At 45.3% G+C, this 234,920-nt stretch overlaps 5 protein-coding genes across 20 annotated transcripts; 1 reads left to right on the top strand and 4 right to left on the bottom strand.

Moving 5' to 3' along the window:
• Positions 1 to 2,494: 2,494 nt before the first annotated feature.
• ITIH3 (inter-alpha-trypsin inhibitor heavy chain 3) lies at positions 2,495 to 16,406 on the top strand. The gene is made up of 22 exons (XM_086697949.1): positions 2,495 to 2,630; positions 3,260 to 3,280; positions 4,445 to 4,611; positions 4,693 to 4,797; positions 5,073 to 5,235; positions 5,622 to 5,735; positions 6,709 to 6,834; positions 7,122 to 7,238; positions 7,485 to 7,653; positions 8,243 to 8,368; positions 8,625 to 8,806; positions 10,054 to 10,239; positions 10,393 to 10,532; positions 11,281 to 11,435; positions 12,120 to 12,137; positions 13,171 to 13,194; positions 13,461 to 13,496; positions 13,660 to 13,773; positions 14,199 to 14,403; positions 15,320 to 15,492; positions 15,700 to 15,811; positions 16,160 to 16,406. Exons 1-22 carry the CDS (start codon positions 2,538 to 2,540, stop codon positions 16,287 to 16,289), a joined length of 2,676 nt encoding a protein of 891 aa, XP_086554075.1. The 5' UTR covers positions 2,495 to 2,537; the 3' UTR covers positions 16,290 to 16,406.
• Positions 16,407 to 19,800: 3,394 nt separating this feature from the next.
• ITIH4 (inter-alpha-trypsin inhibitor heavy chain 4) lies at positions 19,801 to 35,953 on the bottom strand. 3 transcript variants are annotated; one of them, XM_086697998.1, is made up of 21 exons: positions 35,798 to 35,953; positions 34,076 to 34,236; positions 31,967 to 32,071; positions 31,658 to 31,820; positions 31,409 to 31,519; positions 30,849 to 30,974; positions 29,838 to 29,954; positions 29,407 to 29,575; positions 29,180 to 29,305; positions 28,814 to 28,995; positions 28,534 to 28,719; positions 26,290 to 26,429; positions 25,863 to 26,017; positions 24,617 to 24,769; positions 23,916 to 24,038; positions 23,765 to 23,791; positions 23,560 to 23,676; positions 22,298 to 22,472; positions 20,710 to 20,864; positions 20,486 to 20,582; positions 19,801 to 20,027 (listed from the first exon to the last, which is right to left on the bottom strand). In XM_086697998.1, the coding sequence occupies exons 1-21, from the start codon at positions 35,951 to 35,953 to the stop codon at positions 19,958 to 19,960; spliced, it is 2,814 nt and encodes a 937-aa protein (XP_086554124.1). In that variant the 3' UTR covers positions 19,801 to 19,957. The 3 variants fall into 3 exon arrangements, 2 of the variants coding, with proteins under 2 accessions (XP_086554124.1, XP_086554125.1); XR_015248368.1 differs by lacking the exons at positions 19,801 to 20,027; positions 20,486 to 20,582; positions 20,710 to 20,864; ... (1 more) ...; positions 23,560 to 23,676; positions 23,765 to 23,791 and adding an exon at positions 25,206 to 25,563 and having other exon boundaries at positions 24,617 to 24,742; XM_086697999.1 differs by lacking the exons at positions 19,801 to 20,027; positions 20,486 to 20,582; positions 20,710 to 20,864; ... (2 more) ...; positions 23,765 to 23,791; positions 23,916 to 24,038 and adding exons at positions 24,998 to 25,051; positions 25,206 to 25,563 and having other exon boundaries at positions 24,619 to 24,742.
• A 2,311-nt stretch (positions 35,954 to 38,264) lies between these two features.
• MUSTN1 (musculoskeletal, embryonic nuclear protein 1) lies at positions 38,265 to 40,187 on the bottom strand. The gene is made up of 3 exons (XM_086698012.1): positions 39,983 to 40,187; positions 38,725 to 38,857; positions 38,265 to 38,564 (listed from the first exon to the last, which is right to left on the bottom strand). Exons 1-3 carry the CDS (start codon positions 39,989 to 39,991, stop codon positions 38,458 to 38,460), a joined length of 249 nt encoding a protein of 82 aa, XP_086554138.1. The 5' UTR covers positions 39,992 to 40,187; the 3' UTR covers positions 38,265 to 38,457.
• Positions 40,188 to 41,659: 1,472 nt separating this feature from the next.
• STIMATE (STIM activating enhancer) lies at positions 41,660 to 95,696 on the bottom strand. The gene is made up of 8 exons (XM_086698010.1): positions 95,379 to 95,696; positions 59,301 to 59,349; positions 57,376 to 57,471; positions 53,958 to 54,079; positions 49,243 to 49,355; positions 48,128 to 48,205; positions 47,200 to 47,349; positions 41,660 to 45,363 (listed from the first exon to the last, which is right to left on the bottom strand). The coding sequence occupies exons 1-8, from the start codon at positions 95,536 to 95,538 to the stop codon at positions 45,247 to 45,249; spliced, it is 885 nt and encodes a 294-aa protein (XP_086554136.1). The 5' UTR covers positions 95,539 to 95,696; the 3' UTR covers positions 41,660 to 45,246.
• Positions 95,697 to 102,751: 7,055 nt separating this feature from the next.
• SFMBT1 (Scm like with four mbt domains 1) lies at positions 102,752 to 232,966 on the bottom strand. Of its 14 annotated transcripts, none has more exons than XM_086697946.1 (23): positions 232,667 to 232,966; positions 220,169 to 220,241; positions 210,516 to 210,589; positions 164,863 to 165,017; positions 154,447 to 154,541; positions 143,080 to 143,320; positions 134,718 to 134,806; positions 132,354 to 132,600; positions 131,581 to 131,675; positions 130,976 to 131,077; positions 129,356 to 129,506; positions 126,962 to 127,044; positions 122,036 to 122,162; positions 120,672 to 120,785; positions 118,313 to 118,355; positions 116,725 to 116,789; positions 111,296 to 111,435; positions 110,521 to 110,630; positions 109,618 to 109,793; positions 106,090 to 106,268; positions 105,661 to 105,906; positions 104,301 to 104,429; positions 102,752 to 103,422 (listed from the first exon to the last, which is right to left on the bottom strand). In XM_086697946.1, exons 4-23 carry the CDS (start codon positions 164,888 to 164,890, stop codon positions 103,282 to 103,284), a joined length of 2,601 nt encoding a protein of 866 aa, XP_086554072.1. In that variant the 5' UTR covers positions 164,891 to 165,017; positions 210,516 to 210,589; positions 220,169 to 220,241; positions 232,667 to 232,966; the 3' UTR covers positions 102,752 to 103,281. The 14 variants fall into 14 exon arrangements, with proteins under 14 accessions (XP_086554072.1, XP_086554071.1, XP_086554068.1 ...); XM_086697945.1 differs by lacking the exon at positions 210,516 to 210,589 and adding an exon at positions 192,403 to 192,467; XM_086697942.1 differs by lacking the exon at positions 210,516 to 210,589 and adding an exon at positions 172,115 to 172,266.
• Positions 232,967 to 234,920: the final 1,954 nt, after the last annotated feature.

Genomic DNA, 234,920 nt, shown 5'->3' with positions numbered 1-234,920 from the left:
TCTGCTCACGAGCTATCGCTTTCTCCTTCAAAAACAAATAGACATTAAAAAAATGGTTTTAAAGTAACACAGATGCTGAGATCCAGGGCTGCCCCAGGCCCAGGGAACATAGAGCCCTCCTTCAGTGGCAGGTAGTGGGGGGTGGGGGCGGGTGGCCAACAGAGTTTCAGGGACCAACCGCCATCTGCAGCATCCTGGGCTTCTCAAGGGAGAGCGATGGGCTCCCAGATGACCGGCCGCCCGAAGCAAGGCCCTCCTGTGGAGTGGAAAAGGGGGAACCCAAAGATCTCTTAGATTCCGTCTAATTCTCAAGTCTGCATGGTGACTCTGGGTCCCTCCAAGACCCCAGCTGTCCCTCTGGTGCCTGTTGAGCAGCTTCCGAAGTCCTACTTCGAGTTGTCCCTCCCACAAAAGTCTAAGTAACTGGGGAGGAGGTGGTACCTAGAGGAAAGGCTGGGGAGGCTCCACAGGCAGCTGCAGGGCCACGAGGAGCCACCGGACACTGCTGTGAGGACAACAGTTCTGCCACAGCCCCCATCGCCTGGCAGTCAGCGACCATGGGCGCTGAGAATGACCACATGGACGAGATGTCCTGGGAGTCAGGAACCTTGGGGCCAGGCTGCAGCGCAGCTCTGAGAGGGGTCTTGGCTCTGCTCCTGGGGGTCAGCACTGAGCTCGGCACCAGCCGGCAGTGGGGGTGTGTAAGGATTCCAGAAGCCTGGGGAGCACAAGCACCCCAGCTGACCTCCTCCACAGGTGGTGACCCTCTCAGTGGCTGCTTCATCTGGTCCAACGTCATCTTGCTGACTTGGCAACTGTCATTGCTTCTGTGGCTCATGCCACTTCCAGCCACTAGTCCAATTTTTCCTCATGGCTTCTGCTGCCTCATGGAGTCTTCTTTCTGCCTTCTCGCCCTTTCTCTGCTCCTGGCAGTCAACTCTCTCTGTATAACTCACAGTTGGGTGTGGAGCTTTCATCCAAGGCCATGGTATGTCATAAATTAGCTGCCTTGTGCCCAGGCAGCCTCATCAACACCATTCAGTGGTGGCCCCGTGGGAGAGTCACGGGGTCACTTTGCTCAGAAGAGTATGTGTATGGCAGGCACATGGTGGCCACTCTGGAAGGTCTGGGAGCTGGCAGGGTCTTGGCATGACCCAGGGTTGGCCTGGGCTCTTCCTCTGAGGGTCCCATTGTCCTGGAGACCAGAGCTCCAGCCTCACTGGAGACTCTTAGGGGAATGATTCTCCAGGAGGCGAGGGCAGCTGAGTCCCTGGCCATCCCCCAGGAACACAGGGATGAATGTGACATGGCCTGGCCCTCCAGGAGCTCGGACTCTAGAGTCTAGAGGACTCTAGGGTGATTAGACCCAAACATACAAGCCTCAACAAAAGGTGAAATGGAGCAGACCCTCAGGGGCTGGGAGCCTGGAGCAGAGCTGTGTGGGGTCAGCTAGGGGACAAAACAGGAAGGCTTCTGGGACAGGACATCAGGCTGGCAGGGCGAGAGGCGCAAGTGCAGAGACGGGGAGGGCATGCCAGTGGGAAGAGAGTAAGTTTGGAAAAGCAAGTTGGAGCTAGATCACAGCGAGCGCTGGCACACAGGCCTGGGGTTTGTCCTTTCCCTGGGGCCATGAGAACCCAAGAAGGGTAATGAACAAGGTGTTTGGCCATGGAGGTCTGAGCCTCACTGTGGCCGGCCTGGCTTTGCACCCTGGCTGCCTGGAGAAGGCTGGGAGGCTTCTGTCCAGGAGGTCAGACTCAAGGCCACGTCAGTGGTGCAGGTAATGGACAACAGGCAGCAGTGCTGAGATGCCATTGGCTATCTTTTTTTTGTCTTTCCAAGATTTTATTTAAATTCAAGTTAGTTAACATGCAGTGTAGCATTGGTTTCAGGAGTAGAATTAAGTGATTCATCACTTACACATAACACCCAGTGCTCACCCCAGCAAGTGCTCTCCTTAATGCCTATCACCCATCTAGCCCGTCCCCCCACCCACCTCCGGCCCACAACCCTCAGTTTGTTCTCTGTAGTTAAGGGTCTCTTATGGTTTGCCTCCCTCTCCGTTTTTATCTTATAAAATTTTTCCTTCCCTCCTCCCCTATGGTCATCTGTTGTGTTTCTTAAATTCCACATATGAGTGAAATCATACAGTATTTGTCTTTCTCTAATACATTCTAGTTCCATCCACGTTGTTGCAAATGGCAAGATTTCATTCTTTTTGATGGCTGACTAACTAATGTTGCCATTGACTTTCGTTGTGACTCCACACCATCACCCCTACTTGGGGAGCCCCGGGCCCATGTGCCAACACACAGCTTGTGTTTTTGCCAGGAGCCTCCATGTCCCAACACTGTGGACAGTCCCCATGGCCCCCTTGGTACAGGCAGATCTAGGGCCTCTTACTCCACCCACGCCCCAGGTTCCCAGAGGAGGCCCCCCTCCCGCTCCTCCCGTCCTCCACTGCAGGTCACTGACCCCACTTGGAAAACACCAGCCTCACCATATAAGGAGCTCAGGCCAGGCCTGCGTGCTCAGCGATGGCATCTGCTTGGTGGCCCTGCCTCATCTTGGCCCTGCTCTCTGGCTTGGCGGCCTCTGGCTTCCCAAGGAGCCCCTCCCGGCCACTGGGGGTAAGTCTGCCCCCTCTTCACCATCTGGGCTTGTCACACGGGCAGAGGCAACAGGATAGATGGTCCTCTATGTGGGGCAAGGAGGAGGCAGAAAGCTAGGCAGTGAGCTACAGAGGACAGAGCTAGGTGTTGGGCTCTTAAATCTCCCTGGGCCTCTGTTTCCCCACCTGTTAAATGGGCGACGCACCAGGAACTGCTCAGCTCACTGAGGGGCTGTGCAGGTCCATATCTGAGACAAGGGCAGAGGACTCCAGAAAGGGCTGAGCTGAGCCTTGTGGGGTACAACCCTAGTGGGGGTGCTCTCAGGGGAGGCCTCAGGGGCTTTGGGCCCAGAGCAAGACAGAGTGGTCAGGGTATGTGAGGCAGGGAGAGAGCTGGTTTAGTTCTCCCAGCCCTGCTCCTCTGTGAAACCTGGAGACCTTCTCTCTCTGAACCTCAGTTTCCATAATCTACTCAGAGCCCTTCCTACTCTGAAGTAGCTCTGGGTAGGCCCTATGTCCAGAGGCCCCTCAAGGGGGGGTGTGTGTGGGGGGGTCACTGCTGAACCCTGGCCTCAGCCCAGAGCCTGCTCCCAGGCCATGGTGGCCTTGGCCTTGGCTTGATCCCTGTGTTTGTCTTTGTTTTTGCAGAAACGGAGCCTCCCGGAAGGGGTGAGAACTTTCACCAGGGATGGGGTGGGGTGAGTCAGAGCAGGATGGAGCTGGCTGCCCAATAGCAGAAGGGGTGGGCCATAATGGCAGGTCCCTGACACTGGACAAACAGCCCACAGCCCCCTGCCCTATCAAGACCCCCATGCGACTCAAAACCCCTGGGAGAGAGTGTCACAGAACCGTGCTCTCGGATCTCTCTGGATACGGCGCAGGACCACTCTTCCACCAGCCCCTCCTTCCACAAACACTTACCCAGCATTCACTGGTACCAGGGCCCGTGCGCAGGGCTGGGGACACACATCCTCATGAAGCATCTTTATATCCTGCCAGATGTCTCCCTCGGCCTTCCCTCAGTCCACCGTCTGCATTGGAGAGAAGGTGCTGGGGGCATGAAGGTCGTCCCCACACACTCCCCTTATCTGGGGACAGAACTGGGCAATTACCAAAGGAGAGGAGGAGGGCGGGGTGTGTGCAACTGTGATTTCTTTCCAAGTGGAGGTGAGCGGGAGGAGCTAGGGTGATCTAGGGCTAGAGACTTGGTGTGGCTGGAGCACAGATGATCAGAGAGGCAGGACCTGCCTGGGGGACCTCAGAGCCATGGGGAAAACCGTCCTGAGGGTGATGGGGAGCGGCAGATTTAGGTTTTTATAAGATCTCCCCACTACAGCTGGCTACATGTTATGTAAACAGACCCAGGGTTAAGGATGTGGAACAGGGCCCTCTCCCTCTCCCCCTTTCCCCTCCCCCTCCGCTTGGCACCAACACAGGCAATACCACCCAGCATGAAGTTCCTTCTCATGGTGCAAAACCCCTCCCCCAGGGGCTTCTTGGTGCTGAGCTCTAAGGTGGGCTGAGCTAGGGGCCTGTGAGGTCAGTGAACAGGGAGAGGCAAAGGTTGAATCAGACAAGCATCCCGCCCAACAAGGAGCCCCTCATCTCTGAGGGGGAGACAGGTGCTCAGAAAGGCCAGAGAATTCCAGAACCGGGGTAGACAACTGAACATGAAGGTGGAAGATGCCGCCCAGGCTCCAGACACGGTGACTGGGAAACTGGAGGGACCACTTACCAGGCAGGGGCTCTGGGCTGTGCGGACAGAGCCTGGAAGGGGAGCAGCCAGGTTGAAGGTCTGGTTTCCCAGAGGCAGATCACCACCCACTCCTGCAGGTCGTCAACGGCATCGAGGTCTACAGCACCAAGATCAGCTGCAAGGTCACCTCCCGCTTTGCTCACAATGTTGTCACCACGAGGGCTGTCAACCGTGCAGACACCGCCAAGGAGGTGTCCTTTGACGTGGAGCTGCCCAAGACGGCCTTCATCACCAACTTCACCTTGTGGGTATCACCACGGCTGCTGGCTCCGGCGGGGGAGGGAAGTCTGGCTCAGCTTGAGCCCCCAACTCTCCTTTCTTACAGGACCATCGACGGTGTTACCTACCCTGGGAATGTCAAGGAGAAGGAAGTCGCCAAGAAGCAGTATGAAAAGGCTGTGTCCCAGGGCAAGACAGCCGGCTTGGTCAAGTAAGTATGGACCCCCTAGGACTTAGAGAAGAACGTCTGGGCTACAAGGGCTCTCAGAGATGCAGACAACAACAGCAACGGCCATTATTATTATTAGTTATTATTTCATTATTATAGCAAAAGTTGCCCGTAATTGTCACATTACCCCACTTTGAAGTAGAGGTAAGCAAGGCTCAGAGAGGGTAGGGTTTCTCCTGAGGGGCTGAGATTGAAACCGAGGGCCCGAGGGCCCGAGAAGGTCTGCAGGGCAGTCATTGTCTGGCACCCGCATCCAGGGCCTCAGGGAGGAAGCTGGAGAAATTCACAGTCTCGGTCAACGTGGCAGCGGGCAGCAAAGTCACGTTTGAGCTAACCTATGAGGAGCTGCTGAAGAGGCACAAAGGCAAATACGAGATGTACCTTAAGGTCCAGCCCAAGCAACTGGTCAAGCACTTTGAGGTAATCAACCACCCCTGCAGCCCCTGCTGAACCTGCAAGGGTGCGGGTGCAGGGAAGGGCCCTGGGGCAGTGCCCAGAGCAGGGTCAAGAATGCAGAAGTCAGCCCCACCATGGCTGAGGAGCATAGGAGCTGAAAGCCAAAGGGAAATGCTTTAGTGGTAGCATGGAGGCCAATATGGCAGGTGATGGAAGAGCCCTGGGGTCATGGACCCGTCCACAGCTCTTGAAGCCATTTTCTTGGTGGGAGACACCAGGCTTAGTCATCATGAGTTGTCTGGAAGTTGTCCCTGTGCCCTCACCCACCATCTCAGTCCCCTTGGCCTTGTCCTGGAGTTCGGCCTCTGCACTGTCACTGAGTGACCCCTCCTTACTCTTGCCTTTTCCAGATCGAGGCAGACATCTTCGAGCCCCAGGGCATCAGCACGTTGGATGCTGAGGCCTCATTCATCACCAATGACCTCCTGGGCAGCGCCCTCACCAAGTCCTTCTCAGGGAGGAAGGTGGTATAGATGCCTCTCAGGCCTGGGAGGGGGGCAGGGGCAGGAACCCTGAAACCAACAGGACAAGTGTGAACCCTGGGGCTTGGCTGAGGCAAGTGTGTGTGTGAGAGGGGAAGGGGGAAATATCCACAGCCATTTCCTTTCTCCTGGGGCACCCCAGTCAGGAGTGAGGCTGCTGGAGGCAGGGGCTGCCAGCTGTCGATGATCTGCCAGAGGAACTGGGGTCTCATCTGTACTGCGGGGACAGAGTGACCATTTATAAGGCCAGATCCTGTTCTGCCTTGGGAAGTGGACAGGGCAGGTGACTGTCCATTTTACAGATAAGGACACTGAGGCCAGGGGGAGGCATTTAGGTCCACTGATGCCACACTGAAAGGTGACAGACGAAAGGGATTCTCTTGGTGTAGGCAGTTGGCTCCAGTTCCCGAGGCCCCCAGCTATCCCAGGGGCCTTGTTTGTTGTGGGCAGTGAATGAATAAAGTTTACATGAATAGCAAACCTTAGTCATTCGGGACTTCCAAGTCAAAGCCAGAGGAGCACAGCTCAGAGGGCTCCTGGCTGTTGCAAGGCTGTGCTTTTGCCTTGGGCCCCTGCCCTCTCCCTGCCCCCTTCTTTCCCATCCCCCTCTTCTTGCCACCAATACACGCAATACCACCCAACACAAAGTTCCTTCTCATGGTGCAAAACCCCTCCCTGAGTGGCTTCTCGGTGCTGAGCCCCAAAGTAGGCTGAGCCAAGGAGCCTGTGGGGCCCAGCGAACCGGGACAGGCAAAGGCTGAACCAGACAAGGAGCCCCTGGTCTCTGAGGGGGAGAGAGGTGCTCAGAAAGGCCAGAGCTTGCCAGATGGTGGCAGGACTGCCCAGGCGCCTATCTGCGGGCTGCTCCTGTGGGGGCTTGGCCTCACTCCCCAGGAGAGAGCACAGTCGACAGGCCCTGGCCACGCTGAGCGAGGCCCTCCATCACCTCTCCCAGGGCCGTGTGTCCTTCAAGCCCAGCATGGACCAACAGCGTTCGTGCCCAACCTGTACAGACTCCCTCCTCAACGGAGATTTCATCATCACCTACGACGTGAACAGAGAGTCTCCAGCCAACGTACAGGTACCTGCCAACTGGCTTTGCCGGGCTGATTGATTCTCCATCACCCTGATAGGGTGAGAACAGGTACGGGAGGGGCTGCAGCTGCCTCTCGTCCCCAGACCCTGGTCCTCAGCCCAAGGCCAAATTTCCTGCACAGCCTGGGTATGGAGGACGGTCCAGAGCCTTTGTGTGGCACCCCACAGTGGGTGGGAAAGAATGGCTTTTTCTGGAGCTGGTAAATGTCTGGCTTCTATTTGCAAGCGTTGCTTAAAGCACTTGCCTGCAGTCTCTCTCTCTCCCCTTTCCAGATAGTCAATGGCTACTTTGTGCACTTCTTTGCACCTCAAGGCCTTCCCGTGGTGCCTAAAAATGTGGTCTTCGTGATTGACGTCAGTGGCTCCATGCACGGTCGGAAAATGGAGCAGGTGCGCTTCTCACTGCGACTGGGGGTGACGTGTGGCAGGGAGACACATTTATTTGTAAGCGGACAAAGCTGATATTCCCAGTGAAAGAGGAAGAAGGGAGACAGGATCAAAAAAAAAAAAAAAAAAAAAAAGCATCTGCCCCCTTTTGCTGCAGAGTGCAGGCCCCAGTGCCAGCCACGCGGGGAGACAGCTGGCCGTCTGCTGCTCGCTCCCAGCTTCTTGTCTGCGTGCCCTTCTCTTTCCCAGACAAAGGATGCCCTCCTCAAGATCCTGGAGGATGTGAAAGAGGAGGACTACCTGAATTTCATCCTGTTCAGTGGGGATGTGACCACCTGGAAAGACACCCTAGTTCAAGCCACTCCTGAGAACATCGAGGAGGCCAGGACATTTGTGAAGAACATTGATGATCAAGGAAGTATGAGCAGAGGGAAGAACAGACACATCCTGTCACTCCCCTTGGCCCGAGCAGTCTGCCTCTCCTGTGCCTTGGGACAGAGCCTCTGCTGGTCTAGGCCCTGCAGACCTCAGCTGGGGGTAGAGGTGGGATAGGGGGCGGTTCAGGCTTCTTATTGGGGTGTCTTCTTTGCAGTCTAGGGGAGCCCACTCTTCCTTTCTCTAATCCTTGATCCTGGAGCCCCACTGGTCCCGGCAAGATAACGCCACAGAGAACCCTTATCCTGGGCCGCTCCTTAGGGAAAATGACAAACGACGCCGACACTGCTCCCCTCTCCTCCCAGTGAGCATGCCTGGCAGCCCCTCTGATAGCTTTCCAAACTGCTTTTACAATCACCTTCTGGCAGCCCCGACAGGCTGGTCCTTTGGTCCCCAGTGAAAGAGTAAGTCATTCATTCATCACTCGCCGATTCACTCGGTCAATACCTACTGAGTACCAGGGCGCGTTGGCTAACAGGGTCCTTGGGCCCAAGAGCGGGGCCTGCTGCCCTCTCCTCCTCCACCCCGGTACTGAGAACACCCTCCCACGGTTCTGTCTGTCTGTGTGCCAGTGACCAACATCAACGATGGGCTGCTGAGGGGCATCAGTATGCTGAACAAGGCCCGGGAAGAACACAGTGTCTCAGAGAGGAGCACCTCCATCGTCATCATGCTGACCGACGGGGACCCCAATGTTGGTGAGGCAGGCGGGTGTGGCTCTGAACCAAAGCCAGCGTGCTGTAGCCAGTGGGCTGCAAGATCTTGGGCGGCTCTCCCCAGGGTCCCTCGTGGTCTGTGAGCCCTGCAAGGGCACGTCTCCCCCTGCCAAAGACAGCCCCATATCCCCGCCCCCCCCCCCCACCAGCTCTGCTGATGCAGGTGTCAGACAGCTCCAGACAGAGCTGATCCAGCTAGTTGCTGGGGCTGGGGTGTGAACACCCCTTTCTCCTGCAGGTGAAAGCAGACCTGAAAAAATCCAAGAGAATGTACGCAACGCCATTGGGGGCAAGTTCCCCTTGTATAACCTGGGTTTTGGCAACAATCTGAACTATAACTTCCTGGAGAGCATGGCTCTGGAGAACCATGGGCTGGCCCGACGCATTTATGAGGATTCCGATGCCAACTTGCAGTTGCAGGTATGCCTTGTCTTGCATACCTCCAGGAATGAGGAGCTCATTACTTCCTCAGACAGCTGTTCCACTGAATGACAATTTCACTCTCTAGGAAGAGCCTCTTGGGCTGACATCTACCTCTAGCTCCCTCTTATCCATCAGTGGTGGTTGATTTTGTCCTCAGGCTACACACAACAGACTTGCTTCCTCCACAGGATTGCCAGATCAAATACAGGGCACCTGGCCAAATATGAACAATTTTTTAGTGTAAGCACGAGCCCAAATATTGCAGAGCGCTCTGTGTTAGTTTGCCAGGACTGCTCTAACAAAGTACCACATGCTGGGGGTGGAGTGGGGGGCGGGCAGTGGGCTTCAACAACAGAAATTGTTGCCTCACGGTTCTGGAGGCCAGAAGCCCAATCAACGCCATCTGCCGGGCCGTTTCCTTCTGAGGGCTGTGGGGGAAGGGTCTGTTCCGGGCCTCTCTCCTTGGCCTGTGGATGGCCACCTTCTCCCTGTCTCTTCCCATCATCTTCCCTGTGTGCCTGTCTGTCTCTGGGTCCAAATTGCCCTCTTTTCATAAGGACACCAGATATACTGTTTGGGACCCATCCCAGAGGCCTCATTTTAACTTGATCACCTCTGTAACCACCCTCATCCCCAAAACAGACATGTCTTGAGAGAGTGGGGGTAAGGACTTTAACATGTATTTTGGGGGCACACAATTCATCCCATAACAGACAAACTTAGACTAAAAATTAGTGTGCTATTTACCTGACGTTCAAATTCAACTGCATGTCCTGTACTTACATTTGAGAACTTCAGCAGCCCCATTCCTCCCCAGTGCAGGAGACAGTGCCTGAACCGGTGCAGAGGAACCCCCACCCTGTGCCTCCGTGCCTCTGCCTTCTCCCTCTTGATCTCTGTGCTCCTGCGCCTTGTCACCTCCTCTGGTCGGCCTCTCCTCCTTTCCTTTTCTCTTTCTTGCTTTCATTCCAGCAAACATTTCTCGAGCACTTTCTATATTCCCTGGAACTCTGTCCTTACCATTCTATTCTTCCCAGGCTCTACCTGAAGCGGGGAGGGCAGGGAAGGCTCCCACGAACTGAAGGACACGATCAGGGCCACGAGGAAGTGAAGATCAGGACCTAAGATCGGCACAGCCTGGGGGACTCAACGCCTAGGGAGGCACCAGTGGGCACCTGCCCACCCTGTCCTCTCCAGATCTGCCCTGTGGCCTGAGATGACCAGGTCCCCCTTTTGGACTCCAGGGCTTCTATGAGGAGGTGGCCAACCCGCTGCTGACAGGCGTGAAGGTAGAGTACCCCGAGAACGCCATCCAGGACCTCACCCAGAGCGCTTACCAGCACTTCTACGATGGCTCTGAGATTGTGGTGGCTGGGCGCCTGCTGGACGAGGACATGAACAACTTTAAGGCGGATGTAAAGGGCCACGGGGTGAGCTGAGCCAGGGCCGGAAGGTGTGCTGTGGATGGGGGGATCGGCACCCATGGGGTTGGCCCCCTGCCTGAGGGTCCAGCGGTGGCGACCCCAAGCTGGGTCCAGGCCTCCTGCCCTCCAGCCTCTGGCCTCCTCTCACCCCCACCTCAGGCCATCAATGATCTGACCTTCACAGAGGAGGTGGACATGAAGGAGATGGAAAAGGCCCTGAAGGAGCAGGATTACATTTTTGGGAACTACATAGAGCGGCTCTGGGCCTACCTCACCATTGAGCAGCTGCTGGAGAAACGGTGATCCTAGCAACCCCTCACACCGCCAGGCCCCACACCTGGGCCTCCCACACTGCCCCACCACCTACCTGCGCTTGCCCCTGTGCTGGCTTCACTCTGGGGGAGCCCAAGAGGAGGAAGACTCAGCCACACCCCAGGACGTGCCCTGCCACACGCCCTGCCAGCTGCCTTCCCCTCTTCTCAACTCAGCCCCAAAGAATGTTTTCCCAGGGGCAGAGCCCAGCCTGACATCGGGGGCTCAAGCAGCATCCTGGGAGCACCTCGGGGACAGGGGCGGGCCTTGGCACCCTGTACCCCACACCCCGCATGGGCCCACAATGCGGTGAGGCTGAGCACAACTGAAGGCTTGGGTCCTTGCCCGCAGCCCCCAGAAGGCAGAGCTTGGGCCTATTTGAGAGTGCCACGTCAGCCTTCCCTGAGGTGGGATAAGCCTCCAACGACCCTGGTGCAGGGTCTGACACATGCTGAGTGCTCAGGGCATGGACATTATCATGAGTGATTGTTGGGATGCCATTTTGAGCCCCTTGTATCTTATAGTGGGGAAACTGAGGCCCAGCCTCAGACACAGCCTGTCCATCTGTCCCAGGGAGCTGGTGAACCAGTCTTTTTCTGAGAGCTAGTGGGTTCTACCCTGGGGAAAGGCGTTTCCAGGCTGCCTCTGGGGCTCTAGGCCTGGTTCTGGGAGTCACAGCAGAGGAGGCCAAGCAGGGAAGGGCTCTTTGACTGACACTCCCACCCCTCCCCACAGCAAGAATGCCCATGGTGAGGAGAAGGAGAACCTCACAGCCCAGGCCCTGGACCTGTCCCTCAAGTACCACTTTGTGACTCCACTGACCTCCATGGTGGTGACCAAGCCTGAGGACAATGAGGACCAGACAGCCATCGCTGACAAGCCTGGAGAAGGTGGGCATGGAGAGTGGAGGCCAGACTTCGAAGGCCTTCCAGGCCACTGGGGCCTTGGGTGCCCTGAAGAGGAGTGAGCCAGGCTGGTGAGACCCAGACTTGCTGAAGAGGGGCAGGTCCAGGGGGCATAGAGGGAGATCCGGCCAAGGGCTGGAGAGGGTGTTGTGGAGCAGGTGAATCCATCAGCATGGACAGTGGGTAGGGGGTGAATAGGAGCCTCTGGGTCTCTAAAGAGTTGTGAGTCACGGGACACCTCGCCCAGGGTCACTTCAAGGAAAGGGACTTGGCTGCAGCATGGAAGGGCTCAGTCAGACAGGGAGAAGCACTTCCAGCTTGAAAGTTAGTCCCAGAGCATGTGCCTGGGAATTGTGAGAGGAAAAGGCCTTGAGGCCTTGGACCAGGCCTGCTCAACCAGACTCTAAGAGGGGACTCCTAAGTGCTCCTGTACTTGGACGTGGGGAGCAGAGAGGTGGCATGGGGTGGCACAGGAGGCAAAGAGCTGGTCCGGGCCAGGCCTCTGGCCTCTAGGAGCCCCTGGCTCCAGGAGACACACAGTGGTGGGGGGTCCGTTGTCGGCTGGGAGGCCCATAGCCTGGAGGTGGGACAGGCAGCCAGTTGATGGCATTGATGCCGACACCAGGAGTCTGTGGCTCCTAACACATTTCTCCTCCTCCTCCCACACAGGGCCTGCAGATACGGAAGGTGAGCTTCAGCCAGCAGTTGGGCAGGTGTCCCAGGAGGGGGACAAGAGAGAACCAAGGAGGCCCTTCCAAGTGCCCAGCCCAGGGAGGGGCCCTTAGGACATCTGCGATCAGGTCCCAGCTCTGCCACCAACTCACGAGCCACCTTGGTCCAGGCTCTGCCTTCTCTGAGCCTCATCAGGTCCTTGTCAGTTGTCTGGAGTTGGCTTCCCCTTACTAATGAGGCACAATCAGTATGAGAGCATTCTGTGACCTGCAAAAATTAGCAAATTCACACATCGGACACTGACATGCCATTAATCCCGCAGCAACCCTCTAAAGGAGTCCTCTCATGGTTCCCATTTTATAGTGAGGAAACTGAGGCATGGAGAGGCTGTCTATTTGTTCGAGGACTTAGTCAGCAAGTGGCCCACTCTGGGATTCATAGTGCTCTGTGTGTCCTCATTAGCAAATTGCATCCTTGCCCCCAGTAAGCCCAGGACCACCAGGCAGGGGCTCCCAGCCCCTCCCAGCCTGCCCCACCTCCACCGATAGGCGGTTCCATCCTAGCAGCGCATCTGGACCAGGTCATTGTTCTTCCCTCAGCACAGCCCTGTCAGATGCAGTCACTGGTGTGCACGCGTGTGTGCATGAGTATGTCGGGAGGGGGGTTACTACCAAGGACAACAGACAGTTTTGAGCTTCACCCCACCCCAACTGGGGAGTGGGAGTTCAGGGTGTGGGATGGTGTCTTCTGTGAACACTATTCATGACAGGGAGGCAGACGATCTCATGGTGTACATATTAGCCACATCACAGCGCCATGACCCCGGCATAAAAATGACATCCATGTTACCACCAGCCCTAGAAAGGAACTCCCTGGGCACACTCCCATTTCTGAAGCCGACATGAGGAGTCACATCCCAACCCTCTTGTCTACCTGGGTTGGGGCTCTACTGGAGACTGGTAGCCCCAAGCCAGGTAGAAGGCATGGGGTTGGGGGAGAGGGAGCCCTCAGACCCAGCTCACGACTGCCCGGTTGCTTCCTTTTTCAGTGGCCCGCTCCATGGCTTACCTGAGTGAGTATATGGCAGCAGCCGCAGCCCCCCTACCCCCACAGGGCGTCTCCCCAGAGACTGGCCCCATGCCACATTCTCCCCCAGAGTCCTTCCTGAACCCGCTCTCTGGAACAGGCAGATGGTTGGGATCCCGAGGAAATGGGAGGCGGTTTGAGAGTATGGGGAAGAGGGAACGGGAGGCGCACGAACCAGAATCTGGATGTGGGTCCTGGCGCCTCCCCAGGCCTGCTTGTTTAGCTCAGCCTCTCCCCCCACTGTGTCCACAGCCAGCTACCAGCCTCCTCAAACGCCCTACTACTACGGTGAGTTCCCCCGACTCCTCCTGAAGTGAGAGCCGGGCCCCAGAGCCCAGAGCCTCCTACCTGTTAGGAGTCTATCCACAGGGGCCGAGGGGTGAGGGGAGGGCGCCCCGGAACAGTAAGTGAGAGGTCCCGGGAGCCAGCCCTTTCTCTGATGTGCTCTCAGTGGATGGGGACCCCCACTTCATCATCCAAGTCCCGCAGAGAGACGACGCCATCTGCTTCAACGTCGATGAAGACCCAGGCACAGTGCTGCGCCTCATCCAGGACCCCATCACAGGTGGGGGCTGCGGGCAGGAGCCGGGGCCAGGCCCTCACTCTGCCCATAATGCACCGTCTTTATGTGCAGCTTACACCTTGTGGGGCCACAGGCTCACCAAGCCCCCGGGACCCAGTGGTGTTGGAGACACGGTTAGGGGTGAGGGGGCCCAGGTGAAGCCTGTGTCTGGGAAATAGTTTGGCTCTGAACACCACTCCCTGGCCCAGGCAGGGGGCAGGTCTGCAACATGGGTCCTCAGCTGCCAGAGGGACCCAGGAGTGTCTAGGAACAGGGAGGGTTGGCTCTGAAGTCCTGGTCTCGTCTTGGGGATCCCACGCCGTGTGGGATCCCTTAGCAGGTCTGGCTGGAGGAGAAGGTGCATCCTAAAAACCAGCCTGGACTCAGAAAGGTCTCAGCGGCCCCTCACTACCCCATCCCTCTGGCAGGCCTCACAGTTAACGGGCAGATCATCGGCGAGAAGGGAGGCAACTCTGACTCCAAGACCAGAAAGACTTACTTTGGCAAGCTGGGCATTGCCAGTGCTCACATGGACTTCCGGATGGAGGTGACACCGGAGAAGATCATCCTGTGGAGTGGAGCTGCACAGAGCACCTTCAGCTGGCTGGACACGGTCACAGTCACACAGGACGGGTACAGCCCCACTCCTGGGTCTCAGAGGTCTAAGGAGCCTCTCTGAGGGATGTGGACAAATCCCAGAATGGAAGACCCACGGGGGTTACAGGAGAGACTGGTGGCCTCAGAGTTCAGCTCTTTTGCCCAAAGAAGGGTGACCACGATGGCCCCAGCCAGAATTGGTAGCTGGACACTTCACAGGACTGATCTTTATTTATTTATTTATTTATTTATTTATTTACCTTGAAAGAGAGAGAGAGAGAGAGGTGAGGCACAGAGAGAGGGAATTCCAAGCAGGCTCTACACTGTCAGCACAAAGCCCGACTCTGAGCTGGATCTCACAAACCGTGAGATCATGACCTGAGCCGAAATCAAGAGTCAGACGTTTAACTGCCTGAGCCAGCCAGGAGCCCCCGCAGGACTGATCTTGAGGGAAGGGCTGTGTGGACGTAAGCATTAGGGAGACCTGCAATCTAGTCACACACTAACCCTCAGTTTCACCTTCTCTAGCTGAACTTGTTAGCTCTCCAACTGCTCAGCCTCTCCTAGGTCTTCAAGTCACCCAGAGGCCAGTGGATAGGGCAGGGGCGTTACTCCCAGTGAAGCTCAGAGAGGGGTGGAACCTACCCCGGGTCACACAGGAAGCCAGTGGCTGAGCTGAGGATTGATCCCATGTCTCCAGACTCCCAGGACAGCCCTGTCTTCTGCTTACAGAGGAACGAGGATCCACTCTGTAGAGGGCATAGTCAACACGCATGAGGCATCTTCTCTCCACAGTCAACACACATGAGGCCTCTGAGATCGTTTCCAGAGTCTATGTGCTCTTGGGTGTCATGTATGGAGAAGGCCCTATCGAGATACCCTTGATTCAAATGCCCAGTACGATGGTCACCACTGGGCCCCGCTTGCTGACTTCCTTCCTCTTCTCTCCTAGGCTGTCTGTGACAATCAACAGGAAAAAGAACATGGTGGTCTCCTTTGGAGACGGGGTTACTTTTGTGGTCGTCCTGCACCAGGTGTGGAAGAAGCATCCCGTCCACCAAGACTTTCTGGGCTTCTATGTGGTGGACAGTCACCGGATGTCAGCACAAACACATGGGCTGCTGGGTATGGAATGTTTAAGCTTCAGATTGTTCAGGAGACACGGTAGAGGGGAAAAGCCACATGAAAGACTGTCCTCGTCACCCCGGACGAGCACACAACACCCAGTCAGCCTTCGCATCAACCCTGCAAGACTAGAGGCTGTCTTACCTATGGTGATGGTGGAGGCTGACAGTGTGCAGGGGCTGACAGTGTGAATGTTTCTGTTCCCAGGACAATTCTTCCATCCCTTTGACTTTAAAGTGTCCGACATCCACCCAGGCTCTGACCCCACAAAGCCAGACGCCACAATGGTGGTGAAGAACCATCGGCTGACAGTCACCAGGTGACAGAACTCTAACATCCTCGCCCTGCCCAGTAACAAGACAGGAGGAGAGAGCCCTCTCTGCCCAGACACATTGGCCTGGCAGGCTCTTGTCTCCTGTGGGGTACCTACCCTAGTTTCCCTCTGGGGTCCTGACCTCCCCCACCCCCCACTCTAGGCCCCTCCTAATCAGGAAAAGGCCAAACTTGGCCCCCTAGAGGGAGTTAATCATTTGATCTCTTTCTTGACCAAAGGGTTCCTGGACTCACAATTGGCAACTTCACACCCTTCTCCAGCCTTAGGACCTTGAGTGTAGCAGCCGTCTTGCCTGCCCTGTGTATATCACAGTGTGTCTTTCCTTTTTCCCAGGGGATCCCAGAAAGACTACAGGAAGGATGCCAGTGTCGGCACCAAGGTTGCCTGCTGGTTTGTCCACAACAACGGGCAAGGGCTGATCGACGGTGTCCACAGCGACTACATTGTCCCCAACCTGTTCTGAGTAGACATGCCAGCTCCTGCTGAGACAGCTGGCCCAGCTCACCTGGCCTCTGGAACAGGGACACAGCCCAGGGTCTAAGGGAGGGTTGTGACAATAAAGCCCGAGGGGACACTGCCACCAGCCATGTCTGCATGCCTCTGTAAGCCCCTGTTCAAGGGATCAGGCAGCTGGGCCCCGAGGTAGCTCAAAGGAGGGGCTGGCTGCTAGGAAGGCAATTCCCTGGGGCTCTCTCCTGGTGTGAGTGAGAGACCGGGTTGGTTGGGGATAGCGCTTTTGGGAGCCAAGTGTATGATGGTTTGGGGAGAAAAAAAACAAACAAGAATTGACTCTAGTGTGAAGGGGCTGAAAAGTCAAGAAGGGTTGAGTGCATTTCAGAGTCCAGGAGGGTAATGAGAAAAGTCAGGGTTCATGGCTCAGCAGCCCCCATCAGGACCCACAGGCCTGAAGATCTTTCTATGACGCAGAAGCAGAGTGCTCCAGAGCGGACATAGCGTGCAGCTCATTATGGATGTCCTTCCTCCCTCCATCTTCCCATTATCTAGATGTCCACCGCCACCCACCCACCCATCCTCTAGCCATCCAGCCATCTATCCATTCAGCAGATAAATCCAACATTCTGGGCCAGAGTCTGGGGCACACAGCTTTGTGCCCATTTCCTTTTTGCGTGGGTGCCCCAAGCCTGTGGCAGCTAGGCTGGAAATCCCTAAGATCCTCCAATACAGCTCATGGTGACCACCCACTCTGCCCCCACAGTAAGTCCTGGGTGGGGTCAGAGGTCGGGGATCAGATAGAGATTCCCAGAGGAGGGGCTCTGAGGGCCCTCAGCCTGGACAACCCTCTCCCACCCAGACAACTACAACACCCCTTCTCGGGTCTCCCTGCTTCCACAGAAAGACTGTGTAGAGCAGAACCAACCATCACTCCCTGTCTAAGACCCTATTAATAACACCTCCCACCCGCTGATCTTGGGAGAAAGGCCAATGTCCTACCTATGGCCTGTCCAGCCTCACCAACCCCACACACCAGGTGTCTCGCCTCACTTTCAGGGTTCCACACATAGACTGCTTCCAGTTCTGTGAACCTAACCCTTCATGTTCCAGATCCTTTGCCTCTGCACTTCTCACTGCCTGAGGGGCTACGGGCCTGCTGGGCAGAGGGTACCCATTGCTGGAAGCAGTGGGCAGCTTTGCTTGATGGCAGAGCAGGGAACACAACCTCCTGGATGAGGTTTGAGTTAGACTGGGAATGGCCACAAATGCCAGTGCGGGTGAGGGTGGGATCTGGTGATGGGTCACCAGGAAGTTCCCCCACCCCCCACTCCAGGGTCCCATGTGCTTGAGTCAGAACAGGGTTTCGCAGGCTCTAGAGGCCTGGCGGAGGGTACTGGGGAGGCCAGTCCAGGAGAAAACCTAAGCGGCCAGGCCCTGCTACCTACTGGGTCCCGGGTTGACTGAGGAACCATGTAACTTTAAACCAGTTTTCACATCTGTAAAATGGGGAGAAAGATCCTGCCAGATGGTGTAGACACATCATCATTATGGTTTCTGGCCCTCCTGAGGTGCCTGTCTTTGTCCTTAGCCTCCAGCTAGTCTCCTGGCCCAGCGAGTTGGGAGAAAGTCAGGAGGAGGTCCCCAGCCCAAATTTTGCCCCTTCTCTCCAACAGTCAGGGAGACCCTCCACGCAGGTAAAAGCCAGGGGGACCCTGTTTGCTCCCCAGTCCTAGATCATCCTGGCTACACCTGTCTCTGCTTACCCCCCAGCTTTCAAGATAGAAGCCATGCTTCATGGCAGGGGGCACTCAGCCAGTGATGGCCTGGTCCTGCGTCTCTACTTCAGCATCCGCTTCCGTCTCACCCCATGGCACTGCACCTTCCCTGACTTGGTGCACAGTGTCCTCGCTCTAGGCCTGGTGTCCTTGCCCTCCTTTTTCACTGGGCTAACTTCTCTTTATTCTTCGAAATCCAACCCCAACCATGCCACTTCTAGGAACCCTTCCCTGACATTCCCCGGGCTCTTGGTGGCACCTGGTTGTTCCCTGGGTGGTAGCTGTCACACGAGGCAATGTGTCTCCTCGGTATCCAATGGACCTGCAGCACTCAGCCCCCCGCCTGGCCCAAGTGAGTGCTGGAAAGCACTCGGTGAACAAAACAGCGAAGGGCACAGAACTCCTTTCACCTGTTCACAGAGAACACCTCTGCAAGTACGGCTGGGCCAGAAAGTCACCCATGACCCCTCTGCTGCTGTACCAATTCCACAGCCCAGCCCAGCTGCTGGGGTCCCGGAGGGGTGAGTCGGGGTGGGCACTCATGTCGCATCCCGGTATGTCAGAGCTCTGGTCTGAGCCCCTCGGAGCAACCTTCACAAGGTGACTCAGCCTTGACCCCCACCTGCCCACCAGGCTCAATGGAGACACAGCAGCTCAGCAGGGGTGTTCCTGTGAATTTGGCAAACCTGCTGCTGGAACCCCCTCCCACTGGCCTCTCCCCTGACCCTTCTAGAAAGACTCACTCTGTAAACAACCTGTAAAGCTCTAGAGCTGAGAACAGAATGCTTTCCCTGGTGATCTAGTTTGCTTCCTCTCAGCAAGCAAACGAGCTCATTTATTGCTTTCCCCTGGCTGCCAGGAAGCTCTGCACAAAGCTTTGTGCCACTCTAGCTTGCCTTACCCTGGCGCCTGTGATCTAACTCTTCCCCTGCTTGTTTCTTTTATTCTATTCTCATGGTTTTGCTTTTGTTCTCTTCATGGTTTTTATTTGTAAGCCAAAGACGTGTGTCATTTTTTAAGAAGTAGGTGGAGTAACTCTAGATGTTTAGGTGTGCTTCGCCTATGCAGGGGATTGAGTGCAATCTTGGGGGTGCCCACCCCCGGAGCATGGATGGGAGAGCAGACCCAGGGCCTGGAGCCCAGGCCTGGAGCACCCTCATGAGACTCAAGGCTCCTGGGGACAGATGCTTGCGTCCTCCGTGGGCCGGGGACCTCATCTCTGCCTCCCCCATCTCCAGTGCTGGCCTCTTGACCCGGTGGCGAGCAGACATCCTGAGCACAGGTGCGAAAACCAAACCGTGTCATGCAAATCCCATCACCAAGAGGCCCAAGAGCTTGCTGAGAAGTTGGAGAGTTGGCCTGTAAAGAACTTCTACTCAGTTTGTGCCCACCCAGGGCCAGTTGTGTTTCTAATAAGAACTTCTACCCAGTTTACTCTTTTTCTTCTTCTTTTTGTTTTTGTTTTTAGTCGAAACTGGGTTTCACAGACTCAGTGACCATTAAGCAGACTGAACCTTTGCTCCCAGAGAATGTTCTCCCGCCCTAGACCCCCAGCTGGGGGCTGCAGCAACATTTTAAATGGGTGATTTAATCTCTTTAAATCTTAGTTTCTCTGCTTGTAAAATGAAGAGGTTGGACTGAAAGTTCTTCATGGCCTTACTGGCCACAGGCCTTCGAGGGGCTTACAGTGGAAGGTTCTAATGGGATTCTGAGGCCCTGGGATGTAGCCAGATGCAACCACAGATGTCCATTCCCTGGGCTCACAGCACCTTTATTTGGAATGAGTGGGAATATCCCTCCCCATCGCAGTCCGGGCCCCACGGGCGGTCTTCTGGCCACAGGGTGGCAGCTCTCTGCACACAGTGGGGTGGCCTGGGGTGTGGGCACAACCCCTCCCACATAACTATAGCTCCACGGACCAGCAGGAAATCTCTGTTCCTGGGGAACCCTCTTGGTAATCCAGCTTGAGCAATCTGGGATGGATACGTGGACAGACAGAAAGATAGGTGGTCAGCAAATCTCAGGTGTGGTGGGAAAAGAGGGAGATGGCTGGGGTTAGGAGTGTGGACGGTAGAGAGGCTGGGAGCCTTAGAATTTCCTCCAGCACAGGACAACAAGGCCTGGTCACCCAAGTGGACCCAGCTGTGTGTGGTCTTCAGGGCCCAGGGCTCTGAGAGTTTGGGAGGAATTTCCTACTGTCCCCGACTCACCCTAGTGATCTCTGGGCTGGGGTGTTTTTTGCAGGTTTGAGCTGACTGTCCTCTGTGAGGTCACTGAGAGCTAGGTCAGAGATATCTAAAGTATCAACCTTTGCCCTCACTGTCTCTAGGTTCCAGGCAAGGACAGAGGAGTAGGGCCACCCGCCAAGCCCAGTTCCCAGCCTCTAGGCCTCCACACCCGGCCAGGCTCAGTGGCCTGCTTGCGCAGTCACCTGGTGGCAGAGTAGTCACGGCCCTGAACGCTCAGTGTTCGCCTGCTGTCATCTGCCGCTGCTGGGGGCCCCCAGAGCACGCCCTGGTAGAACTGGCCTGAGATACAAAGGGCGGGGCAGCAAGGAAAAAAGATGGAGGTTGGGAGACACATAGAGGTGAAGGGCACTGCCAGTTCGCAGGCAGAGGTGGCTTCTGAGGGTGCCCTGAGCCGTGGGCAACATACCAAGGGTCCCGCCAACGTGGCTAGAGAAGCGGTCGGTGTCCCGCAGAAGGAGCCGGAGTCCCTCCCCAGGACCGTCCCAGGGGAGCAGGCCGATGGTCACTTTGTCTGGGCTGCTGAGCAGCAGGAGCCCCGCCTTGTCCATGGTCATGTTGAGGCTGTGGGGAAACCCCGCATCCTGAGCAATCGAGGTGGGAGTGGCCTTGGGCGGGACGTCCCTTAAATGTTTTGGGCTTCGCTTTCCTCACTGGTAAACTGGGACCATCTTAACGGTATCTGGTGTATTATTTATAAGATAAACCAGATTCCTTTCCCTCCCTGGTTTTCTTAGATTAGTTTCTCATAAATTAGTTTTATATGATTTAGGCAATTGTCTGATACATTCATTCTATCCCCTTCGTTTTTATGGCTAGTGCCACTTCCTTCTGATGATTAGTGTTACTTAGGTCTAGAAGAGCAAGTTCCTTTTCATCCTATCCTGTCCTTTTCTACTTAAGATAAGCTTTGAATGTCAGGCTCCTTAAAGCATGTTGAATAAGACCCTGCTGTTAACTCTGAGGTTATTTGAAATGGAACTGCCCTAAATTTACACTGTCCTTGATTCAGTGTACAAGATGTGGTCTGTTTTCCCTTAGGTGTTATCTTCTGCAGCTCATGAAAGTATTTGGATTTTCTCTCACTGCAGGTGTTAGGAATTCTTCATTCTACCTTCTAGTGTGCACGTCCAGGGCACAGAAACTCTTGTCATTCTTTGTGCATTTATCAGATAATAGGAGACTTTAAGATCTCTTATGAAATTGGATGGTTTTCAGGTAAGCCCCTCAGATTTTCTAGGCACCCACTCATTTGTCAAGTGGAAACCGGTCTCTACAGTGTGGCGCAGTGAGAGGGCAGAGGACAAGACTCTCCGTGCTCGGTATAGGCTGGGGTGTTGCGTACTGCTCAAAGAGGGCCAGGGTCCTTGGCCCCACTCCCAGGCCCCTGGTAGCCTCCAGAGTTGGCAAGCTGCCTCTGGAAAGCTCTGTGGTGGGGCAGCCTCACCCAGAAGAGGTGGCCGTCCACCTCTATGCTAAGGATGACATTCGTAACCTCCCCCAGGGAACAGTGTTCTCCAGCTTCTCATTATTGTCGTCATTACCACACCACACAGACAGCACGGCCCTCCCCTGTACCCAGTGGGCACCATACTGTCCAATGGGCACAGTACTCCTGGATCCCATCCCCTCATTGGACCTTCTCCTCAGCCCTCTGACTCAGGGCTGGGTGATTGTCTCTAGTTACGAGTGAGGAAACAGAGGAGCTAAGCAGCCTGCCCAGGGTCACACAGGACTGGCAGTAGAGCTAGCTCCAAGCCACACTGTGCCCCACGTCGGGTAGTGACCCGGGTGAGGTGTGAGGGCAGCTGGGTCCCAGCACAACCCCTCTGTGACCTCCAGAACGGGAGGGTATGGTGCAGGGCTCTCTGCGGGGGCAGCCCACCGCAGGAGACGCATGCTCCGCCACCCCACCCCCAGGCGCATGGGCCCAGATCACCTAGCAGCAGTCACCGGCCAACTAATGTGGCCAGAGAAGTACCCAGCGGGGGGCATACCCAGGTGTCACCGAGAACAGCATCTCTTTCCACTTATAGGCAGAGTTTCTTCGATTTCGAGTCACTACCACGTGCTCAGGGGAGGCGCGGACCTGCAGCTGGGGGTTCTTGAAGGTCACCTCGATCCACGAGAACTGGGCCTTTTCTGTCTCATACTGGCCAGTCACCTCAACCCCTAAGAGGGCCGGGAGCACAGAGGTCAAGGCCGTGGCCCCAGCTGGGCGCTGGCCTGGATGACAGGTCCACCCAAACCCCTTCTCACCGGCTCACCTTCTCAGTCCCCTTTTCCCAACACTTCCTCCCACAACCTCTCCCTCATCCCCTGGTTTCATGTGGCTTTGGAAGGGCGCCCGAATCCTCAGCGATGGCCACCTTCAGACGAGCCCTTTGAGAGGGCAGATCCTGTCTGAAATCAGGGAATATTCATAAAGCCCCCATAGTGTGGCTGGCCTGACGAGGTGCTGTGGCCAAGAGCGAGATGGAAAACGAGTGATGCCTAGCCTCTGGGAGCAAGCAGACCACGGCCTGGTGAGATGAGCGGTAGACTGGGTGGATGTGGGAGGAATGGGGGAGCCGCAGAGGCTCATTGGCTCTGGGTGGCTCTGCAGGTGTGTGTGAGCATCCCCGAGTGCTGTGTATCCTCACATCTGACCTGACACTCGGTTCAACCAGTAGGACCCTTCTGGGGTTGGGAGTGCAGGCCTGGTCAGCACACCTACCGCTTCCTCCCATTCACCTGCTCCACACCCTCCAGAGTCCTATCAGTACCTTCCAGGCCTCCGCTGCTGCTTTCCCCTTCCTCTGCCCAGTGGGCCCCCACTCGTCTGCCAAGGCCCAATCATTCCTGTATGACCCTGTGCAGCCTCCCCTGGCCCTCGGACAGCTCTTGTCTCCTCCTCTGGGCTCACTTCCGTGTCGCTCTGGGCATTGACTATAGGCCTCTGAGCTTATGTGTGCCCAAGTCTGTCTCGCCACCCCTGAAGTATGGCAGTGCCTGGGGACAAGTCCACATCTGGTCTCCCTGGAGTGCCCAGGCCACCCGGACCTGCATATGTGATGTTCAGGGGAAAGTCTGTGGGGTGGCCGTGTAAGTGCAAGTGTCAGTGCTCAGAGGCAGGCCACACTGTGATCTTGGGACAGGCCCACACGGGGTAAGGTGTGTCTCCATGGGCTGTGTCCCATCATTGTCTCTGGGGTGGTTAAGTTGGGAGTGAGTGGTGTCTGGGTCTCTCTGGGTGGATGATTGGGTGTGCACCTCTCACCTTGGTCAGGGTCTGAGAGCAGGTTCATTGGCCCCTGAGAGTGCTTGATGTCCACACAGAGAGGATTCACACTCTGTCCGGGCAGTGTCAGGATGACAGGAGGTGCCTGGATGGGGGCTGGGACAGCAGGTGTAGTTCCTAGAGCAGGTAGAGCGGGCTGGGAGGTAAAGGCAGGGAGGGGGCCTGAGGGAGGCTGGCAACCTACCTGGGGGTGAGTCTGTCTTGGCTGGTTCTGAAAGAAGAAAAAGTCTGGATTTAGACAGCCCCTTCCTGGGGAGTGGGGGAAGAGGTGAGAGATGGAGAAGCAGATGCCCGTGGCCAGGGCTCCCTCTCAACTTCAACACTGGAAAACCCACGTGATGTGTCTGCAGAGCTCCCCGAGGGTTTCCTCTCCTGGTGTCTATGTGTCATAGTGTCAGAAGGTATTGCAGGAACTCTGGCCTTGATTCTCAAATCCACTTCATCAGGAGTGGAGGGGGCTGATGGTGCCAAAGCAGACATTAGTGCAGGGGCAGCCAGAAACAGAAAGGAAGAAGGTAGTCAGGATTGAGAGTGATCTTCACATCCTCCAGCCATCGTTGCCACCCGCCACCCCCCCGGCCCCACAACCCCTGCCATACATACATCCAACTTGGAAGAGCCTTTGTAACGAGACTTTCAAACAGGAGGGCACACTATTAGGGAAAATGCAGAGGACATGGGGTCTAGCCTGACTCTGCCGTTTCTGAATCCAGATTTGGGATTGGAAATAGCTCAAGGGACCACTGTTAGCTTTGGAAATGGAGGAAGCCTTCCCTTTCTAGAAGGTTCCATCCTGAGCCAGCCTCCAGAGTGTAATGAATCTGATCCAGTGAAAATAAAGGACACATTACTTCAGGGCACCTGGGTGGCTCAGTCAGTTAAGCGTCTGACTTTGGCTTAGGTCATGGTCTCACAGTTCGTGGGTTTGAACCCCGTGTCAGGCTCTGTGCTGGTGCTTTACCTCTCCAACTCTACAGGCAGGTTTAATGATCACCTTAAGGAAACTAGACTCTCAGAGGGTCAGAAAGTGGCTTACCTAACAACATGTCTGGTAGCAGCAAGTCCCTAACCCCATGGTAGGTTAGATGATGAGATGGAGAATGAACAGGTCCTTGTGGTCCGATTCTCCCTGGGTTACCAGGCGCCTTCCCAGAAGGTCCAGCTTTGGAAAAGTTGACACACACACAGTCTTCTCTAAAGTGGTGTCGTGGTTCCCCCCCAGCCTGGGCTCTGGGACCCACCCCGGGAGAGGGATGTGGAGAGGGCGGATGGCTCCCTTCCTTGCACTCATCACTCTGGGAGCCTCTCCTCCCATGGCCAGAAGAAATTCAAAGTGGGAACAAAGGACCCTTCTTGAATCCCTCCGCCCCTGCCACTGGGATGTCAGCGCCCACCCCCAGTCCCCAATTCAAATTACTTGGTCCTCTATAGCTGCTTCTTTCGGTAAGGAAGGAGTCTGCATAGCTGCTCCCTAATCAGACATAAATGGACGTGAGTCCCAGCCCCGCCAGCCAGCCAGGTGAGCCAGGAAAGTCACTCCCCAACAACCAGGGCAGAGCCCAGTCTGTGGCCAGGGTCACGATTCTGTCAATCTCCCACCCCTCTCCCCTCTCCTCCTTTGCCACCTGTTAATCTGGACCTTCTGTCTCCCATGGTATGAAATCTGGAGAGAGGAAGACCTGGAAATCAGAGGGACCTGGGTTTGCTTGTTAGATGTACCTTTCTGGGGCCTGCAGTTGAACAGGGATTGTATCCCTAGTGCCCAGGGCAGGCCCCAAATGGCAGCCAGTATCTGAATGAACGAAGTGACTAAATGCACCCATTTGCTTAGGCAGACGACACCCCCGCTGGCAGTGGGGTTGGGCTGGAGAGGCCCTGGCCAGCAACCTCGTGGGGCTGGTGCCTTAGGTCCTGTGTCAGCCAACTGTCCCCCAGCCCAGCCTTTGAGGCTCTTACCTAAGTGGAAGTACTTGCGTTTGTTTTCTGGATAAAACAAAAAGAGAAAGGAAGAAATACACTGTTAGAGTGATTTCAATAAATTTGACATGCTTGTATTTAACCTTGCTTTCCGACCCCAGCACTAAACAGGTGCAGTGAACTCTGGGGTCAGGAGACCTGGCCTCAGCTTTCACATCAATGAAATGGGAGGAGTCTCCCGGGGCTCCTGGGAGATTAGCGGTGGCAGGGTCGGGGTCTTGGTTGGGATGCAGAGGAAAGGCTGTGGAGGGTGCTGGGTCAAAACTGTGCTGCCAAGGAGGCCGGGGTCCTGCTCTCACACCCACCGGTTTCCACGGGCTTCTCTGCAACTTCAGATCGTTCTTCGCCTTCGGGTTTGGTGACCACCATGGACGTGAGGGGTGTGACAAAGCTGTACTGCAGCGACAAGTTCAGAGCTCGGGTCTCAAGGGCCTGCTTCTCAGCATCAGATGCCAAAATCCTGCAGGTTGAGGACATCACAGGTTCAGCAGGTCCCTGGATGCCTTGTCAGAATCTCCCTCCCTTCCAGACCCTTCTGGGAGGGTTCCACTGGGAGAGTCTGGAGCTCACACGTGGTGCCACAACCCCCTCTCTCTGGACTTGGGAGACACCCTGTGCCCACTGCTTCCCCCCCCCCCCCCCGCCCCGTCCCCGCTGCCATGGGAAGCTTGTGAAGGTGCTCAGGCTATGTGTAGCTGTCCTGGTGGGCCCTCAAAGGTGTGGGCTACCCACATTTTCTCTAGCAGTTGCTGGATGGTCAGGTATGCCCAGAGTCTCTCCATGAAGCTGTGGAAGATGTACTTGGGGCTCCGGAACTCTTCTTCCTTCTCCGCCACTCTAATTTCCGTTTGGAAGGTGATGTTCTGCATGTGCTAGAAAGAGGGGCCCAGCCGGGGCAGGAGCTGTGAGGGCCTAGGTCTTCCAAGTGCTCCCACATGAAACCTGCTTAGAGCTGGGGCAGCTCCCATGCATCGGCTGCAAGGACTGCAATACCTTTGAGTAGAGTGGGGCGTGGGGAGGGAGTTTGGGGAATGAGAGTCTTGGTCACAGAGCCTCCCAAGATGAGAAGGAGGTGGAGATAAAAGGTAGCAAACCGCCCAAGTGCAACATGGCAGACACAGAGCTGGGAGCTCAGGTCAGACGGATCCTTCCAGAGAAAGGGAAATGAGAATGGGATGTGACGCCCAGGACAGTGTAGAAACAGCAGTAGGAAGGAAGTCCAAGTGTGGTGTGTGGACAGAAAGGGTCCCCACATGCATTCCACACTCACCCCAAAGATGGAGACTCTGGGGACAAAGAGGGAAGAGCTTTCCCCAGCAGTCAGTGGCAGAGTTGAAAAGAGAACTCCGGTGTCATGGCCCTGATAGGGCTTGGGGTCCCGTCCACCTGCAACCAGCTATCCTGGCCCATGCTGATGCCCTCTGCTGGGGCTGGGCACTGTGGGATGGAGGCAGCAAGGCATATGCCGAGCTCCGAGTGACTGCTGCATCCTTCCCCAGGGAGGGGGGCTTCTGGTCTGGGGCTGCCCTGCCCACAGCCTGGGAAGTGGCGGGAGGTGGGGGGACGGAGGAAACCCCACCTTTTTTGCCATTGCTCCCCACTGCAGTCGAAGGCCTTCTCAGTGTGGATCAGATCCCGCTACCCCTGCTGGAACTACCTCCTCTGTCTCTCACCCAGAGCCAGGCCTCCCCACACTGTCACATGCAGGCCACCTGCACGAATTTTGTCCTATCCACACATAGAGCTATTTGCTTGATGGTTTTGCTTAAATGAACTTTAAATAGACTAATACTATTTATTTGGCCCTGTCCCAAGCAATAATACCTGTGAAATCTTAGGCCTGGGGTTCAAGTTCTATTTTTCAGGAGACACATTAAAATAAATACACAACTACTAAAACAAACATGTTTGTGAACTACCCTGAGTCACCTTGGGTCTTACACTTTGGGAACGCCTGGCCTTTAGGTTCATATTAGCAGCTAACATGAATGAAATATTTACACTGGGGCCAGACTGTAATCCCCACAGCAGTCTTACAAGGTGGGTAGGGTGACCTATTCTGATTTCTACACAGGAGGAAACTGAGGCACAGTGAGGTTAAGTGATTTGTCCCAGGACTCACCTCTGGGAGGTGGCAGAGCTGGGTCTGAACCCAGGCAGGCTGGCCATAGATCACACACTGCCCATCCCACTACTTGGCCACTTCCTCTGAGGTGAGGCCTGGGACCCCCCATTCTCTTCTGACTCACCTACCTGCTGTTCTTCCCACACACCCTGCCTGCTTGCCATGCAAGCCTAGAATGTTCCTCCATCATTCCACCGTCTGGCCTGTACCATCCTCTACTCATCCTTCAGTCTCAGCTGGGCCTCCTTCAGGCATCCCTCCCTGATTCCCAGACCAGGTTTGGGTTCCCAGGGCTGCTCCCCTGAGTTCCCGGGTTTGTTGTGTCAGGGACATCCCAGCCCGAAGCTCCTTGCTGGTGTGAGGATTTACATGCACTGTCACTGTCAGGAGGACAGCGTCCCCAGGGCCTAGAGAAGGACCTGGAACAGAGCAGGTGCTGTTTCTCTCTGTGGAATGACAGGGCCTCCTGTGGCACAGAGGCAGGGGAAGACTGGGCAGAGACGGCACCACGTGGGGAGCCAGGCTCTTGACCTGGCTGCAGACGGGCCCCAGGCAAGTTGCCTGCCCTGCCTGGATCTCAGCCTGCTCATCTGTGAAATGGGAGCAGCCCTCTCTGCCCCACTGCAACCTCAGAGGGCAGTGTGAGGACAGGAGGGAATGCCAGGCCTCTGGTTCTCTCAGGAACAGCAGCAGCACAGACGGACTGCTGAGTGTCATCTCTAAGTGGGAGACAGCACTTCGTGACTTGCTCTCTCAACTGCTGGAGCCCTGTGGGGCTGGGGTGTGAATGAAGCCCTTCTGACTCCCTGCTCCAGCGGCCTTTCCCCTGCAGAATGGCCGGCCACACTCACCAGATGCCCTCTGACTTTGGCTGAGAGCACATCAGGGCTCTGGTCCTGGAGCTTCCCAGCGACCACGATCTCGGAGCCTTTGAAGAGCAGCCGGAAGTTGTCCTGCGAAACGTCCTCCACAGCGTTGCTTGGGTACTCAAAGGTCACTGCTGTCAGCAGTGGGTTGGCCACTTCCTGGTAGAAATCCTGCAAGGTGGGGGGTGTCACGAGTGCGGGGCTGGGGTCTGCCTGCCTCTCTGTGCCATCCCTCACTCAGGGGCCACCGGGGACACTCTGGCACCTGGAGCTGCAGGGCAGAGTCTGAGTCCTCATAGATGCGCCGAGCCAGGCCGCCGTTGTCCAGTGCCATCTTCTCCAGGAAGGCATAGCTGACATCGAAGCCAAAGCCCAGGCAGAAGAGGCTGTACTGGCCAGCTATGGCTTCCTGCACGTTCTTCTGGATCCTCGCAGGGTTGGTCTCTCCTGGGCCCAGCAGTTTGGGAAGGGGGTGGGGGGCATGAGAAAACAGCGATTTGTTCAATGGATACTTCTGGACTCTAGAGACCCCCCCCCCCCCTCCCTGCCTCGGGTTCCACAGCAAGCCGGGGGAAGGCCTCAGCAGATCCCTCTGGGCCGTGTGCCTTGGAGTTGCTGGTGGTGTCCTCACCCACAGTGGGGTCACCATCGGTGAGCAGGATGATGAGGGAGACACTGCCCGCGGGCAGCAGCTCCTGCCGGTTGGCGTTACTCAGCAGCTGCACGGCCATCAGCATTGCATCGTTGATGTTGGTCCCTGGGGGGCACACACTCAGGATGGCTTCCAGCCCAGTGCCTCAGGCTGGGCTTGGTTCCCCAGAAGCCCCCACACCATAGCAGGGCTACAGAGGCACTCACCGCCTTGGGCCTGGATGCCGGCCACATATCTCCTGGCCTGGTTCACGTCCTCGGCTGAGGCTGGCACCAGCAATGGCTTCCACTGGGTTGCATCCCCGCTGAAACTGATAAGGTTGAACTGGTCTCTGGGGCTGAGGTCATCCAGGATCTTGATTAAGGCTTCCCGGGTCTGAGCAGGAGGATCGGAGACAAGGTGGGTGTCTCAGTGGAGCCTCCCTGGGGCTGGCATCCTGTGTACTTGGGCTGGCATCCCCGGACTTGCATGGTGACTGCTCTAGAGCCAGGACCTGCCGATACTCTGACCAATCTCAACCCCTGGGTACCCCATACCCAGGAAGATGGAGGAGGGAGAATCTGCCTACTGGGCCGGAGGTGATGGCGTGAGGCATGTGTGAGTTTCCAGAGTTGTGGTCTTAACCTGTGGGACCCACCTGTTGGATCTTCCTGCCCAACATGGAGCCGCTCTTGTCAATGACAAAGATCACATTCTTGGGTATTGTGGGTAGGCCCTCGGGGGCAAAGTAGTGTACAAAGTAGCCATTTTCAATCTGTGATCAGAGTGAAACAAACCCAGGTAATAAGAGCTGCAGCCCTGCCCTGCCCCCAACCAGCCTTCTCAGCTTAATACTTGGGTTCCTCTCTTCACGCAGCCCCATCTTTCTCTGTCCCAATGCTAACTTCCTCAAATCCTCACCATCTTCTAGGGCTCAGTCCAGCCCCTCTCTTGCCTTCCCTGCTCACGTGTGGCCTACTATAACTCTACCCCCACTTTACCTCCTATTTGTTTTAGTATTTGAGGCAATTTATCCTAAAAGGTTTAGACATAATAAACCTGAGATCCGTTAAAAGAGTAAGGACTTGAAAAACAAGGTCCATAGTGGGGCACCTGGGTGGCTCAGTGGGTTGAGCTTCTGACTTCAGTTCAGGTTGTGACTCACGGTGTGTGAGTTTGAGCCCCACGTCATTGGGCTCTGTGCTGACAGCTCAGAGCCTGGAGCCTTCTTTGGGTTGTGTATCTCCCTCTCTCTCTGCCCCTCCCCCACCCACACTCTGTCTCTCTCAAAAAAAAAAAAGTTAAAAAAAGTTTTAAAAAACAAGGTCCATCAAAAGAGTAAAGGGAAAGCACAATGAAGCCAGAAACTTGCATGAAAGAAGCTACTGCCATTGGACATCAAACTGAACTGTGAGCCTCCTGCCAGCTAAGGCAATAAGGGAAATCCTGCAAGGCATCTCTTTAGCAGAGATGAAACTTCTGTGCCTCCAAAAGAAAATTGTTTCAGGGAAACATAACAAAATTGCTTGTTTTTGGTCTGTGCTGCCACTGGTTCACACTGATGAGTAGGGGCAGTTACTTTGCCTTTCCTTCTAGAACATGTAAGCTCAAGCCCTTGAGTATGGATGGATTTTCTGGTTGCCCCTATTCTCGCCTGGAGCCCACACACCTGAATGGAGCCCCCGGAGAGGGTCCGGTTCACATCGTAGCGGATGATGAAGTTGCCATTCAGGACTGTGTCCTCCTGCCCTGGTGACTTTTGCTGGGAGAGTGTGGGCTTGAATCGGATGTGAGCCTGGGAAAGGACAGGCTGGGGTTGAGAAGAGCCCCATGGCCACACCCACCCCATCTGAAGCAAGAATTCCAGGATATGGCCTTGAGCTGTTGGAGAGAATGACTCCCCATAGGGGAGTGGGGGAGTGAACCTCTGCTCTTAGAGCTGCACCAGCAGGGGCCCGGCTCAGGATATGCATGATCCAGCTGGCGGCCCCTTTCCATCTATGGGGCCCTCACTTAGGTTCCTCCCCACAGCCTTCTCCACACCAGCACCTACCACCCTTCTCTGGGCCTTGTCCTCCACCTCTGACAAGTGGCAGCAGGGACACAGACCTCAGAAGTCCCTCCAGCACAGAGATTCTGCCCAGTTGTCCCGCTCTCCGGACAGACTCATAAGGCTGGCCGGACAGCAGGCCCCTTGGTACCCTTGCCTGCTGACAATGGCAGGCCCACCTTGGTCTTGTTCCGTGAGATGGTGAGGGCATCTGCCAGTTCGTTGGTCATGAAGGTGCTCTCTGTCTCCAGAAAGCTGATGCCCTGAGGCTCAAAGATGTGAATGTCCATCTGGAGGCAAGAAGCGGGTCACTGGGTTGGCAGAGAGCTGGGGCTGGGCCTCTGGGGAGGCAGAGGGGGAAGGAGGGGCTGCCCTCAGCAGAGCAGGTGTGTTCCTGGAGACCTCCCGGGAAAAGGCGGTGCCAGTACCTGCAGATGCTTGACCAGCTGCTGGGGCTGGACTTTCAGCAGCAGCTCATACACTTCCAGACGCCGTTTGAGCAGCTCCTCATACACTAGCTCGAAGGTGACCTTGGCAGAGGGAGCCACATTGACTGACACCTGGAACTGCTCCATCTTTCTTCCGGTGGCCCTGGGGGAGAGGGACGTCAGGTTTGTCCCTCCAGGCCGGGCGGGGTTATGGCCACTGGAGGCTGGAGAGGGTCTGAAGGGCTGGAGGCAGGGCAGCCTCTGCCCCCATCCCCCTGGGGTCCCTTCCCACCACCATCTTTGGCTCACTTGATGAGGCCAGCACTCTCTCCCCTGGCCACAGCCGTGCTGTACTGCTCCTGGGCTGCAGCCTTCTCCTTGATGTTCCCGGGGTAAGTCACACCGTCAATGATCCTGTGGCAGGAGGGGAAGATTTGTGGAGGGCCTGATAGAGGCAGCCCACTCCAATCCCACCTCCTCCAGGGAGCCTCCCTTGACTCGGTGTGCCTCTTAACAGAGTGACTCCTGTCTCTGCCTGAGGCCATCCCTGTTTATTATGTACTTACTGTATACAAGTCTGTGCAGGACCCCAGGTGGGGAGTAGAGCTCTGCATGCTATGCCACGCCTCCATCTACCCTGAGGCGTGCACAGTGTTGGCAAACATGCGTTTACCGAACACACAGGGGAAGGAGGCTGCAGAGGAGGCAGGACTGAGCTAAGTCCCAGCCTCTCTTCACCCTTGCAGTCCGGCCCCACATCCCAGCTTTCCCTCTCATCTCACAGCCTGCTCCCAGAAGAACTGGTCAGTCACCAGTGAGCTTTCTGGGGTGCCCCTGTGCCCAGCCCTGCGTGCACCTGTGCGGGGAAGACTGGGAAGGAGAGAGATGCTGGGCTCCCAGGTCAGTGGGAAACGCAGCACTGAAAGCCTCTGGCCCCTCCCCCTGCCAGCACAGGGCAGGGGGCTCTTCAGGGAGGTTGGCCTCTGGGGAAGCAGGTGTTGGACAACGGGTGGACTGGACTCCCAGTGGTGTGGGTCCCACAATCCTATTTTTGGGGACTAGAAAGAGCTACCAGGGCTTCTCCTCTGGAATGAAAATGACTACTCCAGATCCTCCTTGGGAGGCGAGCAGGGATGTGTTGGGCAAACACAGCCCTGCTCCACCTGGGGGTGGCATGAAAGGGTGTGCAGGGGTCAGCGGGGGTAGCCAGGGTATTAGGACCCAGTGTTCCTCCTCCCCACCTTCCTGACATTCCTGGTCATAATTTAACCCTGGGCTAGGGATGGGGCTGCAGAGTGGGCTGCAGGGCTCCTCCTCCTGGACGCCCAGCTGGGGTGCCAAGGCCAGCAGGCTGCCAGGCTCTGGGCCCATCACATGCGCTGAGAGCCCCGGGCTGGCGCCACTCCCTGGGCCCAGATTTGCTGTAGGGCATAGGGAAGCAGGGGGCAGGGTGCCCTGCTCCCCAAGCTGGCTGGGGGCCGCCTGCAGAGCACACACTGCACAAAGTGCTCACACAGCACAGGCCCCCGCTCCAGGTTTAGGAGAAGCAGTGGCCAAGAAAGAAGAAGGAGCCGAGCACAGGGACCCAGCCCCCACTATAGTTTTTCAGAGGTCTCAGGGTAGTTTGGGGACCCCGGCTGAGCCTGCTCTCTGTCCCACCCAGCACCCTCCCTGAGTTGCTGGGATCAGCCTCTTTCTGGCCTGCCCTCAATCACTGCCTCTCTGGTGGGGACAAGGACAGATAGAGAGGGTTCTCATGTATTGGACAAACATTGCAAAACATTCGGGAAGGGTGAGGAGGACAAGGTGAGGATTAGCACTGAGCCACAGAGTCCACAGAAATCCCAGGGGTCTCCCAATTCTTGGCCTCTGGCCCAGAGCAGAAATGCCCTCTGCAGTATCCCAGGTGGGAGGGAGGGGACTAGCCTGGCTTGGAACTTCCTATGACAAAGAGATCCCCCTCCTCAAGGCATTGCTCCATTGTGGGGCAGTCCCAGAGTTAGGAAGTCTTCTGTATTCTGAGCTGGACTCTGCCTTTGGGTGACTCCCTCCTGCCTGGGCCTGGGCCTCAGGATGCCCCAACTCTGTACTCCTCAGAGGCAAAGAAACCAAGATGCTGTGGTTTTCCACCTGTCAACTGGGCAGTATTTGGGGATGGTGCACAGAGGGATGGACGGTGGGGTGGATGGAAGGAGGGAGGGGTGGAGGGCGGAGGTATGGAACACTTCTGAGAATGTACTGAAGTTTGTGGGTCAAGTCCCTGGTTCCCTGTATTGCCTACAGGCTGAGCACACACACCTAAGGCACACCTCACATCAGGAAGAGACTCGCTCTTCTTGACTGGGTGCCATCGGGGAAGCTGGTGTCATGGTGTTGAGTTGGGGAGGGAGACGAGGAGGAGGGCAGGAAGGTACCTACATGGAGAAGTTGGTGATGAAGGCTCTCTTGGGCAGCTCCACCTGGAAGGTGGCCTCCTGTACAACATTGGCCTTGTTGACCACCCTGCTGGTGACGACTGTGTGGGCAAATCTGGATGAGACCCTGGAGTCCACGGTGAGGCTGTAGATGTCAATGTCATTCTGGACCAATGAAGGAGGAGGAATGGGTTTGTCTCAATGCCAGTCCAGCTCGAGGCAGCTCTCTTTAAAAAGAGTCCCAGACCAAGCCCTGGCCCCCATCCCCGACTGAGCCACTGACCAGGCCTCCAGCCAAACCCCATGATACATTCCACATGTGAACACCAGTCTCACATAAGAGGCAGCTATGTGCTTCGTTCCCCACCCTTCAGGGCCATGATGGTGGAGCTTGCGGTCCAGTGCGTCTGGGAAGCAACTCTCACTTACTCCTCAGGCAGGGGGCCCTAGATGGGTCAGGAATCTTCACACTTGATCTTAGCTCTGCCCACTAAAAGGGTAATGAACAAGTCCTGTGATTTCTGGTGACCTCAGCCTCGTGGAAACTGGGAAAAACAGCTCTTGCCTGTCTCCCGCCAGGTGCTCACAGGAGCTAGGAGAACTTGGAAGTGATGAGGACCCAGTCTCTAATCGCTGGGAGCCTTCCTCTTTGCCCCCTTGACCCTGCAGCTGTGGACCCTCCTCAGACATATGCTCTCCTCCAGATCTGTGGTCCCCAGGGAAGGACATGTGCACACCAGCTGCCTGCACACGGTATGTTCCGCTGTGCACGCGGACAGGTGCACAGCGACAGGTGTGTCTCTGTCTGCACAGAGACAGGTGACTGGCCCAGCGGCTTATGTATACACGGGAGTGTCTGCTGGGTGGCAGGCACTGTACTAAGTTCTTTATAAATGTTACAGGTTTGAATAGCTTTTCTTTTTAGTTTTTTATAGATGAGGAAACAGACACAGAGTACATAACTCCTGGGGCACCTGGGTGGCTCAATCGGGTAAGCTTCTGACTCTTGATTTCGGCTCAGGTCATCATCTTGCAGTTTGTGAGTTCGAGCCCCGCATTGGGGTCTCTGCTGTTGGCGTAGAGCCTGCTTCGGATCCTCTGTCCCTCTCTCTCTCTGCCCCTACCCTGCTTGCATGCCCCTCTCTCTCTTTCAAAATAAATAAACAAACTCTAAATAAATAACTCCTTCATGGCCACTCAGCCAGGGAGAGGTAGACTTGGGCTCATGAAACCCATTTTTTAAAAAGTTTATTTACTTATTTTGAGAGAGAGAAAAAGTGCAAGTGGGGGAGGGTCAGAGAGAGAGGAGAGAGCAAGAATCCCAAGCAAGCTCCACACCAAACCGATGTGGGGGTCAAACCCATGAACTGTGAGATCGTGACCTAAGCCGAAGCTGGATATTCAACTGCCCAACCAACTGAGCCACCCAGGTGCCCCTCGTGAAGCCCGTTCCTACCCCTTTCCCCACGCCCCCCACTGCCGGCCTCTAGCAGCAACTTATTGGGCTGCATTTTCTCCCCATAAAATGGGACTAGATCTCCCTACTGTTAAGTAAGAGAGGAACCATACAGCCCGGGCTAGTGTCTGGTGGATGGTCAGCACCAACTCTTTGCACACACACTGATCCACGCTCCCTTGTCCACATAATGCTTGCACGTGCAGAGGCTCTCACCATTGCTAATCAGCTCACACCATTCACACTCAGGCCCCCACAGACACCCACTACCTTTTGGGGGGTGGAGGTGTGAAGGACAGCCAGCAGAGAGAGCAGGACCGTCGCGATGCCACAGGCGCGGCCAGGGGCTGAAGTCTTCATTTTGGCTCCCGTGCCTGGCAGGTTGCTTCTGAACTCGAGAGGAAGTGGGGAATGAATTAATAACATGCTTGCTGTCCCGCCCCTGTGGGGGCAGGTTCTGGGAAATTGGGATCTACAAGCCAAAAACTGCAGTTGCCTCAGATAAGTAAACTGTGAATATCCTGTGGACCTTGGCTGGGGACAGGAACATGTACCGAGGAAGAGCAAGCTCAGGTGGGAGTTGGGTACGGCACCCCTTCTGTAAGGTCCACGGTCACCCCAGGCCACTACCACCCCCCATACCAGCCATTGCACCAGCCAGCTCCCTAGGTCTGGGAGATACACCAGTGAACCAGCCTGCTCTCCAGAAGCCCAGTCTGGGGGAAATAGGGATGGCCCAGAACAGGAGGGCTAGGGGGTGGCTTCCAGGAGGCAGGGGGACCGGAGGCCAGCTTGATGTGACGGGGCAGTGAGGGCCCTAATGGCTCTGAGGAGCCACTGGAGTGTCTGAGTGGGGCAAGATATGCTGGGGCCAAGGCAGGATGGAGACACTTCATTTCTGGGGTGAGAGGGGCTGGGTCCAGGGGTCCCCTTCTCTCTCCTTGGGTCCCCGGCTGCTGTCAGCCCCCATTAACCTACCTAGGGCTCTTGGCTCAACTCCAGCAAGGCTGCCAGAACAAGACCCGCACTTTGGCAATACAAACTGAGAACCATAAAGATGCCTGCACCTTGTGGCCCGGAAGTCTCCTTCCGGGTAATTTATTGATAGGAAATCGTGCAACACAAGTCCTGAAGGGGGTGATTCATTGTGGCGGTGTGTGCACTCAGATAGCCTGTGGAGGTCGGTCATGCCAAGGGAGCCCATGATTCATGGCTTGCGTGAGAAAGCGCAGGACACCTAGCCATCAGCACACCAAGGCAGTGCCACTGTCCTGAGCCCAGACCTGTAGGAATGCACCCGAGGGCCTGGGGTAGGATTACCAGTAGCTTTTTTCAATTTTTCTTTAATAAACTTGAAATGCTGCTTTTATAACAAATAGCAATAAAATGAATAAATATTAAGGGATCCGGATGCAGCTGGTGCTTGCGTCCCTGGCGGCTCTGGGACAGCCCAGCTCCCGAGTCTGGCCATAGATAAGGTAAAGTTGCTTCAGGAAAGTGGTGGCCAGGTGCCAAGCCCTGGGTTGAGGAAGGAGGGTGACTTGGTGACACTTGTCAGTGGGGGTGGGGAGGGAGGGGAGTAGCCATTTCGGGGGCCGACACAAGGTTCTGAGGCAGTGACTGGCCCCCAAGTTCCCCTCCATCAGTGGCAGGAGCATCCAGGACTCTGGAGCTGTGTCTCTGGCTGCAAGTCAATGTTCCCCTCCAGAAAGCATCTCTGTGCGCATCTATACTGCTTGCCCTTTGGCTCTGAATATGGTTGGGATCATCCAGGGCTTCACACCCGGTCAGCAATCTGAGCAAACAGCCCACCCCCCCCCCCCCCCCCCCGAGGAGCACGGTGAGCAGGCCCAGGCCCTGCCCCACAGAAGGGCCACTCGGGGCACAGAGCACGGGCCCAGCCTGAAGACAGCTATATAAGGACGCCATGCTGGCTGAGAACGTGGGGAAGGCTCCAAGCAGCCACCCCCACATGCCCAGGGGACAGGCGGACTTCCGTGCAGGCAGCAGGGAGGACTGCCTATGGCTTTGCTGTCACAGGGGGACAGACTCCTGCAGTCCCCTGGATCTGACAGTTCCACGCACACAGGGGACACTGAAGCCTGAGGACGGAAGAACTGCTCATGAGCCAAGGACCTGGAGTTCTCACAATGCAGGCGGACCGGTGGGAGTGGCGAGGGGGAGGCTCACCCTGAGTCTGAGAAAGGAGCAGCTCAGTAAGCAGACTACCACTGGCCAGAAAGGGGCCTCGACCTGGTTTTGTCTTTAAGGGGTGTGAGCTGGCAAGGAGGTGGTACAACTAAGGGCCCCAGAGGAAAGGGGTTTTGAGGTGACCTGGTCCTGCAGAGCCTTGGGGTCCTTGGAAGCATCTCAACATCTTCTGTGGAAAGCAGGGGGAGGGGTGAGCCTCGGGCCCCCACCTGCTTCACTCTGAGCAGTGTTACTGTGGCCTGTTTTATGCAACAGGCTCCAGCTCTAGTCCCTTTTCAGATGGGAGGGAAAACTGAGACTCAGAAAGGCAGAGACTGGTCTGAAGCCACACAGCTCAGCGCCAGTTCACCACGTCCAAGACTTTCTGGCATGTGGCAGTGGCTGTAATGGCACCGGCCTTATCCTTTGGGACCTCCGAAAAGCCCACAAAGGGTACAGAACATGCCCCACCCCCTACCCCACCTGCCCCTCCCCTACACTGATCGGCTATGGCTGGTGACCAACTAACACCCTCCAAATGCCGGAGTCACTTGGGCATCCTCTTTATTGTTCCCCAGGTGCCGGTGCAGACTCCCTGGGCTGAGGGACCAGGGCTCTGAGGGACAGGCGGCAGTCCCAGAGGCAGCAGGTGAGAAGGTGCATTCTGGCATAAAAAAAGTTTTTGGGAAAGGCTCCTGCATCTAGGAGTTGGCAGTGGTGAGAGGAATGGTGTGCACTTCTTAGCCAAAGACACTCTTGGCAGGTCCAGCTTTGGGCTTCTCAAAGACGGTCTCGGTGCCGGTCCGGGTGCCGCTGAACACTGACGGGGCGGTGGAACCAGCTAGTTCTGTGGGCAGGATGGGGAGGTGTGGGCAGGGGCATTTGTGGGGAGCGCCCCCCCTGCTCAGGAGCTCTGGACTCAGGAAAGGATGCTGGGACCCCTCTCCCCATCCCCCCTCCCACTGACACCTCCCCCCTCCACCCCCACTGCCCAGGAGGATACTCACCACACTCCCGCATGACCTGGTAGGTCTTGGACTTGATTTCCTGGTTCTTGGCCAGGTTCCCACGGGCCCCCTTCAGATCTTCCTCCTTCACGGGGGGGCGCTTCTTCTTGATGGGGGCCTCCTGAGCACCAGCCTTGGAGAGCCCAGAACCTCATCTTACAACCTGAGGCCTCAAGGGTGAAAGCCCTTTCCTACCTCACTGCCTTGGCCCTGAGACCCCTCTTCTCTGGTCACTGAACTCAAGCCAATTTAAGGCTACACTCCTCTTCCAGGAAGCTCTCCCAACCATGCTCCACCCCCGCCTCCACGTCTCTCTCTACCTCCCCCACAGACCAGGAGCATGGGGACCATGGCTACTGTGGCCTGACACTGCCTGCCTGGCCAAGCTCAGGCCTGGGAACGAAGGGCAAAGGGGAAAGGGGCTGGTTTTGAGTGGAGTTTCCTTGGGTAAATTCCAAGATCTGCTCATTGGGTGGCAAGGGCCCCTCAGGGATTGTCTCTCTCTCCCCCAAACTGCCGGCATTTGCCTCGTGCGTTTTGGGGTGGGAATCTGGTGGAAAAATCAGATGCCCGTGAAGTCGGTCCAAAGTCAGCACCCACCCATGGAGCAGGTAGCAAGGAGAACCTCCACTTAGCATGCCTTAGCACTGACCTACAAGTCCATCCCTCTCCAGACTGGGGATATTCAGACTCAGTGCTTATCCTACCATTCAACCCCAGGCGCCCAGGAGTCTGAGGCCTCATTCCTTCTTAAGCCCTGGGGACAGGTGCAGGGACTTCCTGGTCCCTGAGTCTGGGCTGGGATCCTGCAGCAACACAGTACACCCCCTGCACCGAGATATATCCTGCTGGGGAGATGCCTGGGGGAAGTTATGCACCCACAGATCCCGCCTGGTGCGCAGGCGCATACACACACACACACACACACACACACACACACACACACACACACACGGCTACAAACGAGTCCTATGGTCAACTTCTTCACACACAAAGGCAGACACAAATTGAAGTATCACACATGTTGTCTCTACCCTCCTGACAAGCCACAGAACAACACCAAACCCAAGATAAATGGGGGTTTGCCGGCAAGCTGGGGCCCAGCGCTGCCCCTCCTGAGCCCCGGCCTCCCAGGGGCTCACAGAGCTTCTCGTTACGCCTGCAGTTCAGCTCAGGACACAACTGTCAGAGGTGACAGTGTCCAGCTGTCCATCCCCACCCCCCCGGCACCAACCCGGCCTGTGCCGGGCCCTCCTACCTGGGACATGGTGGGCGTTGTGCGAGAGCTGCTGCAAAGGCTCCCCTCTGGCAGGCAGAAGCCGGTGGAAGAGATCGGGGCAGCGCCAGCCCTCTGGGGCTTATATAGTCCACTTGCCTGTCCCGGAAAGCCACTCCCCTCCTCGATGGGCTTCCCGATGATTCAGGTCCGCACAGCCTGCAGCTTCAGAGTTTATTCTTAGAGATGATAGGGGCTCGCTGAACACTGCTGCCTGGGGGCCATAGCCCTGGTGGAAAAGGACAGCTGGGGAGACCCGGGGCCCTCGAGAACAGGTGCTCTTATGCAGGCGGGAGGTGCCAGGCCTGGCAGTGCGCAATGAGGATTTATGAGCGTGGGTCCTGGAATGTGTGTGGCAGCCTGAGCTGTCCACCTGGGAGAGTCCATCCCAATGGGGTGGGTGTCCCTGAGGGAAGGGAGGGCCCTGGGCTAGGCTGGACCGCTCTGAGCTTATTTTTCCCTCTCTTTTACCCTTCTATGGATTCCAGAGGAAAGAGACTTTCCATCCTGCATGGCAGCAGAGCAGAAGCTTCCTGTGTGTGACACTTGGGAGCACTTGCTCACAGTGAGCACAGCCCCCCATGGTTCACAGGTGAGCAGCTGAGGCTGTGAGAAGCTCGGGGAGCTGCTTCATCTGTGTTTTTGCCCTCTGCCTGGCTCCTAGTGCAAGGGTAGCAAAGGGACAAAAGGCGGGAGGTAAAGTGCCCAGAAAGGACCAGAAGAAAACCTGCTTTGTGGTAAGGGCACTGGTGAGTGTAGGCAGGGAAGGGCACAGAGCCTCTGACTGGGTGAGGTCACCCAAAGGTGCCTGGCCTGACATTTAGGTTGCTGAAAGCAGGTGGGCGAGATCCAAGCCCATTCCAGGCACTGAGCTGTGGAGAGAGGGACAGGCCCAAGGGCTCTCCTGAAGGCCATTTAGCTTTCTGCTAGCTCCTAATAGCCCATCCCTGAAGGGGAGACCCTCGGGGCGCAAGGCAGAACTCTCCACCTGAGATGGGTGTGGGGAGGTGATGTGGGTGGGAGGTCGGCCACATTCCAGCTCCTGGTCAGTGTGTGGTGGGGATTATTTTTATCCTTGGAGGCTCCAGGCAGACAGAACCCCACCAGGCACTGACACTTGGTTATCCCGAATACCACTCCACTGCTGTCATGCCTCCAATCTCCCCCTCCAAGTCCCAGGAGGCCAATGAGAGGACTGCCAGGCTCCATCTGAGACCAGCACTCAGGGGCACGGACCCAGGACTGCAAATGGGGCCGAAAGGCACCGAGGGTGGGCCCAGCCTGGGAAGGGTGCTTTGGCATTGCCCCCAATCCCGCCACCCCAGCTGGCTCTGCCCAGGGAGGCACCTGCCTGCCAGCCCCGTGGCCTTGCTCCTCACCCCTCAATCTCCCAGTACTGCTTGCTCCTCAGTGGGAGGTAAAGCAGCTTTTACTCGCCTTAACAGGTAAGTGGAAAAGGCAAGAGTACTTTTAGCTTGTTCCCTTGGCAGATTCTGGCTCCGGTGTGTGTCACGACGTGATGTAGGTTCATTCACACTTGGCTTCCTGGGGGAGAATCTTCTAACTCACTGGGGAAATCTTCTTGACCCCATTAAGCTGTTTCAACTCCAAAGAACACACAACCAACAGCCACAAGTGATGGGTTTTTTTTAAAAAAAAAAAAAGGTATTAAGATGTGAAACTTTATTGTAAACCATTGTACAATGTTAAGTACATCATCTTCCCTTTCATTTCAAAAATGGGTTTCTGTGAGTCATCACTGATTAAACACCCCCACCAGAAGGGCAGTGGAAATAGGCCATGGTTTGCTCACATTGGTCTGAGTTCTAAGAAACATCATGAAAAGAGAAATCAAATGAAACCAACCCACCCACCCAGCCAGGAGCTCAAGGAGCTGACAGTCATTGGACCAGAAGTCCCTCACCAAGAGCAAAGCCCTTCAGAACTGCCAGTGCCGCACAGGGCAAAGCAGAGAGCTCTCCACTCCTGGCTGGAAGTGTGTGCAACATCTCAACGCCAACCCTACACCCTACAAGGTGGCTGCTTTGGCCAATGAGAAGTTCCTAGAGCCGTCTATGTTGGCCTGGCTGTGAAAAGGCCAGTGAGTTGTTGTCTGGAGGCCAGAGTGGGCTCCTGGGCAGCTGACAGATGGGGCCTCTGTGCTGCAGGCCACAGGACTACACTGCCTAGGATTTGAGCCTTATCTTTTCCCTTTAAAGGCATGATAGGACAATACTCGCCTAGGACTCCCTGTTGCCAGGAAGGGGCATGAGTTAAAGCTTGAGGCAGGAGGCCACCAGCATGCCTGTGGGTTAACTAATGGGCCACGGGCCCTTATCTTGAAGGTCTTCTGAGCAGACCAAGAAGCCACTGCCGCCCAGGATCTCACCAACATCCCCCTTTGCCACTGTCCACATGCCACTGACAACAAAAGGAAATAAGGCCAACAATGATTCCTTCCATTGAGATGTGACAGTTTTACCTCATCAGGTTATTTCCATCAGTTACAAGAAACTTGTTCATGACCTTGACTTATAAGCTTTCATCATGCATGGCTTGGCCAAGGTCCACGATAGCACACAATGTCCAGTTGGTGTCTCATGGTTTCTCAAGCACAGTGACGCTTGCCATGTGGCTGGGTAAAGAGCTGTACCTCGTAAGGCACCTTGGGGCAGGTGGAGAGGAGACTCATCCCAGGGAGGGAAGGAGGACAGCTCAGGGGAAGTTCTGACCATGGCCCTCTGCATCTGGTCTCTCCTGGGACAGTGTACCACAGAAAAAACCCCAGTGACTGCAGGAAACACTCCAGGGAATACAAACTCTGTATATGTGTGTGTTATACACCCATGCACACACACACACAGGAAGATAAGGCCAAACAGGCAAGGCCACACTGTCCAGTCCCACACACCACAAGGCCCTCTATGATTAGACACTCATCCCCTAGTCAGCCAGCTCTATGACTGTGGCTCAGAGACTAAAGCCCTTATTGAAAATCAGGATACAGGGAAAAACCGCCACTCACTCTCCACCACTTTGTCCCCCAAACCCACTGCCCAGCAGGCACTGGGAAGGGCCTTCGGAAGAGCAGATTGTTGAGGCTTACATAACCCCTACTTTCCATCTTTCGTGGACTGTGTCTCTCCCACTCGCTGTGCCTGGAGCTCAAGGCTGAAAGCACATCTCTGATTCTGAGCTCAGTAAGGTGCAGGAAACAGCGATGGGCACAGGTTGTTCAGACAAAATGAAACAGGAGGGAAAAGTACAGGGAGCCAGCAATGCCACGAGGGGCTGATGTGCAGCAGGCACAACGTTAATTCTGGTCTTCCCCAGCACCGATTCTCCAGGGCAGACACCTCACCGTGGCCAGGGACGGGAGGGGGTTAACAGCCTAAATGAGGGCAGAAGCGGACACAGCCTCTAGTCTTGCTCGCAATCTTGCCTCCTGTGGCAGATGCCCACTTTTGCAGAGTCGCTGCTCACGGCAGTGACAGGTCCCAGTTCCTCTCAGCCCTCTGGGTCCAGACTCCCACAGGAAGAAGGGCTGAGAAGCCCACTCCCCCTGCCCTGCCCCTGGGTGGGATGTGAAAGGTGAGGCAGGCCCAGGGCTTAACAGTTTGGCTCCCACGCTGCAATTCAGACCCAATCTACGTAAGGGCAGCACTTTTGTATGTAGGTCTAAAAGGAAGGTTCTGGACCAGGTGGCCTCTCTGCACCTGTCTCACTTCCAGCTCCCACCTTAGTGGTGTAGTTATCTATTCCTTAACTTCTGTGGCTGCCTCTGGGCTGTGACAAAACCCTGGCTGCTCCACCGTGCTGCTTCCACAGCAGGGCAAGTGCCCAGGCCAACCCATTCCACTGTGGTCAGCAGACTCCTAAAGCTACGGGGGCCTGTGGCCATGCTGAGGAGTGGGGCCGCTCCCCAGGGAGGGCACATGGGCTTAGAAGCACCTCGCCTACCTGTGGAGGCAGATGGTAAGCTCTTGCACCTCAACCTGCCCCGTCCCCAGCTGCCCTGTATCTTTGAAGGACGTGAGAAACAGGATCACTGGGCAGGCAGGGGTTCCTCAGACTATTGTGCAAAACAAGGGGATGCAGTAAGACAAGAGGCAGAGGGCAGCCTGAGAGGAAGTTCCTGGGGCTGGTCCAGCAGCTGGTTCTGAAGGCTGCACCAGTGGGAGGCAAGGAGGCCCAGACTGAATTTTAAACTACAGATTTGGAGGCTCTGAAGAGAGACAGGGAACACACAGGGCTGGCCTCGAGGTCTCAGTTTCTCTGGACACAGACCTCTTAGGCTCTTTTCTTGGTCACATTTAACTAAAACCTCTACCTGCCAGCAGAAAAACCAAGCCACTGGACAGAGCACTTCCTGTCCCACACGCACCGGGGCCCTAGATCGACCTTCAGACCAGCTGCCTCCCAGTCAGGCCTGCCCTACACAGACTCACTGGGTTTGTTCCTTTCAGATAAGGCTTCATCTCCCTTCCTGCTGAGACCATTTACCTCATCTTATCGCAGATTGCCTACAAATATTCCAAATTAACAAAACTCTTGACTTTTTCTTCCCACCAGTTCACATCTCATGGAAGGCAAACAAACCCATTTCTTTGGGGATTAAAAAGAGTTTTTAAATACAATAGTATGAAAATATAACTTAAAAATATAAAAGTCAACAGCGTACGGAAGACTTAAAAAATCTATGTTTTGCCCATTAGTCCCATAGGAAATAAACACATACTCAAAAAACATTAACACTGTGACAGCTCATAAAACCGGCTTTAGAAATCAGTAGTTACAAAGCCATTTCGAGTAAGAAAGCATTGCGGTTCCAACTTGGTCAATGAGTGACTTTTAGCCCCAAACGTGTTATGTGTCCACACGCCCAGAGCCTTGCGGAAAGGTTCTGCCCACAGCCTGTGTGTGTGCGTGTTTCCCTCCTCGATGCCACCCAGCCAGACACAGGACGGGGCTTCTGGGTCCCTCACAACACCGTCTGGGACAACGACAGACAGACAAAATGCCTCGCTTGCATATTTGGTCAGTGTTTGTAGTGCAACTGAGTGGGAGCCTCCGGCTGCCGCAAACCCCTCGGCGCCGGCCCGTCCTCCCTCTGTCGAGTCACAGTAGTCTGGGAGGGGGCGGAGACGGCAAGAGGGGCGGAGGTAGAAGAGGAAGGGCAGGGAGGAGGGAAGGAAGGACCCGGCAGCCGGCTGGGCCCCCAAACCTGACCCGAGCGCAGGAGTGTGTCACACGGGCAGCCCAAAGCGGTGCTTCTTCTTCTTCGCGGGCTTCAGGGGGGTCAGTCTGCGCAGGTCTTCCTCTACGTCAGACTCCTCCATCTCGTCATCGGCCGAGATCAGGATCTGAGGCGGGGGGGCGGGGGAGGCACGGTCTGCGTCACCACCAGCGGTGCCTTCTTCCTCTGCCCTCCCTCCACCCCAGCACCAGGGTGCCTACCCCTGTAGGAGGCCTCTGGTCTCGTGTTTCTTGAGGCAAGGGTGATGGGGAGGCCCCTTTACAGAGTGAGACCACCCCAGACTTCACTTACTCTCAGGATATTCACGGGCTACTGAAACCAGCATCGAGTTGACATACCCACCTCTCTGGAGTGCTCCCCACTTCTCCATCCAACCTCCGGCTGGAACGGAACCCCAGTCAGAGCAAACTCAGCAAGGACCCACAACCTAAGGTCATCCTGGCAAAAAAGCCCAATCTTGACCAGGGGCATCACAGGTCTTTGAAGTTGCCTTCAATACAGCAAAAGGAAACAAAAGGGTCCCCTTTCTCAAGAGGAAAAGAACATCTGTGGAGCACATACGAGGCAAGTGGGTTTCAGAGCAGCTGCTTTAAGCCAACTTTGTAACTTGTGAAGACAAAAGGAGCCCTTCACTCTTCTGAATCCCTGGAATGACGCGGCCACGGAGCAAGGGCATCCAGGGCAAGTTGCCTGGCTCCGCAGACCTCTAGGCACCACAGAAGGACAGGGACAGTTGCAGCTGTACAGGGGACCATGAGCTCATGCTCTCCTGGGGGCAGGATGGGGACATCACCTCTTCCTGGACCACTCCCTTGGTGGCTCCCAGATTAAACCTTCTCTCTGGCTCCCGACTGCCTGTACATGTGTGCCCCAATCACAAAGCACCTTGCCTGTCTCGCCAAGACCTTTGCCTGTACCTCATTTCTTGTCATCCCATCCTACCCTGAGGAACACAGGCCACTCTGGCCATGATGGATTTCACATTGCCCAGATGCCATACCACACGAGCACGACTGCTCATGAGTCATTGCTTCTGCCTGTAGTGCTGTCTGTCATTCACCCAATGTTCACCAGGCTCTTGCAACACAACAAGCCCCGGGTCGGATCCTAGGCACCCCTAGAGAAGACATGGGCTTACCCTCTGTCCTGCTCTTCTACCCAGCTTCCAAAACTCCCTCCAGGATGCCCCCAGGAGTTAAACAGACTGTTCCAGGGTCCTCACAGGGCTTTCGTTAACACCTCAATCTCAAAACGATCAGTCTTACAGAGAGCTCTTCAGACACGTTCACCTCATGCAGTCTGAAGGTCTCTCAGGGAAGATGTCACCACAGCCATTTCTGTAGCCCCACCCTGGGGGCTGACAAGGCCCTTTCAGGAGGCAGCCTTGGCCTCACCCTGCAGCACACAGAAGTGCAGGCTGACCAGGGAGTGTAACTTTGCCTCCATGCTCCTAGTTATGACCACCAGTCTCCTCCAAGTCCAAACCCTTGAATGTAGGAAACCTGAAAATATGGGAAGGTGAGGTTCCCTGGGAAGGTCTGGCTACCCCTACGTTTTAGACTTTTCTAGTGAGCTCAGCCAACACTTCCGCTGCTCTGTAGTGGTGGGCAGGGATTCAAACACCTGAATGCTTAAAGGTCAATGATCAGGCTCAGGAGAGTCTGTGCCAGCTTCCCTGGAAGGAAAGGCAGGGAAAGGCAGCCCCTCCCTTCCCTGTCTTCCTCCACTGGCGGAGGGATTGGGGAGGGACTGTCGGAGCCCTCACCACACTGGGTGCTCCACCTTCCTGCCCTGGGAAGGCCAGGGGCTGCAGGGATGGGTCCCTGCCAGATGGAGCTGTCAGCCTCTTCTCCCTCCCCCTGGCTAGTGCTGAGAGGACCAGATGCAAACAGAGACCAGAGACCTCCCTGGGTCGGGTGGTAGCACGGGGGCTCAGCCCTACCTCAGACTCTGACTCCTCGTGGGATGCGGCCCTTCGGTAGCGGACCTTACTCCCATTCCTCGAGTCCTGGTTGGCTCCCCTTTCTTCTAGTTTAGCTTTCGTCCTCCCCTTTCTCATGAGGAAATTGTCCACTACCCAGAACATCAAAGCCTGTGGGGAGGGAACCTGAGCGTTACTCCGGGATAAGCCGTTTGTGAAAGCAGAGCAGACCCCATCGGCATGCCTCCTACCCGCTCCAGATTACGTCCAGGACAAGGGGAAGAAAACCCTCATCCAGTCCCCCTGCTCTCTCTCACAAGCTTTCAAAGAGACACCCACTCTCCACTTCCTCTGTTTCTACTTTCTTATCAGAGAACCGGCAAGAAAGCCCTGGCCCTCTTCACCCCGAGTGGTGGTGACTGATGGGGACAGCCTGCCTTGAGCCTTTGCCTTAGCCACTAACAAGGTCTCTGGGCTCCTGGTTGGGGCTCCTTCCACGGGCTGAGTGGCTGGCCTGCATAGTCGGCCATGTCTGTCAGCCCCAGGTGCCTGTAGCATTTCTTCTCACTGTTTCCTAATTCTAGCCAGTGTGCTTGTGAGTTTCTCTTGGAGCTCTGTGTAAACGACAGGGAGAGAAGCCTGGCATCCTGATCTAGAAATCCTTGTCATGCATGTGGTGGGCCTCGTTGGTGGAAGGTCCCCTGGCAGGGAGGGCAAGACAGTTCCCAGGACCCTCCATCTTGCACAGGGGGCCCGGAGCATGGGGTGTGCCTGTTGAGAAAGCAATCCTGCCATCTTCACGTCTGGAGTGGGGGTGGGGAGAGGGCAAATGCTCACACAGAGGGACGTGGGAGCCAAAAGGGGCTTTCTCTGTCAGACTCTGAACTGTGAATGGGACACTGGAAGGCAGAGAGCACGTGGGGGTAGGAAAATGCAACATGGCACTGACATTGACAAAGAACGGGACGATCAGCATGACGATGGCCAGTTTCAGGTCTGGGTTTTCAATGGGATTCAACAGGGCCACCTGTAAAGAGAAGCAGACTCCGTGAGGTAGGGAGACACCACAGGGAAGGCACCTGAGGGTGGGGGTGGCGGCACGGGTCAATCCATGAGGCCCTGAGCAGGGCGGCATAGCTTAGACCACAGTCCCCCAAACTCTGATGGGTAGAGCACCTCATGCCCAGGGCTGCACAGGCCATCCCGAAGTGTGACTGCTAACAAGGCAGGCCAGGGAGAGCACTTGGAGCAGTTGGGGCTTTCACAGCTTGCCCAGGGCTGTGGACTCAGGAAATGTAGTGGGCTGACAACCACACACCAAGAGGCATGGAGGGTGGGGAGGCTTTGGGGAGATAGAGGGAGTGAGGTCAGTGGATGCTCATTACAGGCACTAGCAATGAGGTGCCAGGCCGCTTTCTTACATAAGTCCTGCACCCCAACCACCTCCCGAAGGACAACAGCTCTGAAAAGCCTTGGTTTATTTTCTTAAAAAATAAAAAGCAGATACAAATAAAACCAAAGGAAAGCCAAGTTCTGAGCTACTTGTTTCCGAAGGCTCTTTGGCTGGTTTCATGTGGCCACATGGAAGAAATGGGCACTGGGGCCAGAGGGCAAAGCCAAGGGAACCCTGGGAACAACGTGCAACCAGGAGCTTCCTGTGCCACCAAAGGGCTCAATTAAACCACTGGCAAAGACGGGTGCGTGAGGACATGTGCAGATGTAGAGAGCACCCTCCTGAGGGCTGCAGTCATGAGGCCTAAAGACCGCATCAGCCAGTAAGCAATCTGAGGGCAGGGACTCTTACTTCCATTACGTATCCCAAAGCTTAACCTAGAGCAGACGTTTGCATGATCCAAAGAGATGGAGGCTAAGTGGAAAAACAAGCTCCTGCTCTCGACAGGCGGCCCTATCACGTGGAATCCAGGCTGCATTCATGCAGGCAAGAAAGAAAGAAACAACAAATTTGGTTTTCTAATAAGGTTGGGAATGTGTGGGAGGTAGGGGAAAAAGTACCACCTTGCTTGGTGTCCCAAGGAGCTGGTAGAGAAGGGACAAGAGGCAAACCTTTTTCCACTGAAGTATGAGGAGGACGATGAAGACGACAGACTTCTCAAAAATCATGATCACGATGTAAAGAGCACACTGCCCAACCCAGGCTCCACACTGCAGAGGGTCTCCTGTGGGGACAGTGGGTGTGCAGTCACGTGGGGCCCGGACATCACACCTCTGTCCCGTACCTACCACTCCTGTGAGCCCTCACGCCCCCAGCTCACACCAGAATGCCGGCTCTAAAGCCACTTAATGAGCCCTGAAAGCACCAAGAATCACTTCAGCGCAAGTAGACAAATGTGAGTGTTTTAGACAAAATCAGAGAATTCCTAATTTGGAGACACCAGCGTGGCATTTCTTTCAAGAGATTCTAAGATATAATTAAAAAAACTAAAGTTAGTAAGTGCTCCCTGCTGGGGCTCGGAGAGCTGGCTCTTTTTGTCCACTGGCAGAGCTGTGTGAAGCAAGACTGCTATTATTATCCGTTGTTGATTTTTCCAGTGACTGTGGTGCCACCCATCCTTTCCTCCATCTGTGGGCTGGCTGATGTTTGTGACTGCGATGGCAGCAGATAACCTCTTTGCTCATCTGCTACCCCCACCTACCCTCCCCGGCTGTCCCTGCCGCCCTCAGCCCTGAAGGCAGAATTCGGACCGGAGGGATTGATTCTGTCTACACAGGGCAGCCCAAGACAGCTTTGGCTGGGGACAAAGAAGAAAAGTGGGCAGCCCTCACAGCAAGGGGGCAGCAGTGAGGCGCTGTGCCTTGGGGCTGTGCCAAGGGTCCATCTGTGATCCCATCAGTCACCGTATTTGAGAAATGGAGAAATCCCAACAGTCCAAGCTGGGGTACACGCAGGCCCTGGAGGGCTTCCAGAATGTTTCAACAGGGACTAGAAGGAAGGGTGGAGGACCAGTCCCAGGGAAGGATCTGTATCCTCAGGGACAGGCAGAACCCACAGAATGGGCCTCCCAGGGAGCCACACATGCCTCCCCAAAGTGGGAGACGCAGGGAGAGTGCGGTGGGGTCCCCCGGGGCTGGCTCTGGGAGCTCTGCTGCACTTGTATGACCACCGCTGACCAGAAGAGCAGGGTAGACGGTAGCTTTTCAGGGGAGGCAAAGGCCCTAATATAGGCAGTGAGAAGAGAACGTGACCCAGAGAGAAGGCGCCAGCTTCTCGTTGGAGTCTATGGTTTCTGTAGCCATCCCTGTCACAGGCCCCAGCCCTGCCAGAGCCTGCCAGTGGAAGAGCAAGTGAATGCCTTCACGCAGCTGTAATGGACACAACATCAGGCCATTCCCTTTTCTGGAAAGCCTCGGGAGAAGGGTAGAGAAGGCATGCAGAAGAGCCAAAGGGCCTTCCTTTGAGCTCGTTCTGTCTACTTTCACGTTTGGGATTAGACGCAGCTGAGCCAAGAAACCACTTCAGAAGCACAATCCCTCCTAGCCAGACTTTTAATGGAGTTCTGTAATCCCCTCAGTAAACTACGTGACCTTACTGAGAAAAGTTCTCGAAACAACCAATCAAAATATTTGTTAAAAATCATTAAGATTGGAGACAGAGCACTAGCAGGCAGTATCTCTGAATGGGGACTGGCATGTTTAAAGTCAACAGAACAAGGGGCCACACTTAATGTCAAGAGAAAACCCACTTGCTCTGTGTGTCTGCTCCCTCTGCCCTTCAGTTTGAGGTGACTGACAAAGGGGGACGTGTTTTCCTCCCTCCCCTCGTGTTGCCCCTCAAAGCTTAGCTGCAGCTGCGGCTTGCTTCATTTACACGCTTTAATAAAAAACATGGTGGAAAAAAATGTAAAAAAACCTGTGCAAACCTGCTCCCACACGTCCTTTCCTCTGCTGTGTCCGGACCACATGCAGCCCCAGCTGGAATGGGCACACGTGCGGTTTGTTTTTCAGATTTGTTTCATTTGAGAGCCTTTCAGACGTTCCCCACTGTCTCATCATTTAAAAACAGACACGGCAGGCATTCTCGATGTGTCCTGCTTTTTACCACACTGGACAGCCTCAGGTTCACACATGGGTGTTTTTTTATTGAATAAGTTCCTCAGGATAAATCACAGGAATAGGGGACAAACGGATAGAACATGTTTGTCTCTCAAGGCTTCAGGAAGGGGCCATTAGGACAGGGGCAGGCAGCAAAACCCACAAACCACTGGTGCCCCTGGGGCAGAGACCCCACTTTCAGGGCTTCCGCTTGGGGAGAAGCTGCCTGGTCATCTGACTGTAAGCACACCTGTCACCTAGATCTCGTCTCACCCCTCAGGGCCGCGTGGCTGATTCCTCAAGTCCCAGGTGCTTGTCAGCAAGTTCACCCTCTCCTCTAGGGACAAAGGAAGCACCTAGAAAACAAGCCCTTCTTCTTCGCTTAGCTGAGAAGAGAGCTCTGGGGCTTACATGGAACGATGGCCTCAAGCAGTGGGCTGGTCAACAGGTGCGGGAGACAGAATAACGGTCCCACAGAGAGACCACATCCTAGTCCCAGGAACCTGTGCGCGTGTCAGGTAACCTGGCAGAGGGGAGGGAGGTCGCTAACCAGCCGATTCTAAGAAAGGGAGAGCATCCTGTAGTATCCAGGTGGGCCCAGAGTGCTCACAAGGGCACTTCAAGCTGGAAGGAGGTGCTGGAAGGTCAGTGTGATACCGCATGAGAGGACCGGTTGCGGGCCCCTCGGAGGGAGGAAGGGGCCACGACCAGGCAGTGCAGGCAGCCTCTAGGAGCGGGAAAAAGCAAGGACATGGGTGCCCCCCTAGAGACTCCAGAAGGAACCAGTCCTGCCGACACCTTGACTTTAGCCCAGGGAGGCGCACGTGGGATGTCTGAACTACGACTGTAAGGCAAGAAATCCGTGTGGTTTGAAGCCACTAATTTCCCGGTAACTTTTTATAGCAGCGATAGAAACCGGTAACATGGACAGAAACAGAAATGAGGCAACATCACATGCGCTGTCCTCCTCCGTCAGCCTGGGGAGGGAGGACTCGGGACGGTCCTGGATAAGGGGCAGCTACATCTGGAGACACCCGGCTTGAAGACTCCGGTTCCTAAATGCAGTGGTGGGAAGACAGGACCGCACGGAAGCAAGCAGCTCAGACAGCCGCTGCCTTCCCGACGCGCTGGGGATGGGTGAAGTGCCTGCTGTGACAGGGCCAGCCTGGCCTCCCCTCCCGCAAGTCATCAAGGGGCCATGGGTACACCTCCCACAGCACTGGTCACCACAGTACAGTCCAGAGCCCCGCCTTCCAGGACGGGTCTCAGTGGCAAGCAGTGAGCAGCACCGTCCTTGGAGTTGGTGGCAGAGGAGACCCCCCCGCCCCCCGCCCCACCTCAGCTGTGCACTGGCTCGCTGTGTCACTTAACCTCTCTGGGCATGAGCCTATAAATGAGGATGGCAACGCTGTGGTCCGAGTGTGTCCTCCAAGCTGAGTAGTCATGACTCGGGGCTTCTCAGAAGCCTTCTCTTGAACCACAGAAGCACACGCTGTGTGTCAGACACTATCTTTAAGTCCGTGACTCACCAGGCATCGAGTAACGGGGCTAAGAAAAGCCCTCCCCTGAGTTCATCTCCCCTCAACGGAGACAAACAATTACTTAAGATTTCTAGAAATACCCAAGGCACTCAGAGCCAGCTCCATGAATCGGCTCCTTTTACATGTTGGTACCTTGTGAGTTTTCAGTCATCTAGGAGTGACCGGCCCTGAGGCCCAGACCCAGGAGCTCTGTGGAAGGTATGAACAGGAAACAGAGTGGAGGTCCAGAATTCCTTCCCTTTTGTTCTGTGTGTGCCCCTATGTGGCCAAGGCCCCGCTGATGCTGTTCCCACTGAGACCAGGAGCTCCTGCTCCCAAACAGTAGGGAACAGCTATGAAGGTGGTCCTGAATTCCCAGGGTGTGGCAAGGCCTGAAGGAGGCTCCTGTCTCTGCAGCCCTGCTCAGGCCACAGCCATCCGCTTCCCTGGGAGTACGAAGTCGAAGTCAAGGGCAAGGGCGATGTGTTTGTGCTGGGAGACAGCCTCAGGGTAACTTCCTGCCCAGGCCATTGTCCCTGGGGCCTGAGGGGAGGGGGGGTGGGTCAAAGATGAGCCAGCAGCCAGAGGTCACCTGTTTTAAGCCACGTCTCTTTGAGGGAGGTTGCACCTGGTGTCCCTGGCAGCCGTATGTGCCAGAAACTGGTGGGGGCCAGCCTACTGTCAGGAGACAGCAAGGCAACTTGGCCCCAGGGAGGGGAGAATCCTCCATCCTGCTCCTGCAGCCCCTGTAGTGAAATGGCCCAATGGCAGGACAAGCGGCACAAAGAGGGCCAGTTCCCTACTGAGCACCTCCCAAACCAAGAGCCGTCCCTTCTCTAACGAGGTGGGCAGGCGGTGTGTACTCAGTGGGAAGCTCGGCACAGTGAGGTGGCCTTACAGCCAGCAGGTGTGGCCTCCAGTGCCCTCTGGTGGAAGAGGCCAATGCTGTGGCTCTCCCTGTGTCCAGGGTCTCTTGGCTCCTGCCGTCTAGTGGCAGTGATATGCGTACCTACCCACCTCAGACGTGTGGCACTCAGATACCAGCAGGGGACCAGAACTGGCCCCACAAGCACACAGAGGAGACAGTCACCGGCTCCTGAACCCTTGAATCCACTGGCCTGGAGGGCTGTATGGGACAAGGAGCAGAGCCCCCTCTAGGAAGCGCCCCCCACACTCCATACTATGTTACCAATGTCCATGCTACGTTACCATATTCGCCAAAACGCAGAGACTCCCACTGCTGCCACTCCACCAAGACGCTGACAGCACGCACGCCCACGTAGATGAGCAGCATGCCTACGGTGGCGTCCAGGAGGAAGTTGATGAGGTACCTGGGAGGAGAGGACATAGCAGCACTGTCAGGAAGCAAGAGCCCCTGGTGGGCCAACTTCAAGCCTGATGCCCTGATACTTTGGCCTGTTCTGGGGCCCGTGCAAGAGGCTGCGGGGCTCACTCCCAGGAACCCCAACGAAGCCTCCCCACGACAGTGTGCTGACACTCATCAGGGACAAAGAAACTTGGAAGACCTCAAACACTCCCAGCAAATGAAGACCTCTCATAAGACAGAGTGCCTGGAAACAGCAAGGGAGTCAGCAGGGAAACAGAACTTAATTCAGTAAAAGAAGTCTGTTCCATGACACTGTTCACATCCTGACGGTCCAGTCCACCCAAAGCCCCGAGACAGTGCTCCTGTTCCAGGTCAGGGCCATCTGGCCCTTGTTCATCCCCATATTTCAGATTCAGAGCCTACCATGGAGGCAAGTACAAGTACTTCTAAGGAGTAGAAGCTTTATTCCCATGGAAAAGGCACGATGACAGGAGAAGGAGAGGAGGAGGGTCGGAAGAGCACTCCCACCTTGATCATGTGTTCTTGTAAGGTCTGTTCCCATGTGTCTGATACGCACCTCTTCCGTCACCAAGGAAAGGGCCTCCCTCGAGGGCCTGTACCCAGATCTTACTGATCACAGGCCCCAGTTCTCCACACAAAGCAGGAGACAGGCCATCACTGGGTCAGGTATAGCCCTCTGGGATGCCAAGTGGCTCGGAAAGCCTTCAAAGTAGTGCCAGATGCCACAGATCAACTGTGACACTTTCCACTTTCTGAGGCTTCAGACATTTTATGCAGACTCACAGCCCCCACCCTAAGATAAGGCCCAGGCTTTGGCGACACGCACAGCACACTGATACTGGAGGGGCGCCCTGGAGTGGCAAGAAAACCAGAGGGGAAGGTGGTTTCTCCCGTCTGCCCTTCCTCTTTAAAATCACAAGGGGTCACTCTCAGACCAGAGACCAAAGCACAGCAACTGCTTCCAAGGCAATTTCTCCAAGTTCACAGCTGGCCCTAAGCTAAACTGCTCTCGGATGCTTACATCTAATTGGTTTCAAGTGGTTCTCACATCTGAGGCTCACCCTGAAAATAACAAGAACACCTGATACATATACACACGTCAGTTCATTCATTTCCTCACCAAATATTTATGCCTACTGTGCGCCAGGCCCTGGGAACAAAGACAGAAAGCTCCATACTCTCTATCCAGCACAGATGAGACCTGCAGACAGCAGTGGGCCCCGAGCCAGACTGGCCAGCTTCAAATTCCACTCTGTCACTACTGAGCTGTGAGAACTTAACTTACACCCTCTCTGTGTGCCTCAGTTCCCCAAGCTGTAAAATGAGGATAACCAAAGTATCTAAATTGTAGGGCAGGATCAAATGAATTAACACATGTGAACAGCGCTTGCCACCTAGTAGATACTACACAAATGTGTTGTTTGAATCATAGCTCCTCAGAGTCACGAAAGCTTACCCCCCCCACCCCCACCCCCCGCACCCGGCCAACAAAGCTGTCCAGAGGAAGGAGCAGAGTCCCCAGCACACGGGACCCATGCAGCCACAGGGAGCAGTTGTCTCCTTCTGTTTGAGCTTTCCCTGAGCTGAGGCTGGCTTCCTTTCCGGTCTGCAGACTCCTAAGATGCCCCAGGGCCAGCCCAACCCAGCCCACCTGTAAAAAGTCACAGGGCAGAGCAAGGATGGTAGGACCTGGAACAGATCCCAGGGCACATGCGATCTACTCCCCAAGCACCACCTGTTCTTGTCCCCACTGCTGGGGCTCTCATGCCTTTCCTAAGTTTTAACAACAACTTCCTCTAACTGAACTGTTAACTTCCTGAGAAGTGCCCCACTGGTTGGTTTCCAGTGGCGCTTATACTCATCAACTCCTGAAACCTTCATAGGAATCCTGGGGATCTGGCAGGACACACAGGACAGGGGAGCAAACTATGGCTCAGTCTGGCCTCTCAGTCAAGTGCCTTCACCATACCAAGCTCCATCTTGGGCCTTTTCTCCTCCAGGCTGAGCACTCAAGATGGGTCAACAGCCCTTTCTCCATCCTGGCTATGATTCAGTTTGTCAATGTCCCTCTTAAAGCTGTATCATCTTCTTTTTGCAGATGGGCAATGGAGGTGCTGCAAGGGAGAGTCCTGCACATGGCTGAGGCTACACCAGGAGTTAGGTTAGAGGCTCCTGTGCAAGCAGCAGGCTCTCAGTCTATCCTGGTCAACGACATCAAGATGATTAACAAGATCAGACAATGACTCAAGCCTGCTGGGGGGCTCAAGAGTTGGAAGGACAAGGCCCTTTCCTAACCATCTCCCCTACAGAAGGGTCACCTTTCTACTCTTCTGCTTTGTGACTACATACACCCAAACATCCAAATAGATCACAACCTGTCCAGTTCTTAGAGAAAGATTCTGGGCGACTTCACGACTTCCTTCTGAAATCTAAATCTACACAGTCATCAAGGAAGGAGCCTTAAAAGAATCTTCCAGTCCAAATGTTCTTAAATACACACTAAACCTCTTGGCAAGGGACTCACCAGCCATCCACCCTGCTCTCTCAGAGGCAGGGGCAGGACAGGGGTGGCGGTGGTGGTGGTGGGGGGTGTGTGTTCCAGGCAGAGGGCAGCATGAGCAAAGGCATAGAAGCAGGAGGTAGCTGGTGGGGTTCAGGGCCACCAGCACAGCACTGGCTTGAGCAAGTCTGAGCCAGGAAGGTAGGAGATGGAGCCAGGATAGGGCAGGTGAGCCTCCTTTTCCACTCCATCTGCCAGGAGAGGCACAATTTGGGGATTCAGTCAGGTTTCTTAGGGTGGGGGACTGTGTGGAAGGCACACTGCAGGGATGTGCTGGAACAACCTGTGGTCTTCAGGTCAAAGAGGTCAATGATGGTCAACAATGGCTTTGACCCTAAGCAGGTGGCATCACAGAGGAGCCCTTGTGTGTCCAGTTCCAGCAGAGATACTCCTTCAGGGCACGATGCCGTCCTGCCAGGGACTGCTCCCTGCCAGGAGGCATAAAAGTACCAGAACACCAAGGACCAGAGTTCTGATGAGCAGAAAGCCAATGCGCAGGGCAACCGTAAGCAGGCAAAGCCCTAATGGTCAACTGACAGCTGTGTTAGAGCAACCACAGACAGCACACAGAATATGGTCATTTGGGGGAACACAGAGCACAATGGGGGGTTGCTCCCTCCCCAAGCTAGAGGGAACATGACTGGTGGCAGAAAGCAAGACCAGCCTACAATTTCAGTGGACGGGTGGGTGATGTTTGTACTGGAATATCAGCCACTTACAGTGAACAAGGGTCCTCTTCAGTGAGATCTGCTAGGTACACATTTGCAAAGTGGATGAACAGCATTCCTATGGCTTGTTTGGAAGTGTCTAAAAACCTGCACAAAATAGGATCAGCACTTGTTATCACCCCAACAGGAGGGTAATATCCAATTTAGGGGAAATGAGAAGTCTGAAACAGGAAGAAAGCTAGCAGGGAGATCTCAACTTCCCCATTACTAGTCACCTCTTCCCCCGGCATCAGCACTAACTCAGGCTTGGCATCTCGGCTACCTTTTGAACCCTTCAATAACACTAAAAGGCCACTGATGTATAACATCATAAACACTGTATAAACCCCTAAAAGGCCACTGATGTATAACACATGTTTAAACATATATTTAAATTAGGTGTGTTTACTTTTTCATTTTTTGTTATTTCAAAATGCTCGACCATAGCTTCACGATGAAGTCCAAGGTGCCTCTGTTTTAAAGAGCTCCCATTCAACCTCACTCAGAGCTAAATGCTGTGCAAGACTAACAAGACGCCCAAATCCAGCACTGCAGCTCAAACTCTAACGACTTCTGGCTGCTGCCATTTATGCCCTGGGCTAGCCTGGGGTGGACAGATATTTTCTGTAAAGGGCCAGAGAGTAAATATTTTAGGCTTTGCAGGCCACTGTTTGCAGCAACTGGTCACCCCCCCCCCCCCCCCTGCAGTGTGAGAGCAGCCGTAGAGCCCTCCATTCTTGCAACCCTTTATGAAAATGGACAGCGTGCCAGATTGGGCCTGTGGGCTGTAGTTTGTCAACTCTTGGGCTAGATGGCAGGGTGTTCGTTCTGGAGACACCATGTTGCCCCATCCATGAGGGGTCTTTAGTTTCTCCCCTGCCACGAACACCTGGAAACCACAGGTAGTCTTTGGATTGCAGTCAATCTCCTGGTCTCCCAGGCTGCGCATCCAGGGTTGGGCTAGGCCACTGAAGGGGGTGGTGAGGGGCACACAGGCATGGACCATCAGCCTTGGGGTCTTAGGGCTGAATGGACTTTGGAGATTATCCAGACCAACCCCATGACTGAAGCTTAAAAATCATTTCCTGAAATAATGGCAAAGTAGAAATCCCCCTCCAAAGGACAATGTGTGCCCCACAGAGTGCCCCAGCTCCAGACCCTCCCCAGGTCCCCCAGCCCAAGCTAGATACCCAGATTCAAGAGAAACCGACCGGGGAAAATAAAAACAAGAATGATCAACATTCACAAATAATGCACTGCAGATCAATAAGGAGATGCTTAAAATGTTGTAAAGGGCCTTTATCACAGTGATTTATCTGACGTCTTCTCCGGAGGGGAAAATGGCTATTTTGTTAGCACACCTGCAAGCCTAACACAGCCCAAGAAAGTCAGCTTCTTGTGGACATGTTGTTCCGAAGAACTGGCTGTCACCTTATTTTCTGGAGTTTTGTCTTTGGAAGCCGTGTCTGAAGCTTTACCCTCCTTTTATGAAGGAAAAACTGCTACCACAGGGTCATCCTAGGACTAGGAAAGACTAGTTTTGGGGAGAGAAGCATATACATGGTATATCTGAGTAATCTCCAAATATAGATAATGTTCTGCTCACACACACAGACTACAGAATCTGAGGATTTATCACAATCTAACACCAGGGAGACATAATTAAAGGGACTTGCAGCACACAGTGATATATCTGTCTGATCCTCCGTTTTCTAAAACTGGCCAGCAGTGTGATGATAGAATAAAGGCAAAGCTCAATGTTATCTGGAGAAATAGAAATCTTTCATATTATTCGTAGTTCCTAATGATTGATTCAACTAAGGGATCCTAACACTTTATGTTCTGGAGAACCGCTCACATTGCCCCCTGCCCTCCCTGCAACTAAACCCCAAATAGCCCATGGCATTCTAGGAAGGTGTTAATATTTAAATACGCACCATATCCTCCACGGCCGTCTCTCATGCTTTGGCTCTCTGAAGCGCTTGACTGGAAGAAAACACACACCATTCAGTGGCTTTCCACAGCGACAACGAAGCAAAATGCATTCAACAAGTGGGGTTATCAGTACACTCAGGGTTGACACTACTAAGTTAAGGTACTTGTTCTTTTAACATGTGCCAATGCACAATAAGCTGTGAAGGTCACAGAGGCCCCAGGCCCTGCACTGGCTGCTGACCAGTACAGACTCTTCAGAACTGGACACTTATGAAGAAAGACTCCTCACAATGTGTGGGAAACTGTGTTTTCTTCTCTTTTGTGATGAGGTTCTCTCAGGGCCTGGAAACCACAAAGTGGAATGCAGCTACCTCCAACTTCAGAATTTGCTCTACATGATGACAAATCCATTCACCCACCCATCTAGTGGCTGGGCCACTAGCCAGGCACTGAGACAAAGGCGAAGGCAGCTGTCCAGCAGGAGGGCAGGCACGCAACCATATAGTGAGGCAAGTGCTAGAGAAGAGGTATGTCTGAGGCAGAGTGAGGGCATGAGGGAAGGATGACCACGTCTGCCTGCCTGGGAGGGCCTTGGTCAGGAGATACTTCACTGGTGCGAGGCGGCCAACCCAGGTCCTGAAGGTTAGCAAAGTTGAGCGAATGGACCAGGGAGGGGACAGAGCACACACCATGAGCTCATAGGTGCAGGGACATAACACAGCAGACAAATGGAGCAGAAGCCACATGACGGAGGGTCTTGAATGCCAGGCTAAGGAACCTGGAATGAATTCATAGGGAAGGAAAAGCCAGGGCAGAGTGCTAAGCAGAGTCAAAGACATAGTTGGGATCGTGTTTTAGAAACATGGTTCTGAATCATGTAGATGGTGGGTTTCTGGGGCTGGAGAAAATGCTGGCTGAGCCCTAGCACCAGGCGGGGGTGCTCCTGGCTACAGAACAGCCAGCGGGGTGGGGTGCTCCTTCACCAGCAGGTCGACCTCAAAAGGCAAAGGACCGCCCAAACTGGCACTTTCACCTTGGGTCTGCAGACTGTCTCCACGGGTCTATCCCCTGACACAAACACCGAAAGTGCTGCATGTGTGATGTCGTCCCTCACAAAAGTACCAAGGAAGAAACACCACAATGCAAGCCTATGGAGGGTCCTCGTTACTAAGGCAGTGGGTGAAAACCAACAGCAGAGCTCCGAGTTGCCAATGAGCATGCAGGAGGAGGACACAGGGAGGGAGAGCTTGGTGCCCGAATCAACCGACACTGCTACTTTAAATGAAAACAGGCAGTCTGCAGTCTGCAACGCAAGGACTACCTGTACACAGAAACAAAACAGGTATGGTGTTCAGAGAGACATTTTGATAGACCAACAAGCAGGAGGAATTGTAAGGACGTCTGTCACTCTGCTGATACATCACAGATCCCCAAATGTCAACAACATCAAAGAATCTGGAGGTGGGGCCAGGAGGTTCTGCTGGCCCAAAAGGTTCTCAAAGGCAGGGGTCTCCTCCCCACAAGTACCCAAGTCTCACTGAGGGCCTGGGTGCTGGGGGATGGAGACGCAGAGGAAACTGGGCCAGGAGAAAACAATCTGGAGGGAAAGCCCCCAGTCAGGACCAGGGCCACTTCATGGGCGTTTGTGCTTCTGCCTCAGGGGCCTCTGTCCTCATCAGTATAAAATAAACATGTCCTGAGGGGCAGCACCTTCTCATTCTGAGGAGACACATGCTCAAGTACCAGGATGGCTGCAACTCACTGGCAGTTAGTTTAGGGAAAAAATTACACCTTATATAATCATATAAAGTAACTACATATTACACAGGGTGTAATTATAACACATTGTAATAAACACAATCTCAGTAATTATGTAATAAACCTATTATTTATATTAATATGACACATAACATATGAACGGAGGTAAATGTGGTGTCATGGGAAAAATTGTATCCTCACTCCCTGAATTCACGCTGGGAGAGTTCCTAACCCCCAGTACCTCAGAATGTGGCTGTAGTTAGAGAGAAAGTCTTAAAAGAGGGAATTAAGGTAAAAGGAGGTAATACGGGTGGGTCCTATTCCAACATGACTGGTGTCCTTTTACAGAGAGATTAGGACCCACACAGACTGAGGGGCGATCCTGTGAGGTGCCATCTGCAAGCCAGGGAGAAAGGACTTGGAAGAATCCGATCCTGCCCACATCTTGACCTGGCACTTCCAGCCTTCAGACCTGTGAGAAGAGAAATTTCTGGTGTCCAAGCCCTCCCGTCTGTGGTACTTTATGGCAGCCCTAGCACACTAACACGTGTGGCAACACAGTAGTTGGAGAACCCAGAGGAAGGCTATTTGAGTATTCACTAAATTACTATTTAGATTTTTCTGTAGGTTGAACATTCAAAAACAATTGTTTTATGTTTATTTGAGAAAGAGAGAGAGAAAGAGAAGGAATGAACAGGGGAGGGGCAGAGAGAAAGGGAGACAGAGGATCTGAAGCAGGCTCCATGCTGACAGCACAGAGCCTGAAGCGGGGCTCAAACGAACCGTGAGATCATGAGTTGAGCCGAAGTCAGATGCTTGACTGACTGAGCCACCCAGGCGCCCCAACATTTTGAAATAAAAAGTTGAGAGGAAAACATACTGTAAAAGCATACACCAGGACAAACATTTCATCTGGCAATATCAATCAAAATTTTAAGTGCTCAGACCCCTTTAACCTTCAATGCACTGCCAGATGTGTGTTCTACAGGCACAACATGTGCCAAGATATACAGGGATCTTCACTGTAATATTGTCCTAACAAGTACCCGGAAAGACACCAATGTTTGCCAGTGTGCGGCTGGGTATATACGTCACGGTACTACGCAACATTAGGCTGTCACTGAAAACAACAAGGTAATCTGCATGGACTCATGTGGAAAGATTTCCAAATTATATTAATAAATTGCAGAAAAATATGTCTATCACCATTCTGTTCATACCCTTTTTATTTTTTTAGCCTTTAAAAAAGATTTTATTTTTATTTTAAGAGGGTAGCTTTTTTTTTTCTTTTACTTTATTTTTGAGAGAGAGAGAGAGAGAAAGAGAGTGAGAGAGAGAGAGAGAGAGAGAGAGAGAGAGAGAGAGAATCCCAAGCAGGCTCTATGCCATCAGCATAGAGCCTGATTTGTGGGACTTGATCTCACAAAACCTAAGAACATGACCTGAGCCGAAATCAGGAGTCAAATGCTCAACTGACTGAGCCACTTAGGTATCCCTAAAGATTTTAAGTAATCCTTACACCCAATGTGGGGCTTGAACTCAAAACCCGAGATCAAGAGTTGCATGCTCTACTGAGCCAGCCACGTGCCCATGTTTATACCCATTTTTTTTAATTAAAAAAATGTTCTTAATGTTTACTTATTTTTGAGAGAGACAGAGAGAAAGATGGGGGGGAGGGGCAGAGAGAGAGGGAGACACAGAATCCGAAGCAGGCTCCAGGCTCTGAGCTGTCAGCACAGAGCCTGACATGGGGCTTGAACTCGTGAACTGCGAGACCATGACCTGAGCCAACGTTAGATGTTTAACCGAGCCACCCAGGCACTCCTGTTCATATCCATTTTTAAAGGATATATATTTATGTTGGTGTTATGCATGTGTTTTTTCCCTAGAAGGGTACATGGCTATTAACAAGAGCTGCCTTTGGTGAAAGGAATTATAGATCAGGGGAGTAGACTTTCTACATCATTCTGAATGGTTTAAAACATTCTTCTAGGGGCACCTGGGTGGCGCAGTCAGTTAAGCGTCCGACTTCAGCCAGGTCATGATCTCACGCTCCGTGAGTTCGAGTCCCGCGTCGGGCTCTGGGCTGATGGCTCAGAGCCTGGAGCCTGTTTCCGATTCTGTGTCTCCCTCTCTCTCTGCCCCTCCCCCGTTCATGCTCTGTCTCTCTCTGTCCCAAAAATAAATAAACGTTGAAAAAAAAAATTAAAAAAAAAAAAAAAACATTCTTCTAATCTCACATTGTTTTTATTTCAATGAATTAAAAATAAACCCTTCAGACACCTGTGCTAATACAGCAAAGCGGGACATGGGGAGACGTGGTGTGGGTCATGGGGGCCTATGGGACAAGAAGAGAGAAGAATGTGTGTGCGTGCTGATCATGCTCGCAGGTAGGGGTGCAGCCTCACATAGGAGCACCTCAGACAGAATTCAGAACCCACTCGTGATTCTCCAGAACAGAGCAGTGTGACTCCTGCCTTCTTCCTCTCCATCTGCCATCCCCTCCCCCCTAGAACATTTCAGAGTCTAAAATCTTTTTATTTTTTAATTAAAGGCAGAAGAAACATTAAAAGAACTCCTCCAGATCTAATGTGGCAGGAAAACTCTGGAAGCTGCTCTGCCACGCAGTCATGCTGTACTGCGGGGCCTGCGGTGTGACAGGCCCCATTCAGCAGCAGATGAAATAGACACAATTCTTGCACTTCTCGCATTCTCCGGGCAGGGAGAGGGGAGAGGATATGTGGAGAGTGGCAGGATGGCGACTTGACACCAAAGCGGGAAAGGACAGTGGGCTGGAAATGGGTTGGCAGATCGCAGATCAGGAGGTCTGGAAGGTGAGCCAATGTCCAAAGAAAGGCAGGGGTGAGTCATAGGTGTCTGCGGAAGAGCCCTCAGGTGGAGGGCTGGGGCCAGCGAGCGGCAGGAATGTGGGCATGAGGTCAGATAGCCCAGGCCTCATGGCCAGGGTGACCTGGGGGTGGCCAAGGGCAGGGGGCTGTGGTCTACTGTTGCTGTGCTGAGAGCGGCCTGAGGGCACCAAGGCAGGAGCGGAGAGGCAGATTAGGCCACTACAATAACCCTGGGTGACTGGGTGCTCGGCCTGGGTGGTGGAGGAGAGCGCGACCAGAGGTGGGAGCTGCAGGGTACCTTCCGCAGTGAACCTACAGGATTTGCCGACAAGGTGGATGCGGGTATGCTGGGGGCTGACACAGTTCTGCCCATTTCTGGTTTTGTTTTGCTGGTGGTGGTTGAGTGGGGAGGGGGGGTGTTGGGGGAGTTTGTGGGAACCTGGAAGACATGAGACTTCTGTGCACGAGAAATGAGCTGCCCCCGAGTCCCTCATGGACAGTGAGCCAGGCACCAGTCCCATGGAAACACGCCCATTCCCTGCAGGACCCTGGAAGCTGCTCCCTGGGAAGCCATGAACAACAAGTCTTGAGCAGAGAGTGGTTCAGACAGAGCCACAGGACAGATGAGTTTTGCTCAATTATTGGTGCTTCTATAGGATGCAGAGAACTGAGATGGGGACAGAAGCCAAAGCACAGCACAAGCCACCCTAACACTCACCACACAGCCTGGGGCAAGAGGCTGGGAAGGACAGCACAACTCCAGGGTAGGTCAGGTCCTTGAAGGCGGGACACCAGAATCTCAGGCTGACAGCCTCAAAGAGCCCCCAGTAGGAAAAGAAAGGAGCAGAGTGAGGGGTGGAGCAGGGACAGGAGAGGGACTGTCGGGGTGTGCAGTACTCAGTGGTCCCTGAAACCTGGCACACAGACCCCATTCCACTCCTTTGACAACGCTGTGCACCACCACCTCCAGGCTGTGGTGGGGCCCTAAGCAGGTGCTCTGCATTTACGCACACGTGTCCTGAAGACAGGCATGGGGTCCTGTCACCTCTGAAAAGGAGTAGTGGCCAAGAGCCAGACAGATATGGCTTGGAGTTCTGTCTTTGCTACTATGTAGCCAACTGACTGTGTGTAAAAAAAAAGGGGGGGGGGCTGCCAGGTTGGTGTCAGGATTACATGAGAACAAACAGGTGGAAGATGCTGGCACAGACACATGCTCAGGAAAGCGATCTGCCCTCAGGGGTCCCTGCCCTGGCCCTGCTTTCCCATTCCTCCTCTTGGTGTCTACTCTCCTCAGGCCTGGGGCTGAACCACCTCGTCTTAGTCTCTGGGTCCCTGAGAAGCATGCGACCTTGGGTCTGCCATCTGCAACATGACCTCTCTACAGAGGCCTAAATGCTAGGAGGGTCCCAGGGTTCCCCAACCCTGTTATCTTCCCTGGGCTGACTCCCCAGTGCTCTGAGTGCTCTTCTGTGTCTCTTTTCTGCCTCTCCATGGTCTGTCCTCCCGCCACAGGCTCCCCTTCTAACCAGGATTTCCAAGGTGAAGGCTCTCCAGCCTCCTCCCCCCGCCAGCCCTCGCTCCCTGGCTTCACAGAATGGATGCATCCTCTGCTTGGGGACTCCTTATCTTCCTCTCCGACTCAACTGTCAATCGCCCCTGACAATTGTGCAACTCAAGTCTTCTGGATGTGTCCTTTTCCCCATTTCTACCACCAAAGTAGTCGGGGCCTCATGACTGCTTTCCTGTGCTAAGCAGACTGCCTCGTAACAGGGCTCCCTGCCCCTGGCTCTCTGACCACCCCACCCACCTGTGCTTCCCTCCACTACACTGAGCACCAACTGTGCCCGAGACATATCACTGGATAATACAGCCGGGTCCCTGCCCTCAGGCAACTTTCCAGCCGTAACAGTGCACATCATTGTTGACTTGCCTGAAACACTGCTCCCTTCTTTCCTAATCTTACACATTTTTTTAATTTGGGAGAGAGCACGTGTGCCTGCACATGGGATAGGGGCAGAGGGAAGGCGGGAGAGGGAGGGGGAGAGAGAGGATGGGACGGCGAGGGAGAGGGAGAGAGAATCTTAAGCAGACTCTCAGTGCGAGCCTGATAGGTGCCTAGATTGTAACCTAGGCCGAAATCCAAGAGTCAGATGTGCAAACTACTGAGCTGCCCAGGTGCCCCTCTTACCCATTTTTGAATTAAAATGCATCTTTTGGAAGAGATGAACATATACAAACTTCAGAGTACATTCTTTTGGCTAATATTTGGATGGTATATCCTTTTTAATGTCTTTTTTTTCAACATCATATTTAAGGTGGGTCTACTGTAAACAGCATATAGGTGAGCTTTCCCCTATAAATCTGGCTCACAATTGTAGTGGGTTGAATAGTTGTCTCCAAAAAGATGTCCAAATCCTGACCCCCCACCCATACCTGTGAATGTGACCTTATTTGGAAAAAGGGTCGTTACAGGTGATTAGGATACAGAACTTGAGATAAGATCATCCTGGATAAATGAGGTGGGCCCTAAATCTAATTACCAGTGTCCTTGAGAGACAGTAGAAGGCAAGGGGAAAGGAGAAGGCCTTGTAAAGGCAAAGGCAGAGGCTGCAGCATTGCAGCCACACCCCTGAAGAGGAACCCCTGAAGAGGAGGAGATGGGGAAGGATTCACCCCCAGACTCACTGGAGGGAGTGTGGCCCTGCCAACAGCTTGATTCTGGGCTCTGAGCTTCCAGAAAGGAGAGAACTTCGGTTGTGTTAAGCAAAGAAGTTTGTGATTATTTGTATGGCACCTCTAGTAAACTAATAAAGGCATTTTTTTTCTCCTAAAAAAAAAATCTGAAGAGTACAAACACACTCAGTGAGAAGTCTCCCTTCTGTCTGAAATCCCAGGCCATGTTTCCCTTCTCAGAGCCAACCACTGTCACCCAGATCTTGCACAGACTTCCAGAGACACGCCACATGAGACCAAAGATGGACAGATGTCTCTTTTCAGAGACAGACAGACACCCACATACTTTACACACTGTGGGACCTTGCTGCTCTCATTGAAATTTCACCTCCTGTACACGCAGCTCTGCCTCTTTTGTCAGAAGCTCTGTGGTCTGCCATGGCGTGGCCGTGCACCACGCAGTGAATGTCCTTGCCACGTACCGGCCATGCCCGTGTGGGTGAATGTCTAGTGGCGGACTCGCCGCGTCAAAGGTCGTGTACATGCAGTTGATTCTGTCACACCGCTCTCCAGGGGGTGTGGCAATTCCCACGACTTCCCGTTTCCCCACATCCCTGCTGGCAGGGAGCAGGAGCAAACCTTACCAATCTGATCACCGGACAGGCTGCCTCCTCCGCATGGCTTCAGTGTGTACTAACCGGGTCACGTGGGTGCCCAGATGCCCGCAGGGCTCGCTGCTGCCCAGCACCTCCGGTGGGGCTGGCAAGGCCCCCACCTGGCCCCTTCTCTCACACGTGCTCTCGGCTCACGCCCTCCCTTGAGGGAGCAAGGCACAGCGATCACTCCTATAGAAGTTCTGCGTACCCCACTTCGCTCTCCCTTTCAGAGCCTTGCCGGTGGTGCTCCCATAGCCTTGCTGCGTGACAGAGGATAGCTGAGATTCACATACAGGTGTTTTCTTTCATGTCACAAGGAGGAAGACATAAGAGGTGGTGTTAAAAATCACAGGGCTTGACGGGGGCACCCGGCTGGCTCAGTTGGTGGAGCATGTGACTCTTGATCTCGGGGGTTCTGAGTTTGAGCCCCATGTTGGGTATTGGAGATTGCTTAAAAATAAAACCTTAAAAAAAAATCACAGGGTTTGGAAGGGGAACAATTACCATGTAGTCCTATTTAGAAACTGAGTCATAAAAAGCACAACTGTTTTGAAATTAAACCACACAATTAAGAGAGCCATTTGGTCAATGTCAGGCACAGCCTGAGAGAAACAGAGTTGCCAGGAATGGAAGAGACAGTAAGAAGCTGCTTAGCTACCAGGTGGAGAGAAAGAAAGGTTTATGGTCGAATGGAGGTGGGGTTAACAGGGATTTTGCAGACTCAGTTACTGGGTAGTGGCAGTCCGTTGCACCTCTCCTGATCTGAGGACATTTCCCAAACCAGCACGTGGAGGGAAGACTGCCACCCTGCCCTGTGGATACAGCACAGGAAGAGACTCCTGAACCCGGCAGTGCTCTTGGCACAGCGCTACCCTCTGCTGTGAAAATCCACGGAGGCAATCCAATTACATACGGAATATAAATGTGTGGAATGTTCATGTTCTTGCGCCCAAAGCATAATCTTAAAGCAGGGGGGTGATCACAGACCACACACACTGTGGCCACATTAGCTTCTATTTCAAAATGTGACACAACAGAAGACAACTTGGATGGCTCTGCCCCACATGCTACAGGGAATCACAGACGCATGCTCTTCCCTGGGGCCAGGAAACCACAGGTCCTTTCATGACATCATGGGTCTAGGGATGTGAGAAGGTTTCCCACCCCACGGGAAGCTCCAGAGACCATGAGCTCATGCCAGAAGTTGATGTGCTTTCTTGCTTTCTTCTTTCTTTTCTTGCTTTCTTCCAATGGGCTGGAGCCAAAAAAATCCCTCGCACTTTTGGAGCTTTCTGTCCACTGACACACTGCTGACCTGGACGTGATGGCCTCTTTTTTCAAGGTGTACCACAGGTCAGTGTCCCATCCAAGACAGGCTTCCATCGAGGGCAACAGACTGTTCACCACGGCGAATGGCAAACAGCCCCAGGCCCCACTCAACAGCAAGTCCGCAGCAAAACAGCTGCCATTAATGCCAGCAAGGGACTGGTTCATAAAGTAGGCAGTTTGGACTCTCAGTCAGAGTCAGAAGGGTCTTTGAGGGTCCATCACCTCCAGTGTAAAGAGCGGAGAAAATGGAGGGGAAGGGGTGATCCCTCCAGGATCACCGCATAGTTACTAGTGGACCTGGGATGAAGTACAAGCCACCTGAGCCAACCTCTTCCTCCAACTGGCCCTGGCTGGGCCAGAGACCTCAAGCCACACTTTGCTGGTTCAGTAAACCCAGTACCCCAGTGCTCAGAAAGGAAAGAAACTGTTCTGGGTGGTGGTGAGCAAATCCACTCTCACTAGCAGAACCAGCAATCAAGGAAAATGTTTCCACACTTTCCCTACATTATAAACAGCCAAGCCCTATTCCAAACCTCCTAATGCCCGCAGTAGTAGGAAAACCCCAGAGGTACCAGTTCCTTTAGGGCAGGACAAAGTCCCAGAAAGTCACTGAGGCAGACTGCTGGTTGCCTCCCCAAAACCTACATACCCCCTTCCTCCCTTCCTTCCTAAGGCTTCAGCTACACAGCTGACAGACCACATTCCCAGCTGGGGGAATGACCTTGCAGCTGGCGGTGACCACAGGACTAAGTCCTAGCCTAGGAGAGTGTTAAACACAGGGTGATTACTTTTCAAGGAGAAATGAAGGGCCCACTGATTCTTACAGCAAGGAACTAAAGGCAGCCAAGTTGGGGTTGCCTTGAAATCTAGTCCCTGCTTTATGAAAAATGTTGTCATTTTAAGCAAGTCACTTTTCTGGGTCTCAGTTTCCTCAACTGTCTACTTAAGAGGGTCAATGTGGGGAGAAAAGCATCTGTAGCTGTGGCCACCATCACTGGCTACTTATGACAGGTACTTTACACATCATTATTTCTAACCTTTATGACAACCCTGAAAGGTATCATTCTCATTTTACGGGTAAGGCCAAAAACGGCACAGGCAAGGTCTGTCTACATGCATGGCCCTATGACTGCAAAGCCCATATCTCCACTGTCTCGAGGAAGCCTAATACAAGGCAACAAAGATTCTCGCATGAATGAGCCATAAGGGTAGAAGGGGCATTGCCTTGGTGCCCAGGAGGCTTCCTGAGACCAGGGCCCATCTCCATCACCTCAACAGGGAGGCCTCCTGACCCCAGTCTTCTTCCCTTAAACCCGCCCTCACATGAGCTAGAGTGAACTGAGCATGACACCCCCTTGGTCAAGCCGTTCAGTGTGTGTCCCACCTCCCCTTCCTCAGGGAACACGACTCAGGCTATTTGGGCTCACAAACTGGGCCATCCCCAGGGCGTGGCACCTTCCTTGGTGCTGTCACTCACACAGTCACTTTGGCTTGGGAGGGCCCTCACATTTCTTCTCCCAGATAACGCTTAGGCATCCTTCCACATTTAGGTCTGGCAGCTCTCAGACTTTCCTGCTTTGCAGCGGAGCTAAGCATCCATCCACATGGCTCCCCAGAGTCTCCTATGCGTACTACACATACCTCTGTACTGGCATTTCCCATGCAATATTGAGGATCTGTCTGTCTCTCCCACCAGACAATTAGATTAAGGAAGCAGGTAGGGACCTTGTCTTATTCATGCTTATAACCTTGGCACCTGGCCCTGTACCTGGAAGGAAGCAGACACTTAACTACTAACCAGAACAAACAGAGCAGAACATACTGGAAGAATGCTCAAGTCAAAAGAGGCAATAGCTTAGTGCGGGGGATGCAACCTTTGGTCCAAAATCTTGCTGCAACACTTACTGCGGGGCCAGGGGAAGTTGTTTAACCTCTCTGGGCCTTAATCTGCCCCTCTGTAAAATGGAAGAAGTTATAGTACCCCCTTCTTACAGGTATGAGTAAGACAATATATCAGAGTACTTAGAAAGTACTGTGCACATTTTAGCAGGGAGTAGCAGTGCCGTTATTGCTGGAGAAAGAGTCCGTCCTCAGGCACAAAGCCCAGTGGCAGAGAGCAGGAAAGCACACATCAGAGTATAACCTGTGCATCCCCAGAGTCTTTCTCTTTCCTTTTCTGTTACAAATCACTGTAACAAGTTTGGAAACTTAAGAGAAGTTATCTAAAATGTAACCATGGGATACAACCAAGCCCGCGGGTTGTTACAACATGTTACTTCTGGTTCCAAAGCTCCTTCTGGCCTATATGTCCCAGGAGGGAGCAGTACAAAGCCCCGTCAGGCTGTGCTCTGTTCCCTGGTCTGTCAGCCTCTATCAGCCCCAAAGGTTGATCACTCAGCATTCTCTAGGTGCGGCGGCTCTCTGAGGTGAGCACACAAGAACAGTGACAGGCATGACTCAGGCAGGGCAGGATGGCACGCTCCAGGCTGCAGCACGGGGTGGGGGTGGGGGGTGGGGGGTGCAGGCACCAGTCTTGTCCTCCCGCCTTGCAGGGCAGGACCCAGGGGAGGTGTAGAAATGCTTAAGGCCTGGCAAGACAGGGGCTCAAAACTAACTGCGAAGGTTCAGAAGACCACTGTCTGGACAGGGCTGGTTCCTGTCCTACCTTGCACTACTCTCAGCTGCTGAGAGGAGACGCGCTGGGAAATCAAGTCGGGGCACTGAAGAATTTCTTCTATCATCAGAGTCAGGAAAAAACTAGAACCGATGTGGCACTGATTCAAGAAACACCACGAGACACGACCCCTGTCGCCAGAATGTGATCCAGGAGGAGGAGCAGGTCAGAGCCCATGCGGGCTGGATGATGGACACCCCAGAATTCAGCACCTTTCAGCACTCCTGCACACTCTAGCCTTCCTGGTCTATGTAACCACCGTCCCCTCGCTTGGGCCTGTCAGTCAAGACAGAGTGCTGCCGGCCCGGGTCCTTCTCAGTCCCCAAGCCACCTTCCTAACCCACCTGCCCTGCACCTTGCTTCCTTTCACCGTTACACTGGGAAGCAAATCAAAATACTACCACCATCCGTGTCAGAGAGAAAGGTGGCTTCACACACTCAAAATCAAGACACTTTTAAGTTTTTTACAATGGGAGTCGATTTTTTGAAGTTTTAATTTAAATTCCATTAGTTAACAGCGTACTATTAGTTTCAGCATACAATATAGTGATTCCACACTTCCATACGTCACCCGGTGTTCATCACTAGTGCCCTCCTTAATCCCCATCACCTACTTAACCCATCCCCCCATCCACCTCCCCTCTGGTGACCATCAGTTTGTCCTCTATAGTTTCTTGGTTTGTCTCTCTCTCGTTCTTCTCCCTTTGCTTGTTTCTTAAATTCCACGAGTGAAATTATATGGTATTTGTCTTTCTCTGACTTACTTCGCTTAGCATTATACTCTCTAGCACCATCTATGTTGTTGCAAATGGCAAGATTTCATTTTTTTATAGCTGAGTAATATTCCACTGTGTGCACGCATGTGTGTGTGTGCGTGTGTGTGCACCGCTTTTTTGTCCATTCATCCATTGATGGACTCTTGGGTTGTTTCCATAATTTGGCTTTTGTAGATAATACTATCAACATCGGGGTGCATGTATCCTTCTGAATTAGTGTTTTTGTACTCTCTGGATAAATTCCTGATAGTGCAATTGCTGGGTTGTAGGGTAGCTCTATTTCTTACTTTGTGAGGAACCTCCACACTGTTTTCCAGAGTGGCTGTACCAGTTTGCATTCCCACCAACAGTGCATGAGGGTTCCCCTTTCTCCACATCCTCACCAACACCTGTTGTTTCTAAAATCAAGACATTTTAATGGTGGAACTTCAGGCACCAAAAAAGGTTGATGCAAAAGCTATCTTTGAAGAGAGACCTTTCTAGTGACCCTCAAAAATCACACCCCGTGGGTCAGCGCCATTGCCCTTTTGATCATAGGACTGGTATTTACCCCAGGCAGAGAAAAGGCTGAGTTAGCTGGGCCCAGTCAGAGAGCAGAGACCAGGCTAGATTTGCCCAATACAATCAACAAGGGCCTTGTCTGAGCAGAAACAACCGCTAATGCCACTAGGGAGCTGAAGAACATGCAGGGTGGAGCCAGCATGAGCCTGCGCTGGACTGTGCGGTTCCCGCTTGACACCTGCCCCTTAGCCTTTTCCTGGGGCAAGGCCAGCAGAGGAAGTGAGCTTCAGAGGCCACCTGCAACGGCTCTTGGCCACAAAATGGCCCGCTCAGAGTGACTCGACGCTTTATGTAATAAGACACAATTAATCGTTCCATTTGTTTGTCCATCTGTCCATCCATCCTCCAAACAGCTGCTGGTAGAGGTCTCAATGTTAACAGAATTACGTCACCCTCTGCTCCACTTAAAACTTCCATGACACATAAATGTGTCAAAAGCCAAACTTTACACTGAAGGTGGATGCATTTTACTTTAGGTAAATGATATCTCAATAGAAAATTTAAAAACAACAAAACGAACACCAATCCTTCCCGTGCCTTTCCGCAGCAGCTCCTTCTCCTGGCCAAGGGACCATATGACTTAGGGCTCTGCCTCTGGCCTCATCTTCTCCTTCCCTCCAATGCCCGCCACCAGGGCCTCCTCTCTATGCATCACACACACCAAGCTGCATCCTGCCTCAGCACCCCTGGCTCACACTGGACTTCTGTCTGGAACACTCTTCTCCCAGTTTGCCAACCAGCGGGTGGCTCCTCCTTTTCATTCTTGTCTTGGCTCCCAGGTCACCTCCTTGGAGGCCTCTCGCAACCACTACATGCCCGGGTGTGCACGTCTTGCCTTGCCCCCCGCCCTCACTCTCACTTCCCTGTTCTATTTTCTTCGCCACAATTACCCCTCTCACCTCTTTACTATCTTTTTTTCTCCCCCTGGAAAGTAGGCTCTGCAAGACCAGGAACTTTGGTTCTGTTTACCCCCATATTCCTAGCATCTACAGAGTGCCTGGCTCTTAACAGGTAGCTAAACAATATTTGTTGAACAGAGGAATTGATTCAGTCTGTCGCTTCAGATGTATTTAGAGTACTGTCCAGGTATTTATTTTTAATTCAATATGGTCTGTGAATTTGCCTGGCAGGTTCTCCCAGAAACTTAGCTTGCAAGCCCTTAGTCCTGCAACAGGACAAAATTGCTTAGCTCTTTGGTTTTGGACATGGTAATCTGCCCGCAAGACTCCCAAAGGACAGCCACCCAAAACCTCTCTTCCTCCTCCCCGACCACAGGGTAGGGAGAACCGGCCTGTCAAGGTCTCCCTCACCAAATTTGGCCTTAGATGCAAGAACCAGACAATCTGGGTTTGTAAACAGCTGAAGTGTTCATGAACATTTTTTAGTAAGGACTAGATGAAGCCAAGGTTCACAGTTAGCCAGCTTTAATCCTCCTACGCAGAGGTTCTGCCAAAGGCTGAGGAAGAAATAAGAAAAAACCCCAAACTGTGTAGCAAATAAATATGCTTAGCTCTAAACACGGGGCTTCCTTAGGAGCGCAGCTTCCCCTGGGAGCAGGGCGGTGGCGCCATCTGCTGACGATGACGACACCTCAGCAGGGTGAGGGGTGCACTGTCACTGTGTGAGCATCCCGCAGGGCTCTGTTTGATGGAAAGAAATATGAATAGCTGATAAACACAGGAGAAGATATGCAACCCCAGTAAGGTGGGTTTTAAAAATGTGAATTAATAATTAACCCTCAGCCAGATTAGCAAACACAAAAACATCAGGTGAGAATATTAGAAAACAGGGGCTCTTAAATTGTTGGTGGAAAAGTAAATGTTAGGACCCCTGGGGATGTGTGGGGGAGTGGCTTTGTGATCTTGTCCCCCGAGCTCCCAGGTGAGAGGGAACGTTCGTTCGTTGGTGCTGGGGTGGGCCCAGTGAACGGAGCCCTCTGGGAACTGGGGATGTGCTGGAGGTGGCATGACCGCGGCCTCCAGCAGGAGCGGGAGACAAGTTACCTTGTCAGTGTAACTTCCTCGTTCATACTGATGGAGGCACCAAGAGTAAACGGGCTGTCCAAGAAGGACCCTACCCTGCGAGCCGGCATCAGGGAATCCTGAGACACACTGTACCTGCTCCCACCCTGCGCTGTCCCTGCACTGCCGACCCCATACTCCCTGGTTGTAAATGTAGGAATTTAATTTGATCTCACAGCAGATGGAGATGTGTGTGGTTTTTTTTCCCCCATCGATTCATAGATCACTTGAAAAGTTGCAGTGGGCATTTTGGGAATATCTATTATGACTTCAACTATTTAAATGCTGTGGCCCTGAAACTCCACTCCTAGGATTTTCTTCTTTAATTACACTCACACAAATGCCCAAAAATCTACATTTTTGTAATGTAGCATTACACTGTCTATAAGCGTGGAGGATTTAAAAACCACCTAAATGTCCATCAATGGGGGAGGAGTTAAATGTTAAGTTATCATGCAATGGAAGTTACGCTTAGAAAGTTAGCAGACAGGGTATCCCTGCAATGGGCAGATTTTATGGCATGTAAATTACACCTCAGCAAAACTGTTTAAAAAGTAAATTTATCTGTTTTGATTTGGAAAAATTCCCACGTTAAATGGGAAAAAAAGCAAGTCACCAAAGCAGTAATTGTGTCGTGTGAACCTTTTATTTTTTTTTAAGTAACTTATACAAACAGAAATTTCAAAGCACACACATTAACTGTGAACCATGGTTAACTTTCTAGAGGATGGTATTATAGGGAGATTTCACATTTTATGCTGTGTATTTATTTCCATAATGTTTTAGTTATTTACAAAGAGCATGCATTATTTTCATAGTTAAAAAAAAGTCTTAAAAAAGGTTACTTGGGGAAAAAAACTAAAAACAAGAATTAAAAAATGACAAAATTACAATTTTGCACATTAGGTAATTAAAAGCCTTCCTCAAACCTAACTCATTAGCAAATCTCCTTCTAAGAGAAAAGCTTCCAGCAGGCAGAACTACCTGAGGACAGAAAACACCTCAGCCTCTGCAACCTCATGGCTAATCAAACAGAAGACACACCCCCAGAGCCTGCATTTCTCACAGGTAACATGTGCAGCCCCTGGCCCAGGCCCACCACGAGTGTGCGACCCCCCTCTTCCATCACCACATTTCTCTGCCACCTTCTACTGGCCACTAATTTTGGCTCAGGTCATGATCTCACAGTTCACGAGTTCAAGCCCCACGTCCGGCTCTGTGCTGACAGCTCAGAGCCTGCTTGGGATTCTCTCTCTCCTCCCCTCCCCTGCTCATGCACATGTTCTCTGTCTCTCTCTAAATAAACAAATAAATAAACATTAAAAAAAAAAAAAAAAAGGAAATCACCTCCCTCATTTTGAGGACAAGAAACAATCTCAGAGGCATGAAGTCACCTGGGATGAAGTTGCACAGTTGTAACGTTACATGGTGGTCATGAGAGGCACCATGTCTCCTGTGAGAGTACCACGCATTCACCCAGCAGAAGACTTTGTCTGGGACACACTGGGGCTTCACCTTTGAATTTTATTAGTGGAAGTGAATCAATAAGCACCCGCAGCAGAAAAATTAATAGAAGATTGGCTCTTCTCTCGATATCGGAGTTACAAAGCTACATTTAAGACCTTTTCCCTAGCTTCTCAACCCAGGGCAATTAGCACCCAGAGTCTTCTCTTTTCAAACAATCCAAGGTGTATAACCAACTAGAACCTCAGCAGAAGAGAAGCAACAGACTTCATTTCGCCAGTCTCAAAGCCTCGGAATCAGGGGCCAGGGACGAGAGCAGCTGAGGAAGCCTTCACTCTACAATAATAAGCTGACCTTATTATATAATAAACTGGCCTAAGGAGGCCTGGGACCTTACTTGCTGAGATCATCAGGACCCTAGCAGCTACAACATCTGAAGTACTCTTTGGCGGGCAGTGGGAATCCTATCCAAAGTGGTATGGTGGATGCTTCAGGTGCCTTGGGTTCTGCTCACAGCTATTTCTCCTCTTCTCCATGTGGAAGAACAGGTGGATGGGGTGAGAGGAACAAGTGAGCAGTGCATACACCAGTAAAGGAAGAGGAAGGATGTAAAGGGACCATGACTCAGGACCGGGAGCACTGGGCTGCCCTAAGAAAGGCAGATCTGAGTCAAATTAGCATTTCTCAACTCCCAGTGCTCACTCTGTCCACCTGTCTGCTGGGATCCCTCCAATTCTTCTTTCATGAGGACACTAACAAACTACCATCGTATGGCATGGTGGTCACAAGAGTCACTTTCAAATTTTTCTGCAATTGTCCCATTATGCAGACTGCAGAGTGAGTGGTTGCAGGGATGAAGGCTAGGCAGACAGCCTGGATGAAGAGCAAGTCAAAAGGGAGGTCTGCCTCCATTTTTTCCCTTGGGGGCAACAAAAACCACAGCTACAGGTAGTGAGGGAAAGCCACCGAGCCTCTTGGGTTTTAGAGAGGGGCTTGCTGAGTGCTGTTTTGGGACTGACTCACGACATATCCTCCTTGGTTCCAGCCTTCTTAGAAGTCTAGAATTAACATAAATCAATCTCAGAAAATCACAATACCCTGGCCTGGCTACTTAGCATTTCAAACAGGCCTGCCTATGCCAGCCCTCGATCAGGAAGGCCAGGCACAATTCACAAGACGCTGGGCAAAAAGGAGGCATAGGGCCCTACCTGTCCTCAGACTCTCCAACCCAGCAATAGTGCCAGGGAGCATGCTTCCCTTGGGCTTGCTGGTCCACCAAGACACCTGCAGAAGGCTTAAATAATAAGCACCTTACCACATCTGAGGCCATCCATGCAAGAGGAGCCAGAGGTTGCACTGCTCATGTGGGTGGGCAAGTACAGAACCCAGAGAAAGCAGAATACTCTGTCAGGAAATGACCAAAATAATCTGACACAAGTATCAGGAGAGTGACCATGCCTATATATACGCTAGGGGCAAGGGAAGAGTAGGTGGCTAGGAAGAGACTTACTGAGGGCTCAGGGCAGTGAACATTCTATACAAAGAAAGACTCTATAGAACAAAGCTCTATACTGTACACAAGTCAGAACTTTGGCACTTCTTCTCTCTCACCATTGAAATATGAACTCCTTGAGCTGCTGGTATCTTTGAAAGAGGGGTGAAAAGGAAGATCCATCAACTGCGTTCTTATAAAAAAGGTACTGAGAAGACCAAACACGTGTAAAAAGTCACTGTACACACAGAATGAATACGCTCCATTTCAATTACTAGTCCCTGTTTTCCTCCCACACGTAACTCAAAGGCTCATTATACAAATTAGTCTGAAATGTATCTTGTTCAACAATCTAGTGTAGACTGTAGAAACTCTGATTTCCTACCAGTTAAAATATAAGCGGTGAGCAACCAAGTTGGCTTGGCAAATAGAATATGACAAGTTGCTTCTCTGAGGCTCTTAAGACTAAAGAAGCAGCCAGGGTGCCTGGGTAGCTCAGTCTGTTGAACACCTGGCTCTCGATTTCGGCTCAGGCCATGATCTCACGGTTTGGTTAGTGAGATTGAGCCCCGTGCTGATAGTGCAGAGCCTGCTTGGGATTCCCTCTCTCTCTGCGCCTCCTCAGCTCTCTTTCTCTCTGAAAAGTAAACATGAACAAAAATTCAAAAGAAAGGCTAAAGCAGCAGCCAACTCTTGTCTTGGAGGAGCTGTCCATTGGCATCCTGGGCCTGTTCCAACCACGTCTCAGGGCTCAGCCCACTCACCAAGATAAAATCCAATCAACAAGCTCTCACTTATCTACCCAATATAGAGATATACCCGAATCGATCCTCTTTGGCCACTCAGCATACAAATCTGGAAGTATTAGTTACTGGTTCAAGTGATTTGTCTTCCTAAGTAGATCACAGTCTCTTGGAGAACAGGGATCAAGTCTCCTAAACTTTTCTCATTCCCACCTTCACTATATCAGTTTTGTACTGCTATGTGACATATTGTTCCACAACTTGGTGGCTTAAAACACAAAAGATTTATTGTCAGTTTAGCTGCGTAGTTCTGGCTCCACGATCTCTTGTAAGGCTGCAAACTTACAAAGCATGGGAAGCTTTGGCTGGGGCTGGAAGAGCCACTTCCGAGAAGGTTCACACACGCATGGCTGTTGGCTGGACTCCCCAGCTCCTCACCAGAAGGGTCCTTCCAAAGGACTGTCTGAATGTCCTTAAGACATGGCAGCTGGCTTTTCCCAGAGCAAGTGATCCAAGAGGGAGCACACCCAAGACAAAAGCTGCGGTTTTTAATAACTTAATCTCCAAAGTGATATACCATCACTTCTGCCATATTCTATTGGTCACATAGACTAACCCTGATGCAATGTGGGAGAGGACCACACAGGGCGTGAGTATCAGGAGTGGGGATCACAGGGGTCTGTGGTGGAGGCTGGCTGCCACATGAGCCCTTCTACGTCTGCAGGAAATTTTTACTGAATATGGAATGGATGACCCTTTCCAGGGGGACCTGGAAGCTGTTCCTTTGCTTTTCAATTCCATCTTTGCCAACACGCTCATGCTCTTTGCTGTCCTGGCTGGCTAACACCTTCCAAAGAAGGAAAACCGAACAAGGCACTAGAAGGAATCACCAGTGTTTCTGTCCAACCTTACAAGGGCTTTCCCTTCCCCTTTGGTTGTTACTGAAAACAACCAAAAAGGTGTTTTCAGCCAAATTCAGCTTCTCGCTTACCCAAACAAGGGGACATCCTATCAGTGCGATGAAGTCTGCTGACAAGGGCAGTGTAGACCCAAATGTTCCCGTGGAGGGGTACCAAGAAGGGCCAAGGTCCTGGCACTTATGGCCTGTGACAGCCAAGCAGGGCAGACTATTTGACCACACAAAGGAGGCACTGGGATCATGATTTCCCACATGGCCTCTTGGAGCCCAAAGCCATACTGTTGCACTGCTTCTTAGTGTGGCGGTGGTAATTTTTTAAAATTAGCAAAGTGACTCAATTTCTCCCCAATTTACATAATTCCTACCATCAGACATAGGTCCTGAGATTACAACTAGAGTTGACAAAATTTGTAAAAGGGTCCAAGAGCTAAGTTGATAAGGCAGTATGTAAGGATTGGGGCCACTTGCTTTGGCTAAGGAAGGATCAAAGTGCCTTCACCCATTTTTTTTTTTTTTTTTTTTTTTTTTCCCCTGCCTTCATTTATGAAAGCTATTTCTCCCTGGACAGAGAATCCTAGATTCACAGGGTTTTCCATTCAGCACTTTACAGATGTTGTTCCATTGTCTTCTGGCTTGAATAATTTGATGAAAAGTCTGTATCAGTTCTTATATCTCTCTGTACAGAGTGTCTTTTTTTCTCTTGGTGCTCTCACAATTTTCTTTTTATCATTGTTCATCAGCAATTTGATTACGATGTGGCTTAGTGTCATTTACTTTGTGTGGTTCATCTGCTTGGGGTTTATGAAGCTTCTTGGATCTATGTTTACAGTTTTCATCAACTTTGGAAAATGTTCAGCCATTAGTCTTCAAATATGTTTCCTGCCCTCTCTTCTGCCTCTTTTAGAAATCCAATTACAGGTTGGCCCTCTATTTTCCCATGGGTCACTGGGGCTCTGTTTGTTATTTGACTTCCTTTTGTGTTTCATTCTTAATTCATTTACATGGACTGACTTTTCTCCTGATTATAGGTCATAATTTTCTGCTTCTTCACCTGTCCCGTAATTTTTGATTAGAAGCTATACATTATGATTGCCACATTGTTAGGTATTTGAATTTTGTTGTCTTCCTTTAATGAGTACCGAAGTTTGCTGGAGTAAGCAGTTAAGTCTGTAAAACAGTTTGATAATTCTGAGGCTTCTGCCCCTTCTCTCTCTTTTTAAGTTTATTTATCTTGAGAGAGAGATAGAGAGCATGCGTGAGGAGGGGTCAGTCAGAGAGAGAGGGAGAGAGAAAGAATTCCAAGCTGTGCTGACAGCACAGAGACCAATGCAGGGCTCGAGCCCACAAACTGTGAGATCATGACCTGAGATGAAACCAAGAGGTGGACGCTCAACCAACTGAGCCACCCAGGCGCCCCTCTCTCCCTTCTCTTTAATATCAATTCAGAGGTATAATTTATATTATAAATTTATATTATTATATTTATATTACTTTATTTATATTTAAAGTTTTATATTATATTTTATATATATTTTATATATATTAAAAATATATATTATTTAATATATATAATATATATTATTTAATATATTTTTAAATATATTATTTAATATATTTAATATATATAATATATATTATTTTATTTATATTATATATATTTATATATATAATATATATATTATTTTATTTTAAATATAATTTTATATTTTAAATATTTATATTTAAAATTTAAATTATATTATTATATTTATATCATTATATTTATATTTATATTATCATATTTATATTTATTATATTATAAATTTCAGAGGTATAATTTATTGGCACAAATACATCCATATTAAATACAGTTCAAGAATTTCGAGAAATGTATACACTGATGTGACCCTCACTACCAACATAGTAATTTCCATCACCCCCAAAAGTTATCTCATGTTCCTTTGTGGTCGGTCTCACCGTTACCACTCCAAGGCAACCACTAATCTGCTTGCTGTCACTAAAGATTCCGTTTCTGGAATTTCATACAAATGGACTCACATAGGACACATTCTCTTGAGCTGGAATCTTTTGCTCAGCATGTTCATCTATGTTGTTGCACGAATCAGTAGTTCATTCCTCTTTGTTGCTGACTGTATCCCCTCATTTGGATAGATCACAATTTGTTCATCCATTCACATGCTGATGAACATTTGGATCGTTTCCAGCTTGGGGCAATTATGAATAAAGTTGTTATGAATATTCATGTACAAGTCCTTTTGTGGCCCTGTTTTCTTTTCTCTTAAGTAAATGTCTAGGGACAACATTGCTGGGTTATATGGCAGGTGTGATTTTCTTTGTAAGAAACTTTCAGTTTTCCAAAATGGTTGTGTCATTTTACATTTCTGCTATCAGTATACAAGAATGTCAAAGTTCATATTCTCTTCAACTTTTGGTATTGTCAATCTTTTAAATTTTAGCCATCCTTGTTGGGTATGCAGTGGTATCATTTAATGTGCACTTCCCTGATGAACATCTTTTCATGTGCTTATTGGCCACCTGTATATCTTCTTCAGAGAAATGCCTATTCCAATCCTTTGCCTATCATTAAACAACACTGTCTTTTAACTGAGTTGTTAGAATTCTTCACCTATGCTGGATGCAAGTCCTTTGTCAGATATTTTTTCCCCAGTCTGCGTCTCACCTTTCCATTTTCTTTACAGTCTATTCTGAATGTCAGAAATGCTTAATTTAGATGAAGTCTGACTTATCTTCCATTTACTTTATTTTTTTTTAAGTTCAAGCTTTTTGTGTCCTAAGATCTCTCTGCCTATCCCAAGGTCACAAAGACTTTCTCCGATGTTTCTTTCTAGAAGTGTCAGAGCTTTTGCTTCTACATCCAGATCTGTGATATATTTCTGCTCAATTTCTGTGTATGGTATCTGGCTTGTTTTTAAGCTCTGTGCCCTTTCCTGGGTTGGCAGTTAAGTTTGCAAAGCAGCTTTCTCAAATAAGGCACAATCTTTTGAGGTGTCCACCCAGTGCCCCCGGTGTTCAGTAAGGTCTCTCACCTAACTGGGAAGAAAAACATCTCCCGGCCCTAGAAAGAGTTGAGCTTACATCTTCCCAGCAGCTGTTCTTGGCTTTGCCTCATGAGTTTTACCCCATGCACACACAAACCAATGTTCAGAAAGAGCCTTGAGGAGACCCCTGAGCAAATGTGTAGAACTTTTTTTTTATGTAGTTTGTTTTTCTCCATATTGTTCCTGGAAATTCCAACTGCTCTGGCTTCCTCAATTCTGTCTTCTCAACTTGGCAAGGCTGCTCGGCTCTGCTTGGGTTTCTGCTTGGGATTTGGAAATTGCCTCCGGCAGAAAGACCACAGGGCTCACCTCATTATTTTCTTTCTCTCAGGGACCACTATCCTGAGCCGCCCGTTGCCCAATGTTTGCAAAGAGTTGTTTCACACATTTTGGTCTGTTTTCTGGTTGCTAACAGAAGACAGGCAAGTTCTATACCAGTGACTCCTTCATTGGCAAAAGTCTCTTTACCCACTTTTGTACAGGCTCAAATGTTAAATTTACCCACATGGGAGAGAGTCCTCGGACTTCAATGACAAGCCCTACGGGATTCCAATCTCAAAAGGAAAAGCCTATGGCTTTTTCCTGGCACACCTATCATGACTACACAAATGATTGCAATGATGCTCTTGAAGGAAAACCAAGCAGATGAAAGACAATGGGAACCAAATGGTGGTAAAGAATTCCATGTGCAGAGAAGACAGGAAGTCTACAGAGGTTAGGAAAGCAGTGTCCCCATGTCATGAAATACACGTGAACACTGCACACAACAGGCGGGCAGAGCAGTGGAAAGTCCCAGCACTGGGGTGAAACTCACCGGTTTGAATTCCAGGATTCCAATTAGGAGCTGCCACAACCTTAGACAGTTCACTCAGCCTCTCTGTGCCTCAGTTTCCCCAGGTATACAATATAACAGGAGTACCTGCTTCGTGTGGCGAATGTGAGAAATAAATGAGTTAACATATATTTATGGTGCTTACAGGACTTGGCACATAATAAGCACTAAAAAACGTGACTCAGTATCATCACCAGATCAAACACTGGCCAAAGCACCTTTGGCCAAAATACCTTCAGTGCCTGTGGTTCTGACCTCCCAAGCAGGGGAGGCTTTACAAGAAGAATGAAAATACATCTTACATTTATACAGTCTCAGAATACCTCCCCAAAATTTACTTATTAATTGCAAAGGGAAAATTTTTCACTTCAGGGGAGAGACCTGGAGGGACCACCTTCCTCAAATCATCACGAGAACTTCACCAGCGCTGGGGTAAACCCACATCAGGCGCCCCAGGTTCTGACGCACTGAGGAGGTCACAACATCACTTATGCAACATCCCCCCCCTTCCCCAAACAACCCGAAGGTAACCATGAGAAAACATTAAACAAACCCAATCTGGGACATTTACAAAACCACTGGCCTGTACTTTTCAAAAACATCAAGGCCAAGGCGCCTGGGTGGCTCAGCTGGTTAAGCATCCAACTCTTGGTTTTGGCTCAGGTCATGGTCTCATGGCTCATGGGTTTGAGTCCCTCATTGGGCTCTGTGCTGATAGTGTGGAGCCTGCTTTGCATTCTCTTTCTCCCTCTCTCCCTGCCCTTCCCCCGCTGACTCTCTCTCTCAAAAATAAACTTAAAAAAAAAATTAATTAGTTTTTAAAAAGCGTCAAGGCCAAGAAAGAGAAAGAAAGGTGGAGAAACTATTCCGAGACCAATAGAGACTAAGTGTACTATGTTTCACTGCTGTCTTCCTGACCAGCTTCCAGGTGGGGAGCACCCAGTCAGAGCGCCCGCATGTGCCAGCCCCGAAACTGGCCAGTAAGCCAGACAAGGCCCAAGGAAAGGCAGAGCCACATGGAGGTCATACCTGATTAGTACTGACTGACTGTCCTGCAACTTCAAAGGAGACTAGTATGGGCAAAGGTCATTAGGGGGAAGTTTCTTGGAAGCTGGGGAGGATGTGGCTAGGCCGGAAGGAAGGAGAAAAGCTTCAGGGGAAGGAATGTGAGTAAGGGGAAGAGGCAGGAACGGGTCTGGCAGGTTCGGGGGCTGGGAGAAGAGCAGCCCCGGGGCATCTTGCTGCATCCCAGTGTCCAATAACATTGCTGTTCTTGGCTTAGGTTATAGGGCAGACCATGGTGGCTGCACTGCCTGCAGCACACAGAGAGTTCAGAAAAGGAGGATGGGGGCACCAGGTCCAGGAGCCTAGCTGTCCTGCAGGATGCCAGGACACCACGCCACTTTAGGTCAAGGCAAAGAAGGACCTGCCACATAACAGTACTGGCACCTATGCTATGGTCAGCGTGAGTGAGGGCAGAGGAGCTCCCTGGTACAGCTCAATGCTTCACCAGCTATGAACACCTTCAGACAGCAATCGCCTGCTCCACCCCCACCCCTGCATCACCTCTCCTCACCCTCGTGCCTCACGTGATCACAGACCAAAATTCAGCTTAAGCCACGTCCACCCACATTGGCCCAGCCCAGGAATGTCCATTTTGGAGGGAACAAGATCACTATAAAAAAGCTGCACCCATGGGGCGCCTGGGTGGCGCAGTCGGTTAAGCGTCCGACTTCAGCCAGGTCACGATCTCGCGGTCTGTGAGTTCGAGCCCCGCGTCGGGCTCTGGGCTGATGGCTCAGAGCCTGGAGCCTGCTTCCGATTCTGTGTCTCCCTCTCTCTCTGCCCCTCGCCCGTTCATGCTCTGTCTCTCTCTGTCCCAAAAATAAATAAACGTTGAAAAAAAAAAAAAAAAAAGCTGCACCCAGAATATTGTCCCACCCACAGCAGTGGCCCTTGAACTACGGTGGTCCATAGCAAGACTACAGTGTATTTGTCGGCTGTATTCACTGATGATTTTTACCTGTTAGGGCAGGGGGTATTAGTAAGTTGTTTACTTAAACACACTTAAAAAAACCAAACCCATATGTAATCTGCTCAGTGGACTGAAAGGCAATTTAACGTTCTTGTTAATTCTCATTTCATGGAATTTTTTTTTTTTTTTTGCCAGCAACTAATGAGATTTCTCACAGAGAAATTTGGGGATAGAATTACAAACCAGGGCCCCCTCTGCTGTGTCTAAAGGATCCCCCAGACCCATCTCTTTCTTTCCCAGGCTTCTGGAGCCCAGTTGCCTGCAGAGCTCAGACAGAGGGTGGGAACATCAGTGGAAACAGCAGACCTATAATCTTCAAGTCTGCTGCGTCAGAACGACCTGCAAATATTTTGGGCCCAAACGCATCACCCAAATAGAAACCCTGCTCTGGCACTCTCACACCGCTTCGGCCAAAATGCTCACACTGTGCTTGGGTCTGGGCAAGAGAGGCGGTGTGCCCTGCTCCTGCAGGATTGTGTCTCAGGCTTGTCATTTAACTGGGACGATGCCAGTACCTCATTTCTCTACATCATTTTTCATGTTACTAAGTGAATTTGTCTTCTAAGAAAACAGAAAAGCCCATGAAGAACACTGATGAGCTTAAGAGGCTAGAGGAGCCCATGGACTAGAACAAAAGCTGGGGGCAGAAAAGCATTTTGAGAGAAGTGAGCATATGAAAAATATAAGGTTGGTCCTGCTTGTGTCCTGAACTACTGTGCATATAACTTAGCCCACGAAAGAGAAAACCAAAGAAAAAGCATGAAAGCTCCTGATACCTCTCACTGACTGAATATAGGAAAAGCCACAGATACTCAACACCAAGTCTTTCAAAGAAATTTTAGAGCCAAGAAAAAAACACCGGTCAAGTGCCCCAGCCAGCCGAGTGACCCTTCTTCCCCTACCCGCGTGCCACTCCACTGCCCCCACATGAAAGCCCGCCCCAGGTAAGGCCCAGCCTCACACAAAGCTGCTCGAGCTGGGCCTGCCTCCAGCACGGCATGCCCTTTAGAATGAGGAGGACGCTACATCAAACGAAATGTGGGAGGGATGTGTCAGATGCTAAGACAGGATTGCAGAAACTCCAGTTCGAAGTCTTTTCATCATAGGTACAGAGGTGGTTTCAGTGGCTGACAATCCTGTGGCAGGTACAGGATTTCTAGAATGTACCTGACAATTGGCATTCTCATAAGACGTTCTTCAGCAGAGCCCAAGCCCACCAAAGCCTGGGACCATACTCACAGGCCATGCCTCCCCTGCCCTGGCATCAGTCTTGTAGCCACACCAGGCAGCTGTCCAGAATGGAGGCCAGGAGCATCCCTGCTTCCTCTACACCTGGGTGGAATATGGTGGGCAGCCAACAAAGCTAGTTAACAATAAGGAATGGCTTCATTTATTAGTTAAAAGCAAGGTCTCTGGAGCTGGATAGCCTGTTCCTCAGGGGGACCCCATGAGATCCAAAAGGGACACGATCAGGGTGCATGGGTGGCTCAGCTGAGCATCTGACTCTTGATTTCAGCTCAGGTGATGATCCCAGCCTGCCCGCCCGCTCTCTCTCTCTCTCTCTCTCTCTCTCTCTCTCTCTCTCTCTCCCCAGAGGCACTTGGGTGGCTCAGTCAGTTGAGCATCTGACTTCGGCTCAGGTCATGATCTCACAGTTTGAGTTTGAGCCCCACATTGGGCTCTGTGCTGACAGCTCAGAGCCTGGAGCCTGCTTCAGGTTCTGTGTGTGTCTCTCTCTCTGCCCCTCCCCAGCTTATGCTCTCTCTCTCTCTCTCTGCTTCAAAAACAAATAAACATTAAAAAAAAAAAAAAAAGATTCTCTCTCACCTTCTGCCCCTCTCCCTCACTTATTCTCTCTCTAAAAAAACAAAAATAAAAAATACATGGGACATGATAAAGTTGCTTCAAAAGAAAGGCTCTCAGAAAAACAGTCCAAATGGAGCATGAAGTAAATGCAGAAGCTGACTTGCCATCCAATAATTTAACGCATCCTCCTTTTTAAGTGCAAGCTATAGGAAAAGACGCTGAACAAGGAAAGCCATCTTCCAGAGCTTCTAGCCTCTGAAACACTCGGCCTCCTTCTCTGAGAGCCTCTGTCCCATGCTCTCCAGCCCCGAGGAGGACGGCCCTGCTCACAGTCTCCTCTGGACTTCAGCTCTCACCACTGCATGTCCCCTTCCCATTGCTTCCCTCCCTGGTGCTGTGCTCCAGCAGGGCTCCCCCGTGGACACTTCCCGAGCTGCAGGCAGTACCCCTCATCCCTCCCCTCAAGGCTTCATTGACTCCCTTCGCACTCTCCGGGACACAGCCCCCTCCAGCCAAGAGCCCCTGGAGGACGGGGTGTGGGTCCTAGCAGTCCCTTGTCGAGGCAACACCCAGCACCACGTGTGGCACCCAGGCCCTTAAGCCCTGTCGCTGCACTGTTCTCATCCTTCAGGAGCAACATACTGACTGAATCTGCTCTCCAGGGCTCCCCTGAGAGTTCACTGAGTGATCCACAAACTGAACACATGCAGTTCTTAACAGGGACAACTGTGCGCCCTCCCCGCCAGGACATACTGGGCAGTGCCTGGAGACATTTTTGTCTGTCTCAGCTTGAGGGAGGAGGGTGCTATTAGCATCTAGTGGGTAGAGGTCAGGGATGCTGCGAAACACCCAACAACACACAGGACAGCCCTGCAGTAAAGAATTACTTGGCCCCAAATGTCAACAGTGTCAAAGTGAAAAACTGTGGGTTTGATGGAGAACTTCCAAGGAGTGGGGTGCCTGAGAGACTCAAAGGCTACTTCTATGCATACGTGAGGAAAAGGATAACTTATGGGTTATCCCTAACTCAAGGTTATCAACCACACTCCTGAGTCCCCAAGGAAACACAGCAGGAGGGCTGTGGATAGGCCTCCTCCTCACCAGTTCCTCAGTGGACTCGGGTACCCCCTTCCCCAGTGCTTCTGGGAGGCTCCGTCTCTGGGTACAAGTGCCATCCTCATGCAGCCACGGAGAACCTGCATGAAGGCCCAGGATGGGAAAGCAAACCTCAGATGTAACTCATACGTGCACAAAATGATTAGTTAAGAAATTTCAAACGTATATTTTCATGCTATCGATAGCCATAAAACAGCCTGAAGTTCCAGATAACACTTCGGACACAAAAAAAGAATCACAAAGAAAGAAAATCAGAGTTGTTTAAACAGGAAAAAATGAGGCAAAGTAGCCAGGGTATAGGGTAATCAGAGGGCGCGCCTGTGTGGAAAGAGAGGCAAGAAGGCAGGCTGGAGTAGAGGAAGCGGCTAAGGGGGTTTGGAGTCTGATGGATCTGGTTTACATTTCAGCTCTACAGCTACTAACCAGGACCTTGCTTGCTGTCCCCATTCCTTCCAGGGTGCCTGGGAGGTCCATGAAGTGCTGGGCACAAGAGCCAGCACAGTGGAGACTCAGTGCAGAGCAAGCCACAAGGAAGACACTGGCTCTAGCTGCCGGCGCCCCCCCACCTGCCATCACAGGCCCCGGGGCGTGTTAAGGCCAGGAACTCGGACACAGGTTAATCACCTGTAACCAGGCTGCCCCATTCTACCCACTGCCCTCTCCAGGCCCACATGAGACTCTGCAGGTGAAAACACAGGGTAGGGTTAGGTGAAGAAAGGAGAGCATTACCTGTACTATAGCCACCTGCTTCGGGTACATGCTAATCAAGTTTTCTACCATTGTGCAGTCTATGAAAAGAGGGCTGAAGGTAAAGATGTTGTGCAAACAAGACAGCAAGGGAAATGTTTAACCTAATTCAGAAAACAAGTTACTCAAGCACCTGTGAAACGTTCTTCAATGGGACTCATGAGTGCAAATACTGTACTAACAATGAGGATGACTTCGCTCCCTGCCCCTTGCAAGTGCCTGATACTGATCCAGCTTCCTTACAGACATTCTTTCTAATCCCCACAGTCCCAGAAAAATTATTATTCCCCTCTTACTGGGGAGCAAACAGAACCTTTGGGAAATATACATAGGTTGCTCAAGGGCACAGTGTGGCAGAAGCAGACGTGGAAGCCAGGTCAGACTGGTTCCAGAGCCAGGGATCCCACTATTTTTAACCACCTCTAAAATTCCTTCAAAGGGACTTCATCTTCATGCAAATATTATACTAACTGCAAAGGATTTTAAACAGATCATTAAAGCAATAGAGGCTTGATAGGCCCCTATAGGGTAACGCTTGACAAACATATATTTAAAAGGCTAAAAAAAATGCATTTCCTTAACTTATTCTACAACTCAGACTGGTCTCTAATTCAGACAACTCTTGCCCTCTTGCCCCAATTTGGCTCCAAATTAATTAAGTTTTACTATAAATAAAGGAGTAGATCACCATCATGGATCCATGCTATACCAGATAAATCAGCATTTAGAAACCTTGAAAACTTTCTAAAAATAAAGACTCCTAACCGGCTACCACACTAATGTCAGCCGTCCTCCTTTCCCCTGTGGGCACAATACCAGCCTGGGAAAGAAAAAGGGAAGTTCTTCCTTAGCTTTGGCTGGCACTCGGGAGACAGGAAGGAAATGGACATTTACTGAGTGTGCTGGGTGCCAGGCCCAGAGACAGGTGCCTTCCCTCCTGAGATCCAGTTCAGCCATCACTGTGTTTCATTATCTTACCAGGTGACCATGGAGTGAAAAGTTACTGCAGAATAGGACATTCATGCGATCTCAAAGTATTACCACCACCAGAGAGATAATTTATTCATTGTGAAGGGGAAAATGTACCTTTTCAAGGGAGAGATCAGGAAACCTCACCCCTCCACCAAGTAGTCAGCCTTATTATTACTAATAGCAAGACTGCCTGATGTTACAGGCTTCCTGGTGCAATGTAGTATGAAGCACACAGCACTGCCTACAGACTGTTCTTGCTGTAAAAAAGGTTACCTTAATGGAAAACCTCCTCCAGAAAATACTCAGGAAACACAGGGGTCAGTGAAACAGCTCAAACACCACAAGGAAACACCCAGACAACTCCAGAACATGGAACATTGCACATGACTGGCCTGCACTGTTAAAATTAAAAAAAAAAAAAAAAAAAAAAAAAAAAAAGAGAAGGGGTGCCTGGGTGGCTTAGTTGGTTGAGTGTCCGATTTCAGCTCAGATCATGATCTCGTGGTTCGTGGGTTCGAGTCCCACGTCGGGCTCCGTGCTGACAGCTCGGAGCCTGGAGCCTGCTCTGGATTGCGTCTCCCCCTCTCTCTCTGCCCCTCCCCAACTTGTGCTCTGTCTCTCCTTCAAAAATAAATAAACATTAAAAAGAAAGGCAAGGCCATTAAAAACAAATAACAACAAAAAACAGTGTGTGAGTGTGTAAGTGTGTGTGTGTGTGTGTGTGTGTGTGTGTGTGCGCGCGCGTGCGTGTTTAGGGGGAGATTTTTCTACTGTAAAAGTGACTTCAAAACACAACCAAATGCTATGTGTGGACCTTGACTGGCTCACAGGTTTTAAAAACTCCAGCTATGGGAGATTTGTGGTGTGTGGGGTAGTCTGAACATGGACTGGATGTTAGATGATATTGTGGAGTTATCCATTTTCTTACGCATGATCGTGAAACTGTGATTATGTAGAAGACTGTCCTTATTCTCAGGAGACTCAACTGAAATTTTTCGGGGTAAAGTATGATCCTGGCTGCGACTCAGCTTCAAATGGCTTGGCCAAAAAAAAAAAAAAAAGAAAAAAGAAAAAAAAAGTACAAAGAGAGAAAACAGATGTGGCAAAACATGAACAATTTCTGAACTAGGCAGAGGGCAGATAGTGTATTATCACTGTGTTATTTTTCATCTTTGCTGCATGTTTGACGTTTTGTATGATAAAAACTGGAATAGGGTAGGCAGAGGTGATTCCAGGAAGGGGTGGTCCCAGCAGGTCTGTGTGTACAGAACACATAAGGAGGCTGTTCACCACGTGAGAAAACACCAGGGACTCTTGTATAAGATTAAGATTTCAAGGCTGGGCAGACTGGTTTGTGATGTTACTTTGGGTCTCAGGAACACTATCATTTCTCAATGCCAGCAGTATTTTTGTAAAACACGGCCACCCTCACCCAGCTGGCTAGTCCCCACATCTGTAACACGAAAATAGGCACAGGTAGATTTATCCAAGCTTTCAAAATGCTTGTTGTGTTAAAAACCAACTCTGTCTATACTTTGGCCCAGAACTTCAACTGTGCACGGCGAAAGAGGCTTGCGTTTGCTTTGTATCACACGTCCTGGGAACAAACACTCCCAAATGCCAACACACACACTGGTCAACGCTGACCTTTGGCCGGCAGCTGGGCCGCTGCCCTGCAGTGGGAACAGTGTGCTGAGTTTCCGGGACTGCTCAGCTCTGCTCTGCTGGGACTCTGGGCTGAGTGACTTCATTGAGCCACAGACTGGAGATAAAGCCACCAAAACATGAGGAACTGCTCAGCAGGCAGGTCATGACAAGTCCCTCATTTATTTATTTTTTGACTTTTTTTTTTTTAAATATAATTTATTGTCAAGTTGGCTAACATACAGTGTGTACAGCGTGCTCTTGGTTTCGGGGGTAGATTCCCGTGATTCATCGCTTACATGTAACACCCAGTGCTCATCCCAGCAAGTGCCCTCCTCAATGCCCATCACCCATTTTCCCCTCTCCCGCCCCCCAACAAGTCCCTCATTTAAAGCATTTTTTTCTACTCAGACACCAAGGCTTCTCAGTGATGTCCCAGAGAACCAGAGCGGGAAGTCCCTTAATAAGCTTGCCTCTGAGTGTGTTCAGCTTTCCTCACATACAAAGGGTAGCTTACGTGGAGCCTCTGGAAAGCTCACTACTTAGCAAGGTGTCGCTGACACTGAAACATGTCTGTGGATGCTGGCCCATAATAGTCAGTGTGTTTATGTAGCTCGAAGAAAGACTCCAGGCATCACTTGGCACTCAAACTCTCATCCACCTGGGCTGAGACCGTCTAAAAACCCCCACAACAGAGGTAAGCACTGTGATGGGAGATCCTTGTGGGGATCAAAATCCTCCCCTGAGACATTAATATATACTATAATAATGTTATTAATTATTAATATAATAATATTATGTAGCAATAATTATAATAAATTAATCTATATTGTATATTATGTTATAACATTATATATTATGCTATAATATGTTACATATATTATACATTGTTATATATAATAACATTATCATTAATATATATATTAACATCTCAGGGGAGGATTTTTATTGTATATATATATCAGAAGACATCCTCCAGGACAAAACCCTCCAGGTAAAAAACAACAACCTGTAAATGGAGACCAAAAGTGATATTCTGGGTAGAAAAAGAAACAAAGACAGTGGTCTAAGGATCCACTGAATTCAGGGATGTGAAGTGATGAAAAGTCCCTCGGCCTGTCTGGCAGAGAAGGGGGTGCAGCTGATGGCACAGAGCTGGTCTGACAGGAAAATGGGACAGTACCTGCCCGCAGAGCTGGGGAACTGTCAGAGACGAGAGGAAGTAAGCCCATGGCACAGGGGGACAAAAGCTCTCAGGAGGGAAAGACTGTGACCCCAAAGAGGGTAGGGACTGTTAAACTGCTCAGGAGAGATGACTGCTATTTAAAATATGCTTGACAATGGGGCACCTGGGTGGCCCAGTCGGTTAAGCATCAGACTCTTGGTTTTGGCTCAGGTCATGTTCTCTTGGTTTGCGGGTTCGAGCCCAATATTGGGCTCCACGCTGACAGGAGCCTGCTTGGGATTCTCTCTCTTTCTGTCTCTGCCCATCCCCTACTCGTGAGCTCGCTTGTACACTCTCTCAAATAAACTTAAAAAAAAAAAAAAGAATTTAAAATATGCTCAACAAAATAAACGGTAGAATTGATGATGAAGGATGGAGTGGCCTCATCTTCACACACCAAGACCTCCCGCAAGGGATGCAAGGTGGACGCTCCTGTCATGGGAGCCTGGCACTCTAGCCAGCAGCTCTGCTGGACTGGGGAACCGACGCCGTGTCTGGGAAGACAGAGCCCCCCAAAGCCAAACCGCTCACAGACTTCCCTGAGAGACCCCCTCCCTTTTCCCAGAGGGAAAAGCCCCACAGTTCTCTGGACAGAACCAACAAGTCTAGGAGATGAGCAAGGGCCGACACAGTCCTTGCCCTTCTACCTCTTCTCCCCGACCCTCCTCCTCATCACAGTCCCATGACCCAGTGCCCATTTCCACACGCTCCCTCCACGTCTAGCCTTACGCTGAGCAAAAGGCCACTCTGTCGTCCGGTCTTTGCATACAGAAAGCGCCAGCCGCAGTGGGGTTTGCACACGTGCTCGCACCGAAGATTAAGCAAAGCGAGTGTGTCCCTGAAGGCTTCAGGGCCAGTGCCGTCACTCTGAACACAGGCAACCTGGCACACTTCTCAGCAGTGGGCAACTCTGCCCGTCATAATCACATTTCATTCTCTCAACCACAAGTATCAAGTCCTCAGGAATAAGTCGGGCCATCGGCATTAATCAAATCCACGGAAACAGCCAGAGCTAGGCTAGGAAATCTTAGGTCAGGGAACACAATGCAAAGTAAGCCTGTAGTTCCTTCAGAGAGAAAGGAGGGCCACCTGGAGGAGACAGAAGTAGGAGGGGAGTGGAGACCCGCGCACAATGTCTTGAAAACACACACATACAGTTCATGCACCCAAGTCAGCAGCTGATTTGGGCTAAGTCATCACAAATTATTCCTGGGGGAACAAGTCGGTATTTGTTCAACAGGGAAAATAGCAAGACAAGTAGAGACTAAAAAGGAAAGAAAAAGTGGCAAACATATACAGTCGGACACTTGTTGTAAGATTTATCAAGGCCAGACAACCAGAAGAAAATGGCATCCAAGAAAAGCCTCTTCGGGGTTACCTGGAGCCTGGGATAATTCACTCAAATAAGCCCTGTGTTAGTTATAACAAGCAAAACTCTAAATCTAGCAACTCCACGCTATAAGATGCACACAGCTGCAGGACCCCTCCCTAACGCTAAGGAGCATACTCTCTGCAGAAACTTCCCACTCTGCCCATGTGAGCACAGTGGGGAAGTTTTGAGAACCAGTCATTTTGGAATTAATGCCTCTGTACAGATAGTTATAACCCTTCCTTCCCCAAAGTGCAATCACAGGGGCACTCCTAGGCCTACAGCCAACCAAAGCCTCCTGTTACTGTAATAAAGGTAAGGATGTGCGCCAAGAAAACAATACAAAACAATACAAACACACAGCACACATGACAACAGGGTGGAACTTCTAGTTCTCCGGAAGGGCCATCTGGGGTTTTCTCCTCCATCAGCAAACCCTCAAGGAAGAACCAACGGGGACTTAGCACAGGGATTCTGAGACCTCCCCAGACCCTCTGAACCTCCTCCTCCATTCAGCAAGCCACTTGGTTGTCCCAAGTCTCATGGAAAGGAAGAAAAGTTGAAATACAAAGAACAGAACTGCGCTGGGAAAGGGAACCACCAGGGGAGGCCTGAGAAGCAACTTAATTAGGTAAGCTTGGGACAGGGACAGGGACAGGGACAGGGACAGGCGGACTTATTCAGGAAGGAGGGGAAAGAGGAGACGTGGGAAAGAAGGCAGTCCGAGTGGGTCCTGCTCCAACCAAAACAGAAAAAAAAGCTGGGGGGAAAGGTGAGGGCGAGGGGGCAGGAGGGAGTAGTACTGGGGACGCAACGCATGGCCTTACAATCCAGACATTGCAAAGTAACAGGATTTAAAAGCAAAGCTTTGGGATGTGAAAGAGCAGGAAAAAGCCCAGCATCAGACTAGGGATTTAGAGACGCAGGTTATAAGTGAGAAGGGGAGGCTAGGAAGAGACTCTAAAAGGGGGCACAAAGGACTGTTCCAACTGGGGGTTCACGGCCCCAGGCTGGAAAGTGGAGTAGCCTTAAGTCACGGTAACAAGGTAGCGGGAATGGGGGGGTGGGGGGGGGGGCAGGGAGCTAGTTTTAGTTTTAGGCAGGTATCTCGGAAGAGAGGCATGAGCAAGCTGGAGGAAAGGAGGTGGGGTGAACCCTGGCTAGAGGCTGCAGCGATAAGGCGAGAGACTCAGGACCCTGGGTCGGGGCCAGAGCCTCCTCTAGTTTGGGAATGCCCAGCCCGGGCTCGCGGGCAGAAGGCACCCCAGGCCTTAACTCTGGAGGCGGGAGGGTCCCCGAGGCTGGGCAGGGCCTCCGGTGGTCGTACAGGGCCTCAGGAGGGTGGGGGTCCGAGACTCACGCATCAACGTGCTGAAGGCCACGACGCCGAGCAGCCCCTGCAGGAAGATGCCGAAACTGTGCATGAGTGCGCCGCTCTCGCAGCGGCCCGCACCGGACGCGACGGTGGACGGTGGCCCGCCCGGCAGCCCGCGGCTCGCGTTCCCGGCGGGGCCCTGCATGGCGGGCCTGGCGGAGGGGCGCGGGGTGCCGCGGCCAGCCCGCCAGCCCGGCCGGCCTCGCTGCGTGCGGGGGCCGCACCGCCGAGCCCCGGGCCGGGAGTCCGAGACAGGAGCCGGTACCTCCGCCCCGCGGCCCACTCGCCGCCGCGCGTAACCCGACGTCTGAGATCGCAGCGCCCGATTGGCTCGGCCGGGCGTGGGGGCGGGCCTCGGCCGCTCCGGCTCTCTCCCACCTCGGGCGGGGCTCCGGCCAGGCGTGGGGGCGGGGTCGTGCGTCCGGGCCACAGGTAGAACGGACCAGGTGAGCCGGGCAGCACGGACTGGAGGGAGCGAGTCCCCGGACCCTGAGCTCCAGGTCGGCAAGGCAGGAGCAGGGATCGTCTGCGACTAAATTCATTTCTTTTCCAAGATTAAGCCATCGTAGCTTGCAGAATTTACTAAAAACACTCCTGGATTCCACCCTCAGTTTCCGATTCAGTAGCTCTGAGACCGAGCAGAATAATCTGTATTTTCAGCAAGCGGCCTAGATTATTCTGAAGGAGCAGTGAGGCAGACAATCCAAGACTCTGCACACAGTAATATTCCTTCCAGTACAGACGTTCGACGTTCTTCTATTTTCCTTGTTAGTACGAATATTGTGGCCAAGAGCTTATCTTAGATTGATCAATCCGCCTGAGTCGACTTTTTTTTTCTTCCCTGAGCATAATGTAAATGGTTATTTCAATCCAGATGTGGTCGTTTAGAAATATACAAGGTTTATACTGAAAATAGGTCAACATATCCCCATCATGTCCATTTTGAACGTGCTTCATAAAGCCAAGTTGTTGGTAACTCTCAGAGTCTCTAATGCCTCCCTCCTCGCATGCACGTTTACTCCCACCTTAACCCCTTGACTCCTTGGAAGGAGCTCTCTACCTCTATTAGGGCCTCTAGTCTCTATTGTCCCATCTATCCTCCCAACACCTCTCTGCCTTTTCTCCAGACACCTCTTGTTGATTCCTTCAAGTCCCCAGCCTTCCTGCTGCATTTGCTTAATGACCATGTACACATATTATTCCAATAGACACTGGGCTGTATTTGTGGAACAATAGATACTCCACCTAGGGAAACTTACCCTTAAAAGATAGTCACCAATGAATTCCAATTATATAAAAGGGCTAAATGCCACACAAAAGCTTTCATGGCTAACAGGAATACTAACCTGATTATCCAGAGAACAGAAAGGCTGTCGGCTCTTTAGAGCCCTTCTCTTACAATGCACTTCATAGCTCTGGGTCTTAAACGGCATTTCAGCTGTGTGTACTACTGTTCCCTTTTCTGAATGAACTACTCCTCATGCTTAAGGCCTGCCTGACCTCCCTCTCCGGTGGGCTTCCATACTACCTTGTGTATACTGCTCCACTAGAGCTTTTCATACTGCTAATCAGATGGTTTTACATGTGTCTCTCACACAGCTGAGTGTGAGTTCCCGGAGGGCAGGAACTGGTTTACATTATTCACCCTTATATCCAACATAGCGCCTGGCACACAGAACATGGCAACACTTTTTTTTAAATTAAACTGAATTTTAATTTATAAAATTTAAAACTCTCCACAAGTATTGACCATGGGAAAATACAGAAAATCAGGTTAAGAAAATAAATAGGTAAGGGAAAATTGCATTACTGCCTTTAAATCTAAGAAGGTCTCTTACAGGGATGCTCAACAGTTACAGTCCATGTTCAGAGGGAATCAAACAAGAGGATGTGTACTTAAAGCAGAAGAGATTGTGGGCTGAGTATAAGGAGACTGTTAATTGCTTGAAGATACAGGCAGCCTAAGGGAAGTTGCACATAAGAGCTGGAGAATGACGTTTTTGACAAAGCACTGCTCTGTCCTTCCAGGTGTGGAGGGATCCTTAAGGCCCGTTGCTGCTGTACCAAGACAAATGTAGACAAACAAGAAGCATTCTTCCGAGATCAGGGGCAGATTCCCCAATGCCAGGAGCAAGGTCTCTGTGGGGAAATTCTGCTCTTCCTACCTTTCCTGACCTGCAATTAAAAAGTCCCTAAGTCCAGAGGGTAAAGGTCAGACAGCAGGAGAAGGGGGGAGAATTCTGGAAAGGCTCAGTTTATTAAAGTAGAAAGGAACTTTCTCCTCCTTCCAGAGATGATTCTGAGGCCCCACTGGAAAGAGTTTTGAAGGATTTACTCTGGCCAAGATGTCTTCTTTGCTGTCAAATGAAGTTAAACATAGCTTAAGACCTGTATTAATGTTCTTACAACCACTTAAAACTGCCATAATATGCCACAAGTTTATATACACTCTTAATTACAAAAAAAAAAAAACCCACGCAAAATATTAATCCAAAATAGTTATTTTTTAATCCCTTGAAGTTATACCCATCAAACTTGATGGGAATTATTTTAATAGGTATTCTTGTGCATATTTCTCCTTAATTATACTTTATCCTCAACTCATAACTTTTAAAATTAAGAGAAAAACAGCAAGCAGGAAGGATACAATGCAATATGCATTTTGTTTTGTTCCAAACAAGCAGCTTAAAAAAAAAAAAAAAAAGGGTAGCATACAATAAACAAAGTGCATCAGTTCCAACAAGTTAGTATTAGAAAGAGGCCTAAGGAGAGGGCTGGAACCAGCCAGAAGTCCCACCCTGGCAGGCCTCTGATTGTCTTTAGAGAATATTCAACCAAAAAAAGAAAGGAAGAAGGGAAGAGGAAAATAAATGAGCACTTTAAAATCTCAAAAGAAACATTCGAACTACACTTCCTTAGAGACTTCTTGCAAAAGGAGATAAGGAACTGTCCAGTTTTAATTCTGTCTCAACTTTGTAGGGGCCCTTTAGTCATCTGCTTTGTGACTTGATTTTACCCCTAAAGCCTGTTCTCGTCCTTCTTCAAGCGCTATTTGCCCACCTCCATTTGGCCAAGCTAAGCACGCAGTTAGGTTGACTAAACCACGTAGAAACCTCAGGACTGAGCTTCCACACACTGTGAGAACAGGCACCATCAGCAATGGTGGCATCATTTCACTGGTCAAGATCATCCTTTGTCCCCAAAAATAGTCAGAGACCCTTGCCTCCCATGGCTCAGGGTCCACACTTGACTGCTGGTGTTGAGAACTTGTCCGGCAAGGCTGTAGATTGTTTTCCTTTTAAAACCGTCCTTTGTGATAGGCCATAGCACCAGGACAGACCAGACCCAAACAGTGTGTTAAGTCAGAAAAGACGTAAGTAGGGAGGGAGTTTTAGGCCTATTTCTCCATTTCCCCCCTCTCCTAGTTTTGCTGGTTCTTGTGAAAAATCCAAGAGTTCTGAAACACCAGAAGCAAGAAAACCTCCAGTGCATTTAGTGCTCACCACCTTTTCTATACCTTTACCCCGAAGGCTGCCCTCAGAAATAAGGCTACTTATGTGGTCTGGAAAAAGTACAGAGGAAACCCCAAGTGGGAAAGCTTGGAACCAGATCCACATGCACTGGGCTTTGAGTTTAGAACTCTTCTGCAAAAACTCCAAGTTCACAGGTGGCTTACTTGGATAGATTCAAATTTCCAAAGTATGTACATTCTCACACAAGGGGTAAGAATCATAAAATTCACTAACAGAACATTGTAAAGTGAATAAAGTCATGAAAGAATTATAACTGCATGAAAGGGGCTTTTTTTTTTTTTTTTTTTTTTGGTTTCGCAGGAGGGTTTGTTCTACAGTTTCTGAGACAGCACCATGACCATAAAACATGGTTACTTACAGTGGACCCAGGACCAAGACATTCAAATTTTAAAAGTGGGTCCCTGGTTCCCACTAAGATTTATACTTCACTTGTTAGTAATCTCTTCTTCTCCCTTATTTTCATAAGGCCAAATGATAGCACAGAACACTTGAACTTATGCTTACACACACACACACACCCCCCTAGAATACAGGACCAGTGTTCAAACCAAGTACATGTTTCCACTGTTGAGACTAAGCTCCTAACATCTCTCTCAGAGCTGCTGTGGGTATCAATCAAACTAGTGAATGGTGTCTTAAATACAAGTCTTTGGTGATAGATGCCAAGTAAATATAAGTGTCTGTGAGTTTTCCCCATGTTCCCATCTAGATAATTCTTATCTACTGTTAACAATTCCCTGATGTTCTGTGTGTCCCCTAGAACTACTTTTTGGCTTGAGACAGGGGAATGGTTCTGAGTCCTACTCTACCTAAGGCCTCCTAAAGCTTTTAATCTGTATTCAGATGCCACATTAGTGACAGGATTAATACAAGAGTGAGTAAAATATATTCAAGTCCTCAGGAAGCTTTGGTCCAAGGCCCTCTCTCTCACAGTGAGAATAATTTTACTTCCAGGAGAAGAGGCATATAAAGGCCAAGTTCTGAATTGGTTTTCCACATCTGCCTCTATCGTAATTCAATAAACATTTACCAAGAAGCCCATCTCTTCCAGAGGTTGCTAGGTATCCTTCCCTGACCTCATGTATCTACAACATAGATGCTGAGAGCCACCTACATTGCTAAAGAAAGGCAGATAAGTAAAGCCCCATTAAATGCATCCCCTGCATTACACACCTCAACTCTCCTTCAAATGAGAAGGATGAGGGCAGTTTACAAAGGAAAATAGCACAGTTCCCAGAAGCCCACAAAATATAGTCAAAATGTTACAGCAAATCTTCACGTGCAATGAAAGATTTCCCTAACACACTAACATGGGCTAATAGTGGTCAGTCAACTTCAAGTTCCAGGGGGCTGATATAAGTCCATTCACCTGTTTCCAAGCTTGTTAATTCAGGATCAAAAAGTGGATCATGGAAAACTTTCTGACCTCAGGCAGCTGTGGGGCCAGCTGAAGGTGAAATTCAGACAAATGCAGCCCCTCACAATGTGCCTCTCATAAATTTAAGAAGTTGATACCTTTAAAAAACAAAGTTCATGTACCATGTACCTATGTGCAATATACAAACATCTTATCCCAACATGGTGAGTTATTATCAGGTTTAAAATCTGTGTTTCAGAATCACAGGAATCAGACTGTCAATGTTGTCCAGCCAAGCCCCAGCAGCTTTATAAGGGAAATGGAGTCTAAATTTTATACATTAGAAAAAAAAAAGCCCTGGACCAAATTCCCAAACAATTATCCTCTCTCATTTGATATCTGGGAGTGGGGCAGGGGTATATAATTCTCTTTAATGAGGTTGCCTGAGAAACTATATCTCACTATGAGGAACACAAGAAACATTAAGGGAAACCCAACTTCGAGTCAGCTTCTCTCTAAGACAAAGCTGAGCCTGAATAATCATGGTATAGACAGACAAGCCGGCTGAGCCCAGACTACATCCAGATCCAAGACTACTCAGGGCCGTGAGTTTCACCTTTCCAGGGGCTTTGCCCCCCTTCCATCTATGGTTTCTGGAGAAGGCAAAGAGAGACAATATAACATATTCATTGTTGAATCTGGTAAATTCCCTCTCATAGGAAGTAAATCTCATTTCCCTAAATAAAACAACATTGTTAATTAAGTCGATTTTTTCCCCATTGATCTTCTTTAAGGAACCCCCTTTGCCTTAGTGCCTTAACTGCTGAGCTCTCCAGAAATTTAATTGTGTAAGGTACACCTCCCTCCCCCAATTCTACTTTATACTAATTGTTCCCAAGCATCTTATATATATGTGTGTGTGTGTGTGTGTGTGTGTGTGTGTATATATATATATATATATATATATATATATATATATATATGATGCTTGGGAACAATTAGTGTGTGTGTGTATATATATATATATATGTATATACACACTATATATATAGTATATACATATATATACTATAATTGTTATATATATAACAATTAGTGTGTGTGTGTATATGTATATATATAAAAGTTTCTCTTCCATGGGCACAGAATTAATTACATTTTTTAAACTTGGATCTCTGAGTAAGTTCCAACATATTAATTTTTATTTAAATGAAGCTTCTTTCCAGGTCTACATGGTGCTAACCTAAGCAAAGAGTGGATGCTTTAATATATGATTTGGTTGGAGGCTTGAGTTAAGGTGGTTCATAAATGATCCAATGAAGATAGGGGTGCAGACCACAGAATGTCTGCCAATGTCTATAAACTGGTGTGGATGGGGGAGAGGAAGAAAAGGGAAGTATCACAGTCCGTTTAAATCTGTAATAGTATTACCTTATATTTGTATAGCTGTTGAGAATTTACTCAGTTTTCTAGTTTTAAAACATTTTTATATCCTAAAGATGAGTGATTAGGTTATAAATTTGTGGGTGACTAGGATAATTAAAAAACAAAACATTCAGCAATGCAAACCACTTAAAGGAAGCAATCTACGTGTGTGTGTTTCCTCATTCGTCTCAGCTGGAATGGTACAGCAAATGCTATTACTTAATAGTAGCTAGCAGTGCTGTCTTAAGTGAAAATTCGCCTGTAGTTTCATGTCAACTTGAGCCGGGCCAAGAGAAACACCGAAAAGAAAACCAAGTTGTTGAACTGCTGAGTGGGAACCTTCAGCTTGTAGATTACATGCCATTTAAAGGTTTAACCAAAAAGACATGTAAATGTGACTAGGCAAAGAGGTTTCCAGAATCCTTAACCACCTCTCAATCTTTGTGCAGCCACTGAGGATATGAGGACACAGTTTTACAGAAACTCCGTGCTCTGCATCACCCCCTGAAACATTTTTTCTCTTGTACTTCTACTCTATCTGCTGGGGACCCCAAGAAAGAAAGGGAGATGGGCTTACTGTAGGTCCAAGGAACACCTACTGATTTTTACCCAAAGTGAGGACTCTAGAAAGGAAACAGACAACTGTAGAGAAAAGTAAACATAAAATAAAAGCCACTGAAGTCCCTCTGAGAACTGACAGGAAGAGAGCAACTAAATGGAAATGCCCACAATCTCTGAGAGACCACCTAAAACCGGGAGCCCACGCTGGCTCCAGACAGGGAACAATGACAGTAGGGTTCTCACATCAGGTCAGGAACTGTGTAAGTGCTCGCATGTGATTTTTAAGCAGTGTTTTTTTTCCCCCTCCAGGTTCTGTCATAGATTTAGTGTTCATGTTGCTTAAAAATGGCATCATACAAAAAACCTTATACATGGCTGTAAGCTCAATCATCAACAGAGGTAGTAAACAAAGGAACTCCTAAGAATAGCTTTTAAAATGGATCAAAGTGTGACTGTACATTCAAAACCCTAGAGCCACGTAATCATCCCCAAAATGAACTGTTTTAATTTAAAAAAGCTTAAAAACACAATGACAATGAAGCACTGATGTGCCTTAGGCACAGTCCCAAATCAGTGCTGACTTAAAGCTATGTCCTCTCTTTCCAAGAAAGGGAAAGCAGAGAACAAAGTTCACTCTACAATGGGAAGGAACAGAACAAAAAGAAAACAACCATAAGGATGCTTTCCAGCAGCCTAGATTATTCTTTGTTTTCAGGCCACACCACTGGAAATGCTTATTCTTCTTACAGGAGTCTTTTCTTCACAACCTTTATTTTTTTTAAAACTGCAATCTGCTGACCAACAGATGCCCACATTTCCACTGGCAGGAGAGCCACTTCTGTGCAGTGTTTGCTTCCTCAGTGTGGGTCCTCCTTCCCTGAAAGTGCAAAGAGAGCAAGCCGACGTCTGCAGGGCCCGGAGCCCCAGGACCGTGTCAGTGCCACTTGTAGAGTGGGGAGAAGGATTCGCTGCATTTGTGCTTCAAAGACACAGCTCACTTTGGTTGTCCTTCTCAGTTGGCAAACTGCTCATAGAAAGCAAACTTGATCCTCTCTATGTGATGGCAAAGTTTGATGGCAGGGCCCAATTTTAAGTCCATGCATTCTTGAACAGTGGGAAGGGTAAGGAGCAATAGGGCCTGCCCATCAATTTCCTGTTAAGGCATAAAATACAAATTATCTATGATGTGCACATGGATGGCAGCTCCATCAAGTCAGCCCCTTGTTCACTTTGGCTTGTGTCAAAATCAGAGTCCCTGTGCTTTCCTTTATAATTTTTCCCCTTTAAACAAGTATCACACAGTTTCTCCTAAGTGCCCCTCACAGTCCTCCATACTAATGAGTCTTCAGAATTAATGACAAACTTTTACCAAGGATAAGAAACTATTCTACACTTTTTGCTCTGCAGAAATTCAATAAACAAACTAGTTTTGTAACTGGCAACTAGATGTGCCAAAGAAACATCTCTTTAGAGAACTCTTTCTAAAACTGAAAGAAAATATTAATTATAAATTTCAACATTTTCCTACTCTGTAACATTCATAAAAGGCTGATGAGCTCTTCAAACATGTTCAGTTTGGAATCTCCCCAATTATCCAAACAAAATTTAATTTAGTATTTATTTAAGGTCACAGATTATTCGTTTCAGAAAACTTGCCTCTAAACTGATCACCACTTTAGATTCTAACACATTATAGATGTTAATTATTTTTAAAAACAAGCAAGTCATTCTTTTGGAAAAGAAGAGCACAATTAAGCATGGCATGCTTGATTTTAAGCCATTTAAACATTTGGGGGATGGAAACAAAGTCTTAGGAAAAATGGCAATGCAATGATAATCTGTTTCAACTGTGGAACAAGTCAGCTCAATAGCCTTTTAAAATCATCTTTCTACTACTCGTAAAAGAGGAAATACATTTCTTTCCTTTTGGATAGAAATATTTTTCTTCCGACTTGTAAATAAATTGCTGTTACATCCATAGTCCTTTGCAAAAGAGACAAATTAACGAAAATCAAAGGTCTCTAAAATTACCTGGTCTAGAAATATTCTTGCTAATGGAGCACAGTCGGTGGATCTGATGAACCGAACAACATCTGCCACACTCCACTTCAGGGGGTTACTGTCCAGATGAAGCCTTTCAGCAACTTCAATCCTTATTTCCTTCAGTCCCCATAACAAAAGCAAACCAAAAGATGTCAGAGCTATTTTATTCTAAAAAAAAAAAAAAGTCTCTCTATAGAAATCCATAACCCTTTGAGGCAAGATTTAAAGTGGTTTTAGGGCATGAATTCTCCCAGCAAAGATGGCCAAGGTCCATATACGTTAGGTATTCAGGAAATATCTATCTTTGATAATAAGAAATACCAGTGGGGAAGAATTTATCTCGAAGTTTCAGCACAAATAATTTGGACAATTTAACAGAGAAAAATGGTTTTTAAATCTCCCATTTGTTCCTTGGTTTATTTCAACTCAGTCTCTGGTAGGGTGCTGAAGCAATGGGATGCTACTTGGGAAGAGAGAAGGCTTAACTACATCATAAGGAGAAATCATTTACTGCTTCAGTTCATGCAATACATTTAAAATACAGTTTTATTTTTTAATATATTTATTTTTAATTAATTAATTAATTATTAATTAATTAAGAGAGCGAGAGACAGAGAGAGCGAGAGAGAGAATGAATATCCCAAGCAGGCTCCACACCGTCAGCATGTAGCCCAATGTAGGGCTTGAACTCATGAACTGTGAGATCATGACCTGAGCCGAAACCAAGAGTCAGACACTGAACCACCCAGGTGCACCTACAACCCAGTTTTAAAACAGTAACTTGGGGCGCCTGGGTGGCGCAGTCGGTTAAGCGTCCGACTTCAGCCAGGTCACGATCTCGCGGTCCGTGAGTTCGAGCCCCGCGTCGGGCTCTGGGCTGATGGCTCAGAGCCTGGAGCCTGTTTCCGATTCTGTGTCTCCCTCTCTATCTGCCCTCCCCCGTTCATGCTCTGTCTCTCTCTGTCCCAAAAATAAATAAAAACGTTGAAAAAAAAAATTTAAAAATAAAACAGTAACTTAACTGCCATTCTTATAGTGTGTATGTTATATAATATGCATATATGTGTATGTTAAATACACCAAACAAAATAGTTTAACAAGAATCAAAAGGATAAATAACTTATTTCTACAGGACCATATATATTATTAAAAAAAAAAGGGGGGCAGTTTTCCCTAAACTAAATGACAGACTACTACAGATAAATTAGCAATGAAACTTTTTTTGTTTTTTTTTGACTTAAAATAAGCAGCCACTGAAATAAATGGAATGACAACATCATTAACAATCATTTCTCAGAGGGCAAGTCTAGAGAGAGAAAAAAATGACAGTGCATTTTAAAAATGGCACCTTTGGTGAAGGAGGTTTATTCTCATCATCAGAAAATGAAAAAGTGCGAAGCTCCCTTTTTCTCCGTTGTCTGTCTGGAGGCAGCGATGTAGATATCTCACTTTGGGTGGGAGAGGAAGAGCATGACTTTTTTTCAGACGTTTCTGACTCTTCCTGTAGCTCGTCCTGTTGCTCAGATGTACTGCCCTCACTTAGGGAATCATCATCGCCTTCGTCTGGATCATCCTCATCTTCACCTCCACTTCCCTAGAGGAAATGGAGGGAAAAGTCTCACTGAAATTCAAGACAAACCAGCTCTCAGGTCACAAAACCACCTTCTATTGAGCAGGGATCTGAGTTAGAGAGGCCTGCAGGTGTTCCTTCTGTGTCTGGACTACAGAGCAGTAAATCTCGGCTTCTAGACAAGACGGTACCTCACAGATCTCATACCTGGGGCGAGCCTGCTGGGGTGTTATCAACAGATGCAGAGGAGCGTTTCTTCTTATGGACAAAAACATTTTTCCGTCTCTTCCTTCTCTTACTGGCTTTTTTCAGGGCACACGCTAAGTTACTATGCCCACCAGGTGGCCTTCCGATTCTTTTATTTTTCTTCTTTCCATAATAGTGTGCTAAATATGAATGACAAAGAAAAATGAGACAACTTCATGACTTCTGTACACCTTGCACTGCAAGAGATTCTACTAGCACAGCAGAAAACAGGTACAGTGTATTTGATTAAGGTTAAACTCCATGCTGTGGAGTAATCTCATCTGTCCAGATCTTAAATGTACAGTATAATTAGTACCAACAAATGCATAAACCTGAATTAACCTTCCCCCTATGAAGATACAGAATGTCTCCATCAACCTAGGAAGTCCCCAGGGTCCCTTCCCAGTCAGTCCCCCTCACCAGAAGCTACCACAACTGTATTCTAATTTCTGTTGGTATAGATTAGTTTTGCCTCATCTATAGAACCATTCAGTAGATACTTTTGGGACAAGGTTTCTTTCACTCAGCATAATGTTCCTGAGTTTCACCTATGCTGCAGTACGTATAAATAGTTCATTCTCTTCTATTGATGAACAGCATTCCATTGTATAGAATATACCAGTTTAACTATCCTCCTGTTGACAGGCATCTTGGCTGTTCCCAGGTTTTGGCTGTTATTATGTGGCAATGAACATTCTTGTACAGGCTTTTGGTGGGCATGTTTTCACTTTCCTGGAGTAAAACTGCTGGACCAGACCATAGATGTATGGAACTGCCAGTTTTCTAAAAGGGTTGCATAATTTGACATCCCAACCAGCAATGTATGAGTTGCTCTACACCTCTGCCAACTTGAAGGACTGTCAAATCTTTTTCATTTTAGCCAATCTAGTGGATGTGCAGTAATTTCTCATTATAGATTAGATCTGCATCTCCCCGGACGAATGGTATTGGCATGTTTTCATGTGCTTATTGGCCATGTGTGTATCTTTTTTGTGAAGTGCCTATTCAAGCCTTTTATTCATTTTTAGAATGGTTTTCTCTTTTTGCTTCTTTTTTATTGAGATATAATTCACGATATAAAATCCATCATTTTAAAGTGTACATATTCAGTGATTTTTAGTATATTCAGTATGTTGTGTGACAATCACCACTATCTAATTCCAGAACATTTTCTTTTTAATTTTTAAAAAATTGAGGTAAAAGTCACATACAATTAACCTATGTTCAAATGCACAATTGGTGGTATTTAGCTTATTCACAATGTCGTACAACCACCAGCTTTCTGTTGCTGCCACACTTCTCTTACTACTGAGTTGTGGGAGTATTTGCTCTATTCTGGAGAGGAATTCTCTGAGAAGTTTTTAATTTTGGTGATTTCTTCCTTTATGTTAGTGCATCCTCTCTAAGAAATCTCTCCTTACCCCAGGATCTTGAGGCTATCTTATTTTCTTCTAGAAACTTTATAGTTTTAGCTTTTTACATTAGGTCTGTGATACACCTTGAATTAGTTTTCATATACAGTGAGGTAGGGGCCAAGGAGTTTTGTTCTTGTTTTTTTGATTTGGAAATCTAATTGTACCAGTACCATTTGTTGAGAGAATTTCCCTTCCCTGTTACATTTTTCATCTTTGCTGAAAATCATTTAACCACATAAAATTGGGTCTATATGTGGGCTCTCTGTTCTGTCCCATCACTGTGTGTAACTATTTAATCAATACCCCACTACTGATAACTAAACCTTTATGGTAAAACTTGAAGTCAGAGTAAGTTCTCCAACTTTATTCTTCTTTTTCAGGATTGTTTTGGCTATTCTAGATCCTGTGCATTTTCATATAAATTTTAGAATACAAAGACAATTCCAAAAATGAACCATATATATTCTAATTTTAAATATGTATGTTACCTATTAAGGTAGTAACAAAATAGAATGTAATTTTTTGTAAAAAATGAATTCTAAAGTATATAAATCCATTTGGTATCACTCAAATTACTAACTGGGAAAAATTATAAACACTCTCTCCAAAGTCTAGGCTTATATCATTACGAAAAATAAATTTAGACAAAAAGCATAATAAAATCCACATATCTTCCATAAGCTCAAAGTGACATACATGTATTTAGAGAACAGATATATTTCACTTAGATACTAATACCTGCAATATGCTAAACTTAGTGCTGAATTTGACACAATAATAAGCTAAGACAATCCCTGCTTTTTAGTCCAACAAATATAAATAGAAACGACAAAGTTAGGCTCCTATATGACTTTGTGATTCAAACATTGATTAGCAAGCTCATCATGCTAAATGATCTCAGCTCAGCAGCATCAAACACAGTGTCTCGGAGCTCACTGGAAAAGCAGACACATTTAGATCCCAGATACCCACAGACCTGATGAATCAGAACTTTGATTTTAACAAGATCCTCCGCTGATCTGCATGCATGATAAAGCTTAAGAGGCACAGGATTAGAGGTCCCTAAAAGAAGTCTTCAAATTTAACAAGGTAAAATCTTCCTCTGTATTAAGTCTCCCAAGTGACATCAGGGCTTGTAAAATTTAAGGAAGGGTAGGATCAGAATTTTGTTTTTGGGCAACAATGCCGTGACAAGGCTCCAAATTGGAAATTTCATCTTGTGTGACTTTTTTTTTTTTTTTTTTTGGGTGCAGTTTCACATGGGAGAAGATAAGCAATGAGAGGGAACAGGTGTTGTTTTGACAGTTCTGAGTGAGGCCCGCAGCCACCTCCTCTCCAGTTATTGATGCCTCCCAACTACCCAAGCTTCTGTGCTGCTCCGGGCAGATGCGAGGCGCGCTCTGGCTGCCCCCTGCCCGGAGCACTCTCACCCTGCGGTCTACATAGCTGGCTCTCTTGCTTCCTTTGGCTTGACACCTTGCATGAAGACCTCTCTAGCCATCTGTGAACAGCAACCCACCCTAGCCTTCCTCACACCCCTACTTCGCTTAAGTTGCTTCGCTTTTCTCCACGGTACCTATCTCTATTTGTTCACTTGTTTATTATCTATCTCCCACATTAAAATGTAAACTCAATGAGGACAGGAATTTTCTTTTTCTTTACTGTAGCATCCCGATCTCAGTGCTAGAACAGTGGTGGCACACAGTAGACACATAATAAATACTTGCACACTGTATGAATGAATTACATATCCTATTCAATGCAACAGCTAATTTATATACATACTGTATGTGAAAGTTAGCAAACTTGGGCTTGTGGGCCAAATCTGGTTCATGGCCTCGAGCTAAAAATGGCTTTTCCATCTTTAAAAGTGTTTTTTAAAAAGTAAAAATAAAACTGAGAAGAATATGCAATAGAGATCATCTGACCAACAGCCTAAAATATTCATTATCTGGCCCTTTACAGAAACAGTTTGCATACCTCTGCTATAGGTGAAGGTCTGCAAAATAAAAACTTTCCAAGATATAAAGTATGGCCAGCTTTATAGTTAACAAGTTTGAGAAACCTGACTCACTATATTTGGTCTTTGTAAGCACAGAGCAGTTCTCAGAACACTTGTCCAGAACCATCCGTGGGCCGAAGAGATTAGGACAGCACTCCAGTTTGATGCAGGTTTGCCGGCAGAACTCGGTCACCCGGTCCGCTGTCTTCACTACCTCAACAGTAGCCCGGTAACTCTTTCCTTTGTATCTGCCGTGGAAGATGCCAGACACAAAGTTTACTGGGCTAGTGATTACCCAGAAAAAAATCAAGTGCATTCAAAGACCTGAAAAATATCTTTGCTTTTCAGAAGAGTCTATGCCCTTTATAGTCTGAGGATTCTGAATATGAGTTTATGCATATTGTACTTAAATCAAATTTATCACTTAAGTAGCTATGACAGCTAAGCACTGAATTTTTATAGTAGCAAATAAGACTCTTGTTTTCTAGTTCCTCAGTTTAAGGTTTTCACATAGGTGCTTCTACACTAACTACTAAAAGCAAAGTGACTTCTAGGAAGTCTTTCTTTACCCTTGGGCAGTGATCCTCAGAGTGTGGTCATGGACCAGGTTGACCTGCTAACTGTCCCCCATCCATGCATGGCAAGACCAGGTCAGAAAACAAGAGCAAATGTTTTTAAACTTTCACGGTAATTTGCAAAAGTAATTTTATGGCTCTTAAATCTAAAAACAAATTATTTTTGCGTTCTATGTTCTTTCAATTTCCTATTTCTTACACCTCATTTTTACCGTATTTTATAACAGTGCTGGCCTACAACAGGATAGAAACTTAAAAAAGAAAACAAACCTGGTCCTTCACCACAAACAGTTGAAGAACTGTCTGAGGGAACATAACTACTCTAACATTATTCATGAAAGAAGGAATTCTATGGCCCATTAAAGACAAATAAGAATAAAGGGCAGAAAAGTCTACTCACTTGGCTTTTAGGACCTCCCCACATCCATGCCACACAGAGTCTTTGTCTAGCTGCAGCTCCCGAAGGACACGACTGGGTTTATAGGCTGCATTGATAAGTAAAGTGAGGACCTGTGCTCCGTTTTGAAAGCCGAAATACGGGTTGGGAATGAGAAAAGCAGACCATTAGAATCTTGCTATCCCCCAGAATGTCATTTAGGAGATCACACTCTCTTAGACCTTCAAAACATTATTATGGTCAGGAAGAAATAGGCACCATGAATTAAAAACTACTCTGGCATATGCTTCTAAATCCTTTGCCAGTCATGGTATACACAGAAGCTCGGCCTCCCCAGACCCTGCCCTGCCATCCCACAGACTAAAAATCCCAACAGTCTTTTCAGATGTTGTGCGCAGCGCGCGGCGGCTGGCTGGAAAGCTCAGGAGGTACAGCCGGCGAGCAGCTGTCTCATGGTCCCTGTGAGCGCCACACAGCCTCTGACTCCCAGACGATGCCCCTGCTCATCCTTGCACAGCGCTCAGGTGGCCTCTGACAAAAGACCTGTCTATGCTGGCAGAGGTGAACCTGCTGCTGTATGTGGAGAAATGCTTAGGTGATATTCCCTCGGAAGCAAAAGTAATGATGTGTCTGGTTTGTGGAACAATACATAAAAAGAGTGAGCTGCTTCCAATAACCCCAGAGTTGCCACATTTATGGAGGGCGGATTCCTGTGTACACGAGTCTCTGAGGCTGCTGTGAAATCCCCAAGTTCTCTAGCCCGAGGCAAGAATCTCACCTCTCTGAGGACTAGAACACAGTTCCCAGGTCCTACACATTGAGGCAGCTCAGCGATTCTTCCTTTGTTCAGATATGGCCCTGAGAAGCAACGGTGGTTGAAGTATATCTTTGGACAGCAGTATTTTCCATTGATCATAACTGGGGAGTGAAGAGAAATGAATGTTTACAATGGTCATTTTCCACTCTGTCTTTCCAAAATTGGGTTACTGGGTGGGGGGGGGGGGGGGGAGGGGAACAAGCTTATCCACCATTACATATTCTGAAGCTTAGGGTTGTCTGAGTGCGTCTTGAAATGCCTTATCCTTATGACAGCTCCATCGCGGAGCTTATCCCTCTACCCACATCAAGCACCGACCTGAATTATCTGCAGATTACCTTCAGGGTTAATTCAACACTGTTCCAGAGTCCCACATGGCTATCAATAAAGGAAGTGAAGGACTGACTTTAAGAACCCATGGTGATTCTTGATGATCAGCTATTCAATAATCTATTTTGGAAAAGTTCTAGACAGTGATAGTGAATCTTTTCCAAAACTACAGTTTGTCCCCTTAAAACCCACCAAACTAGCATGTTGGCAATGTTCTTTCCATGAGGTGGATACCCTCCCATGTCTGGGACTCCTCAGAGGGCTGAAAGTGTACTATGAACACATCTCTAAGTTCTTTAAGTACTGTGGGGTCTAAGTGTGCCTAGAGACCCCTCTCTTCAACTATTTTTCTGTGTGAATGCTATACTTCAATGTAATGGTTTTTTATTCCCTCATCATGGTTGTCAATTCCGCTAATAAATAGGAGAGACTCAAAGACACTAGCGAATCTTCCTCTCCACATAAAACGGAGAGAAGCCCTGCTGATGGACACCGGTGGGGAAAGGGCACGTGAGCACTGCCCACTGCTGACGGGATCCTGAAGCACACAACGCTCCCTGCGGAACTAAGGATGTGGTCTTGGCACAGAGATCAGCAGGTCTGTGCCCCCTTCTCGACCTGAACTATGCCACCCACATCCCCCTCTTCAGGATTAAGGCCCATACGCTCCCCGCTGCTGGCAGTGTTGGCAGCTTATGGCTTCCAGCTGTAAGGCATCCCAGAATTACCCTCTGCCTACCCTCTCACTAGGAGGCACCCTGCCCAAAGTCCCACTCTATGTGAGTGGGCAGGGAGCAGCAGCCCACTTCTAACCACTGACCAAAGAGGGAGTACAAAGGTGTGGCCACCACCCCTCAATTAGGGACAACTCCAAGTGGCCACGCCAGCTAAAAGGCTCCCCCGCGGGCTGGAAGAAACTTCTGTTACATCCGCACTGCAACTCAACTTCTCCCTTTGCCCAATCCTGCTTCCTTTACCTTCCCGCACCCTGGAGTTGTTCCCAAAAAGCACTGCCCAGTGAAACTCCTGCATGCAAATACCAGTCTGTTTCCAAGGTAACCAGAACAATGACAAAACGCAAACCAAAAAGAACATGGCTGAGGTCACTTGAGAAATATTAATGTCTTAATCCTAGAATTTTAGTAGACATTAGAATAGCCAGTAGTGCATCAAAATTAAAGAGTTACCTTACCTTTTGATACCAAATCAAAACCACAATGAGATATTACCTCATTAGAGATACCTGTTAGAATGGCTATTATCAAAAAGACAAATAAAAAGTGTGGGGGCACCGGGCTGGCTCAGTTGGTAGAGCATGCGACACTTGATCTTGGGGTTGTAAGTTCCAGCCCCACAAAGGGTATAGAAATCACTTAAAAATAAAATCTTAAAAAAATGAAAAGAAATAACAAGGGTTGACAAGGTGGTGGAGAAAAGAGAACACTGGTACACCATTAGAATGTAAATTGGTACAGCCACTAGGAAAAAGTGTATCGAGGTTCCTCAAAAAGTTAAAAATTGAACTATCATATGATCCAGCAATTCCACTTTGGTTGGAATTTAACTGAAAGAAACAAAAATACTAACTTGAAAGGACATCTGCACCTACTGCTGCCATGTTCAGTGCAGCACTATTTACCACAGTCAAGGCAATGGAAGCAACCTAAGTGTCCACGGATAGATGAATGGACACAGAGTGGAATATTATTCAGCCATTTAAAAAAAGGAAGTCCTGGGACACCTGGGTGGCTCAGTCGGTTAAGCGACCAACTCTTGATTTTGGCTCGGATCATGATCAAGCCCCATATCAGGCTCTATGCTGACAGTGTGGAGCCTGCTTGAGATTCTCTCCCTCCCTCTACCCCTTCCCTGCTCATAAGCACATGCGCTCTCTCTCTAAATAATTAAAAATGCAAAAAAAAAGGAAGTCTTGCCATTTGTGACACCATGAACAGACCCTGAGTTCACTCCCTAAGTGAAATAATTCAGAAAAAGACAAATATCATATGATGTCACTTGAATGTGGGATCTAAACAACAACAACAAAGCCATAACTCACAGATACAGAGAACAGTCTGGTGGTTGCCAGAGCAGGGGCAGGGAGTGGGCGAAATAGGTGAAGGTGGCCAAAAGGTACAATCCTCCCGTTATAAAATATAAATAAGTCCTGGGGAATGTAATGTGCAGCATGGTGAGTGTAGTAATACTCCCATGTATTGTACATTTGCATGTTGCTAAGAGAGCAGATCTTAAAAGTTCTCATCACAAGAAAAAAAATGTATAATATGTGGTGGTAGGTATTAACTAGATTTTCTGTGGTGATCATTTGTAATATATGTAAATATCATATCACTATGTTGCACTGCTAAAACTAATATAATGTTATATGTCACTTTTATCTCAATAAAAAAGTGGGTAATTTTTAAAAAGATATTCACTAATGCTATTCTGCTGGGTACTCAAAAGATACCATTATGGTCAAGTAAGAGTTACCCTAGCAAGCAACAGAAGGATGATTCAACATTAGGAAAAAAAATCTACCACTGAAATGCACCACATTAATAAGCTTAGACAGAAAACTCATATGATCATCCAATGCTAAGGAAAAATTATTTTGTAAATGTGAGCATGTGTTTATGACCAAGGTTCCTAGAAAACCAGAAATAGAAAGGAACTTCTTTAGCAATTACATGCCAGTCACCTATTTAATAGGGAAAGATTAAATACCTTCCCTTTAATATTATGAATAGGGGTACCTGGGTGGCTCAGTCGGTTAAGCGTCCAACTTCAGCTCAGGTCATGATCTCATGGGTCACAAGTTCAAGCCCCATGTTGGGCTCTGTGTGGACAGCTCAGAGCCTGGAGCCTACTTTGGATTCTGTGTCTCCCTCTCTCTCTGCCCCTCCCCCACTCATGCTCTGTCTCTCTCTCTCTCTTTCAAAAATAAACAAACATTAAAAAAAAAAATCAAAAACAGTATTATGAAATAAAACAATAGTGCCACTATCACCAGGCCTGTTAAACACAGGGTAAAGTCGGGGCGCCTGGGTGGCTCAGCTGGTTAAGCGTTCGACTTTAGCTCAGGTTATGATCTCACGGTTTGTGAGTTCAAGCCCGGCCCCGGGCTCTGTGCTGACAGCTCAGAGCCTGCAGCCTACTTTGGATTCTGTGTCTCCTTCTTTCTCTGTCCCTCCCCCACTTGTACTCTGTCTCTCAAAAATAAATAAGTATAAAAAAAATTAAAAAAAAAAAACACAGGGAAAAGTCTCATAAGGAGCTATCAGAAAATAAAAGTAAGCAAGTATAGCAAACTGGTTATTATACTAAAGTTAATTACTTTTTTATGTGTAAGTGACATAATGAGAAGGCAGTGGGTGGAAGAGACAAAAGTGTGTGTTTTGAACCAAGAAAGATCCAAGTTGTATTTTTGACCCATCTATATTCATAAAGCTGTGTGGCCTCTCTGAGCTTTGATTTCTTTTCTAAGCATTTACTAAATACCATCCAAATGCATAATCTGTGCTAGAATACACACAGCCAAGATGCTAAGCATACAACAAGCAAAGGTGGAGCCAAGAACAATTCCAAGGAGAGACCCCCTGACAACAGGCTTTGGCCTCCAGCAATGATTCTTGTTTCATTTATCAGGCATTGCCTCTGGGACAATCTGTTTTTCCAGCGCTGTTTTTTAATTGTGAAATACATACACACAACCTGTATCACAAAAAAGGTTTAAAGAACAATAAACATCTACCTCCCAACCACACAGCTTAAGAAAGTGCACTGCCTGGGGGCGCCTGGGTGGCTCGGGTCGGTTAAGCGTCCGACTTCCGCTCAGGTCACGATCTCACAGTTCGTGAGTTCGAGCCTCGCGTCGGGCTCTGTGATGACAGCTCAGAGCCTGCTTCACGTTCCGTGTCTCCCTCTCTCTCTGCCCCTTCCCTGCTCATGCTCTGTCTCCCTCTGTCTCAAAAATAAATAAACATTAAAAAAAAAATTAAAAAAAAAAAAAAAAGTGCACTGCCTGGAAAGCCTCTGGTTCTTTATCTAAACTCAGGAACGAGAATATTGACCTCCAGCGACCTTGGCACCCAAGTGATCAGCAGAGAATAGTTATAATTGGCAGAAATATCATCCCAGAGATAGTTATTAAACTAGATACATCTTGGACAATTATAAGTCTTTAAAGTCACAATTAAGAGAACCCTCGAGGCATCTGGATGGTTCAGTCGGTTAAGTGTCTGACTTTGGCTCAGGTCGTGATCTCACAGTTTGTGGGTTCGAGCACCGCCATCGGGGCTCTGTGCTGACAGCTCAGAGCCTGGAGCCTGCTTCAGATTTTGTCTCCGTCTCTCTCTGCCCCTCCCCCACTCGCACTCTTTCTCTCAAAAATAAACAAGCAAAAAAAATAAAATAAAAAAAAGAGAACCCTCTATGGGGGTGCCTGGGTGGCTCAGTCGGTTAAGTGTCTGACTTCGGCTCAGGTCATGATCTCACGGTTTGTGAGGTCATCATGCTCTGCACTGACGGTGCAGAGCCTGCCTGTGATCCTCTCTCTCTGCCCCTCTCCCACTCTCTCTCAAAATAAATAAATAAACTTAAAAAAAAAAAAAAAGGGCCCCCTCTATGAAGCTACATTTTGGGGGCACCTAGCTGGCTCAGTCAGTAAAGCACACAACTCTTGATCGCAGGGTTGTGAGTTCAAGCACCAGGCTGGGTGTAGCAATTACTTAAAAATAAAACCTTGGGGTGCCTGAGTGGCTCAGTTGGTCAAGCGCTTACTCTTGATTTCAGCTCAGGTCATGATCTCACAGTGGTGAGATCGAGCCCCGAGTCGGGCTCAGTGTGGAGCATGGAGCCTGCTTGGGATTCTCTCTCTCTGCCTCTCCCCTGCTCGTGCTTGCTCTCTCTCTCAAATAAAATTAAGAAATAAATTAATTAAAATCTTGAAAAAAAAAAAGTATGAAGCTACATCCTAGAAATCAAATGTATTGTTTAAGATATAGCCCATTAAAAGAAAATAAAGGTCCACCTTTCCATAAGACTGCATACACTTATACCTGAGTCTGTGGAGTTCAGCTCCTGATTCTTCAGGCCCTCATGGACAGTCCTGGAGGATGGTATTCTGAGTCAAGATAACACAACAAAATAGTGAGATAATCCTTACGGTCAGTAAAGTTTGAGGGTTAGTTTCCTTAAAATCTAAGAAGAAAGCAAATGTGGCAGATTGCAAAATGTGTAACAGAAGGTGCTTCCCTGCTCATATTTTTTTTTTAACAATTGTTTTTAAAACTATGTACATGGTTTAATGAGCCAACAGACAGTCTGCAGACAGTGCTGTAATACTTCATATTTAAATCAACTTTTTTTCATTCATGTGAACAACAAATTATAGAATTCCTTCTGGAATTCTCAAACCATAAGTAAATTGTTCATTTTTTTCAATAGTCAAAGAACAAACACATTTCTTACAAGGGTCTGTTTTCTTCTTTTATTAGTTTCAAAATTAAAGACAAATTATGTTTTACAAATCAGAGAATTATTCTATATGCACCAATCAACGAAAAAGGCTGATTTATCTTTTTGGGAATACTTTCTGACTAAAACTCTGGATCCGTCTTGGCAACTAAGTCAAGGAGAAGTCCGGGGCCGGATTTTTGACACTGCTATCTCACTTCTCTGCCTGGGACTGAAGTCTGTGGCCTTTCTCTCCACTTCTGCTGTCCGTTTTATTACTCACACCGCCACAGAAACAGCCATAACTTACAGAGAATCTGCTATAGATTGAATTGTGTCCCCTTAAAATTCACTTGTTGTGTCTCTTAGCCCCACTGTGACTGTGTCTGGAGATAGAACGCTTATGAGGTAAATAAAGGCAGGACTCTGATCTAGGAGGGCTGGCTCTCCCTTCCAGCTGGTGCCACCATGTGAGGATGCATGGGAAGCTGGCAGTCTGTAGGGAGAGCCAAGCCAGGAATGGAATCAGGCTGGCACTTTGATCTTGGACTTCCCAGCCTGCACAACTGGGAGAAAATAAATTTCTGTTGTTTGAGCCATCCAGTCCATGGTATTCTGTTATGGCAGCTTGAGCAAACTAATATAGACTTGAAAACCCAGCATCTGGAAACACGCATGTATGTGTATTTTTAAGGCACCACTAATTAAATAAATGCCTCCCAAAAGCTGTGTATGAAGGTATGCCTCAAAGGGTTCCCCAATGGGACACCAAGTCACCCCTTTGAGTGCACTTTTCTTATAGGGCTGCTGTCTTCCACCTCAAGGTTTTTTTCACTGTGACAAGTCATATCCTAATTTATAATTTCTGTTCTTCCATAAAAAATAACAGCACAGAGATTCTATTTCCTCTCTTATTCAAATGCCTTCAGGCTTTAAAAGCCAAAGAAGACCCAACGGGGGGAACATCTTGAGAAGGCATTTTACCCTTTTGTATACAATGCCATTTTAGAGAACATATATGCTGTAAGGAAAAATATGTAACCTAACAGAAGCTGAATTAAAGAATTATGCTTCCACCTGAGAAAATAACACATGAGATATACTCTCTGAAATAGTGATTTCTTTTTCTAGATATTCTAATTTTCAAATGTCAATTATTTAAACATACTGTTATACTATTCTATTACTTACTGTTTTTCTGGTTGAACCACTGCAATTTTCCTCTGTTTCTGGACTGTAAGAAGAAAACAAAACTATAAATGTCAAGAAAAACAAACAGACAAAAGAACAGTTTCTATATGTATTAAGCTAACATTAGCACATTTAAAAACCTGGTCATTGTGTATATTTAAAACTAGTAAGTACTATGAATTAAGTGCTGATATGTCTGAATATCTAGACTGAGGCACATTTTCTGGGTACGAAGAGTCTTTACACAAAGACCAAAAATAGTATTTTCAAGGCTCACAAGTCAGTTGACTCCTATGAATATTTTCTACACAGGAAAAGATATTCAAAAGAAAAACTGATTTCAGCAAGGATGCCAGGACCATTCAATGGGACAAGTACAGCCTTTCCAACAAATAGTGCTGGGAAAACTGACTACTCACAGTAATGAAGTTGGACTCTTACCTTACACCATATACAAAAATTAACTCAAAATGGATCAAAGACCTAAACATAAAGGCGAAAACTATAAAACTCTTAGAAGACAACATAGGGAAAATCTTTCATGACATCAGATTTGGCAATGATTTTCTAGATATGACACCAAAAGCACAGGTGACAAAAGAAAAAATAAATTGGACTACATTAAGAGTTAAAACTCCTGTGCGTCGAGAGAGAGAGAAAAGGCAACCCACAGAATGGGGAGAAAATATTTGCAAGTCACATATCTGATAACAAAGGTATTAATATCTAGAATATGTAACAAAATCCTACAACTCAACAACAACACAACAACAACAAAAAACAATTAAAAAATGGGCAAAAGACTTGAACAGACATTCCTCCGAAGAAGATATACCAATGTCCGATAAGCACATGAAAAGATACTCAACATTGCTGATGATCAGGGAAGTACAACTCAAGACCCCAGTAAGATACCACCCTACATACCAGCATGGCTATTATAAAACACAAATAAAAAACTCAGAAAGTAACAAGGGTTGGGGTAGTGAGAAGAAAGGAGAATCCCCGTACACTGTTGGTGGGGATATAAGATGGTGCAGCCACTTCAGCAAACAGTCTAACAGTTCCTCAGAGTGTTAAACACAGAGTTATACTCGAGAAATGAAAACATGTGTCCACATAAAAACCTGTACACAAATGTTCACAGCTGCATTTTTCATAATGACTTAGGAACGGAAACCAACCCAAATGGCCACTGACTGATGCCTGGATAAAGAAAATGCGGCATATCACTACCATGGAACAGTATTAAAACCTATGAAGGAACGCAGTACTGAGAACACACTGCCACATGGATGAACTCTGAAAACATCATGCTGAGCAAAGGAAGCCAGTCATAAAAGATCATACATCATTTGGTTCCACACGAAATGTCCAGAACAGGCAAATCTATATAGGAGAAAACAGTAGAGAAGTAGCTACCTAGGGCTGGGGGGACAAAGAGGTGACTGCCAAGGGGTACAGGGTTTCTTTCTGAGATGATGAAAATATTGTCAAATTTACTGCGGTGATAGTTGTACAACTCCATGAGCGTACTAAAAACCACTAAATAACAGGATCAAATTTTATGTTACGTAAATGCTATCCCAATAGAGCTGTTTTTAAAAGGGTGGTGGGTGCCTGGGTGACTCAGTCAGTTAAGTGTCCGACTCTTGATTTCGGCTCAGGTCGTGATCTCGCGGTTCGTGGGTTTGAGCCCCGCGGAGGGTTCTGCATAGACAGTGCAGAGTCTGCTTGGGATTCTGTCTCCCTTTCTCTCTGCCCTTTCTCTGCTTGGGTGCGCTCACTCGCTCTCAAAAATAAACAAACTTTATGGGATGGGATGTCACTTTTAAGATTAGGTTACAAAAACACCCTGGCTTCTACCTTCCTCAACCTTGCTCTGTTCCCTGGCTGGTTCTGATGGAAGCCAACTGCCCTGCTGCAGGCTCCCCGACGAAGAGGTTCACACGGCAAGAAACTGAGGGAAGACTCCCACCAACAGCCAGCGAGGACCTGAGGCCCTCAGTCCAAAAGCCACGAGGAAGTGAGTCTTGTTAACAACCATCTGAGTACACTTGGCGGCAGAGCCTCCCTGCCTTGAGCCCTAAGATGACTGGGGTCCTGGCTGATACCCTGACTGCAGGCTCATAAGGGGGCTGGATCCAAAGCACCCAGCTACGTTGTGCCCACATTCCTGACCCACAGAAACTGTTCAGGCAATCCAGGCAGGTTGCAATAAGTGATCTCCCTATGTAGGAATAAACAATCAGAACACCACTCTGCTTTTCTCTGAAATGTCCACATTCATCCTAATTGATGGCAGCCACACGACAGATTATTTAACAATCAACCCCTTGGCCCAGAAATAGACCACTACCTCGTGCTCGGCGAGGGGCACTGAGGGGATGGCCATTGGTTTCACACCAGCCCAAAGGAAATATATCCATGGATTCCACACTCACAATACATTCAGGTATGGGCTTCTGAGAACCTGTTTAGATTAAAAAAAAATTTTTAGACCATTAAATAGCCTTCTTCCTAAAGTACTTCCTGGACAATGTTCTACTGTTGCAATAATGCAGACACAAAGTCTTTCGATAAGTTCCTTTTACAAAGAAGTCATACTTGTTCATGTGTAACAAACATTAAGAAAAAAGGGTAAACCGTCCCCTATGCATAACTGTATAAAAATGACAGTGGGGAGCAAATACACAGAATGACCCCTAGTTACGGAACAGCAAATAGGCAACTGGAACTAACAGTAGAAACACTCGGCTGACTGACAAATACAGTCAGTTCCACGCAATAACTGGGAAACAAAAGGCAGCAGGGGCAGCTCCACACACTAAGAACATTGGTTCTGGTACTCATAGACTGTGGGTGCCAATCAGGAAGTGAGGCTGCCCAGCAGGGGTTACACAGAAATCTGTATTCAATACCATCCTTGACATCTGCATTAAATATCAAGTCTACAAACTGGAAACAGTAGGTACCAAGTCTGACTGTTTGGTAGCCGAACAAAAAAAGAAACCCAGGCCATATTTAGTAATTGCAGCTGAGTGCTCACGTAACGCTCTCCAGCCACAAACCCATTCAATCACTGAATATTACTTTCAGTATGTCTTTTCTATTTTACATACACTTTGGTTCTATTGGTTAGGGCAAACAAAATATTATCTCTTAAATAAGCTACGTGTGAATGCTCATGCTCATATATTCTGGTGACATTAAAACATAGCCACTTGCCTTATACTTTCCCTTCAAGAAAACAGGAGTCTGCAGTGAAGGCTTTTTATTTACATTCATTTCCTAAAATTTGAAACTCAAGGACTTGAAACTCAAGTTTTTGGCTAAGAATCTTGCATTACAAATTACAAGTCTCTGGGGCGCCTGGGTGGCTCAGTCCGACTTCAGCGTCCGAGTTAAGCGTCCGACTTCAGCTCAGGTCATGATCTCGCAGTCCATGAGTTTGAGCCCCACGTCAGAGCCTGGAGCCTGCTTCAGATTCTGTGTCTTCCTCTCTCTCTGCCCCTCCCCCACTCATGCTCTGTCTCTCTCACTCTCAAAAATGAATAAATGTTAAAGAAAAATTAAAAAAAAACCAGAACAACAAATTACAAGTCTCTGAGCAAGGCCCCTATTTAGCTAATTGACTAAGTCTAACAAGTCACATCACAGGGGTAAACAGGAAGGCTCAGAAGAGAGGGCCACAGGAAGGCTTCTCAGGAGTGTGGCACTTACCCTCCAGCTGGAGCCATACGTAGGAGCCTCTCACTGCAGTAATGGTGGCAACGCACACTTCTTCGGGGAGAAGAGGGTTCACTGCCTCAAGCTTCATATTCTCCTTAAATTCATGCTCAGTAATTGACTAGAAAATATATGAATCAAATCCAAACACATACTCAGTATTAACTCGTGCTGACCCGAGAGATTTATTATTCCAAGTAATATTTATATTAATATAATATATTATATATATTATATATAATATTATATTATATATATTATATATAATAATTAAATTAATATATATTATATAATATATGTTATATATATAATAATTATATTAATATATATAATATATATATATAATCTCTCTTGGTGTTATAAGCAGTATGGTCTTTAAGGTCAGGTATACCCATATTACTGCTACCTGTGTGACCTCACTCAAGCTGTGGAACCTCTTTTTTGCCTGAGTTTTGTCATCTGTCAGATGACCTTGAGAACATTACCTCACTGGGTTATTATGAGTTTTTAATAAATAAAGTACCTAAGGCTCTGTGCCCTGAACCAACTGGCTCTCACCCATGGCTGGTTCGCTTCCCTCCCACAAAGGGCTCTAACACACGATAGATAAGCTGCCTGGCTCCTACTTCCTTGTATATCATGAAAGTCAGTCAGGATAAATGACACTTATGAACAGAAGGAAAATATGTGTTTTTAAAATTTGCAGCTTCTGGGTCAAAACGGAGAACTGAACTTCCGTATTTGATTATTCTCTCTTCCTTCTGACAGCACTAGAACTAAAATGGGTTTTTGTTTTGTTTTGTTTTGTTTTTTTACATAAACCTACTAGTATGGATGTAACGGGAGACAACAGCAACGTTTTATAAGCTAAAATTTAGAACAGTATCTAGAACTAATTTGTTGAAAACATTTAAGAAGCACTTAGGTCATGTCTCCACACCCCAGGGAAACTATCCCATTTCTTCCTGTATATGAGATGAGATTTATTTTTCAGAGAGGATAGGACACAAGACTCCAGGTCAGAAGGACACAGGAACCACTGAGGGCATGTATGCAGCGCCCAAAACAGGGGTTTGCACGTGGCATGCTGAAAGGTCCAGCCCTCGCCTCTACTCTCCAGGCAGGGATTGGAAAAGACTTCTTATGGTAATATGACAAGCCCGGGAAGAAACACATGAAGATATGTTAGGAGTCTCCAACAAATGGCCAGCCAGACCCCACCCTAAAGAGAACTTTAGGGTTGACAATCCCCACCAACATGCTCAGAACTTCCAATCAGCTTTATCTGTTTTTAGTCCCCCAATCTCAAATAGAAGCAAACCACCAAGCATTATCAGACATCTAAAAATATGAAAGCTAGGGACCGAAATAGACAAAACAAGCAACATGGAGAAAACTTCTTATGCAAGAAGAAAATTTCTCAAAAGGCAGGGGCAATTAACATCCTCTGAGTGATAAGAAAAACTATCACATCCTTAAAACAAGAATAGTACACTGCTAAAAATAAATATTCAGAGAACAGAAATAGTTCTGGAAAATTAAAAAATGTGATATTAAAAATTAAAAACTCTAAAGAAGGACTGAAATAAAGTTTAGGAGATCTTTCATCAAGCAAAGCAAAATGACTTAAGAAACAGAAAACAGGAGAAAAAGGTAAGAAAAGTAGAGGTCTGATCCAGAGGGCCAACATACAAATAAAAGAAATTCCAGAAAAAGAGGAGAGAGAAAATGAAAGGAAGGAAATCAAAGAAGAGATTCAAGAGAACTTCCCAGCACAGAGGAACAAGTGTCTACAGAGAATGTGCTGAGAACCCAGCAAGTGAATGAAGACAGGCCATGCCATGGCTTAGCTATGAAACATGGTGACAAAGAGAATCTATAACCCCTCAGGGAGGAGTAAAAGGCAGGTCATCTATAAAAGATCAAGAATAAAGATAGATGTCAACTTCTCGACTGCTACGTTGGAAGGTAGAAAACAACTAAATGATGTTTTCAAAATTCTCAGGTAAAGTAACTTCTAACCTAAAATTCCACATTGAGCCAAACTATCAGTCAAGTTAATAGAATGAAGACCTTTTCAAACATGCAAAGTCTATTAAAATTTACCTCTCTTGCATTCCTTTTCAGGAAGCTACTAGGAGATGGGCTCCATCAAAACAAGGGAATAAACCAAGAAAGAGGAAGGAGACCATTAGATGTAGAAAACAGGAATCTCAAATCTTAAGAAAGGGGAAAGACAAATCCCTGGGTGGCACTGAAGGACAGTTCCCAGGATTAAAATTTTATGGCAAGTCTAGTGAGCAACCTGTCTAAAGAAAGAGAGAATGGGGGCGCCTGGGTGGCGCAGTCGGTTGAGCGTCCGACTTCAGCTCAGGTCACGATCTCGCGGTCCGTGAGTTCGAGCCCCGCGTCGGGCTCTGGGCTGAATGCTCAGAGCCTGGAGCCTGCTTCCAATTCTGTGTCTCCCTCTCTCTCTCTGCCCCTCCCCCGTTCATGCTCTGTCTCTCTCTCTCTCTCTGTCTCAAAAATAAATAAATGTTTAAAAAAAAAAAATTTTTTTTTTTAATTTAAAAAAAATTTTTTTTTTCAACGTTTATTTATTATTTATTCTGTCTCTCTCTCTCTCTCTGTCTCAAAGATAAATAAATGTTTAAAAAAAATTTTTTTTTTTTAATTTAAAAAAAAAAATTTTTTTTTCAACGTTTATTTATTTTTGGGACAGAGAGAGACAGAGCATGAACGGGGGAGGGGCAGAGAGAGAGAGGGAGACACAGAATCGGAAGCAGGCTCCAGGCTCTGAGCATTCAGCCCAGAGCCCGACGCGGGGCTCGAACTCACGGACCGCGAGATCGTGACCTGAGCTGAAGTCGGACGCTCAACCGACTGCGCCACCCAGGCGCCCCCCAAAAAAATTTTTTTTAAAAAAGAAAGAGAAAATGGAGGTTGCTAAGAAGGATGTCTCTCAGAAAAATCTTAGAAATGACAAAGTTCCAGGGCCCCTGGGTGGCTCAGTCAGTTAAGCGTCTGACTTCGGCTCAGGTCATGATCTCAGAGTTCACGAGTTTGAGCCCCATGTTGGGCTCTGTGCTGGCAGCTCAGAACCTGGAGCCTACTTTGGATTCTGTGTCTCCCTCTCTCTCTCTCAAAAATAAACAAACATTAAAACAAAATTAAAAAAAAAAAAAAAAAAAAAGAAATGACAAAGTTCCTACATCAGGGTATTTAAGTGGTCATGGACATGAGGAAAAGAGAACATGCCTAGGGAACATCTTGCATTTTAACACTTCTGTCCTAAAATACAAAGAAATAACTTTAAACAGCAAAAATATACACAGGTCTAGTTGGACCAAAGAGACTTCTGGGAAAGGCTACAGGGTGGCAATGCGAGCATCTGGCTCTAAACATGGAACTAGGACCCAGGCACAAATGCTTGCATTCTTCACAGTCCTCTCGGTCAGGGCCCACTCCTGAGGTGGAGGGAGCCAAAGCAACCTGTGCTAATGGCAGAACCTGAGACGCCGGCAGGAGTGGTTGGTTGCAGAGCCTTTTCTTGGTGCTCCTGGGTTCCTACTGGTGAGACAGCTGCCGTCCTCCACTACACACCCACATATAACTATAGCCGCTACTGAGAACAACACGTGGGAGTAACCAGGAAACTGCTGCCAAAACAGGTGGGCAAGACAAGTGTGAAAGGATGGGGGGGGGGGGGGGGGGAGGGGAAAGGAAAAGTAATGACAAATTGAGAAGAACTTTGCATTCATATTGTTTCAAAGTATCAAGAGTTCTCACTGTACTAAAAATCCTAGGGTGTATGTGATGTATATACACATGTGTGTACAGCATATATGTTAGGTACATGTCAGGAAAAGACTCAAGGGAACACGAGATGACAATCCATATGCAAAGGGAAGGCCTTACCAAAAGATTAGCACATGAATGCAGATTTATACATCTTAAGTTAAAATAGACTGTTTCATCAAAAGATGACTCCCTGATTTAGATGACTTTCAATGACAGAGTCAGGTAAGGGAATTTCTGCATATATAATTAATGTTTCCTCCACCCCTCAAATAAACTGTAAGTTTCATAGAATTGGGGGGGAGGGGGGATGACAGATTTCCCGATGTGACCGACTTAGGAGAAGCTACTGGGAAGGTGTGGGAAGAACTACAATAGAAACGGAGAAAATTAAGCCATGAAAAACAAGGCAATTATTAACTTGAGGATAAATAAAAAAGAGAAAACCATAAAATACTGCAGTGCTTGGCTGTGAATAATACCTGAATACATATCATAGTGTAAATAATCAATTCAGATTTGACCAAAAATTATAGGAAGAAAGAGGTGGGTTAAGACCAAGGAAAAAGGTAATATAAAATAGCTAAGTGTTCACTTACCATAACATAGACATGTCTAAAATCAATGACTCATAAGATGGCAGCATACTATTTTGAAAATGATTTAAGTATAAGCATCAGAACAACAGTGAGAATAGGAGCGAATCTTCCCGGGAAGGGAGACCACGGAGAGGGATGGGACAGGGACCTACCACTTTATGCTGTGAGCTTTTTACTGCTATTTAGCGTTGTAAACCATACGCATGTAATATTTTCATGCAAGTATTTTTAAATAAGTTTAACCATTTCTTTCCACTTAATTAACACTTTTTCATATTCTTAAGCAACCAAAAATAATTATGAACTAAAAAAATTCATGATTTTAGCTAATAAAAAACCTGATAAACTTTAAAAATTCATTAACTTCCTGAGTCGATGAATTTTCCTTGCACCACTGTATTACAATCAATGAGATGCTTATTTGAGCTGAGCGAGGGGACTGAGTACGAAGCATATGAGTGTGAGAAGCACAGCAGTCCCCAGCGGACCCGGAGCGTGGCAGCAAGGGGACCAGGGTTCTCACCGGGGGGAAGCACCTCTGGGGAGCAGCTTCGGCACCACACTGTTTGAGGTAGTCAGCCCAATCAAAGTCCTGGCCCGGGTAGCCTAGGTAAGAATATGAGAACAAAAATTCACACCACACATGCCTACCTGGCTTTTCCATTCCCCCAGATATCCACCCACAACTTCTCATTGGCTAATTTGAGGACTTTGCTCTTTTTAGGGAGGAGGAAAAACACCCTATAAATCAGAAGCGTTTTTCACGTTTTAAAACAGATCAACTTTGGTCAAACTATAGCAATACAATAAAATCCTTTGAATAAATTAAAAAAATTGTTTTTCATGTTATTTATTTTCTTGAGACAGACAGACAGAGACAGAGAGAGAGACAGAGAGAGAGAGATGTGCAGAGAGGGGCAGAAAGAGAGGGAGAGAGAGAAGAGCCCTATGCAGGGTTCCATGTCATGAACCGTGAGACCATGACACGAGCCGAAAGCAAGGGCAGAAGGCTTAACACAGATTGAGCCACTCAGGCGTCCCACTTTGAATAAATTTTTCAACTTTCAAGCTTCAAACTAGGCATTTATTTTCCACAATATTTTATATGATTAGCTGCTAGCAGTTTACCAAAAGAATTTAAGACAGTTATGACTGGATTAGGTTTGTACTAATAAATCCAGTCTTACTATCCATTCTATTCCAACTTAGGCTCTAAAGGATGGGACAGCAAATAATCCTTCTTCCCTCATGAAGCTCTGTCCTTACATATCTTAGCCACTCCTGACATAAAAGTCTCAGCACTGTTTCCAGATTCATGTTGTACAGAAGCGCAACGCCATCTTGTAACCTGAATCATGAAGTCACTTCCGAAGAAAAAAGTTGAGCTTAACTGTCTGCTTAAGTCCACCATGGTTCTTGGTAGAAGCCTCTCAGATCTGATGCCCTGGCAACACTATCTGCCCAGCTGCCCCACCGTTTTGGACCAGCTCTCCACCGTGCAGAGCTGAGCAACAGCGGGCTACCACACCACACCAGCCGATAGCCACACGGCCCCTGCAGTCCCTCCTCTGCCCAACTCAGACTGTTACCATGTCCCCCCTACTCCACTTCTGCCTCCACCTCTATTCCTCACAGTAAACCAGCTGCCATTTCCAGTGACATAATCCACTACTTTCCTCCTACTTACAGAGATAGATGAGCTGTCTGTAACAAAGCTGAAAGTTCCAGTATCGTTAATAATTGTTTTTTCCTTTTCACACAAAGGCAGCAGTAAGATAAAGAACTTGGGATGTCCAGAGTCTTCCAGCAAAGCAAGAACTTCCTCCTGTAGGCATGTCCCCCTCTGCCACCACCACCAGGCAGGTGTGCCCACTGTGTGTTCACTGATGAGAGAACCTGGGAGGCTCCATTACTGTTTCCCCTACTTGCTCCTTGAAGGAACCATCATACTCACTTTTGCCTCCCCAGTGACAGACACGCCCAATACCTGGCTCATAACAAACATTCCATAAATGTTTTTTGGATGAATGAAGGCTGAATAAACAGCACAAGTTCTGAGTTTATGACTCTTGTTAACACATAAGAGCAATTCCAGCCCAGTGTTCCAGCACTCACCATTTAAGAAGCGAAGTTGTATTTGCCCACAGCCTACTAATAAAGGATACACAGACTTCCAATCAAGTAATCTGATTCCTGATATAAAAAGCAGATAAACATTTAACATGTCCAGATATTCTATGCTATAATTATTAAAAATTTCGGTCAAGCTCAACAAAATCATATTTAAGAGCATTGATTAAAGGATCAAAGATATTCTGCAAAGTTGCAAACACCAGGGAAATGAGTTGCTGGTTTCCTACCTACAGCCTCTCTGAGTCCTACTCTTAATCATAAACCTCCCTCTCAAGTCTGAAGAGCTGCACTCTAAGAGGATGCCCAGAAACCTGAAAGTCATCTGATATCTGCCTCCTACCTCCGAGTTCTGGTTCTGAGGTCTCTCCTCCTCTGCCAACTCCCAACCCTGCCAACACTCTCTGCCTGTCCTACTCTCACATTCCTCTGTGCCCTCATGACACACATAGGAGGGGCCAACCAAGAACGTGCATGGGACCCCAGGTGTTATGAAGATATATTTGTCAAGGCAGGAGGACAGAACGTACCTTGACTTAATCATTTTAGCTTAACTTGTAACTTGCAAATATTTAAATATATGGAATCGAGGCCTTCACTTATACTTGTTTTGGGACCCAAAAAATGTTGAGGACAAGCTGGGGCATGAAGAGAGAGAGAGAGACAGAGAGAGAGACACACACAGAGAGAGAGAGGGGGGGGGAGAGAGAGAGAGAGAGAGAGGGAGATAAATGCCATTTCAAAAAGAAGCCCCTGATGGACAATTCAGGAAACAACAACTACATACCGGGAGGGGGGCTGATGTGTAAACCATTCTTCAGACTCCACTGCACGGGGAAAAGACCGGGACTGTCAGCATGACACACAAAACATCGCCGTGCGTGATTCTCTGGTCGCAAATCATCCATTTCTACCAGGAAGTACTTCTCATCAAAAACCTGCACATACAATTGAACAGACAACGCAGACAAATGGTTTTATGTGTATGTATACACACACATATGTGTGTGTGTCATTCCTCGGCATAGACAAACATGTTACAAAACTTCATAGCCACAGTGGGTATAGCAACACTAAGCACTCAATAAATGTTACCGCTGTGTCAGGCACTGGTTTGTTTTTGTTTTTGTTTTTTTTTATGTTTATTCATTTTTGAGTGAAAGACAGAGCGCGAGCAGGGAAGGGGCAGAGAGAGGGGGAGACCCAGAATCCGAAGCAGGCTCTAGGCTCTGAACTGTCAGCACAGAGCCCAACATGGGGCTTGAACTCACGAATTGTGAGATCATGATCTGAGCCGACTAAGCCACCCAGGTGCCCCCAGGCACTGTTTTAATTAAATGCTTTCCACACATCAATTCTGTTATAATTTTCCTTACAACTTAATAAGGTAGGGACCATTATCAACCTCATTTTGCAGATAAGGAAGCTGGATTTAAAAAGAAGTTAAATAACTTGCCCCATTTTGCCCAGCAAAGAAGCAGCAGAACCTGGGCTCAAATCTAAGTACTTGGGCTCCAAACACGATTTAGTTTAGGTTTAGTGAGGAGTCGGCCACACTTGTATATTAAATTTTTGGATCCTAGCCGAGTTTCAAATGCCTAAAAGGTTTTATTAACCTTCTCTGGCTCCTGGCCATCCAACAGCCCTTTAGACTTCAGATAGGGCCTTCTGACCCCACTGTAGGTTGAGAATCCCTCCCTGTTCAAAAATAATCTTCTCCTAAAGCAAAACAATTTAAATCTCGACCAATCAGATGATTCAGCATCCAAGCAACTTCTGCTCCAGTCATGCCAGTCTTCTGGTTCTACTCTGGGTAAATGGCCTTCTGCTCCAGTGCCGAACTAACCCGTTCTCTTGGGCCTCAGTTCTAGTAATTGAGTAACCAGGGCCTGACAACCTGCCCAGCTCCTGTGGTTACTCTCAACCAGAGCCTTACTTGAGTCAGCCTTCCAAAAGATTGAAGTCTGAGTCTGGACTCCATGCTGGAGCAATCCTGGGCAGATCTCATGACATGGACCACCTGCTCCCCCAACATCCCCTCACCCGGTGAGCCCTGCACCTGGGTGGATACCGACGCTGATGCCTGTGCCCGTACTTCTCAGACACTGCAAGCTTCCTGCCAGGTTAAGTCCCCTCTAGTGTTCAGTAAGGCCTGCTCCCAAGACCACACACCCCACTACTCTGGCACCCGAGCTTTGGTTGGCTGGGGTGAGCAGGCCCAGAATAAGGAATGGGCCGCAGAGACCTGGACAGTACAAATACAAAATGTGCACAGAAGTCATTCTAGCCTCACAGCTTAGGAGAAACATGGCTCAGATCAGCAGAGCCTGAAGATCAAAACACTACCACTTTCCTAAACGAGTCACCCTGACAGGAATTCTTACCAAGAGAGCTGCCCCCATTTTACCTTAACAACCGTAGCAGGAGAGATCGCAAAAGGAGACCAGGGGTCCACAGCTTCCAATTTCATATTTACAGAGAATGAATGAGTGCTAATCACTTGTTTGTCCTGAAATGCAAACACCAAGAGGGAATAAAACTATAGTATTTTCACATTAATTTTATACTCATATATAGCAGAATATTACTCTTAGTTAAAATAACATAACTGTCCAACTTCTGGTAAAGAATTTAATCCTGTAATTTTCTTTCCTTGAATAAATTATTCAGAAAAAAAATTATTCAGAAAAAATTATTCAAAAAAAAAAAAAAGTATTAGAAGTACTCCTACTCTCTCTATTTGGCACACAAAGGCCATCTGGAGGAAAACAAGTTTATTTTATAACAACTGGGGCTATGTAGTTACAAGTGGAAAAGACAAGACTCAAACACTTTAAGAGAACTCTGGGGGAAAACCTAGACTACCTTTAGAAGAGAAACAGGATGCCCATCACTCCAGCCTTCAAACCTCTTTCCTCCTCCAACTATCACAGCGCATTCACTGACCCCGGGGTTACTGTGCCCTACCCCACTGTGAGAGGTAAGTACTATCCATCATGTTTTTGTTCTTACCTTAAATAAGTACGATGGCAATGGCTCTTCCTCCTCCTCTTTCACTTTGGCCAGGATCTCCTGCCACTCAGCTTCATTCTTTAGATGCTGGATGGCTTTAGTAAAACAAGACAGGATGTTTTAAATGAAGAGAACTTACTTTATAACTGTTTTGAAAGCATTCGCGTAAACAAAAAAGTCACTTTCCACGGGGAAAACAAAGGGCTCCAGCCCACTTATACCATCTTCATTCAAAAGAACCTGCATCTTAACTTCAGTACTCTGTCTCCCCTATTCAGAGCGTGGGTAGCAAGTCTGGTGAAAATACCTACAGGGAGATTATAAGGATTGCTGTAGGCCACAAAATAACAGAACGTCCAAACTTGCTTTAAACAGTCACTCCTGTTTTGATCTCACTGTTACTTCTTTTAATCACTTTAATCCACTTTGAACCAAGACCCAGACTACTCCTATATGTATCTAAATGCTACCTAGAGAATTTTTCTTCAATTTTGGTATGGGGTCAGTAGGAGCTGAGGCAGGAGTCCATGAGTACATCAATATGTGTGGCAAGTTACTAATAAGCCAAAAAAACAAAAAACCAAAAAAAAAAAAAAAACAAAAAAACAAAAAATAGGCACTCAACTGCATACACATTTTTTTGAAATATCTCTATTACACAAAGGCTTTTGTAATATGTAGAGTAATGCGTTTTTCAGTCTTATCAACATTAATAAAAACATACTATGACCATAATGTAACAGTTAAAGTTAAAAAGTCCTATTACTCTTCACCTAATGGGGGCTGAAGCTCATATCCCTGTTGAGCAGCCCAACCAACGTGATGAAGAAATGGATCCAAGTAATACAACCAAAAGTCAAAACTGTCAGAACTTTCCAGTCCTTCATAGCGCAGCTTCAGCCTTCCTCCGATGTTCTCTACTACCGTAACGATCCAAGTGCTCAACAAGTCCCGGAAAGCTTGACACTCTAGCCTGGAACCCGGGGCAATGAGATCTAAAGGGTTCCTCCCATTACGGAGCTGTAGGTACAAGATGTAAAATGATTAAGAGAAGTTAACACAGTATTCTAAAAAGTCAAGTTTTAAATTATCTCAGATTAGCCTTTATATTTTTATCCACTCAAAGTCATGTCACTGAATGGCCTAATATCATACAAGTCTCTACAGTATTATTTCTAGATGATATGAAAATGTTTATCTTATAGAAAATCTTACTTACAATGCAATGAAACTATTCTAAGATCTCTATCTCTAAGACGATGGTATATAGTCTCATCTAATAAGAATTTTTAAAATATCGTCGTTACTGAATCTTATTACTAAGTCTTACTTAGCACTTAGTCTTACTCTGACACTGGGTTTTCTGCACCCAAGTCAGTATCTACCTGTGTCTGTCTATCTTATATTTTTTGAACAATGGGAGCACTGTATACTCTTTTTTAATTTGTGTTTGTTACTGAATACACCACAGCTTTCTTTCTATTATAGTACATATAAATCCTCTTCATTGTGTTAGACCATTTTATTGACATTCTGTGTTATAAGTGAGCAGTAATTTACCCACTTATCTACCGATGGCATTTCAGTTGTTTCTGATTTTTCACTCATTTCACAACAATGTTCCTATGAACACAGTGTTTTGATTATGCTGATGGAAAGAAAAGGTTTAATTATCACTCTCTAGAAATACATTAAAAGCTACAATAAAGAATAGAAAAGAATGCTGATTCCATTATCACTTAGTCATTTCTTAATATTCAAACTTACTTTTTTCCCCTAATAAGAACTGCTCTGTGACGCTGCTCATATATTCATACGTATGCAAAAGAACATACGAACAAATGGAGAAACACATTCACACCTAAGTATTAGAATGTCAGAATCATGGTCGATGTAGAGCTGGGTATCTATTAATTCACTGTTCATGATTTCATTCAATCATTAGAATTTTACTGTTTACTTAGTATGTGCCAGGCTCTGGCTAAGCATAATGAAATGAGTCTGAGTATAAAATATAAAGATCAGCCGGGAGAGTATTTGCCAATCGAGTTTTAAAGGGGGAATGTGAATGGATCACAGAATTAGACATAAGAGTCAAACCTATGAAACACTTAGGAGGAAACATAGGAGTAAATCTTTGTGACCTTGCATTAAACAAAGCCTTCTTAGGTATGACACCAAAAGCATAAGCAACAGCAACGAAACAGATAAATTGGGCTACATCAAAATAAACTTTTGTGCTATAAACAATATCGTCAAGCAAGTGAAAAGACGATCCACAAAACATCTGGAAATCTATCTGGTCTGGATTTATCAGATACAAGGAGCTCTTACAATTCTGTAATAAAAAAAAAAAAACCCAATTTAAAAACAGGCAAAGACATTTCCTCTAAAAAGATACACAAATAACCAACAGTATAGAAAAAGATGCTCAACATCATTAGTCATTAGGAAAATGCGCGTCCAAAATTAGATACCGCTTCACACTCACTAGCATAGCTATAACCAAAAGAGAGTAAAGAATGTCAGCAAAGATGCAGAGAAACTGGAACATTCATACATTGCATTTCACATATGCCACAAAGCATGTAAGTGGTAGGACAGAAAGCGACAAAATATAACTTAGAAATGTCATAACCAATAAACTGATTTCACAAAGACAAGAAACCTGTATTATATTCACTAACAAGCTCAAAAGCTACCCTAATTTAAAAGGACTGTTGAAAGAAGGTAGGTGGTAAGGATACGATAGGTCCAGGGTCTTCTGAGTGAAAGAAAAGGGGGTCTCAATCCACCTGGGGTGGGAGTTACAAATTCCTGAAGTAGAATCAACACCTGCTCAGTTACAGAGAGCCCAAAAAGGCCACACTTTCCAACTTCATAAAAGAATCTGGAAAGCTAGATTTTTATGTGTCAGCAACTAATTTGGAATACTTTAGGCCCTAAGTAAGTCACCAGTTGGCAACTTCTGAGGATACGTTTAAACTCAGCAATACCCACTGTCTACGTCTGTAGTAATGATGCTTATTTGCTTTAGAGTGCTAAACAAGCAACCAATTTTAAGATTCCTTGGACAAGAAATATCACTGAAGATGAAAAGAGTTTTCCACACTGGTTCTGCAAGCAGTAATACTCACGCCCTCTAGCAGGGGAACAGGAGGGCTACACGCTCCCACCAGGGTCTGCCGCAGAAACTCATCCCAATCAGACACTTTGTCTCTGATGCCTAGATGAGGGAATAAATGAGTGATTACTCATAATGTCAGCTATAGAACACACAGAAACAAAACCTAATACAGAGAAGTTAAACCAGTGAAAATGGTTTAGAGGTGCATTTGTACTTTTAATATCTAAGTCCAACATGTTACTTCTTTCAGAGCTTAAAAAAATCCCCAGCTAGATAAAGCTCCTTCCTAATTAGTTTAATAAAAGGGATACACAAAACAAAAGAGAATACAGTAACAGCGGCCTAATTTTATCCAAAAGCTAACTACTTTATTTTTTTTATTTATTTTGAGAGAGAGAGAGAGAGAGAGAGAGAGAGCACGTGCACATCTGAGAGACTGTGGGAGAGGGGCAACAAGAGAGAGGGAAAGAGAATCCCAAGCAGGCTCCGCACTCTGAGCACAGAGTCTGACGCAGGTCTCGAACACACAAATTGTGAGATCGTGACCTGAGCCAAAATCAAGAGTCAGACGCTTAACCGACTGAGCCACTCAGGTGCCCCAATACTTGATTTTTTATCATGGGAATTCTCAAATATATATAGAAGTAGAGAAAATAGTATAATGAATCTCCATGTACCTTAGCTTCAACAACTGTCACTTCATGGTCAACTTTTCCATCCAGACCAGGAGTTGTTAGCAAACAACAACCTTTGGGCTAACTTTGGTCCACTGTCTATTTTTGTAAATAAGGTTTTATTGGAACACATCCATGCACATTTGTTTACACACTGTTTGTGGCTGCTTTCACACCACAAAGGTAGTGTTAGGTATCTGTTACAAGGATCACATGGCCTGTAAAACCTAAAATATTTACTGTCTGGTCCTTTACAGATGTTCTGCCAACCAACCACAGATTATTTAGAACCCAATTCCTGATATAACTGTATCATATAGTATCATGTAATTTCATCCAATATAATCTCAGTGGTTTTTGTGTTTGTTTTTGTTTTTTGTAGATGGCGAGCATGAACTGGGGAGAGGGGCAGAGGGAGAGAGAGAGAAAGAAAATCTTAAACAGGCTCCACACTTAGCCCAGAGCCCGATGCAGGGCTCCATCCCATGATCCTGGGATCATAACCTGAACTAAAATCAAGAGTCAGATGCTCAGGGTGCTTGGGTGGCTCAATCACGTAAGTGTCCAACTCTTGATGTTGGCTCAGATCACGATTTTATGGTAGTGGAATCGAGCTCCCGTGCTGGCTCTGCTCTGGGTGTGGAGCCTGCTTGGAATTCTGTCTCTGCCCCTTCCCCGCTCTCTCTCACGTGCACACACACACGTGCACTCTCTCTTTCTCTCAAAATAAATAAAGACGGTCGGATGCTCAACCAACTGAGCTACCCAGGCGCCCCTCAGTATGTATTTCTAAAAAAATAACTTTTTATGTAAGCACAATATGACGCCTTTAAAAGTTAATAATTCTTTAATATCAAATATCTAATCCATGTTTAAATGCCCCCAAATGTCTCACAGTTTTTTCCAATTTGCTTGATCAAATCAGGATCCCAATGAGATGTACACACTGCAAATGGTTGATTTATTGCTTAAGTCTCTTTTAAGGTATATGTTCCTTCTCCCCTCCATCTCCCCATTCTCTTTCTAGCAGCATATTTGTTGAAAAACAGCCTTTTGTCTGTTTAGCATTTTTCTGAGTCTGCTTTTACTGGTAGCCTCCATGTGGGAGGTAACCGGTTGTTCCAATGACCTCTGTATTCTGTATAAATCAGTGTTTACAGCTACAGGCTTGATCAAATTCAGATTTGACTCTTTTGAGGGGGAGTCAAGAACAGCTCAAAAGCAGAGTCGTAATCTTCCACCACTTCCATCAGGAAGCAGACTCAGTCTGGTTGTCTCTCCTTTTGTGGTGTTAGCAGCTTTTTTTTTTTTAATTTTTTTTTTTCCAACGTTTATTTTTATTTTTGGGACAGAGAGAGACAGAGCATGAACGGGGGAGGGGCAGAGAGAGAGGGAGACACAGAATCGGAAACAGGCTCCAGGCTCTGAGCCATCAGCCCAGAGCCCGACGCGGGGCTCGAACTCACGGACCGCGAGATCGTGACCTGGCTGAAGTCGGACGCTTAACCGACTGCGCCACCCAGGCGCCCCATGGTGTTAGCAGCTTTTAATGGTCACTACACAGATACACAATTCGTTAGGGCTAAAAGTGGTGATTTTCCCATCATCCCTTTTTTGTTTACTAACCAAAAATATTCTATGAAGAAAAATTTCTCTTCTTCAACTACTTCATTACCTTGCGTTATAGTTCACAGGGAAAAAAAGCCAGGATATAGGTTTGATTCTCTATCTTTCCCTGTATTTATCAGCTTTCAAAATCGTCAGTGGCGTCCCCATCATCCTCCAAAGGCGATCAAGGAGAGTTCTGTTTAAAAGTCACACTAGGAAATTATAGATTAAAGCACATCCGATATGCTTCAGGTCATCGCAGCTGTTCTCCTACTGATGCTCACACTGTCCTGTCTTTAACCAGAAGGAGTCTCTTTTGATATGACCCTAGTAAACAGGCACTGACATCTTTCTCACTTTTGGTATGAACGGTGTCCCAGGCTCAGCTGGCACCTTTCCTGCCCCGGTACAAGAACCAGCTCCTTCTCCAAGGAGCTCGAATTTGTTTGGGTGAAAATGGTATTCAGAGATCATACTTAGGGTGCTGAGTGCTCGTTTTAAAAAAAATATTCTTGGGGTGCCTGGGTGGCGCAGTCGGTTAAGCGTCCGACTTCAGCCAGGTCACGATCTCGCGGTCCGTGAGTTCGAGCCCCGCGTCGGGCTCTGGGCGGATGGCTTAGAGCCTGGAGCCTGTTTCCGATTCTGTGTCTCCCTCTCTCTCTGCCCCTCCCCCGTTCATGCTCCGTGTCTCTCTCTGTCCCAAAAATAAATAAAAACGTTGAAAAAAAAATTAAAAAAAAATATTCTTTATACTAAGTTTGTGTTTCTAGTTTTTTTCAGTATCTAGAACGAATAAAGATCCTTTTTTAAAGACATAAATCAGATTAGGAGTTCATACGGACACTGCCAATACAAATTCATGAAGACATTGTTTCTACTTCATATACCTAAGCTCTCCTTTCTATCCTGCTGAAAACCCTAGTTCTTAATTATACATTTCATAATGACTTTATTCCACAACACCCAAATATTATTTCAAAATAGTATCAACTTTGCGACCAACAATGATTACTAAAAACAGCTTACTTTTGTTGTTGTTGTTATGCTATACCCCTATTAGGGATGTACCTTTACTTTAAATTACTGTATTTGAAAGCCAACGAAATAGTTGTCTGAGAGGTCACTTCACAACCTCCATACACAGTTACATTTCTCTGCTGCTTTTGTTTTTGTGGTTCTTTTGTTTGTTTGTTTAGAAATTTCTTTAGAATGTTTTATAGTTCTATAAAATACTTACATAATTCAAAAGTCAAATCTACAAAATAGACGCATTCAGAAAATCTAGCTTCTATCCCTTTCCCCACTACATTCCATTCCCTTGTTTCCCCACAGGTAACTTTTTTAAATGACTTATCCTTTTATTTAAAAAAAATGAACTTCACATATACATATTCATATGTTCTCCCCCTCCTTCATTTCTTACACATTTTCTCTCTCCATAAAATAAGACATCCTGGGGAATGCTCCTGCCTGTATGCAGATGGTCCCCATTTCTTTTTACCAGGCACTGCAGCTTTTTTCATTGTAAAGTATCCTTTTGTCTCCTGTAATGCTTTCTAATCTGCATTCTACCTTTGTGAAATACCAAGAATGACTCTCCTACTTTCTTTTTTATTTGATTTATCTTTGTCCATCCTTGTATTTTAACCCTTTCAGAATCTTTCCATTTATGTATATCTCCTATAAACAGCACAAAAGTAGGCTTTGCCTTGTGGACCAACCTGAACTTTTTTTTTACTTTTAGAAGAGTAAGCCCATTGACATTTATGGATATTATCAATAGGTATGGCTTCAATTCTGTCATATTGTTAAATATCATATAGATTATTGGTGTGTGTGTGTGTGTGTGTGTGTGTGTGTGTGTATAGTCTTTCACTGTTATCTATTTTATTTGAACATATACTTTTTCTTTTTAAAATTTATCTTTTGGCATTTAGAAAGGTTTGCATTTTTATTCTCCTGGTTCCCTTTATACTAATACCTTTATATAACACTTTAGTTGTATTTTTGGACTATTTTCTATTCTTTGATAAACAGCAGTAACATTAGCCAAAACTTCTTTTTTCTCTTCTTCCTCACCATCTCATTTCACGCAATAGCCTTTTATTCTCAATTAACATTTAAAAGGTAATTAGCTAAAAAAATAAAAGGCAATTAAATTACTCTGCAATAAAGCTGGTTTTTAAAAAAAGAAAAAAAGGCAGTGAGTGAGCTTTACCACTACGCACATGCCCTCCCTACTCTGCTGTCCCACATTTTTATAGTGACACTGTATCTACATTGTCAGAGTATGTAGCTATTATATATTACACTGTCTCCTTCATACCCTTCATTTAGTTCCAAGTTCTATAGCTACATATATATTTAATGTTTCATTAACAGTTCTTATGCTGATGCTTCTTCATTCATTGGGTTTTCTAAAGTTCAGTCTCCAGTGGATGTCCTAGGAAGGGCTCAAAGGAACCTGAATCTTCATATCTTCAGAGCAGTATGCATATGGCCTTTACACCTAAAGTTCAGTGACGAGATGTAAAACTCTTGTCTCATAGATTCTTTTACTGAATTTCTTTTAACTATGTTACCCTACTATTTTTTATCAAAAAGCTCAATTGTCAAGGGGCATCTGGGTGGCTCAGTTGGTTAAGCGCCTGACTTCACCCAGGTCATGATCTCGCAGTTCATGGGTTCGAGCCCCGCATCAGACTCTGTGCTGGCAGCTCAGAGCCTGGACCCTGCTTTGGATTCTGTGTCTCCCTTTCTCTGCCCCTCACCCACTCACGCGCGCGCTCTCTCTCTCTCTCTTGCTCTCTCTCTCAAAAATAAACATTAAAAAAAAAAAAAAAAAGAAAAGCACTATTGTCAATTAGTCTGTTGACAATCTTGTTTTCCTTCCTTTTTAAGAAATTTAGACTTTTTGCCTAGGATTATTTTTTACTTTGAAGTCCAAGTGTCATTAGAACACATCTTGATGTAGCTGTTCTCACTGGATTTTCCCCTGTACATAGTGAGCCCTTTCTAGATGTATTTCAAGTCCTATTTTATTTCAGTAAGGTTTTCTTGAATTATAGTTTATAGTATTTTATTGTTTCTCTGTTGCCGTTTTCTTTAGGGACTTTACCCCGTCTTTTTTCTTTTCTCATATCTTTTTTATTTTGCGATTTTTCTTCCTTTTCATCTGCTATTTCTCTTCAGAGATTATCCATGGCAAATTTGCTCCTGTGTTCATTTTAAGTTAGTCTTCATTTCTAATATATTTTTTTATATTTCTAGTTCTTGCCTAACTTTTACTTTTTCTCTTTTCAAACCTTCCTTTTCTCCAATCATCTCATTTCTGAATTTTTATAAATTTTATTTATACTTTTTCTCACTGCTTCTATCATTGTTACTACTTTCTCTTAGCTTGTTTTGAAATGTTTTTATGTGACACAGTGTTCATCTCTTTTGTGGTTATGCTTCTCCAGAAGTATTTTATTCCATCCTTCTCTCTCATTATAATAACCTTGTATTCAACTAAAATCATGTAAATGAGATGAATTTTCCTAGACTCAAGATGAGATGGTAGGCTAGGTAGCTTCATGTCTCTAGAGCTTCCTTACATTGTTTTGTTTTTTTTTTTCACAAAACACTTAAAAATATGGCAGATAGAAGCCCACAGAACCCCAAGAACCCTAACACCTAAATATTCATTTCAAAATTTTTTTTAACGTTTATTTATTTTTGAAAGAGAAACAGCATGAGTGGGGGAGGAGCAGAGAGACAGGGAGACAGAATCCAAAGCAGGCTCCAGGCTCTGAGCTGTCAGCACAGAGCCTGATGTGGGGCTCGAACTCACCAACTGCAAGATCATAACCTGAGCCAAAGTCGGATGCTTCAATGACTGAGCCACCCAGGCACCCCCTAAATATTCATTTCAAAATACTATTATTCACCAAAAGAAACCAGGACTTCTTGGAGAAATGACTGATTTCAGTGCTGAGATAGAGAAAAGCTTCTTGAACTAAAACATAAATTACTCAAAGAATGATGGGAACATAACAAAGGACACATTAGTGGCAGCTTAAAGGGGTGCCCACTTGCCAAATCTAGGACAATGTGAGCATCAAGATAAATAATGACAGTAAAGGAACATAACCCATTGAGTAAAATAAGAATCATGAGTCTACACTGACATACATGTGTACATAAATACACATATACATACACATATATAAGTATATGTATGTAAGTGGAGGAAAAGGAAAGCTCTTTCTATTGCAGAAAGCCAATTATGAAATGTAGACAGAATTAGATAATACTATTTGGTAATATTAGAGTAATAATTGTTTCAGATAAAAATGATCAATCAATGCTAAAAATAGTGGGTAACAGTTTGAAGAGCAATGAGATATTTATATCATCTCAAAGTATCTTCCTACAAGATACTTATTAATTAAAAGCTGTACAAGTAATTTTATGGTGGAAAAACCTGACATACATCAAATTAGTCAAGTGATGAAAGTTACTGTATCACCAGCTATAGAACAAACCAACAACAGGTGTCTCATCCTAATAATGACTGATGCCCTAAAGGACACAGTGTCACTTCCGCAGTTTTCCTACCAAAAGTGCATAATCTGAGTCTAAGGAAACATCAGACAAACCCAAACTGTGGGACAGTCCAAAAGACTAACTGGCTTGTACTCTTCAAAAACATTAACACCAAGAAAGACAAAGAAAGGTTAAGAAAACTAAAAAGACGTGACAATCAAATACAATGAGTGATCCTGGACTGAATCCTGGACTAGGAAAAGAAACAAGGGATAATCAACATTATTGGGAAAATTGTCCCATAAGTTTCAAAAATGTCAAAGTCACAAAAAACAAAGTCTGAGAAATATCCAGATTAAAGGAATCTTATGAGACATGACACCTGAATACAATACATGATCTGGGATTTCCTTTTACTATCAAAACATTATGTGTAAAAACTGAGTAAGATCTACAAATTATAGTATTAAATCAAAGTTTAATTTCTTTATTTTGTTATTTTACTGTGCCAGTGGATGTCCTTGTTTTTTCTTAAATGTTTTTGTTAGATGATACAATCTTTTTAATTTATTTATTATTATTATTTTTTTTATTTTAGAAAGAGAGTGCATGCCAAGTGGGAGAGGGGCAGAGGAGGAGGGAAAGAAAATTTCAAACAGAGTCCATGCCGAATGCAGAGCCGGAGGCAGGACTCGATCCCACAATCCTGGGATTTCCTAAGCCGAAATTGAGAGTTGGACACTCAACCGACTGAGCCACCCAGACGCCCCGTCCTTATTTTTGTAAGAACATTGAAGTAAAAGGGCATCATGTCTGTAACTGACTTTCAAATGGTTCATTAAAAAATCATGCATGTGTGTGTATGAGAGTGAGAGGGAAGGAGGGAGAAGGAAGGACAACATAAGTTTGGTAAAATGTCAACATTTAGGGAAACCTGGCAAAAAGTCTCTAAGAATTTTCTATACTATTTTTGCAACTTTTCTGTAAATCTGAAATTATATCAAAATAAGTAAAGAAAAACATATAAGCTCTGGTATTTTCTTGAAGCGTGAAGCCTTTCTTCCCTTTCTCCACCTTTACATGACCCTCTGTCCTGCTTAATTTGGATTCTACTCCCAGTAAGGCTCTTTCCTGGAGAGGAACTTCAGTTCCTCATTTTAAGTTAAGATTCATTTTAAGAGTTCATAGGTCCCAGATATAACCTCGGGCTGAGAAGAGAGAGGACAATAAACTCAGAAGATATCGAGCATCAATAGCATAGCAATCTGGCCCAACGTACTTAAAGACAAACAGACTTACAAGTCCCAAACTCAGAGAGCCTCACAGTCTTACAAGATGATAAGCAACTGATGCTCCCAATGAGTACCATAAAAACCCAAGGCTTTATGAAGCCCAGAAAATAATTTTTAAAAATAGGGAAATGTGCATTATTTCTTATAAATATTTTCATTCAAAATGCTAACCCAAAAAAGTTAGAGAAAGCTATGTGTGTGGAGAATGAAAACCTCAAGGGTGTAGCCACGGCCATACCATATCATGTCTTGATAACATGTATTTTATTACCTTCCGGGGCTTCAAGGGTCTTCTTGTTCTGCTTACACCACCCAATGGGGTAGAGGCCGGCCTTCCTGATGTCACACCAGAAGTCCGCCCTCCGGTCCTCGCCATAGCCATCGTAGCGGAGCAGCAGCAACTGCTCACAGGTGGTGATGATGGTGGCAACCCAGTAGGTTTCAGGGTCTGTTTTCACAGCCACCTCCAGCTTCATCCCAGGAGCAAAGCCATTTTGCAAGCGTGTGTCCACCTGAACAGGGAAATTTTATTAACCACCAAATAAGTATCTCAAATGAGTATTTCTTTTGCCATTCTTTTCTTTTAAGTTTATTTATTTTGAGGGTGGGGAGGGGCAGAGAGAGGGAGATAGAGAAAGAATCCTAAGCAGGCTCCTCACTGACAGCATGGATCCAGATGCGGGGCTCGATCCCACAAACTGTGAGATCATGACCTGAGCCAAAATCAAGAGTTGGCTGCTTACCCAACTGAGCTAACCCAGGCGCCCCTCCGACAGCCTTTTTTAAGACTTACAATTCTGAAGCACTAAATGCAATAAAACCTTCTCAAGGGAAACCTGAGAAATTCCAATGCTACCTCACAGGAGTGATCCAAACAAAACAAGGAACAGCAATGCTGCTCTGTTCTAGCCGACTCCAAAGGAATTTTAATAGAACTCAATATTTTCACAAAAGCAGTCTACTATGATTACAGAAAATGTCTTCTATTAAGTACATAAATCACTAAATGTTCACTATTTTAATAGCCTTCAACACATTATGTTTTCAAGAGTGATTTCTAGATCATTCCAAAAAGATTTATGATGCTAGAAAAGGGGAAAGACAAAATAAGCTATAATGATAATAAATTAGTATAACATGTACCATATGTAGAGACCCATACCTCCCAGTTTCCCTCAAATAGTCTATGTTTATACCTGTTTTCCTTGAATGATAATTAACAGCGGCCCATTTCTCTCTCAAAGTGTCCTGATTTAAATGATAAATTATATGATCACAAAGGCATGGGTGAGCAATTCTGGAACTACTTCATGTGTATACTAAGATTAAAGTATGTACATATATTGTGAGAAATGAGAGCCAGGTTTCTCACTGTGGGAGAAAGAAGTACAAACAAGGAAAGGGGAGAATAGAATGAAACTCGTGTTGGACTGGAATCAGCAGTATCAGAACGAGGTCACAATGACAGAAAATAGTACAGATGTGTATGTATGTGTGTGCAAATACATCTCCTACCTCTGTGAACTGACAGGGACTGGAAGTAATGATACTCATTAGCAATAAGCAAATTCAGTGTACAAATCTTGATTTATAAATGCCATCCTCCAATGAAAAGAACAAGGGCTCCATGGAGAAATAAGTGATACCAATTTGGGGGTACAGAAAACATAGGAAGAGCCTAGAATATCTTGTGATACCAGAAAGTAAAGAAATTCTTCAAAAATGATGAGGGCATTTGTAAAGGACATGGGAGCCAACCAGAAGGATCCCCCAATGGTCACATTAGGAATAATTTGAGCAATAAAGTAAACAATCAGACTAATGGATTATAACCCATGGATTTAAATAATACCCATGACTCCATAGTGTAAAAAATAATTAACAGAGAAGAGGGGATAGATCCTTAGAACAGAAGACCAATTAATATAGAAAAAAATGATAGAAATAGAAAATCACCATTAGAAAAAACACAGAAATAAACACTGCAGGCAAGAATCATGCATCAGTGCAAAAATGACTATGATATTCACAGACTCTCAAAGGTTCTCCTATAAGATTCTTACCAATTATAAAGGGGAAAACAGTAACATCACAGTGAAGAACTATGGCAGACACCACCTTAACTAACTGATCAAAGTTAACATTACCAGTTCTAAAACATCAAAATCATACACCCTTGATGTCATACAACGAGAAAAGCACAGTATCGTTCTATGAAATTCTTCCCAAATCTGCATAAGCTCAAGCTAATCATGAATTATCCAAATTGAGGAATATTCCACAAGATAACGGATACATTATATGCTCTTCAAAATGTCTAGGCCATGAGAGACAAAGAAGGAATGAGGAACTCTTAAGCACCGGAGGAGACTATGAAGACCTGACAAATAAATGCAACTCAGCAATCACAAACACTGGGCAGTTGAGGGGAGTCCTGGAAAGACAGCCAGGGAGGGGAAAGTCCTACGTCCTGTACAAAACCCCCTGCCCTTCCATCAACTGCCCTGTTGTACTCCTCACTGTATTAGAATTATGCAGTATGAATGTTGTCCTGTGTGTGCTTTTCTCCAGCCCAACACTGCTTATAGATTCGCTCATGTTACATTTAACAGTCTATTTCTTTTCACCCCTGTATAGTATTCCATTATACAAATATGCCACAATGTATCCATTCTAATGCTACAAACAGTAGGCACTGTGAGAAGTTTGCAGCTTTTTAAGACTATAAACAGAGTATCTTTGTGTCTCTGGGGCAAACATACATGGAATGCTATAACAGATATGGTCAAACTATTTCCAAAGTGGCTGCACCAGTTTACTTTCCCAGTAGTATAAAAAAAATCCTTTTGCTGCAACACTCTAGGCAAAGTTTGTGTATTTTCAGTCCTTTTCATTTTAACCATTTTGGAAGGTGTGTTATGTATCTCATTGTGATTTTATTTTATTTTTTAATGTTTATTTATTCATTTTGAGAGAGAGGGTGAGAGAGCAGGGAGAGAGGAGAGAGAATCCTAAGCAGGCTCCTTGCTGTCAGCGCAGGGCCCAACCCAGGGCTCAATCTCACCAATTGTGAGACCAGGATCTGAGCCAATATCCAGAGTGGGACCGATGGAGCTACCTGTGCACCCCTCTCACTGTGATTTTAATTTGGACTTTTTCGTTATTAATGAAGATGGAAACCTTTATATTTTTTTAGCCATTTACTTTTCTTCTTTTGGGAAATGGCTAAGATTCTTGCCTATTTTTGGTCAAGTCTGCATTTTGGGTATCAGTTCTTTGTCAGTTACTTGTGTTGCAAACATTACCTCAATTTCTTTATGGTTCTGATTGATGAACAGAAGTTCTTAATTTTAATGTACTCTGATTTATCAAAGTTTTTTCTTTAAAAAGTTAGCATTTTCTGTATTTTTAAACAAAATTTCCCTATCCTTAGAAGTCATAAAGATGTATTTTCCATAAGCCTTTCATATTTAGAACTAATATCCACTTTGAATTATTCTCCATGTATGGTATTAGGTAGGAGTCAGGTTTTATTTGTTTGAAGATGCATACACAATTGACCTTTCCTCACCACTGGAAACTGCCACCTTTGTTATAAGTCAAGTGTCCCCACAAAAGTGGATCTGCTTCTGATTTTTTGTTTTTCCTTTGAGTCATACTGCAGTGCTATAATTCAGTTCACTACCTAGTACAGCAAGTCTTCTTGTTTTGTCTTATTCCTTAGCTGCATCTGGTTATCCTGGCTCCTTCGCATTTCCACATGAACTTTAGAATCAGACCGTCAATTCCTATCTGAATTTTCTTTTGGTATTTGACATGGGTTGCAGTAAATCTATAGATCTACTATAGATTTATTTATTATTGGGAGAACTGTCATCTTTACAATAGTGAGTCTTCCATTACATAAACAAGGCATATTCCTTTATTTTAACTTACATCAATAATGGTTTGAAGTTACTTTGCAAATTTTTGTTACATTGATTAGTCATTTGATGTGTTTATGGTATTGTAAATTACATCTTTCAGTCCCACTTTTCTTTGTTGCTAGTATACAGAAATATAATAATTTTTCATGCTACCCTGTATCTAATAATCTTATTAAAGTTACTCATTAATCCTATATCTGTAAAGTATTTTATTCATCTGTATATGACATTTTTCCTTTCTTCCTAATCCTTATACATTTTAGTTGTTTTGCTTACCTTACTGTATTAGCCAGAACCTCCAATACACTAGCAAACAGAAGTCATGTTAGCCAACATTTTTATCTTGTTGCATATGTAAAACAAAGTATGCATCATAGTACCATTAACAAAGTTTGCTGTAGATTTTTTATAGATATCCTTTAGCAAATTAAAGATTTCTTTAATTTTCTCATCTACAGTTTGCTAAGAGTTTTTGTCATGACTGGGTATGGAATTTTACCAACTATTTTTCTCTTTATATTGAGGTGATAATGTATTTTTTTCTCCTTTATTCTGCTACTATGGTGAATTATGCTCTTCAAAGGTATCTTCCTCACTTTCTCTCCTTTCTCCTGAGATTCCAATTGCACATGCATTAGACTTTTTTTATACTGTCCATAGCTCTTGGATGTTCTGGTCTGTTTTTTTCCCCACTCTTTTCCTCTTTGCATTTCAGTTTGGGAAATTTATATTGACTTCTTTTTTTTTTTTTTTTAACGTTTATTTATTTTTGGGACAGAGACAGACAGAGCATGAACGGGCGAGGGGCAGAGAGAGAGGGAGACACAGAATCGGAAACAGGCTCCAGGCTCCGAGCCATCAGCCCAGAGCCTGACGCGGGGCTCAAACTCACGGACCGCGAGATCGTGACCTGGCTGAAGTCGGACGCTTAACCGACTGCGCCACCCAGGCGCCCCTATTGACTTATCTTCAAGTATACTCTTTCCTCATCTGTTTGAGGATGACCAATGAGCTTGTCAAAGGCATTTGACATCTCTTATTACCATGTTTTTCACTTCTATAATTTCCACTTCACTGTGTCTAATAGTGTCGATTGCTAAGTGTTTTTGTTTTTGGTTTTTTTAATTTTTATTTTTTTTACAGTTTATTTACTTATTTTCAGAGAGAGAGAGAGAGAGTGCACGACTAGCAGAGGGGTAGAGAGAGAGGGAGAGAGAGAATCCCAAGCAGGCTCTGTGCTCTCAGTACAGAGTATGATGCAGGGCTCGGTCCCATGAACCATGAGATCCTGACCTGAGCTGAAATCAAGAGTCAGATGCTTAACTAACTGAGACACCCAGGCGCCCCTGATTTCCTTTTCTGTTCACACATGTTGTCCACCTGTTCTGCTACAGCCTTTAAGCTATTACTCATAGATATTTAAAATTCTCTGATAGTTCCAGTATCTGGGCCTTATGAGTCTGGTTCTGTGGAATGCTTTGTCTGTTGACAGTTTGCTGTTTTTCTCTTGGTTCTTTGTGTGTCCCATAATTTTTCACTGAAAGCCAGACATCCTGTACAGAATAACTGAGTTGAGCAGACAGTATTTATGCCTGGACATGGGGGTGTTTCTTTTTAGGCCTTAAATTTGAGGGAGAAGGTTAAATCAATATAGTGAGGAGTGCAATTGGGTTTGGGTTTTGTTGTTTGGTTTTCACAGTACACCAGAGGCTCCAAACTACATTAGCATTTTCTACTGAGGGTATAGGCTCATTTGCCAGAGGGCTTTCTCCCCTCAATACTTGCTGCTCCACCCTGAGATTTAGGCCCTCTCTTTGTGACTACATCTCAAAGACCATCTATCTCCACACTCTTGCCCTCTCCTACAAACAGACCTCTGTTGCCCAACATTTTCTAACTTGGTCATTGAAGACAAGCAGGAAGGGACACTCTCTGAGATTCAGCCTCAGTCTCAGGTTCTGTGTCCTGGGTGTTGGGAGTGCAAACTTCTCAGTGATCTTACTCCTCTCCCAACTGTAGGGGACCTTTAATGCTCTAGCATGTATTCCTACTCCTCTCCAGGACAGAGGGCTTTTATTTCTTCTGTTCTTTCCCCAGGCTGCAAAGAATCTTCACCTGCACCCGGTGTGGGGGGGAGGCAGTTAAAAGGTTTGCATTCCTTCCCCTAGAAGCTTAAAGCTTTTGTTCCAGAAGATTCAGGTAAAGCTTAGTGTCTTTCCCATAGTTTGTGCTGTTTCCTTCACCAGATATGAGGAAAACTGTTTTACTATCTTAGAACTGTCATCCTTGCAAATGTGGTTTACTTCTAATTTCTTCTTCAGCCCCACCTTCCCCACCTCCTTCATTCCAAATTGGGTACTATAAAACTTGCCAGTGGCTCACAAGTCCTGGAAATCTGAGTTCCAGCAGCTTTGGCTGTGATCAGCTAGCCACAGGCACTCCTTTGCGGCATCTTCCTATACCTGTGCTTGGTTTTTACCACACGTGGCAGTCTTTCACCATATACTGATTCAAGCTTACAAATATTTTCTACATTTGATGATCAGAGAGTATACATCTATTTTTCATTCTCCTTGTTGCTTTGACATTCAAAGAGGAGAGGTGGAACCTGTTTCTTTAAAATGACATTTTTTGGGGTGCTTGGGTAGCTCAGTTGGTTAAGTGTCTAACTTTGGCTCAGGTCATAACATTCGAGCCCCGTGTCGGGCTCTGTGCTGACAGCTCGGAGCCTGGAGCCTGCTCCGGATTCTGTGTCTCCCTCTCACTCTGCCTCTCCCCTGCTCGCACTCTGTCTCTCTCTCTCAAAAATAAACATGAATGAATGAATGAATGAATGAATGAATGAATGACTTTTTTAGGGCCACCTGGGTGCCTCAGTCCATTAAGCATGTGACTTTGGCTCAGGTCATGATCTCACGGTCGAGCCCTGCATCGGGTTCTGCACTGATGGTACAGAGCCTGCTTGGGATTCTCTGTCTCTCCCTCTGTCTCTCTGCCCCTTCCCCATTTGCTCTCTTTCTCTCAAAATAAATGAATAAACTTTTTTTAAAATGTTAAAATGACATTTTTTAGATCCAGAATTTTGCTCAGGAAATTTATCCCCCATTTTCATTTTAGTATAAATAAATAAGTATGTATAAATACCTATCAGATTAGTAATAACATTAAAAACAATAACTCAAAGGTATTACATGATCATGAATAAACTTCCCTTGTTAAAAAAATACCAAAAGCAATTATAAAAGATTAGTCAATGTAATATAAAATGAAATCCTTACTTAAAATATGTAGTTCTCACTACTTCAATTTAAGAAAGGCATAAGTGAACTAAAAAATAGGGCAACTATTATGACTGAGTTTTTACACAAACTGAAAATAGCAAGACTCTTTGGCATATACAACACCTACAATACAGTTTAACCTCACAAAATCAGACAATTCTCAGTGAGCATTTGTGTCTTCCTAAATCCTAGAACAAAGGAACTATGCCCTGCTGAACACTGCTATGGACTAAACTGTGTGTCCCCCAAAATTCATATGTTCAAATCCTAACTCCCAATGTGACTGTATTTTAAGACAGCACCCTGTTGAGGATTTTTGCAACCATGTTCATCAGGGAAATTGGTCTTAGTTCTCCTTTTTTAGTGGGGTCTCCGTCTGGTTTTGGAATCAAGGTAATGTTGGCTTCATAGAAAGAGTTTGGAAGTTTTCCTTCCATTTCTATTTTTTGGAACAGCTTCAAGAGAATAGGTGTTAACTCCTCCTTAAATGTTTGGTAGAATTCTCCTGGAAAGCCATCTGGCCCTGGACTCTTGTTTTTTGGCAGATTTTTGATTACTAATTCGATTTCCTTACTGTTCAAATTTTCTATTTCTTCCTGTTTCAGTTTTGGTAGTGTATATGTTTCTAGGAATTTGTTCATTTCTTCCAGATTGCCCATTTTATTGGCATATAATTGCTCATAATATTCTCTTATTACTGTTTTTATTTCTGCTGTGTTGGTTGTGATCTCTCCTCTTTCATTCTTGATTTTATTTACTTGGATCCTTTCCTTTTTCTTTTTGATCAAACTGGCTAGTGGTTCATCAATTTTGTTAATTCTTTCAAAGAACTAGCTTTTGGTTTCATTAATCTGTTCTACTGTTTTTTTGATTTCGATAGCATTAATTTCTGCTCTAATCTTTATTATTTCCTGTCTTCTGCTGGTTTTGGGTTTTATTTGCTGTTCTTTTTCCAGCTCCTTAAGGCATAAGGTTAGGTTGTGTATCTGAGATCTTTCTTCCTTCTTTAGGAAGGCCTGGGTTGCTATGTACTTTCCTCTTATGACTGCCTTTGCTACATCCCAGAGGTTTTGGGTTGTGGTGTTATCATTTTCACTGATCTTGAAAAAGAAAACCAAAGCATGAGGCATCACAATCCCCAACTTCAAGCTATACTACAAAGCTGTAATCATCAAGACAGTATGGTACTGGCACAAAAACAGACACTCAGATCAATGGAACAGAATAGAGAACCCAGAAATGGAACCCACAAAGGAATGGCCAACTAATCTTTGACAAAGCAGGAAAGCATATCCAATGGAATAAAGACAGTCTGTTCAGCAAGTGGTGCTGGGAAAACTGGACAGCGACATGCAGAAGAATGAACCTGGACCACTTTCTTACACCATACACAAAAATAAACTCAAAATAGATGAAAGACCTCAATGTAAGACAGGAAGCCATCACAATCCTCGAGGAGAAAGCAGGCAAAAACCTCTTTGATCTTGCCCGCAGCAACTTCTTACTCAACACGTCTCCAGAGGCTAGGGAAACAAAAGCAAAAATGAACTACTGGGACCTCATCAAAATAAAAAGCTTCTGCACAGCGAAGGAAACAATCAGCAAAACTAAAAGGCAACCAACAGAATGGGAGAAGACATTTGCAAATGACATATCAGATAAAGGGTTAGTATCCAAAATATGTAAAGAACTTATCAAACTCAACACCCCCAAAAAAATAATCCAGCGAAGAAATGGGCAAAAGACATGAATAGACACTTCTCCAAAGAAGACATCCAGATGGCCAAACGGACACATGAAAAAATGCTCCACATCACTCATCATCAGGGAAATACAAATCAAAACCTTACATCTGTCAGAATGGCTAACGTTAACAACTCAGGCAACAACAGATGTTGGTGAGGATGTGGAGAAAGAGGATCTCTTTTGCACTGTTGGTGGCAATGCAAGCTGGTACAGCCACTCTGGAAAACAGTATGGAAGTTCCTCAAAAAACTAAAAATAGAACTACCCTACAACCAGTACTAGGTATTTACCCACAGGATACAGGTGTGCTATTTCGAAGGGACACATACACCCCCATGTTTATAGCAGCACTATCAACAATAGCCAAAGTATGGAAAGAGCCCAAATGTTCATCGATGGATGAAGGATAAAGAAGAGGTGGTGTATGTGTGTGTATACACACACACACACACACACACACACACACAAAATGGAGTATCACTCGGCAATCAAAAAGAATGAAATCTTGCCATTTGCAACTATGTGAATGGAACTGGAGGGTATTATGCTGAGTGAAATTAGTCAGAGAAAGACAAAAATCATATGACTTCACTCATCTGAGGACTTTAAGAGACAAAACAGATGAACATAAGGGAAGGGAAACAAAAATAATATAAAAACAGGGAGGGGGACAAAACAGAAGAGACTCATAAATATGGAGAACAAACTGAGGGTTGCTGGAGGGGTTGTGGGAGGGGGGATGGGCTAAATGGGTAAGGGGCACTAAGGAATCTACTCCTGAAATCATTGTTGCACTATATGCTAACTAATTTGGATGTAAATTTAAGAAATAAATAAATAAAACAAGAAAAAAAAAAAAAAGACAGCACCCTTATGGAGGTAGTCTTTTCCTGCTTTCTCCTCTAGGGTTTTGATGGTTTCCTGTCTCACATTCAGGTCCTTTATCCATTTTGAGTTTATTTTTGTGAATGGTGTGAGAAAGTGGTCTAGTTTCAATCTTCTGCATGTTGCTGTCCAGTTCTCCCAGCACCATTTGTTAAAGAGACTGTCTTTTTTCCATTGGATGTTCTTTCCTGCTTTGTCAAAGATTAGTTGGCCATACGTTTGTGGGTCTAGTTCTGGGGTTTCTATTCTATTCCATTGGTCTATGTGTCTGTTTTTGTGCCAATACCATGCTGTCTTGATGATTACAGCTTTGTAGTAGAGGCTAAAGTCTGGGATTGTGATGCCTCCTGCTTTGGTCTTCTTCTTCAAAATTACTTTGGCTATTCGGGGCCTTTTGTGGTTCCATATGAATTTTAGGATTGCTTGTTCTAGTTTCGAGAAGAATGCTGGTGCAATTTTGATTGGGATTGCATTGAATGTGTAGATAGCTTTGGGTAGTATTGACATTTTGACAATATTTATTCTTCCAATCCATGAGCACCCTTATGGAGGTAGTAAAGGGTAAATGAGGCCCTAAGAGTGGAGCCCTGATTCAAGGAGAGTCTGCTCTCTCACTCTGTGCCATGTGAAGACACAGTGACCAGGCTGTCAGCAAGCCAGGAAGAGAGTCCTCATCAGAGCCTAACCCTGCTGGCAGCCTGATCTCAGACTTTTAGTCTCCAGAACTGTGAGACAATAAACTTCTGTTGTTCAAGCCACCCAGTCTATGGCAGCCTGAACAGACTAAGACAAACGTGAAATCAACAGATCAATAATTCTGTGTTTTAAGAGGCAATGTAAGTGAAAAGGCTCAAAAACGAGGTCTAAATATAAATTATTAATAAAACTTGGACTGTTTTCTTCCATTCTAAAGGCATCATATAGGGCAAGTATGTGGTCAATGGATTAAGCATTAAATTGAGCTATTAAGACATAAAACTACACTGCCCCAGCCACGAATATAACCCACTGATGATATTACTTACGTTTCTGCTCAACGTGAGAGAAAGCAATGACATTACTGAACTTACTTTCAATGTGCAAACCAACAGTCATAACACACAGTGTAAGAAAATAAACCATTTTCTTCAATTTATGAGGGGTTTTATTGACAAAAAAAAAAAAAAAAAAAGGAATACTCATGATGAGTGAAAAAGACAAGTGTTGCATTGAGTGATAGAAAATAAACAAAACCAAAAAAAGACTTTAAAGTATGTCCAGGGGCACCTGGCTGGTTTGGTCAGTAGAGCACTCTGATCAGTGTGACTCTTGATCTCAGAGTTGTCAGTTCGAGCCCCAAGTTGGATGTAGAGGTTACTTTAAAATAATAAAATAGGGGCGCCTGGGTGGCGCAGTCGGTTAAGCGTCTGACTTCAGCCAGGTCACGATCTCGCGGTCCGTGAGTTCGAGCCCCGCGTCAGGCTCTGGGCTGATGGCTCAGAGCCTGGAGCCTGTTTCTGATTCTGTGTCTCCCTCTCTCTCTGCCCCTCCCCCGTTCATGCTCTGTCTCTCTCTGTCCCAAAAATAAATAAACGTTGAAAAAAAAAATTTAAAAAAAAAAAAAATAAAAAAATAAAATAAAATAATAAAATAAAATATGTCCAGTTTTTAAAATGAGGGTGGCAAGAGGAGGAAAAAAGGAAAAAGCACCCAAATCCTTTCAAGTGTCCCAACTTAAAATAACTCTAAACCCTCTAATGATGGTACCGTGAGTCAAAGGAACAAGGTGCAGTCAGTAAAACAAATACAGGTAGTGCTTACATGTTTAAAAGATCCATAGGGTACTGCAGCGGACCCTGTCTCTTCTAGGTAATCTTCCCAGCTTAACTCCACTTCTTCCACACCAGATCCAGCATCTGGAATTAAAATCAGAACAAAAGAAAACTCAAAACTGTAAAAACATAAACTTAGTAACCCTAACTTACACAATTTACTTCACATCAAATTAACCGATTTGATTTTACACACAAAATAATCAGACGTTCAGGTTTTTAAAAAATTTTTTTAATGTTTGTTTTTGAGAGACAGACACATAGAGTGCGAGCAGGGGAGGGGCAGAGAGAGAGGGAGACACAGAATCCGAAGCAGGCTCCAGGCTCTGACATGTCAGCACAGAGCCCGACGCGGGGCTCAAACTCACGAACCATGAGATCATGACCTGAGCTGGAGTCTGACGCTCAACCGACTGAGCCACCCAAGCACCCCTCACATGTTCATTGTAAATGGCAGGTTCCCTTTGTGTACTGATGATCAATGAATCTCAACAACATGGAAGGGTGACATGCTGTCTCCTGCTGGGCTCCATCAGGGAGGGATTCACCCAGATGGGCCATATAAAAGCTGGTGAGAGTATAACTATTATAATCACTTTGGACTATAATTTAGTATCTAATGCCAACTACCTGAGATACTTAATAGGCATTTCTTTTTTTTTTTAATTCTTTAAATGTTTATTTATATTTGAGAGAGAGAGAGAGAGAGAGAGAGAGAGAGAGAGAGAGAGAATGCACGAGCAGGGAGGGGGCAGAGAGAGGCCAAGACGGAATCTGAAGCAGGCTCCGGGCTCCAAGCTGTCAGCACACAGTCTGACGTGGGGCTTGGCCTCAGGAGCTGTGAGATCGTGACCTGAGCCGAAGTCAGACGCTCAACTGACTGAGCCACCCGGGTGCCTTAATAGGCATTTCAAACTTAAAATTTCAACCTGAATCCTCCTTAGTACTCTCCAATTGCATAAAAGATACCACCAGTTCATATTTTGGCTCAATCCAAAACTGTGGGGTTATCCTTTTTTTCCAACTTCTCTTTCACATCTACAGATACATCAAAATCATCAGAAAACTCTGTAGGTACCACCTTTAAAATACACTCCAAATCAAATCACTTCCCACCATTTCTATTGCTCTCTCTCTAGCCCAAGACCTAATCACTATATCCTTTCACCTTTTAATCAAAATTACAATGAAATCTAAACTCTTTGGAAGACTGTGAAGGCCCAATCTGGTGTGAGCCCTGGCTGCCTTCCCTGCCACTTCATCCCCAACCAGCCTCTTGTGTGCTCACTGCACTCAAGTGGCCCTGGGATTCTTACTATTCTTCTCTAAACATGCTCTTTCCTCATTGATTTCCTCAAAGACCCCTTCCCCAGTGTCATTCACCGCTTCATTACATTCAAGCCTCTCCTCAAACGTCCTGTTTCCAGAAAGGCCTCCCATCACTACTTCTCTAAAGCAGACACCCCAGACTGTGCTTCCATTATCTTACAGGCATTCAGAAGTACTTGCCAGTATGCCATACACCTTTGTATCCTCCCCATTAGAAAACAAACTCTACCAAGACAAGACTTCATTTTGGTCACTCCTGTATCTCTGTCACAGCAGACTCAATACATTTTTGTTGAGTGAGCAAAGATTCAAATATTCCAAACTCCACTAATTCCAATTTACATAATAAACTCTCTAAGAGCAGGATTTTGTTTACTGACGTATCCTCACTGCTCAAAACAATGAGGGGCACTAGCAGGTTCACAACAGACAGCTGCTGAATGAGCGCACCCTAGGGGAGTCCATGCGTAGGAGGCAAGTACAAGGATGCTCACCACAGCACTGTCTGTGACAGCAACAGACAGAAGAAGAGATAAATTATGGCAATTCCACAATGGAGTAGTACTATATCGCAGCTGAAATGAATGAACCAGTACTGACACAGATAAATCTCAAAAAAAAAAAAACCACATCAAATAAAAACAGCAAGTACAGAATGAAAGGCACAAGATACAGTTTAGGCTTCAAAGCAGACTTTGCAGTATAAATGTTTATAAATGCATGCATATTAAAATAAGAGTATAGAAACAAAGGTGGGAAGGATATACATCAACTACCTTTGGGAGATGGAGAGGAGAAAATAGGAAGAGAAGTACAAAAGAGGCTTAAACTCTATTAGGCTTTATTTCTTAAAAAAAAATGGGAAGACATGAAAACATGTTCAACATCATTAGGCAAGTGCAAATCAAAATCACAATGAGATACCACCTCATACCCACTAGAATGACTATTATCCCAAAAAAGCAGAAAGTAAGTGTTGCCAAGGATGTGAGAAATTGGAATCTTTGTGCATTGCTGGTCTGCGGATGTAAAATGGTGCAGCCGCTGTGGAAAACTATACGGTGGTTCCTCAAACAATTAAAAATACAATCACCCTGTGACCTAGCCATTCCACTTCTGGATATATACCCCAAAGAATTGAAAGCAAGGACTCAAACAGATAGTTGTACACAAATGTTCATAGCAGTAATATTCACAACAGTCAAAAGGTGGAAGCAACTCAAGTGTCCATAAACGGATGAACAGATAAACAAAATGAGGTACATACATACATACACTGGAGTATTATTCAGCCTTAAAAATATGGCACATATGACAACATGAATGAACCGGAGGATGTGACGCTGAATGAAGTAAGCCACTTGCAAAAGGACAGATACTGTATGATTCCACTTACATGCCAATAGCTAGAGTACTCAAATCCACAGAGACACAAACGAGAATGTAATTCCCAAGGACTGGGGGGAAAGGGAAATGGGAAGTTATCATCATGTAATAGGTACAGAGTTGCAGTCTGAGAAGATGAAAAAGTGCTGGATTGGGTGCCTGGGTGAGTTAGTTAAGTGTCCAACTCTGGATTTCGGCTCAGGTCATGATCTCACGGTTTGTGGGTTTGAGCCCCGCACTGGGCTCCATGCTGACAGTGCAGATCCTGCTTGGGATTCTCTCTCCCACTCTCAGCTGCTCCCCTGCTCACATGCACACACACTCTCTCTTTCTCTCAAAATAAATAAATAAACTTAAAAAAAAGTGCTGGAGATCACTGCAGTGATGCACAGCAGTGTGAATGGACTTCATGCCACTGAACTGTATACCTAAAAATGGTTCACAAGTAAACTTTGTGTTAAGGACATTTTATAACAATTTAAAAAATGGAAACAAATACTGGACAACGTTAACATTAATTCTTCACAGTAGGTACCACAGGTGTTTGTTATATTGTTTTCCACTCATTTTTATCAATGTGTGTTTGTTATATTGTTTTCCATGTTTGAAAATTTTCACCAGAAATTTAACAAGCCAACAAAGACTACATGGGCAGCATCCTGGAAAGTATGGGTCAGTAGAAACTCAATTTCCATTATTAAAACATAACAAGGCTGACGATTCATGGTCCTCAGCCAGGAACCTACTCCCTCAAACAGCATGCTAATTTACAAAGAAAAAATAAACAACAAAAGGGGCAACCAGATGTCTCAGACGGCTGGGTGTCTGATTCCTGATTTCAGGTCAGGTTGTGATCTCATAGTTTGTGGGTTTGAGTCTAGTGCTGGGCTCTGCACTGAGCGCTCAGGGCCCACTTACGATTCTCTCTCTCCCTTGCCCAGCTCACGTTCTCTCTCCCAAGATAAACATTAAATAAACATTAAAAAAAAAAATGAAAAAATACTAAAAATAATGAATTAAAGAACTAAAACCTCTAATAATTAAAAACTACTGACAAGCCAAGAAGAAACAAACTAATAATCTGATCAAAAAATGAGCAAAATAGGGGAGCCTGGGTGGCTCAGTTGGCTAAGCAACTGACTCTTGATATCAGCTCAGGTCACGATCTCGCAGTTGTGGGACTGAGCACCCATCGGGATTGGTTGGGATTATCTCTCTCTGCCCCTCCCCTGCTTGTGTGCATGCACACACTCTCTCTCAAAATAAATAATTATTTTATTTATCTCAAAATAAATAATTTTTCTTTAAAAAAAAGAAAAATGAGCAAAATACATGAAAAGAAATGCAAATAGTCCTTAAACATATGGAAAGATGTGTAAATTTACTCATTTTAAAAGATAAGCAAATTAAAACTACACTGAGGTATCAGATTGGAAAAAAATTCCAAAGTTTGACAACATACTCCTCTCTATAGTGAGGCTGTAGTTAAGCAGGTAAACCATAATGACACAACCCTAGTGAAAGAGAACTTGGCAATATCTAGCAAAATACATATGTATTTGCCTTTTGAGCCAACAATTCCACTTCTAGGAATCTATCCCAAAGATAGATATGCTGGCAAAAATACAAAAAGACGTATGTGCAAAACTATTCATTGCAGCCTTATTTGTAATACCAAGACTGGGATCAACCCAAGTGTCCACCAGCAGGGAACTGGCTGAATTAAATATGGTAGATACATCTATATAGCTGGAAAAAGGAAGGAGAAAGATTACTACATACTGATGTGGGATAATCTCTAGTATAGAAGAGATATGAATATCAATATACATGTATGTATACACATTCTTGTTTATAATTTTTAAATGAGTAATAAAGTAATAAAACCAGTTATGTATATGAAGAATAAAAAGGATGAATAGTATCAGAATGCCATCATATGTAACTATGTAGACATTTTTACAATTTAGAAACATATTTGAATCAAAAGAAAAAAATTCCAGGGGCACCTGGGTGGTTCAGTCAGTTAGGCTTTGGACTCTGGATTTTCACTCAGGTCATGATTTCATGGATCCTGGCATTGAGCTCCACTAGGTTCTGTGCTCACAGCACGAAGCCTCCTTGGGATTCTCTCTCACCCTCTCTGCAACCTTCCCCACTCACACACATTCTCTTTCTCTCTCAAAATAAGCAAACATTAAAAAAAAAAAAAAAGAAAAGAAAAAAATTCCAAATGAAAATGAACTGAAACAAATATGCTTAACTGTTGGTGGCAAAATCAACAGGATTACTTTACGCCATATTAAAATACAATATTTGACTGCAAACCCCAGGGGAATATATTTAAAGGCAAAAACCATAAAGAAACTTTAAACCTCACACTGTTATCTTACGAATACTTGGAATATTGGTACTGTTGAAAAAATTATAGAAATATCATAGGGTAGGGATGCCTGGTGGCTCAGTCAGTTAAGCATCAGACTCTTGATTTCAGCTCAGGTCATGATCTCATGGTTCATGAGTTCAAGCCCCATGTTGGGCTCCCTAGAGCCTGCTTGTGATTCTCTCTCTCTCTCCCTCTCCCTCTCTGCTCCTCCCCCTGCACACACATGCTCTCTCTCAAAATAAATAAATATTTTTTAAAAAACAATATAAGGGGGGCCTGGATGGCTCAGTTGGTTAAGCATCCAACTTCACCTCAGGTCATGATCTCACCATTCAGGAGTTCAAGTCCCACATTAGGTTCTGTGCTGTCAGCTCAGAACCTGGAGCCCACTTCAGATTCTGTGTCTCCCTCTCTCTCTAACCCTCCCCTGCTCGTGCTCTGTCTCTCTCTCTCTTTCAATAACAAATATTAAACATTAAAAAAAAAACAATAAAAAATATGGTAGAGTAAAAATAAGTGATGATATGAACATCATTATGAAACAACACATTTCCAAAAGAAAAGAGACGCAAGCATAAAATCAAAGAAGTAGTTTTAAATTACTGAAATTTTAAATTAAAATTATAAATATGGGGGCACCTGGGTGGCTCAGTCAGTCAAGCGTTGGACTCCTGATTTCAGCTTAGGTCATGATCTTGCAGTTCCAGAGTCAGAGCCCCACATCTGGCTCTGTGCTGATGGTGCAGAGCCTACTTAGGATTCTTTCCCTCTCCCTCTGTCTCTACCACTCCCCCACTCATGTTGACTCTCAAAAAATAAACATTAAAAAATAAATAAGTAAAATTATAAATATAAAATGAAGCCACCTTTTCTAAAGATGTGTAGTTTCTACCTATGTCTATGGATAAGGCTTGTAAGAAATGACAACCTAGTATCAATGAGTACCCCAGTACTCAGACTGTGATCTCCAAATATTGTATCCACTGCCCTAAAGAAAAAATCATTTCCCAGAGAAATGGTAGGTTGTAAGTCTGGGGTAGAAAATGCGCAAGAAGTACCTGGGAATCTTACTACACCAGAAAGCAAGGACTAGAATTATCACAGATACATTGATATCACACCAAAAAACACAGGAAATAATCTGAAAGAACTCTCATTGCTCTAGAATGTGGCAGTTTGATCATCAAATGAATGACAGCAATAGAATCAAACTCATCAAATATGTGTGTGTGTGCACTTTAAATGCATGAATTAACAATAACATTTAAAACAAGATAAATCAACTTCCTAAATGGCACAGTGAGTACCTCAGTGAACCTACTCTCCCAGAAAAATATCAAGATCACTGACTAAACAATGAAAAGCAACCATTTCAAAGTTATGAAATTAACTGAAGGCACACAACAAACTGAAAAGTACTATTCCAGACAAGGTACTGGACCTGGTTAGAAGAGCAGGGTTGTGGCTTTTTAACCTGGGACTATTCCCATTCCTCATCCCTCCTTAGCTCAAAACAGAAACTTTGGAATTGAAAATACAATAACCGTAAGGAAACTCCATGGTAAGCTCCTTAGCAGAATAAGGAGGATACAGGAAAGAACGACTAAAATTAAAAACAGCAAAAGAAAACACTCAATCTAAACAACAGAAAGGAAACACTGAAAAAATGCAAAGAGTTTCAAGGAGTTGTGGAATAGCAACAAAAAAATCTAACACTAGGGCCAGCAGAGTACTAGAAAAAGAGAAGGAAGACAGGGTTGAAAAAGTATTTGAAGAAATAATGGCTGAAATTTTTCCAATTTTGGCCAAAAAAAAAAAAAAAAAAAAAGTCCAATAAGTCTATAGATTCAAGAAACTAAGAAAGCCCCAAACAAGAATCCAAGGAAATATGTGCAAAGATACAGCAAAAGTCAAACTTCTGAAAGCTAAAAGACAAAAAAATCTTGAAAGCAGCAAGGGAAATAATACCTCTCTTAAGATGAATGGGGGAGAGGGGATTCCAATGACAGATTTGTCACCAGAAATCATGGAATGCATGAATGCCAGAATACATACTACTTTTCAAGAGATGAAAAAAAAGTATTTTCTACCCAAAATTCTATTTCCAGCAAAAATATCCTTCAGTAATGAACAGGGAAGTAAAGACACTTGTCATAGTAAGGTAAAATATTTTTTCACCAGATCAATCCCCCCCACACACAAAATCCCCCACAACCCCCCCCCCCACAAAATGGCTTAAGAAAATTCTATAAACAGAAATGGAATGACAGAAGAAGGAATCTTAGAAAATCAGGAAGGAATAAGGGACAATTTCAAGAGTAAAAATATTGGAAAATATAAAACAGTTTCCTTCCCTTCCTGACTTCAAATTATGTTTGACAGTTGAGGCAAAAATTTTAACAGTGCCCGATGTGGTTCTCAAGTATGTGGAGGAAATATTTAAGACAATTATAAAAGTAAAGAGATATAAAAACAGGTAAAGTTTCCACACTTTTCTCAAATTAATTAAATGATGACACTAGCAAAGTATGAGAAGTTATGTATATATAGTGTTCCACCTAGAACAGCCACTAAAAAGCCACAGAAACAGATACATTAAAAAACACTACATACAAATCAAAATGGAATTCTAAAAAAGTTCAAGTAACCCACAAGAAGGCAGGAAGAGAGAGGAAAAAAAAGAAAACAAAAAACCAAAAACCAAAAACCAATGAACAAAAACAGCAGACTTGAGTCCTAATAATTACATTAAATGTAAATGGTCTAAATACATCAACATAAGACTAAAACTCTTTTAAATGACTATATGTTTTATAGGAAATTTTGAATATAATGACATAGGTAGAAAGTGAAAGGATGGAAAGATATACCATGTAAACATTAATCAAAAGAAAACAGGAATAGGTCAGGGTACCTGGGTGGCTCAGCCAGTTGAGTGTCCAACTCTTGATTTCAGCTGAGGTCATAAACTCACCATTCATAAGTTTGAGCCCTGTGTCAGGCTCTGCACTGACAGTGTGGAGCCTGCTTGGGATTCATTCTCTCTCTCTCTCTCTCTGCCTCTTTCTCTGCCCCTCTCCTGCTCACGCTCACTCTCTCTCTCTCAAAATAAATAAATAAACAAACAAACAAAAAGAAAACAGGAATAGGTAAATCCATAGAAACAGAAATTAAGTTAATGGTTGCCAAAGACTGGATGGAGGAAGAAATGACTGCTAACAGTTTCTCTTTGGGGGGAGATGAAATATTCTGGAATTAGCAGTAATGGTCACACAACTTTGTGAATATAATAAAAATCGTTGAATTGTGTACTCTAAACAGGTATATGAATTCATGATATGTGAATCACATCTCAAAAAACAAAAACAGATGTGCCTGGGTGGTTCAGTTGAGCATCCTACTCTTGATTTTGGCTTAGGTCATGAACCCAGGGTCATGGGATCAAGCTTCGTGGCAGGCTCTTGCACTGAATGTGGAGCCTGTTTAAGATTCTCTCTCTCTCCCTCTGCCCCTCTACCCTGCTCGCACTGTCTCTCTCTCTCCAAAATTAAGAAAATTTAAAAAACCTCAATAAAGTTTTTTAAAAACCTCAACAGTGAAAAAAGAATGTCATTATTAATTTAAAAAGCAAACAACATAATAAATGAGCCAAAGACATGAAGACACTTTTACTAAAGAGGAAATAAGGATGACAAACAAGCACATGTTCAACATCACTAGCCATTAGGGAAAGGCAAATTAAGACCAGGATAAGGTGTCATCACACACCTTATCAGAAATGACTTAAAAAACAGTGACAAGGGGCGCCTGGGTGGCGCAGTCGGTTAAGCATCCGACTTCAGCCAGGTAACGATCTCGCGGTCCGGGAGTTCGAGCCCCGCGTCGGGCTCTGGGCTGATGGCTCGGAGCCTGGAGCCTGTTTCCGATTCTGTGTCTCCCTCTCTCTCTGCCCCTCCCCCGTTCATGCTCTGTCTCTCTCTCTGTCCCAAAAATAAATAAACGTTGAAAAAAAAAAAAAACAAAAAAACAAAACAGTGACAATACCCAGTGGCAGAGGGGATGTGCAGAAACTAGATCTCTCATCCATTGCTGATAAAAATGTACAGCTACTCTGGAAAGTAGTTTGGCCATTTCTTTATTAAACATATGACCCAGCAATTGTGGTCCTGGGCATTTATTCCAGAAAAATAAAATCTTATGTATATGATTGCTCACAGCAGCTTTATTTGTAATGGCCAAAAACTGGATGCAACCAAAATGTACTACAACAGATGAACAGTTAACCAAACTGTAATACATGGAATACTACTGAGCAATGAAAGGGAACAAACTTCTGATACACACAAGAATTTGGATAGCTCTCAAGAGCATTATCTTGAGCGAAAAAAGCTAACCTCAAAAAGTCACACACCTGGGGCACCTGGGTGACTCAGTTGGTTAAGTGTCTGACTTCGGCTCAGGTCATGATCTCACGGTTCGTGAGTTCAAGCCCCGAATCAGACTCTCTGCTGACAGCACGGAGCCTGCTTCAGATCCTCTGTCCCCCTCCCTACCCTTCCCCTGCACCCATGCGCACACTTGTACACGTACGTGTACACACACACACACACACACACACACACACACACACACATTCTCTCTCTCTCTCTCTCTAAAAAATAAACATTAAAAAAAAAAAGTCACATACTATGTGATTCTATTTATATAACATTTTTGGAATGACACAGAGATGGAGAACAGATTAACAGCTCCCTGGGGTTAGAGGAGGTTGGGGGAAAGTAAGGGGGAGACGTAACTATGAAGGGGTAGCAAGGAAGAGCTCTTTGTGGTGATGGAACAGTTCTGTATCTTGACTGAGGTGGTAGTTACAGGAATCTGCATGTAATAAAATGACAGAGAACTATACACACTTTCTACCTTGTCAGTTTCCTGGCTTTTATGTTGTAATATACTTATAGGAGATGTAACTAATGGTAAACACCGGGTAAACACAGGACCTGTCAGTACCATCTTTATAACTTCCCATGAATCTACAGTTATTTCAAAATATTTCGAAAGTTACTATCAAAATTTAAAAAAAAATTTAAAGATGTTTGTTCATAAAAGTCATTTGCTTTTCCAGCAAACATTATGAGTACCCCCTAGTGCCAGGTTCTCTGCTAGGTACAGAGAAAGATGACTCACGCCTTCAAAGGGCTTCCTGTTCAGTGGTAGAAAGACAAGTCAGACAATACAGTACAGGTAAGTAATACAACTGTGCACTGTGCACTATGAAAAATGATTTCTGTTCAGCAAAGCCAGTACCTGCATCAAGCTGCTGCTCCCCGTTCATTTCCACAGAACATGGGCTGTCTTCTCCCCACGCAATGGACAGGCCTTATGGTTCCGCTATGGTCTGAAAATTACTTGCAGGTCTCAAGCATCTGTTCAGTGGGCATCCAAGGGTCCAAATGAAAGTGCTGAAAGATAAAAAAGAACACATAAACAGCTTGAAGCCCCAGTGTGTTTACTCATTCCTGAGACCTGGCACCCCAGTCCGTTGAGAGTGCACACGAAACAAAAACACCTTGGCAGAAGAGATGGGATTATAGAAAAAACTGACACCTAATTTTGAAGAATGTATGTGTGGGTGTGAGTGTGTGTGCATACGTGTGTATGTGTAGAGATAGCACTATCGAGATCTTGATATCTAAAAATTGCAACAAATTAACACATATATGAATTAGTACTCTTTAAACTCAGATTGTAATACTTAGCACCTTGACTCCTACCCACAAAAACTCTAATTCCTAATGAATTCCTGAAGGAAAAACGGTAGCTTTCAATGTTCTATCTTACCCAATGAATAAGATCAAGGATATATTACTTTATCTAGCTTTCCATTCCATTTATCGAGAATATTATGCAGAACCAAAACTTATCAACTACCTTAGTCTACAATTACAAAGGGAACCCCTCCAAAATAAGCCCCGAACCAATTTATTCTTTAAAAATTTTTTTTAATGTTTATTTATTTCTGAGACAGAGAGAGACAGAGCATGAGGGGGGAAGGGCAGAGAGAGAGGGAGACACAGAATCAGAAGCAGGCTCCAGGCACTGAGCTGTCAGCACAGAGCCCAACGCGGGGCTCGAACTCACAAACTGTGAGATCATGACCTGAGCCAAAGTCAGTCGCTCAACTGACTGAGCCACCCAGGTGCCCCTTATTTATTCTTTTTTTAAAAACACAATTTTATTGGGGGCACCAGGGTGGCTCACTCGGTTAAACGTCTGACTCTCGGTATCAGCTCAGGCCATGATCTCATGGTCTCATGAGTTCAAGCCCCACGTCAGGCTCTGTGCTGACAATGTGGAGCCTGCTTGGGATTCTCTCTCTCTCCCTCTCTCTCTGCCCCTCCCCCCCCCCCACGCTGTCTCTGTCTCTCTCAAAATAAACTGTAAACAAATATATTAACAAAACAACTTTATTGGGATATAATTCACATACCAAAATTTCCCACTTTAAGTGTATAATTCCACAGCTTTAATAAGTTTACAGAGTTGTGTAACTACCACTATATCCAGTTTCCAAATATCTCTGTTACCATGAAAAAAACTCCATTCCCACTTGCAGCTCCTCCCCATTCTGTCTAGGCACAGAACAGGTACCTGACCTGCCCAGGGCCCAACAACTAGGAAGTAGCAGAACCAGGTTTCAAACCAAGCAAAATGTCTATAGTCTATGTCCTCGAACACTGTATTTTACTGCCTCTCAATGGGAAACAGCTGAGAGTTTCTTTAACCATGGAAAGGAAATAATCAAATCTGTGTTTCACAAAAGATCACTCTGGACCCAAATAGAGAAACCAGAGGGAGTGATAGCAAAGACAACATACAAGTATAAAACTACGTGGCAAAGGACTCCATAATTAATGGGGAGTCTGGGTGGCTCAGTCAGTTGAGCATCTGACTCTTGATTTCGGCTCAGGTCATGATCTCAGGGTAGCGGGATCAAGCCCCAAGTTGGGCTCCATGCCAAGCATGGAGCCTGCTTGGGATTTTCTCTCTCTCTCTCTCTCTCTCTCTCTCTCTCTCTCTCTCTCCCTAAAATAAAAAAAAATTTTTTTTAAAGAAGACACCATAAATAAAGTTCAAAAGTAAAGGAGTTTATCTTAAAAGTTCTCATTACAAGAAACCATTTTTTGTAACTATGTATGGTGATTGATACTAACTAGACTGAGTTTGGTGATCACTTTGCAATGTACACAAACATCAAATCATTATGTTGTACACCTGAAACTAACAGAATGTTATTTGTCAATTATACTTTACTACCAATAAATAAATAAATAAATAAACAAACAAACAAGACAAATGAGATGGGTGAAAATATAATGGGTTAATTTCCATATATAAAGTCCTATAATTCAACAACATCAAAAAAGAAAAAATGGGCAAAATACATAACTGATCCACATTTAATGTTTTTATTTATTTTTGAGACAGAGAGAGACAGAGCATGAGCAGGAGAGGAGCAGAGAGAGAGGGAGACACAGAATCTGAAGCAGGCTCCAGGCTCTGAACTGTCAGCACAGAGCCCGATGCGGAGCTTGAACTCACCGACTGTGAGATCATGACCTGAGCCAAAGTCGGACGCCCAACCAACTGAGCCACCCAGGCGCCCCATAATTGATCTACATTTAAAAAAATCAGAGTTAAAGCTTATAAAAATGTGCTAAATCTTATTAGTAGTGACGAAAATAATTTTTAATTATATACTATTTTTTCACCTTTCAGATTGGTAAAATTTTTAAAACTAAAAAGAATTGTTGGCAAGGAAGGTGGATGAATGGGAGAAATTGGGAGTACAGATTGGTACCTCTTTTTTTTGAAAAGAAATTTAATGAAACATAATTTAACCTACAAAGATTTATAAGACACAAACTCTTTGAGCAGTAATTGTAGTATTACGAATCTTTCAGAGTGCCTGGGTGGCTCAGTCAGTTAAGTATCCTACTCTTGATTTGTGCTCAGGTCGTGATCTCACAGTTTGTGAGTTTGAGCCCTGCACTCGGCTCTGCGCTGACAGTGCAGAACCTGCTTGGGATTCTGTCTCTCCATTTCTCTCTGCCCCTCCCTGGCTCTCTCTCTCTCTCTCTCTCTCTCTTTCAAAATAAATAAATAAACCTAAAAAAAATAAAAGAATCTTGGGAATGCAAGCTGGTGCATCCACTCTGGAAAACAGTATGGAGGTTCCTAAAAAAGCTAAAAATAGAACTACCCTACGACCCAGCAATTGCACTACTAGGTATTTATCCAAGGGATACAGGCCTGCTGCTTCGAAGGGACACATGCACCCCAACGTTTATAGCAGCACTATCAACAATAGCCAAAGTATGGAAAGAGCCCAAATGTCCATCGATGGATGAATGGATAAAGATGTGGTATATATATACATATATGTATATATGTATACATATGTATACATATATGTATATATATATACACACACGATGGAGTATTATTTGGCAATCAAAAAGAATGAAATCTTGCCATTTGCAACTACGTGGATGGAACTGGAGGGTATTACGCTAAATGAATTTAGTCTGTCAGAGAAAGACAAATATACGACTTCACTCATATGAGGACTTTAAGAGACAAACAGATGAATATAAGGAAAGGCAAACAAAAATAATATAAAAACAGCGGGGCGGGGGGCGCCTGGGTGGCTCAGTCGGTTAAGTGTCTGACTTCAGCTCAGGTCATGATCTCACACTCTTATGAGTTCAAGCCCTGCATTGGGCTCTGTGCTGACAGCTCAGAGCCTGGAGCCTGCTTCAGATTCTGGGTCTCCCTTTCTCTCTCTGCCCCTCCCCTGCTCATGCTCTGTCTCTGTCTCAAAAATAAATAAAAACATTTAAAAAATTAAAAAAAAAAACAGGGAGGGGAAAAAAACATAAGAGATTCATAAATATGTAGAACAAACAGAGGGTTACGGGGGGGGGGGGGTATGGGAGGGGGGATGGGCTAAATGGGTAAGGGACACTAAGGAATCTACTTCTGAAATCATTGTTGCACTATATGCTAATTTAGATGTAAATTTTAAAAAATAAAATTAAAATAAAAAAAATAAAATAAAAGAACCTTTCATACAAAACACATGTGTTGAAGGCTTCATAACCAGTGATGTTTGCCACAGTACTATCTTGAACAGTGGGAAACCAGATAACCTGTATATCTACCAAATGGGAATGGGATGACCAATACACTATGATACACCTATACTAGGATATACTCTACAATCATTAGAAGAATTTAGGTAGATCCATAAAAGCACATGGGAATGTTATCTATGCTGCTGAGTGGAAAAATCACGTGAAGGGCATTATATTAACTTTTTAAAACCCTGTGTCCATTGTTTACTTGACTACGTGACTTTTAACAAATGACCTAACTCATTTGTGCCAATGGCATCACTTGTAAAAGAGGGAGAATAGTGCTGTACCTACTTCAGAGGACTGCTATGAGGATAAGTAAGACAATTCATGAAGAGCACTTAGCATAAAGCTGGCCACATGTAAATGCTGAGTTAATATTAACTTTATACAATGTTGACTGATTTGAGTTCCTATGGCACTTAGTGCATCATCTCTACACAGAACACCCTATCACTACATCATGGGTTTGACATAGCAAAGTCAGTGCTACGTAAATATCTGTTGGTTCACTAGGTTTTGAAGATGGCATCCACTTCTTATATTCATAAACTCTTGAAATATTCCAGAATATTTTGTGCAAAGAGCCACCTAGTACAAAATGATAATATATGGGGAAATATTGAATACATAATATATTCAAATATATAATATAGAATAATCAAAGCCAAAGGCAAGAGAAAATGAAAACCACAAGTCTTATGAAGCTGAAAGCTAAGGCTATGATATTTGTTTTCAAACTTACAACATCACTAAGGTTTTAACCAATGAACAATCAGTTCATCATCTTAATAGGATTATGAGAAATAAACTGCTGAAGCTTTTTGCTGTAGAACATCTGTTAAATCTCTTTCTTTATTGCTAGTATGCTCTCTTTCTATGCAATGAAGGGGGAAAAAAACAGTAAAATATCCAGGAACTTAGAATATAGAAATTTTGTAAAAAAAATTTTTTAACATTTATTTATTTTTGAAAGAGAGAGAGACAGAGTGTGAGCGGGGGGCAGGCAGAGAGAAAGGGAGACACAGAATCGGAAGCAGGCTCCAGGCTCTGAGCTGTCAACACAGAGCCTGACATGGGGCTCAAACTCATGAGCAGTGAGATCATGACCTGAGCTGAAGTCAGATGCTCAACCGACTGAGCCACACAGGTGCCCCTAGAATATGGAAATTTAACTCACTTTTCATTTATTTCCTTTTGTTTCATTTATTTCCTACTCATATTAAATTGTTTTACTGTCTTTGTTTATTTTATCACTGATTTTGGTGATAATTTCTCTTGTGGTGACCAGAACACATTAGAGTTACTCATTTAAATAAGTTATCATGAACTAACTGATCTGAACCTTGCTCATCTTATTTAGAATATTTCAGTGAGGGGTGCTTATATTACCCTATGCCTCTACTACCAGGCTTCACGTTGATGCACTTTGTTTTGAAGGCTAAGATTAAACACTGAGTAAGACCATTTATTACATGGGAAAAGTTACAATGATGCAACAGAGATTTCTGTAGGATGGATCTTCAGCCAAATGATTTAACAAATCCAACATAAATAACTCTTAAAGCACTTAGGAAGAAGGATAGGAACTCAGTGTGATTCCAGAGATGTGTATCCAGTACATATAGTAGTTGCAAAAACAAAAAACAAAAAACAAAAAAACCAACACTTTAATTCAGTAAGTATTTATGAGGTAGTTAAAAGGAAAATTCCATTGAAATGTTTGAATTTTCACTCCTATCCCTCAACTTAACAGATGGAAGTCCAGCAACAATTTCAACTATGCTGTTAAATATGGTAAATGCAAACAATTCAGCAAATTAGATGCTCCATTTTGGGCATATTTGCAAAGGAAATGCCCTTACAGCAAATGCTAGTGGTAGAGTCACTGTGGTTTTTTGTTCCCCAACAGATATAGATCCCTGCTGGCTTTTTACTCTCTCCAATAGTCCATCATCACTCCCTGACCTTGTATACATCTTATCTGACAGGCTCCCTAAATTAAATGTTTTGCTTCCATCTGTCAAATGTCAATGTAATTTGATTATTAAGGATAGAAATCTTCCATTGTTTCATTAAGTTGTTTATTGCCGTTGTTTTTAACCCACTGCTCCGTGTCTAACTAGGGAGATTAAAAAATAAATTAAGTCTAATAAAGTCAATCTTAGCCACTCACATCATCTAAATTAAATCTGACCCTAATTGAACTTTTCCATGATTATGTAAACCCAACACAGGGCATGTCTATCTCAATTGAACAAATCAGTACTAATGAATTTATAAGACCAAAAGAACTTCTAAACAATACCCAGAACTCAAGAATACCCTAAATTTTTAAGGTGTTCAACGTCACTAATCATGAGAAAAATGCCAATCAAAACCACAATGAAGTATCACCTCACACCTGTTACAAAGCTGTTATCAAAAAGACAAGAAAACAAACGTTGACAAGGATGTGGGAAAAGGGAATCCTTGTGCACTGCTGGTGGGAATGTAAATTGATGCAGCCACTGTGGAAAACCTTATGGGGGTTCCTCAGATAATTACAACTAGAAATAACATATGATCTAGCAATTCCCCTTTTGGGTATTCAAAGGAAACAAAAACACTAACTCAAAAAGATATCTACACTCCCATATCCACTGCAGCATTATTTATGATAGCTAAGACATGGAAGCAACTTACGTGTCCACTGATAGATGAATGGATTTTTAAAAATGTGGTATACACACACATATACACACACAATGGGATATTACTCAGCCATAAAAAAGAAAATCCTGCCATTTGCAACATAGATGGACCCTGAGAGCAGTATGCTAAGTGAAATAAGTCAAACAGAAAAAGACAAATGCCATATGATCTCACACATGGAATAAAAACAAAACACCCAAACCCAAACTCATAGATACAAAGAACAGATTGGTGACTGTCACACAAAATGGGTGAAGGTGATCAAAAGGCACAAATTTTCAGTTAAAAAATATGTAAGTCCTAAAGATATCAAGTGCAGCATGATGACTCACTGTCAACAACACCGTATCATGTATTTCAAAAGACAGTAAATCTTAAAGGTTCTCATCCTAAGACAAAAAGTTTGTATATGTGGTGACAAGTATTACTGAAACTTACTGTGGTCAGCATTTTGCAATATATTCATATTATTAAATCATTATGTTGTACACCCTGGGCTAACACAATGTTATATCTCAATTATATTTCAATTTAAAAAGCTAAATTATGAGGCGATATTTTAAAAGTGTGGTTTTAGACTAACAATGAGAAATTTTTAAGTAAAATATGGCATAAGCATACAATGTAATACAACATGGCCATTAAAAATTGTGTTAGAGAAGCGGCACCTGGGTGGCTCAGTCAGATAAGCATCGGACTCTTGATTTCACTCCAGGTCATGATCTCATGGTTCATGAGATTGAACGCCCCGTCGGGCTTTGTGCTGATAAAGCGGAGCCTGCTTGGGATTCTCTCTCTCTCTGCCCTTTTGTCTCTCTCTCTAAATAAATAAATAAACATTTTTTAAAAGTTGTGTTAGGGGGTGCCTGGGTGGCTCAGTCAATCGAGCATCCAACTTCAGCTCAAGTCATGATCTCATGGTTTGCAGGTTCAAGCTCTGCCATCAGGCTCTGGGCTGACAACTCAGAGCCTGGAGCCTCCTTCGGGTTCTGTGTCTCCCTCTCTCTCTCTGCCCCTCCCCTGCTTGTGTTCAGTCTCTGTCTCTCAAAAATGAACAAATGTTAAAAAAAAATTTTTTAAGAAGTTGTGTTAGAGAAATGTTTTTCTTTCTAATAAAAATCCCAAAAGGGTATTTTATTTTAAAATGCTAATTTAAAATGCATCTAAAGGAGAAACTGTACAACCCAGCTACATTTTTGTAAAAGATGATATATGATGAGATAGTTCTATCAAAATATTAAAATAGTATGATACTAGTACAAGAAAAGACAAATACATCAGTAAAATAGGAATTAAAGAATTGGCTATCCATTCTGAGAGGCAAAAAACTGGATCCTTACTTCATGCTGCCACATAAATAAATTCCAGGCAAATTAAAAGAGCAAAACATGAAAAACAAGACTCCAAACAAATTTAAAAAATGGGAATATGGTTATAAACCCTGGGACAGCATAGACATCCTCAAGCATCGAGGCCATAAAATGAAACATTTAAAAATATTTAAAACTTCTGACTGGCAGAAAGACAGCATAAACAACTTTAAAAACCAAGCCCTAAGGGGATCCGGGTGGCTCAGTAGGTTGGGCGTCCAACCTCAGCTCAGGTCATGATCCACAATTCGATTCGTGTGTTCAAGTCTCATATCGGGTTTGCTGCTGCCAGTGCAGAGTCAGCTTCCAAGCCCATCCCCCTCTCTCTTTGACCCTCCCCAACTCACGCACACTCTCTCTCTCTCAAAAATAAACATTAAAAAAAAAATAGTAAATACATTATATAAAAACCAAGCCATAGACTAGAAGAAAATATTTCCAGCATATATTAGATATAAAGGATTAACAGTCATAATAACAGAAAACATCTATAAATTAATAAAGAAAAAAAAGGCCAAACCTAACGGAGAACAAAAGTCAGGTACAAAGAGGAATTTTAGAGAAGAAATGCAAATGATCAATAAGCATACAAAAACATGTTCAATGTCAAAGGCTAAAATGAGGTATTTTTTCATTCAGATTGACAAAAATAAAAGATTAATAACATCCAATATAGGTGAAATTATGGAGAAATGGATGTTGTCACTACTAGTTGAAGAGCATAAATGGGTATAACCCTTTTAGAGAGAAATTTTATTCCATCAAAAAATTTAACTTGCATTCTGTACAAACCAAGCAATTCCATTTCCAATATCTATTTCAGAAAAATATCCAAAGAGGGGGTGCCTGAGTAGCTCAGTCGGTTAAGCAACTGACTCCAGCTTGGGTCACGATCTCGTGGTTCCTGAGTTCAAGCCACGCATCGGACTCTGCACTGACAGCTCAGAGCCTGGAGCCTGCTTTGGATTCTGTCTCCTTCTCTCTCTCTGCCTCCCCTCCTCTGTCATGCTCTGTCTTTCCCTATCCCTCTCTCTCTCTCTTAAAAATAAATAAGCATTGGGGCGCCTGGGTGGCGCAGTCGGTTAAGCGTCCGACTTCAGCCAGGTCACGATCTCGCGGTCCGTGAGTTCGAGCCCCGCGTCGGGCTCTGGGCTGGTGGCTCGGAGCCTGGAGCCTGTTTCCGATTCTGGGTCTCCCTCTCTCTCTGCCCCTCCCCCGTTCATGCTCTGTCTCTCTCTGTCCCAAAAATAAATAAAAACGTTGAAAAAAAAAAATTAAAAAAAAAAAATAAATAAGCATTAAAAAAATTTAATACCCAAAGAAGATAAAGAAATAAGCAACATAACATTTTTTTAAAGTTTATTTATTTTGAGAGAGAGCGTGAACAGGGAAGGGGCAGAGAGAAAGGAAGAGAAAGAATACCAAGCAGGCTCTGCACTGTCAGTGCAGAGCCCAATGCAGGGCTTGACCTCACAAACCCTGAGATCATGACCTGAGCCGAAATCAACAGTCAGACACTTAACCAAATGAACCACCCAGACACCCTGAAGCATAACATTTTCAAAGAAAGAGGGGCACCAGGGTGGCTCAGTCACTTAAGCATCCAACTTCAGCTCAGGTCATGACCTCACGATTCAACTCATGAGTTTGAGCCCTGCGTCAGGCTCTCTGCTGTCAGTGCAGAGCCCACTTCAGATCCTCTGTCCCGCTCTCTCTCTCTCTCTCTCTGCTCCTCTCCCACTCATGCATGCTCTCTCAAAAATAAATAAACATTAAAAAGTTTTTTTAAAAAGGCATGAAGTACTGATACGTGCTATAATTTGGATAACTTTGAAAATATACCAAGTGAAAGAAGTCAAACACAAAAGGCCACATATTATATGCTTCCAGTTGTATAAAATGGCCAGAACAGGCAAGTCCATAGGGACAGAAGGTAGAGTAGTGAGGGTGCCAAGAGCTAGAGGGAAAGACTACCACTATGCAGAGTTTCTTCTGGGGGTTACTGAAACACTACGAAATTAGATTGTCACAGCGGCCCTACAACTCTGAATAAAAACCATTCAGCTGTGTTGTACACAGCTAGTACACAACTAGTACGACACTGTATATCAACTGTACTTCAATAATAAAAAAAAAATACTCTGGGGGCGCCTGGGTGGCTCAGTCGGTTAAGCGGCCGACTTCAACTCAGGTCACGATTTCGCGGTCCATGAGTTTGAGCCCCGCGTCGGGCTCTGGGCTGACAGCTCAGAGCCTGGAGCCTACTTCACATTCTGTGTCTCCCTCTCTCTCTGCCCCTCTCCTGCCCATGCTCTGTCTCTCTGTGTCTCAAAAATAAATAAACGTTAAGAAAAAAAAAAACACTCTGCACTACTGTACACTTTAAATGAATGAATTTCATGGTATGTGAAGTGTATCTTGATCGAGTCGCAAAAAAATAAAGTCATCTGTATTAAGAACACAACTGTGGGGGCGCCTGGATAGCTCAGTCAGTCGAGCGTCTGACTCTTGATCTCAGCTCAGGGTCAGGTGAGACCAGGTCATGATCTCCTGTCTGGTGGGTTCGGGCCCTACATCAGGCTCTGCTCTGACAGTATGGAGCCTGCTTGGCGTTCTGTCTCTCCCCCTCTCTGCTCGTTCCCCTCTTGCATGCACTTTCTCTCAAAATAAACCTAAAAGAAGAACACACCTGTGCTTTAAAATAACATTATTTCCATTTTCATATACAGAAGCTGAGGACAAGGAATCTGGGTACCATCTGGATATCCAACAGAACAAGGAGAATTTAGCTGTCACTGGTTTGTTTTAGTTAAGGTAATGCTGTGCTTTAACCAATAAATTCCAAATTACAGTTGCTTAATCCAACAGATATTTCTCACTCAGCGAAAGCCCAAACAGGTGTTCCTGAAGAGTAGGCAACTGTCCTCTACATGGTAATTCATCGAGCCAAGCGCCTTCTGACCCAGAGCGCTGCATCTTCAACACAGGTTCCCCAAATCATTCAGCATAGGGATCATTCATGTAGGTTTTCTTGATCCAGGGCTTCTACCCACATTCTATTGTTAAAATTCGGTCACATGACCCCATCTAACTACAAGGGAAGCTGGGAAATATAATGCAGTACTTCCCACTATTAAATATGAGTGTTTAGAATTAGTACTACCATTTTTTAGAACTGATATTAACAGATACTACCAGTGATTTTGTTCAAAGAAGCCTCTATGAGTCAACAGCAGTGATACTAATGAACTGCAATGTTACTGCAATTAGTCAATCAATATTTGCTAAGCACATACTATCTGCCACATACTGTGTTAGGTAAACAAATGGGGGGAAAGGTGGGTGCTGCCCTCACAGATCTCACAATCTAGTGTGGGGAGACAGGTAATAAAGTATATAGTATGCTGAATGAAAATAAATGTTAGGGGCAAAAATGAGGCAAGGAAGGAGGACACAGAGTTACTACTTTCGAAAGAGTACCAAGGCCTTAGTGATGAGGTGACATTAGCCAACACCCAAGGGTACCTGGGGAAGTACATTCCAGACAGAAAGCACAAAGATCCTGAAGTGGGAGCTTGTGTAGCAGTTTCAAGGCCACTGCTGTTGGAGCAGAAGGATCAAGGCAAAGATGCCAGGAGATGAGCTCAGAAAGGTACCAGGGACCAGATTATACACAAACGTGTAGGCTGCTGTGAAGATCTGGGTTTTGAGGAAGACACTGGAGGGCTTTGAGCAGAGGAGGGACATAATCTGACCTCTCTTTCAAAAGGATCACTGTGCAACTGTGTTGAGAATAGACTGTGAAGTGAGCAAGGAGCCCAGGAAGATCAATAAAAAAGATCCTGGAACAATCCCAGCGAGCGTGTTAGTGGCTAGATCCACTAGAGCATCGGTGAAAAGGTTGAGAAGGGTAGAAGGAAAACTGGATGTGTGGTGTGAGAGAAAGAGCAGCATCTGGGCTGACTCCCAAGTTTTTGGCCTAAGCCACAGAAAGGATGAAACTGCCACTTAGGGGAAAGGTTTAGAGGAGGAGTGGTTTGAGAACGAAAAATCAGGGGTTCCGATGGAAAATCGGGCAGTATGATTAATTTCTTCATCATTAAAGCTTCTTTCTTTGAGTTTCCAAGAAAATTTTTTTCAATCAACAAAAGTGTAATTATTAACACTCCTTATATGAACAGTGCTTCCAACTTATGAGCTCTTTTCATATGCCATAATTCATTCAAGCTTAATAAAAACTCTTTAAAATCTCTAGAATGGCTTCAATCTTTATTTCGCACCTTGGAAACCTTCTTGTCAGCTTCAGTCCCCACTCTCACACTTCACCTTTCTTTCCGTTAGGTTTACTGATCGATCATCCATGAAGGCATTTCATCACACCAATTCAGTAACTTATGCTGTTTTAGTGTTTAAAATCCTAATTTCAACACCCATAAATTTTCCATTAAAAGCACCTCAATGTCAATTTTTCTAACCCTTCTTTAATACATGTCTTTCAAAAATTTCAAGCATAAATAATTTTTTAAAACTGATTCATACTATAATGATGTTGGAAATCTCATGTCAACCAATTTATAAATCCCTAGTTCCAGCTATAAGTAGGACCACTTCACAGCCCTATTCCCTCAGCAATTGCTAATAGTGACAATATTTGTACTCTGCACCACATACCAAGATTACAAAATCATAGTTCTGACATGATCTTTCATTGTACCAAGATATGACAGTAGCATTTATTTTTTTTTTTTAATTTTTTTTCCCAACGTTTTTTTATTTTTATTTTTGGGACAGAGAGAGACAGAGCATGAACGGGGGAGGGGCAGAGAGAGAGGGAGACACAAAATCGGAAACAGGCTCCAGGCTCCGAGCCATCAGCCCAGAGCCTGACGCGGGGCTCGAACTCACGGACCGCGAGATCGTGACCTGGCTGAAGTCGGACGCTTAACCGACTGCACCACCCAGGCGCCCCGACAGTAGCATTTAAAAATCATTTTTTTAACTTTATTTTTTAAAATTTACATCCAAATTAGTTAGTATATAATGAAGCAATGATTTCAGTAGATTCTTTAATGCCCCTCACCCATTTAACCCATCCCCCCTCCCACAACCCCTCCAGCAACCCTCAGTTTGTTCTCCATATTTATGAGTCTCTTCTGTTTTGTCCCCCTCCCTGTTTTTATATTATTTTTGTTTCCTTTCCCTTATGTTCATTGGCTTTGTCTCTTAAAGTCCTCATATGAGTGAAGTCATATGATTTTTGTCTTTCTCTGACTAATTTCACTTAGCATAATCCCCTCCAGTTCCATCCACGTAGTTGCAAATGGCAAGATTCATTCTTTTTGATTGCTGAGTAATACTCCTTATAAAAATCATTTCTTTATCCTTATCCTATAAGCTGGAGAAATGGTAGATGTTCTAGAGTACGAATATTATCACATTCTTCATGGATGATGACTTTATTTATAGAAGCCAGTTACATGAGCACATATTGAAATAGTCAATAGGTCTCTGTTCTGATTAAATAAGGAGGTATTTAGTTCACCAACATAAACACTGCCAAAAATGTACCAATTTCAATATTATAAAATGATTACATGAATAGACTACATTCAGTTACGAAAAGGCTTGAAACTGTTGTGTAATTTCATAGTGGCTGTTTCTCAGCCTTCTCACGTCAAATGACAGATCATTCTAACCCTACAAATGGTTGTTAACCATTTATCTAAAAAAAAAAAAAGAAGTCCTATATGAGTACTTACTGTGTATGTGCCTAGTACTTTTTGTGTGTTATATAGTAAATAAAACACTGCTGATAATATATGGTATGCATAAGTGTTAACTATTTTCAAATTCTATCTTATTTAATCCTAACCACTCTACGTAGCCTATACATGGTAACCCCATTTTACAGATGAGGAAACTGAGGCTCAGAGAAAAGAAATAACCTGTCAGTTCTTTTAGTAAGCAAACAGCAGGGGCAGGATGTGAACCCCAGTCTGACTCCGGAGCCTGAACCCCTCTAGACTTCCAGGCTTTCCTCAGAGATCAGGCAGTGAGGGCGACTGTGAGGTGTGTCTCCTGTACCATAATGTGATGGCTCCACATAACTTACACTCTAGTTCTTTTGTTTGTTATTTGTTCAACTACAAAGCTCTATATTGTTCTAGTAGAATGGGGAATAGCCAGGAGTCTGGATGGCACCTAAGTGTTACCATTTATGAACTTCTTCTGAAATGTTATTCTAGTAGGTCCTTAAACTAGTTCCTATGAAAGAATAAAAGCCTAATTAAAATAAAATCTCTGAATTACTGAATACTTGTGAAAAGAAAAACAGAAGGCCCTTATTCTTTAAATGATATGATAAACTAATCTTGAAGTGTTTCCAGAGAAAAGGATTTAAAAGAATTTATGTAATTTATAACACTTTTTTGCTTCGAGTGTTAAGATTAAAGTTTGTTCATAAAGAGGTTAAAATTCCAGTTTACCTCTGTATGCACCAAGAAACTACATTCTTCATAGCTGTGCACAAAGTTAAGCTCAGTCCACATCTACCTCTCCAATTCTGTAAATCACACTCCGAGCAGCCTTGTTAAGTCCTTCCCTCTCTCTTCCCCTTGCCCTGAATCCTGCATCCGTTTAGCATGGCAAAGCCCCGTTCCACGTAATGGACTGCACTCAGTCAGTCCACTCCTTGCTGTCAGAAAACTGCGTTCTGGGCATTCTGTATGGCTATATGACCTGGTCCTGGCTACAAAAGAAGAGAAAGTATGCTGGGGAGCTTCTGGGAAATATATTCTCACTCTCAATGAGAGAAGCAAGATAGTTTTAAAATACGGATTACGCATTCTACTTCTCTTGGGGCTCTTTCAGTGCTAGATGTGGGTATAACACCAGCATGTAAACTCCATGAGGACATGCATCGTTTCATTCAACTGATATTACTGAATGCCTATCAGATGCCAGGCTCTGTGCTGGGCAGCAGAGTAATGAACAAATGAGACTAATAATGTCCCTGCTCCTAAAACATAGCTAGCACTCAATATCTGTTGAATTAATGAACTGCAAATTAAAATGATCAATTACTGAACCCCAACTTTGGTAGAACCATTTTTAAATTGTAAAACTTGTAACTGTAACTGAAACTAATATTCAGATAATTGTACATATTGCACCTCTAGACCAAGCAGTTTTTGCTATATGGCCAAGTAAACACATACACACTTCTTTTTCTTGATACCAAAGAATATGTATGCAAAAAGTATTGGCAGGCAATCATACTTATTATAAGCAATTTTCAATGTCTCATCAAAAAATGTATGTGTGCAGGGGCGCCTGGGTGGCTCAGTCAGTTAGGCATCGACTCTTGGTTTCAGCTCAGGTCATGAGCTCCCAGCTGGGGAGGATTCTGACCCCACATCGGGCTCTGCACTGACAGTGTGGAGCCTGCTTGGGATTCTCTCTTCCTCCCTCTCTCTCTCTGCCCCTCCCCCGCTCCCTCTCTCTGTCTCTCTCAAAATAAATAAACTTAAAATATGTGTGTGTGTGTGTGTGTGTGTGTGCATGTGCGCGCACACATGCTAACTGAAAGAGAAAGTGCCCCTTTAGTATTAATTTTGCTATACCTCTAAGGAATATGTTTAAAGAGAAGAAGTCAATGAAAATTTAAATCAAAATTCAAAATCTGATTAAAAACAAAACTATCGTGAAAGGTAAAAAGGGAAAGTCAGAGCTAGGAACAAAATAATGAATATTTTTTAACTATTCATGAATTTTGATATCCTTATTCCCCTATTCTCCCTCCAATTACCATGCAAGAAGAACAAGTCACATGACTGTAATTTGGATATCTGGTAAAGGTGGCCTAAAACTCCCAGACAGTTAATCAAATTTACATTAAGCTAGAAGGGAGTCTGGCAGTGGGACAGAATAATACTTAAAAGGGATTGATCATCAAGAGACCAGAGATACTAATATAGTTTAACTGTAGAGCTCAGCTACAGGCCGAATAAACAGAAACCAGAAATAAAGGCCTCCAAAAGTTTTTGAAGTTCTTAGCTCAAGGTTAAGGAATTGACCACAAACCAAAAAGATCCAGAAGTTCAAATCAGGCCTAGAAAGTTACTTAATTGTCTTCACCTTCCAAATAGCTACCCATGTGCTCATCTCATTATAGGTAGCCCCCAGCGAGGGGAAGAGGGAGGGTCTGAAAACTCCCTGATAACTACGTTAGAAATCAGAAAGGCAGGTCAATGAGAGGAAACAGCAAGTACACATACACACTCCAGGAAAAAAAAGCCTGTATCAGATGAGGCCAAAACAAACCTCAGTGTGACAGTCCACATTGCTCTCTCCCTCTAAATTCCTAGTGGCCTTAGATGTGTTATTTTATTGCAAATTCTCTGGTACATGAACTGTTGGAAGTAACATAAAAGCCAATTCTATTTCGTTAAAAGCAGACTATTCTCTTGAAGAGAATGAGAATCAACAGAAGCTAAATAATGAGTACAACTAAATTTGTTCTACCCAAAGTTCAGGACAGTAAGTATCTTTAAAAACATCACTCAGCAAAACCAGTAGAGGTGCTCAGAAGGGAATCCAGGTCTCTTTGACTCTGTGCCTTTGTCTTCGCCAGTTGGGCAAATGCTTCTCTGGACAATGGACAACAAGACTCCTAGCTGGGGAGTGGCAAGTAGTGAGAATGGACTAGACAAACCATAAAAAGGAGACTCAGCTTAAGTTCCCCAGGCTATCATTTTGCTAGCTCAGCTTCCCTAACTGTTACATAGGGAATTATACATATATTGAGGGGTTCTGAAGACTAAAGCAGAATTTACATAGAATAGAGCACCACACAAATAGCAGGCACCTAATAAATCCTATTCATTAGATTATTAGAAATATGTCTACACCCTTATATTCCCATACAGTTGTGTCTTCTCAGCTAAGGAAGTTAGGGGTCATAAATTTTAGAGGTGACTGAACCAAAAGTACAGGATGTTTAATAAAAAATTTTAAGTGGTTAACTTAGCCTTCTAAAGGGCAGAAAATCAAGATGTAAGAATGATCAACACCGTATCAAACGTAACCAGACAGTCCTGATAAGGAAGCGTGAGGCCTCAGGAGCCAGACTGGTGGGTATGAGTCCCAGGTACATGCCTGCTTGCTGTGTGGTCTTGGACAAGTTGTATCACCAATTTATGCCTCAGTGTCATCATCTATAAAATGGAGATGTTAACAATGGCACCTATCTCATAGTTACTCTGATTATTCAATCCATTAGTGCATGTAAAAGTTTATGGCACAGTAAGCCCTCAGTGCAGATTAGCTATTTTTGCTTTAACAAACCTCTTAGTAGAAGAATGAAGATACTATTTCAAGGATGATTCCCAACCTCTCAGTACTTGGAATACTCTCACTTTGCTTACCAAATACCCTTCTAACTCTTCCTAGCAAAGTTATACAGTAACTTTGCTTTAATTAACATACATTTCTTTATTATTTGATGGAATGGAAGGAAAGGGAGTTTAAAGAACAGTCAAAAGGCTAAAAAAGAATCAGTGTGATAAACAGCCACCATCAAAAACCTTAGAATCAGCAAGAAAGCACATAAACAAAGCTTCCACCCCCAAGGGAGTGAAGAGGCTTCTTCCCTACCCCCAGAGGCCTGGAGAAGAGTGGGTGGCAGGCAAGCTATAGTGACTAATGTCTCCAGATCCCTGGGAGGCTGCCTTTTGTCCGATCATTCACTCAACTTTAACCTCTACTCACTCTTCTCAAAACCTTCAACCAAGGGTGTGATGTTGAGGCAGGAGGCTTTGGAGTTCCGCTGCTTTGTTTTGTTCTACTAATATTAAGCACACAGGTATTTTTTTGAAAGCTTTATGTCAGACTTTAAAGACTCCTGGACTATAATCACATGCGCTGTACAATTAATTCATTAGGATGTTTTAAGACATTTAAGGCCCTAAAAGCAGATCATTGGTTGTAACTGCCAAGGACCTTTGGATAGGCTACTACCCCTCAAAATCACTGTAAGCACCAAAACAGCACAATCAGTGGGAACGTCTCCCCACTCCTGGGCAAGGCTGCTGCCTGCCTGGGGCATCCCTGGGAAACTGTGTGGCGACTGTCTACTGCAAATTCGGGCCATCAGGTCACGCTCCACAAACCTAAGAAGCATGATCAACATTTAATAACAATGATAGAAGGAACAAGGATAAGGATTTAGAAAAGGCATAAGTTATTTAGAAAACAAAACAACTCTTCAGTAGCTTGTAAGATAAGTGCTTCGAGGAAAGGAGTAAACCTCTGGTTACTACTAGAGATAAACTGGAACACGTTACATGTGTAAAATAATACAGTGCAAAAAAGCTACGTAGACATAAGGGGGAAAAAAGCCTAAATTATGCGTATTAGGAAACTAATTAAACTCATACATAAGATGTAAAACCAAAACCCCCACCAGGCAGAATAACAGTCTACCTGTTACGCTAGAGATCAGCAGGGTGCTTGTAGCCTGTGGTTTGTTCAGCATTAGAACTGAGTTGCAGCTTGTTACTTGCTTTTGTAGAGTTCAATACCCACATCTATTAATCTATTAGGTAAACTTCCTCTGAGAACTAGAAGTGCTTATGTTAAATACACAGAAATTTTTGCTTAAGTCTCTGCCCCTTTTAAACAAGAAATGATGCTTCCCCTTCCCCTTTTCTATTCTTTCTCTAAAAACAGTATTTTTCCTACCATTAAATTATTATTTAAGTAAACTTAAATACAGTACTACAAAGACTAACAGTTTTCCAAGATTAGCACTTACCAATTCCACTCTCTAGTGTGTAGTACAAAAATATCTGTGTAATTTTCAATTCTTACTAATACTGACTATGCTACACTAAGTTTCATATTGTATAGGAAAAAATAGGTTTTATAAAATATAAAACTTCTTTCAGCCTTAGATAAAACTATAACTGAAACAGAGACAGATGCCTGAAGTCATCAAAGTAAGCTGAAAAGAATTCAAGCCTTTGTTATTTGCAAACTAACACAGGATGGGCTTGAGGCAAGTAAATGGCTATTGATGTCTATTTCAGAGGGGCAAATATTCCAGCACCATATATGAAAACTGTTCTGATTTATATTCCACAGTGTGGAATGGAGTGGGCGGGTGGGTGGGGGAGGCAGAACAAGGTTATTGTTTTAATTGTTGTATTTAAACTGTTGAGAAAATAAATGAGCTAGTTGCTTAAAACACCCAGGAAAAACATCATCATCACAACTCAAAAGCACACACTCAAAATCATTAATGTGTTTTCTTCAATATTTTCTTATAAGACGTGAGATTACAAATGCGGTACTATTCTCTATTAAAGTATAAAGTATAAAAGAAAACTCAATTCACTTGTCTAAACTCACATTAAATCCGCCCAAAATGATAATCTGAAGATGACTACAAGCTCAGCCACATCAGGTTTGCAACTTCACGGCCTCCAGCCAGACGATGAGACAGGACACTCAGTCAATCCTTGCTGACTAGGAAACCCAAAGCTTGAGGAGGCTTAATGTCAAATCTAACTATCAAAAAGTCATAAGCTTACTTCAAATTCCTCTCAAAACAATGTTTTAAGAAAAAAAAATACCAATAAGCCATTCAAACAGCACAGTACTACTCTTACCCGAATCTTAAACAAAATGTCAAATCCAGACTGCCAGTCAGACTTCAAAAAGCCGCCTTAATGAACAAGTCTTGTCAAGACAGTTTTCCCAACTGTAACAAACACTATGGATTTTTGGCCTTAAACAGAGACATCTGTAAAGCAAATGATTAAAACGACCAAAACAGACATGACTGCCCCAGGGCTGCCCGGCCAACTTTGCAATTTCAGAGGGATACTGATGGGGGGGGGGGGGGAGGCTGAAGAGGAAATTTTTTCTACTTTACTCAAATGACGAGTGATTAAGTTCAATACGTAAACATTTTCCTTTTGCTCATTCCTCCCCCAAATAATTAGGTACTTTATGCTCATATCACTCTCTCCTTTTCAGACATTTGCTTCGTGCCATCAGAAACTATACAACACACTGCACGTGGACATGAACTCAACTGCCTGGGAGATGTTTAAAAAACCTTTGTTTCACTAACCACAGAGACTGGTGAATCTAAAAGCTGGAAGAAACTTTAATAGGTAGCACCTAGTCCAATGGTCCTCATAGTTTTGTGGTTACCTATCCACCATTCTCATGCCCCAACATTTCCACAAATAACTCCTCTCCATTAACCTAGGGTGCTTCTCTAGCATGTTCCTTGAGGAGGAACCTATCTAACACATCCTTGAGTGGAAGAAGTTATCTATTCTATGCCAAACACCACCGATGACACAGTAACAAAAAACTCCCATAAGTGCCTTCTGGGACAATCTATACCACTTCTGAGTTGCTTCACCACAAAGTTTTTCCATTCAACTGCCCCAAGTCCCAAAGGCTTCCTTCTACCCATAGGTATTTCCCACGCACAATGAGTCTGTACCTTTGCTCACACAAAAGCCCTTCACACAGCTGAGAGAACTAACAGTTATTCCAAAGACAGGTCCTAAGTTCCCTCACCATCCTGGACTTCCTCTGAAATACATTTCAGTTTATCTGTATTCCAACAGGACACAAAAGAATAAATTAAAGCCTTAAAATGATTATGATCTCATTTTATTTCTTAAAGAATTCTCTTTTTTAATGTTTGTTTATTTTTGAGAGAGAGGGAGGGAAGGAGAGAGACAGAGAATCTGAAGCAGGCTCCCCACTGTTAGTGCAGAACCCAACGCAGGACTCAAACTCACAAACGGTGAGATTGTGACCTGAACTAAAGTTGGCCGCTTAACCAACTGAGCCACCAGGCTATGATTTCACTTTAAATAACCTACTACTTATGTGACCAGGCAAAATATTTCAAAGCTAAGTTTGCTCAGTTTATTAGACTTTGATCCTGAGATCATGGTAATCAGGCTTAATGGAACAAAGAACGGTTCCTTTCTCAATGTGTTCCTTTAAAGTCAACCAATCACAGAACTAAATAGATTTTTTTTCCAAAAAAAGATATATAATAGCCAATAGGTACATGAAATGGTGCTCAATATCATGAATCTTCAGGGAAATGAAAATCAAAACCAAAATGAGATATCACCCCATACATGTTAGAACAGCTATTATCAAAAAGACAGAAAGTATTGATGAGAATGTGGAGAAAAGGGAACCCTCATGCACTGTTGGTGGGAATCTAAACTGGTGCTGCCACTATGTAAAACAGTATGGAGGTTCCTCAGAAAATTAAAAATAACACTACCATATGAGCCAGCAATTCCATTTCTAAGTATCTGAAAGAAACAAAATCACTACCTGAAAAGATATCTGCACCACCAAGTTCACTGTGGCATTATTTAGAATAGCCAAGACATGGAAGCAACCTATGCAACCAACAATAGATTAACGAATAAAGAAAATATACTGTACTTACACAACAGAACACTCTTCAGCCACAAAAAAAGAAGGAAATCCTGCCATTTGCAACAACATGGATGGACCTCGAGAGCACTATGCTAAATGAAGTAAGTCTGAAAAAGACAAATGCTGTATGATCTCACTTACATGTGGAATCTAAAAAACCAAATGGGGCGCCTAAGTGGCTCAGCTGGTTAAGTGTGCAACTTTGGCTCAGGTCATGATCTCACAGTTCGTGGGTTCGAACCCCACGTCGGGCTCTGTGCTGACAGCTCAGAGCCTAGAGCCTGCTTCAGATTCTGTGTCTCCCTCTCTCTGTGTCCCTCCCCTGCTTACACACTCTCTCTCTCAAAAATAAACATTAAAAAAGTGTTTTGAAAGATGTAAAAATAAAATAAAATAAAATAAAATAAAATAAAATAAAATAAAATAAAATAAAATCAAATCTAAATAAAAAACCAAATTCATAGATTCAGAGGATAGATTGGTGGTTGCCAGAGATGAGGGAGGCAGGGTGTGAATGGGTAAACATGCTCAAAAGGTACAAACGCCCAGTTAATGGGCAAATAAGTCCTGGGGATGTAACATACAGCATGGTGGCTATAGTTAACAATATCGCATCGTCTATTTGAAGGCTGTTAAGAAAGTAGATCTTAAAAGTTACTGTCGTAAGAAAAAAAATGTGAGGTGACTGACGTTAACTAAACTTATTGTGGTCCTAATTTTGCAATATATACATATATCAATCACTATATTGTACTCCTTGGACTAATACAATGTTATATGACAACTGTATCTCAATAAAACTGGATGGGGTGCCTGGATGGCTCAGTCGGTTGAGCATCCGACTTTGGCTCAGGTCATGATCATGATCATGGCTCGTGAGTTCGAGCCCCATGTCGGGCTCTGTGCTAACAGCTCGGAGCCTGGAGTCTGCTTCGGATTCTGTGTCCCTCTCTCACTGTGACCCTCCCTCGTTCATGCTCTGTCTCTCTCTCAAGAATAAATAAAACATTAAAAAAAATTTTTTTTAATTGGAGAAAAAAGGAGTGTTGATGTTGATACCCATGGTTACTCTTAAAGTCAGGGACTTGGTTATTTTCTCTCTCTAGCCCAGTTCCAAATAGATAATATATGTGTGCAAGAAAGAAAAAAAGGAATAAGAACTAACTCTCAAGCTAAAAAGTAGGTGTGAGAAAGTAAAATTTATAATGTAGGTCAAGATAATGCAAAATAATAAACAGGTACAAGCAAATAGGCTGGTGGCCTCTGTAGAGACTTAGAAGAAATACTGAGGAAATTAAGTTTCAAGAATGAAATCTAGCCACTGGTATTCAGGAGTTCAAGGCACCAACTTAATCATTATATAACTAGGGGAAATGGCAAGGATCCGGTTATTGGAAACTGTACTCAACAGTAAGGCTGCAGTAGTGAGTTATTGCCACACTTAAGCAATTCATTTATGTATCTCCTTTGGGGTGAAGATGAGTCCCAGAGTCTGGGTAGAAGCTAGCTCTCTTGGCAGGATCTCAGCTGGCATCCTGAGGTTGTAACTGTAGAAGCGGAGAGCTAAATGGAAATGACAGAGGCCACAGAAGGAAAAAAAAGCCCATTCTCAAGATCTAAGGTGGTTACCGCTCGGTTTGTGATTTTTAAATTTTCAGATTCCCAAGTCTGAACACTGCCTTTCAAAAAAAAAAGAAAAAATGCCAATCATTTTGCAACACCAGGGTACCTTTCAGGAGAAACTAACAGAAATCATAGGTATATCTGAATACCCTACAACGTGAATGGGAAAAGAACTAAACACACATTTCAGAATTCAGTTCTCCCCCTTAAAAAATGACCACAGCACCTTTGGACCCTTCTAGAGGGGCCCACCTGCACCTGAGGCCCACTCCTGCCTCAGTCTCTATGGTGCCATGCCTAGCCGCTGTAAGCGCTCAGTCTGTGGTCTACTCAGTGAAATTAATGGGGATAGTTCTGCCATCTATTAGGTGGGATTCCAGTCTCAACTCTCAATACTTCTTATAGTCATCCTTTAACTTAAAAAGTGCCAAGAAACTAAAATAATTATTGAAAAGCATCTCAACTCTGAAAATTAAGCCCCACCCAATGTGGGACTCGAAGTCATGACCCCAAGATCAAGAGTTACATGCTCTTCCAACTGAGTTAGCTGGCCGGGCACCCCATTTTGGCAGTATTTTTTATTTGTGGCAAATCTGTTACATCTGATACATTACATAACATATTAAAGTCCACTTTAATACAAATTACTTTGAAACCTGGACTACTGTATATGTGACACAGACTAGCTGTTCCGCTGCACTGCTTTAATACCTGCTACATTCACAGCAGCTCCTTACCAAACACGTGGTAACTTTAGGTGCTGGCACTAAACTTCTACACCTTCAAGGGCTAACTCGTACACAAACCTTCTCCACTCTTGCCCCCCTCCATTCACTGAGCTCTGCCCCTTTTATCCGAAATACAGTGTATCTACTTACAGCATGCTACAAAGTTATTGTGACATTAGATTAGTGTTTAAAACAGATACACTGACAGCCAAAAGAAGAAAAACATCATCCCATTTGGGAAGAATTGTGAAAATGGAGTTAATGGCTAAGATACAAAAAGTGAAAAAAGTAATAATAGTAAAAGTACATTTACATGTACGAATTTACATCAATTTTGTAACTTTTCTTATTTATAGTTAAGATCAAGGAAAGAACAGAAAACCATTTCATAACAATAAAGCAGCATAAGAGACAGCAACATCATAAATCAAACCTGTAAAAAAAAAAAAAGAAGCAAGCAATTACTATATGCTCATTACAAAATACTACGCTGGAAAAAAAATTGGTCGAGATTGTAATTTGCTCTTATAAAGCAATAATTCACCATACACACAGTCTTTGCCTACAAATGAAGAAGCCAAGAAGGATACTCTTATACAGAGTTTCCAACAGAAGGGTCTGTTCATAAGACATTTATGCAGAGAGAAGAGAAAAACCTTCAACTTGCTTATCAGTTGCAACTGTTTGTCTACCAATTCAACTGGGTGGTGGTGCATTAGAAAAAATACCTACCACAAACGACTTGCTAAGAGTCACTGCATTTTGTAATTAAAGAGATCATACACAACTATACCACTGGGTAACAGAATAGAAGAGAAGGAGATGTTTCTTTTAACAAAAGTAATCCAACTAATAAATGATGAGGGAATAACAGAATCTCTAATAAAATCAATTAATGGATCTAAGTGTTGACCATCAGTAACAGCTCACATCAATCACAAAACAAAAGACAACCTGAAAGATTATGTATCCCCTGATGGAAGAATACAACACCAACTATGAAAAAGTCTTGGGGGGGGGGGGTAGAAAATCAAACCAGAATTGGATGGATGGCGCTTCTAGATCCAAGAGAGAGGTCAGAGGAACAGGACAAACATCACCATTTACTTCAACTTTTACCATTTACCTCAACTTTTACTTCACACCATACATAAAAACTCAAAATGAATCATAAACCTAAATGTAAGAGCTAAAATTACAAAAGAAAAAAAAAAGAGAGTTAAAATTATAAAACACCTAAAAAAAATAGGAGAAAATCTTTTTGACCTGGATTGGTGAAGATTTTTTGTTTTTTATTTTTAAAGAGAATTTTATTTTAAGTAGGCTCCACACCCAATGAGGGGCTTGAACTCATGACCCCAAGATCCAGAGGAGTATGCTCTACTGACTGAGTCAGCCAGGTGCCCCCAAAGATTTTTTTTTAGATATGACCTCCAAAAGGCAGAAATAATAAAGAAAATGTAACAAACTGGGATTACATCAAAGTTTAAAACCTCTTGCTATTCAAAGATTTCATTAAGAAAAAGAAAAGGTATGGGGCACCTGGGTGGTTCAGTTGATTGGGCACCTGCCTCTTGATTTCAGCTCAAGTCATGATCTCACTCACGGTTCATTGAGTTTGAGCCCCGCGTCAGGCTCCTTACTGGCATTGTGGAGCCTGCTTGGGATTCTCTCGCCTCACTCTCCCCCTCTCTGCCCCTCCCCCACTCACTCTCTCTCAAAATGAATAAAGTTAAAAAAAATAATAATAGAATAAAATATTAACCATTAAAAAAGTCACAAACTGGGTGGAAAATTTGCAAAACATTTATCTGCCAATAAATGATTTGTATATAAAAGCTCTCTTACAACTCAATAAACAATCCAATTTTTTTAAACAGGCAAAAAATGTGAATAGAGACTTTAACAAAGAAGATGTATGAATGGCAAAGAAACATAGGAAAAGACACTTCATTAGTCATCAAGAAAAATTAAAACCTCAACGAAATATTATTACATACCAACGAAAATGGCTAAAATGAATGACTAGCAATACCAAGAGTTAATAAGGATGTAAAGAGACTGCAGCTCTCACACAATGCTGGTGCCTTGAGCTCACAGTTCATGAGTTCAAGCCCCACATCGGGCTCCATGCTGACAGTGCGTAGAGCCTGCTTGTGATTCTCTTTCTCCCTCTCTCTCTGCTCCTTCCCTGCTGGCACTTGCTCTCTCAAAATAAATAAAACTTAAAAAACAAAACAAAACCACATCCATAAAAAACATTTACACAAGTGCTCACTGCTATGAACTAGAAACAGCCCAAATGGCCACCTATTAGTGAAGACATACACAACAGAATAATCCTCAGCAATAAAATGAACTACTGATACTTACAGTAACAGGGATAAATTTCAAAAACATCATACTACATGAAATATGCCAGACATAAAAGACTACATACTGTATGATTCTATTTATATGAAACCTGTACAAAAAGCAAAACTGTAGAGAAAAATGCCATCAGTGGTTGCCTGAGGCCAGGGCATAAGCAGGGGTTATTGGTAATGGTGACAAGATCATTTTGGGAGGTGATGGAACTATTCTAAAACTGAATTGTGGTGATAGTTGTGTGATTGTATCAATTTATTACACTCAATTTAATTAATAATATCAACATGGGGAAAGGGGTTCTATAACACCTAAACAGGTGCATATATATATGTACATGTATGTGTATGTATGTATGTATGTACGTATGTATTTATCAACGTTCCAGAAACCTCAATTTTTCCAAATCCTCTGGTCATCCTGAGCAGAGAATCTCTCACTTTCAAACATTTTGAATCCAATAGAAAGTAGCTGGCAGCTCACATTCCCTATGCTCTCACCAATGAGTCGCTCTTCATTTCTAACACAGAAACCACACTACTGTTCTAGCTAAGGAAGGAAATGAGTGGAGAAAAGAAGATCACCACCTGTTTTAAGCTTTGTTTTCTGTGTCACTGTCCAGTTTATTCTTTGAAAGTTTCAAATATTAATTGCACTGTATACTGTGTTATTTCTGAATTATAACAAAGGCAAGAAAATTATTATTTCAAATTAACTCCACATTCAGTAGTTAGGAAGTATTCTCTCCTGTTTAATTGCATACAGTAAGTGCTCATTTAAGTGAAATGCCCTGCACAGAATAAGTGGGGCAAAAACCGATGCCTGTCCTGAGGGCCCTAAACCCCACAGTCCAAGACCGCTGCCTGCGACCCAAAGCCCTATAGCCATGGGGCTGATGAGCCCACAACTCTGCACCTAGTCAGCACCAGCTTGCTAAGCCTGGAGCAAAAATTCTCGAAACAGCCTCCTCTTTTCCCCAAGATGCAGGTTATTAAGTACAAAAACAATAAGAAAATAAAATAAGTTAAGTTTAATTTAATCAGAATTATTATTTATACGTAGATTTCCAGTAGCTGGTTGTTTGTGTGTTTTGAGTCTTTGCCCAAAATATTTTACAAAAATATATTACATTTTCATTCCAAAAACAGAGCTATTCTTTTTATATCTTAGTTTCACAAAAGAGAAAAACTTCTATAGGTTCTGCATAACAACCAATACCACAAATCAAATTGCAATCTTCATACAGAAAAGAACTTAAAATAGTGAGAATACCAACTGGATATTAATACTATTAAAAAGAGTAACTGATTTTTACATGTGATAAAGGATGTTATAGTTTTAAAAAGTCGTAAGTTTAGAGATAAATACTGAATTACTTACGAAGTAATGTAATACTCAAGATTTGCCGCAAAATGATGCAGCGAAGGAGGCAAAACTGTGTGTACCTGTCAGAGAGGAAAGTATACATAAAATGAGCTAGCCACATGTTGCTAACTGTGGAAACCCAGTAATGGGATTTTCTGATTCTGTGTATTGAATATTGCCATAATAAAAAGTAAGCCATGAAGTAAAATTATACTGATAAATCAGCCTTCTCAGAAGTTACAACAAAGAAGCAGCAGCATGACCATTAATTGTTTTAAACACAGAAATAAAAAGGATGCATAGTAAGTGACATTGTGATATTCACAGTGCTATTACTCTACTGGAGAGACTGCTGCATTTTGAGGAGTGAGACGGGTGGTTCCCAAGACTAACATCCAAGATTACACTGTATTCCATCCAAAACACAGTTTGTATTTTAGAGGTCTTTCTGGAAAATCAATGCTATTTAACAAGTATGTATTGACTAAAAGATCATCACTGTTACCTGGCTATTTCCAATTTCTGACAATTCTTTCATTCAAACGTGTATTCTTTCAACAATGAATTTGTTGAAGCTAGAAAAGTAAGAGGGAAAAAACTGGTCTATCATTGGAAATTCATCTTCTGAAGTTATAAATATGGGATTTTAACTAAGAAGCAACTGCTAGGTCACATTTAGTTAATGGAACAGAAATTTATGGTTCCTCCTGTTTTATGTTCTCACAGCATGGACATTTTCCTTCTTAGTACTCAGGGGCATTTCTTTCTACTTCTTTTTAATGAATTGCTTTTAATGACTTAGGTAGTTTTATCCTGATTTTCACTTTCTTTACCTCTTTATGTTTATTTTTGAGAGAGAGAGAGAGAGAGAGAGAGAGAGCGCGTGCGAGCGCATGCGCGCATAGGGGAAGGGCAGAGAGAGAGGGAGACAGAGGATCTGAATCGGGTTCTGTGAGATCATGACCTGAGCCTGAGTTGGAGGTTTAAATGACCGAGCCACCAAGGCGCCCCCTGATTTTCATTTTTACTTATGGTAGGCAATCAAGTGGCAAATTCCTGAGACTTTGAGACAAACTTCTTTATCTCTCACGTACATGGATCTCAAGCCACTCAAGCCTTGAGTAGCATAATCATTCACTTGTACCACCTTGAACCTCCAACTCGACCTCAGCGACTACATGCATCTGCTAAGCTGAAGTGATCCATCCCTGATACCAAAATGGGGTAGGGACAAAAGGGGTCGCAACTGTCTCAGTTTCTTGACAACAAGGTACTCACAGTGCAAAAGTATTCATCTTTTGCTGAGGCAAAAGGACAGTTAAGTCAGATGTGCTGTGACTTAACAAAATGCAGTATTAATACAGAGTAATACCTTTTTTCAGTGCAAATTCAGATTTTTTTGTGTGTTTCTGTTTTTAAATTCTTCGGAGTGGGGTTAAAAGTATTCAGATCACTTTCCTTATCAAATAGAAAAAAACATACTGAATATGGTCCCTATACTTTGAGGGCTTGGATTTCAGTTGAGAAAAACCTAAAAGCACAAAAGAGGGCAAATGAGGACTACTAAATGCTCAGGAGAGACTGTACGTACGACGGGAGTAAAGTACAGGGAGGCTGTGGTTTAAAAGCCAGGTCCAGGATGAGAATGTAATTTTGAAGAACAGGGAAGATGAACACCATTCCAGGCAAAGGGTAAGAGCAAAGGCACAGAGATGGGAAGTGCAATGTGTGTCTCAGACACAGCAATTTGACCAGTTTGGTTTGGGTTGAGGACTTCAAGACAAGAAAGAGGATAAGACTGGAAAGTTAGGTTGGACTCCAATCTGAAGGAAATACGGGCACACTCAAGGTTTGTGAACAGGGCTAAGTGACCTGAAAGTAAGTGGTAGCATGTACCCAGAGAGACAGGCAGTGATACTCAGGACAGAGAGGAAGAGCCTGGAAGCTGGTTCAGGGGATGCTTCCTTGGTAATTCTAAAAAGACCAGAAATATGAAAAAAAGGAAGTGACAAGAAAAAAATACCTCATTTTTTTTAATGTTTACTTATTTTTGAGAGAAAGAGAGAGACAGAGTATGAGCAAGGGTGGGGCAGAGAGAGGGAGACACAGAATCTGAAGAAGGCTCCAGGTTCTGAGCTGTCAGCACACAGCCCAATGCAGGGCTCGAACTAACTAACTAACAGCAAGACCATGACCTGAGCTGAAGTCGGATGCTTACCCGACTGAGCCACCAGAAATACTTCATTTTCATAACACATCTACAATTCACAAAGGACTTTTGCTTAAATGATCTCATTTTTCCCTCAGAACAATTTGTAGTGGAACATGTGTCATTTCACATATAAGAATCACTGCTCGGGGCATTTCCTTTGGTGACTGTTTGTCACTCCATGTTTCTGTGACTACTTATCTCTTAGCCACTAGACTGTAAGCTCGATGAGGGTACTGCAGGGACCATGTAGATTTCTGTTTGCCCCGGTATGCCTGTAGCCTTGCAAAGGGCCCCACTCGGTGCCTGCCTCCAGTAGATCTTCATTACATATGTGATAGATGAGGCAGCAAGTGAAGAGCATATTTCTTTTTCTACTCTTGTTCCAACGGCATGAAAATGCTTTTTCAACCAAAAATGTTTTTTATTTTGTTCTGTTTTTTTTTTTAAATGTTTTATTTATTTTTGAGAGAGAGGGAGAGAGGGAGCATGAGAGGCGGAGGGGCAGAGAGAGAAGGAGACACAGAATCCAAAGCAGGCTCCAGGCTCTGAGCTGACAGCACAGAGCCCGACGTGGGGCTCAAACTCACAAACCGTGAGTATGACCGGAGCCGAAGTCGATGCTTAACTGACTGAGCCACCCAGGTGCCCCTGTTCTGCTTTGTTTTAAATGACTGTTCTGACAATAAAAAGGCTTTGACAATTACAATACTTTTTCCCTCAAGTACCTCTTACAATACCTCTTTTTCCCTTCAGAAGGGAAAAAAAAAAACTGCACAAAAGTAAAACAGGTTCTCCCACCTTCACAGAAGTTACCAGAAAGTCACTCTGAGTGATATATTACTAAGAATACAAAAAAGGTTAACATTTGGTGTTTTTTCAAAAATTTTCTATTTTCTTGCAGAATGGACTGGATACTAAGAAAACTAACTATGTACATGAGCACTGACAGAGCTGAGGTGAGAAACCCTGGCCTAGAACACTTGTGGCAGAAAGCAAGAAAATGCTCCAGAGAATAATGGAAAGTGTGCTTGAGAGGGCTCCCACTGGCCAAATCTGGGATGATTTACACATCAATATAAGTAATGAGGATAGCAAGATTATACTTCACTGAAAAGAACAGAAAAAATGAGTCCATATTGATATAAATTTATGATAAATTAATTGAAAGACTGATGAGGAATGGGATAGTTTCAAAATACCCACAAAATACTAATTATAAAAATACTAATTGCCAATAAGATACGAGACACAGCATCATTTCCGTGATATTCCTGCCAAAAATTCATAACCTGAGTTTATTTTTTTTTAATGTTTATTTATTTTTGAGAGAGACTGCAAGCAGGGGAGGGGCAGAGAGAGAGAGGAAGACAGAGAATCCCAAGCAGGCTCCGTGCTGCCAGCATGGACATGGGGCTTGAACCCACAAACCATGAGATCATGACCTGAGCTGAAATCAAGAGTTGGACGCTTAACCAACTGAGCCACCCAGGTGCTTCTCTGGGTTTTTTGTTGTTGTTGTTGTTTATTAACCTTGAGAGAGACAGAGACAGTGTGAGCGGGGGAAGGGCAGAGACAGAAGGAGAGAGAGAGAAAATCCCAAGCAGGCTCTGCACTGCCCGACACAGGGCTTGAATTCACGGAAACCATGACCAACCATGAAATCACGACCTATGCCTAAACCAACAAGAGACGGATGCTTAACTGACTGAGCCAACCAGGCACCCCATATATGTATATATGAAGATTATATTTATTACTTTCAGTTTGGAGAGATACTAATTATTTTTAAAATACTTAAAAATTTTTGAAACAGTAAAAAGCAGAGAAAAGTTTATGTACAGTACAGAAATCTTCCCTACCTCTCCCACCTTCAGCAGTAGGTTGTAGGTTTGGCATATGTAGATAAATATATGTGGTTAAAAAAAAAAATACACACACGTATTCTCTCCAACAGAGGAAAGAATTCTTCCTACAAAGGATTCTCTTTGTATGAAGAGTACTCAGTGAGTCTCACATCTGATTACTAGGGAAGTAATGTGAAATAGTGTTGCATAATAAAAAACAGGCTTTACACATAGTAATTCCGACTTCAAACTCCAGTTCATCACATACAAATTCATGACCTTGAAAGATTTTCCACTGTCTGAGTCTCAATGTTCCAGGCTATAAAGTGGGAATGCCACCTTTTTGTAGAGTGGCTCTGAGGAGGAAATGAGATGGCATGTTTGAGAGTGCCTTCCAGGTTGATAGCACTCAAAACTAGTTAGTTCTCTCCTGCTCCAAGCAATCGATTCACAGCTGTGTCTAACTGGTAAGTTGGCATCTTGGTAAACCTGAGAAGTACGCTTACTAACACCAAACAACTTTTCAGGCTAAAGGGATACAAAAGATCCCTTTGTTACAATACTCTTGCTTTAAAGATAGGAAATAAGACCCTGGACTCCTGCTATGCAGAGACGAACCACTTCCCATCACAGAGAAACCAGCACTGGCTTGGAGCTCTGATCACTTGCACATGCTCTCATTTCATCTTCACAAAACTCAGACACAAGCATTATCATAATTGAACAGGTGAGGAAACCAAGGCTCAAGCAAGACTGAGAAACTTATTTAGAATCCTGACTCCAAAATTCACGAATTTCCCACTATATGCCATCTCTGTTGTTTCCAAACATGACTAAGAAAGACACCACATGCAGGGATGCCTGGGTGGCTCAGTCGGTTAAGCATCCGACTTCGGCTCAGGTCATGATCTCCCGGTTTGTGAGTTCGAGCCCCACGTCGGGCTCTGTGCTGACAGCTCAGAGCCTGGAGCCTGCTTCTGATTCTGTGTCTCCCTCTCTCTCTGCCCCTTCCCCACTAATGCTCTATCTCTCTCTGTCTCAGAAATAAATAAACGTAAAAAAAAAATTAAAAAGAAAAAGAAAGACACCACATGTATAGGTTTAAAAGCTTTTCTGGGGGCATCTGGGAGGCTCAGTTGGTTAAGTGTCTGACTCTTGATTTAAGCTCAGATCATGATCTCATGGTTGTGAGGTCGAGCCCTGCATCTTGCTTCACACTGAGTGGGGGGCCTACTTGGTATTCATTCTCCCTCCCTCCCTTCCTCCCTCCCTCCCTCTCCCTCTCTCCCTCTCTCTCCCCCCCTCAGCCCCTCCCCCACGTATCCTCTCAATCTCTAAACAAACAAAAAACAAACAAACAAAAGCTTTTCTGTGCCCTAGACACTCAAGCTATTAGTCCTTTACTCCCATGTTCCCAAAATGTTATCACTATAAAACAGAAATTACTTAACCCCTAAATCTATCAAGATTCTCAGCAATTTACAATATTCACTCTCCTATCCTAGACTTGTTTACTGAAAATCAGCAACAGTGCTAATAAATAAGGTAAATTTCTTAAAATGTCTTCCTACCTTTGTATGTTCTCTTATTCCCACCTTTTTTTTTTTTTAAGTTTATTTATTTATTTTGAAAGAGAGAAAGCAGTAAGAGGAACAGAGAGAGTGAGAGAAAGAATCCCAAGCAGGCTCTACACTGTCTGCACAGAGCCCGTCATGGGGCTCAAATTCACAAACCATGAGATCATGATCTGAGCCGAAATCAAGAGTCGGATGCTTAACCAACTGAGCCACCCAGGTGCCTCTATTCCCACCTTTTTAGAAGTTTATTTATTTCTTTTAGTAAGCTCTACACCCAATGTGGGGTTCAAATTCACAACCCAGAGATCAAGAGTCACATTTGTTCTCCGATGGAGCCACTCAGGTGTCCCTACAGCAAGGTTCTTAAGCTGGAGTCCTAGGGTCTACAAAGAGATCAGGGGTCCGAGAATATGAACAAGAGGAAGTTGTGACACCTGTTTTCATTAACCTCCAACTAAAGTTAAGATTGCCCTCAGGGGCACCAAAGATTGCCTTCAAACCTGAGTGTAGGCAACAAATCACAGCAACATTCACAGTAACTGTAACTCTGTCACCACTGAAAGAACAGATATTTTCATATCATGTTACAGGTGTTACAGATCTATGTAACTAACTGCCTTTGTGATCCTATATATTTCATTTGTTTAAAACCTGAGAACAGGTCTACACACTTCACTAGCTTACCAAAGGGGTTCATGAATATCAAAAAGCTTAAGAACCCTTGGTTTTGAACAACAAAGTTGATAACTGATGAGAATTTGAGAGAATACAGGAAAAAAAGTTTGGTGCCGGATAATATAATCCTCCATTCTGTGAGTAAATTTGGCTTTTAAACACAACATGAGTTTCATTCAACAAATATTTTCTGGTTTCTATACTGTGCTCTGTTGTGTAGCCACTATAGACATAAACATTATCCCTTTGCTTCAACTAGTGGAAGAGAAAACAGAAGCAAGTAACAAGGTAGAATAACTTAAATACTAAAAGAGAAGGACAATAGAAACCTTTGAACTCAAACAATGGATTCTCTCATTGTGGTCAAGCAAACAAGCAGGGCACATCTGGGAAAGGGAGAAGAATCAGAAAACTATTCTAGCTCTCAGTTGCTCCTACAGCCTGGAGTGTGGGGGGAGAAGGCAAAGGGAGACAGATATCAAGAGGGAGCAGCTAGGCAGTGAATGCACACTGCTTCCTGCCTGTCCAGCCAGGGGAAAACAGCTCATGGGTCCTGATTCAACCCTGTGTTGAGCTGGGCTGGTAGGCCCTTTCTATTTTTTTTTTTAGTGTTTATTTATTTTTGAGAGAGGGAGAGACGGAGTATGAGCAGAGGAGTGGCATAGAGAGAGGGAGACACAGAATCCAAAGCAGGCTCCAGGCTCTGAGCCGTCAGCACAGAGCCCGATGCGGGGCTCAAACTCACGAACCACGAGATCATGACCTGAGCCACCCAGGAGCCCCTGGCCCTTTCTATTCCTAAGATGCTTTAGGGAAAGGAAATTATACAGGAATTTGCTTAATTTTCTTTACACAAATAGGAAAAATACACATGGGGGCACATGGAGCCATGTTTCAAAGTAAGGTGACATTCCCTTAATTTGTCAAACAAAATATAGTATGTCTGCCTAATGACATTTTATTTATAGCATAGTATTTGTTTTACAGTAGCTGACTCTGAAAGTGGCAAAAGGGCCTCTGTCAATATATATAGAACCTAACTCATAAAACAAGATGTTTAAATACAGAATGTGCTCAAAGTTTCCCCTACTGAAATTTAATCCCGTAATATTTTCTATATCCTATCAACAAAGGACACCAAGTAAAAGATAAAACTATCCTAGGCAAAGACCACTAACCTTATAACATCTATTTCATATCTTTAGAACTGTCTCTCAGTATTTACCAACACAATTAGAAACCAACATGTTTACAAGGTTTTTTTTTTTAATGTTTAAGTATTTTTGAGAGAGAGAGCGAGCACACAAGCAGGGGAGGGACAGAGAGAAAGAGAGGGAGACACAGAATCTGAAGCAGGCTCCAGGGTCTGAGCTGTCAGCACACAGCCTGATGCAGGGCTCAAGCTCGTGAACCGCAAGATCATGACCTGAGTTGAGCCAAAGTCGGACGCTTAACCAAGTGAGCCACCCAGGTGCCCCTGTTTACAATGTTTTCTTGACCATTCTCACAATTTACCTGTGACCACTACTGAGCATCTCCTTTGTTCCTGGCACTACCCCAGAGATAGCCAAGCAAGTTACAAAGCTCAGTCTTGTCCTGCCCTAAAGGATTTTACAATTAGGGACAGAACCACTGGGAGAATCTTTGAAATGCAAGGCATTAGAAAGAGCTGCACAGAGAAAAGAGCATTAACTGTGAGCCAAGATAGCTGCAAACAGCTTATCAAAATCAAAGCATGAGCTTCACCTTGAAGGATGGAAAAAACCTTGGAAAGCCAGAGGAAAGGGTAGAAGACATTCCCAACAGAGCAAGCAGCATGCAAAAGCCAGAAAAGTAACATGAGGCTGGCATCAGCTGGCGGGGGTGGGAGGCGTGGGGTGGGGGGGTATATGCTTGCATGTAAGGTGGCGGGAGAAATCAGTCTCCTGGTATACAGAATAACAAGGCCACAAAGAAGAGTGTATGTAACATGCGAAAGCTGTATACTCCAAAAAGGTACTGACAAGGAAGGACTTGAGGAGTACCACATTTTAATCTGTCACCTGATGTACACACAATTATAGGACACTTAGGACTAGAGGCAGACCAGCAGGAAGGTACTGACTAGCCCAGGAATGAGCTCTTGGTGCAGAGAAGCAGGCCTCAGAATGGCAAGAAAAAGACAGCCTGAGAGACATTTCAAAGTAGGAGATAAGAGAAAAATCAAAGAGGATTCCCAGTCGTATCACGGCAAAGACCAAACAGCGAAGAAGAACTGAGATTTGGGAGTGGGGCATGGGCAAGGACTCTGGTGCGCTCCACTGGGACACTATCCAGATGAAGCATCCCAGAAGCAGTTGAAAGCCAGGCTGATGGCAGGAGACAGAGTGTGAGGCTGAGCTGCAGGTGGACGAGTCCATCGGCACAGCACAGGTGGCTGGATATCAAAATCTCCAGGAGTGACCACAGAATGAAGAAAAGGAGGTGAAATAAGGGCAGGGAGGGGTGAGAAATCAACACTTTGTCAGCCACTGGATGACTCACTTTGTATACACTACACAGAGAAAGAAACCAAGAGGTAAGAAGAAAACTTCTTGTCCCCAAGAGTGAGCCACTGACAAAGCCAAGTAGAAAGAAGTTCAAGGGAGAACGAAGACTGAGAAAAGGGCGCTGGTCTTGCCAAAGTGAAGACCACTGGCAACCTCCCCTCCAGGAGGCTCTCCGAGGGCTGCCACAGGCAGGGGCTGTGACACGGGTGGCTGAGGAGAGAGTGGGTAAATACAAAGTGAATTCAATGAAGGGCAGGTAAGTGTAAATTCAGATATCTGGGCAGCAAGTGAACAAGACTTAATTGCCACTGAAAAAGGACAGCATGCTGTGCAGTTCTCACAATGCTTTGTTTATCTTAGTGACCAGGAAAACACTGACCAATAAGTGCAAAGGTCAAGAGTTAGGGCCCACACTTCTTATTATTCGAGGTGCTCAAACTAAAGGAAAGTGACAAGCACATTTTCATTTTTGCAAGTTCAAGCCCATGACCGACAAATAGAGTTCAGCTATCAATATAATAAATTAACATATACTGATTAGAACATATTCCACCTGCTTTACTGTTGGAAAACTAACAGTCTCTCAAAATGGAGTGCTGGGGTGCCTGGGTGGCTCAGTCAGTTAAGCGTCCACTTTGGCTCAAGTCATGATCTCACGGTTCATGAGTTCAAGTCCCACATCAGGCTCTGTGCTGGCAGCTCAGAGCCTGGAGTCTGCTTCTGATTCTGTGTCTCCCTCTCTCTCTGCCCCTCCCCCACTCACACTCTATCTCCCTCTGTCTCTCAAAAATAAATAAGTGTGGAAAAAAAATTTTTTTTAAATGGAGTGCTAAAGAGACTAATACAAAAACAGAGACTGTTATGCTATTAAGAAATTAAATATTTTATACTAACTTTCCCAAAACTGAAATCATGTTATTATAAATAAAACATCCAAAAGACTAATCAAAATCATCTAGAAACTTGCTGGGATGCCTGGCTGGTTCAGTCGGTGGAGCATGCAACTCTTGATCTCGGGATTGTAAATTTGAACCCCATGTTGAGTATAGAGACTACTTAAAAATAAAATATTAAAAAAAAACCTAGAAACTTGCTCTAGGATTTGATTATAATGTTAGCAAAAACACCCACCGGTTCGATGGAAAATCTTTCTCCATCTGCTCTCAGTACGGAGCCTTAAGTGGATATAGTCTGACCCATTCACAAAAAGTGCTAAGTTATAACTCATGCGTTAGTGTGTACTCAAAATAATAAATTCATTTCTTCAATCCTTTACCTACAGAGTAAATCCTTCTAACAGAGGGAATCATAAGTAACAGTTAAACCAAGAATGGGCAGAATATGGCATCATGAGTACAACTCTCGATGACATTCGTGGCTGAGTTGTTCAGAGCCAACCAGAGGCAAGCATTCTGCTAAGTTCACCTTTCTATCCACCACTGTTTCAAAATTTCATAATACTGAACACAATGCAAGAACTATGCCACCAGATAAACAAATTCCAGATAACAGGTTCCTTGCAGATTCTGGAGTTAACTGAAACTATAACAGACATTCACTATCCTTAATGAGTCATGAACTCAGGATGCAAACCTCGCCGGTTACAAAACATGATCTGATACCATCTTACCTTACATAAAAGAAGAGATGTTTTCTTAAAGACGTGTTAACGATTTTCAACAAAAGAATGGGTAAAAAAATGATGAACTGATGACCATTTCCCTCTGCCTTTTATCAGAAACATTTTTACAAATTTCTGTTGCAAAAAAATACATTTTGGGGCGCCTGGGTGGCTCAGTCAGTTAAGCATCCGACTTCAGCTCAGGTCACAATCTCACGGGCTGTGAGTTCGAGCCCCGTGTCGAGCTCTGGGCTGCTGGCTCAGAGCCTGGAGCCTGCTTCCGATTCTGTGTCTCCTTCTCTCTCTGCCCCTCCCCCATTCATGCTCTGTCTCTGTCTCAAAAATAAATAAAAACGTTAAAAAAAAAATTAAAAAAAAAACAAAAAAATACATTTTATTTTAGAATATAATCATGACTTCTAAAAATCTTCTGTGAAGAATGAATGACTTGTACCTTAAAACAGAAGACTCTCAAACTGACAAAAAAACAGCGTGACTCCTAAGAATGAACAGCGATTTAAAATTGCATCATTTTTGTCATATACTAGGAAATGCTCATAACTAAGTACAGGTATATTACTGTGTTTACTTTGGGGTTTTGTTTTTGTTTTTTTGCCAAAATGTTCTCATAATGTTGTTACTATTAAAATAATCAGTTAATTAGTATCTTTATTTCACAAAGGAACGTGGCTTATTTATGAAGGATCATTTTCTGTAAAAACTGTCTTGAGGTGAAGGAGGAAGACAGCTGAGCTGACACCTTATGACACCTATCATAAGGCATTATGCTATATGATACCTCATCCATTCCACCACCTTTGCAATATTCCTATTTTATTTTCTTAAAATTTTTTAATGTTTATCTATTTTTGAGGGAGGGAAGGGAGAGGGGTAGAGAGAGAGAGAGGGAGAGAAAACCAACGAGCGGGGGAGAGGCAGAGAGAGAGGGACACACAGAATCTGAAGCAGGCTCCAGGCTCTGAGCTGTCAGCACAGAGCCCGACACGGGGCTCAAACTCATGGACAGCGAGATCATGACCTGAGCCGAAGTCAGATGCTTAACCGACTCAGCTAACCAGGCACCCCTGAAATACTCCCATTTTAAAGGTAAGGAGTTGAGGCTTAAAGAAGTTTTTAACTTGCCCAAGGTTACACAACCAGTAAGTGACAGCCAAAACCAAAACCTAAGTTTGTTCTCCACATACCAGGCTACAACTCAAAAATCATAATCTTTACACTTAAACTTTTCCCAAATGGATTTCCTCATCTTCTATCATTTCCTCTTAGATATTTTACCGCACATTCTAAAGCCCCAATTCAGGAAAGAATACAGACCACTTTGCAGAAAGTTTTTAGAACCACACTACCCAATGAATCATTTAACAATAAATTTAAAAAATCCATCTAAAAGTTGTCACGGGCAACAGGTATTCCTTGGTAAAAAGTTCTGAAGAAAAACAGCACATCTAGTCCTACCTTGTAACTGTACAGTCATTTACAACATTCTTTATTTGCAAATCACAAAATCAGATGTCCTAGGCCTGACAGGGGTGTCCTAGGCTCTCTTGGGACTGGACTCTTGAGAGCAGACAGGCCTTCACTGAGTGTTGATGGGGTGAATAAATCAACAGACACAGCTGGCATCAACTTCAATACAGCAGAGAGAAATCATGAAGTGGGAGGGCCCCAAAAACGAAAACGTAACACAACCTCATCTTGGGGAGCCTGGCTGGCTCACCTCGTAGAGCAGAGCGTGAGACTCCTGATTTTGGGGTGGGGAGTTCCAGCCCCACACTGGGTATGGAGTTTACTTAAAAAAAAAAATTTTTTTTTTAAATAAAGCAACCTCACCTTAATAATCATTTAAAATGCCAAAATCATCTTGGAGTCATATAAAAGCCAAGAGACCTCCATCTACTCATTTTCTAGTCAATTGTTAACTACTGGTATGTCTAATGACTGTGTAATGACATCTCACTGTGTTTTTTCTTCTTTGTGCGCAATCTGTTTTTTTTTCTTTGCATTTCACTGTGTTTTAATATCTATTCCCTCAATTAAAGCCACAAGTGTGGCTGTAAACAAAAAGAGAAAGACAGGCAGAAACAAATATCAGCAAAGATATAGAGAAACTACAACTCTCACATATTGCTGGTGGGAATGTAAAATGACACAGCCACCTTGGAAAAAGTCTGGCAATCTCTAAAAAAGTTATGACTCGGCAATTCTACTCCTAGATACCTATCCAAGAAAATATTACACACAAAACTTGTACATAACAGCATTATTTATAACACCAAAAAGTGGAAACAACCAGAATGTCTATCAACTGATGAATGGACAAATAAAATATATCCATACAGTAGAATATTGTCTAGCAATAAAAAGAGATAAAACACTGATACATGCTACAACATGGATGGACCTCAAAAACTTCATGCTAAATTAAAGAAGCCAATCACAAAAATTCATGTCTATCATTTATACAAAATGTCAAGAATAGGCAAATCTAGGTGCACCTGGGTGGCACAGTCGGTGAAACTTCCGACTTCGGCTCAGGTCATGACGTCACAGTCTGTGAGTTCAAGCCCTACGTCAGGCTCTGTGCTGACAGCTCAGAGCCTGGAGCGTGCTTCAGATTCTGTGTTCCTTCCCTCTCTGCCCTCCCCCCACTTGTGCTCTGTCTCTCTCAGTCTCTCAAAAATAAACAAATGTAAAAAAAAAAAAAAAAAAAAGAATAGGCAAATCTAAAGAGACAAAAAGTAGAGATCGCCTCGGGCTGAGGAAGGAGGGGGACAGGGACAGGAGGTAACCACTAATGTGTACAAAGTTTCTTCCTGGAATAATGAAAATGTTGTAAAATTAGATTACGATGATAGTGGCACACCGTAAATATACGAAAAACCAATGAATTGTGTAAGCAGGTGAACTTTATGATATGTAAATCATATCTCAATAAAACTATTTTTAAAATAAGAGAAAAAATAAAGTCTACAATTGTCTTTTAATTTTCTGCCTCAGATGGTAAGGTATGCAGTAGGGAAGATTTATTTCATCAAAACCAATATAAGTTTTTCTCTTAGACTACTATCTTTTTTAGTATCATACTTTAGCAGCAAAAGAAAATTTAGAGCATTCTAAGATACAGAACATAGTCATTAATAAATTAAAGGACAATGGAAGAGGGGCGCCTGGGTGGCTCAGTCGGTTAAGCATCTGACTTCAGCTCAGGTCATGATCTCACAGTCCATGAGTTCGAGCCCCGTGTGGGGCTCTGTGCTGACAGCTCAGAGCCCGGAGCCTGCTTCAGATTCTGTGTCTCCCTTTCTCTCTGCCGCTCCCCTGCTCATGCTCTGTCTCTCTCTGTCTCAAAAATAAATAAAAACATTAAAAAAAAATTTTTTTTTAAAGGACAATGGAAGAAAAAGTACTAGAACTCTTTTTTTTTAGGCTTAGTAATTTAGAATTTACTTTTGTAAAAGCAAGTTGACAAATATTAAAATGTTAGCTGACTCAGTGCATTTCTGTTCATTCAAAGATCAAACTCAGTTACTGCTTTTCTACAACTAGCCACAGGAGTTACAATGGCACTCCTAAACTTGTAATGTAAACTGAGAAAAATCTGCTTAAAACATAATGCCAAGAGGAGCACCTGGGTGCCTTAGTCAGTTAAGCATCTGACTCCTGATTTCAGCTCAGGTCATGATCTCACACTTTGTGAGATCAAGCCTTGCACTGAGCTCTGCAGTGCAGAGTCTGCTTGCTATTCTCTCTCTTCCTCTCTCTCTGAGCCACCCCCCCAGCTCCCTCCCCTACACATACATACACACACACACACACACACACACACACACACACACACACGCCTATCTCTCTCTCCCTCTCTCAACATAAATAAACTTTTAAAAAAATGATTTAAAAAAACAATGTCAAGAAGAAGAAAATATAAAATCCAAGTGTTTTATGCCTAAATTCATTACAATGCCTCTAAAATAACAAAACATTAATGTGGGATTATCTGTAAATGGGGGTGCATTATATTACTATCTCTTCATTTGTGTATGTTTAAAATGTCCCGTAATAGGAGCACGTGGGTGGCTCAGTCAGCTAAGCAGCCGACTTTAGCTCAGGTCATCTCATGGTTCATGGGTTCAAGCCCCACATTGGGCTCCGCGCTGACAGTGCAGAGCCTGCTTGGGATTCCTTCTCTCCCTCCTTCTCTACCTTTCCCCCATTCGCTCTCTTTCTCTCTCAAAATAAATGAATAAACTTAAAAAACATAAAATGAAATAAAATGTCCCATAATAAAAAAAAGTCCCAAAATAAAAAGTTAAATAAATAAAAGCAAATGCCTCTAAGAAGTCAAAAGTAAGTGTCTCTGGTCACAGATATTTTCCTGGCTCAAGTGCCCTCTCTTGCCACTTGGAGATTTAATTTAAATGAATTGATGACAGGTTCTAAAGATGTTTTCATAAGACATCAACTCCTTGGGAACACATGAGGACACAGGAAAGCAGGACTGCCCTGCCACCTGCTCTGGGTCACAGCCTCCCAGCCCCTGCATTGTCAGCCCAGCACCTTCCTACAGATAGTCTCTAATAACCACGGTTCCAAACCAGACCAACTTCAGGGTAGGAATAAAACCATTTGAAGGGAGAAAGTAGGGGAAGCATGCAGAAGAAGAAAATAAGTGATTTTTGCTTAAATTCAAATAGAACATTTTTCTCACAGAATTTTGATGAGGTAATAGTTCTAACATGGTGTTTCAAATTCAGAAAAGGACATTCAGAAGACTAAACAGGCAAACACACCAGAGGCCAGAGTCCCTCCCACCCCTCAGTACAGTCGTTCCTCGCAAGGATTCCATCTCTATAGCATTCAATAAAATGCTACGGCTGTCAGTAGAGATGCAAATATTAAGCCTTCATTTATTTGGTGACACAAAGGACACAAAAATCTAAGCTGCTCTGCCAGTTAATTTTTTTGCTATAGAAATTATTCTGGTGTGCAGGAAAATAAAAATAACAGAAGCATATTTTCAGTTTGTTTGGATGAAGAAAATAATTTTTAAATCCTATTACAAAGTTAGGGACTGAACTAGATACAATTTTAAGAAATCGATTACATGCTTACAAGTGAATCCATGAACATAATGAGACGGATCCAAACCAGCACATGAAAGATTCATTAATTTATGTTTACAAGTAGCACAGGATCATCCTTAAATAAAAGTAATCAGCATTACAGAAATCGAAAATAATCTGATGAATGAAATAAGCTGGTACTTGAACATAAATTATTTAACTCATCAAAAAAAACATGATAAATTACGCTCTGAAGAGACCTTTTTAACATTAATAGCCCTCAGAATTTCAGTTTTTAAGGAGAAAAAAGGATGTGAATTTCATAAAAAAACAAAATCATGGTAGAGTTCCAAATCTATAAATATAACCATTGCACAGGATTTCATTTTGTTGGGGGGCGGGGGGAGGGGAGGAGTTAGTTCCTTGATCTACCAATGACAAACTTCACATCTAAGAAACATATACTCAACCTAAATCCCTGGGCCAGTCTTAATTGGGGCCTAGGGTAGTGAGGAAAAGGGCAAAGGGAACAGGGGTCCCACCAATTCCTAACATTTCCACTATTTTCTCCCTCCACATCATGAGAGATTAAAAATGCTATCATCTAGGGGTGCCTGGGTAGCTCAGTTGGTTAAAAACATCTGACTCTTGATCTCGGCTCAGGTCATGATCTCAGAGTTCGTGGGTTCAAGCCCCATGTAGAGCTCTGCACTGACAGTGTGGAGCTTGCTTGGGATCCTCTCTCTCCCTCTCTCTCTACCCCTCCCCTGCTCACTCGCTCATTCTCTCTCAAAAATAAACTTTAAGAAATGCTATCATCCTAATAAAAATAAGCTTATTATTGATAGATCAATGTCATAAATATTGATGAGTACTGAACATGAATATGGTTAGCAATCAAATATATTTAGACTTTGTTGCCCTTGTTATAAAGTCAGAAGAGAAAGGAAGGGAGAAGAGCAACAAAATGCTGGCGATTGGTCTTGGGGGATGGGGCGCAAGGGACAATTTCGGCAGCAGAGAAAGGAGCACTTGGTCAGAGGTACCATAAATACAAGCCTGTCACATCCTAGGCCTGTAAATGACAGCAAGACTCTGAGTAACCAGTCTGTAATCAGATTAGGAGAGGCCAGTATGATCCTTTAGGTGACAGAGATCTAATCTGGGACACAATTGGGCCTAAATACAGATTTACTGAACTCACGGAAATGAGCACTTAATCATGCTAAGAGATCATGGCCACAGTAAAGATATGTTTCCTGTCGTGTTCCATTTCTAGAAGCTGAGTTCAGTTTTGTGGTTCAACACATGGATGTGACTAGGCTAAGCTGGGATTTGATTCTTAGCTTTCTATGTTTCACTCATGATCTCAAATCTTACCCTGTGCTATTAATTTGCCATCACAGCCCAAACTACTCAGTTTAGTTTGTCCTACAGCTAAGTTTATCTCCCCAAATGAATTAAATAAATACCCCCTGTGCTGGACAGTTTGTGCCAGTACTTAGCCCCAAGCCTACGCTTCTAGACTGTCCCCGAATCAGCGGGCCTGAAATCTACATTTCCAGGCCCTTGTAGCTGGGTTCCCCCATGAGGCTCTGCCAGCAGCCCCAAGAGGAGGACAGGTTCCTACTTGGTGATAGTGAACTCCAGCAGCATCAAATCAAAATGGGGGTGTGTGGGCTCTAATACCACATTCCCCATTTGCTCCTCCAGCCCTTCTATCTAATTCCTAGAGATATACCCCTTTTTGACCGAAGCACCTGGAGTGGTTTCCAACTAGACACTGACTGACAGTCCACTAAATTCAGAATTTATATAATTCACAGACCAGGGTGAACCTATGCTATTTCTGTGCTAAGAAATATTCATTCGTTCATTCACTCATTCAACAAATTTTTACTGCACACCTACCATAGGCCAGACCCTGTTATAGGTGCTAGACACACAGGAGTAAACAACACAGACAAAAATCCCTGTCCTCAAAGAGCTTACATTCTAGTAGAAGGGAGAGATAATACACAAAACATAAATATAACACACAGTGTTAGATAATCAATGCTTAGGAGAAAAAAAAAGTAAACTAAGTAGGGCAGGGATATGAAGCGGAGGAGGGCTGAAATTTTAGATACACAGGTCACGGAGGTGATTTTTGGGAAAAGAGCCCAAGGAAGTGAGGGAGCCAGTCGTGCACATATCTACAGGAAGAGCATTCCAGGCAGAGGAACAACACGTGCAAAGGCCCTAAGGAGGGAGCCTTCTTGCCTGCTAGAGAAAAGCAGGAGTCCTACGTGGCCAGAACAGATAAAGGGAGGAAGTCTGAGAGGTGGGGGGGTAGGCCACGAAGCCTTGTAGGATACAATAAAGACATTAGCTATAGTAGTAGATTCTGAGCAGAGAAGTGACATCACATGACTTAGCTATCAACAGAATCCCTCTGTGTCAAGGGCAGACTTGGAAGCAGCAAGGGCAGAAAGCAGGGGACCAGTTAGGAGACTACTGAAACAGTCCAAAGGAGACTGGATGATAGCTAGGACCAAGGTGGTGACAATGAGGACACTGAGCAAATTCTGAATAGATTGTGAACTCCTACCTGATCCTTAAAAAGTCAGGGGCTGGTCCGTGAATCTTGCTGGAATTCACACAATAGAAATTCCTATAGGACTCCTACCCAGTGAGAATATAATAGCTTTAGCCAAAGAAAATTAAATTGTAAATTAACATTCTGCAATAGTCAATACAGGGAAAAACTATGTATAACATGATATGGTTATAATATTTTTAATATTTTTATAGAAATATAAAGAATCAATATAGAAATACAGAATTTATAGTACCTATAAATTTAGCTGACCAGATTAAAGTATTATGTTATTAGCTAATTTCTTTTAATTTTTTTTTAATATTTATTTTTGAGAGAGAGAGAGAGAGAGGGAGGGAGGGAGGGAGGGATAGAAAGAAAGGGAGACACAGAATCTGAAGCTGGCTCCAGGTTCCAAGCTGTCCCACCAGAGCCCAATGCGGGGCTTGAACTCCCAAACTGCGAGATCATGACCTGAGCCAAATTTGGACACTCAACTGACTGAGCCACCTAGGTGCCCCATTATTAACTATAGTTCTAAGAGAAAAATCATATGTAAATTTTCTAGAAAGCAATGAGAAATTTTTCTTTCTTTTTTTTTTTTTTTAGAGAGAGCGCCAGCATGCACATGAGCCAGAGACAGGCAGAGAGAGAGAGAGAGAGAGAGAGAGAGAGAGAGAGAGAGAGAAGGCTCCACGCTCAGTGGGGAGCCCAATGTGGGGTTCAATCCCATGACCCTGGGATCATGACCTGAGCCAAAGTCAAGAGTCAGACGCTCAAGTGATTCAGCCAACCAAGCGCCTGCAATGAAGAAGTTTAAAACTAGAAGAAATCTGAAAGTCCCATTCCCTTCATTTTTGGATGAAGGTAATAAAGCCTAGATATAAATGAAGCTTGGTCTTTCTTCATGCACCAAAACATAGTTTAACAGTGTATGGAAATATTTCTGAAATATATCTTTACTTTCTTGTATGTTTAAGAGTGAGGGTCCTGAACACATTCTCAGTTTTCCTTGGTAACTCCAGCCTCTCCAAAGAACCCTTATGTCCAGCCCCAAAGTAATGCTGGGCTTTTGCTAACTGCTGCCACCACTATCTCCACTCATAGTCCTCCCTGCTGAAAGGGTCTGCTTTGAACATGAGACTGGAAACTAGTTCAGACCCATTCATAAACAGAAGTGAGACGAGATAAGAACCAAAGAAGAAAAGTCAGCTTTGGTACCCAAGCTTTATATATTGTTATAAAATTGCCAACACTTAGAGATGGATTTTGCTTGTTAAAGGTGTTGGGCTGTGTTGTGGGAACGAAGCTTGCCCCCAAATGGATGGCTGGAGCAGCGACGTATGTGCAGTCCTTTAGAGAAAGTTCTGCCCCAAAATGTAATTCATCACTCCTAAGAAAGCATAAAGTTTAAAATTATTTAAAGAAAAATTAACTTTTGACCATTAGTACTACAAATATCACCACATATAAAAGCAAATTGCTGGGACACCTGGGTGGCTCAGTCAGTTAAGCATCGGACTCTTGATTTCAGTTCAGGTCATGATTTCACGGTTTGTGTGTTCAACCCCCCATCAGGCTGAGACTGCCTGGGATTCTCTCTCTTTCTCTCTCTCTGCTCTTCCCCACTCGTTCCGTTTCTCTCTCTCTCAAAATAAACAAACTTTAAAAACTTAAAAAAAGAAAAAAAAGCAAATTGCCAAGGTAATATTTACTTCTCAAACAAGAACTTAAAAGTATAAATAGCAGGGTCACCTGGGTGGCTTGGTCCGTTAAGCATCCAACTCTTGGTTTCTGCTCAGGTCATGATCTCACTGTACGTGGGATGGAGCCCCAAGTCGGACTCTGTGCTGACAGTGCAAAGCCTGCTTGGGATTCTCTCTCTCCCTCTCTGCCCCTTCCCCATGCACATGCATGCTCTCTCACTCTCCTCTCTCTCTCTCTCTCTCTCTCATAAATAAATAAACAAACAAACAAACAAACACCCAGAAAGTATAAATAGGAAAAGTAACAAGCTTTAACAAACAGGCACTTCTTTTCATCTACAACCTACCCCACCAAAATTCTCTAGTCAGCTGACATAAACTTACAGTTCTGGTCCCCTTATTACCATTCTACCGAAACTAGTTTATTTTAAAATTTAATCATAAAAAAAAGTTTAAGATTAACCTGTATTGGAAAGGGAAGATTCACAAAACTGAGAACCATAAATCGAAACAGTTAAAATGACTCACACATAAGCACTCAACATAATAAGCTCCCTCAGCAATTAAAGAGCAAATACGGGAGCTCAACAGATGACATAAAGTACAAAGTTTGGGGCCCACTAAGGACATAATATAACTCTTGCCAAGCTGCACGCTCACAGCCAGAGGATGAGTTTTCCCTCCACCCCCATGTCCTGACTACACACTCCTCCAATTCCAGGTGGGTCCCTGTAGGCCTAAGTTCCAGATGTGAACAGCCCAGGAAACATTAGAGCTAGCTCTTTGCTTCCTCTACTGCTTTCAAAGAGAAAGAGCTAGAAGGAATCTCACCAGGGTTAAAGCTTTTAGGAGGAAACAGCGCTAAAGATAAAGGCTTGGAAAGGGATTTTTAAAGGAAAAGTTCAGGGTTATTTTCTTCTTTACACTGAGCACTTCCTCCATTAAAAAACCAAATAATTTAGTTTATCAGAAAGTCTTACACTAACAATACATGAATAAGTATTCACTGATCACTCATTCCCTGACCTTTCCTCCCACAAAAATGATTTCCCAAAACAATACCCTGTAAGACATCAGCCCCTCCCACACCCCTGCCAAAATACATTCCACGGCAGGCACTCTGTACCTCTTTTGACAGCACTTAAACACGAGCTATTCCGTGGCATGTCTTACCACAGAACCGTAAGCTTCTCCAGGGCAGGGAGCTCACTCCACTTGGCATTCCTTAAACTCCTGACACTAATGCTTCACACTTCATAGCTATTTAGCCATGGTATAATGGTTACCTCTGATTCAGTACTGAGGGGAAAACATACAACTTTCTACGGCAGCAGTAACACTCCTGCCACCAGGGAGGAGCACTGCCACCGTCACAGGAGAAAGAAATCCGCCTACCTCTGCCTCAGGTCAGTACCTCGGACTCATCCTAGGGTGCGCACTAGCCAATGGGGAGCACCTTTTTCAACAAGAATGAATGGAAGAATCTCAGAGCTCGTTAAAGCAGAGTCCCTGTATAAATGTATCGGGCATTATCCACAAGTAATCGGCTTGCCCTTCCAATTCTTCAAGTGAAAACATGTCTTCAAGCCACCTGTTCTTTAAACACTCGATGGTCCAACTCACCAGGCTCTCCTGTGGTCTTACCAAGCCTTTCACAAGATAAAGAATCTGACTAACCTACTGATTTCTATACTTCTCATATCCCTTCTTGTAGGCACCTTTAAAACTTGCTTTCCGACATAGTATCTGATACTGTGTGACACTTTCTTCGCCACAACCCAAGTCTACAAGTCACAGCCTTCTGCCTGCCTCCATAGGTCAGAACTATTCACTAGAGCATAAAATAAGTGGCAGAAAGAAGGCCACAGCAGAGCAAACACACTTGGCTCAGGAACACCCAGGGGCACCCTCAGTGGCTGACCATCACTACAGCCAAGAGCAATGTTGCTCACAGACCACTAGCACACGCCCACCTGCCCGCCACTGGCTCAGCGTGCACGTCCTCTGAACACAGGACACAGTCATGGGTTAGGATGGTACGAACGCAAAGAGAAAGAATACACTACCAAGAACTGTCACACGTGTTTTGAGGAAAGTATTTTAGAAGCAACAGCAGTACACAGAGGAGACACTGATGGGGGTATGAATATGTGCTCTGAATAGTGTTCTGAAGTGTCATAACTAAGAACTCGGACTACTGGGATATACTGAGTTGAACAGGGTTCAACTACAGAATGCATCAACATTCCAAATTCAGTTTCTTCAGAAATTACTGTACTGGAACCAAAGCATCATGTTTAAAGTTCCTTGCCAAGTAGCTCAAATAAAAATCAACTGGTTTTTATTTTTTAATTTAGGTACATATCTGCCAAACGAGCAAAGGAACACAAATATACTTCCAGAAAGTGATATAATTTGTTAGCCAATCCATGGTGCTGCAATTGTCTCAAAACCAAAAACCAAAACAAATTATCTAAATTTGTAACAAGCAGCATGCACTCAGGGCTTGGACTCTAAAGGCCTGGTCCACACGTCAGCAGGCTATGGACATCTACGGACATCTACAGACGCTTCAGGAACTCAGTCTGCGGCACCTCTCCTGCAGCAGGGAAAGGGGGGAGAGTGGCAGAGCCGGCAGAAGGCCTCTACATGACTCTGCCTCCTACTACGCTTACTCCACTGCACCCACTTCCTCTTTACTCTGGATTTGGGGGACAGGGACGGGTTGGAGAACATTTTTCTACAGATACACTAACTCAGAAAAAAACTTTAAATATTACAAAGCTCATCTTAATCCAAGCACATTAATCCATGGTACTGTTTGTAGCATTAAAAAACTGGAAATAAAATGTATACAAATAGGGAACTGGCTGAATAAATTAACATGCATCCTGGGAGCACCTGGCTGGCTCAGTAGGTAGAGCATGCGACTCTTCAGCTTGGGGTCATGAGTTCAAATCCCATGTTGGGCATGAAGCCTGCTTTATTTTTTCTTAAAGAAACATTTTTTTTAACGTTTATTTATTTTTCAGAGAGAAAATGTGTGAAAGCAGAGGAGGAACAGAGAGACAGGGAGACGGAGGATCTGAAGCGGGCTCTGTGCTGACACTGAAACAGCCTGACATGGGGCTCGAACTCATGAACTGTGAGATCATGACCTGAGCTGAAGTCAGTTGCTTAACCGACTGAACCACCCAGGCGCCCATGAAGCCTACTTTAAAAGAAAAAGAGGAAGAAAAAGAACAAGGTGCATTCAATATAACAGACTGCTAGATAATCATTAAAAGAATGAGGCAGGGGGCACCTGGGTGGCTCAGTCGGTTAAGTGTTGGACTTCGACTCAGGTCATGATCTCACAGTTCGTGGGTTCAAGCCCGGCATCGGGCTCCGTGCTGACGGCTCAGAGCCTGGAGCCTACTTCAGATTCTGTGTCTCCATCTCTCTCTGCCCCTCCCCTACTTGTGCTCTGTCTCTCAAAGGTGAATAAATGTTAAAAAATAATAATAATATAAAAAAAAGAATGAGGCAGGGCTTTGTGTACTTTGATATACCTCAGATATTTTAAATGAAGGGTACCGGTGCGACTGGGTGGCTCAGTCGGGGTAAAGCACTAACTCTTGGCTGTGGCTCAGGTCATGCCTGCCGTTAGCACAGAGCCTGCTTAGGATTCTATCTCCCTCTCTCTGTCTCCCTCCTGTTTGCTCTCCATCTCTCTCAAAACAAATAGAAATAAACTTAAAAAAAAAAAAAATAAATGAAAAGAGCCCTACCAATTGTTTTTTTTTTTTTTTAAGTGGGTAGGGAAATATATGTTTTTATACAAATAGAATTTTTCTGGAAAGAAAAAAGAAAGTAGGAGTAACAGTGGCCTACAGAAGGGACTGAGGGTCTCAGTAAAGGAGTACACTTTTTCACAATTTGAAAACATTTTACTAGGTACACGTATCCCTGTTAAAATTAACAAGTCCTTAAGTCTGTGATTATGATAAAATTAAAGCAATGGAAGAAAAAGTGTTGCTATTAAAAGCAATCTCAGGGCGCCCAGCTGGCTCAGTTGGTAGAGCATGTGAGTCTGATCTCAGGGTTGTGAGTTCAAGCCCCATGTTGGATGTAGAGATTACTCAATGATAAAATCTTAAAAAATAAAAATAATAATATGCAATCTCTTCTTTCTTATCCATCTCTAATTCTTTGCGGAAAAATTTGAATTTATTTAAACAAGTGTGGAGTGGATATACAGAGGTCCACTCTACCTTCCTCCTCCAAAGCCATAGCCAATTTCTTGCCATAATGTTAGAAAAAAAATTTTTTTTTCACTTGCTTCTCAAACCAAGATGCAAAAATCTCCTAAATGTCTGGCTCTAATGTAACCAAAGTCTAAAGGATTCAAATACATTAGTAAGTCCATAACTAAAGTCAGTTACATTTTATATGTTAATACTGTGTTCTAATCAGATTTTATGAGGAAACAGTTTCACCGAAGATCTTCTTATCTCTAAACTTACAAAGAACTTTAGAATTTCTGAAGAGTCCAAATTTCCTACTTACCCCAGCAAAAGTCACTTCAGTAAAAAAACTAGAGGGTTTCTCCCTATAGCTTCAAAATTTCCAAAGCTTCTCCAAAGCAGGACTGGGGAGAGGGACTGCAGATAAAGCTTCAGTAAGCATGTCTAACTCTCCTCCACCTCTGCAGATGCCTTCCCTGGCCTCAGGGACCCCAGAGCACCGATTCAGTTAACAACAGTGAGAGGACAGCGGATCTGCTCAGTCTGATCCCGAAGCTCAGCATGGGGCTCACACACCTGCCAGTAACAGGCTCTCATCAGTCAGTCACACCTGGGCAAACGAAGTGGCAGGTGGCACAACCTCACCCCCACACAGAACCAGACTGCTGACCACCTCTACAACTACTACCAGAAAAAGTAAAGCAAATGACTGTAACTAATGCCCTCCAACTGGATTTTTACTAGTGGAAATATATTTGTTGAAGACCTATAGATGTGCAGTTACCTTGGAAAAAGTGCTAAGTTGAAATAATGACAATGAAGTTAAGGAAAGAAATTTTGCTAACCTAAAACATTAACCAAAATAGATACTCTAAGCAGCAAAATGCTGAGTTCTCATGAAAAAAATTCTGAACATCCAGAATTAAACTATATAACACTGTACAAAAATCTCTGGACTCTGGGGGAAAAAATGACTTCCTAGATCATCTACAGGTTGGTTGTTTATTCACACCTCCATTTAACATAGATGTATTTGCCATGCACTATCTCAGTAGCAGGCACTCCATGCTGGTTAAGACAGACCCAATTCCTCCTCCTGCACTGCTGGTGGGGATGCCAAATGGTGCAGCCACTGTGGAAAACAGTATGGAGGTTCCTCAAAAAGTTACAAATAGAACTACCCTATGATCCAGCAATTGTACTACTGGGTATTTACCCCCAAAATACAAAAACATTAACTGAAATGGATACATGCACCCCTGTGTTTATTGCAGCATTATTTACAAAAGCCACATTAGAGAAGCAGCTCAAGTGTTCACTGACTGATGAACAGGTAAAGAAGATGTGGTATGTACATACAATGGAATATTACTCAGCCCTAAAAAAAGAATGGAATCTTGCCATTTAGAACATGGATGGAGCTAGAGAGTATTATGCTAAGTGAAATAAGCCAGTCAGAGAAAGACAAATACCATATGATTTCACTCATATGTGGAATTTAAGAAACAAAACAAACAAGAAAGGGGAAAGAGAGAGAGAGAAAGGGAGAGAGGCAAATCAAGAAACAGACTCTTAACTACAGAGAACTGATGGTCACCAGAGGGGATGGGGTAGGGGATGAGGGAAATAGGTGATGGAGATTAAAGAGGGCACTTGCTGTGATGAGCACCAGGTGTTGTATGGAAGTGTTGAATCACTGTGTGGTGCCCTTGAAATTAATATAGCATTCTGTTAACTATACTGGAATTGAAATTAAAAACTTAATTAAAAAAAAAAAAAAAAGACCCAGTTCCTGTCTTCATGAAGTTTACAATAGTATATGCAAGAACAATGCATCAGGGCATTGTCGAGTTCTCCCACAAGGAGCAATAAGGAAAAACATCACTGGAGTAGATTTTAATATTCTCTACAGTGTGCCTTCAAAGCATATACAATAAATTAAATTTTTTAATTTAAATACAAAAGTGAGCTGAAAATAAGATAATTTCATATAGTGATAAATGCCATAAAGAAAACCAAACAGCCATATGAAAGTAGTACCTGGAGTGAAGGTAAGGATATTGAAGCAAGTTTCACCCCTGAGCTGAAGCCCCTATCATCCTATGATGAAAAGGAACTAGCTATAATAAACTTGGTGTGCTTGGAGGGACACAAAAAACATGGGAAAGCAGTGGAAACATGGCAGAGACGGGTAGGGGACAAATCACAAAAGGCATTACAGGCCACAAAAGGAGTTTGGATTTTACTGTAATGACTTCGGAAAGTCACTGGCAGGCTCTAAGCCTGGGAGTGACAAGATGGAATTTGACTAAACATGATAGCTTCTTGTTTTGCACACAAATGCATTTTCGTGGGGAAAGAAATGTTACAGACGGTGGTACTGCAATGCTGCCTGTGTGCCTCCATCAGCCGTAGTTACCCACCACCTGCTCTCTGCTAGGCTGTGCGAGGTACTGATGGGGAGGAAAACACAGTCTCTGACCTTGAGCTCACATTCTGGTAGAGATGAAAAACACTGAATACATAATTACAACTGTAATATTTGTAAGAGTAGAATACTAGCACATGAGCACCCAGGGTAAAGGGTAGTTAATGTGGCCAAGAGCAGTCTAGGAAGGGAGACCTCACACACAACTGGAGTCTTACAGGGCAAGCAGGGATTTCCTCAGTGCATTCCACTCTGCACAACACCCAAGCCACTGGTGGGACAGAAGAAAATGTAGGGGCTGTAAAGGCTCTTTCTTTTAAAGTATATTATATAGAATTTTTATGGTGGGATGGGGGGGTGTTAACACATAAAACTTGCAACTGTAAGTTCACAGCTACTGCTTAAATAAAATTTTATTAAAAACTTCAAAAGCACAAACTTCCAATTATAAAATAAATTAAGTCCTGGGATGTAATGTACAGCACAGCGATTATAGTTAATAATACTGTATTGCATATATGCTAAGAGAGTAAATCTTAAAAGTTCTCATCACACACACACACAAAAAAGCGTTGTAATTGTGTGTGGTGAAGAATGTTAACTAGACTTGCTGTGGTCATCATCCCCTGATATATACAAATATTGAATCATTGTGTTGCACACCTGAAACCAATACAATGCTGTATGTCAACCATATCTCAATTTTAAAGTTAATTATCTTTTAAAAAGAACTTCAATTATGTGGTGTTCCCGCCACACAAAAATGCAAGTCTACATGTCACTTCAACAAGTGGATCTGTGCTGTGTGTGTGTGTGTGTGTGTGTGTGTGTCTGTGTGTGTCTGTGTGTGTTACTCGTCATGAGCTGAGATTAAAAACTTGTTTTATTTTTTTTTTAAGTTTATTTACTTATTTTGAGAGATGAGGCAGAGAGAGAGGGAGAGAGAGAATCCCCAGCAGGCTCCATGCTGTCAGCGCAGAGACCAATGCAGGGCTTGATCCCACGAACTGCAAGATCACGACCTGAGCCAAAACCAAGAGTCAGACACTCAACCAACAGCACCACCCAGGTGCCCCTAAAAATTTTTATTAATACCAACTTTTCTCGCAGCCATTTTTATACTCTCCCCATCTCAAACAAAAACAGGGTTTCATCAAAATTTTCAAAGAAAAAATCCAAATACTCTCCACTTAGATTCAAAAATGATTAACTATTTCCTGATTAGCTTTGTCTGTGTATATGTACGTACATATATGTATACTTCCTGAGCTATCTGGAAGTATTGGAGACATCATGACACCTCACCTCTAAACGCTTCAGCTGCTGTCCCCCAGGAATAAGGGCATTCTCCTATATAATCACAATGCCATTAGCACACCTAAAAAAAAGAAAAAGGAAAAATAATCAACAATTCCTTAATATCATCTACTATCAGGTACCTAGTTTTAAAAATATCTAAGTATGAGGGTGCCTGGGTAGCTCAGTTGGTTAAGCATCCAACTTTGGCTCAGGTCATGATCTCATGGCTTGTGAGTTCAAGCCCCGTGTCAGGCTCTGTGCTGACAGCTCAGAAGCTGGAGCCTGCTTCGGATTCTGTGTCTCCCTCTCTCTCTCTGCCCCTCCCTCACTCATGCTCTGTCTCTCTCAAGAATAAACATTAAAAAAATAATTTAAAAAATTTAAAAAATAAAAATATTTAAGTATGAAGAAAGGGCTTTGTTGAAAACCTTACTGAAGTATTTTAATAAACTGATTAGATTTATTACTTGTATTTCATTATTTTTCATTTTTAAATGTAATAATACTTTATGAAATTTAAGTTAAAAATCAAATATTCAAAAGTCAACTTTTTAATATTAAAAGTGATTATGGTAATTGAATACGACAAAAAGCATGGAAGTGGCACACGCAAGATTGACATTTCTGAAGTGCTGTGTTAGTGGAAGGACACTCTAGACAGAGGGACATCCATGGAAAAGGATTTGCAGAAGAGCAGGGTCTCGGTGCGGCTGGGGGCGGGGGGAAGCATGTGAGAGAGAGGGAGATGAGCGGGACAGGTCACACAAGAGGAGCTCTTCGAAGATTCTGCATGCTTTCCGGACGAGTTTGGACTTCATCACCACTGGCAGTGAGAGTTCTCCATGATAAAATCAAATTTGCTTAGAGAGCTCTATCTGGCCACAGTGTCAGATTAACTGGAGAGCAGGGAAGATGGGGGGACCATTTGGAGTCAATAGAACAATGTTTACATTTTTCACTACAAATACTTAACATTTTAGTAACACTGTGGGTTGAATAAACCTGCTATACTGGTCAAGGGACAAAACAAAAACAGTAAAATTAAACTAAGTTTATCTTGAATGTTCATGTCATAGAAATGCAGCTTTAAAGACAGAAAAGTACAGTCAGAAGAGACATGTAAATTTTGAAAGAAGCCGTTGGGCACTTCTGAAGGTTTCAGCATTTAATGGAGCTGGCTCTTTTAATACCCAGTTTCACTTTCCAAAGTGGCTTTCCGTTTCCTTGGCAGATTCATCACTGGCACTAATTTTATGTTTATCAGTCACAATTAAAAATTTCCAAAGGAAAACCAATGGGAAAGAGGTGGGTGCAAAACATAAAGCGATTTTCAAATACACAGAGTGCCCTCAGGGCAGTACTAGAAGTAACTGCAGAAGCTCCCAGTACAGAGTCCAGGCGCTGGATGCCAAATCTGCCCGGAGGAGGAGGAGGGGGAAGGATGGGGGAGGGGAGGGGGAGGAGGGAGTAGGAGGGGGGAGGAGGGAGGAGGGGGAGGAAGGAGAGGAGTGGGGAGGAGGTGGGAGGGGGAGGAGGAGGGCAGCCCTGGGAGGCTGGCTAAGCAACAGGGCAGGATGGGATGCTAGCCCTTTACTCCCTTCCCCCAGGAGACCTCTAGTTTCATTTAGGTTACATATCAGGCTTCCTAGAAAGATTTCATTTGAACAAAGGGTTCCATAGCTTTAAAAACGTTTGAAAGCTAACAAGTCTGAGTTGCATGAACGTTCTTAAGTCAGAGGCTGGTAACTGAAGAAGACTGAGTTCCACAGGAGAGCTGCTGCACGATGAAACAAACACCATTACTACCATCGCTGAGGAGGAACGTAGAGAAGGAGATCTCGGCAGACAGGCCTACTGGAGGAGTAGCAGCTTTGGGGTAGAATAAGGAATTGTTTTGGACCTGTGCATTTTGAGGGACCAGTGGGGCATTCAAACTGGAAAGGTCCAGACAGTAAAGGACATGTGGATACAAAGCTTAACAGAAAGGTTTAAGAGGGCTAGGTGGTCTAAACGTGGATGAATCCACCGAGAGAGCTGTAAACAGAGAAACAAGGCTGGGTCTGAAAAGGTCATGGAAGGCAAAAAGAAAAGGGTCTTCCTCAAGACAGGACCCTGTGGGGCCATCCACACACAGGGCCACTTTAGGAGGAGACCCTGAATTTGCAATAGCCTGTGTCCGGTAGCAGAGAGGGCACAGGCTAGACTGGTTAGAAATGGTTTTCTACAAAGCAGAGGCTACAGAAGGGCAAGGGGGTAAGAGTAAGGGTACTGGCTAGGAAGCAAGTGAAAGACTGGACAATGGGTCCAGATTTGAAGGGGCTGGAACTCAGAGAAAAAGGAGATCACAATGAGATGGGGGAGTATGGAAGCCTCCTGAGGAGGCTGTAGAAAAACACCACACCAGAATCTAAGATTTCACTAGTAGAGGTATTCTGGAAAGAGCTCCTTTTAGACATGTTAATAGGAAGCCAAGATGAGGGTAAAGACTGGGCGGGGACATTGGGACAAGGTCCTCAGAACCCTGTAGTGCCTTAAGGCCCCGGGTCTGGCAGCAGGAGTCATGCAACCCTCCTCAAGCACTCATTGCAAAAAAGGGAGATCCACCCTACAAGGGAAGGCCACAAGAGCCCACCCAACTCTCCATTCCCTTGTCATGCCCACTACTGGCAACCGGATCTGACAACTGAGTCATCTAAAGCTGCTCTCAGTTCACCCTGGAGACCCTACGTGCCCCTTAAGGAAAAAGCACCCTCCCACCCCTGTAACATCTAGGAGCAGATCTGTTTCCCAATTTATGTACAATGTTATTTGTATTAATAATAAAAACTATGTACATTTTAAATGTAAATATAACTCATCATTGAAGACTGGGAAACCAGCTTTAAAAAGGAAACAAAATGGGGGGCGCCTGGGTGGCTCAGTCGGTTGGGCGTCCGACTTCGGCTCAGGTCATGATCTCACGATTCGTGGGTTCGAGCCCCGCGTCGGGCTCTGTGCGGACAGCTCAGAGCCTGGAGCCTGTTTTGGATTCTGTGTCTCCCTCTTTCTCTGACCCTTCCCTGTTCATGCTCTCTCTCTCTCTCTCTCTCTCTCTCTCTCTCTCTCTCTCTCTGTCTCAAAAATAAATAAATGTTAAAAAAATTTTTTTTAAAAAGGAAACAAAATGGAAACAATAAACATTAATTACATTGAGAAGTTGAGGGGTTCAAATATCATAAATGACCATAATCACAACAACAAAACACTCAAAGTTTTTCAAATTTCTACCTTTAGTTACCAGACTACCTACTCCTGCCCATTTTGCTCAATAATAAAAATGAAAACGAATAAAAAGGAAACTATACTCCTGGAAAGAACACCTATCTACTAATTTTTTTTTTAAAAAGGAAAGGATGGGGCGCCTGGCTGGCTGGGTTGGTAGAGCATATGACTCGATCTCAGGGTTGTGAGTTCAGGCCCCGTGTTGGGCAGGAAGCTCACTTAAAAAAAAAAAACAAAAAACAAAAAAAAAAAAGAATGTCTCATCTAACAGTTTACTCACAAACACCAATGTTTATTTTAAAAAATTAACAAACTGACTCTGGTGTATAAATTGGGCTTTTCAAAATATCTAACTGACAATTCAGGAGCACCAATGATCCACAATAGGGAGAGAATGGTGTAAAAGAGGTGCTCAGTAGTGTCCTAGGGACGGTATCTGTCAAAGAAACTGACACATTCAGAAAAACCTTACTAACTCTAGGAAGCAACTAACCACTCTGATTTCCTTAAGAACTGAGCAGTAAGTTAAGGCACAAAAAAAAAAAAAAAAAAAAAAAAAAAAAAAGGAAAAGAAAAAGAGAAAGAAAAGAAAAGAAAAGAAAAAAAATCAGGTGTCATGCCATTGTCAATTTTTCAAGGGTTTCAAGAAAGATAATCAAAAGCAGCCTTGTCAAGAAGGCAGTCGTAGGAGCGGTGATCAAGAAATGCCCCAAAGTATCTGCCCTCTTCCAGTAACAGAGTATTCAGGAGACTCACCCATGTTTACTACACTAATACAGGCATTTAAACAATAAGAGTTAAAACAACAATGAAAGAAAAAATGTACAGCTCTTTAGCCATTCTGAAAGTGCTAACTGTTCAACGTGTAATCCTTAATTCTGTCAAACCTGCTTTCCCTCTATGACTGGATATCTGTATTTCACAAATGCAAAGTTAAAGTAATACAATAAATTTAAAATATAAAGCATTATTTATGTAGTAATATTATTAAGTAGATTATTGAGCCTCTTTAAAAACTCACTAGTTTTCCATGAATACAGAAATGAGATGTTAAATATGGCAAAACCTCAACTAACCGGAACAGCTGGTCAATGAGTCACTGACTAATCATGCCTCTCAGATAGCTGAAGGCCTATTTACAACTTTGAATACGCAAACTTTTTTGGTTAACTGTTCTGGATAGATGTTTTTACCCAGACCTACACTGTGAACACGTGATTACACGGTAAGATGTAATCCTAAGACACACAGGGCTCTCTGTTCCACCCAAGTGAGACCCCAGACTGTAGCAACCCCTGCTTCTACACTTTCCCATCTTCTACCCCGTTGGCACAGTCTGCTTCCATCCGTCTCTGGCATCCCAATAACCAAGTATGTCAGGACCTGGTTCTCCCAGCTCTGCCGGCAACCTACAGAGTTCTTCCACGCAAGATAAACGAGTCCTAGTGTAGAAATCTAGAGGTTTCTGTGACCTCTATTTTACATGCTGTGAAAATACATTTTTAAAAATGTACTTCCTCAAAAAGAAATTCTGAAGCACATGCTACAGTACCTATGGACGACCCTCAAGGACACTATGAGGAAACAAGCCATTCACGAGAGGACAAAAACAGTATGATTCCACATATATGAGGTGGCCAGAGTAGCCAAGTTCGTAAGAGGGAAAGTAGAATGGTGTTTGCTAGGGCCTGACAGGGAAAGGGAAATGGGAGTTACTGTCAGTGGGCTCGGAATTTCAGTTTGGGAAACGTTCTAGAAATGGATAGTGGTGACAACTGCCTGCACAACATCGTGAATGTATTTAACGCCACTGAATTGTACACTTTAAAACTGTTCTCTCTCGGGGCGCCTGGGTGGCGCAGTCGGTTAAGCGTCCGACTTCAGCCAGGTCACGATCTCGCGGTCCGTGAGTTCGAGCCCCGCGTCAGGCTCTGGGCTGATGGCTCGGAGCCTGGAGCCTGTTTCCGATTCTGTGTCTCCCTCTCTCTCTGCCCCTCCCCCGTTCATGCTCTGTCTCTCTCTGTCCCAAAAATAAATAAACATTGAAAAAAAAAATTAAAAAAAAAAAATAAAATAAAACTGTTCTCTCTCTCTAAAAAAATTTTTTTTTAAAAAAGGGAGCACCTGAGTGGCTCAGTACGTTAAGTGTCCAACTTTGGTTCAGGTCATGATCTCACGGTTTGTGGGTTTAAGCCCCGTGTCGAGCTCTGTGCTGACAGCTCAGAGCCCTGAGCCTGCTTCAGATTCTCTGTCTCCCTCTGTCTCTGCCCCTCCCCCACTCGCACTCTCTCTCAAAAATAAACATTAAAAAAAAAGTAAGTAACAAATAAAATGGTGAATTTGGGAACACCTCAGTGGCTCATTAGCTGGAGTGTCTGATGTCAGCCCAGGTCATGATCTCATGGTTAATAAGTTCAAGGCCCACATCAGGCTCACTACTGACAGCACAGAGCCCACTTTGGGTCCTCTGTTCCCCTCCCTCTCTGCCCCTCCCTCACTTGCGCGCATGTTCTCTCAAAATTAAACGTTAAAAAAAAATAAAATGGTAAATTTTATGTTATGTATATTTTACAAGCAAAATAATTAAAAAATTTAAATATAATGAAGATTTACTTCCTCACTGTGTTCACTATGTTCTAGACAGGTGACATGCTAAGTGATTCTGTGTCTTCTTCATTCAATTACCCCAAGAAGGTTATTTATTTACATACAAGCAAAAATGAGCCAAAATGGTACCTTAAAATTATGATTCCAAATTCCCATATATTGTTTTTCACACAGAGAAAGCATGCTTTACAGGAAATGACCCATTAGAAAGACCACTAGTAAAAATTCAGAGGCCAGAAAGCACTCTAATGTGGGCAACAAATAGACGGGAAAAGAACGCAAAACTAGGAGTAGCTCATAGGTAGCCTTACCACTGAGGAGATGCTACACAGCGACCACCTCAAATGTTTTTTTAAAACTCTGCAGGAGGGGCGCCTGGGTGGCGCAGTCGGTTGAGCGTCTGACTTCAGCCAGGTCACGATCTCGCGGTCCGTGAGTTCAAGCCCCACGTCAGGCTCTGGGCTGATGGCTCAGAGCCTAGAGCCTGTTTCCGATTCTGTGTCTCCCTCTCTCTGCCCCTCCCCCGTTCATGCTCTGTCTCTCTCTGTCCCAAAAATAAATAAATGTTGAAAAAAAAATTTAAAAAATAAAAATAAAAAAAAATAAAACTCTGCAGGAGGGGGACACCCGAGTGGCTCAGTCAGTTGAGTCGGACTTCAGTTTAGATCATAATCCCACGGTTTGTGGGTTCAAGCCCCACATTGGGCTCTCAGCCGTCAGCACAGAGCCCACTTCAGATCCTGTCTCCCTCTCTCTGTCCCTCCCCAGCTCGTGCTCTCTCTTTCTCTCAAAATTAAAAAAATGTAAAAGGAAAAAACTATCCAGGGTAACAGAGTGCCTGGATGGCTCAGTGGGTTAAGCGTCCAACTCTTGATTTCAGCTCAGGTCATGATCTCACAGTTCATAGGATGGAGCCTCGCGTCAGACTCTGCACTGACAGTGTGGAGCCTGCTTGGGATTCTGTCTCTCCCTCTCTCTCTCTCTGCCTCTCTCATACGTGCTCTCGCTCTCTCTCATATATAAATAAATGAAAAAAAAAAAAAACTATTCAGGGGCACCTGCGTGGTTCAGTTGGTTGAGCCTCCCCAACTCTTGATCTTGGCTCAGCTCTTTGATCTCAGCTCCTTCCCTGCTTGTGCAGTCTTTCTCTGTCTCTCAAAATAAATAAATAAACTTTTAAAAAATTAAAACAAAACTATTCAGTGTAAAAAAAATAATTTGGAATCCAAATCAAAATATTTGTTGGTTAACACTGTCAACTGAACGTCAGCATCAGAAACTCTTGAGGTATTTTAGTAGTTGCTAAAGTTCTCTGCCCGTCCGTCTCATGTTGTCACTCCAAGTACGTTAACTATCTTGCACTTGCAACTGCCGACAAACCACCTTCCATCTCTCATCTAAGACCCTCTCCAAACGTCATCTCAGACTAAAACCAACTTTCCCAGAACAAACAGGTACTCTGAACTGCCCTATGCTAAATCGGTTTAGCAACTAACCTTTCTCGAGATTAAGCAAAAGTGTCAAAAAGAAACCTACGCACAACACAGTCCACCGTTAGAAATGCCACCTCATAGCCTCTCCCTGCACAGCCAAATGCCTGACTCTGACGGTACCAAACTTTCAAACCACAAAGTTCGGTACTTAGTATCTTTTAGCACAACATAAAGACTACATCTTTTGTTTTTTAATTATACTCTTGAGTGATCGACTAAAGACTAAGAGAGCTCAATAAGGTTAAAAACATCCTCTTGGATAAGAGACTAGAAATTAATTATATACAAATCTTCAGGTGCCTCTCAATTACAGGCAAAGGTTTACATCCAAACTTGTTAAAACTTCTGCAGTGAAATCATAATTTTTCTATTAATAACTTGTCTTTGTTCTTATTCTCTCTCCCACTTTTGTAAAATTTAAAAATGAACTGGCAACAACCTGACCACATCCTTTTTATTTTAAATCATTTCCAATGGGGCTAGTACCACTTGAAGAAACAGAATCCTATCAAAATCCCACTCCCTAAAGTATAATGGTTCAAAATCTCCCCATAACCAAAATCCCCAGAGACCTTCGCCCAATTTAACAACTATGTATAAGGAGAAATATTGTTTCAATTGCAAAGCATCCCAGTTAGGTAACAAATGCTACTTACAGAAAGATAACTGCCCGCCGTAACAAAGCTACACCATTTACTGATCATGTGCTCTTTATGTACAAAAATATTTGGCATTCAAAATACCTGCCTACATAATGGTCTGCTTTTTGGATCATATTCGTTTATTTAACATGAGCATAACATGAAGTCTTAATAAAAAGGCCAATGAAGTTTTGAGAGTTCACCTGTTCTATAGACTTTAAAGTCAAACGATGTCTGTATCCATACCCTCGTTCTGTAGCTAAGCCCAGTCTATCACCACTGTGAAAGCAAAAGTACCCTACAGAAGCAGCAAGTTACGGACAGGAAAACCATTTTTAAAGAGAAAAATTTAAATTCAAAGGAACAAATATTAAAAGGGGAAATGACCTTTCCTATGTATTTTGTTTCTCATTTTGCATCTTTAGTTGCAACTCTCAAAATTTAACAAGGTTTAAGTTAAACAGTTGATCATGTAAAAGCTAAGAAATCTCTAAAAAAAAAAAAAAAAAAGGCATACACACAACCAGTGGATCAATTACTAAGTGATGAATTACTGTCTTAACTAATGATGCTATGAATCTTGGAGTAGAGTAACCAAACCTAGCTTAGCTGTTGGCTAGTTAACTGACTGGCTTAGTCACAGAAACCAATTATTCAGCGAAATCCATTTCACAAAAGAAAATCTTTTTCTTTTAAGTTTATTTTTTTGAGAGAGTGCTCGCGCAGGCACAAGTGGGAAAGGGGAAGACAGGGAGGGAGAGGGAGAATCCCAAGCAGGCTCCTCATTGTCAGCATAGAGCCACATGCGGGGCTTAAACTCACAAACCTCAAGATCATCACCTGAGCCAAAGTCAGATGCTTAACTGACTGAGCCACCCAGAAATCCCCAAGAAAATCTTTGAACTTAGTGGACTATGCCCCATACATCACTACCACAGGCCTTAGGCAGTTCCCAACTTTGTATCACAAAGACATCCTTGCAATAAAAAACACAGGCCATTGTGAAGACTCGACAAGAATTCACTTACAACTTCTAACTCCTCTCCTTCAGAAGAAGAAGAAAATGTACAGCAATATATTAAAAGGCATTTGGGAAGAGTAAGCAAATTGCTGAAGTACTTGCTTCAGTGAAAAAACAAAACAAAACAAAACAAAAACTTCCTAGATGGCTAATACAAAAAGGTATCCTAATCATGTTGAAATAAAAAAAATAATCACACTTGACATAATTTTTAGTTACCTTTTGTTTTTGCTTTCATCACTAAAGTTTTAATGACTGGATAAGCCAGGCGAATATCCTGCATATATAAATCAAGTTAATTGCTGTCATTTAAAAGGTTGTTAAAGCTTTATGCCCACATTCTTTAATTCACTGAACTTTAAAAAATCAATTTTCATTCAATTTTCTCAGCAAATTGTAGGCTTTAAGGAACTGATTCATCTACTAACACCTTAAACACTTACTTGTTGGGAAAGTTCATGATCCATCCTCCAAGCCTACTATCTAGAAATACCTCAGTATTCCAAAAATGGGAAGTAACACACTGATACTGGGCCTGTGACCACAAGGATGCCCAACAACCACAGATCCAAATCTGCAAAGCCCTGCTTCAGCTGAAAAGTGGCCTTCCGACTAAGAAGTTTCCTGGGTCAGAATTTTTTGTTATTCTAGGCAGTAACAACCATTAAGAATTTTTATAAAAGCATTTAGCGTCATGGCAAAAATGACCATAACTCCAGATTTACACACCTGTTGTCCTTTAGCTTAGTATCACCCTCACCCTCAAAAGGGTCCTGTTATGAAGCAAAATGCACTAGTGATGCCAGAAGTCAGAACTGTGGTGTCCCCTTAGGGAGAGGGTACATTCCTCTCTTACTCATGAGAGGAATGTAAACGGAGCCCATTGGGAGGCTGAAAATTCTGTGAATCTTGATCTGAGTGTGGTTATCAGGGCATATGCATATGCATTTAAGGTCTTACTGTAAATCAGACCTCAATTTAAACAAATTAAATAGAATTTTTAGAACACGCTGAATAAATTTGTAAATGTCTGTGTTCAAACAATAAGTGATATAAAATAATCCTAGGTGTAGCAACTAAGATGTTTTTTCCAAATGTATTTTGATAAAGATGTATGTATATTTATTGTGAGCACTTTTATGTAAAACCTGTCAAAACACAGACCATGATTTTTTTAATCTCTCATTTTAAAAAGTTGCCAAATTTGAGATCTGAAAGCATGCAGAAAGATGACCTATTCATCCTCTGATTTTGCGAATAAGGAAAACCAAATCTTGAGGGTAAGAACCATACCGAGATAAGGCAGCTAGTCAATGACAACAGTAGTAACAGAACTGTTTCCTGATCTTGAGCCACTCCCGTTTCCACCAGGCCGTTACTTTTGTGACACTGTAAACAAATATGAACTCTGGATCTACCTGTGGCCTAGAAGGATTCAACATAGCCTTCAAAATAGCACACCGACGGGCCCCAAAGTGTATACACAAAGACACGCTCATCTTCCTCCTCTCAAGACAGTTGGCAAAGGATTGATCATATTTTCAGGCAAGCATTTTTCTTGTGATGCAATCAAGTGTGACATCTTTAAAATGTGGTTCAAGAGGAAAAGGTATATGCAGGGATTGGCAAAATCCATCCTATTTCCTTTCAAATCTCTTTGATGGTTACTTGGTTCAGAATACTGTGTCACTAGGTAGGACTCATGAAAACATCACTTGGGGCCGTTCAGGAGCACGGCTTGGAGTGACCCGCAGGGAAAAACCCTCACTGAACAAAAATCTTGTCTCTGCCTTGGGTGTCCTACCCAGCTCCCTGCACATACCAACACTTGCAGGTGACCTGTGCCTTACAGCTTAGTTTTAGAGCCCAGTGAAGAGCTGACATCTTGCTAAAAACTTAACATACATCCTTTCCGCGGGAATTTATTTCTGTTCTCACAAGGCGTTTCTGCTCCCCACAGAGCAGGCCTTGCTTCTCAGGACTCTCTGCTCGCCTCTCCACAGCCTCTTCTTCACGGTTTAAAACGAGACTTTAAGAACAGAAATCGAAACGGTCACGGCCCTCCCGAGCGAGCGGGTCCGGCTGGGGTCGGGCGGCGGGTGCCCGGCGAGCCCACTGCCAGCTCGCGCGCGGCGCCAGGGAGGCCCGACGCACTCCACCACGCCGGCCCGAAGCAACCGGTTGCGGGGGCCGCCGGACGCTCCGCAACAGCGCAGCGGCCACCTCGGCCCTCGGAAGTTCGGACCGCCGCGAGGGCAGCACGTCCCCGGCCTCAGCTGCGGGTTCGCGCCCCGGCCCCGGAGCGAGCCCGGGGGGCGGGTCCGCGGGGGCTCGGCGGGCGGGAGCGCGGGACGCGCGGGGAGGGGCGCGCGGCGGGCCCAGAGCGCCGGGGAACTTGGGCGCCCGCCGGTGCCGCCGCCCGGCCACTTTCCTTTCACGCCCCCGGGGCTGCCGCGCGCCGCGCCGCCCTCCCGGGGCCGCCGGCCGCCGCGGCCGCTCGGCGCCGCGGCGAGGCGCCCAGGCGCGCTCCTGCAACCCGGCCGGCCGGCGCGCGGGGCCGCGGGGGCGCGCGAGGCCGCGCGCGGGCGCCGCGCTGCCCCCCCCCCGCCCCGCCCCCGCCCCCAACGTGCCGCCGCCGCCCGTTGGCGCCTCAGCCGGCGCGCCCGCCGCCCGCCGGCTGAGGCGGTTTTTCGTTGGCAAAGTTGCGCGGCCCCCTCGAGGGGGGCGCCGCGCGGTCCCCCGCCCCAGCGCCGCCGCCGCCCCTTCAGGCCGCCGCGCGGGAAGGCCCAGCTGGCGGCCCCGCTTTTTTACCTGCCGGGAGTTTTCGCGCGCGCCCTCGCTCGATCGCTGGCTTTTCCCTCCTCTCGCGCCCGTTTTCTTTCTTTCTTTCCTTCTTTTCGCTTCCCCGCGCGGGCGCTTTTTCCGCTCGCGCCGCCCGCGCTCGCCCGCTCGCGCCCTCCTTCCTGCTGGGCTCGGCGGAGCGGGGCGGCCGGCAGCTCTCCCCGCCCCCCTCCACCCGCGCTCCGGCGGAGGCGGCGGCGGCGGCGGCGCTCCGCGCTCCGACTCATTCCAATATGGCACGGGTGCAGGGCGCATGCGCCCGCGCCCCCCCCCCCCCCCATTCCGCGCTCCTCCCGGCAGCCCGCGCCCCTCGCGCCGTGCGCGTGGCGCCCCCGGGCCGGGCCTCCCCTAGCCGGCCCGCAAGTCTTCCAACCCGGCTGGGGCCGCGCGGGATGCGAGGCGTTAGGGGAGTGAGGGGCCGGGGTCGGGCGCCGCCGTCTACCCCCGCCCCTCGTGCCCCGAGCCACAACTTGCCACGGACATCCCCGAGGCCGTGGCGTGGGGCACGCGGCGGAGACTCTGGCCCCCGACGGCGCGGCGACCCCGTGCGGTCGGGCCCCGAAAGGGAGACGCGCCCCAGGGACCAAGCACCCACCCTATCCCTTCTCCGACCCACGAGGGAAGGACCCTCGAGTCTCACCTCCGGCTGTGCAGGGAGCCCAGTGGTGTCCGCGGGTCGGTCCTGGCGCCCGGGCCGGACGAAGCGCGCCGCTGTCGTCCGCACGTGACCGCCTCCGGCAAGATGGCATTAGCGGAGGAACGGACGGAGCCGCCACCGATCCCAGATGTGCGCGCGTGTAGCAGCGGGAGAGGGCTGCGTCCAGGCGCCTGGCCCACGTCGGGAATCTGTTGCGTCCTTCCGAGACCTGGAAGGGCACCCAAGTGCCCCTTGTCTACGAAGTCGGCCCCGGGCCCCGAGGCGCACTGGGTTTCTCCAGGCTTCCGCAGGAGGCGCCCTGTAAATCCGAGTTTTCCAGCCGCTCGGGGCCCCAGCGAGGGGGCACAAGACGGCTGCCGAATTCGGGCAGGAGAGCTGGGGGCCCGGGGTTGGAACAGAAGCTTAAAGGTGGCTGCAAGCCGGCCCCGCAACCCGAGGTGCCCACAGGCTGTTATGTTCTCCGAGCTCGCCCCTTCCCCAGTGAGCGCAGATGCCCGTGGGACAACCATACCCCTCCCCTTCTGCTATGGAAAGTTCCCTCCGGAAGGAGTCCACATGCCGCAGAGACCCAGGAGTGTCCGGACTCCCGGGCCCAGGGAGAAGGTCTCGGACAGGGCGCTGATGTCTTCTACCTTTCAGGAAGGAGGAGGCGCCCCCACTGCAAGAACGAGGTTTGAGGTGCCAAACGCGGGCTCAGGCCACTTCCCGCTGACCTCACTACCGTGCTGGGAAATATTACCCCACTTTACAAACTTGCCCAAAGTCCCGCTGCTGGCTGGATTTGAATCCAGATTTTTTTTTAACCACCACTTGAAAGACAACTGACAACCAGAGAAAGAAAAATGTACAAATAAAGTATCCGTAATACTAGGGAAAGCATAAAACCTTCCATCTATATACATGTCTTTACATAGTTGCAAGCAACCACACATTTTCTTTTGTGTGTGTTACTGCCACTTAACATTTTCTTTTGTTCTTGGTTCATTCTTAAAGTGTGCAGGTATCCTCATCCATTCACTCAGTCTCCTAATATGGTATATTTGGATTCTTTACCATTGTTTGCTAATATGTCCTTTCATTCTGCACTTGGGACAAATTCCTGGCAGTTGAGTAAGCAGGTACAAGGCAGAGGGGTTTTGGTCCACAGTGCCCCAGAACTTTTGCAAAGAGTTGCAGGGCTCATGCTACTACTGCCTCCCAGGAACGAGTGGTAAGAGGCGTAATACACATCTCTAAGCAGTAGGTACCACCCTTTTTTCTCCTGCTTTACTAGTGTCTGTCAGTAGTTCAAGGTTACTTTAGCGTTTCTTAGAGGACTTTAAAAATGTTATTTTTTTCATCACTTACTATTCATTCTCCTTTCTGTGAATGATTGTTCATATCCATTCATCAGCTGGCAGACTTGAGCCTCTTCTAACTTTGAATAAGCATTTTTTATATTATCAATATTATTCCTGTATCATCAATGATGCAAGTATTTCCCAGTCTGGTTTTTTTTTTTTTGTCTTATTTTAATGTTCAATCTGTCATTCTTGTCCTTTTTTATTTTATTGCTTGAATGCTAACAAATCGAGCTTTCTTCCATCCATCTGATGGTCCATTTTCTGCTAGTCTTCTAAAATCTCATTTTATATTTAATTCTTTGACGACTATCCATCCCAAGTTTATTTTGCTGTGTGAAGTAAAATATGGACTCAACTCCCCACCAGCATCACCAGGTTTTATTGCTTATACAGTCAGCACTTATTAAATAATTTCCCCCTACCCTTTGTTTAGTAAAATCTGATTGGGTCAATCTGTTTCTGAATTCTTCATTTCTTTTTCACAGACCTCACTTTGAGCAGATACCATATGGATCTAACTATTGGTTCTTTAGAATAGGTTCTAACATCTAACAGGGCTGGGCTATATTGCCCTTCATAGAATTTTCTGTTATGCAGAATATCACTTGGTAACCATACTGGTGACTGTGTCCATATACATTCTAGTTAACATATAGGGATTAAGAATGCTGGTTTTGAAGACGGTACCATCCAGATCCAACACTTGCAGCCCCGTGACCTTGACAAATTACGTATCCCATCTAGGCCTAGGGGATATATAAAATGGGGATAAAAGTAATCCCTGCTTCACAAGCTCAATGCCAGGCACATAGTAAATGCTCAGTAAATGTCAGCTGTTGTTACTGATATTTTTAGTTCTAAAAAACCTGAGGTTTTTGCATGGAGTTGCATTA

This window comes from Puma concolor, chromosome A2 (genome assembly GCF_028749965.1).
Source record: "Puma concolor isolate L17-30 chromosome A2, mPumCon1.1.hap2, whole genome shotgun sequence".
NCBI classification, from domain to species: domain Eukaryota; kingdom Metazoa; phylum Chordata; class Mammalia; order Carnivora; family Felidae; genus Puma; species Puma concolor.
Note: the sequence above shows the minus strand (reverse complement) of the source record. Positions and strands in the feature narration are given on the sequence as shown.

Excerpts from the sequence above, each read along its gene's own strand:
- ITIH3 (XM_086697949.1), top strand. The coding sequence starts at position 2,538 with ATGGCATCTGCTTGGTGGCCCTGCCTCATCTTGGCCCTGCTCTCTGGC. Across the intron at positions 4,612-4,692 it reads TTCATCACCAACTTCACCTT|GACCATCGACGGTGTTACCT; the intron begins GTGGGTATCACC and ends CCTTTCTTACAG. Across the intron at positions 5,236-5,621 it reads AACTGGTCAAGCACTTTGAG|ATCGAGGCAGACATCTTCGA; the intron begins GTAATCAACCAC and ends TGCCTTTTCCAG.
- ITIH4 (XM_086697998.1), bottom strand. The coding sequence starts at position 35,953 with ATGTTATTAATTCATTCCCCACTTCCTCTCGAGTTCAGAAGCAACCTG. Across the intron at positions 28,720-28,813 it reads ACTCTGCCCTGCAGCTCCAG|GATTTCTACCAGGAAGTGGC; the intron begins GTGCCAGAGTGT and ends CCCACCTTGCAG. Across the intron at positions 26,018-26,289 it reads CAGCAACTGCTAGAGAAAAT|GATTTTGGCATCTGATGCTG; the intron begins GTGGGTAGCCCA and ends CTCAACCTGCAG.
- MUSTN1 (XM_086698012.1), bottom strand. Across the intron at positions 38,565-38,724 it reads CCAGGTCATGCGGGAGTGTG|AACTAGCTGGTTCCACCGCC; the intron begins GTGAGTATCCTC and ends TCCTGCCCACAG.
- STIMATE (XM_086698010.1), bottom strand. The coding sequence starts at position 95,538 with ATGCAGGGCCCCGCCGGGAACGCGAGCCGCGGGCTGCCGGGCGGGCCA. Across the intron at positions 59,350-95,378 it reads GGCCTTCAGCACGTTGATGC|TCAAGCGCTTCAGAGAGCCA; the intron begins GTGAGTCTCGGA and ends GTTTTCTTCCAG. Across the intron at positions 45,364-47,199 it reads ACGAGGAGTCAGAGTCTGAG|ATCCTGATCTCGGCCGATGA; the intron begins GTAGGGCTGAGC and ends CCCCCGCCTCAG.
- SFMBT1 (XM_086697946.1), bottom strand. The coding sequence starts at position 164,890 with ATGAACGGGGAGCAGCAGCTTGATGCAG. Across the intron at positions 154,542-164,862 it reads GGAGCAGCAGCTTGATGCAG|ATGCTGGATCTGGTGTGGAA; the intron begins GTACTGGCTTTG and ends TTTTAATTCCAG. Across the intron at positions 131,078-131,580 it reads TGCCATCGTACTTATTTAAG|GACAAACAAGTGATTAGCAC; the intron begins GTAAGAACAAAA and ends TTTGCATTTCAG.